This window comes from Lonchura striata, chromosome 15 (assembly GCF_050655825.1).
Source record: "Lonchura striata isolate lonStrDom1 chromosome 15, ASM5065582v1, whole genome shotgun sequence".
Lineage (NCBI taxonomy): Eukaryota > Metazoa > Chordata > Aves > Passeriformes > Estrildidae > Lonchura > Lonchura striata.
In genome coordinates, this window is record NC_140717.1 from 5,302,465 (window position 1) to 5,543,465 (window position 241,001).

General features: G+C 44.5%; 8 protein-coding genes across 20 annotated transcripts; 3 read left to right on the forward strand and 5 right to left on the reverse strand.

Moving 5' to 3' along the window:
• Window positions 1-8,967: 8,967 nt before the first annotated feature.
• On the forward strand, window positions 8,968-25,604 carry GGT5 (gamma-glutamyltransferase 5). Its single transcript, XM_021549883.4, has 12 exons — window positions 8,968-9,326; window positions 15,378-15,508; window positions 17,089-17,178; window positions 18,188-18,377; window positions 18,677-18,834; window positions 19,259-19,408; window positions 19,824-19,957; window positions 20,343-20,545; window positions 20,965-21,056; window positions 21,840-21,949; window positions 22,277-22,384; window positions 22,587-25,604. Exons 1-12 carry the CDS (start codon window positions 9,019-9,021, stop codon window positions 22,731-22,733), a joined length of 1,821 nt encoding a protein of 606 aa, XP_021405558.4. The 5' UTR covers window positions 8,968-9,018; the 3' UTR covers window positions 22,734-25,604.
• Window positions 25,605-27,900: 2,296 nt separating this feature from the next.
• GGT1 (gamma-glutamyltransferase 1) lies at window positions 27,901-84,928 on the reverse strand. Of its 8 annotated transcripts, XM_085592635.1 has the most exons (14): window positions 84,822-84,928; window positions 69,250-69,314; window positions 38,344-38,505; window positions 37,577-37,704; window positions 37,267-37,356; window positions 36,114-36,306; window positions 34,835-34,992; window positions 33,826-33,975; window positions 33,201-33,337; window positions 32,220-32,407; window positions 31,314-31,441; window positions 30,910-31,022; window positions 29,788-29,901; window positions 27,901-28,736 (listed from the first exon to the last, which is right to left on the reverse strand). In XM_085592635.1, exons 3-14 carry the CDS (start codon window positions 38,499-38,501, stop codon window positions 28,593-28,595), a joined length of 1,701 nt encoding a protein of 566 aa, XP_085448761.1. In that variant the 5' UTR covers window positions 38,502-38,505; window positions 69,250-69,314; window positions 84,822-84,928; the 3' UTR covers window positions 27,901-28,592. The 8 variants fall into 8 exon arrangements, with proteins under 8 accessions (XP_085448761.1, XP_021405552.1, XP_085448758.1 ...); XM_021549877.3 differs by lacking the exons at window positions 69,250-69,314; window positions 84,822-84,928 and adding an exon at window positions 57,523-57,681; XM_085592632.1 differs by lacking the exons at window positions 69,250-69,314; window positions 84,822-84,928 and adding an exon at window positions 57,458-57,596.
• Window positions 66,827-87,714, forward strand: LRRC75B (leucine rich repeat containing 75B). Its single transcript, XM_021549852.4, has 4 exons — window positions 66,827-67,319; window positions 71,832-71,960; window positions 74,885-74,997; window positions 86,044-87,714. Exons 1-4 carry the CDS (start codon window positions 67,062-67,064, stop codon window positions 86,564-86,566), a joined length of 1,023 nt encoding a protein of 340 aa, XP_021405527.1. The 5' UTR covers window positions 66,827-67,061; the 3' UTR covers window positions 86,567-87,714.
• An 8,964-nt stretch (window positions 87,715-96,678) lies between these two features.
• SNRPD3 (small nuclear ribonucleoprotein D3 polypeptide) lies at window positions 96,679-100,107 on the reverse strand. Of its 2 annotated transcripts, none has more exons than XM_021549874.3 (4): window positions 100,060-100,107; window positions 99,460-99,609; window positions 98,650-98,842; window positions 96,679-97,818 (listed from the first exon to the last, which is right to left on the reverse strand). In XM_021549874.3, exons 2-4 carry the CDS (start codon window positions 99,583-99,585, stop codon window positions 97,757-97,759), a joined length of 381 nt encoding a protein of 126 aa, XP_021405549.1. In that variant the 5' UTR covers window positions 99,586-99,609; window positions 100,060-100,107; the 3' UTR covers window positions 96,679-97,756. The 2 variants fall into 2 exon arrangements, with proteins under 2 accessions (XP_021405549.1, XP_085448764.1); XM_085592638.1 differs by having other exon boundaries at window positions 99,867-100,107.
• A 192-nt stretch (window positions 100,108-100,299) lies between these two features.
• Window positions 100,300-109,455, forward strand: GUCD1 (guanylyl cyclase domain containing 1). 2 transcript variants are annotated; one of them, XM_021549812.3, is made up of 6 exons: window positions 100,300-100,448; window positions 102,009-102,093; window positions 103,553-103,718; window positions 104,449-104,540; window positions 106,091-106,332; window positions 106,800-109,455. In XM_021549812.3, exons 1-6 carry the CDS (start codon window positions 100,412-100,414, stop codon window positions 106,889-106,891), a joined length of 714 nt encoding a protein of 237 aa, XP_021405487.1. In that variant the 5' UTR covers window positions 100,300-100,411; the 3' UTR covers window positions 106,892-109,455. The 2 variants fall into 2 exon arrangements, with proteins under 2 accessions (XP_021405487.1, XP_085448762.1); XM_085592636.1 differs by lacking the exon at window positions 100,300-100,448 and adding an exon at window positions 100,740-100,764.
• A 9-nt stretch (window positions 109,456-109,464) lies between these two features.
• UPB1 (beta-ureidopropionase 1) lies at window positions 109,465-122,582 on the reverse strand. Its single transcript, XM_021549811.2, has 10 exons — window positions 122,434-122,582; window positions 121,643-121,814; window positions 120,108-120,195; window positions 119,342-119,436; window positions 118,931-119,092; window positions 115,870-116,039; window positions 115,118-115,199; window positions 114,236-114,278; window positions 113,347-113,501; window positions 109,465-110,608 (listed from the first exon to the last, which is right to left on the reverse strand). Exons 1-10 carry the CDS (start codon window positions 122,532-122,534, stop codon window positions 110,525-110,527), a joined length of 1,152 nt encoding a protein of 383 aa, XP_021405486.1. The 5' UTR covers window positions 122,535-122,582; the 3' UTR covers window positions 109,465-110,524.
• A 21,824-nt stretch (window positions 122,583-144,406) lies between these two features.
• ADORA2A (adenosine A2a receptor) lies at window positions 144,407-171,217 on the reverse strand. 3 transcript variants are annotated; one of them, XM_021549870.4, is made up of 3 exons: window positions 170,669-171,217; window positions 155,641-156,506; window positions 144,407-148,416 (listed from the first exon to the last, which is right to left on the reverse strand). In XM_021549870.4, the coding sequence occupies exons 2-3, from the start codon at window positions 155,988-155,990 to the stop codon at window positions 147,456-147,458; spliced, it is 1,311 nt and encodes a 436-aa protein (XP_021405545.1). In that variant the 5' UTR covers window positions 155,991-156,506; window positions 170,669-171,217; the 3' UTR covers window positions 144,407-147,455. The 3 variants fall into 3 exon arrangements, with proteins under 3 accessions (XP_021405545.1, XP_021405544.1, XP_021405543.1); XM_021549869.4 differs by lacking the exon at window positions 170,669-171,217 and adding an exon at window positions 170,451-170,576; XM_021549868.4 differs by lacking the exon at window positions 170,669-171,217 and adding an exon at window positions 170,144-170,253.
• An 11,581-nt stretch (window positions 171,218-182,798) lies between these two features.
• On the reverse strand, window positions 182,799-240,738 carry SPECC1L (sperm antigen with calponin homology and coiled-coil domains 1 like). 2 transcript variants are annotated; one of them, XM_021549942.3, is made up of 16 exons: window positions 240,610-240,738; window positions 226,638-226,827; window positions 221,167-221,326; window positions 218,830-220,463; window positions 217,221-217,428; window positions 211,468-211,541; window positions 210,806-210,981; window positions 209,417-209,583; window positions 207,698-207,789; window positions 202,983-203,073; window positions 201,069-201,152; window positions 199,748-199,904; window positions 196,257-196,359; window positions 187,274-187,390; window positions 186,688-186,747; window positions 182,799-184,945 (listed from the first exon to the last, which is right to left on the reverse strand). In XM_021549942.3, exons 2-16 carry the CDS (start codon window positions 226,788-226,790, stop codon window positions 184,856-184,858), a joined length of 3,366 nt encoding a protein of 1,121 aa, XP_021405617.2. In that variant the 5' UTR covers window positions 226,791-226,827; window positions 240,610-240,738; the 3' UTR covers window positions 182,799-184,855. The 2 variants fall into 2 exon arrangements, with proteins under 2 accessions (XP_021405617.2, XP_085448750.1); XM_085592624.1 differs by lacking the exon at window positions 240,610-240,738 and adding an exon at window positions 230,484-230,621.
• Window positions 240,739-241,001: the final 263 nt, after the last annotated feature.

Genomic DNA, 241,001 nt, shown 5'->3' on the forward strand with positions numbered 1-241,001 from the left:
GCTCAGACTGACTGAATTTCATGGCAGGCAAGGCAACATAAAACCTTTACAGTCTGCTGAGAGTCCAGGCTTGGCAGCTTTCTGGAATCCTGCACAGATCTGCCCTCCATTCTCAGCAAGTGTCAGACTGTGGGGAGGAAGCAGAAGAGGGAAAGTCCAAGCTGGCTCCGAGACTGAGATGTGGCACCATTTTAGCACGTGATGAGAAATCGAGACTGACATTCAGGAGCTGGGTTTCACTTGTCCCGGGCAGTGGGAAATGGGAATAGGCAAAGGAAGGAAAAAGTGCTGGTTACCTTTTGGCAGGAGCAAAGGGCCTGCTGAGGGTTGAGTCTGGGAGAATTGTTTCTTTGGCCCTTGGTGATTGCTGTCTGATTTGAAGGACTATGTTTTCCCATTCCAGGAGGTGATAGATGCTGGGCAGAGCTGCTGAAAGCAAAGAATTGTCCCTGTGGCAGAGGCATGGCCATGTCAGGAGGGAGCCATCAGGGAGAGGCACCAACTGTCCCAGAAAAGGCAGAGATGAAGTCTTGGTAATAAGGCACTGTCTGTGTTCTTGGGCAACCCAGAGGATCTCTGTAATTTAGTAAGAATTCCACATATTTTGGGTGTAGAATGCTTTATGGCTGTGCTGCACTCAACCAGCTGGGAAAGCTGTGTGGCCAGGAAGCAGATCTCAGAAAAGAAAGCAGCAGGCAGGAGGACAGATGCTGATGGGAAAATGTGATGGAAATACCTGAGTCTCCTGGTAGGAGAGCTGTGGATTTTTGTAACTCATCCAGGGGCCCGAAGTCACTGCTCAGGTACAGCTTCCAAAAGCCTCTGCTGGAACTAGGCAGTGAAAGTGGAAGCACTGTGAAAACTGCTGGTGCAGACAGAAAGGAGAAGAGGACCAGAAGGGAAGCCAAGATTCCATCAGCCTTGTGGCTGTAGTACCTGGAGTTGGATTTTGATTTCCTGAATTTCAGAGAAGATGATGTGTGAGGCTAAAGGACCATGTCCATTTTCCATTCTGCCTACTAGCATGGAGCTCTGGAGATGCACATTGTGATCCTGTTTCTGTGTTCCAAAAGCCTTGAAATTAATTTAATTTTCATTAAACTAGGACACTCTGTCCAGTCATGGCTGGAAGTCCTTTAATCTGTTGCAGACAAATCCCAGATGTTTCTGTGTGCATTATTTATTTTGTCCTTTCTACATTGACCCTGGTGCATGCATCATGTAGAAACTTTTTCTTTTTGTTAAATGCTGCTGCTTCCATCTGCCCTTTGGTATGGAGACCAGCAGCTCTGCTTTTTTGGAAAAGTCACAAAAACAAAACAAAACAAAACAAAAAAACAAACCCAAACCAAAACAAAGAAAATCCCCCAAAAATACAAACAAACAACTCAAGTTAAAAACAGCAAACCAAACCCAACCCCAAAGAACCCCCCACAAACCCTTAGTGTTTTCTTAAGTCAACCTTTTTCCTCATGCAACTACCTTTCTTTTGATGGTTTCTGTGGAAATCTACACATTACTGTACTGGCTTAGGGTTTGAATCCAGAAGAGGTTTGTGAAATGTACTGTGCTGGTACAGCTACTGCCACATGATTTGGAAAGGGACCACATTATTTTTGAGAACTAGAATGCATTGCTGATAATAACTTACTTGCATTTTCCAATCTGATAAGCTGAAAATGTCTTACTTCAATATGATAAGAAACTTAACCAGCAGTTGTACAAAGAAAAGTCTTAAAATTAAATATGCAAGGTAAAAAAGAAGGCAAGGACATGCATGAAATTCTGAAAACAGCTTATTTTCTGTTGAAATAAAAATATGTACTATTCAGACATCTCAGCTCAGGTATTCTTACACTATATATTTAACACTGATGAAGAATATTCAAATTCTGAATATGGGAAAGCAGGGTTTTTCCCATTCCCATTGTTCATGCTCATGAATGATCAGAATTTGACTTCTTGCATTTTCTATCCCATGTTCCAGCTGAGTAAATTTCGGGACTATAATATCAACATGTCCCTAGAGGAAAGAGTGTAAAATTTTGAAGGGAGTAAGGAGACATTTACAATGATCAGAGTGTGGGAAAGTGGCTAATGATAAGTGATACAACAACTCCAAAGGGAATTGTGCAACAGCCTGGAAACACCATATTTGTTTTCAGGGAATTTCCAAAGGAAAACAGAATTGAAAGGTAAACAGGGAAAAAGAAAAGTACAGAAAACAAACTCTACAAGACTGGTTTTCTCTTTTCCTGCATGCTGCTCTTCCACTTTCTAGGGAAGAAAGCAAACAGTTTCTTGTACTCTTGCACAAGAAAAAGGTTACCTCCCATGAACTCCCAGGGTCATTCAGAAGAAAAGGAAGTTATTGTGAAGCAATTCTGTTATCCCTGGAACCAAGACAGAACTAAGGGCCTACATCTATATTTGCACAGTACCAATGAACTTTATTTTTGCACCAGGACATGGCAAGGGCTGTTTTATATTTCTGTCAGCCTCTCCATCGCTTTGCTGGTGAAGTGCATGAGGATCATAAGGGCAGTAAAGAACCTGCTCTTCCTCCATTCCCTTGTGGAGAAGCTCGGCCTGCTCTGGTTTTCCATAAATACTCGCTCTCTGAGATCTTCATTGACCTCTAGCACTCACACATCTGGCTTCTCTTCCCAGGAATTTATCCTTTCCAAAGAGCTGGAAGTGCAGCAGGGAGAGGGCAGTGGTGCAGAGTTCTCAGGCTGTGTTTAAGCTGGAACTCACGAGGGAAGATCCTGAGGCAAGTGTGAGGGTGTCTCTTCAGCAGAGGCTGGCTCTGGCGTCCCAGAGGCACATCCTGCTCCCTTCCTATCCTTCCTGCACCAGCTGCACATGGTCTCCCTAACTCTCCCTTTCAGCACTCTGATGCTGGTGGATGTCACTGGATTCCAGTGAGATGATGGTAAACTGCAGGACTCCAGTGGGGATGCTGTGTGGATGCTTTCATTTCTTAGGAAGAGCTGCAGGGATAGGCAGAGGTGGGACCTGCTGACTTCACAGGAAAGTACAATCTCTCTGGCTCCATTTCACCAGTCATGCTCATTTTGGAGAGGAGATGAATTCCAGATGCTAGTCCTGGTCATAATTCCTGACTCAGAAATTGCAGTGTGATGAAGCACTTTGGAAAAACCTCTCTGTGCACAGCAGTGCAGCTCTGTCATTTACCTGGGAATCCCACAGAAGCCTCAGTTCTCATTTAGGGGAATTTTTAGAAAAGATTTCCCATCCCTGCTCCTTTTACTGAAAGGATGAGGTTGTTTTCAGATGATCTCTTAAGATAAAAGTCCCTATTGTTTTTATATACCCTTAACACCAGGAACTTTAAAAAAAAAGTAAAAAGTGAAAATAAAATTGTTGTAACAGCTGCAGGAACAGCCTCATGCAGACATCACATCCCCATTGCCTGGGGCTCAGTATGTGCAACCCATGGAGAGTTTGCCCTCATGTCCTGCATGGTGTGAGCTTGTATTGACTGGTTGTGTGGTGCCAGAACATGGACCAGGGACCCAGAGTGTGAGGATGGCAGGGAGAGGGAGAAGTGGGATCGTTTGGTGAGGGATAGTCCCTGCTTTGTGGAGTTGGGAATCAGGATTTTAGAGGCTGGAGAAGCATGTAGAGAACACACAGTCAAGCCTGTGGGTTTTGCCAGCATTTAAATAATCATTTACTTGGATCCCTCTCCAACATGGAGAGCAGCCCACGAGAGAGCCTGTGCTGAGCACGTTATTCTGCCTGTGTGCAGACCTCTGCCCTGCTCTTTACCTTCATGAGGTTCCTGTTCAAGTCCATCAAGGTCGCTGTGGATGATGCTCTGCTGCTTGTCAGCCATTCCCCTTAACTTAGTCCAAGCCAGAGATTTGCTGCTGTTGTGTTTTTCATCCTCATTGATTCATTTTTTGACTTCCAAATTGTATTTCAACAGCATTCCTCTTTCTGAACACCTTTCTAAGGCTTTTGGTATTAAAGAATTCATGATTTGAACATATTACTTCTTTCTGTGTGAAGATCCCTGGCAAAATCACTCCTCAGCTCCTCAGCTGAAGTGCTTCCCTCATGTGTTCAGAGCAGCTCGTGTTGCCCTGTGCTGGGCTCTGGGGAGACCAAGGGAGCTCCAGCCTGCTCAGGACTCAGTGAGCAAACTGATCCAGGCAGCTCTTGAATGAGCATGGCAGAGAACCAGTACTCACTGGCTGGGCTCACTGAGGTCATATAAAGCATATGATGGCAGCTGTATAGGCAGTTACATATAGATACACACACACTATAGTTTAAATGTATGATGTTCACTTTCAGTGAATTTAGTGCTTCCATGAGGGTTAAAACCCTCCACAGATATCCTTTGAGGTCACTAATGTAATACTCCAGCCTATTTTAGACAACATAGAGTTCAGGCAGAGTTTGCTGTTGGTTTCTTTGGATGCACACAAAGCTCCCTTTTGTTTTCTCCTGCCAATATTTTCAGCTGTTATAGTAATTGTACTAATGAGGTTCACTCTTTAAGAAAACTGCTGGATTTTGTCCAGAAGGGCACTCAAGAGTTAAGGACTGAATCAGAAGGTTTCACTGTTAATCTAATATTGAGCATAGCTGCAGCGTTACAGAAAGAATGAAGTGCTGACATTCGCAGTAAACTGTGCCTGGATATCCTCATTGGATAAAGTAAATGGAGAAGAGTTTCCCTTGGGCAATGGTTTGTGCCATGTGTCCCACTGAGTCGAGCTGTGCAAAAGTTGACTTCCACTGGGCCAATGGCACTGTGAAATAGAAGTTGTTCTGGTTTGGGTTCCACAGAGCATTTGCAACAGGCATCAGTTTGTAACCAGAACGAAAGGAAGAAGGAGTCAGCAGCTCTGCTTTAACCTTGAAAAATTCAGCAAAGACAGAGGAGTCCCTGAGATTCTTTAGGGTCCCTTTAGGCTTTCAGTGGTGTGAAAAATGGTGTGTGTCCTGTCCCATTCAAGTGCTTTCCCTTTGCTCATACTTACAGCCCACAAAAAGACATTCTTTAAGTGGGAAACTGAAGGACAGTGTGGTTGAGAAAAATAGTCCCAGAGTAGTATTGGACTGTTGATACTTGCTGTCCTCAAGATGTAGGTTTGTCCTCTTCAGTAATCTGTCACTGCCCTGCTGCTGTGCTTCTAGAACATGGAATGCTTGTGATCACCCTCCAACCCTTCAAGGCTTTGCTGGACAGATCTGTTTAACCATTACATTGGAGCCAGAAGTGCATTTTCAAGACTTGAGATGAAGTACTGCCAAGTTTCTCAGCTAGAAGTGTGAGAGTTATTCCCTGGCATGCTTTCAAATTAAAAGGAAAATAAAAAGATCTTGATTCAGAAGCTACTTAAATGTTAATCTCAGCAAAGCATAAATCTATGAGTAAATTAGGAACATATTTCCCTTTTCTGATTTCAGCAACAAAAGAGGAATAATTTGGCTTTCCTGAATCAGGGCAGTTTATGGGTTTAACTGTCATCCTGAATTCTGAGGAATGACAGAGGAAAGAGAAATATGAATGAGAAATTCTTGAGTACCAGAATTTCCTGATTCCAGGTGTCTATTTTTCCAAATGCCTGAACACTTGATTTTTGTGGGAGCAGACCCATGACCCTCAATAAAATAAACTTGTTTGTGTGCAAAGGAAAACAATGTGCAAAGGCTAGTGTGTAGCAGTTTCTGAAGAAAAATGGACTGAATACTGAGAAAAATGGATCATAAGCATCAACTGTGGAACTCACAGCCATGTCCCTTAGAAAATCTGGACAATAAACTCCCTGAATATTGCCTGTTATTGGGTTATTTGATTATCATATGGAGTTAATTGATATTCCTGGGTTATAAATAATCATGGCTGAAGGAGGGGACAAACAGCGTATGAAATACATCCAATTTGGCTTTTGGTTGCATGATCTTGGAAGCTTTCCTAGACTCTTGTCCAATGGTTAAAACCTAATTTAGAGCTGGGAAATATAAAATGCACTTCTTATTTACTACAGTAAGAGCTTGGTGACTGTAGACAGTGCTCTGCAAACAAACATCAGCAGAAAGAGGAATCCTCTTGAGTATGTTGCAAAATAATTTGGACACTGTAGAGATCAAGGCAAATGAGGTGATTTAGGACACTAATGTGAGAATGGCTCATTAGTATGGTGCGCATTTAGGGTTCTTTAAATTTATATTTTTAAAATATGAGATGAAGAGTGATAAACTGAGTGTCAATATATTAGATTTTCTTTGCTGAGTACAAATGTCTGACTTTCTGTCTGTTCTTTACTTCTTTTCAGTGGAAAGCAGCACTAAAGGAAAGGAGGCAAAATACAATGCTTGAAATGTCATTCATGCCACAAACCTACTCTTTTGCTGAACACAAAGCTGCAACCTTGTTTTTCTTCATCTGTCCCTGGATTGTCATGAATCCTGCTTCAACACAGAGGTCTCCATCTTCCCCAAAGGTGGCTCCTTGATTTGCATCTCCAGGTTTGTTCTGCCAAATGAAAAGCATGCTTACACTCTGTGTAGATGCTGGGGCTCTTTGGGATTGTCTCCTCACCTCCAGGCTCCCAAGGCTGGTTATGAGGGGTGTCTTTCAACCAGCAACCAGATTTCTTCTCCTCAAACATGGCTGATGCAGCCATCATCCCAAACCAGCTTTACTGCCAGAGCAGCAGCAACTACAGATGGCAGCTCTGTGTGTCAAGACATGTTGGAGCTAGAGGTAAAATTACATGGGCTTAGTGCAATACACTCACCAAGGTGCCCAATGTTCCCAGCAGGGCTGAAGGAGAAGCTCCTGGTGCCTCCAAAGCCTGCCCTGGTCCCTTTGGTCAGTAGATGACTCCCTGTACTCTCCCCACCAACTCAGCACAATGGCTGAGGCTCTTCAACAGCTCTGTAGTAACCTGAGAGACATATTGAGAAAGAAATCTGAGGATTTACACCCTTTGATAATTTATTTTCTCTGAAAGGCAGCTGTGGTCTTCATGTCAACCTTAACAATGCCTGTACTTCAAATATTACATAATATTCAAATTTGATCTCTTGAATGCAAATTTGGACAAAGATGTAGCAGGATCTCAACAATGTAAAGGACAATTTAAAGATACTCTGCCCTTTTATAAGTTAATGAATAATGATTCTGTTAATAGTTAATATTCTAATTAAAATTTCCCTGAGTGTATCTTGGCCTGTAAGGATCTTTAAATACCTGAGTCCCCTTTCAATCAGCATACAAAGCCCTTCATGCTGGCAGTAGAAGACCAGAGAGTGCAGGCTATGTATGGAGATTTCTGCCAAGGCAAACTGTGCTCCAGACAATGATGGCAAATGTGAAAGTTTTGACAAACCAACAGAAAAATAGAGGTCAAAGTCCTGAATACCAGCATGTGAACTGCTAAGCATCTTCTGACATGGAAGGGTCAGTGCAGAGTTTGTAGTATCATGTGGTCAAAGTTGAATGTTGCACCAAGACTGTAAAGGTTACAGTGAAAGAGACAAAGAGGCTCAGTCTTCGTTTCCATACAAAAAGACAAATGGTTTTTCCTGTAAGAGGCAGCAGTTCGTTGGGATAGTCATAACTATGTCTTGGCCTTCCCAGGCCATCCTTGGTCTCTCCCTCGGTCTGGGAGATGACACTCTCCTTTACCTTTCTTGCCTCTTCCAGATCTCCTCCTTGAGTGCACAATGATAATTTTCCAGATGCAGAGGTTTGATGTGCTGAATTAAAAATCCAAATCTGGAAGCTGGGATAAATTGGAGAGGCTACAGTTGAATTCTCCACAGCATTTGTTGAAAGTGAGTAGGCAAAATCCACTTGTCTTGTTGGTACTGAGTGGTCAGTCCTGCTATGAGTTTAAAGGGAAGAGCTTTCCCAGAAACAGCAGGATGATGATTCTTTAAGTGTGATACTGTAATTTGTCAAAAATGAAACATCAAAGTCATGTAGGGATTGAGAAACTCTACAAAATCATCAATGTTTTGCAATGGAGTGAAGAGTCACATTAGAGCTGAGGAGGCTTGTTTACTCATGCCAAGTTTTTCTTTAACTATTTTCACTTCTCCAAGGTAATCTATGAGAAGATACAACCACAAAAAAGACATTTTACCCCATCAAATCCATTTATTGAGATATGACATGAAATAGTATTTCTTAGTTATAAGATAAAGTTTAGTGGGAGAAGTTCAAAATCTGCTGTGTGTAGATTTACATGTGTAAATCTGCACAGGTGAATTCCTCTTCTCCCAAATCTAGCAGGGAAAGGATCACAGGTAACATCTTTTAGAAAGACAGCAGGCAGATGTGGAGCTCTGCCTTTAACTTCTCAAGTGCAAGAACTGTGTAATTGAGGCTGTTCAAGACCCAGCTGGGGTCAGATGCACTGGCTGCAATTCCTGCTGCTCGTCACTGCTGTGTGAGGGATCAGGTCTGTCCTGGTGAGCAGCCGGGCACAGACTGGACCCCAGAGCTCTTGGTGCTCTGGGCACCAATGTTTCCAAAGCGCTGCTTTATTCCAGCTGTGCTCATTTACAGAAGATGTAAGCTGTGGACACTGGCAAGATGTACATATGAAAAAAGGTAACTAAGATTATAATAACCTATAATGTAAACTAATAGTATATATGAAGGTTCTAGCTTTGTACAATGTGTTCAGCTTTTACTTTTTTGAGTAGTTTTACAGGAACAAAACACCCCAAGTTTGCAGTGTAGGACTGAGGCAATTTTCCCCGCGATTCACAGAAGCCACCTTTGTTAGGTAACTTTGGTGTCAAGCACAGGAAGCCAGAGAGGCTGTGAGAAGCCGAGGAGCAGTGCGGAGATTTCTCTTTGAAGTGCTTCAGGAGTGAATGTGTTAAATGTTTTCATCAGAGACACACACAAAAAAGGGGTAGACTGTGGAGCTGCAAGAAAAGTTTATAAAGGAGAGTGAAAAGCCCCTCCCACCTAAGAGAGTAGGAAAGACAAAAGCACACGCATTTTAGCAGTTTTTAATGTTTGAATGTAATCGCTGGGGGCAGAACCCAGTGCAGTGGGACCTCCCTCGCAGCTCGGGATATATCCACTTCCCCTCGAGCGCGGCACGCGTCTCCTCGAAAGGACCGAGAGCCCTGCAGCAGCTGGGCGGCACGGGAATAGCCATGTCCACGGGCAAGATCTGCTGCCTGGTGCTGCTGACCCTGGCGGTGCTGGTAGCGGCGGTGACGCTTGTGGTCATCCTGAGCCAGCCCAGGTGCGCTCCCCAGCAGTACCTGCACGGGGCCGTGGCTGCCGACACCGAGAGCTGCTCGCTCATCGGCCGGTAGGTGCACGGAGCGCTCGGCTCACGGCGCTCCCCGGTGTCGTGATCGGGCTGGCCCCCGGGACAGGCACTGACCTCGGCCGGGAGCCGGGTCCTGCCCCGGCATCTCTCCGGGCTCCTGGCGCTCCCCGGTATCGTGATCGGGCTGGCCCCCGGGACAGGCACTGACCTCGGCCGGGAGCCGCCTCCTGCCCCGGCATCTCTCCGGGCTGCTCGGCCATGTATCCCCGGTATCGTGATCGAGCTGGCCCCCGGGACAGGCACTGACCTCGGCCGGGAGCCGGGTCCTGCCCCGGCCCCTCTCCGGGCTGTGCGAGGCTGCTCCCGGTCACTCCAGCCGGGAGAGCAGACGGAGCCTCTGCCTCCGTGCCTGATGCTTACTTGCATTGCAGCGTCCTAAAAATTTGCAACTGTGCAAACCCTCGGTCTTTTGGAAGGTATAAATATTTGTAGTATACAATGCTGGTTTTAAGTGGGGAGGGAAGAAGTTTACTTCTTATGGCGTGATAAGTCTGTCGGATAAGTGACTTAGAATAAATAAGATGCTGGAAGAGCTTGCAGAGAGCTGCAGTCAGGCTTCCACAGAGACAAGGAAGGGAAGGCAGGGAAAGGGGGACTGGAATCTCTGCCTTTTGGGGGTCTGTTCTTGGACTGAAGCCTGCAGCAAGTGTGTCTGCTATGAAGAAAAAAGCAGAGAGCAGATTTAATTGAAATTCAGTCAAGACAGTAGAAGTACAAAAGATATATTTGCACCACTTGGAAAGATGCTGGTTAAAAAAAGTTTCAAGATGCCCAGGCTGTACACCTTCAGTTTGTGTAAAACTTGTCTGTCAAACATTTTGACTCCCACGTTATTATTTTACTGTTCTTTCAATTATTAAATACTTGTATCCATGAAAGCAGAAGGACAGAAGTTTGCATGTGATGCTGGATGCTCCAGTGATGGATGCTGGAGCTGTGTGCTCTGCCTCATGGCTGGGGGAGTGAAGTGAGATGTGGTGCCATAATACCACATTTTTGCCATGTCTCACCTCTGATTCTGGCAATGACGTGCTAGCACAGCATTTGTGAGTAGCTGGAGAAAACATACTGTGGCTGCATATATGTCAAGCTGTGAGATGGGGTTTTTACGTGAAGCCACATGTTAGTTCTTCAGAAAGCAGAAGTATTTTAAAAATCACTATTAATGGAAAAAGAGGAAAATTCATAATTGGATTGCCCAAAGAATCTGCTGGGGAAAACCACTGCATTTGTTTTTGCAGCTATTGTAAACTTTAACTTGATGTTGTGTATAATCAGCTGGAAGATGTTGAAGTGAGAGCCACAGAAGTCTGTGGTCAGTGGACAACTGAGCAGCTTTGTCTAGTTGGCTACTGCTGCTGGGCTCTCACACGTTTCCTTCTCTCAGCAAGAAGCTCCACAGGCTTCCCCAGCCTCCACCACTGCTGCAGCTGCACCTCCAGCACACTTACTGACAGGTCTGTGCTGTCCCTCCAATCCGATGGACCAACTTAAATTTCCTACAAATAGTCTGCCAATGATCCCCACAAAATCCTGCTCTTGCTCCACCTTCCCATCTCATTTTTCCCCCTTTTGCCCATCCTGGGTCATCTGCACATCAGGTCTTGCTCTCTTCTTCAGCTCTGCCAAGCCTCTGGGACCTCTCCAGCCATGGTTATTCTCCTTTGCCTGGGGTCTACTGCTCACCCTCTGCCTTGTGGTCAGCTCTACTCCCCTGCTGCTGCATGATTGCTGCTGCTTCTTGGAAATCTTTGTGCTCATTTCACAGCGTCCTTAGACTGGGAACGAGACAAATTCCTGTGCTGTTCTCCCAGCTTCTACTGTGCATGTTCTTGTAAAAGATTATAACAAAAGTAAAATTGTTTATAAAAATGTTCCTCTGCAAGAGAGCTTGGGACCAGAGGCTTTGTATAATATTTGCCTTTTTCTTTGTTGTTGTATTTCTTTCTCTGTCCCACTGGCCCACAGTGGTGGCTTCATTTTTCTCTCTGGGAAGATTATTGCATGCTCTGTACTGCATGTGATCCTGTTAATTTTCTCACAGACATTTCTGTGCTGTATGTCACTTTTTAAGCTCTCAGCTCTTTGCACATGATGCTCTTTAGTGCTCTTAGCACTAAATTAGTTCTCAGAGCAAACTGCAAGGTGAGAAAATGACTTCTTTCACTGGTGAGGAAGTCTCACATTGCAGTGACACTGCAAGGATGCCACAGCACACAGCCTTTCAGAACCATCTGCTCTGCTCTGTGACCTTCCTGAGTGACTGCAGGGTGAGGGCTTCCTCAAGGCTGACTCAGGGTCCCTGATGGGAGCACGGTGAGATGATGAGCACCCAGCTGCTTCCTGCCTCATCTTTGCTGCATAAGACTTTAGCATCCATAGGAATTTTGTCACAGCAGTAGCAATAAAATCCGATTTCTGAAAACAGTCTTGTTCATTAGGTCCTGCTGTCCCTACCTATGAACTGGCAGTTCAGGTGACACTTCACTTCAGCAACAAGGTGAGAGCAGGGCAAAGCCAAGCAACCCTGGATGCCATTCCCTAGACACACTACAAGGCTGGTCTGTCCCTGCTCCTCCTCACTGACCTTGCAGAACCTCTCTCCTGCTGTGGCCCCAGGCTGTTCCCCACAGCCATCCCTTTCATCCTGCAAATCCCCCCCAGCTCACAGGAATCCATGTGGGGGATGCTCAGAGAACTGGTCTGGTGCCTAAAGCCTTGGAATCTAAAAGCAGCACCTAATCTCTGATTTACTTACAGATTTTACTCTTTAATTAAAAAATCTTGTTTATTTTAAAGATAAACTCAAAATATGCTCTGTGAGTTGTCAGGAATGAAATTACATGATATTCTGTTGGTTTAAGATTCTTCCATTTGGGAGTCTTTGTGTGTTCCTAATAGAATTGTCAGTTGAACTTACTGAGAATAACTGAACTAAACCTCTTGCTCGAGGAGGAATCTTGTATTTCAATGAATGAGATAGTGGGTTGGGGAAAATTCCTTGGGGCCCATGTGTTTCCCAGGCTCTGGAGATTGTGTTAATGTACTCTGGATTTCTGAAATCTTTATGCAACTCCTTGGGTCCCTGCAGAAAGTGCAAGAGCAATCTCCATGAGCTTCAGCCTGTCACATCCATGTTGGCAGGTCCTGAGCTAAACTTCCCCTTAGCCATCAGTGCCCAGCTCTCAGTGCTCAACAAGGTTGGGTGTATTGCTGTGTTTGTTCTGCTGGAAACTGGGGGCTGAAAGCAACCTTGTACAGCTGTCTGGTCCAGGCTAAGACCCTGCCCTGGGAGAAAACTTATCCCTGAAGGAAGTGAAACACTTTGATGAAGTGGGATGGGAGGCTAAAAGGAGAATCAGAGCAGTTTTTACCCAAGGATATGGATTTGGTACCACAGTCCACTTCATTAATTTCTCCTCATGTCAAGAGTGCTGAGGAGTCAGGAGATGATTGCCCTGTGACAATAAGAGGTAGTCAAACTTTACCTTCAACTCTGAACTTCTTGTTCCCTCCTGGAAGAGGCTTTTTTCATCAAGCATGCAAAAAAGTTCTATATTCCCTACAAGTGTGCTGTTTGAGCTCTGTCATCCACTGCTCTGCATTCCTTTGTTTCCCAAATGGCAGAAGCAAGAGCCAGCATAAGGTCAGGGACAGATTTAGGAAAAATGTTAATTTCCATGGTGGGATTCACTGTGGCAAGGTGAGCTGACCTGGCCTGGCCCAGCAGCCATCTCTGATCCCACTTCTCCAGTGTAGTTTATCATAAACCCTGGGAACAAGCCTTCTTTGAAATCAACACCCCCGGGGGGACAAGGTGGTGGGGAGGGTGGGAATGGTGAGACTTTAACAGCCAGAAAACGTCTGCAGCCCTGGGAAACTCAGTTCTAACCAGAGAATCTGATGCAAAAAATCCTTTTCAGTGATGGCCCAGCAGATTTCTGAAGTATGTTTACATCCCAGAGGATTTGGTTTCCCTTCTTGCACATTTTAAATTTGGTAACTGGCCCTTTTTCACAGAAGCAGTTGTTGCTTTTGCTATTCATAAATCCTAAGGAGGCAGCTGCTGTGTAATGGGTGGTCTCCCAGTCCCCAGCCTTCTTTAGCAGAAAATAAAAGTCAATAAAAATTCAATAAAAATATATGGTTTCAGTGTGTTTAAAGGGGCTTCAGGGCTCCCTCTAGCCAAGGGCAGAGCAGAGCTCTTGGTCTGCAGTCCAGCACAGCCCATCTTTGCTGTGAGCCAAGTGCCATCAATCACCCTTTCCAGGGAAGGTGAATCCCTGTTTGCTGCTGCTGGAATGGGACTTGGTTGCTAACACCCTTTTCTGCTCCTTATTATAAGGAAACTCCATTAATGACTAAACCCTAATGTTAAGTGGTAGGAAGGATATGGGACAAAACATTGTTATCAGATTTTGTCAGATGCAGCACTGGTATCTCTAGGGAGACCTGGTAAGGTGCCACAATTTGATTAAGGATTTTGCATTATAACTAAGTTTATTGCAACAGCGATCCACCTAAAGGAAGCCAAGTAATGGGACATAATGGCCCTAAATTCCCCAGGCATCACTTCCAGGGACGGGCAGGTCTGTGACTGGGAGTGAGCCACACACAGGGAGTCACATGTGACACGCCAAGAGCCAGCTCAGTGTATTTTCTGTTTAGTTTCAGTATCTGCAGAAGCTGGAGGGAATGTTGTCAAGGCTGGAGGCCAGTGTGAATGTGCTGTGAATTTGGGTGAGAATGGTGCTTTTCAGGCTTTGGGAAATGTACCTGATGTTCCATGTTAAGGTCTTAATGCATTGCATTGAAAAGTGCACTATACCATCTCCAAGCTTCTTTTCAAAACTGTATTTCACTGCCAAAACCTTGTGTCGTTTTTCACACCTGCCACCAGGCTTTGTACATGTGTTACCTCACAGCTCACACACAGTCCAGGGGCTCTGAGGAGCACTGTCCTGGGTTAGTGTAGCAGTCCTTCCCTCTTCTTCCAACTGTCCAACACACTGTCTGGGTCTTCTGCAGAGGTGACCCAGTTTTTTAGGAAGCCCTCGTGTCCTTTCTGTGGTCAGCAATTAACAGCTTCTGTTTCAGAAAAACACCTCCCAGGGACATTGGTGTGGTGAGTCCATCCCCTGCTGCAAGGGGCTGGATGGAGGAGCCTGAGCCTCGGTCTCCACGTTCAGAGCTACAGCCAGGGAGGCCAAAAGCCATGCAGATCCCAAACAGAAAGCCTGATGTTCCCTACTATAGCTTTTCTTCCCACTTGTCCACATGTCATTTCCTTACAGGCAGTGGTTCCGAGGCATTTGAGGAAACAAAGGAAAGCCACAATCAGCCTGCCTGCTGGCAGCATCCTGTTCCCAGACCCAGCAGGTCCCAGCCATGTCTGTGGATGGAAAATAAACACCAGTCTCTGCGTGCTCTGTGTTCCCATGCAAGCTCTGGGATCAGCTGCACTGCAATTAATGAACTACTCCAGTCTCCCCTCTGGCTTTGCCTTATCTGAGCAATAACCCAATAAAGCAGCTAGGAACCTTCCTAGCAAACACCAGTGCTGGCGACTGACAAGCTGTGCAGGAAATGCCATCCCATTACCACTGCAAGGAAATGACAGTTTTCAGATATTCTTGAGGGAAGCATTTGTTAAGACACGTTTCTCTAACAGAACCTCGTTTCTCTTACAGAACCTCGTTTCTGTCAGCAGCAAGAGGCTGCCTTAATGCTTTTGTGTTCTTTGTGTTGCTGTGCCTTGGTAGAAGTAGTTGAGGGTTAGCTTTCTGTTTGGTTTTTTGTTTCTTTGTTGGTTTTGTCTTTGGGAATACAGGGAGCAGGCTGGGGCATTTTTGTGTTAATAACCCAGGAAGTCACATTGTAGGAACAATGAAGCTAATTGACATGTGGACCCAGTGTTCCCAGCTGCTCTCTTCAAGTTGCAGGGGTCCCAAGGAGGCTTTTTCATGTGGTTCCTCCATTTTGACATCCCTGGATTTTAACAGTGTCTTTTTTCTTCCCTTCCCACCACAGGAACATCCTGAAAAGTGGAGGCACAGCTGTGGACGCTGCTATTGCTGGCTTGATCTGCACTTCAGTGATGAACCCTCAGAGTTCAGGCCTGGGTGGTGGGGTCATATTTACCATCTATAATGCCAGCACAGGTATGGGCCTGCCCTGGCCTTTCCATGGTGCCTTGTCCCTCTGCAGACACACAACTGCTGTGGAGAAATCAGAATCCTGCCTGTTCTCTCAGAACAATATTTTGAATATAAAAGCAACATCACAAAGCACACTTGTGCTCTTAATCCAAAGCATCCACCACAGGGAGCTGTGATTGTCATTTCACAGCAAGAACGTGTGTGTGGAGGAAAGAGCTTTGGTATAAAATGAGCTGAGTTTGCCTCTCCTTCCCTCTCCAAAGCAATCCCAAAGTACATTCCAAAGTCACACAGCTGACTGCAGCCAGGTGTGAGTGGCTGAGTGAAGCAGGAGCAGTGTGCTGGCAGTGTTGGGCTGTTGGTGCCTCAGCTGAGCTCTTGGGATGGCACTTCAGGGCTTGTGCTGCCCCAGAAGCTCTGGCAGTGCCTGCTGGCCCTGAGGTTTTCACTGCTGTCACCAGTGCTGTGTGACTCCCCAAAGCAGTGGTGACACTTCCTGTCCCAGGAGATGCATCTCCACTTCAGAAATCTAAACCTAGCAATGTTCAGTGTCTGCCAGGGAGCCTTTTTGTGTTTGGCTTTAACTCTGGTGTTGTTTTCTTGCTTTTATGTCTTTAACGTGGGAGTTTCTAAGTCTTGGCTTCCAAAAAACCCCAGGGCTTATATAGCTAATAGGAATATCAACAATGAACACTGTAACAATATAATAGTTTTAAAATCCATGCCAAGTAGTTTCACAGAGTCACAAATCTGGAACTGTTTGGGTGTATCTTATGCAAGAGCTTAATTTGGCAGAACACCTATATTTTTCCTCTTTTTTCCTTTTGGCAGACCCCCTATATTTTTCTTCTTTTTTCCTTTTGACAAAGCCATGGAACTTTGTTTCCTGACAACAATCCTCCTCTGCTACCTGAGTTATGCTGCTGCACAGATGTGCCTGTGGCTGTGCACAGCTCAGGTGCTTGGTACACCAGGGAGCACTGTGGGCTCCTGCAGCACAACTGGCTCTGTGGACTGGGACAGGGACAGATAAATACAAGGCAGAGAAGGAGTAAAGTGATAGGCTAGACCTGAAATGCAAGTGTATGCAAGTGGGGTTTGAGTTTTGGGCTTGTTTTTGTCCTTTCAAGCTCATAGAGGGCTACAAATATGATGGACTTGCCTCATCATCATTTGGTAAATGGCTCTCCCAGGAGCATGAGGCTCACATTTTGCTTCTGACATGTCCCATCTGTAGAAGAAGTGCTGGAACCTGCAGGTGTTGGCAGCATGTCCCAGTCCATGTCCCAGCCCATGAACCCTGGGGGGAACTTTTGCTGCTTGGAGAGCAGGAGTCCTGGCCTTCTCCCTGTACTTTCAGTACTTTTAGGTAGGCACTGCTTGGTTTGCTCTAAAAAAAAAGCACAGGAAGGACAAGTTGTGCTGACACCTGGCCCTGCAGGTGCACTTGGCACATCTGGCAAAAGGCTCCAGAGCAGCTCAGCTCTGGGCCAGCAGCACGTGCAGTTCTACAGCTGACTGAAGTGTGATGTTCACCTGCTTCAGGAAAACAACATTATGCATTTCCCTCTTCTTCTTTCTAGGAACAGTCGAGGTGATCAATGCCCGTGAGACAGTCCCACGAGTGTTTCCTCACAACTTATTGTCTGGCTGTGGTGCTGGTTTCCCCATTGGTAAGGACACAGCTGTGTGCCCTCCTGGTGTGCACAGAGCTCAGGTTGGGAACTGAGCACCTCACTGACTTGATCTGGAGTTATATTTAGTTAAACACCCTCTACCTGGATTGCCTTTTGCAAAAGTAACTAAAAATACTAGGTCCATAAAAATTCCTGTTTGGTAATAACACTGGCAGCCTGACCAGCAAGGCAATGGGGAGGCAGCATGAGGAGAAATCACAATGTCATAATATAACTTCTCTCCATAGGAAGTCTGCAGTTCAAGACTGATTTCCCAAAGCTCTCATTCCCCAGAAGTTCTTACAGAGAAAAATAAGATCAATAGATTTCAGGAAACAAAAGAAAACAATCTTGTGTGCTTACCCATGTCCATAGATTGGGGAAGCACGCTGGCACATTAGGCGTTGAGTTGCTGGGCTCAGGCACTCTTTGTTTTAGCAGCACATCTTGGATCTTTCCACATTTCTTGCTGTATTAATTGTCCTTCCCTATAATGTTATGTTTTGGGGTGTATTCTAGTTTCTGGAGATGTTCTTATCCTTGGAAGAGCCTGAAGAGAAATCAGGACCAACTCTTGTTGGAAGGGACAGCTGGAGTTCTGCTCAAAGCAGGGTGATGTCAGATGTTGCTGAGGCTGCCCAGAATATTGGCCTGTCACACTTTTTAATTTCTCCAGGGATAGAGAATTTCACTGCTTCCCTTGCTCTGGTGTTTGCCCAGGCCCCATGAGTGCCCTTTCTCCAGTGTCCAGCTGCCACCTCCCTTGCTGCAGCATGTGCCTGTTGCCTGTTACACTTTCAGCACACCTCAGGCCTGGCTCCAGTCTCTCTACACCCCTGCTGTTCAGTAACAGGGAAACACATGAACAGGAAAATAAACAAGCCAAGCCTGCTTTTAGAAGCCTTGGTTGCCTCTACCAACTCAGACTTCGATTGGAGAGCTTTCAGAGAGGTGGAACCCCCAATCCAGAGACATAGGGGGTGTGACACTGCTGTGTGCTCCTCAGGTCCCCGCTGGATTGGCGTGCCCGGAGAACTCCGTGGGTATGAGGAAGCCCATAAGCGACACGGCCGCTTACCATGGAAAGCCCTCTTTGAACCAACCATCAAGCTTCTTTCAGAGCCACTTGTTGTTTCTCCAGTTCTGGGGAAAATTCTCAATCACCCAGCCTTCTCTGAACCAGGGAAATACCTGTGGTAAGACCCATGAATGAAACTGCAGTGTGAGGGCCATTGTTCCCTCAGTTTCAGACCCTTTCTCTGACATGCTGACGTGGAGCACAGGCTGCTGCTGTGGTTTGTGCTCAGAGAATACTTGCTATGGAGTGGGAGAGAATCACAAAAGTGGGTTTTTAAAAGAGGCTGCAGTGTAGCACTGCAGTGGAAAGTACACAGCATATATAATCCAGACCAGATCCTGGTAGGAAAAAGAGATCATTGGCCCTGGGCAAGAACAAGCTCATGCTGTAAAACTGATGAATGTTCTTCTTTAACAGCCCACTGCTATGTGATGGGGAGAGATTTCTGAAGCCTGGCGACACTTTCCGGTGGCAAGCGCTGCAGCGAACGCTGCAAGCTGTGGCAGAACACGGAGCTGCAGCGTTTTATGAGGGAGAGATAGGAAGGGCCCTGGTGGAGGACGTCAGGAAGGCTGGTGAGTAGCAGCTACAGGTAGCCCTGATACATAGGCCTTTCTCCCAGCCATCAGCTCACAGTGAACCTGTACCAGGGGAAAGCCAACACATGCCATTTGCTTGTCACTTGGGGTGGTACCTGACATGGGAACAGACCACCTTTCCCCAGTTCCTACAACACAGACCCAGAAGCAGGGCTGAGACCACCCTCTGTTCTGGCCTTTGCCAACAGTGCTCATGCACTCACCCCTTTGACTCCTTTAGTCCTTGTGACATCCTGGGGCTTGGCAGCACACGAGGATGTGTGAGGGCAGTTCTGTGCTGGGTGGAAGGAATTTGGGCTGTATGGGACAGCTCTACACAAGCAGGCAGCTCTGATGCAGGCAGCCCCCAGCACCAGTACAAGTTGCTGTGCTAATGGCAGCTCCTGGGTCTCTGTTGAAGGGTCCAGTCTCTCTCTGGAGGACCTTCGGGCATACAAAGCAGAGGTGACCTCAGCTCTGAACATCACCCTGAACAACCACACCAAAGTATTTGCTCCAGGACCACCCATGGGAGGTGCAGTGCTCATGTTCATCCTCAAGGTATTGGAAGGTAAATTCCTAATGGAAAAGGGTCAGCAAGAGGTTTTCAGAAAGCGTTACTCCAGAATGATAAAATGCAGTGGGCAGAAATAGAGTTTTTGAGCCAGAACGGGGCCCAAAGCAGCAGTATGACCATGCTATGCAGTAGGAGGAAGAACTGGTTCACTTGTACAGTGGGTCAGCATCACGACAGCTGCTGCAAAGGCCAAAAGATGCATGGCTTTCCCAATGCTTCAAAAGAAATTGAAGTCACAGTGAAAATCAGTACTTGGTTGTTTCTGTATCCACATCCTCCTAAAACATAGGGGAAACCTGATAAGATCTGGGGTGGGAAGAGGAGGGTCCTTTCAACCTTTGCTTTCTTTTACACTTGAAAAAACATTGTATTGGGTCTATCAACAAAATTATTTCATCCTGCTCCACAGAGTATAAATTCCATAAAGCATCACTGTCAACACCTGAGGAGAAGGTAGAAACCTATCACTATATTGCAGAAGCCCTGAAGTTTGGCAACATGCTAAGACCCCACATGAGCGACCCAGCCTTCTCTGAAGCTCAGGTGAGCTCCATAGTGTGTTGGTACAGTGCTACAGCACTGAGCAATGCTCTGACATGCTCCTTCTTTGCAGCCTGGAAGGAAAGAAAATACTTAGAGCTGCTACTGAAGAGCAGTGCAGCTGAGTTGGCAAGGGCAGAGGCAGGATCAGGCTGTTTACTCTGCAGCTTCAGCTGCAGGCTGGCACTCATGTGCCTGACAAAGGGTGGGCACATGCTCCTGCCAATGATGAGGTGCTGAGCTTGGTCCATTTTCTGGGATGAGAGTGGCCTGGGGTTGAATGCTGCCACTCCAGTGCCCCAGACTCTGACTACTGGGGCTCAGTTCCTGAGCCCAAAGACGGGTTTGTGCTTTGGTGACCAGCTCAGTGTCCTTGCTGTGCTGGCAGGTACCTGTGGGGACCCTGTTGTCTGACCAGTTTGCTGAGTCTGTCAGGCAGAGGATAGATAAGCGTGGTGACCACCCACTGAGCCACTACAGCCTGCTGGAGTCCCTCTACAAGGACAAGCACAGGAGCATGGGCACGAGCCACATCTCTGTGCTCGCTGCAGACGGCAGCGCCGTGTCGGCCACCAGCACCATCAACTACCCGTGAGTAGCCCGGGGTTGGTAACAGAGTCACACAGGCCACGTGTCAGGTTCCCAGGGGAGCTGCAAGGGCTGGCTACCAGAAATGCAAAACCCCTGGGTTTCACTGGTTTAAGCAGCTTCTGAGCTGTTAGTGCCTTTTCCATGTGACGGCAAAGATCTGTGAGCATCAACTCCAAGGGCCGTCATAATTCAGGAGGATGCAAGGACTTGCTGAGGTTCTTGTTGAATTTCTGTGGCACCAGTAACAGGGAACTTGTCTCTGTCACTAGCAGCAGCACAAATTCCTTTTGGACACCCTCACTGCGACACTTGCAGGCTGGGAGGAGACAGAAGTTACTCACAGGGTGCTATGAGCAGTAAATGTCATCCATAACAGGAGAACCCTGAGCACTAAAAGGCTTCATCTTTCCTCCCTGCAGGTTTGGCTCCTTTGTGTATTCTAACCAAACTGGGATAATTTTAAATAATGAACTTGCTGACTTCTGCATAGCAAACAGAAGCATTAAACCAGGTGAGCATCCTCATCCTGAATAAAGCACAGGACCAGGGGATGAATACACAGGCTGTCCAAGTGGCCAGGGACAACCTGTAAACTTACAGGTGTTCTTTCCCTTCCCAGATCTGGGTGAGAGCAAGTTTATTCAGACTAAAGAGGGTAACGCCTTGTAGTGTGTCTGTGTCTACTCAGATATCTCCTTGTATGGGAATACAGGAGTTTTGATTTCTAACCAGAGAAATCAGAGATCAGAGATAAAAAAAAATGCTGAAGATGATCACTGGCTGATGGGAAGGGGAGGGAAGAAGTGGAGAAACTACTGCTAAGATAAGCCTGCTGATATTTTAGGCTCATCTGTGATTCTAAATATAGAGCTGCTACAGGCTTGCACCGAGCTCTGTGGCACAGCAGTGTTGGGGCAGACATGGCTCTGTGCCATAAGCTGTCCCTGCTGCATCCCCCTCAGCCTGCTGGGAGAGGACACTGGTGCTGCCGTGGCAGATTTCTGCTGAGGGTTCCTCATCTAGTTGGATGAGCTGCAGCAAGTCCTGAATACTTGTAGGATGCCCTGTCCTGCATCAAGAGAAGCTTGTTTAGCTTGTGCCAGAAAGGTCCCAGTTTTTTGGGAGGCAGGCTTTCAGTACAAGGAAAATTTTCTGGAAGTCTTGAGCATCTTGAGGAAGGAACAGCAGCTTGTTTTTCTGTGGGAGAGAAATAAAAGGCAAGGTAGATGAACCTGTGTCCCTCCTACCCTATTTAGAGCCACATGGAAAGAATAATATCTCTGCTTCTGCTTAGGAGAGAAGCCTCCCTCAGCAATGGTGCCTTCCATCCTCATCTCCAAGTCAGGAGACATGCTGGTGATTGGAGGAGCTGGGGGGGGCTGGATTATCAGTGCTACCACCATGGTAAGTGAAACCCACAGCAAGCTGCAAGTTTTTTCAGCCCTCCCAGATTTCTAGCCATGATCAGTCCCTACTCACCTCTCCTCAGATCTTGACTGTTTGGTGCTTTTGTTTATTTGCAATTTAGAAGTCACTAAAAGCTGAGACTGTGGGCCAGGGAAAGCATTCTGGGAAGTATTATGTGCTCATCCTATTCTTTTACTTGCCCCAGGCATCTAGTATTGGTCACCATGAAAGCAGGACACCAGGCTGGAAGGGCTCAGTGCAGCCTGGGTTGCACAGCCCAGGTTTTATGTCTGCTTGGGCAGTGTGGGATTTGTTTTATTGCAGGCGATTATAAACAAGCTGTGGTTTGGTTATGACTTGGAAGATGCCATTTCAGCTCCTGTCATGCACACCCAGGGTGACAGTGTCCTGTTTGAAGACTCTTTCAGCAAGGTGAGTGGCCCTGGTGGGGAGCAGCTTGCTCCTCTAACTCTCCTGGGTAACCTTTATTTCCTTTATTTTGCCTCTGGCTCAACTTAAACCTCAATTCCTCAACCAGGCTCCACACACACAATCCTACAGTTTCACACATGGCAATGTAATGATCTCAGGCCCCTGTCCCATTCACTCAATTTCTTCTTCTTTCTCACTACAGGATGTTAGGACCGGCCTGCTGGGAAGAGGACATAAAGAGAAGAAAGATAAATTTGCAATGAATGTAGTACAGGGAATTTCCAAGGAAGGAAAATGCATCTCTGCTTATTCTGATAAAAGGAAGCTGGGGAAGTCGGCTGGATACTAGTGTGAAATGCCATCACAATCCACAAAGCCACAGGAGATTCAGAACATGCTTTGCTTGGATATGCCCATAATTTCCTGTTCTATCAGGATGTCTCCTGGAGCATGGGCACAGCCTGTGATTACATCTAATTCCAGCAGACTGCAGGTCACCCTCAGGCAAAACAAGGAGAGGTCAGCCAACCTTGTTTAGAGCTGTACCTTTCATTACTTATGTGATACACAGAGAACATATTTCTTGAGCACATCCGTTACTCAGAGTGAGAGAATACAAGGTGTGAAAGGAAAATTGATCCAAACCCCACTGAGATCACTGTGAAATAGCTCAGCTGTATCTTCCATTCCTGATGGAATCTTAGTTTCTTTCAGGCTGCTCCACAATAAGCTTATTTCTGGGGCTCAGCAATGTGAAATACATAACTATTTTAGTCATGAAGAAGAAGAGTCTGTAAGATCAGGATTTTAAAATCTGAAGCATTCAGGCTTAGAGTATGGATTCGGAAAGGGAAGAGATCAAAATTCCACACTCTCCCTCTCTTTTCCCATCCAAAGAAGCCCAGCTTTTCCCCAAGGTGGCAGATGAAATCACACCATGGCACAAGTGCTGGCCTGCCTGCTGCTCTCTGCCTTGGGGGTGCAAAACTCACCCAACCACAAGCTCAGGTAACTGCACAACACTTCCTCCAGCCCTGCACACAGTGACTCTGAGAACAGCCTCCCATGGGGGTATGTGATTTCTCTGCTCCTGGGATCAACAGGCTTCAGCTGAGCTCCCTGGGGATGCCTCTCCCTGTGGTGAGATGGGTGCCAGTCTGTGCCAGTTCCTCAACACCGGTGCACCATTTAGGAAGGCAGTGGAAATGTTGCTTTTGGAAACTTTAGATCTTTCTTCAAATTGGAAAGTATACGTGACCAGGAGATGTCATTTGTAGCCTTGAGCTCAGCCTGCCCAGCATCCACCATGACTGCTGAGAAGTGATGCAGCATTATCAGAAATTTAGCAGAATTCTCCCATATCCTACATGCTCCAAAACCCTGTTTATCACAGCCTGTTGTCTCTAGTGTTCCTTTCAGACCACACAGCGGGCATTGTAGGACTCTAAGAACTATCACAGAAAGAGAAAACTTTCAGAGAAGAGACATGAATGCAAAAGGTCCTGGATTTTGCACCTGGATGCAAAAGGTCTTTTGCAGTTAATCCATAGCCTTGCCCTGCTCAAAATGGCCAAGAGAATCAAACATTTATGAAAATAAAACCTAAAACCCAGAAAACCCCCAAAGTTCTTCAAATATGCAGGGTCAAATTCCCAGAATCCTCCAAAATTCCATTTTCTGAGAGCATCTGAGCCTGACTGCCCTATGGACAAAATCTTGTGTGTGTGTCTGAAAGAAACCAGAGCCAGGCACTTGCAGAGCCCGCCCCCTCACACACAGAGCCCATGGGACTCCTAGTTCTCCAACAAAAAGAATTCCTGTGTAAACATAACAAGCACACACTATTAAAAAACACAAATTAAAACAAGGCCAGCTAGACTTTACGCCAATGTTTTTACCCACAAAGCCTGTCCAATAAAGCCATCCATTTACTGAAATGTCAGCCTTTACTTACATTTTAGTGATGGTCCAAGTGAAGCTGACCAGAGCCAGATGTGTTTTCCTTCAGAAGTTGTACCCCAAGGACTGCAGCACAGCCCTGGCTGTAGCAAAAGCACTCAATCACCCAGCTGGAAATCAAGTTATTCATGGATGGAGCCAGCTCCCACTGCCCTGCCCTCTCCTTGTCCAAGTGGAATTCATCTTAAATCCCCCAGTTCAGGAAGAACTGCTGGATTCTCCATCAGAGCTGCTCACTCACACTGTGGAAGTGGCCTGGCACCCTGTGAGGTAGCAGCACAGTGCTGGTGAATGGGAAAGGAAACAGCTCCACAAGCTCTTGAGGGGCACTTTTATGTTGACTTGGAAGGGGCTACATTGACTATGACCACCAAAGAAACCAAATCTGCCTAATTTGCTGAAGTCTTCTGCCTTGATTAACTCCCTTGCCCCAGCCAGCAGTTCCTGGGTGCATCAGTGGTGGGGTCAGGAGTAGCAGCTGACAGAGCTGTGCAGGGGAAGCACTGGCAGGCACCAGACACCATCTGCAGCTCCAGACACACAGCCCAGGCCGGATGCTGTCTCTGGCAAGATCCGGGGTTATTTCCAGCGAACCCCACTGAGCTGAAAATTTACAATCAGCAGCTGAGAGTGGCTCTGGCTGGAGACAGGGAGAGAACTCCCAGCTTTGCTATTAGGCTTCAGGGCCACCTTCAGCAGTTCTCTGGTCCCTCTCCATCATGACACCAAGTAACTAAGTCTTCCATTACCTTTGCTTCTGACACACCTTAGGGTGAAGCACCCTGCAGTACTCCAGTCTATCACCTTTCCAGTGCAGTAGTATCACAGCTACTTCCCACCACAAAAACATGGGAATACTATCTGTAGTCCAGTACTCACTGCAGTTTTACTGCTTTGCTATTTGCAAGTGAGCCAGTGAAGCAGTTAAAAAACCCATCACAGGTTTAATTTGCAAGACAGAAGGGAATGGGGGACTTCCAGTCCTGCAGTCCCTCCTAGCAGAATACCTGGTGAAGCTGAGATTGTACCTGCTTTGGCACCTCTGCACTTGCCCTGCCACCTCCTCCCTGCTGCTGAAATCTGTTTGGGTCAAGAGCTTCTTGGTTTGGTCTCTCCACATTCCTGTTCCTCCCAACAAGAGAGCATTATTTTTGTACTGAAATCAACTTTCATGGACTTCTAAAGCATAATCATACAGAGGCTGCTCTATTTTCTAATGAAGTATTTAAGTTATACTTTTAATAAAGCGTTTTTAAATCTGTCTGGGATTTTCTCCTCTACACCTGTTGCCTACTCCATCACACAAGCACAGAAGACTCCATGCAGGTGTTTCCAGCAGTGCCACTTGTTCATTCTGGAGCCTCATATGCTGCTAGAGAAGCTGAGGAACAGTGCAGCTTGTGCCACTTGTCTCTCACGGCTGAGTTTTGTTCCCTTGCAGAGGCTGGATAGTTGCCAAAAGAAATTTGTGCTAATGTCAGATTGAAGAATAGGGGCAAAAGGTGAACCTTCCAGCTCATCATCTGAATTGCCTTTTAATGGTACAGCTTCCTTTCACATCAGCTGGAATCAGTCATGGGATGTGTCCTGTTCTCTGTGCCCTGCACCGGGGCAGGCAGCCCACACCAACACACAGTGCACACCCAGGAGCAGGGCCAGGTGGTTGCATTCAAAAGGTGAGACCTCAGAGACCATCTTGTTCTGACCCTCCTCTCATGGGCAGGAATGTCACTCACTAAACCCAGTAACTCCAGGTGCCATCCAACCTGTCCTTGAACATTTCCAGGCATGGGACAGCCAGGGTTTCTCTGGGTAAACCTCTGCCAGGGCCTCGCTGTTGTCACAATCAGGAATATCATCTTAGTATGTAACCTAAATGTACCCTTTTTCAGTTCAAAGGCATTCCCTCTCATCCTATCCAGAGGATTTTCCCTGCAGCTGAAACATCCCATAAACTGAGCAGCCTGGGGTGTGCAGTTGGAGGTTTAACAGCAGGAACCACTGCCTGACATCTGGCTGTTGATACACAGACAGCCCCAGCACAGGGTGAGTGAGATGTGGTCCCCAAGCAGGTGGCAGAAGTGTCTGCTCTGTGTACATCTATGTCCAAATGAGATGCAGATAATTACAGCTTGCAGAAGTATCCACAGCTTTTTAAAAACATAGGGTATAAGTGCAAGCTGTAGCCCAGTTTAACAAATCCTCCTCTGCAGCTGTAGCCTAGTTAAACAAATCCTTCCTTTTCCTTCCTTTTTTCCCCCCTACTGCTAAAAAACAACCAACCAAATTTGACTTCTGCAGAGTCAAGAATTCAAATGCATTTGTATAAGAACAGTTGTAACTAGGAGTGTTTTAAGCTTTCCACAGGGGAAGCTTTTTAACACAGGTTATAAACAATAGAGGAATTTTCTGACTAGCAAGAAGAAATTCAGGAACATAAGAATAACTGCTGCACCACAAACTGTTAGATGCAGCCCAGCAGCAGCCATTCAGACCTGTATCAGAAATCAGGGTTGTCCAACAGGCACTTCCCAGAAATTTGGACTAACTGTAGTGACTGTAAGATTCCAATAAGCTTATTTTGCTGTGCAGTAATTTTCTTTATTTCCCAGGTCACATCTAGCCAAGAAAGAATTTAGCTAGTCCCAATTGCAAAGCCAGCCTGACATTGAGGAACACCAGAAGTGGAATTACAAGAAGTGGAAAAGTGAAAGTCTAAGTTTGGCCCCAGACTGATCTCTTCAGGGAACAAGAGGGAACACAGTGACTAGAGGTAATTTACAATCACTGCCTTTGCTGCGCCTAAAGCAGCACTACCAGCAAGAGCTCAGGAAAAGGTGCCAGAGCACACCCACAGTACATTTGGTAAAAGTCTTTCATTTGGATCAAATGATATAAGCAAATATGTATGTTGAAGCCATGACTCTGATTTACATCACCTAGCTATCACTGGGCTCTCCTCAACTCCAGACACTTCTAGGAAAGAGGTTGCATGATGCCTAAAACTTCAGACTTTCATTTTCTCTTCTGTATTTTAAGGTTCTTACAAACTGATGGGAAGTTTCAACAAGGCAAATAGAGGAGCTAACTTAGTGCCACTTGTGTATCAAGGATTCCAAAAACACCAGTAGAGCATGACAACCCCCTGCATCATTTGGTTTTGATCTTGGGCTAAGTTGATGTGATGTACTGGTCTGTGCTGGTAGGTGAACACCAAACCCCCTCATGCAGGTACAAACACTCTCAGCTGCTCCATATCAGACAAGGATTTCTGAGAGGTCCTTAAAAGTCTGGTTAATAGTAACTTACCTTTAAAAAGAGTAGCTGCAGCATGCCCTTTTTTAGAAATTTCATTTCCCCAAACTCTGATATTTCACGCCTGTAGTACGACATCAAAAAACAAAGTGGAGAAAAACAAGCTTGTTTTGGATATGTAACTATTATTGCTTACTCATGAGTTCATCAAAGCAGTGAAAAAAACCCAATAGTCTCAGAAGAGCTTCTTTCACACAGACTCACACCATCTGTTTTTGCATCAACTGTGCAGGCAAGGAAAATGTGTGACTCCGTATTTATTTATTTTAGTTGTGCTCAGAGTTTTACAGGTAGCATCTTCCCTTTAGACCTTCTCAACAGAAATATAAAAAAAGTTTGAAGCTATTTCCCCATTTCCCCACTCATCTCCAAAAATCAACTGGGTGAAATGCAGAAACATCTTTTGTTAACAGAGTGGTGAGTTTGGCTTATCCCAGTCTAGAGCTGGGCTTTCCTGCTATGGCACAGACCTATTAGTTTGTAACTCAGAAAACCCAGTCCCAGAGTCCTGTAACTCCCACCTACTCAACAGGAAACAAATATCTTCTCTAGCAGTGACAGGGACATTCCTGGTGGCTGACACCATGCAGGGGAAACACTTCCTGCAGCATGAGTGAGCTGGACCTTCTGCAGAAACTGGGCACCCAATCTGTCTTCATGGGCTGGAGAGGAGGCAGGGAACAAACTCTTCAAGGCAGAACAGACTCTTCAAGTAAGTACTGCACGTCCTGGTGGACGCGCCTGTCTTAGCAGACGGCTGTGGCATGAGGCACTTCGGTCATGGCTGTAGAGAACTGTCCCAGTTCCATCAACAGAATCACAGGTAAATGTGTTCTCTTTCCTGTGAGAAGTCCCTGAGTTGCAGATCTAAAGGATCTTCCCCCCAAACACACCTTGGTGTCACTAGAGCGCTGCGAGGAGGAGCGGAGCCGGGTCAGTATCCTGCAGGGAAGCCCCCTTTGCGCGAGTCGGAGGCGGCGGCCCACCCGCGCTCCGTCCTGAGGATGGCCTGCACCACCGCGCCGCCGCTCACCCGCGCCGTGTCGTGCCTCCTCCTCCTCAGCTGCTGCTCGATGCCCTGCAATGCACAGCTGAGTGAGCACACGGGGAAACTGCACCTGCTGCAGCCTGCCCCTGCATCCCCCACAGCCAGCCAGGCGCTCAGGGCCACTGTCACACAGGGCTACATGTTGTTCCTCCTCTTCCCTTTGCCCTCTGGGATGCCCCAGTTTTGAAGAAGTGGAATTCAGAATTTGGTATTTGGTGGTGCTCAGTGTGGGTTACCAATATTATTCTTGGTCACAGATATCCATACGCTAACAGCCAGGATGGATGGATCCTGTTTGGCAGTGGTGGAAAACACAGGACTTGTGGAGAGCAGGGCATCTTCCCCAGTGCGGGAAGATATCTCACTGTTACCTTCATAAGAAGTTCATTAACAGAGGAACTTCTGCAGAGTTTGGTAAGAAAACTGCATTACGTAGGACTGTTTTGCCAAAGGGAGGCACAGAGATATGAGATAGGTACAAAGAGGCAGATACAGAGGCATGAGATATGTACAAAGCCTGTGCCTGCGTCAGGCCTCTGGGGATGTGAAGTTTCTCAGGGTGAATGAAGCTGCCAGCTCAGGTGAGTGGTCTGGAGAGCAAGGCAGACCTTGGCATCAGCTCTCCAACTGACAGTACTGTTCTGACATCTCTACTGTGAATATTTTCAAGTCTGTTCCTGGGTCCCTCTGGGCATCCCTCCTTGCTAGCTCTGGGCCAGGCCTTCCAGATTAATCATGAAGTTACACAACAGGACAAGAGTTCCCTGAGAGTGACTGGATTTAGACTGTTGGATGGTCTGGGCCCTGGTGTGGTTTGCTGTTTTGCAAGTCCTTTGTGCCAAACATCACTCAAGCAGATGCTCAGTTTCAGACACAAGTCGCTCTTCAATGCACTGCTTCACACCTGTATCACTGAGACTGAAGGTACACTTTGAACAGCTTATTGTTCAACACTAAACTTGTACCAGCTTTGCTCACCTAGGAATATTTGGCCAAACCTGATGATTTTCCACACTGCTTGCCTTCCCAGCACTAGGAGCTCAGCTCATACAAGTTCATGTATGGCTGTAGCAAGACCAACCTCCTCTATTTGCTGCTCAAGCTCCGTGATATTGGGAAACAGCTGATCGTGAATTCTGGGCTCCTCCACTGCTTTCTTCACATCGTAACCAAACCAGATGGAATTCATGATTGTCTGTGAGAAGCAAAAAGCCTTAATGTTAATTACTTGTGTTCAGAGAAGTCTGACCCTTGGAGCCACACAGGCAGAGGTGCCTCACGGATGTTCACCAGAGCCCACAAAAGGCACCACTTCTGGTTTATGTGGCTTTTAGTGGTTCTTCTCTTGGCTAAGCAAAACACAGGTATGTTGCAGCTTGTATATGCTTAGGAGGTTTCCCACACAAAGAAACCATGAGTGACTAAAATTAACACAGCAAAAGGTTAAAAAATTAACACACCCTAAGCTGTGGTGGTTGGATTTATGCTGCTGTAAGTAAGCACACAACAGTCACCTCAGCAAACACACCTACAGCTTCCTGCTATTGTACAACCAGTTCCCTTAGGCCTGTCTCATCTCTACAGGATTGAACTGCAGGCTGGAGCTGCTCGGAAGTGAGAACACTCTCAGAGTCCAGGGCTTAGGAAATTGTTTGTAGTGGTTTTTACAGACTTCTCCTCTACCTGAGCCAAAAAGCCAGATCTAGCCTGGTGCTGCTGGTACAGGGGACAGTCACTGCTGCAGTCACTCCTGGGTGGTTTGAGTGGCTGCCACAGCAGCTCACAGAAGTCCTACCTGTCCCTGAGCTGAGTTTACCTGTGCCTGAGCTGAGTGCTTATTTAGCTTCTCTGTGTGATTTTGATCCAAAATTTGGGATGTTGGATGGGAACAGCTCTAAACTAGGTAAATAGGCTCATGGAGATGCAGAGAACAGAACTCAAAGCAAATCTTGTTCCAGAGAAAATGCCACTAAGGGAGGCATTGGACTCACTAAAGGAAGCAGACCTTTTGTAGCCCTGGTAGGAGTTGGCGTTGGAAGTCTGGCCCTCAGAATGCCAGACAGGAACCTCCTTTTCAAGCTGCTGGCCCCCAGCAGGGAGCCACAGCCATGATCCTGTCACAGGTGCAGACAGGAGTCCCCCCAAATGCTGCCACTCCCATTTTACCTCATGTTTTCCCCCATTTGCCCATACCATCACGTACCAGTGCTGTTGCTGTAGTTATTTTTGTTCCTCCAGAAGCGCCGACCACCATCCTCACCTGTTTCATTTTATCCACCAAAATGGAGGGGCACATAGAGGACATTGGCTGTTTACCTGTTGGGGACACAGAGGCAACACAGAGGCTCAGCTTTCTACCTGCAGCTCACAAACTTCCAGCTCTTGCTCAATGTCTAAGCACAGAGCCTCAGTATCCACCTTCCTGACTCAGCTCGTGTCCTGCTCAGTCCCTGGGGGTTCCACCATCCCCTGCACTCATCTCCATCTTGACTCTCTCCCACCCCTGTCCCCTGCAGGTCCCAGACCTGTGTCCTATGGCACAGATGCTGCAGTGTGAGTGTGCACAAGGCAGCCAAAAGACTGAGTCAGGAAGGACTTTACAGCTACCTGGAGCTATGAAATTTGCTGGAGAAGGAGGAATCCCAAATCCATTGATTATGTAAGGTGAGCTGAAGTCATCCATTTCATCATTGAATATGATTCCACTCACGTTGGATCGTACATCAGAGCCAAAGCTGGAGAAAACAAATTGTCAAAGTCAGGTCAAAACCACAGCAAATCTAGGCAGAGCTTCAGCTGAATTTTCTGCATTGTGAAACCTGGATTTGATTGGAGTAATGCTCCACTCCCTCCCATTGTAAAGGACTTTCTGTCACCCCTAGGGGGAAGGAAGTAGTTAATACCGTGAGTACACAGCTACACACAGAGGAAAGGCAGCCCAGAGCCCTTCTACAGCTCCCCTGAGAGGACCCCATGGGGAAAACCAGCACAACACCTCAGTACAACTACTGACTCTTCCAGGTGGGCAGTACTACACTGCATGCAGAGGCAGCACAGCTCAAAGGTGTGGAATGGCTGGGGGTTTGTTTAGATGTGTCAAGCTGAAGACATTTTCTATGGATAAAAATAAGCTTCACACCCTGGCTGCAGGCCATATGTGTGAACACAGCTCTTTCTGACAGCACTCACAGCCAAACACTGAGCTTCCAGGCCAGCTGTATTAGCTCAAATTCCTTCCAAGAGCCTGGGAAATCAGAACCAGCAGCAATAGCTCTGCTTATGAGAAGATCCAGATGTAGCAAATGTCGTGGTGGAATTCAACATGTCAGAGGACACATCTTGTCCTCTGACACAAGCACGAGGCCTCAGTGTTGAGCAGAAGTGCCCACCACCAGCACTACTGACCCCTACCCCGCCCCAGAGGTGACAGCTCAGTGGTGTTTGATACCAGCCCCAGAACCAGCCCTAGGAAGGTGGCAAAGGCCTACAGGGAAGGAATGGCTGAGCTCATACTATTGGTTGATGGTGCTGGTGGCGGACACAGCACTGCCATCATCAGCCACAATGGAGACGTGGGATGTACCGGCATTGTCTCCAGTGTAGTACACGGGCTCGTAGTAATCAACTGGATGGGAGGTGTTGTCTGTGATTTTCCTCCGGAGACTATCCGCAAAGAACTCGGATGTCATGTTTCTGATTGCCTGTCAGAGAAATCCAGTGCAGTTACTCAGCAGACTGAGACATGTAGTCATGAGACTGATATTCAATACTTCAGACCACAGAACAGTGGTAAATTCTAGCAGTGAGGCTACAGTTTTCCCCCAGGGGTCTTCCTTCTTGGAAGATGGACACTGTAGCTAAAGATAATTTTAAGCTGTCACAGGAGCAGCTGTTAAAGTCACCCCTTTGTGCAGAAGTTGATCAGCATCCATTATTGCAGTGCTATGGAAAGCTGCTTCCACACTGCTGTGAGGCAAGCAGGGCTTCAGGGACAAGAGGAATGGGGTCAGACAGAGGACAAGGACAAAGCAAGGTCTGACCAGAGCTCTGTAAGTTGAAAATTTGTGTTTATTAAGCTGGGCTGGGCTCAGAGTCTGCTGCTTTTGCAAGCACAGAGTGCAAAGTTGGGGCCAGTGTCACTCCCATCTGCTGCTCCATTTTACTACAGGCAGGGTTCTGGTTAGAGAGCCACAAGGATGCTGGGAATATAGTGAATAAGGCTTCAAACACTACAAAACCAGGCAGAGTTACACCTAAATGTGCTCCAGCTCTCTAGTGAATTGAGGAGTTTGCTTTTCCTTACAGCAGGAAGGTTGCCTCCATTTATAGCCCTCACAGCTCAGACATGAGCCACTTTTTGACTCAGAGCTGTTTCAGTGCCTGTCAACAGCAAGTGGCACAGAGCATGCCTGACAAAGTGGAGTCAGCCAAAAACTTTAGGCCATGTTCCAGTCAACTTTGTTGTTGCAGAAAGAAAAGGCTTTTGCCAGGTACCTCTGTAATGTTGACAAATTTTGGGTCGCCCAGCAAAGTCCTCTTGGCGTAGGCGAAGCGAAAGGCCTCCACAATGCGGTGGTAGGTCAAACCTTTCTCTTCCACAGTTTTGATGCTGGCAGCAGAGAAATTATATCCTGGCAACAGAGGACAAAACTGTGAACACAGGGTCAATGGATTGCTAATGCACCGTGTCAAATGTATAACCTCGAAGCCCAGTCTCTGCAGAGATGCAGTCACTGGAATGTCCTAATCTCCAGATGGGGAACTCAGGAGCTCTGGTGGTTTTGAGCACTGTGGGAGTCACCAGCAGAATTTGTATTTGTAGAGGTGTTTTCCAAAGAAGCCTCAAGTACATGTTAAGTTCCACCCATACAAGTATCAGGGAAACTCCCCCATCAGGAAAATATTTTTCCTCTTGCTCCTGTATTTCAGGTAGGAAGGCAACATCCCTGAGTTTACAGCAGAAGAGGAATATTTCTGCATCTCTGATCTCTTCTGGGCTCTCAGACTTCTCACCTGCTGGAGGGCTATCAGGGAGGCCTTGCTCCCCCAGAAAAGGGGATGTCTTTGGAGCTCTCCCAGCTCCTGCTGCCTGTGGGACACTGCTCTGTGGCACTCTCACCTTTCAATATGTTTAAAATGAGGGCCAGAACTGGACCACTTAGAGGGGCACTGGGTGTGTAGAGGGTGAACTCCCCAAGTTTGATCTGTATGGGGTCCTCGATCACTGTGGCATTGTAGTTCCGCAGGTCTTCCAATGTGACAATTCCCCCTGGAAAGAGAAGGAAACTAGAGATGTGGGTTTATGTGATCTCTGGTGGGAAGAGGAGGTCATATTCCATCACCATGAATCACAGCAAGGATTGGAGGGAACATGGACAAATCCAAAAAGTAGCAAGGTGAAGAAAGCAAAGACATGTGCCCAGAAGATTTACTCCTTGATAGATCCATCTCAGGCTCAGCTAGTCTAAGCATGAAGTTAGGCTGATTTACAGCAGCCACAACTCTGGTGATCCATATTTTTTTAAAAAGGATACCAGCAGTGTCAGACTACAAAATGTCCTTAAGAATTCTGTTTACAGGAGGAAGATGCAGTTTTGGGTGAAGACGCTTTGTGGCACCCAAAAGGTAGAATAATTTGAGTGTTCCATCAGCTTTCTTATCTGAAGGGGGAAGAGAGAAAGTAATTCTCCACCACAAATAAAGCCAGTAAATTACTCACAGGAAGTTCACCGAGCTAGCCAGTGCCGGCTGGTGAGGATAGGATACTGCCACCATCTAGTGGTACAGAGAGATCAAACAGCTCAGAGTTCACAGGACCACCACGTATGTAACGTTTTAGGTACAAACTCGCTGGATTCAGGCTCTGTGAACAGCCTGTGTCTACTCAGCTACAGCCTGAACTGCACAGACTTGGGAGGCTCTGTGGTACAGAAATGCACAGCACTCTCCATTTCTGACTTTCAGACACATCTGTTAAAGTGCTTCTTTTGGGGGTCCTGTTGCCACAGATCTAAGAGGCAGCATTTCAGGGCTGACCTCTCCCAAGGCTTCTGCAGGTCACTGGCTCCTCCCTGGGTCTGAGCAGTGTAGTCACTCCTGCTGCTTGGGACAGATGTCCTGGTTCTCACCTGCGTTGTGGATGTCAGCAATGATCTGCTTTGCCAGGCTTCCTGTGTAAAAGGCATCTGCTCCTTCACTGGCTATAGTGTTGTAGGTGTTGGCTAGTTTGGGCATCTTGATGGTTTCACCCTCTTGCAGAATTCTCCCTCCTTTGCAGAACACTTCGCTAGAAGAGAAAGGAGATGGAGAAGATCAGGTCTGAGAGACAAATTCAAAACTATGTGTGTCTGTGGCAGCTGAACCAGCATGAGCGTTCATGCTAGGTGCTTCTTGGAGAGAAGATAAACTGCCAGAGCCATGGCCCAGGGGTCCTCATATCTTGGCACTGGGACACAAAATTGAGCAGTGTTTTCTGACCTGCAATTCCACATGCTCAGTGTGCTCAATGGAGCAGTGACTTTCACCTCAGCATCACCCTCCCTGCCCACCTGTGGGGCCAAAAAGTGCCTCAAGATGCACAGGAGGGGCCACAGTCCTTGAACTCAGCAGTGCAATTCAGAGCACAGTCCATTAAGCTGTGAGGTTCAAAGCTTCCAGTAAATCCAGAAGTGTTTCAGTCCCTGTTCATTAGCTCACTTTAAGGTAGGTTGTTTCCTCTCTAGCTCCCTCATGATTGTGCTGCTGTGGACCAGATGGGAAGGACAGGAGATAGGCCAGAGTATACATTACCAATTGGATAGGAAACAAACCTGCAGCTGGCAGAAATTTTAAGGAAAAGAGAGAATTAAGCATGATCTCCAGAAGGGCTGGACATAAACACTAAGGATTTGACTGTAAGAAGTGGAGGAGTATTTAAAACCCTTCATTGCTCCAAGTCTTTGCCAGAAGTGGATGGTCAGAGGCACTGCTTGAGGAAGGCTGATTGTAGAGTAAGAGGTGATCCAAATTCCCACTGCCTGACAGCAGATGAGATGTTCAAGGAGACTCTGAAATTACTCCAAATGCAGGTAAGATCAGCTTGGTGCACTTACAGCACGAGGAAAAGCAGGGATTCAGAAAATACATTGCCATTGGGCAGACTGATCCTAGCACATACTCTAATACCACCTTGCTCAGACAAATGGTCTTCAGGAGTAGAATTTCTCCCCCTTTAAAGGTCAGGACTGAATCTTCCCCATGATTTAGCACCTTCAGGCATCTGCAGTGACACCAGCAGGCACAGTGAGTGAAGTTACTGCAGGGGATGCACACTCCTCATGGACACTGCATTGCACAAACACAGCAACTTTGCAGATTGGATGCAGCCACCCCAAATTTCTCTGCATAAACAGCAACTGCTCTACCTACCACAGCAATGGATTGCTTTCAATTGCCTCCTCTTTTGATTTGATGGCTGCAGCAAGGCCTTTCCCAACAGGGAATCCTTCTCTTGCCAGCTTGATACTGGGCAGAAACAGGTCTTTCCATGCCAGTTTGCCATGACGTTTGTGAGCCAGCTCATAGCCACGGATTTCTCCTGGAACAGCAATTGACAGTCCTCCTGGAGCAGAAAAGGAATGTGTTAAGTCTCCTACAGCAAGAAAAGAAAGTGGTTGATGGAGTAGGAGGTAGGGAAGGCATCTCTGCCAGCCTGATTTTAGGCAGGGCTCGTATGTAGTGACCAGCTCAGCTTGTGAGAATTAACAGAATAATTTGGTCTGACATTTGTGCCTATATGTTCTGAACTGCTGAAACCCCTCTGTCCTCTTGCTGGTAACTCCAGTTTTAGGCTCATTTCCCCTCTGTAGGCTCTGTACCAGAGCAAAGCTGCTCAGAACACAGAAGCTATCATCACAAGAGGACACAGACTGTGATATACTTGAGTCAAAAACTTTGTTGCAGCATTGTAACTACAACTGGAACAGATTGATTCCACACTGCACACTGATGCTGCAGTTTGCTTCAATCCTGTTTTCACTTGCATGTCACAGAAATTCAACACATTGATCAAACCCCCTCCAAGATGCTGTTGCTTAGAAGAGGGACCATGAAGATAACTACTTAGTATTTCTTTCTATTTCTTATTAGAAAATACTTTCCTGAAAGGAAACTTCCCTGGAGACCCCAAGCCATTAGTTGAAGCCAGCACAACAAATAATTTAGGGAGGACATCTGAACTGACACAACCCAAGGTGATCCACACAAAGATTTATTCAAAGAGATGGAAGGGAAAGCTGGCACAGCTGGAAGAGGTCATACTCAGTGCTTTGCATTCACCTGCTTTTTCATGAAGTGAAAAGCAGGAAGTGATGGAGTTCCTGACTAGTTTAAAGAACATTGTTCTTAGCTTCTTTGTCAGGTCAGAATTTGCAAATTGTGTAAGAGGATATTTCCAGGATATTTCTAGGTGAGAAATCCTGTAGGTAGGCAAGAACCTAACCATAAGAAATGTTCTTTATGTAGATGTGCTGGTAGCAGCAAATGCTAGAGCTATGTGGTCCCCCCAAAGCCTTTGCCATACCTTTCAGAGAGAGCTGTGTGTTGTTCCCAAACATGCCCTCCGATGCGCTTTTTGGAGCCACTTCTCTTGCATTAATGATTTCCACTTTTCCTTTAATGACAGAGCAAGGAAGATGATGTTTAGCTCTGGACTCAACCCACAGGCATGGGCTCTGCTGGAGGACTCTGAGCCAGTTTCTTGGCAATTATCTTGAGGACATTCCCCCAGAGGCTGAGAGCATCAGTCGTTTACCTTCTCTCAGGTAGGATAAATCACCTGCTTTAGATGAAGTTCTCCAGCTGTTGCAGCTGTGCGTGGCCCTGTCCCTTACCTGTGCTGTTGTAGATGGTAAAGAAGAGGCCCCCTCCAATTCCCATGCTGTGAGCATTCATGAGTCCCACGCAAAGCAGGGCTGCAATCGCAGCATCCACTGCTGATCCTCCTTGCTTGAGGATGTCCCTGTGCAGCAGAAGGGAAGGTGGCATGTGACAGTGTCTCAGCTCCCTGCCAGCAGTGCATGCACCACGTCAGAGCAGCTATGACGGATTCTCTGAGGCACATTTGTCCACACCTAGTCTATGTGTTCCTCGGGAAGTTTTGAGCTTCTGTCATCAGGGACAACAGACCCTTAATGGTCAGTGTGCAGACCAGATCAGCCCTCATTAGAGACACATCCAAAGCAGCTTAAAAACAGCGAGATGAGACAGAGTACACGTGGGGACAGACATTCCACACACATTCATTACACTGTCATAAGCAATTATAGTTTTAAATCTGCAGTACTTGAGAATAGACCTGGAGGATATATCAATAAATGTTTTTTTAAAAGGTGCTACAAAGAAAACTCTTGTTCTCATTGTTAATGCATCCAAGGAATCCTTGCTTGCTATGTTGTCTGTGAGCAACTGCAGTGAAGTTGGTCAAGAATGGTAAAAGCCTGGGGTTTATTAGGATCTCCTCTTTCTACAGGGAGATTAGGGATTGATTATCCATGCTGGGTAACTGCAGGGATTGCACCTGGACTTTGGGGAAGCAACAGTTCTGTCTCATGCAAGAGCTGTCAGAGCTGAGGAGGGGCAGGGCACAGGGGGTGGGTACCTGCCAATGATGGAGCACGGCCCCGCGTCGGTGGCCACGGCCGCCCTCCTGTAGGTGTGTGTGTCCCCTGAGCGCAGCCCAAAGAACAGCCCCAGGAACAGGACCAGCCCCAGCAGGGCTACAGCCACCACTGCCACCACCACACAGCGTGTCTTCATCTTCCTGTGGAAAGAGACAGGATTGTCAGCCCTGCTGCCACCTCCTTTCCTCAAACCAGCAACCATCACCTTACAGCAGGCAGGAAACATCACAGAAACAACCAGATGCATAGGTGAGAAGGGAAATCCAAGGAGCAGAACACAACTGCTGTTAGTCATGGCTGACATAATCTTCAGGAAAAAAGTTTAAAAAAAAATTAACTTCAGATAATCTGCTTTTAAATGGCACACGTGTGGAGGAGTTTCTGTCTGGAACGTTGCCAAGGACCAGTGCAAAACACATCTAGGTCATTAGGGAGCAATCTTGGATAAAGCTACCTGGTACAGCCCAGGGTGAGCACAGCACCCATTTCTGCCTGGAGCCCTTGGCACCTTCCCGACGAGCCAGGCACTTCCAGGAGGGCATGGCCAGTGCTCAGCTCTCCCTGTGTCCCAGTCCTGCACTCAGCTGCTCCTGGGCTGCACGGGGTTGCAGCTCATCTGAGAGTGAGCACAGAACACCAAGGAGCTCTCCAGATACACACTGGGATGAGCAGAGAGCTATCAAGGGGATGGAGAGTCACTGCCACCTTGGTGGGATGGGCAGTTCAGCAAATACAGCTTGAACAGCTACTCTTTGACCCATTTTCTTCTCCATTACAAGAGCATTCCAGCAAAATAGACCTAAATTCATCTTATTGCCTTCAGAAACCACCTCCCCCGCTTTGTACTGCAGCTCTGGGTTTTTACCACAACTTCAGCACAATAGCCAAGATGTCCTTTACCTTACCAGAGCATCTGCCATCCTCAGAGAAAAGCCAGTCCATGGAATAGTGGTGAAGAACAGATGCACCAACCCCACTGTGGATGCCCAGCAGCCCAAGGCAGAGTGAACTCCCCCAGGCAGAGCAGCACTCAGTGCCTGCAGCAGCTGCACACTCGGGATTAGGCAGCACTGAGTGTGCCAGCACTGAGCTAACTAGAGGAAACAGGTCAGGCCAGCCAAATGAAAACTTTTCTTAGAAGGGAGTGATTAGTAAGTAGGGCCCCCTCAGCCTCACCCCCTGCCTTAAACCAGGAGATATATATTTGCTGTCCAAGCCCTGCATCTGTGAGTCTCAGCCTGAGCACTAAAGATGCCCATCTCCATCCAGGTAAAGCAGCTGTAAATCTACTGTATGTGCTGCTCTGTAAACAAGTGTCAACTGAGGGTAGTAAAAGTAAATGGATGAAACCTCTTTCCAGGTTCTAGGACTTAATTTACACTCAACCACTTTAAAAGAGACCAGTGGTGTGTTTGCAGAGCAATGACTGTGCAGGGAAACAGAGAAGCCATTATGCCCCCAACAATAGCTCACACACAGCCTCAGAGTTTAAAGACAGTTTTGTTTGTTGGCAGAGATATTTCAGCTTCAGCACTGGCAGTCTCCTCCAAGCTACACAAGAAATGCCATGGGATCTTTTATCTGTGCCCCAGCTCAGCAGAAGGTACTTTGTTTGGTCTGAAGGCTGCTCTGTGCTGGGCTGTCCTTCAAGCCTGGGCTGACTGAAGCCCCGTAGTGCTGAGTTAACCCCTGGGCTCCTGGCTGGGGCTCTGCAGCTCTTCTCCACAGCTGCTTGTCCCACTGCTGGGCCCCTGCAGAGTACTCTGACAGCAGGAAAGAAGGGGAAATTTCAGGTACTGCCTCTGCTCTCACCTCCTCTCTGGAATGGGACCACACCTGTGAGCATCCATAGACCCAGAAGAGCTCCATGCTGTGTCCTGCTGCCTGCTGAGTGCACAGAACTTGGAGAGGGCCCTCCAACCAACTTCATATGATTCAGGCACAGCTCCTGGCCTGCCAGGCATGAGGATAAGACATGCACCACTGGGCAGCAACACACACAGCCTGCCAGGCAGAGATACTGACCCTGTGCTGCACCGTGGCACCACCCTGTGCCTCTGTACCTCAAGTGAATGCTCTTAAGGAAGGTGTATCTGTGCAATCTGTCAGACTGATCCTGCCCAGGAAGCAGCAGATGTATGAGCTCGAGACCTGCAGATTTCTCTTCTCCAGCAAGGAGCAGACAGCAAACCCAGCTGAGGATAATTCTCTCCACCTTTGCTGCCAGCTCAACTCCCATAAGCTCCTCAGCCCATCCCAGGCCTGACCCTAGAGGGAAGCACAGCCCTCAGTGCCTTCCCAGCAGTGGCACAGCAGAGCCAAATGTGCATCTGGTTTATGTATAGAAACCAGGAGAAGGATCAGGAGCCTGCAGATATCCACTGCTAACCCACCTCTCCATACTCCTTGTGCCCTGGGCAGGAACAGCTGGGTTTTTGGACCAATGGTCTGTTTGAACCTTGGCTCTGAGTTGTGTCCCCATTATGAGTTATTAATGGGAGTGGGGCAGCAGCTGCAGGCCACCACCTGAGCAGGCTCCCCAGCTACTGTCTGCTGAGGCTGGCTTTAACCTCCACACCTCTGCCATACCCAGCTGTTTGGAAGCCTGGCTTCAGTCACAGAGTGCTTTGGCAGTAGCAAATGGTCTCCAGGAGACAGGGGCTATAAAGCAATTAAAAACAATACAATAATTTCTCACTGTTATAAAGGTCCATCAGCCACTCTTAGCCATGGAATTTAATAAGTAGCCTGATTGCCTTAATTTACATTAGGAGAGGGAGAGGACCAGCAATCAGCAGAGTTATGCTTGTACAAGCAGCCCCATTGAGCTCTAGTCAGATGTGTCACAACATGCACAACCTTATTTAAACATGACACTGGGTTTGAATTAAAAGTACCCCAGTGCAACAGGGGGTTGCTAGTTAGTGTCAGGTCTGACATCTCTGCCAAGAGAGCTGGGGCATTCTGTAGAGATGAGGAATCTGCCATGGTCAGGGCAAGAGCCAGGAGAATTGGAAGAGGAGGAGATGTACTGGCCAGAGAGCAGTGGGGAGGGAACGGTGGGATACCAGAGGATGACAAAGGACTCCAGGCATGATCAGGCACTGGATTGTTCCCAAATTAAGCAGTAAATGAATAATCAACTGACAACAACTAAAACTTTACCATGAACTTAAACCAAACAGGTTCCTACTTTAAACTCATCTTGCAAGAGCTTCATACCTCCACACCCGCTCCTGAGAGTTCCCTGTGCTCCCACTCACAGCCCAGTAGCCAGCACTGGGCCATTAGCTTGGAGATATCCTCCCCTTCTTTCCCCAGGCAGCACAAGAAATGCAAGGATAGTTTGACCATCTGGACTCTTGTCACAGGACACAGGCCATGCTCTTGTGACACATCACAAACGATGATGTTCCATCACGAGATATTTTAATTGAAATCTTACACAGTCTGCAGCTCCACCAGTGATAAGGGGACTAAAACAGAGGCTCAGCCAAGCCATGAAGAAGCCTAAAGAGGCTTCCAAATTCAACACTGCTCCCACCTGAAGCAGGAGGACAAAGCAGTCCCTGCAGAAACACAGCAACTCCATTCAATCAGTTAAAAGCCTTCCTCACAGACGGTGTCTCTGTGCTGGCTCCTGTCCAGTGGCCAGCACCCCCCTCTTGGTTAATGCCAGCACTGCAGACCCTGTGGGCACACATCAGCTGGCAGGAGAAAGGCCTCAGTGGGGATCAGTGGTCCCTGCCTATTGCTGAGATAACCAACACTGAAAAGAACTGAGTGCTGAGTCAGGGAGTGAAGGAGCTGCTCAGCTGGGCCTCAGGTGCTGCTCAGGAGAGCTCCTGTGACTCAAAGAGAGCTCCTGTGATCACAGTTTGTGACTCCTCCACAGGCACAGGCTGTCCTGCAGCCTAATGGTATGTATTATTCTGCCCAATGTACATCAAACTCTGAGTTCACTGAGAAAGAGACAATTTCCTCCTGAAGCAACTTTTTCCTCAAAAATCCCTCATGTTTCCCTGCAGAAATTTTAGCATCAAATCCAACATTTTTTATTTTAAAACATTTCAGCATAAACTACAAAGTGAAAAAAAGGCAGAAAAGTAGAATAAATACAGAATTCCCCATTTCCCATGGTTTTCACAGTGATTCCTAGTTGAGGACCTCCCAGAAACCCAAAACTGGCAAACTCAATCTCAAAAATTCAAGTTATTTACGTTTTATAAACCCATTAAAAACATCATTGTTATGGTCACTTCCAATTTAAAGTCAAAACACTTCATCAAAATAGCTCAGTGCTCCCAACTGTTGCAAAAGATGTTTTCAGATGCTCTTTTGCCATTGAACTAGAAGTTGTTTATTAGACCTGAACTCATTCAGACTGGTTAGTCTGGTCCCATCATTCCTTCTGGCAAATTTTCATCTGCTTCTTAAAAAAGTCCCATTTTCACACATTCTGTTCATTAATAAATCTCACACAGCACTTTCATGTTGAGGGGAATGGCTCAATGAAGGAAATTCCTGTTTCTCCCTTACCTCTCAAGAGTATTTGCAAGTTGATCCTGTCCTTTAGCTCAGACCTGTGTGTACTGACCTCCTCTGTCCTTTCTCAGGAAGTGAACCCTTTCCTGGGGGCAAAACAACCTCACAGGAGTAGCAGTAACCACTTATCTTCCCTTAAAAGCTCTCCAAAACTTGTACGTGGTATTTGTGCTGCTCTGCTCACAGAGATGAGCCCATTGGAACTCATTACGTTTGAATTCACAGTACCAGAGGAATGCAGAAGTAATCATTGACTAGGTGAAGAGTCAAGAACCCATACCTCTTAAAATGCATATTTTAGGATCCACAAAGATTGTTTATCAATAGCAGAATCATTCTGTGTTCATGGATTTGGTTACTATGTGGTACAAATATTTTTCCTCACCTCATTGTTTTGAAGTTCTGATTAAGCAACTGAGCAAATACAATGGACTCAAGTTGCACCAGGGAAGGTCTAGATTGGATGTGAGGAAAAAACTCTTCACTGAAATGGTGATCTGGCTGCCCCATGAAATTGTGGAGTAACTACCTCTGGAGGGATTTAATAAACATGTAGATATGGCACATGGGGACATGGTTTGGTGGTGATTTTGGCAGCGCTGGGTTAATGGTTGGACTCAATGGTCTTAAAGGCCTTTTCCAACTTAAATGGTTCTGTGACTCCAAACACATGGTGTCTCCACATGGCCAGGTACCCTCACACCACCCTTGCCTACACCCTTGTGTTCACAGAGACTGGATTTTGTGTCTGTCCCTTCAGCTTAAACCCAGACATTGCCAGACTGAGCTGTGATTACACTTGGTGTAAGCTGTCTGCCAAGGGTGGGCAGCTGCTGGCAGTGCCAGGGCACCTGATCAGCTCCCACACCTTCCCCTCAGCAATCACAGCCACACCACCTTCAACTGGCATCAGATTAATGCTCAGCTGCACTGAGATGTAATGTTCTGCTTGGCCTGCTGGCACAGCAGCACCTCTGGCAGGCAGGATGGCAGAGCAGGAAGGCAGGGATGAAGAAACCTGCTCTCCATCACTAAATCTCACTGAGGATTTTCAGCAACAATCCTTCATGTCTGCTTGTGCCAAGTCTGGTTGGCACAAGTGGCAGCTCCAAGGTTGCAGCTCACCTGCTGTTGAAGTGTAGCACAAAACCCAGCAGAAGCCAGACTGAGGTAAGGAACTGTACAAACTGTCCTTGGACTTTATGGACTCAGCTACTAGAACTTAGGCCACTGTGTCTGTCCATGGCTTGCCAGAAATCCCAGACCCTCCCTTGAACATGAGCTCAGTGCCCATCTGGAAATGCTGAATGCCCATCAGAATGTAACACAAGCAAATCACAGCTCGCCTGAATCTTGGGCACAGTGAGCATCCAAGCCCACATGTCTTAAGCCTGACTTTTAGCCAGAAGGCTCTCTGCAAACACAGGATGAAGCAAAGTCTGCCTGGATGCCAGTCAGCACGGCTAGAAGCTGTCTCTGTGTTACAGGGGTCAGACAAGAGGTTAATGCCTCAACTCCAAACCAGCCCAGTCCCCCTGCCCCACTCCAACCTTTGATACACCACATCTCCTCTTGCTGCAGAAGGACAGTAGCTGTGCTACACTGACTCATTAACAAAGTTTGGCCAAGTTCCAAGATTAAAAGCTCTAGGGTGATATTTTCCCTGCCTAAAAATATATCTTCTTTTCTATAATAGCCACAAAATGGAGTTCTGTTTAACATTTACATGTGGAAAAATCAGTACTATAAAACATGAGCACTTCAGCCCTGACATATTTGGAAGGAATATAGCCTGTGCCAATTTTTCAAAAGATGACTTTCAAATACCCCTTTCAAGACATTGTATGAAGAGCACAGGCCCCTTCAGTTATATTGCTATTGCCCAAGAGGTCTTGAGCAAAAAATGGAAGCTTTCTGGAAAGTAGATGCTGGCACAGAAAGTACTCTGCAGGCTCAGGAGGATTTGATGTATCTGCTGTTCCTACCAGCCAGTCTGAACTGCACATTCAGAGTCCAGGCCACATTCAGCTGTTAACACACACCCCTCTCACTGTGCCTCATTTATTGATGTGAGACTCATGATGCTCCACAGAAAAGATTGTGACAGGAGCTCACAACTATCCTCTGAAAAAGCAGACAGTGTGGAAAGGTGTCTGGTTTCTGCCCCAAACAAATCAACTTGGTCTTTCAGCCTGTCACACCTTTAATATTAACAGGGGAATTTAAGATACAGTCTACTGAGCAGAACCCTTTTCTTAATTTACTGACCCTGTAGGTGTGATGGTACCAGACTTTATTCTTAATATTTTCATAGTTCTAAAGCTGCTATGTCCCTGAAATGGGTCTAGGTCAGACAAGATTCTCCCTGTTATGTTTGTCTCAGAGGGTGCAAGGTTACAAGGAAAGGCTGTAAGAAACCCCAGCTCTAAATCATATTTATCCCACTGTAATATTTCACCCCCACAGCTGAAAGGCAGGGTTTATATCAGTGACCCAACAAAATGAAGAAAATTCTGACCTTCTTCAAGGACAATGCAATGCCATGATGCTACCTGCACAGAGCTGGAACAGGGTGATGCTCCTGAGTAAGTTACTCTTTCACTTATGCACAAGTAGAGTTGAAGATGGGGTCAGGGAAAGTTATGAAACCCAAAGTCCATGCCTGCAGCTCCAAAGGGTGAACACTGCTGTGTACAGGTTGTGCTGTGCACAGCTACCTTATTTCAGCTGTACATGGTATTTGGTAACTATCAAGCATCTCTGTCTAGGCACTGATGTAATAGAGAGCCCTGTTATAACTCAGCCTTTCATGTTTCAAAGCTTGACAGTAGTGCCATGTTTAATGCAGGTGCATTGCTGACTTGTTCTTCTCAACCCATTACAAATAAAGAAAAAAAAATCCCTGAAGGACTTGCCACCTCCTTCCAACTGTAATGTTCATGGCATGGTCACCTTTAATTTCCCAAAAATTAGCATGTGCTGTTACACTGAAACTTGAGCAACACAGGAGTGCATCTTTCAGCCTAGGAAGCAATGCCTTCATACCTCATGAAACTTGCAGACACTGAAAAACATCAGGCAACCCGAGCCACTTCTGGGCAATTTTTCTTTTTGTTTCTTCCCTACACCCTTGTTGATTTTTTTCTGTAGGAATTTCATGAAGCAACCCCAGCAATGACTCACAGAGCACAGACCAGGTCTACAGTTTAGACTCCTACTTTATATAGCAGCACAAGCAACCCAAGGCCTCCATTTCCCAATGTTTTAACATCCCAATGCACTATTGGAATAGATGCTGTTACAAGATTTTGTAACTTAGATTTACCTCTTGTTGCAGTTTAGCTGTTTTTTCCACGAGGAAGTCTTTTCCCTCTAACAGAGCAGTGTTGCAATCCAATACTACCTGAACATGAGCATCAAAAATAGCACCTCAGGTGCCCACTAACACAGAGCTGTTAATAAGCACATGAGGCTTCCTCCTACTAAATAATAGTTCTCTTTTTGACCCCTTGCTCTACTCTTCCATGATGAGGGCAACCAGTGGAAGCTAACTGCCAGCTGTATGGGTAGCAGATAATTTTAATTTAGGCTAAACATGACCTAAGAAACACTGGTTAAAAAAAAGAGATCATGGCTGAAAAAGCCCTGGAAAAGTCACCAGGGGAGACTTAGAGAAAAGGTACTTTAAGAGTGGAAAACATGCCTAGTGTGCAAGAGGTTGAGTTGACTAAGAGCAGAGACACAAAAGTTGCCTTACAGAGCTGAAAATAAACAAGCAGATGTTTGTCCACAGCCCAAGCACCTCATTCCCCTCCACTGAGAGTTGCTTTCACTGGAACTCACCTGCTGAAATGGAGCCACCCACTAAACCCACATGCTTTCATTTTAGTGACCTCTTTTCCCATAATCACCCACAGGTGCACACTTTTCCCTGGGACAAAGGTAAGCAAGTGGAAGATAACTGGTAAACTGGGAGGTTTATTAACCCTTTCTTGGCAGCCACACTGGTTAACCAGTTCTGGTTATAACCTTCTAGCCCCAGAGGCAGCTGCAGCAGCACTGCTGGGACAGTGCTGTGTGAACTACTGGGGCTCCTCAGTGCTTGGAAGTCATTGGTTGCTGTTGCAGAAGAAGCCCTTCTGCTTCTCCCTTCCAGAAAAGGGTGGCTGTCCTCTGTCCAAAGTTCTGCCTTCTTTTCTCATTTTTCCTCAATCTTATCTCTCTGCTATCTCAACTCAATCTTACTCATTAATTTTATGTCAAGCTCTGCAGTTTCCAAAACCTACATCAATCTGTACCATTTATCTAGCAGCTTTATAAAGTCCTTTAATCTTTGCAAAGCCTTTCTGCCAGGCCACCAAAGGCACTGTGTTCTTGCAGCTGACAGAACTGCCTTTCCCCCAGCAGCCAGCAATGAGCTCAGCAACACAGTCCCACACAGCTTCCCCTCAGTCTCACCATCCCTAAATAGAAGGGGAGAGGGGAAAGAAGAAAACCTAAACTGGTGAAGGGAAAAAGAGAGAAAGTGGGAATGAAGTGGGACAAAATAAATGAATGAAGATAGGAGGACAAAAAAGGTGAAAGAACAGGAAAAGGGGAAAAAAAAAATTAATTATGCCCTCTCTCTCAAGGCTAGAGGTTTTTCCCAGTCTCACCTGACTGCTGCATTTGGACCAGTCCTGCACATGCACATTGAAAGATCACAGATGAAGTTTGGACTTTCTTGTTGCTCTGCAGAAGGGTTTATATAATTTTTATGTAAGGTTTACGTAATGTTATACCTGCCATAGCAGATAATGTGTATTTTATAGACTGTGGAGCATCTGGATGGGTGGGTGAGGCCACCAAAACCCCTGGATTCCAGTTATAATAAATGAACTCACGACTGAATTCACTGAAGAGGCTTCAGAGACTTCAGCTGAAGTTGGAAAAATGCTGTCTCCAACTGAAAAAACCTTGTAGCTACCTGCTTAAATTCACCTGTTTTTGCTAAACCAAGACTCTACAGGTAAGTGAATACCTTAATGACCATAGAGCTAGTTTGAATGGCTTTGCCTCTCCTGAGCTCACTCCTGTTTGTTGTGAACACCTGGATCAGGAAATGCAGCCCAGGGCTGGGACCTCGAGAGAAAAAGCCCTGGTCCTGGAGAGCCCCCCTGGGACATGTCAGAGGGGATCCAGCCAAGAGCAGGAGCAGCTCTTTGTTTTCTAAACACACATAAGAGAGGGCCATTCTTTTTGTTCTGCTAATGAGAGGAGAGTCTCCCAGGTGCTGTTCTGGTCCTTCATGTATCTAAATATTCATTTGCCTGGGCAGAATCTGCTTATTTTCATACAGATGCAGTTGCCCTTGATAGTTCTTTGCAACAGAATTTTTTTTTATTACAAAGAATTAAATGTGGACTGCTTGATTTATTTCAGAGTATTTCTTCCTCCTTCACAGACCAGTTACCACCTACACAAAGGATCCCCTGACCTGTGCTCTGCTGAGTGCTCTGCCTGCTCTGCACCAGGAGCTCTGTTCTCTCCCACAGCATTGCCCTTCTACCCTGCTTCTGGATCACACCCTCAGCATCATCCCACTGTTCCTGCTGCTTTTCTGGTTCTGCACCTGCCTCCTGGTCTTTCCCCTAGGTACCAGGTGAGAAACCTGCCAGTGCTTGACCTCCCACACCAACAGAGCTTACATTTTTCAGGAAGCACAGAATGACATGGAAAGAAGAGGGATCCAAGATCTATGGATTTCAGCTACTTCTTCGACCTTGATTCCTCTGATGAGCACCACCTGCTAGAGGGACATTGACTGAAGTAAGAACTCATCTTCAGGACCCCATGAAATCTGCCTTCCCATGTTTGTGTAGCTCTGACCTCTCTGGTCATTTAGGGAGCCTTTCCTGTGTCAGCCTGCCAAACCAGCACTTCTCTTATCAGCAATCCTTGTCACTTATGCTACCTGCAAAAACCAGGGTCAAACTGACACTCAGGCCAATGACCCTGCACCAACCTTTCCATAGACCTTTATAACCCAAAAAGGAGCAGATACCAACATCAGCTTGGGTGGCACATAGTACCTTCAAAGGGCTGGATGGACCATGCAGAGGTGAAATGTCTTCCCCAGTGATGGGATTGAGATCCCAGCTCACTAGACTGCCAGGTCTTTGCTCTTATCTCAGCCTGTAATTCTTCCTGAAGCCATCAGTCCATGTGCTGCTGACCCTGCCAAGCCACAGCAGCTCCCCTAAAGGATGCCTCAGCAGCAGTTCAGGCTGCCTGGACACAGACCCTGCTGCCTGTGCCAACTGAGCCAATCCTAAGGCAACACGGTAGAACAAGTCCTGTCCATCCTTGCAAAAGAGAAACACTTGCTCTTGAAACCTAAGCCTGAAGGTTTGTGAAACAAAGGTACCCTTTAATGAAATAGGATTAATGAGCTGGAAAGGTACACAATAAAGGGAAAGAAACAACTCCTCTATTTCACACCCCAATCCAACCAATATGGAGACAACAAGATAAAATCAGCTGTTTACTCACTACTTTAAAAACTCTTTTCTCCCTGGATGCAGTTCACCTTCAGCCAGTGACACCAAAAGAAGGCACTTCTGCCTGCTTCTCTTGCCCCTTACTCCTCAAGAGTTCCCAGAAGCAGGACTCCAAGAACAGGACTGGTCACACAGAGCTGAGTGGCAGCAAGGCTTCATATATGGGAGTGGTCAGGAGGGGAGGGTGATGTAATGAAGCCCTATCTTTGAGCAGTAAAGGCATGCCACCCTTCCCCCTCCCTGTCCCTGAAGAATTGCAGGCTCACAGGGCAAGATGAGAACAGAGTGGTCCAGTGCTTTCCGTGCTGCACTTTCTCACGGCAAAGGGAACAGTGTAGAGGGTGGGGAGCAAAGATCAGAGTTGAATGGAGACAATACTTTGATGTTAGGTAGTCCCAAGAGTGAATCTGTACTGGCAGAGTTGTTTCTTTTCTTCATGCATCAAACAATTCTCTGCCAAGTTGCTGGATTTCCCTGGCACAAGTTCTGACACGGAGGACACTCTCTGCATTAGAGCACTGGTGACCCCATACCCATCCTGACAGAGAAAATCCCATTCCTACACTCTTCCAAGCTGGCTGATGCTAGAGCACTGCCCAGCTCCATGGCCATAGGGGCTGAGAGCTCTGTAGAGGAGAAAAAATATGCATCCCATAAATGGTAGTCTTGGACACTGACCTGGGAAGCACTTGAGAGGCACATCCTGCCCTTCTCCATCAGAGGAAATCTTGAACCCTGTGAATGGAGAGGAAATCTCTCAAGGATGTACCACTGCTGTCCAAAGGGAAAAGAATTAATTTTTGACTTCCTTCATTTCAGTTTTGTTGATCACTCACTGAAGGGCTTGTTTGACCATGAAAAGCCACATCAGGCATTAGGAAGAGGTTTGTGCAATTCAAAGGTTATAAACAATCAGTTGGGGTAGGTCTGGGATCGCTGTATAAAGGGACAGTCCAGGTCTAACAAGAAGTTTCTGCGTGCTCTCACATGAGGCAATTGGAAAAGGCAGGAGCCAGTCCAGGCTTTCACAAAGTGGGATTCACAGAATTACTGTGAGTTCCTGTCCTCTACCAGGAACTCCACCAAGATCCACAGGATCACGCAACAGCAGCCAAACAAATACCACCAGCTCCAAGAACCAAAACCTCATACTGACAGGAACCTCCATGGGTAATTCCCAGATTTGGGTGGGGATGGGAGATCTGGGAATTACTCCTGCAAGAAGGGCTGCTTGTGCAATGCATAGTGAACTGAACTGGAGAACAACAGTGCCTTTACCCATTCACAGGTTCCTTTTCTAGCCAGAGATGTCCCCTGTCCACACAACACTGTGCCATCTCAGGTAAAAGAGCTATTTACAAAACTGCAAGGAGCATTCCTTGGCACATCACAATCTGGGTCTCTCTTACCCTGAGGAATGAGTCTGCTTTGATAGTGTCAAGGGATCTCAAAGCAGATACACAACTGAGAACCCCTTTTAACTGCTAGGAATGCTGCCTAATAGATTTTTTCAGATCAGCTTTCTCTTACAGATATAAGATTTGCTCTACTATATTTGCAATCTCCTGCAAATTACAGAATCTCTATAAACTACTCCCTCTTGTTCTGCTGTTTTGGGGAGGCCCTGGCTTTGAAGCTATTGGGAATGAAACAGAAACAATTAACATTGAGGTGTTCTGTTGTGTTCATCCAATCAAGAACCTGACCCAACAGGTACTTTTCAGTACAACCACAACTGCAGCAGACCCTGTCCATCCCAAGGGAAGTTCCCCACTTGCTCAAGTTGCAGCATGTTTTTTACAGCATTGTTTGGAGACAACCTAAACATGCTGGGTGGGTGACAAACTAAACTCTAACCAAAGTGTAAACACAAAGAGGAAGAACAGAATAATAATAGGTCCCTGCCCCTATTTTTCCACTGATACTCATGGTAAGAGACAGAGACACAGGGGAGACTGTGCAAAGCTGCCTACCAAATATGAACCTCCAGTACTTGCTGCACCTACAAGAAGATCTCCAAACTCCATAACCTGCCTAGACTTCTGAATTCTTATCATCATCACCACAAAAAAAAAAAAAAAAAAAAATCACTGCTTAACAGCATCTTAAAGCTACTATCATGGCCAGGGAGCCTTACAGGCCCACATGATAAAAGCATTCATATCCCCACTTCAGAGACAGGACAGCAGAGACAATCCTGCCCAGGGCTTCAGAGCAGGTCAGTGCCTGGGCTGGAATAAAGAATCTTTCCCCAGATTCCTTAACCATGTTCCTAGACATCACCTTTCTTCCCTGTCACATGCTTGATTTATACAGTAAATCCAGAGGCAGCTGGAAGGGACAGCAGAGGCTGACAGGGATCTCCTGCACTGTGCCTAGAGCTCCATGGGATGTTGTGCTGCGTGTTCCTCATGGCTTTGGTCTCTCCTCCACTGTAAACAGGAAATTCATAAAACGTGAAGGTAGCACCTCCATCTCCTTGGGAAAAATGACAGCAGATTAGATTGCAACAGAGGTGCTAGGGGGAAGTTCAAAGTGTCTGCCACTTAATGGAAAACTTGCAGATTATTACAGAAAGCTGTTGGGTAACTAATCACCGTTAAAGTCTAACCTAAGCGAGAGGGCTCTCAAACCAGAAGAACACAGACTTTCCCAGCAAGAGCCAAGGTCCACTTTCCATTCTGCTGAAGAATCAGTAGGACTTGGAGATGAGAGGCTCAGAAGCTATTCCTGGACATGAATGAACACTGACCCAAACTTTGCCTCCTGAGAGCTGTGCTTCTCAGGAAGCCCCACAACTTCTTGTTCCTTTCTCAGCAGTTTCTGCTGAAGGATCAGCTCTACTGCTCTTGGAGCAACAAATGAAACCTCTCAGCATCAAATTCAGCGTGTCCTGGTAAGCCAGAATCTGCCCTGGGTTACCTTAGTGTGGCAAGATTTCAATGGGGCCACAAGGGAGGGTCAGGGTAGAGCCTCTCAGAGAGGGATGGGCACAGCAGCTGTGCAGCCATCCCCAAATCTGTTCTCCCCCCCTTGTCAACCTGCTCCCAGCCCTGGGGGTGCCTTCTGCCAGCACTGCAGGGCCACTGGGCTCACAGAGTGGTGGGAATCAACCCAGCCAAGAGCCACTGATGGCTGTTAGGTGCTGAGGGAAGAAATCCCATTGAGTCCCTGAGAAAGCTGTGGATGAAGCTCTAATTTGCACTGAGTGGGCAGGGACTATGTCCATTCTGGCTACTGCCAGGCTTCAGAGGGCAAAACTATCTTGGGGATGAACACCCAGAAGCAAGAGTTTCATGAGCCTTTACATTTGGGATCCCTTTCCCTGCTGTGGGCAGGTGAGGAGGGTGCTCAGCAGACATACAAATAGCTCATATAGCAGTACACAGGAAAGGTGCTCACCATGCAAGATAGCTCACACCCCAAATGAGAATCTGGATGTACAGCTCTTTTATTCCAGTGCTTCTCAGCACTTCATACTCTCTGGGTTTGCTCCCCAGAACAACAGCCTTAGGAAAGAAATGATTTTTTCTTTCTAAAGAAGTCACTCACTGCAGATCCAATACTGTCCTAGTGCTTCAGGCTCACATTTAGCCCAGCTAAGGCTTGGGCAATACAGTTGATGTCTGTGTGGCCATCTGCAACCCACCAGTTTTGACCTCCTAAGGTCAAAAAAGAGAAACACACAGCACAGCTCAGTCTTGGTGCACACCACGAGCCATAGCCCACGTGTGGGGTGGGCACCACTGCACAGTGGGACAGGCTCCTCTCACAGCCCCCCACAGCAAAGCAGCTGAGTTCAGCTTCCACCAGCCCAAGGCCATACACTGAAACCACTGGGTGACTCTGTGCTGTCCAGTCACAAAGTTCCTACAAAAGAAGACTCCAGAGACAGGAGCCTGTCTTGACTGGCCTCTGCACCTGAATGAAGAAATCTGGCAGGTTTGGTGCTTGCAGCATCTCCTTCTCTGGGCAGAGCATGACACAGGACTGAGGGAAGGACAGGTGCTCAAACACCAACAGTTCTCCTGTCCTGAGAGATGCCTCATGCTCCCAGGAGAACAGGACTCACACCTCAAGTACAGATCAGAGAAGAGTCCCTGCCTGGTTCATCTCCTGCCTGTTCCAGTCTTCTTCAGGGCTTGTTTGTTTAGGTGCTGCAAAGGCCACCAGAAAATGGCCATTTACTCATGAGAGATCAAAATGCAAACCTCTGCCTCAAAGCACTTGGAACCTCTGTTGGAAAGTGTGAGGGGGCCAGCTGGGCAGGAGGCAGAGCCTGTACCAGCACAGCTCTGGGAACACACACCTGGCTCTGGGAGGAGCACACAAGCTGCAGGGGCTGGACACACAGCCCTGCACAGGGGCTCAGCCCCAGCAGCTCTCCCCCTCCCACACACAGGGGCTGCCCAGCCTCTCTGGGCTGCCGTGGTGCCTTCCCCTCTGCTGAGCCCACAGCTGCTCCCATTTCCTCTGCCAGTGGGACCCACAGATGCCTTTGCCACGTTTGCACCTGATCTCTGGGGAAGGCTTGGTTTGTTTGCCCAACGTGCCAGGGCTGCAATTAGCTGGCAGAGTGGGCCAGTCACGCCTGCATGGCAGAGCACAAAGCTCCTTAAAGCCCCTTCTATCCACCTGAGCCCCTCGAGCCCCTCACCTTCCCAGGGAGAAATGGCAATGCATGGGATACCCCAGGCAATGCACTCCCAAAGACCAGAGTGTCTCCCACAGGTCGAGAGCAGGGGTACTGCAAACACAGACACCTCCTAAACTTGCAGAGCCACAGCAAACAGTGCCATCAGGCACAAATGGACTTTTGCAGGGGGTAGAGAGGCCTTTCATGGGAAAGGCTCTCACCTTCCCCTGCAGAGAGAGGCAAAAGGGCTTCCCACAGGCTGGAGCAATGGTCCCACTCTCTGATGCTGTGGGTGTGACCATTCCCTGACAGCTGCTGTGTCTCTGTCTCCCACCTTGTCCCCTCACAGCTGCCCCACAGCACTAAGGAAGAGGAACACTGCAGTGAGGTCAGCCTGGTGTGTCACGGGGGTTGGTGGGAAACAGAGCTTGGGGTGTAACAGGGCTGCTTCCCTGTGAGAGCTCCCACAGCCAGAAATGAACCTTGAACTCCAGCAGGGCAGGACAGAATTGTGCAGAGACAGAAGACTAGATAAAAGTGATTATCCTTTTATAGATATGGATTTTTTTAAAGAGAGCAGGAAGGAGCAGGAAAGAGAGGCAGAGTCCAGGGCCTGGTCTGACCGTTCAGATCTGAGGCTACCAGAAAAGCTGGCTGCTCTTGAAAAGGCTTCCTGACTCCCCCCATGCCACTCTGGCCTTTGCCACAGAGATCCCACCAGCCAGGAGCTAATTTGGGCTCCTGGGTGAGGACACAGAAACACAATAGAGACAGGAATGAAAAGCAGTGGGGAGGATGACACCCAGGAGACTTGTTCTTATCAAAAAACAACAGTATATCAAAGGGCATCTGTGAAGACAGGGAAGAGCCTTTTGTAAAAGCCACAATTGAGGCAAATCCTGCAGTTTTTACACTCTCTCAGGAACCCCATGATGAAGACTGTCCCAAAGAGGGACCCCTGTGCCAGGCCAGGCCATGTGCCAGGTACGCTGCACACCAAGCACTCATACACCCACGGCACAGTTGCTGTTTGCCCTGTGCATGTGCTTTTTAATTACAGCTTTTATTTGCAAAGCATCTCTTACAGAAAAGACAAATTGCATTACTCTCAGCTTATTAAAATCACACTCAGATTTTCTCAACTGTTAATTACACTCAGGCAGTAGTGTCAGAGTAATTAAAGCTGGGATGGATGTTTGGGGATACAGCTGTCACACAACCCCTTCCTGTGCCAGGCTCCACTGTGCCCTGCCCAGGCACAGCCCTGCCATGCCATGAGAGAAGATGATGCAGGTGAGGCCAAGCACCTCCTCAGCACAGGGGAGGAAGCCCCCCTGCACCAAACCTCCCCAGTTACAGCTGGGCACCCACCCTGACCCTGCTGCAGGGGCTGGGGGAAGGGATAATGTGGCCTTGGGGTTACAGCACTGAGGTGTGGGGAGTGAAATGGGGTTTTCTCCTGCTTCTGGAGCTAAATGATTGCAATAAATCACACTGCCTTGCCTGTCCAAGCCTCCATTTGCTTTCATGCAAAACAGAGATTTTGGGCTTCCCTGTTAAAATTAAGCAGCTCTGGGACCAAACCACAGAATGGACTCTTGCTGGCACCCAAACACTCGAAAGCCTTTGGCACACAACAGACATGGGAGTGGATTACAGAAAGGAAGGTGTGAAACCCTAGAAACTGAGTTCCAAAGAACTGAGAGAGAGCCATAAAAGAGCTTACAGACCTCTGAGCAGCTGGGAGCCTGTTGGAGAACCAACTGTGCCTCTGCCACGCTTGGTCTTGGCAGAAGGGCACCACAGGTGTGCAAACAGCACAGCAAGCACCTGCCCCGGGCTCAGGCACCTGGAAACAGCTCTCAGGGCACAGGACCAGGTTAGCCTTGGGCAAGTGGGGACTTAACCCCAGCACTGGCTTCCTGCTGCCAAGGGGATGCCGTGGAGAGTATCACCTCCAGGAAGATAGAGTGCTAATTAGGGAAAGCAGATAAAGACTGTATCTCTTTCAAGATGAGTTTCCTTCCCACTGAAATCCTCACAGTTTTAGTGCTCAGCAGGATGCAAACACATCCTTAAATGATTTCCTGGAGCGTAGTTTCAAAGATCAGTCCCTTCAAAAGCAGGAACATGCCAAGATCAATAGCAGACCCAGGAGAGCTCTAAGCATGCCAGCTCCAAAACCACCAGGTTTTCACTATAGCCAGTTATCTATCAGGTGCTAAGGGGCACTGCTACCTTTTTGTATTTGAAAAGGCTCCCAAGACTTCCTAATCAGCCTTACTTAAGTACCAAGGAAAAAAAAAATCAGTAGGAAGTCTTACATTTGAGAAGCAGCATGATGTGCCTGTGCAATATATCCTGGAGAGGCAAACCCACAGACAGAGCTCACAGATACTGGATGTGATCCCAAGAACAAGGATATACACATCTGCTCTTGAGTAGTTTTACTACTAGCTCCCTAAAGTCACTAACAGGATGTCCTGGGAAGCAGCTATCAAGTGATCATTTTTAATCCAAGAGAAGTTACAAGAGAAGAATGAATGATCAAAACTACACATGGAAAAAGCTGAGTGGGGCGTCCTATGGATGCCAGAGGCAGCATGTTCAACATACTTACTTGTGACCCAGTAATGAAATAGTAAAGATAATATATGGAGCTAGCAACAGTTGTGGAAAACTTCAAAATTTGAAAACATCTGCGAAGCAGGGCAAATAATAGCTGATGAAATTCAATACAGAGAAATATGTAATGCCAGACTGTGATAAACCAATATGAAGGATAGATATATAGTGATGGGTTTGAGTTAGAAGATCCTTACGCCACCATTAAATCTCTTACAAAGATTTGGGGGAAAAATGCAGCAAGAAGGAAGCAAGAATTTGTAAGCTCCTGATTCATTGGCTCTTACTTAAAGCTTATAAATAAAACTGGGTCTGTAAAGAGGAAAAGTATTCCTTTGAAAAGGATAAAGAGGACAGAGGCAGAGTTAAGAATCAAAGCTGGCAAATCAAGCTATAGCCATGGAAACTTTTGAAAAAAAAAAAAAAACAACTTAGTATGAGGAACTTACCTAAGAAATGATATAACAAAGATTATGCCAAACACACTGAAAAATAAAGTGTTTTCAGACTCGGGTGTTCACTCAAGTACAGCTAACTGCAGCTCCCTTGGAATAGCATTGAAATCTATCCAAATAGGAGAATTCCAGTCAGAGGTCATTGTTTTCATCCCTTAAAACACGTGTGCAGCATTAGAGCACGCCACAGGAGCACAACGCCTGAAAAGCAGAGGCAGGATTCCCGAGAGCTTCAAGCCTTCCTGTCCCTACCTGGAGCCCGTGGCAGGAGGCAGCGCCCAGCTCCTCTCACCTGCAGCCTGCGAGCAGAGCCGCTCCCTCCGTCCGCCCCAGCCTCGCTGCGCGCCGCGGTCCTACCTGGAGCTAAGCGGCATTTTCCACGCTGCGGCATCTCAGGGCTCCCGGCAGCACATCCCTGCCCGGCCCGGGGAGAGGAGAGCTGTTCTCCGGGGCAGGCGGGCCGTTCCCCTGTGGGTGAGAGGCTGGGTCAGTCCCGGTGCTGGCGCTGGGCACTAGATGGCACAGCCGGGAGCAGCCGGGCTGGGCGGGCCGCGCCGGGGCCGCGCTCGCCCGCGGGGCTGCGCCGCGGGGAACGCGCCGCCAGCAGCACCGGCCCACGCGGGCATCCCTCCGCGGGTGTCCCCGCTGCCGCGGGCCTGCTGCACCCCCTCACGGCCCGTCCTGTCCGGCCAAAGCGCCGCCCGGGCTGCAGGGAAGCCGGAGAGCCCAGCAGGGGCTGTGGCACCCTTGCCCCTGCCTCTGCTACTCCTCACCAAGCTCATGGGCTGTGGCACCCGTGCCTCCTGCATCTGCTACTCCTCACCAAGCTCATGGGCTGTGGCACCCATGCCTCCTGCATCTGCTACTCCTCACCAAGCTCATGGGCTGTGGCACCCGTGCCCCTGCCTCCTGCATCTGCTACTCCTCACCAAGCTCAGGGGCTGTGGCACCCTTGCCCCTGCCTCTGCTACTCCTTACCAAGCTCATGGGCTGTGGCACCCGTGCCCCTGCCTCTGCTACTCCTCACCAAGCTCAGGGGCTGTGGCACCCGTGCCCCTGCCTCCTCCTGCCTCTGCTACTCCTCACCAAGCTCAGGGGCTGTGGCACCCGTGCCCCTGCCTCTGCTACTCCTCACCAAGCTCAGGGGCTGTGGCACCCGTGCCCCTGCATCTGCTACTCCTCACCAAGCTCAGGGGCTGTGGCACCCGTGCCCCTGCCTCTGCTACTCCTCACCAAGCTCAGGGGCTGTGGCACCCGTGCCCCTGCCTCTGCTACTCCTCACCAAGCTCAGGGGCTGTGGCACCCGTGCCCCTGCCTCTGCTACTCCTCACCAAGCTCAGGGGCTGTGGCACCCGTGCCCCTGCCTCTGCTACTCCTCACCAAGCTCAGGGGCTGTGGCATCCGTGCCCCTGCCTCCTCCTGCATCTGCTACTCCTCACCAAGCTCAGGGGCTGTGGCACCCATGCCCCTGCCTCCTCCTGCATCTGCTACTCCTCACCAAGCTCAGGGGCTGTGGCACCCGTGCCCCTGCCTCTGCATCTGCTACTCCTCACCAAGCTCAGGGGCTGTGGCACCCGTGCCCCTGCCTCTGCTACTCCTCACCAAGCTCAGGGGCTGTGGCACCCGTGCCCCTGCCTCTGCTACTCCTCACCAAGCTCAGGGGCTGTGGCACCCGTGCCCCTGCATCTGCTACTCCTCACCAAGCTCAGGGGCTGTGGCACCCATGCCCCTGCCTCCTGCATCTGCTACTCCTCACCAAGCTCAGGGGCTGTGGCATCCGTGCCCCTGCCTCCTGGATCTGCTACTCCTCACCAAGCTCAGGCTCACTGAATAGACCAGGTTCACAGAGCAGCCCTGTATTCGGCTCTAACCGCGTCAAAAGGAGGGCAGAAATCCTCCCTGGGAGGGCCTGACCTGTTTCACTGTGAGGCTGCACCTTGGTCATCAGCCTCCAGGACAGTAAGTAGCAGCTGATCCCCGGAGTGTGGAGAGAGACAGCCAGGGCCAGGGACCCCATCAGTGGTCCCTCTGGGTTCAGGCCAGTCCTGGGGAGTGGCACCCAGCACCTTTCCTTCGTCCTGTGGGATGATGGTGCAAAGGAGGGAAGCACTTAGTCACTGCTCTTAAAGCGTTTGTCACAAGGTAGCTCCTCTAAAGCAGCTCATGCTTCCTCCTGGTTTTCTTCCTTTTCAGCACTGCTGCCTGCAATCACTGAGGTAGGACCTGCACCCCAGAGCCTTCCCAACTTCATCTTCCTCAATTTCTTTAAGGTGTGGATGAAATTCCATCCCAATGAACTGTGTGGACTGATGCGATGAGACAAACATGGGCTAAGGCACACAAAACTGCTGTGGTAAGCACGGGAAAAGCCAAAGCGCTTTCTGTGGCAACAAAAAAAAAAGTATGGGAAGGTAGGAGTTTGTATGTTGGTCTCTGCTGTTCTGACATTAGAAATTCACTTTACTTCAAAGGTTAACACAGTTAATGGCTCTGCTGAAGATCACAGGCTCTGACAGCCTGCCTGGAACGGCTCCATCCGTGGCAGGGCACGAGGGACAGCATGTGCGGGGTGGCACTGAGGCGAGCAGCAAGCTCTGTGCTCAGGGCACAAGTGGCACACATGGGTGTTATCCAAACCAAACCTGAGCCTGGCAAAGCCCAAAAGAGCTTTTGTGCTGAGCAGCTCAGTGATGCCAGGTATTAATGACACAGACAAGTCTCCAAGGAAAAGCCTGTTTGCTTTTCCAGCAGCACTACCCTTTCCTGTCTGTCTGCTCATGGCACTGCCCTGCAGACTGCAGTGGGGCTAGGGATCACCTGGGTCAAACTCCACAGGGGAAATCCCTCAGGGTGTTGTAGGTGAGAGACAAAACCTAATTCAGATGCCTGCACTGTAAAATCCAAGTTCATCCATGGTGTAAACAGGGCAGTAGGTCAGTTTGGCTCAGTGGCTCTTATCTTCAAAATGCTGGAGTGGGTGACCCTGGTGACCTGGGCAAAACCTGAAGAGAGACTCATGTCAGGTCCTGGGGACAGCTCCAGTCCAGTGTCCAGAGGCTGAGAGGTACAGAACAGCCAGAGAAGCCCCTTCCACATTGGGCTCTCACTGACAGGCTTGGAGACCTGCTTCTGATCAGCCACCTAAATCTAAATGCTGGGTCACTGGTGTGTAACAATCTAGCTCTGAAAGGTTGGTGGGAAGAGAAGGAAATGCTCAAAAAAGGCTTTTGTGCCTCAATTCCCACTCTAAGTTCTGCTTCTTCAAACATTCGGGTTTTTTTAAGACAAGAGATGTCTTTTTATCTTTGGATATAAATAAAGAAAAAACAATCAAACTGAAAAGAAATAAAAAGAGTTGGTTGCTTTCCAGGCCTCCCATGAGCTGTAAACACATTTTAAGAAGTGCTGAGGTCTTTGGAGAACATAAAAGTCTTTGTCAGGGAGGCCATCTCCTCATCAGAAGGACATCTAATGTGTCATGTGCTGGCTGGACTCACTTCCCTCTGCCAGAGCCAGAGATGGGGAGCATTGAGCTACCCCTGCAGCACCCCTCCAACCAGCCAGCAGCACTTCCATGCACTGTGTCTGCTCAGGTCAGACTCCACAGCCTGGCCTCCAGTGCCTGGTCCTTATACTCCCCCGAGGGCCTGTGCTTCCTCTCAGTGGTTTAGAACTGCTTGCTAAGATGCTTAGAGCCAGTATAATCTGTGCATTTAGTGGTTTCGAATTCCAAAAGAAGCTTAGCAGCACCAGGTGCTACCTTCAGCCTCTCCTGCAGGGGTTTAAGATGGTTTAATTCTTTTATGAAACCATGACTCCAGCCCATAGCTTTCAGCTAGGGAGCTTCTAAGCCAGGTTTTCCAAAAGCTCTTCAGAAATATTTTTATGAGACACGCATACAAAAAACCCCAGAGGATTCCAGAGGGATGTATTATAAGATCAGACATTTCTGCCTCTTAAAAGCTGGAAGTGCCAGAGCCCCATGGCAAGGTACATTTTAAGTCCTTGCAAGGCTTTCCTCCAATGTTTCTCCTGTCTTAGATCAGCTTCTTAAATGTATGGTAATGCCTGGAGATGTCCCAGGACTGTCCCCTACATGTCCCAACAGCCTTGTGAAAGCATCTGCAGGCAAGAGCCACCTCTGTGCTCCAACAAAGGCAGGTGGCTGAACAGAAAAGCAGCCCCTTGGACCACAGGCTGCCCCTGGAAGTGACACTTGCCAGCATTTGCTTCACTGACTGCATTGCTCTGCTACTTTTTAAACTCTTGCTGCTCCCCTCTATAGGCTGATCAAAAGCACAAGGTGCTACAAAGGGGATCTTGTGCTGCTGCCTTGAAAGGCCTCCTGCTGCTCCCAGTGACTCTCCCCTTCCTTCCTCTGGAGGGCTTCCCGAGGGTCTCATGTGTCTGCCAGGGGAAAGCAGAGGGCTGGGAAGGACAGAAAAGGTGTCTGGAAAGCACACATAGGTCCAGGTGGCAGTGGAGAGGTGCAAAAGGTGGAAGGAAAGAGAGGGGAAGTGTGAGCCTGGGGCAGAATGTGAGAAGAGCCAGAGCCTCCCACCACCTCCCTCCGAAAGCCCCCACAGGGCTGGAAGAGATATCCTACAATGCAGGTGTGTGATCCCCTTCCTGATGGGGACAGGAGGGTCTGGCCAGCCCCACTGCTCCCAGAGCAGGGAGGAACATCTCTGGTGGTGCTTTCAGAGCTGCCTGCCCTGCCTTTCTGCCAGGCACCACAGCCACTGCAGCAGCTCAGAGCAAGGCTGTGAATCCAAACCTCACAGTATCTTCACAGCCCAACTTAACTGAATCAAGATAAAATTAAACTAAATGAAATGGGTGCAGAGCGCTCCCAGAATGGAGGTAACAGAAATCCTCCAGGCATCTCAGTTCCCAAACTAACTCACTGTGAAAGCAGCAGGAGCTCAGAATTCCCCTGTGCTAAGGAGTCAAGGTAATGCCATGCGTCACTGGAGCGGACTGGTGACCTTCCCTGTGCTCACAGCAGTGCTGTCCAATTTCACTGTAACAGCTTGTTAATATTCTTTATGCAGGCAATATACAGCCCAGCAAATCTGCTTTTATGGGCACCGCAAGAATTTGATGAATTTGTCTAATAATAAGAGCAGGCCTGTGTCCATAATTACGTAGCAGAACTCTGTCCTCTTGAAAACCCATCACTGCCTCAGACCCAAAACACCACCAAGGACCTTGTGGGCTGCAAAGAGAGTCACAGCTGCAAGAAGCAAAAGGTCGAAGACCTAATGAATGTTGCATGGGCTATTGCTGCCATTTCTCCATCAAATGCAGAGCCTCAGCAGTGACTGCCTGCATGCAGCTGCTTCCACCAGCACTGAAGCTGCAGGAAGTCCCCAAGACTAGAGCCCAGCCAATGCTGTGTTCATCTTGTATCTCCCCATCTCCATCTACTCTGCAGTTTCAGGGAAGAAATCCCCCTATTGCTTTTCATTTAGAGGATTTCTTCCCCAAAACTGCACTGTCATGGACAGATGGACCTTGTGCAGGTCTGCTGCTTCATTCAGTCAGGAGCTCGCAGGTATTTGGGATATGTAGCTCCCACATGAATAACTCGTGGCCAAACAGCAAGTGCATTTGCCCCTAGATACAATGGAATTAAATCTGGAGCCTGCACTAGCTCTTTGCATGTATGTCTCCAGAGCTTACAGCTCCCTTCCCAGCAGGAGGCTTGGCCTTGAGGGATCTGCCAACAAGCTCAGAGCCACGAGAAATAACAACTTGGGAGCTCAGACAAGCTGGTTTGCAGGCAAACAAAAGCTGAAGCTGTGAAAGTGTGAAGCAGTCAGTGCAGCGTCTGGCAGCACAGCCTCACCTCCGCCTTAATCCTCTTTCCTTTCTTAAACTCTAAATTAATCAATTACACTTCCAGCCCGGCAAAATCAGTCAGAAATGTAACCTTCATCATACACAAGGCAAACATAATTAGGATTGTCATTGGAAGCCAGCTGGACCAGCATACAAATGAGAGCAGCCCCGTGATGGGCAGGATTGGGATTGCGGCCACAGCCCGGCTGTGCCGGGCAGGGCAGCGGCTCCAGCAGGGAGTGCCCGGCACTGGCCTGGCATGGCACGGCACTGGCACTGGTACTGGCACTGGCCTGGCACTGCACAGAGGGCCAGGGGCACATCAGGCAGGGCACACTCCAGGCAGCCCCTCTGGCTGTCCCCAGGCACAGATGGGAGCCCGAACTCCCAGCCCAGCGCTGCGCAGGCTGCAGAACCTGCAGGGATGGATGGACAACATGGAAACCCCTGACCATGACTGCCAGTGTGAATTCATAAATGGGGTGAGCAATGGTTATCCCCCCACCCCAACCTACTAATGGGAAACTGAGTCACGGGGGCCAAGTGACAGCAAGAGCAAGGCAGGAATGTTCAGTGAAAGCATCGGCTCAAGGCTTGAGCACAGTCAAAAAAACCCGATCGAGTGCTGGCAGAAAGAGCAAAATCACAAACCCAGCGTGCTCCCAGGTAGCTCCAGGGTGCAGCTGCAGCCCCGTGGCTGCTGTCCCAGTGAAGTAGAGGCCACAGCAGGGCCAGAGGACTTAGTTAAGGGTGAAATTATTTCTGTACAAATCCAACAGTTCAGCTTGGGAAGCAGAAACCTGAGAGGGGGCACAACAGGGATTTATCTGAGAGTGGCTTAGAGAAAATGAAAGAGGAATGACTGCCTGCTGCCTCTTCCAATATTTAAGCTACAAAAGCATCAAATGAAAACAGTGAATGACAGATTCAGAACAAAGTAAATATTTCTTCACACAGCTGAACAGTGCCATAAGTTGCTGTGGATACCCAAAATTTTCTCAGGCTCAAAAAAGGGTTTAGGAAAAACTTGAAAAGACTATTAAATGCAGAGACCCACATCTCAGGAAATTGCCGAGCTACGGATGGCTGATGGTAAGGAGAGTAGCCAGCAACACACTGACCTACATCCCCCTGTTTTTATCCTCCTTGCTGGACATCCTCTATTAACCACTGCTAATTGAGGATCCCAGGGGGAAGAGACTTGTGGTTTGATCCTGAACAGTGGTTCTTCTGTCCTGATCTGAGCTCTCCTCACTTGCCTGAAAGACAGGGAACAGGGAACATTCCCACTCCTGGGCAATTGGGTGACAAGATGTGCTTATAGCACAGAATTTGAGCAAATAGCGAAAGGATCTCTGCTTTCCATTTTTCCTATTTCTCATGCTAGGAGCAATTTTTGGTAAAATTAACTCAGTCATGCTGCACCCAGCTAGATACAGTTGGCAGCACCATGTACCCTGCATTCAGTTTAGAAACAAGATAGCATCCTTCTGAGAGGTGCTAAAACATCCACAGGGATGGGATTTCCAAGTCTCAAACCCACAGCTTGTGGTCGTTGTGAGAACTCTAGTTCCCACTCTGTTGTACCAAGCAAGCTCATGAGCTGATCTATCTCTATTTAAGTTTATGGGTGCCCTTGACACTGCAGCAGAGATGAAAGAAAGATGGGGACACTTCTGTAGATTGGTATCTCCCAGGTCTTGCATGCTCACCTACTGGCTCACTCTCTCCTAGGGTTGCATTAGGACTGCAGGATGCAGACTCTGACAGAAGAGTCCACTCTTTCCAAGCAAACTCCTGCCTCCCCGCCTTGCTGACCACCTCAGCTATAAAGTACATCCACTCTCAGTCATGTGCCCTTTGGAAGCACACACAGAAAGGGCAGGATTATCTCTCAGTCTGCAGAGAGCTGCCAGCCAGGCATTCTCCTTCAGTGACACCAAGTGGAGCACTGGTGTGTTTCTCATTAGCTCCTATTATCCCTGCTATTGTAGTGCTCCCAGTGTTAAAGCACAGCCGGGAGACAGCTGAACTGCCCTGCAATTGTTTGTTTGTTAAGAGGATTTGCTCTGTGACAGGATATTTCCAAGCCACATGCAGAGGAGGGGTTTCCTGGTACCAGTGCCATCCTCCGAGCCACTTGTGTGCCCTGGTCCTCCCACCGCCTCAGGACAAACCACCTGGTTTCACCCCCACTACGAGTAAACTGCAGATTGTGTTCCCTTCTGACTCTCAGAGATAAGGTGTGAGACAACTGAGCCATACAGAGCCATTGTGCTGATGAGCTGATCCTTTGGTTCCACATCCACTATCGCTGCTGCTCCTTTCGGTGGCACTCAGAGCAGGGCAGGCAGGAGCAGGGATCTGTGCCCAGCAGGGAAAGGCCATCGTGCACCCCTCCTTTGACACCTTTACCCATTGCTCCATCACTTCCTGTCCTTCCCTTTGCTCTCAGTGACAATTCTGCAGCTGGAACACTGCACTCCATATGAGTGATTTTTTCTTGACCCAGCCTCTCTCAAAGCTCTCTGACCAGATCCAGAAGTCCTTACTCAGCATCTACTCCCTCCAAATGGGATTAGCTTGAGTCAGTCTCAGCCATATCTCAAGATCTGTTGATGCTCATTTCCCTTATGCAGGTGCACAGAACAGGGAGGGGACAAATGGGCAGATGGACAGTCAGGACTTTTGTCTGGTCAAGCATTGAGTGAAATTCTCAGAAGGACCTTCAGAATCTGGCCTACCGTGGTTAGAGAGCTGCACAAACATTGACAAAATTAATGTATTAGCCAGGTTGCTTTAGAGTCCAGCCCTTTTTGTCTCTGTCTCTTCAAGCCAGACAGAGGTCACCAGTAGGGTATCTGAAAGAGGCTGCAAAGCATCCACATCCCCATCCCCATTCATGGCTCAGAGGAAGGTTGAGAAGGAAAAGGATCCTTGCAGACTCCGTACCACAAAAAGCCATGGCCATTCCCATTCCCCCAAACTGAGAGCCCAATAGCCACAACAATCTTCCACAGATGCATTGGATGATGCTTGTCCATGGATGCACAAGGCATTGGGAACCCCAGGTTGTTCCTACAGCTGTGTGCCCTCACATTACAGCGACCAGACACCTGCTCTGCCTGCAGGACTCACAGTCTGCCATGGGCACCTGGGCTCACTGTGGTGATAGTCCTGAACAGAAGTCAGCTTATGGCTCCAATTCCAAAAAGTAGGTCAGGCTGAGCCACTGGTTATGCTGGGAGCATGACTGAGGTGCCTGCAAGATCTTGGTGGCTGGAGATGGGATCCAGGCTTTGCTTTTTCCCATCCTGTTGGATGGCAGTGATTTTGTCTGAGGAAAAGCATGTGCTAAACTTGCAGTGCACTGCTGGAGGAGGGAAGAAGGCATACAAAGAAAACAGTTCTACCCACAGCAGGTGAGGAACAGTGCCAGCATCGTACTATCAGTTACAGATGACGGGTGGTGGGCAAAATTCCTGCCACTTTCTAAATTAGTAAAACACCTCCTCTGGGTCCAACAGCAGACAAAACACAGCCCACAGAAGCAGTCCCCGCAGATGGTGTGTTTTGAACTACTATTAATCTAGACAACCTTTTGCGATGTTCAAAGAGTTTGTCCAGGAATAAAATAGCTCCCCAAAATGCCTGGGTGGAAGGAGCAGTCTCGGCAGCATCCGCGTCTCTCTTTGTCTTCCCCACCGAGCATCTCCCGGCAGAAGAAGCCCGGGAGGAGGAGGCGCCTGGGGCGCAGAGGCAGCGGGGCTGCCCGGCCGCCGGGGAGGCGGGTGCCGAGCACGGAGCCCCGGGGCGCTGCTCCCGCGGCAGCGTCGGGAGCGCGGGGAGCCGGGGCGGGGCCGGCCGGGCGGGGCGGACCCCCCGCCTTCCCCTGCCTTCCCCTGCCTTCCCTGCCTTCCCCTGCCTTCCCTGCCTTCCCCTGCCTTCCCCTGCTTTCCCCAGCCTTCCCCTGCCTTCCCCTGCCTTCCCTCCGCCTTCCCTCCGCCTTCCCCGGCCCGGAGCCCGGAGCCCGGCCGGTCCGGAGCGCGGCCATGGGCTCCCGGCTGAGCCGGCAGAGCAGCCTGGAGGAGGAGAGCGGCGAGGAGCCCTGCCCCGGCAGGCTGGAGAGCGGCCGGGGCGACTTCCACCTCTCCTCGCTGCTCCTGCACCCGCAGAAGCTGCCCGGGGTGCTGCGGAAAGCCTCGCCCGCTCCCTACGTGCGGCGGGTGGGCTGGCTGCGGGAGATCCAGGCCACCATCCGGGAGCACAAGCGGGAGCACGCCGTGCACATCCTCCGCCTGCTCAGGAAGGTACCTGCGGCCGGGGCGGGGCGGGGACAAAGGGGCCGTGCGGGGCCGGGGCCGCTCTGGCTCGGGAGCCGCGGGGCCGGGGCTCCCCGCCCGGCGCTGGGGTGCGCGGCGCTCCTTGCCGGGGCTCTTTGTGCTGCCTGGCGCCGCTCCTGCCCGGTCCTTTCCCACCGCGCCGGGCGGCACCAGCCACCTCCCCGACCCGCAGCCTGGGCGAGAGGCGCGACTGGAGGGGCTGGGAGGGAGCTGCGAGCGGGACTGTGCTGCACGCTGGGGAAGGGGGGTCCGAGCCTGGGCTGTGCTCATCCGCACCCCCCCATGCCAGCCCGCGGGTGTGCTCAGGATTGATGTCTCTCCAGAAAAAAGCCACTGCCGCCCCACTGCCACCACATCCCATTATGGCCACTCAGCCAGACTGGTCTGGGAAACCCAAAATGGTTTTGGAGGGCACCTCTGGGACGATCGAGTCTGAGAAGAGAGGTAAAGGGGTCAGTGTATCAGTGAGAGCATGTTTCAGTCTGCCGCCATTCAGGAACAGAAAAGCCAGTGTGCAGACACTGTGGTGCCAAACTGATGCTGAGGACAGAGCCCTGCTGCTGGAACAGAGCCATCTCCTCCTGTGCTCACTGCTACCATCACTTTCCAGCCAAACTCAGCTGCCCCAAACTGCAGGCAGCTCTGGTAGCACAGGGGGCAAAGCCCACCTCTGATGTTGACATCAAACACCATCAGTTTGTTATCAGCTTATCATGTTGCTTCATTAGATAACGATCATCTAACTTCATCTTGGGGACATACATTAATTCTTGCCTTGGTAGCAAGTGGCCTTTGGGTGTGAGTGCAATTCATGAAGCAGGGACTGGCTCACTGGATGCTCGTTCACCCACACCACCAGCTGCAGGGAGCTGCATGGACAGCCCTGTCTGCTCTGCAGTTCCAGGGTTTTACAACACATCAGACAGTGGTGCTCACTGCCCTGGGCTAGCAGGAAGTTACACACTCACAGGTAAGAATTCGCAGGACCAAAAATTACCTCTCTGCTTTTCCTGTCCACTACTTTAGTATTCACTTGGAGATTGTTACCTGCACCTCACTCTTCTTGCCACCCATGTAGACAGATAAACTCACAGCAGAGAACCTCTATGTGTGCACCACTATGGCAGACAAGGGTTGAGTAAGATTTCAAAGGCAGCTTTGGAGGGGCACTATTGCAAGAAGCTTGTGAAGAAGGAGAGGCAACCACTCACTTCATGGATGTGACAATGTAACATGAACAGACTTTACAAGGGTGTGCCAGAGGCCAGAACTACAGAATGTCATTTTCTGTAGTGCTCAGCACCTCTCCTGGAGCCTGAAGTACTGAAAGCCTCCACAGACCCTGGAGGTCTCCAGAAGGTCCATCTGTGAACAGACAGGGTTGGAGTGCTAAGTCACAGGGCTATATGGAATGGAGGGTCATTTCTAAGCTCCTTTCAGGATCAGTTAAACACTTGGCTTCTCCACATCTGCGCTTGAGAATTACCATGTCCTGAACGTTCACGTTTTGCATGCTGCCTTTCCAGTTCCCCATGGTATTCCTGGTCCCCATCTCTGCCTGGCCATGTTGAAACAGTGAGTGTCTGCCCATCTGCTCACGAGAGAGCACTGGGACATGCATCCTGTAATCACACCCTCTTCTGCCAAGCAAGATGGGACCCATCCAGCAACACCCCAAAGCCTCTGGTTCATTGAGCACTCAGAGGTTTCAGAGACAGAGGGTTTATACCACTAACATGTACCACACCTCCAGCTGAAACCCAGTCTGGGGTCATGTAATCACCACCAGCCCTTCTCACGTGTCCAGTGTCAGCTTCAGATCAGCCTTTTTTCCTAACTCACAGATTTTCCACAGATGTTCACCCCTCAGCTTGGTCCCCAGCGTGTCCCTCCTTACCTTGGCAGTGTCACGCTCTCGGGAGTCACGGGTTAATGTGTCCCAGGTGAGGGTCTGTTTGTTACCTGTAAAAAGAGAAATACCTTGTTCACTCTAGTGGACAGGGAGGATATTAACACCACAGCTCATCACTGTGCCTTGGGCCAGGGTGCAAACACCCCAGGGAAGGCAGAGAAATGGTGGGACTACAATTGCAGCCTGCTCAGGTGAGCAGACAGCTCAGCCAGACTGGAGGACATGGGATCCCATGTGTGCCTCCTGTGCTCCCAGCACACACCTCCCATGCCCAGCCCTGCAGGTGTACCCTGCTGATGTACCTGCCAGGGGTATTTCACCTGTGGTCTGCTATTTCAAAAGGCTGCAGACTGTTCCTAGGATGTTCAGAGGGTGTGACAATGTAAAGCAAGCAAGGCAGGCAGAAGAAGATCCACTAACAGAGATGTGAGATCCCAGCATTTCAGAAGACTGCATGGAGAACAGCTGCAAACTGCAGGTGCATGTGTGCTTTGTACATGAGCACTTGGACAGCTCCACTGCACAGCATCTACCCCAGAAATGCCCACCAGCAGAAGCCAGATCAGCTTTCCTGCTGATCTAGGTGGGCATCACTCAGCTGAAGCCCAGGGAGACATTAGACTTACACCAGCAAAAAGTCTGGTATAATCTGTTGTCCCTGTGCTGAGAAGATGGCAAAGTGTCATTTTTAAGACAACAGCACTAAGCCAACTGAACTGGCAAGAGTTATAATATTCTTCTGTCTGCAGCCACCTTTTAGGTGGTACAAAATTTTCCAAGAAATGACAGAGAGAGGGAGGGAAAGAGGGAAATAAGCAAGATGAGCTGAAAAATGCCTCTGGGCTAAGAATTTATGGAATATCAATGTGAAGTGAATATTTACAGCTATATTACTTACAAAACCCTCGCAGGCAGGATTTATAATGGGAATGCAGATTCATCTTAATGGTATAGTTCCAACTGGGGGAGTTTAATTACTGCTCTGACATCCACTGCTGCATGCCCAGCCATGTCATCCTCACGGCAGCTTTCTGCATCTGTGCACATTACACTTGGTGTGGGAGGCTCCATTTCCCTGAAGCCTTATGGCTAAGGGACACACTGGCATGATGCCTTGGTAGGCTCCTGGCCCATATCCAGCTGTGGCTGTCTGTCCTTCAGGACTGATCCACTGCTTGGGTTCCTTGCCTGCTTACGGGTGTCATTTGTGTGCACTGAGTGATGGGCTGTAAAGTATTTCATTTATTCTCCCTCCCTGTGTCTCTAGCCAGGGTCTCTTTGGGATTGTGCTTTCTGCTCAATCCAGCATATCCAGAGCAGGATGCAGCACTGGCTTTGATTGATGCTTGGAGTTAAGATCCCAAACCTCTACCAGCTATGGCTCTGTCCCTGTTGGTGATGTATGTGCATACATCCAACTTTTTTTCCCCTCTCACTCCATTTTTTTTTTTAGCTCTCAGTCACTGGGTGATGCCTGAAACACACACTCAGTAGAGCAGTGTGAACATATGGGGCACCCATTTGCTTATTCATTTCTCCTGTCAGCTACATAGAGAATGGGGAAAAGACTTGTTTCCTCCCTTAGCTGAGCCCTCCTTATCAACTGAATCAAACCCAGCACTATCCCTGCTAGGGAGTTTTTCTGTTCTACATTTCTACTCCTAGGGTATTTTTTTTTTTGCCCATGAGGCACTTTCATGTGAATATGTGATCTCTCTTTCTCACATTTTTTTAAAATTTTGTTTGTTTTTCACAGCTCTGTGGTACCTTCTGACTGTAATAACTGTGTCAATATATTAGCTCTTTGCTTTCCTCTCAGCAAGAAACAGCTTAGTTCTTTGCAGTATTATCCATCTGGCCATGGGAAGGCTTTTTGTTCCCAGAGATGCTGAGGTTTCCTCCAAAGCTGCCCCATCCCCTGGTCCACACAGATGCATGGACCACAGATGTTGCCCTAACTCACACTGTGGAAGATGGAAGAGGAGTTCCTCTGACTGTGGTGTAAAGCCACCTCTAAATTTCCCATTGCACCCATCCTGCCAGTGCTTAGTTCTTACTGAGAAATTCACAGCACAGCTAAACTCATACAGGTGGGCAGGACTTCTGCTCAGCCAGCCAGCACCAGGGTGTATGGCAGCATCTAAATACCTGAGAAAGGCCTGATCCTTCCAGAAAAGCTGAGATTGGAGAAGCAGCTTTAGAGCCAGCCTTCCTGCTTGGCTTCTTCAGCAGATTCACACATAGAGGCTGACAAAACTGTGTGTCTCTGAAGTTAATTCTCTCCAGGCTCCAGCCAGCCTGGAAATGATAAAATTCTCACCTTCCTGTGGTAGGTGGATATAAGGTGGACTAGCTCAAATTAGCACTGCATCTATTCAGCTCTCTGGCTGCCTGCACCCCCCAGCACACTAATGCTGGGTCAGACATGGCTGCTTCACCTCTGCTGGATAATTTTCTGTACTGGGCATCCAGGTGGCACCACATCAGATTTACTTTCTGGTTTCAGAATATCGCTTGAATATAGCTCTGAGGAAGCCTGTGTGCCTGACTGTCTGTTTTTGTTGTAGGACCTAGGACTGGAAGGAACATTTCTCAATGAAGTGCTCTACAAAAATGCAACTTTCCTCAACTTGGTGGATCCCATCTCCCATGACCTGCTGATGAGCCTTGCTAGAGACCTACAATGTCCCAAAAAGGTGAATTCTCCCTCAGCTCAGTGAATGCTTTGTGGCACAGCGCTGATGCAGAGAGCCCTATTAGGGCAGCTGATGCTGCAGTCAGTCCTTCAGAGCCAGGCAGAGTGGCCCTGGAAGTGGCAGCATATGGATTGTGGGGCATATTTCTGTAGAAATCAGTTTAAACTACCTCAGAACATGAATACAGCTGAAGGAGGAGATGGCTATGTGCACAGATATTAGGAAATTACTTTCTGTAATTAGTTTTTGTAACTACTTATTGCCCATAGCAAACTTAGTGACATGGCAGAGAGCCACAATCAGTGATATCACAGGGGTTCAAAGCAACTAGAGCTCATGGGGGGCTCATGGAGCTGCAGAGGAGAGCAGAGATCTCTGCAGAAAAACCATCTCTCTCTTCCTGAGCCCTTTGCCATATGTAACTGCCTCAACCCAGCATTATTTTCCCCCATAAACTCTCAGAGTTCCCTGTAGAGAATGGTGCTGCAGGAATATATTGCCACTGGGGATTCAGGAAGTAAATGTGTTATGTGCACAGTATCCCTGCATGCTCCAGCACTTTCCTCCAGAGGATGAGGAGAGCAGAGACAGAAAGGCAGGGCTGAGAACAGACAAACATCACAGATGTCCCAGTCCCACTGCAGCAACCAGCATCTACTTCTGTTACCTTTTGCCACCACAGACACCTGAATTTGCAATATACCCATTTGCTCTTTAGGCTTAGCAAGTGTCATGTTTGCTTTATAAGGAGAGGAGTAGAGTGAATTTCTTTATTCAAAGGGAGATATTAAGTACACACAGCTCAGAGCAAGCAGCAGTGCCCCAGGGAATACACCAAATGCCTGGTGCAGATTAGTGGCATTTCTAACCTTGTTCTGCCATCTCCTGAGGCTCACTGATAACAATTAACCAGTCATGTCTCAATAGACAAACCACATTTAGCCAAAGTTTAATCATCATTATTAGGCTGCAGCGCAGCCTGGAAAAAAAACCTTTCCAAGGGTAATGTCTGTGTAATTCATGCAAGCATTTGAAGGAAGGGCTGGGTTGTAGCAGTGGTATCTCTTTAACCACACTTGACTTGACCTCATCCCCAGCTGTTCTACCAGGCCATCTCCAAGCCCGTGCTGTGCAGTGCCCCTCAGGGCAGGCAGCAGGAGGGGATCTTGCTCTGATCAGTACCCATGTGTTTGGCAGATAACACATTACCATTTTTATACATCTGCTTATCCCCCCACTCTAGTTTCACGCCTTATGGATGCACTGACACACATACCATTCATAAGAAATTGTTTTCCCCATTCCTAAGGAAAATGTTGAGTACCTGAGTTGCCCTTCAAAGCCAACAGAGGTTTAATTAAGTGCCTGTAGAAATTCAGTACCTACAGCAGCAGCACCTTCCCAGAACAATGCCAGGCCACGTCCCCTCTCTGACCCTGGCTGAGCATCTGGTGGGTGTAACTGCATTACAGGCAAGCAGGCTGGGTGCAATTCCCAGTCTGTCAGTGGAAATTAAATCAGTGAGGACACAGGAAAGAACAGGAGGGTAACTCTCAGCTGTGAGCTAACAGTCACACACAGGGCTTTGTGCCAGCTGCTGTACTGGAGCCTGGTGTGCACGTGCACCCACTTGGAGAGGTTTGCTGTTGTAGGTGACAGCAGAGTGCCAGCTGCAGCCCTGCCAGCACAACAGGAGTCTGGAACAAGGCACCTAAGCCAAAGGCATGGGCCAGTCCCTTGATTCCTAGGAAAGCTGGGGTGGGGATCAGGGGATGCTCAGCTGAGCAGAAGGCTGGGATCCCTCTCCCCTTGGCACAGGAGAACTGCCACATGCTGGCAGTACATCCCTGGGGAGCTCAGCTGGTTCAGGGACTGCTGAGCAGAGTCACAGAGCAGCTGTTGGCCTCCAGTGCAGTGCTTTTACTGCTCACAGGAAGGAATAAATCAGTGCATTCCCTGACAGCTTTGCTGGGTGTTCACCTATCAAATCCCTCAATGCACATGTGGTACCATGGCTGGAGGGCTGAGGGGTGGGAATGCAGGTGAATGTCAGTAATTGGAAAATGCAGTAAAGAAGGCAGAAGTCCCAGCCTTCAGCAGCTGCCACTTGCCATTCTGCTTCCGCAGAGGAAGAGGTTCTGTTCCAAGTCATGGCACTAAAGAACATGTGCAAAAATAACCCAGGCAGGCAGCAACCATGTGGGTGCCTTCTTTTCCTGATGAGTTAGTGCAGGGGCAGGAGGGAACTGCTGGCATTGGAAGCTCCCAAATTCAAACCTCCAGTAGCAGAGTGGACTGCAAGGAAGTGAGATGGACTGTGGAGAAGTAGCCGAAGTTCCCTGTCCTGACATCTCCCAGCTAGAGCACAGGAGGTCGTGGAATCAGTGTGCTACTGCAGGAGGAGCAAGAGGCACCTTGGGGATGGGGCAAGGGTGCCAGGTACTGACCTTTCCACACCAGGGTACCAGATAGTCCAGAGACAGAGTCTGGGGAAGCACAGCAACAAGGTAATTAATAGAAATTTAGTACTGTCCTGTAACACAAGGAGTTGGCAGCAACAGAGCATTGTCAGTCACCCCTGCCACAGCCCTAGAAAATGATCCCCTCTTCTGAGTTTCACTTGTTCCTGGCTAGGATGTGAAATTTTAGCCCTGCTCTAGGCAGGAACGTGCTGGCTGGGCTGGGGTTCTTCCTGGCAGTGCAGAACTCCTCCTGCTCCTCCTCCACCCCAGGAGGAGCTGGCCTGTGGCAGAGGCATCTCAGGCCTTCTCACCATTCCTCTCTCATTGTTTCTTCATCTGCTCCCTTACATACATGACCCTGCTCCACTGCCATCTTTATTTCTTTCCCATCTTCCTCTGCCCTGCTCCTTTTTTCATGTTCTACTATGGCACAGGCAATCTAAGCTGTCCCTTTGCTTTCAGGAATATGACCCCTGGAAATCCTCAGACAGGATCTGCAGGCAGCTGATTTACCACCTGACCCCGCACTCGAAGTGGCACCGGCACGGGATGCCCCGCAGGAAGTCCCAAGTGTGGTAAGAACCTGGCAGGGACCCTGGGATGGGCACAGAGCAGGATCTGCCTGGGCAAAGGTGCTGCAGCCAAGCACCATCCCAGCCTGCCACTATAGTAAAAGTGATCCTTGACACTTGGGAAGAATGATGTGTAGGACTCTAATGATTTTAGAATATTAATTACTTTATTAAGCTATATTATACTATAACTATATTACACTATATTACACTAACAAGAACTATCACTAACTTAACTAACTCGTGACTCTCTCCTGAGTCTAAACATAGATCTAATTGGTCAATGAATCTAAAACACCACCAAAATCTAATAAAGTAATCACCTTGGGTAAACAATCTCCATACTATGTACATGGGTACAAACACAGAAGCAGCGAATGAGATAAGAATTGTTTTCATTCTCTTGTCTCTGTTTCTCTCACAGCTTCTCTCAGGAGAAATCCTGAGAAAGCTAAGTCTCTCTGTTCAGAGTGCATGTGAATACCACATGCCACCACTACCCTCCTCAGAGAGAGGCAGGACTGAAAACAGTGCACAGCAGCTGCAGTGCAGCCTCTTCTGAAACCCCAGCAGCCTTCTCTTTGATGTGTCTTGCCATTTGCTCCTTTCTGTGTGGTGTTACAGTTCCTCACCCCCTCTGAAGTGCACTGAAATCAATCCCCCCGAGTGCACAGCACACAGAGCCCTCCTGCAGGGCCTGCAGGGTGTTTGGCCCCAGGAGCATGGCCAGGGCTGCCAGCCTGCAAAAACACCCATGTGCCAAACAGAGCTGTTCCCAGCTCTGCATCACACCCTGTCCCAGTTCAAAGCTTCCCTGACAGTGGGAGAAGTGTCCCATTACAAGGCACTACTGGCAGCTGATCACTCCATTCAGCAGGAACCACTCTGGGGTGGCTGGCAGAGAGGTGACCATCCTTGTTACCTCCCACTTCTCTGCCAGCACCTGGAGAGGGCCCTGGGATGGTGCAGAAGCACAGAGAACCCAACTCAGAGCATGTTGGTCACTAACAGCTACTGGATGGCAGCTGCTTTTTACTACTGGAAGTGTATTCTGACACCTACATTGTTCCTTCCTTGCCACTTGCCCAGCTAAAGAGCAATCCCCATGTCTTTTAAATCCAACCCTCCTCTTCCCATTTTCTTGGAGCACACCCTGTTCCTGTGACACAGATCACCACTGCTGAAGAAAAGACAGAGAAGTGACTAAGAAAAGAGCTCATGTCATCCCCATTAGATTCACAGTAATAAATGTAGGATTGGATAAAAAGAAATGCAAAATCAGCAGCACTCTGAGAATGGCCTTGGGCTTTTCTGATGCTTTTGGTCTTTGATGTGCGTGCCAGCAACTTAAAATCCCCCGTGAGAATTGTCATTTCCATCATACCTTTTATTCTGACTCAGAGGCAGGTTCCCAGTGCATCTTAAGGAATAAAATCCCTAATGCCATGATTTCCAAGCCATCTGTCTGTTGCACCTGTAGCCCCACTTTGCCAGAAGCTGAGCACTCCCAGTGCTCTCACCCCACAGGGCAGGACTCTTTGTGCTGCTTCGCAGGTGGCAACCACAGCACAGAACAAGACTGAGCTTCCAGAGCTGAGTGAGTCCTTTTCCAGTCCCACTCAATGACATTTTCCCTGTAGGATCCTGCAGAATACTGGAGATGCAGGATATAGATGGCAGTTCTGACCTCATCCCTGTCCTCTCCCAAGATAAGTTTAAAGAGAAGTTCAGGACTCCAAGTTCCTGCTTGCAAGCAAACCTCCAGCTGGACTTCAGGATGAAGAGTCAAACTGGAAGTGCTCCCTGTGACCGCACAGCCTTGGGGACAGCAGGGGACTGCAACTGCTGAAAACCCATCACTTAGTAAGAACAGAGAGGAGGTTTGTGGCCAGAGGAAGAGCTCTGGGGCCAGTGAGCACCCCACACAGAGGGTCAGGCCCCAGGGATTGGCCAGGTACAGAACATCTGTGAGCACAAGTAGGGAGAGGACAACAAGGCAATGTGTAACGGGGGGAAATACAGGTCTAAAGTGAGCTGCACTGCCTGGCTACCACACCCAGTTACAATGTGTTACATAAGGCACAAATTAATTTTGATGAAATATTTAACAGTAGAGCTTTCTCTTTTAAGTGTGGAGATGAAATGGTTTGCAGACTGCAGCAAAAGACGCCTGCAGAGTTGGCATCTGAGGCCGCTGCAAGAAAATGGGTGTTGCCAGTAGCAGGAAGGCAAGAAATAGCTGCTTCATTTGGAGATACCAAGGCATAAGTTTGTTTAGGCAGGCTGCTTTTACATGATCCAAATTCTGCACTTCCCTCTGTCTGCTAGTGGGAGTATTTTACTATAGTGTCTGTCTCAAACCCTGTGCCCTTGGCTTGCACCCTTCCTGCTCTTTAGATCCTGCACAGAGCATGGGTGTAGCAGCAATACTTTGAAGCAATTTCTAAAATCTAGTGGGGGTTAAGGACAGCAGGGAGGAATCTGTGCATGGAGACCACATTCAGAAACCAAATTCTCCTCTGCTTTTGCAGCCTCCTGGGCTCTGGCATCTGGCTTTCAGAGAGCTGATGCTGGACTCCCTTGTTCTCTGAAATGCAATTTCTACTTTCTGCAGCATGTTAGATGGGTCCAGGAGATAATTAGCAAACCCAGCCACACAGAGAGCTTGGAGCATCTGCCAGGTTTTAATTACATTTGGGCTGTGATGGAGATGTGTTACTGCAATACTGGAGTTGGACAACGCACCAGGTGTTTGTCCCCACTGCCAAACCAGTGGGTCACAAACAAACTAACAGCATTTACATCCCCAGCTACTCTCAGTGGGACCCACATCCAGCAGGTAAACACCTGAGCCACCCATGAGCTGGTGAAGCAAAAAAGATAAGAGACATTTCTTCAAGCACTGCTGTTTCAATCCACAGGCAGTCCATACAGAAATGTGGAAGGAGAAAGCTCATTGTGGGTCCATGGACTCAATGCAACAGCAGCTGGAGGGAGCAGGAGACATCCAGCCCAGGCTCTGTCTGGTTTCTGTGGTGACTAAAGTGCTGAAGGTGAAGCTGGGAGGCAACTTGCCCTCTGCATCTGTGCTTGTGGGTTCTTTGGAGTGGCTGTATGCCTTGTACAAGGAAGGGTTGCAGTCCCCAGCTGTGCAGTCACCCAAAGAGGCTATTTCAGCTGCCCTGGTGATACTCAGGCAAGTTTGCCACACTGAAAAGAAGGAGCTCCTTTCCTGCAAAATCCTGTTTCAGGTTTGCAGCCAACAGCCTGCACCCCACTGGCTCTGCCCTACTTGGGTTGGCTGCCTAACCAAACTAGGAAGATAAGCTCTTGCAGATTTACTCTGGGGGTTTTAAAATTGAAAGCTCAAAAGCTGGAGGATAAGATTTCTGCAGCATTTTTTTGCAGCAGGGACTAGCATAACTACTACACAATTTTCAGTCCTTTATATCCTAGAGGAAATTTAGTTTTAGCACCATTTTACAGTTGTATAGATCACTCCCACTTAATGAGCAGAATACATCCTGGAGTGTTGTATAACTCCAGCTTCACTTTCTCATTAAATTGAAGTTTAGTGTGTAAAGAGTAACGGATTAAGAAATGCTCCTTTATACAGACATAGACCTTTCAGGCTATCAGTGTCACTTCTGTGGCATTTTGACAGATGCGGAACCTTTAGATGTTATTAATTCTTGTTTTCAGAATTCTTGGGACCCCTTGCCATGCTGAATTCAGGAAAACTGTCACCATCTGCTGCCAGAACAGGGAGGGATGCAGAGGGTGTATTATTTTTTGAGGCCAGACACACTGGGCTGCAGTTCAGAGCAGAGAGGAGAAGGGTATCAGGTGAAGACTGCCTTTTTCTGGAGAGCTGGATCACAGTCTGGTACTGTGATTAGGAAGCTCTGGATTACAACTGAAGTGTCTTGGCAAGGCCCTGTCAGGGAACCTTAATGTATCTTCCACTTGCTTCATCCCCAGAGCTGGCTACTTGAGTGTAACTACTTCCTTTCCTGAGTGCAAAGGATCAAACCTGAATCCACAAAGCAGGCAGGCAGTAGACACAGCTCTATAATTGTGACAAAAACCCCCCAGATTTTTCACACAGTGGCCTGTTCTGGAAGAGCAAAGGCAGTTGTGTGTATGGAGTTAACTCCCACACCACAAGTATATAGCCTTTCCTTTTCACAAATCTCACCACAGCTTTACTTTGCTCATCTGAGTGAATTTCATCATGGCTAATCCAAAGTGGGTGGAGAGCAGAATATCCCTTCTGGGTTTATTGCTCCCTTTCTGTTATTGTATTATAATGTTCATTGGCCAGACATTGCAGCATTAGGTGCACTTTTAAAATGCAGTGAAAGCACTTGTGTCTAGAGGACTTCAAGGAAAGAGCTCTAAAGGGCTTCACATCTTTTTTTTCTTTCCTTGAAAACATCACTCAGCACTGAGGCTGACGGTTCTAGCAGATGAGATCCCAGCCTTCACATGGCATGAGGAGAATATTAACTACAGCTTCGTGTCACCCTTATGCAACAGGGTAAACAGGCACCATCATTCCTGCTCTAGTGAGAGGAAGCCAAGTCAGTTAACTAAAGCCACATGGCAAACATCATATGGGAGTACAGGAACTGCCCCACACACTGTTTCCAAGAAGCTGCTGCTCACAGAGATGGCAGATGGACAGACATGAGGTGCTGGATGAGTTGTGGATGGAGGCAGGAATTGTGGCCTCATCTTACAGTGCAAAGCATCCCAAACATCCCCCTGAGGAGAGTTCCCAGCAGCATCAAGAGCCCATACATTTGGAATGGCTGTTGGAGGTGGCAGAAAGGGTCACCCAGCAGCTCGACACTGCCCTGCCACAGTCAGGAGTGAAAAGGCCAAGACTGGCAGGCAAGAGAAGCAGGACACTTTGGTGGAGAGACAGTGAGTGAAATAACAGAGGCTGGGTGGAAGGTGGTAGTTAAAAGCAATCAGCAGAGAACTTGTGCCTTTGTGATTCTTACCCAGTTGAAGGTCTGACAAGGACATGGGTCAATACATGATATTTACAGCAAGGAGGCATTCCCTGCTTTGCTAGGAGAGGCCTAAATAATGAAGGGAAACAACCTGAGGCTTTGGACAGATCAAGTAGCAGCAGGAGGGAGGCCAAGGGTTCACAGCTGTCTTGAACACACTTTCAAGGACAAAGTGACAGCAGAGGCAGGAAGAGAGAGGCTCTCAGCTGCATCAACAGCTACAGATTGATTTCCATGTCCCACCCCAGCTGCAGAGGGAGTGAGACAGGAGAAAGGATACCTCTGCCTCCTCTCCACATCTGGACAAAAGAGCTTGGGCACAAGGATGGAGATGTGACTAAGGCACTTCTCAAGGAAGTGGCCTATCTGTGCACTGCCTCCATCCTCACAGCAGGTACAGGCTCAGCCTCGCATCAGCTGGGGCTGGGCTAGTCTGGGTCAGTACTTTTGAGGCTTCTCTTTCCCTTTTCATGTTGCATTAGAGGCAGCTAAAGCCAACCCTGCACAGCAGCACCCTGTGCCACTGGGGAAGCAAAGCAAGCAGATTATGCTAAGTAGGCCATTAAAAAGCTCAGAATCCATCCCCTAAATCACTGCTCAAAGCAGGGAAGCCATCCAGACATGCCTGAGGTTCTGTGCAAGAAAGAGCAGCTGAGATACCTGACTCATGGCTAATTAGCCACTACTGGCAGTGCCTGTTAATGACAGAGGGGATACACACTAATGGGAATTTCTGGCAGCAGCAAAGTTTTATATTTGGAGACAAATTTAATGTAAAAATAAAAGGCAGAGTGGTAGAAAGCTGGTAATTCTCCAGAACAATAGGCATGAAGTAGTGAGCACCCCTCATTACCAAAATTCTATCTGACTCTTACTGCAAATCTCCTCACAGACTTTCTCCATAGCATGGAGACAAGGAAATGAGCTGAAACTCCAGGAACTTCAACATTCTTGGGCTGAACAAGCTCCCTCAAAGCTAAAAAGAGGCCAGACACCGCTGTGACTGCTACAAGTCCCAACAGGGCAACACTCAGGAGCCATTAACCCCTTCCAAGCAGCCACCAAAGAATTTAGCTGATGAGCAAGAAGTTGATGGGATTCAGTGCTAATAAAAGAATACAAACATGCTGAGCCTGCAGCTTTATGGACTCAGAGAAGGACCTGGAAGATGGCCTAAGGGTTAATTCTCTTGGGACAGGAGCTGGAGACAAACAACTAGCAATTAATTTCAGATCTCCTAATTGTCCCATTTCAAGACAGCTCTGTATTTGCTTATGCTAGCTTTTCCCAAGAGGCTGGAACACTGACTGGGTGTTAATGAAAAGAGGAAGATTTTTATGCCAAAATAAAGCCTGGGGAGGCACAATATGGTTTCACCTCTTTCCCAGCCCACATTTCTCACTGAGAAGATTTTTTTTTTTCCAGACACCCACATGTCTCTCAGGCCCCTGCCCTGTCTGGACTGATCCAGTGTGGATCTCCCATAGCCAGGCTCAAAGTGCAGCCTAGGGACTGCTGGTAATGCCTGCTAAAGAGCAGAGTTGGCACCCAGGGAAGGGATAAGTGGCAGTGAAGGTGGGAGGAAGACTGCCTCCTTGTCCATGGGAGAAAGGCCAGACCCCAAGAAGGAAGTCAGGAACAATGCAAAGTAAAACCTTTCACATGAGAAGCAAGGACAAGTACCTCAAAGAGCTCCCATCCCTCAGCAGGGGTGGATAAGGGTTGCAAGCAGGGTGCTGATCCTTTATAAACAGGACTCTGGCCAGCACCATTCCTCACTGGATGCTGCCTCCACAGGCAGGCAGTAGGGGCTGGGCTGTTGATTGCCCTTGTTCTTGCTCAAAGTTCCCAAGAATTTCCCACTTGCAAACCATTTCTCCAGCATTTGAGGGAGTGGGGGGTTGTTTCCTCTCCCGGCTTGCTGCAGATAATACAAACACAGTCTGCTGCCCTGCATCCAGGGTCCAGATCCTTGTTAGATGCAAATCCTCACAATTACAAATGTGCCCTGAGCACCAGTTGCAGAAGCAGGAGGTTAATCCAGCCCCCAGTGCTCTGCAGCCTCTGTCCACAAGTCCCACGGGCATCAAGAGCCACGTTGCTAAGTAGCTGTTGTATCTCACACAAAAGAAAAAAAGCCTTCTGCAGCTGAAGCAATCTTAAAGCCTGTTTCAAGTGCAGAAATTAGGGGATAATACATGACCCATTTCCCTGGAAATAAACCTAGTGTTTTCTCAGCTGCTGCACAAGTGACTGAAAGATTGGTGCCCTGTATATCATGCCCCTCTCCTCCCAAGAAATAGAGCTTAACAGACCTCCAAAAAATGCCAAGTGTCAGATAATTCAGAGTAAAGCATCTACCTACTTCTCCTTGACCCATTTCTGACTGCAGACCCATTTTCCTCTAAAGCAATAGAGAGAGTGGGTAGCTATTCTATGCCTTGCCCTAGAGATGGGGTTTAGTTGTGCCTCTTGGAGCAGCACAGAAGCACCAGGGAGGCGAGGAGGAGGCTGCCAGGGTTCACAGCATGCTTGGGGTGTTGTATCTCATGCTTCAGCACTTACCAGAGAGCTGAGGGCCTGGCTGCAACATAGGGCTGTGTCCACCAGGATGAGGCTCCTACAAACACATCCCTATAAATGGCATTTTTATAGGCAAGAGAACACCTTAAACACCGGAGGGAGCCCCCAGTCCTGAGACAGGAGGCCCAGAGTCACCCTGGCAGGTACAGCAATGAGGGCAAAAGGAAGCAGCAAAAAACACAGGAAAGGAAAGAAAAACAAGCCAGCAAAGAAGGGAGGGCGGGCTCTGGCACAGGACAGGAGGGTTTATGTACATTCACCCAGGAGCAGTCCAGTCTGGAGAATCAATTATGGGAAGATAATTTGTCTGCTTGATTAAAGCCTCCTTGGGGTATTGGCTCGGTGCTGGGAGAGCAGCAGAAGGTACCTGTTGTGGTGAGAGCACGATCTGTGACTTATTACTGCAGTCTCCACACAGCAGCCACAGGAGGGGAGGGGAGGCTCAACGGGCAGAGACAGACGAGCACATTGCATTTGTCTTTCAGACATTTCCCTTCAGTCATCACTGTCTGCACTCAGAGCCAAGTCGCTCCAAAGGGGACCCCAAGAGCCCTTCAAACTTGTCCCTTTTAAGAAAGCTGCTGCAGGCAGACAGGAAAAGAGCACCTGGATGCTGTGGGCCGGCAGCGGAGCGGCGCCGGCTCAGACGTGCCCTCCAGTGGTCCCCGCTCCAGCCTGGTTCCCATCCCCACTCCAAACTAGGCTCCTGCCCTGGAGCTTTGTAAAAAGGAACATCTGAGGAGGCTTTGCACAGACAGAGACAAGGCTTAGGGTTGGGGAGCGTGCCCCTGTGCTCATGTCTCCTTTCTGTGTCCCCCACCCAGCCAGGATCTGCCACGGCTTGACAGCACTGGGAGAATTTCCAGGAGCCACAGGCTGTGTTCATACACAAAGGGCACTGAAGTAGTTACAGGCTTGTTTCTATGCTTGTTTATCCTGTATTCCCCACATTCCCAAAAAATCTTATTCTAAACCCCTTTAGGCCAGAGAAGGCTGCTGTATCTCTTGTACCAGCCCCTTGTGGATGCAGGGGACAGTTACCCTGTGGACTCAGGTTCACACTCCATTTAATTTCTCCCTATTTCGCTTGACACATATAAATGCACACCTGCACTGTGCATTGGATGCTCTGCTCTCCTGGAACAAGTACTCCAGATCAAACACCCAGATAAAATATCTAGCATGACTAAAAGGATAACCCTTGTGATAGGGGAAACCTGAGATGTTTCCAGCTTCAAGACTGGTCCCTGATAAATTGAACCCCCTTTTATGGTAGATTGTGCTACACTACTGCCAGTGATTGGTGACAACCTATACCAAAACACACACATTGTTTTTCAAGAGAGTTGAAGAAATATAGCTCCCAGAAGCCTGGGCTGATCTCAAGCATGTCTTGGATTAGCAGAAGGGAGACTTGCTCAGTGCCACCCAGACCACAGCATGCACAGTTCACACCTGCTGCTGCAGCAGGTAAAGGAACTGCACTGCTGCTACAAGCCGTGTGGTGGATTAATTTTTCACAGTCCCATCTCTGGGGCCCAGATGGTGGAGGGATTTCAAGTACCATCTTCAAGGCCCTTTGGAGACCTCTCTTGTGTGCTCAGACCAATTATAATTCCCCAGTACATCAGTCCCTGCTGTTTGACAGGACAGACAAGCACTGCTCCCCTTACCCCTGTGATCCACTGAGGTGTAGTGTGGGTCATCTGATGTGTAAATATTTAGTAAGTAATACATTTTACTTGTAATACTTCAGGTCTGAACAGAAGTTAATTCTTGCTGTTACAAGCTCCCTGCCATGAGAGCTCATTAATACAAATGCATGCTTGCAGATATGGTTTCAGCCTTGCACAGTGAATTCCCATGGGAAATACAAGGACCCATGGAAGTAGCCTGAGCAAAGTACTGCTAAACCAAGGACAGGAATTTGTGGGCTTAAGAATTGACAGGGCAGGCCACGAGGTCTTTCTGCCTCACGCTTCTACAAGGAAGTGCAGCTGCAGGTTTGTGCCAGTGTTGAATATGTCCACAAAGGGCTGTTGGCTGCACTGGTGCACATTAACTCACTTGTGTCAACACATATTTACAGGGGATTATTAAGGGCTGAAATTTCTAGGATGCCATGAACTGCATATGTAAAGCAAAGCTAGAGAGGCAGTGCCACATCCTCTGCACAGCTCCAGCAGAGCCTGGCAATTCTGAGGCTTGTGGGGACATTCTCACCTGGCACGGGAGCTCCTGCGGTGCTGTAGCCTCCTCCGAGGAGATTGCATGTCCCCATGTACCCATTGCTTTCAGGGACTGGCTGTGCCACAGGTGTGCAGGACACTACAGAGAGCCAGATAGGAAGAGTGGGGACCTTCAAAGTGGTGGTTAATGCTTAACCCACCCTGATCCTCCCAAACTCAACAAGGCACTTACATGACCCCCTGAGCACATGACTGGGGGGGGGTCCTACTAGGGCTCCCATGTCCTTAAGGCAAAACGTGTCCGAAAGAGCAGCAAGATTAACACAATTTACACAAAGGGATTAGGTTCTCCTATGTTACACCAGCATGTTTCTACTCAATTTTGCAACGCACTCCCAGCAGGTCCTGTAGCCCCACAGTTCCCACTTACAACACTATTACAAACCCACAGTCCATCATTAAGCTCCACACCCCGTTCCCTTTGCAAACCCAGCAGCCTCACAACACAGCTTTCCTATCTCCTCCTCACTCCCTTGGCCAGACAGACAATAAAAGAAATGGCTGAAGCCATCTCTTAGCACCCTTATGCCCTCCCTACCTCCTCATAGCTGCAGCAGATCCCAGATGATCTGCTGACCACAGAGACCCAAATAGGCAGCCAGTGGTGCTGCTTACTGACTAAGTGCTGCTTGTGAAGGCTTTTAAAGGGACACACAGTAAATCCATTCCTGGAGTGCAGTTTGCCTATCTATTGTTTTCCTGATGAAACATCCAATTCTCAGACATTTGACACGGCTGTCCTCTGTAGCACAGACCTCGGCATTTACCTGGAGAGGCAGCTCACAAACAGCCCCCACACAAAGTAAACCAGTGCTTTTGGAAAGTGTGCTTGCCTTGGTTATTTTTGCTTTCTATGCATGAGCGCCTGTATGGACACATACAGACAAACCCTTTGACATCTGCTAGTGGGAGAGACTTTAGCAACCTGTGTTGAGCCAGTTCTGGCAAAGTTTTTGTGTAAGTGCTGAAAATACATGGCAAAGCCCCAGAACAGTCTGCCCTGAGGTATGGTGCAAATGCTTGTTTCCCCAGTGAGCTCTGTTAACCCTTTCCTTAACATTCCAGCCCATGTTGTTAATGAGTTCTCTCTGTCCCAAATGCTCTCTCACTTGGGTGAGATGGATGGGAGCACTTCCCTTAATGATGCTTAAACCTTAATGATCTCTCTTGTTATCTCCCCTATTCTCCACCATCAGCCTGAAGACCAGCCTGCAGAAGAAGGTGAGCCAGGACTCCATGGATTTGTCAGGGATCCCCCTGACCATGCGGGATGTCCACCGCATGGCCTACTACCTGCAGAACAACGGGGACCGCCTGACCTCGGTGGACCTGAGCTTCACGGAGCTGAACGATGACATGGTGCGCCTGCTGCTGCCCTTCCTCTGGGCGCTCCCCAAGCTCACTCACCTGTCCCTCAACGGCAACCGGCTGACGCGGGCGACCATGAAGGAGCTGACTGACACCATGAAGGACATGAACAAGTTCCCTTGCCTGGCCTGGGTCGACCTCGGCAACAACGTGGACGTCTCGTCCATGCCGCAGCCGCTGCTGGTGGGCCTGCGCAAGCGCCTCAGCCAGCAGACCACGCTGCCGACCATCTATGAGGCGCTTGACTGCGACTCTGAGATCGCCGGCGGGCACGAGGGCAGCCAGCCAGAGGATGAAGCAGCCGGAAGCACCCCGCCACGTGCTTTTTCTCAGCAGGGCTGCGAGAGGTGACTGAACAACGGGCCGGCGCTGGCACGCTGAAGCAACCCCAAGGAGAAGTTATGAGTACAAACACCAAGCAGAGGGCCAGCTTGACCGGCTTCCCTTGGCTCTTTTCTCTCGCCTTCCTTGACATCTTCCCCCCCCACCTGCTGTGAGACAAAAGCCTGTCGTCCCCCCACAACGTGTTCCGCTCCCTCCCCTCGCTGCCAAACCCATTGCCCACGTTCCAGAGAGGAACCAGTGACTTACAGTGAACCTGGTCCCCAGGCAGGGTCTCACTGGAAGACGGGAAAAAACCTGTCGGAGTCAAGAATATCCTCCAGCAGCCATTGGCTTGAGGGAAAGGGGTTGGGGGGAACCTAAAACAGAAACAGGCTTGTAGTTTACTTCCTTTCTTCCTTTTCCTATGCACCTTGGAAAACTTGGGACCTGCAGCCTTGAGTGTGAAAGGAGGTACCCCAAGAGCCTAGTGCTGTGGAGCTTAGTGGAAGGGCTCAGAGGCCAGAGCTGGAGCCCAGCAGTGTGTCTCCCTCTTGTGTCTGGCTCCTTTTGTTTTGTTTTTTTCCTATTGTGTGTTTTGTATGAACGTCTGAACAAAGGGACCTGGTCAGAGACCATTGGATCACATAGGCTGGGGCGGACACATGGCTTGGAACTGCAGCATCAGGACATTTGCTGTGTGACCGGGGTGAGAGGGAGGGGAAGGAGGCATGTGTTGGTGGGAGCATGGGGGATGGGATGAGTTGGGATGGGATTGGGAGGAAGGGGAGGAGAAGGAATGGGAACAGTCTTGTGGATTAGTAGGATTGGTTTCAAAAGCTGTACTTTTGTACTAAAATTTCAAGTTCCAAGGTACTACAACTGCAAGTTCCAAGTGAAATTGAGGAAAAGCTGAGAGCTCAGCACCTAACTGTGGCACAAGAGGAGCAAGCAGTGAACGTGCCAGAGGTGGGCGCTTCCCAGTCAGAAGCGCAAAGCTTTGGCTCCTCATGGCACACTGCACACCTCGATATACAGCCACAACGTGAGCAGCTGCATCGCCATTTCCACTGCTGTCCAAAAACCAAGCCACTGATGCAGAATTTCTGGTGTTTTCCACATTGCTCATGCTCTATGTAAACATAATAAAGAGTTCTCTTGGACATGAGCGTGAAGCACTTCAGAGTCTGAGTATCTGCATTGTTCAGAGATCTTGGCATGTGGACCAGAGCCCTAATGCAGTGCCTGAGGGACAGGATCAGGTACCATTCACATTGGGCAGTGTGGTTCATTCCTTTAAGGAAGGAGAAACATGGATGTTCATTTGTGGTAGGCTGCCATTCTTTGTGTTGCAAGGGGCTGATAGAAGTAAACTGATGAGATTTAGCTGATAAGTCAAGTCCTCTCAATTATCTGTCCCCACAGGAATTCAGACTGGATTTTTGAAAGAGTTAAGAGTTAAAGAAATGAGACACATTAAAAAAAAAACATAAAAATCCTCACCCTTCTGAATTAACAATGGTAACTGTGCCTTCCTCTGCTGATTGTGAGTCTCAGAGCGACACATATAAATAACGCTCCTATATGAAAACAACCCAAATTCAGATGGAATAGATACACCTTTCATGATCTTTACTAATTTTACAAGACATTGCAAGAAGTAAATTTGACATATTTTCCAAGTGATCTATTCCCTTTGGACCAAGAGTGTGAGGACACTGGAAGGTATTGGTGTCTCTGATCAACGACCAAAAGCCCCAAATAAAACCAGTTCCCTGAGGAAGAAAGGTGGGATTAGACACTGTGCTGAGCATTACAGTCTGACACTGCAAATGCTGGACGCAATCCTATCTGCACTCCAGTCACAGGTGCAGGACCTCATAACCTTCATGTGAACCTGCACAAAGGTCACCACCTGCTCTCTTCTCACAACTCATTCTTCCCTTCTCAGTGTAGTATCTAAATAATCATAAAATTGTTGCAGTTGGAAAAGCCCTTTGTGGTCCTTGAGTCCAAACATTAACCCAGCACTGCCAAGCCCACAACTAAACCACGTCCCTGAGTGCCACAGCTGCACCTCTCTTACATAATTCTGGGGTTGGTGACTCAAACACTGCCCTGGGTATCCTGTTCAATGCTTGACAACCCAGTCCTGCTGGCCACACTATGGCATATACAAGCCAGGATGCCTTTTCCACTCAGCAGCTTTCCATCAGCTCTTCCCCAAGCCTAGAGGAATGTTTGGGATTGTTGTGACCCAGGTGCAGAACTTGGCACTTGGCCTTGCTGGACCTCAAATGATTGTCCTTGGACCATCAAATCCAGCCTGCAAATCCCTTTTGCAGAACCTTCCTACCCTCCAGCAGATGAACATTCCCACACAATTCAGTGTCATCTGTGAATTCAGCTGAGGGTGTCCTTGATCACCCAGATAATCAATAGACATTAAACAGAACTGGTCCCACTACTGAGCCCTGGGGAAGCCCACCAGTGACCAGCCCCAGCTGGCTGCAACTCCATTCACCACCACTCTCCAGGCTCAGCCCTTCATTTCCTTCCCTGCTATGGAAGAGATGGTATTATTTTTTTCTTTTCCTTCCAAAATACCTTTCAGCAAAAATGAGAAGTATTTCAAATGTCAGTAAGATCTGCTTAAACTCTTACAGTCTAAGCAGAGCAGCACTCTGCTCTGTGCCAAGAAGAAAACTCGGGCACAAAGCATTTAAATGAAGGCTTGGAGCTGCCCGGTGAGCCAGTGCATATCTACAAAGAGGGAGCAATGCTGCTGAACATTTGGTCTTTGGCTCTGAGCACTGTCCCCCTAGGGCTCTGCATCGAGGCATCTTCACAGCTTTTCCATAACAGCAGCACCCCCCTAAAATGAGGTGAGACCCTCAGTGTGTAGTGCACCCTGACACAGCTCTTCCCTGCAGAGCCCCTGGCTCAGCCCCAGCCTGTTTCCAGCCCTGCTCAAAGCTGTGCTTTCAGCCTGAGCTCTGCTACGCAGCAGGACAGGGATGAGACATTCAGCCCCTTGCAGGGGAATTCTGTGCCAATCTCTGGCGATGCCACCTGCCAGTTGGCAACTCCAGGCTCTGGAGATAAAGCAGGAAACACACTGGTTCAGCTGAGCAGCCGTGGCATGCATGTTTATTCCTCTATATTCACTTGGTTGCTTTGCCACAGAAAGCTCCCCATGGAGAACTGGTTGTGAATAAATACGTGAAAATGCAAATTGTTAAGTCCTGCCACTGCGTCTTGGATGAACTTGGATGGGCTGTAACCTAGCAGAAATGATCCCAGCACATCCAGCTACTCCCTGCCAGCTCCTATTCACATGAATAGGTGAGAGGCTCTGGGCAGCACAGTGCTTCCAGCTCCAAAGCTGGGAAGTGCTCCTGGGCCCCCTACAGATGCTCAAAGAGCAGACCTAGAGGCCCCAAATCTGCAATTATCATAAAAGCTGAGTTCACCAACTAGAACACAACTGAAATGAGCCTTTCCTTGCACTGAATGAGAAGGCTCAGGGCTCCCAAAGGGTGTTAAAGGGATGAGCTGCTAATTCAGGTCTCTTCACACATAGCCAGAGGGACCAGCTTAGTTATGATGCTAAATCAGGGGACACCTGCCCTGCAGTGAGCCTGTCTCCTGTCAGGTAACACCACAGGACTGAATACTCTCCTCAGGAGGCACTTGCTGTAATCTCAGGTATTTAGAGCAGCACTCAGTATCAAGACTCAGACACCAGACTCTCTCTCCACCATTTTCAGGTTGCCAGCCTCCCTCTCCACGCAGGCTGCAGATGGCCAGCCTGGGATGGGACCTGTGGCATGTAGCAGGGAGGAAGCTGAAGCTGCAACTGCACAGATGGTACCACAGCCCCTTCCCCACCCCCAGCAGGTGCTCAGTCTCACTGAAGCTCTCAGTGAGACATTTAAGCACACCTTTCAGCAGCATTGTGCTGGAAGGAGAGGTCACCTGGTGTAAAGCATCCCCTTGAAGATGCTGGTGTCAGCAGGGGCTCCACAGGGCTCAGGAAGCAGCAGAGAGCTCCAGCAGCACCAGCCTGCAAAGCCCAGCCACACATGTGGAGATACTGAGCAACACCACAGCTAATGAGGCCAGTGGTGCCTGGGAGGGAAGAAGGAACAGTTATTCCATCAGAAAAGCACTTGTTCTCTCCCTGCCTAGGAAGACAACACCTTCTTTGCAACTCCATCCTGTATTTTACCTCAGCTTCTAACCACAAAACCCAGGTAGGCATCTTGGCATGCTCCAGGTAGCAATGTGCTGAGCACTGAGTTCAGCAAAAGCCTCCCTCACTTCAGTGACTCTGTCTAAATAAGTGGTAATTATTTTGTTGAGGTAAGGATGCAAAAGCAGCTGGAAGCACAGGCTTGTCTAATCTATTTTTTATTTCACACACTTCAAAACCTGTCAAGGCCCTTTTCTTTTGTGCTGCTAAGGCTCTTTTCTCAACTTATAATTCATTCCTCATCACAAGCACTAGGAAGATAAAGGAGTTTGCACTGTTTGGAGCAGGCTGACAAGCTCCTTAGTGGACAGCTGCTGACAAAGATGTCAAAAATATAAATTGTTTCATCTTAAGAAAACAAACAAGAGAAGATTAAACATTGCCTTTAGAGATTGCTCTGCTCCCTACCAGAAGACATGATTCAAAGCTTTGAAGAGGCAAAGTGCCTCAATACAAACTCCTACCAGGCAGTGCCTGCTTGAAAAAGCAGGATAATGTCCCCAGCCACCCCAGCTGGGGACATTATCCATAGGTAAGAGGACCTGTTTTGCAGTTTAGCAGCCTTAAGCAGGTGCTCTCAGAATAGATGCAGTAGCTGGTTCAAGGCTGCCAAGGGCAGGTCACAAAACAGAACAGGCTGGAACACTGGCAGCCGAGGCCAGTGCTCCAGAAGGCCATGACTGCACCTTGATCCACTTTGAGACACCAAGTACTTGACTATGACCCTCTGCTGCTCCTCTCAGATCAGACAGGATCCCAGTTCAGTGATGATGATTCAAAAGCAGAACAGCCACTAAACACTAACCACACAGAAACTCTTCTTCAGCAGAAGAGATCAGAGGAAAGTCAACTTTTATTCCATTTATTCCTTTCCCCAAAGCCCAGCACTCCCCCTGCTGCATCCAAACGGGTCTCAAAAGCAAGTGAGCCACAATGGCACTGACATTTCCTTCCTCAGTAGCATCAGGTTCATTCTGCTTGCATGCAGGGTGTGTGACAAAGGTGGTAGAGAGGTACTTTCCTGCTTTCTGACCAGCCAGTTCCTCAGCCTCTGGGAGGGTTACTCCTCCCAGTCAATTTTTGGGTCAATCTGCCCTACGTTGGACACAATGATGGGAAGCATTTGAAAAGCTATCAAAAATGACGGGGGCTTTACTCAGCTTGTGCAATTCCCCTGAAACACATGGTGTCTCAACAACAAAAACAGGGCACAAAGTATGGGAAAAAGGCCCTTTCCCAGACTAGCAGAGGCAGCTGCTTTTGGGTTTCAATGTCAGACTTCTGAGCAGAGCTTTGTTCTTGATCCCCTGAAATCTTTTGGTTTGCAGAGCCAACAGTTTGATGTGTGCACCTTTGTCTGAACTCTGCTGCAACTGAAAAACTGAGCAAGTCACAACCCATCCACTCATTTTACCAATGGTTCTTTGGGGTTTTAGTTTTTCAGAAACTGTAGCAGAAAGAGGGAAAAGTGGAGGCCAAAGGAAGAAGTTTGATGTGTAACCAGATACTCAGAGACAACAGCCCAGAGTGTTTCCAGGTTCCCTTGCCTGGGTGTCAGCCCTGGACTGGCCCATCCCTCAGCTCCAGTATGAATCCCAGTGTTTTACAGCGTCACTGGCAGCCCCCAAAGCTCCTGCTAGCATAGGACCAGGTGCTCTGGAGCTGTGAACACTTGGCTCTCAAAAGCAGGACAGCAGGATGCACCCCCAGAGCTCCTTCCCAAGGTATCCAGCTGAGCCAGGGGCTGCAGGGCCAGTAAAAGCCAGGCTCAAATGAGGCCATGGAGATGAAGTAAGACCTTCTACATGGACTTTCTCAATAGCCTCCAGCTAGAAGCTTCAGCATGTCCCATGGTATAAATCTCTGCCTAGGTTTAGGATTAGACTTCATGTATTTGGAGTCCAATTCTGACAAGAGAAGCCTCTAATGAGTTCCCTAGAGTTTAATTCACTTTCTCCATGTCAAATTTGGATCATTAACTGGAAAAGAAAAAAGAAAGGTTGCAGTGAAAAGACAAAACAAAGCCAATGCTAATAAGCACCAAGAGAAAAGGAAGATGCAACATTTGCTCTAAGTGCAGCCACTCCTCTCCCCAAACCACAGCACTTCTGCTGCTACATCCTAACTGCCTTCACAAGCAAGAGGTGAACAAGACTGCAGGCAAATGACACATTCCTGTCTGGTTCTGAGGATGCATCTGATGTACCCTTTGATATCGTGCTCTTCAAGGAGAACAACACTGACTTTTGGCTGAGCTTTGCAAAAACAGGCTTGTTGTGGAGCTGTTTCAGAGACATGAGAAAGAAAGGAGCTCATTTGATCATGAAGCAACAAACAACAACACTTCTTTGTTAGAGAAAAGTAAAAATCTCCACATGCCAGTTCTGGGTATGGTGTCAGGGGAAAAACCCTTATCACCCTACAGTTTACTTGAGCTCTTAAGGAGTGTAAAGATATCAATAAGAATTCCAAAATGTCATCACATGGGTCTGTGCATTGTCACAATAGACAATAGCTTCACTGCATGTCTGCTGAAGGCCATCAGATGCAGTGCTCCAAAACCTCTCTGAGCCTGTGGGCTCCACTCCCTATTAACATTTTAGGCACCAAGGGACAAAATGTAAGAAGTTTTGCCTCACAAGTAGTTTCCTCTGAATTAGATGTACCAGCATTTCTCCAGTGAGCTGGAATTAGGGCATACCCCCAATCACACAGATTTGAAGTCCCCAGGCAAGGGAAAATTAAGAACAAATTAAATGCTCACTGCAAGCAGTTCACCAAACAAAAGAACAATGATAGTGTTTTTCTGCAATTCTTTTAATTTCTCCCAGCATAACTACACATCTTCTGGATACAATCTGTTTCTTTGCCAGGGCTTCAGCATTCTCCCCTGAATTAACAACGCTGGAAAATCTCCACTTTTCATAGACTCTGATAGTCTCTGCTGAGCAGCAGAAGGCTGCACAATACTTGCTTATGCAATGACTGGTCCTGTGCCAGGAATAATAGCCTGTCTACTAGGAACAAGCAAGTCACACACAAACCCCAAATACTTTTCTCATTAAACGTCTGAATTAAGTGGCATAAACCTACCCCAAACCTACCATTCATACTGCACACTAATGTTTGCCTCCAAAATGATTTAAATAATCCCACACTCTGGTCTTTGAGGAACAGTTACCATGAGCAGGGAAGGGTGGCACACTCTTATTCACCACCTCTAAAACACTCTTGACTCTGTCAAGAGCTCTCCTTACAGGTTTAGGCAACAATAGGACACCTGGAGCAGTCAAAACACAGCTTGACCTGGAAAATACTTGCAGACAGGCAGTGCTTTGGCTACTTCAGGCACCAGCACACAGCAGTCATCTGGCAGCTCTCCTGTCTGCAGGAGAACAAGCAAGTCACACACAAACCCCAAATACTTTTCTCATTAAACGTCTGAATTAAGTGGCATAAACCTACCCCAAACCTACTATTCATACTGCACACTAATGTTTGCCTCCAAAATGATTTAAATAATCCCACACTCTGGTCTTTGAGGAACAGTTACCATGAGCAGGGAAGGGTGGCACACTCTTATTCACCACCTCTAAAACACTCTTGACTCTGTCAAGAGCTCTCCTTACAGGTTTAGGCAACAATAGGACACCTGGAGCAGTCAAAACACAGCTTGACCTGGAAAATACTTGCAGACAGGCAGTGCTTTGGCTACTTCAGGCACCAGCACACAGCAGTCATCTGGCAGCTCTCCTGTCTGCAGGCATGAGCAGGTGAAGTCTCCTCTCACTTGCAAAGTGATCTGCACACACTGACCCATCAGCACTTCCTCAAGGCTGTTCCATGACCATGCTGTTAATGTGGTATATCTGTATTTCCTTCCAAAGAATCACTGAAGGCAGGAAGGTCCTGTAAAGTTAAAGTCTTATCTAATGTTAGAGGAAGAAGACCAGGTCTGTCTGAAATCAGTTTGGCTGCAATAAGTGCAAGTCCAGATCTAAAGTTTTGTTTCTGTCAGGATGGGAACAACAAAGATTCCTGGGAGAACTCTTTCCCCACTTTTGACCCTTGCCTGAGAAAAACTACTGAATCACTGACACTTTCTGGTAGACCTCAGAATTCCATCCATTGCTACCTTACCAAACCATTGCTCCACTGGGACATGTCTCCCACCCTTACTTACATTTTACTGGCAAAAGAAATAGGACACATCTATTTTACAGGAAAGCTCACTGTAAAGCTCAAGTAGCAAAGAGATACAGGCTGGACAGTTATCCTGATTACCAGCACCAGAAATTCACATGTCCTGCTCCATTCTGTCCTTCTAGAAGAGGTTTTCTGAAGAGCACTGAAAAATGAACTAAAGTACAATTTTAGGATCAAATATAAGTTAGACACACCTAATAGAGTGGAGAACTGCACGTGCATGGGATGAAAGCACCTGGTCAGTGAAAGATCCTAAAGTTCTATGCAAAGCAATTTTTTTCAAGTAATACTCTAACTTTTCTCTGATGTTATGCCTTGTTTTCATACAAGAGCACAAGTGTGGTTTTGACCCTGGAAAACTAGGTGAATTTCCACTTGCACCTCTCCACACATCATTTTGGACACCTAGAGTACAGATTCTCTGTCCCATGAGTATTTCAAAGACACCTACACTGGTGTTATCAAAGGGGCAAGTTTGGAACAAGGCTTTAGGCCAGTGCTTGTCTCTCTCTGTCAAAAGCAGGAAACTATGTAGAGCCCTGAACCCACTGAAGAGCATGAGATTTTTAAGCCCAACACAGTATGATGGCAAAGAATTACAAGAAATGCTGCAATCTGTGATAAAAAACAAAGTGACAAGTAACTGCAGATGTTATAAACAGCTGCATCTCTCCTTAGTACCTGTCATTCCATGGAAATAGATTGCTTAAGTTACTGACCTGAGGAATCTGCATTATGTAAGTGCATTTGCCCAACTAGCCATGTACTGGGGAAACACAGCATCAATCAGCTGCTGGAATAACCCAGCCATGTGGGAAGCCAGCACTCTGGGAACACTGAAGGAGAAAGAAAATAAGGTGAGTATTTTCATGGTAGTTTATAATAGCCCTTGAGTTTATAGACTTTATAGCAAAGTTACATTTCTTGCATTTTTCTTTTCCAGAGGGTTCTGGTTTCTTGAGCTTCATTCTCTTCCCAGCAGAGCCATCTAGTGGAGAAACCTTGTCTGTGGGAAGGAAATTTTGATTTATCACACTGTAAGTATACAAGTATCACAGGAAGGCTCTGGAAAGCAGCCTATAATAAACTAGCATTCCAGTTACTCCAGTCAGAAATTGCCAAGTGATGTTTGTCTTGGCTGAAGACAAGCGTGAAACTTCAAGGTTTTAAACCCTAAACTCATAGAATCTTTCTGAAGAGTTCATCCTAGACTCAGCCTCAACCTGAAGCCAAAGTGCAAAGCTTTTTGTTTATGCAAAATCCAGTATGTTCTGCAAAGCTGATACGCATTAGAGCAGTTACTCCAAACTTCTTAAAGCAGATCCAGTTTGTTCCATCAAACCTCAGCAGGGTTACTGCTCCTCTCCAAAATTCATGGTTGCCCCCCACCCTCAGTGCTGCTGAATACCACATCCACAGCTCCTGAGAGAAACAGCAGCTTGGCATTGCTCAAGAACAGGGACTTTTTAAAAGAGGTGAGCCAGTCACCATCAGTGGAAATGGTCCCTGTTTGTGAGGACTGCCATCTTTTGGACACATTCCTCATGAGGAGTGTAAGATGACTCTAGAATGCTTTTATAGTTAAGTTCAAGTATCCCTTATACACATTCTAAGGAGGTTTCCATTACAAACATTTAGGATCACTAACACCCAGAAGAACATGCAGCAGGGCTTTCCCTAGTGATGTGAGACCAAATACAGCTTTATTTACACACAATTCAACAAGTTAATACATTAGTTCAACTTTCCTGTCTGCACACAGGAGTATTCACAGCATCTGAGCAGGAAAGCAAGAGCAGCTCTTTCATGTGTGTACAGACTGTAACTGACCGTATGCAAGTAAGTGATTAGGTACACAAGGGTTACATTGAAACAATTCAACCATTTAAGTCAGTAAAAACACCATGCTACACTTTCATGAAGTTTCAACTACATTTGGCTTCCTGCAGATCAGCCAATCTATACACAACTGTCTATAGATAAGATCAAAAGCTGAAGTTGACAGTGAGTTTTGTTCAAAACATCACCATTTGGACTGAATTTAATGGACAGCTATTTATAAAACTTTCCTCACACACCTGCACTGCCTTTCAAATTGACAAAGCATTTCATCCTGGGAAATGGCGGTTTTATGTTCTGTCATCTTTTCCCAGACACAGGGAAAAACTAAGAAAGTCAGAACAGATTTTTTCACTGCAAATATAGATTCAGGCTATCAAAGTTGTGTGTTCCTAATGAAAAATTCTCCCTATATCCAAAGAGAAAGATAAAAAATGCAAGAATACAAATACAATATAGAGATTTGAAGATAAACCTCTATCTACTGTAGGCCTATATAAAGCTAAAGGACACAGTGCTCTGCTTCTCAGGAAGCAGCCTCTGTTTTGCTGTATTTTCCATAAATGCAGCTGCTAGTAAGACTTTATAATGTATGACCCAAAATTCTTCATTAAGAATGCCTTCTAATTCTTCAGAGAATAAATGACAGCAGGACTAAACAAGAAAAAGGAAACATAATGATCTTCAGAAATCAATGCATCACATAAAGTGGTCAAAACTAGATATAATAAAGTCCACTATTTTCCAAAGCTGGCTTGAGTTTGAAACCAACCTACAGTGTATTTGTCCAAGAATTGTCCTGTCAGGTAAGAGCAGACAAGTTTTTGTCAGAAACATTTATTAAACAAAGCTGATACTAACGTGCACACATAGTCAAGTTAACACCCCAAATACAAAAAGCAATTCGGCCGAGACCAAAATTATCTTCGCTTCTGGAAGATGTTGCCACGGCCCATACCACGGCCTCTTCCTCTTGCAGCCACTGAAGAAAGAAAACATCAGGGATGACATGAATTTGACATACCTGCACATTTATCTCAACAACTGACAAGCAAAATATCAACAGAACTCAAGGTCTCCTACTCAGAAGCAAGGAAATGCTCAGAAAGTGATGTGAAGAGCACAAAGCATTCTGTGATAAGAACCATAACCTAATGGTCCCACAGTCTGGCTCCTCAGGACAACTGCAGGTGATATTCAGACATCTCATGTTCCTTCTGACACACAAATCTGTGTCACCCCAGAGATTTGAAACCCCACACTCTTGCAAGGTTTTGCAACATGCAGTAAGTTACTCCCCCACATAAACGTTACTGCATGCTAACCAGGGACTTTGTGACTGCTACTCAACTACCTAACAACTAGACTGATCCCCTGAGAAAGGCACAAATGAGAGTGAACTACAGAAAAGGTAATAATTACAGCTTCCCAGCAGCTCAAGTACCATCTTTGTAACTAAAGCTGTTTTCCTACAACAGCTCAACAAGAACACCTGAATCCTTCCCTAAGCATTTCAAACAGCTGGTGGCCAAAGCTGCAGGAAAACAGAACTCTTAAATTTAACAGAAAGGCTCTGTTTAATAAGGCCACTCACTACCTCTAAATTACTGTAGCATCAATATTCATCACATCACATTCAGGTAATTGGGACAATTTGAGTCTTGACTCTCACTGTAAGATAAAATATACAGAAAAACACTGTATGAACCAGCAAGCTTTTCACTTCTTACTGCTTAATCTCCTCAGAGACAGAGATGAGTCTTCCAGTTCTACAGAAAAACAGGGGGAGGGATCATGAACAAACTGTACGTACCTTGAGCTTTGAGAATGGCTGCTTTCCCTCGCCCAGCTCCAGAGCCCTGGTTTTTATTCTTCATGCTCTTTAGCATAGGAGCATTCTTCAACATATCTGGTAAGATGAGAAACCGTATCTTGCTGCCCCTGATGTACACCTGCTCGAGCTGTGCCACCCGTCCATCTCTGTATGTCACTGTTATGTTGGACATCTGCAAGGTAAAAAATCAGTCAATGCTCAGACAGGCCTCACCTGTGACACAAGGCATCACGACCATTTAAACACACCCCATGCCTGCTGCCCAGGACTTTTGCTTTCTCACCAGTTTACAAATTAGCTTTATCAGTATCTATCATTTTTGTTTTCTTATATGCAAATAGTTTTAATAAAGCTATTCTAGTACTAACAATTGGGAAAGCATTCTAATGTCAATGATCACTTGCCTGAAATCAAAGTTAGGCCCTCTTGGAACGACTATAGTAATGTGCATTAAATAAGCTTTAGTTTCTTAAATCAAGGGGTTTTTTTATTCTTACACTCAGTGGCTTTAAGCAAAGAATTCTGGAAAAACACTGTTCACAGGACAGACTCTTAAAATCTCTGATCCTACTGACTGGGATGCCCAATCCTACTTTGAAATTGGAAATAAGCTCTGGCCTCTTTGAAGCATTCTGTAATGATGAATCCACTTCAACACGGTAAAAAACAGCACCAGTACAGTTTTTTTTTAATCCCAGAACTAAAAGCAACAGTCTTTTGATCAAGTTTTGAGCCTTCTGAGGCCCAGATAAGCCAACCTTCCCTCCATCCTTGTGAAACAAAAGATACCTGACAATTCATGTTGTCCTCAGCTTCGATAAGTTTGCCTCGATAAACTTCTCCTGTATTGGTCTCACAGGTCACGATGTGGCCCTCGGCCTCGTGCAGGACCTTGATGGGCACTCCAATCGACATGGCTGCAGTGCTGTGGCTCTACACCTGAGGCACAAGGAAATCAAAAGCTTTATTACAAAGAAAGATGTCGAATAAGGTCCAATTACACAATCCATCATCCCTTCCATTAGTGTAAAGCACCGATTTTTCTCACATTTATAACACAACATGCGTTTTGACTATGCACCAGTAACACTCCTCTAGAGACGTGCCCATCAAGACTCTAAACATCACCAGCCAGTCTTTTCCAGGTCTCTTCTGGGAAATTCACTTTTAGGGACCACAACACAAACCACTCGTACCTCCAAGGGAAGAGCCCCAGGCGGACCCCACAGCGGTACGGCCGCGCTGGGGGCGCGGCGCCAAGCACGGGGCCCCCCAGCCCTCCCGCTCCGGCCGGCCCCTCCGGGGCTGCTCCGCTCGGGCGCCTCCCCACAGCCAGCCCAGGGAGCCACGGAGCCCCGCGGGGAGCCGAGGCCGCCGCGCCGCACTCACCGCCCGCGCCGCTCCGCTAATGGCCTCCGCCGCCTCCCGGCCTGCTCCGCGCGCCGGAACCGGAACGCGGCGCTGGGGGCGGCGCGGCCCGTCCGCTGCCGCCCGGGGCCGGCCCGGCAGCCCCGCCGCGCCCCCGCTCCGCGGCAGGGCTGCGCGCCCCTCGCCCGCCGTGTCATGCCCCCGCCCGCCCGCACGCCCCGCCGCCCTCCTCGCCGCCACGGCGCGGGGCGAGCGCCCCGGGGCCCGGCCCCCCTCAGCCCCCGCCTCCGGGAGGAGCCAGCGCCGGGCCCCGGGGCCGCGCCGCCGGCTCGGCGGGGCCGGCAGTGAACGGGCGGCGGGTGCCGCCACCGCCATGAAGAGCCCCCGGGAGGCCGGCGAGCCGCCGCCAGGTCAGTGCGGGCCGCCCAGCCCCGCTCGGGCCGGCGGGGCCTCCGCGGGCAGGGGGCGGCGGGAGGCGGAGTCCGCCCGCGGAACGGGCCGGGGACAGCGCCCGGCGGGCGGCGGGTGCGGGCCCCGCCGAGCCGCGCTGCCCGCAGCAGCCGTGCGCAGTTACCGGCTCCGTCGGTAAGGTGGTGGCGGCGGGGAGCCGGCCAAGCGCAGAGGGGTTCGCAGGGTGGTTCGCAGGCAGGGCATAGACGGGCCGGTCTCCCGTGTCGGGACGGCAGCGAGCCATCGCCAAAGAGCTCTAGGTGTGCTGGGAAACAGGTGACTGGAAACTGGACGGCCAGGAAAACTTGTTATCGCTCTCTGAAGCTTTCACGTAGAAAACACGTAGCCCTTGGTTAATGTGGGACTTGGTAGAGGCCCTGGCTGTTTACAAAAAGGGGACAGATTCATAACATACTAAGAAGAAATTATGATAAAATAGTTGAGAAGTCCTGGTTTGAAGACAAATGGGAATTGGTTTTCTTTTCTTTTTTTTTGTTTTTTTTTTTTTTTGTTACGATACTTGAGAACACCTTAAGCTAGATGAATTTAAAAGACTGAATATATCAATTGGTATGCTGTTCTTTAAAGTCATGATTAAACAGGGGCACAACTAGGAAAAATATAACAACGTTATCTAAAAAGTTCTATAAATAATATTACCCCAAAACTAAACAAATCCACGTGATATCAAATGCATTTTTATTCCCATCATAAAATCTAGAGGACCTTGTTAACCAAGCTTCTCGAAGGCCTTTTCTAGATCAAAGGTTATTGAGGAAAGCTCTTTGTGATTAACTTGTTTTGATCAATGCTGAAGTAGCAATGACAGATACAACTGTTCAAGTCCTGCTAGTGGTGAAACTGAAACCACCACATTGCCAGCTCCGTAAAAAGAAAAAACTTGAGGCAGAGGATGGAGCTTGTGTTTTGGGACTTTTTGGCAGAGTTTATTAATTTTCCCTCTCTACTGAGGTTTTGATGGAATTAACACAACTGGTACCACTTGTGAGTTTTGTTTAAATTCTGTAAATTACCATCCCTGAGAAAAAAGACATCTATAGAAAAGGTTTAAATCTGTGGGGCTTCTAAGAGATTCCTGCCCAGAGATCTTGGTGTGTTTTCTCCCAGTGTGGTTTAACTCCTCTTGTGGCACAGAAGTACAATCAGACAGAAAAGACCTGTGTCTTACCTGCTGTTATCCAGGAGAAGACACCGCTTCAGTTGAGGGGTGGTGGGTACATCACCTCACAAAAAAGAAAAAAGAAACTTCCAAGGGAAAAGGGGGTGGAAAGCCAGTGACCTAGGTATGGAACAATGAAGGAGTATGAGATTAAACCAAATGCTTACCTGTACAGAAATACTAACTGTATGTTCCCCTAAGGAAGAAAAAAATCCACCTGCCAGTCAGACAAAACCACATTCCTAAGTTTCCATGATTGTAGTGCTGAGAACAGGCTGACTTCATGGCATGGAAAAACATTCCTGTATGGATTGACATTGTTTGTGTTCTGCTCACACAGTTGACTGCATCCAGCTGAAAGTGCCAGTGATTCAGCAGCTGTACCACTGGGACTGTGGGCTGGCCTGCTCCAGGATGGTGCTTCAGTAAGTGGCTCTCTTACAGTGGGAAATCCCATTCCATGGGGAGGGGTAGCAGGAAACATCCCAGGGAGAAGAGGTGTGTTTGAAGCAGCCATGAGTTCAGTCTTAGGAGAGCAACAGTTTTTGAGGTACCCTTGGACAATGACAGCTGCTTGGGCCTGGCCCAGCTCTCCAGCAGGAGCAAGGGAAAACATAAACTGAAGTGAACTTTGGACTCCTTTGAATAATTGACTAATTACACAGATGCAGAATACCTAATCAGCTCTATGAACTTTGCAGGCTGGCATGCACAAGCACATAGAAAGTCTTGCCTCTTTTCTGTTGTTACAATTCAGAACCCATAGTTAGCTGTGACTCATCCGATTCCTTTTTGTATTTTCAAGTGATGGGTAGGTGTATCTCAGTTTATGAGTGTGTGCTGTACCTGTGCTACCTCTGTCCTGCTGAGCCCCAGCCTGTGGGATGAGTGTTTGTGTTCCAGGAGTAGTTTCAGCTTCAAAATTGTGTTGCCCTCTGGGGGTTTTTTGTTTATTTTTGTTTTTACCAGTTTTTGAACTAGTAGCTGTCCTGCTGAACTCCTCTTTCCTTCCACAGAGGAACATGAGCTTAGGTGCAGGAGAAATACCTATTTAGATGTCCACTTAGTAGATATGAAGCAGAAGATTTTCATTTCTCTCCATCCCTTCTGCCAAGACGTTAGTCCGTGTGCTGGTAATTTCCCATCTTGACTACTGTAACCTCTATTCCCTTTACCTCTTTGCCACTCCAGTCTGCCCAAAACTCAGCTTCCAAGATTAATCTTCTTACCCTGCTGATATGACCTTGTTTGCCCTGCATCCTCAGTTCCAGTTGCTTTTTATTTTTTATCATTTACTTCTATTTGTTTTCTTACTTTCAGAACTCCCTGTAACTACCTTGCCTGCCCCTTTGCAACCTGTGCCAAGCTTCCTCCTGACTTCCATCTCCCACTTTCTTCCTTTTGTGTCATCAGTGCCTAAGACAAGTTTACTTTGAATATTTACTGAGTTCCTTTATGGCTCCTCCTTTTAAAATCCATCTATTGTGTGAAGGAAGTTTTAGTCTTTAACTCTTCTTTCTCTGTTGGCTCTAATACACTTATACATTACACTGTAAACCCTTCAGGACAGAGTTCTATACCAGCTTGACTCTGGTACAGCACCTGTACACTTCTAGCACTCTAAAACAGTCAAGGCACCACACATTTCCAATTTTAAAAAGTCAGCAATAAATCTGGTTAAATATTCCCTATTCCCTTCCCTTAAATTTCTGTCTCCTTTGTGGGTTGGTTTGTTTTTGGGGCTTTTTTTTTTGTTTGTTACTTCTTAGCCAAGCCTGTTGTTTCAGTTTTTATGTGCTGTGATGTAGAGGCTTGGGCTACAGCACACATTTTGCTTCTTCTAAGATCTGTGCTTCTCTTCCCCTGCCTTTCTTGACGCTATAGGTACCTGAATCATTTGGACAATGATGAGTTTCAGAAAGCCATCCAGGAACTCCAGTTAACAAAGAGTATCTGGACTATTGACCTGGCCTACCTAATGCGGCACTTCGGAGTTAAGCATAAATTTTGCACCCAGACACTCGGAGTGGACAAGGGCTACAAAAATCAGGTCAGTATTCTCATCTACAGGGGGAGAGCAGGCAGCTTTAAAAACCTTGAGTGTCATGCTGTAAAAGCTCTGGTGTGTTACTGACAGTCAACCACAGTTAATTTGACCTACTGCCAAAACTGGCACAGATCTGTTCCAAAGGCAATACGATCCTGTATTGATTCCATCTTTTGAATTTTTAAAAAGTTTACATGTAGTGTTCATGAAAGGTTCCAGCCTATTTGACAGCCTTGGAGACTGAAGCCCTGTATTTATCTACAGCACAGGTACAGCCTGGGCAGCAGCAGTGTATAGCTTCCACATTTTCCCCATCACCGTGCCTCAGCCTTGACCTGGAAGATCCACCTCTAGAGGTGAGAGGGGAACTCAGCCTCCCATCACTGAGAGCTTGGCCTCTCCAGGACTGCCAACAAGGGGCCAAGGAGGGCCTGCAGCAGCAGTGACTTTAATGCAAGCTCCTGCCCAGTTTCCCCTGGGAAGCCAAACAGGCTTCTCTTATGTAGGCAGCTGAACAGCCACTGGATAGAAACTGCAACAGTAACTGACCAGGAGCAAATTTGATTTGTAATTCAGAGCAGAAATCCTTGTCCTGTTTCCAGTGAACTAAGGGAGAGATCTTTTATCCCATAGCCAGAGCTCCAACTTATGCAGGCCCTTGCTAGCAGACTCTAAGTGGTGGATTACCCAAGGTAAACACCATTCCAGTTCAGAACTTTTGTTATTTCCACAGTCATTTTACAGGAAGCACTTTGACACAGAAGAGAATCGAGTGAATCAGCTCTTTGCACAAGCCAAAGACTGCAAGGTGCTGGTGGAGAAATGGTAAGCTGTATACTCTTTCTCTTTGGAGATTCTGTGGGCCCATGCTTTTTTTGGAGGCACAAGCTAAACTGCTGAAAGAGATTGAAATCAAGCCCTAAGCCTTTTTTTACTGAGTGTCTTTCTCTTCTGTCTCATGCACATCAAGAGCTAATAATGAAGTTTGAAGAAAAATTAGTCATGATGCAAAATAAGTGATATGAAAATGCTGATAGGAGATGACTGTGTTTTGAATTTGGTTTTCCATTACACTTAGGCAGTAGGGAGTGCCTACAGCACTCTAATTGGCCATTGTTGGAATTAAGAAGAATGCTGTGTGGGTACAGAACTCATTGTTCCCAGAGCTATGCAAGCATTATAGATCTCTGTTCCCAGACAAACATGCAAAGTACAAGTTAGCATAGGAGCTTTTGCCAAGGAGACCATGAAATAAGGAACTCCATGAAAGAATGCAAACCCAGAAAAAATTGAAAAACTGCAGAATTTTCATAATCAGCAGTGAAATTCTATTGGGAAATGACGAAGCATCCAACTTGAGCTGCATCCCTTTTTGTAGGGAAGCTGGATTTGGATTCCTGTTGTTGAAGTGGGGTAAATTATTAGGGGTAAGCAAAGAAGAGAGGATATGGGGCAGCCACAATAGCATTTGGGTAACTTGTATTTAGAAGAAGTAAGTGTCCTTTCTAACTTGTGTGGAGTCACCTTCACTTTAATTACAGCCATGACAGGACAGAAGGGATACTCAGTCCATCTTGCTTTTGCAGTCTTTAGACTGTAGCCTTGATCAAGGCAGGGACAGAGGGTGTATCTGTGCAGTACTGAGGCTGGGGCATCGGAGTGTGGAAGTGACACTGGGAAGGGTTAAATAAAAAGCATGTGAGTTCAGTCAGCTGGTGCACACAGCACAGACATGTGGAACAGATCCAAGAGATGAGTTTCTCACCCATGTGGAGTTCCATGTGGAACACACCATCTGCCTCAGTGATGGACAGCTTTTAACAGATGAGGTTATAGGTGATGTTTGGTGAATACTTACTCTCTATAGAAATAAAGCCTCAAGAGTATCAGGAGAATCACAGTCCTATGTGATTTGGGCACATCTTAATGTGGTTAGTGGTTACACAATATTTAACCACTCAGTCGATAAAGATTTGGTGTTTCAGAGATAAGCTTTTCTAACAGCAAGAGAACACTTAACTTAAAATTTTCCTGCAACAGAAGTCCCTCAAGTTACTGCATGAGTTGACAGCTCCTTCAATTCTCTTCTCTGGGGCATCTGACATGTCATCTCAGAATGTGTTACTGCAGAATCCAGAGCTGTTGCTCTGCACTTCAGCAGCAGCAACGAAATGAAAAGGCCTCGAATGCTACAGGTTCTGTCAGGCTCTGTCCGTAGCAAAGCCTGCAGGCTTTACCAGCACAGAGTACCTGTGAAACAGAACTGCATCTGTAGTGTATGTATAGTATATCTATGAAGTGCCAGCTGCACTGTCCACCATCAGGCTCTTTGTTTACACCAGCCTCTTTCAATAAGTGTGTCTTTTTCCTTGCAGCACAGTAACGGTTCAAGACATCCAAAACCACCTGTCCCAGGGTCACGTAGCCATTGTCCTTGTGAATGCAGTCCTGCTACTGTGTGATCTTTGCTCAAGTCCTGTCAAATACTGCTGCTTCCTTCCCATCGGACAGAAGTGCTTCTGCAGGAGCCCTGACTACCAGGGCCATTTCATTGTGTTATGTGGCTACAACAAAGCCTCAGGGAGTATTTACTACAACAACCCTGCCTATGCTGACCGTGAGTAGCCTGTCCCTTTTGGATGGATTCTCAGCCAGTGCGTTACTAATGAGCCTGACACAGAGCCACAGCTGGACCTCCCCTCACAGTGCACAGGCATTTCAAGCATCACTACCCAATTTTGCTATGTTAATTAGATCAGTGCTACATTTTGTGGTGTGATTTACTGGAAGAATTCAGATAAGTCATTCTAGTAATTGGCTTGTTTGGCTTTCAGATGGGTTAGTAAGAGATGCTGAAATGTGTATGTGCAGAATATAGCAGAAGGGCCAATATGGTACCTATCTGCAGCATTACTTCAGTGAGCTCTTTAAGGTGAAAAATCTACTTGAGTAAAGCTGTAACATAAGCTGCTGGGTGTAATCTCTGTACTAGTTTGGTTTGTGGATGTTGTTACATCCCATGTAAGAACCTTTCACCAGCAAATCCTTCTGAATTTTTTGTAACATTTTGTTCCTCCTTCCCAGGAACATGCTGCACCAGCATCAGCAACTTTGAGGAAGCCAGGACAAGTTATGGCACAGATGAAGATATTCTGTTCATCTACACAGACAGCTGACACCCACCCAGGACACTCCTGCTCCTTCCTGCACAGCCTGCAGGGCAGCTGGCTGCTCATCTCAGGACTCCCCTGCACACACCTCACTCCTGGACTGCAGTGGGACCTTCAACAAGGGAGGCTTTAGAGACATTGACAGGACTATGTTGCAATGCTGTCTTTATCTTTTTTTTCTTGATGGTGTATCTGATTTTGCAATATCTGTCTGTTTTTTTTTCTCCTATTTTTCAAAATTGCACATTCTAAAATAGAGGCCCAGAGCCTGTTCACTTTCAGCTTATTTTCAAATTAAACACGAAAGAAAAAAACACCAAATTTATGAACTTTTAACACCTGGTGATATTTGCATAGGTTTAGGTAAACAAAGAAAAAAAATAGAAAATACCTGTTTCTCTCTCTGTCAAAGCATGAAGGGCTGCTCTTCATACAAAATCTATGGATTTGAAGTTCAGCAGAATATTATAAAAGGAAAAAAATATTAATTTAAGCCACTTTTAAATAACAAAAAAAATGCCTTGCTGGCTCATCAGTATTGTCTGCAATGTAGGAAACTTCCCATGTACCAAATTCACAGACATTTAGCATTTATGCAACTGCAATACTATAATTACTCCCTTGAACTACAAACTCAATCTCTTTTGGCTAAATCCTCTTGGATGACTGCTCAGAGCTCCATATTGCTCCAAAACTTTAGGTGGAAAGATTTTATTTGCACTTGGAAGTCTTTACTGCTCTTTGCAAAAAGCTCTGAATGTTATGCCACTCACATGTGCCAGTTTCTGCAGAATCCATTCTAAATACGAACATTCTGAATATTTAAACTTACTAAGCAAATGCAGAAAATTATCATCCACACTAATGGTATATATTTTGTGTAAATATCTGACAGCATCTACTGCATTGTATCTAAAACACTAAATCATAGTTTGAGCCAAATTTTGCTGTTAGCGTTCAGTGACCTTCTCAGAAGAGCTAAAATCAATTAAGAAAAGAGGAAATACAAATATACCTTCTACAAGTAAAAAGGCAGGAACTTAGATTTTTCTGGCTGTTATAGTACAGCTGTATTTGGATTAAGCTGTTGCTGTATTGAGACATTAAGTGAAATTGGTAGCAGCCCATTTATAGTCCTTTCCTCTGTTACCTGAGGAGCACTCTGAAGTGTAAGAAAAAGCCACTTACTTCAGCTTTAGCCATCCTTCTTTCTTGTAAGTCTCAATCTTCCATCCTGCCTATATGAAAGTGAGTAGGAAAATCAGCACTGATATAAAACTAGGAAAATTTCCACTTTAAGACAGAGATCCCACATCTCTGGCATGGTTTTAGGAAAAGAACTGTTCAAGTTCTGAAACTGTAGATATAATAAACAGGAATCTACTTTCAGCATAGAAAGATTTTTTACCAAGATAAACATTTTCTTTTATCAGTTGTAAACTAGCTGAAAAGCATCCAGTGTTGACTAAGTACTTAGTAGACTCCAGAGTGCTCCTTTGTACAAAGGCAGAAAATAGTAACAGACATCTAAAATGCAGTAACCCTTAAAAAATTCCAAACAAAAGTGCAAGACAGGAAATTTTGTGTGTCAAATTTTGCTTATAATTGGTGAAGTTTAAATACACTTTGGCAGTGATGAGCAATGGGTAGGATGTGATTGATGTAGATCCAGTCCATCAGTGCCACCTCCCTCAGAATCCCTCCAGAAGAAAGGTACAAAACCGGTTGTAGATAATGCCTCTCAACTCCTCCAGAGTAGGCAACCAGAAGACTCCAGATTTGGGAATTTTTATGTCCAGGGCCAAAATTGTGATGTTTGATTTTGAGAGAGTGTATTAGCTCTGTTAATTATTAACAGGTATGGAAGCTACAGGCTGTTAGAGTACCTCCTTAACCCATGCATTTTCAGGTAAGTAGTTCATTTAATACCATTCAACTGACACAGGATTTATCTTAGAGCAGGCTTGATTAGTTGAGTAAAAACAATTCTAACAAAGGCTTGTAATTGGCATTCAGCATCTTAGTGTTTCCATTACCAAAAGTGAATCCTGGGCATATAGAAAACATGAAGTTAAGGGCAAGCTTAGTTTTCTGAAGTGCACACACAGGTGTAACAATGCTGACTGCTCAGTGACAGTACCCAGGGTTTAAATGCTTCAACAAAAGTGAAAGATAAACAAAGCTGTCTAAGCTAGTGCAGACAAAAGGAGAGGTCCACTATTACAACAGGATCTCATACAGCTGCCTAATGGAAAATGACTGTGAGAGATGAAAACACAAGGAAGAAGCAAAAGCCAAGTGGAAAGACTGAGTATATGATACAAATTCAACTGAAAAAGCAGCTCACTGCACAAGCATCCAGAACACCTGCATTTTCTGAAACTTTGTTTCCTATTACAAAATTGTCTATCAAAACACTCTGAAAATGTTCTGTTGCTTTGTTTCTGTCAGGATGTCAATAGCAAAGGAAGGGGATTTTACATGCAGGGATTTTATACATAAATATATTTTTATTTGTAATTAAGCCATTCTCAATAAAGGTTAAGCTCACAAATAACCTGGTAACATAATGTAGCAAGTGCATTTATTAACAAGTTTATTAGAAAAAATGTTTTTGAAAATCTGAAATTGTAATCTAGAAAAACAAAAACAAGAGTACAAATATTAATTACTATTATTAGCTATAAATTCATAGTTGCTGGGCTGTAAATTGTATTCAGTCTGCATTGCCTAAACACCCATTGACATCACCCAAAGCATATGAAGCAAAATCTCAGAATACAGTACTACCTAAGAATAGCAAATGTATCATTACTACCTTTATTCCACAGCTGGTTTGTGTACTCTACAGCCACCACATTTCCTACTGGAGTGCAGCCCCAGGGAAGGAGTTTTCCTTACCCATCCTGAGCTTTCTGTTCACAGTGAAAAGCCTTGCCTGTGCATTGGGCAGGGTCTCTGCTTCCCTTCAGGGCATTGAGCTTCAGAAGATACCAAAACATCTCTCTGAGCACAACTTCTGGACCTTGAAGGGGCCCAGCAAAGACACTGCTCCAGCTGTGGTTGTGTAAAAGGCAACAGAACCAAAGCAGTGCTGCTTTACAGCACCCACAGATCTTCACACAACTGGGATGTCTGATACATTACTGGCTATAACTGAACCGCATCAAGTACTTCGTAAGCAGAAAAAGCAAACAAAACCCAGATGAAAACAATTTCTGCCTCATTTCTCCTTAAATTATGCATCTGGGCAAAGAGTAAAAACCAGAAAGCAGAAACAGATGTACAATGCAAAGCTTAAGTAAAACTTTTCATATCCTCTGAACTCATCCAATCAACTATATCACAGTACACTGTATGTGTATCTACCCTAGAAAAACACTGGATGTATTTCTAGCAAGGAACAACTTTAGACTCATTAGTGTAAATGACAAACACTTAAGAAGCCATTTTCAATAATTTTACGTAACAGTTCTGACTCCTATTTTTTAAAATTGGCTACATGAAATTAAACTGACAACATTAAAACAGCAGCTTGTGATTCACAGTAAAGCTTCAAAGTAAAGATTCAAAGTAAAATAATCCAACAGTAACTTTGAATTTGTCTTGTAACATTTGAGTGTCATGAGATGCTCTCTCTTACTCTTTGATGATATTGGGTATAAAGAAAGGCTGGACTGCTTCAGCAAGCTTTTCTGCATACATTTCATATCTACCAGTCATCTGGAAAAGAAAAATCAAAGCTTCAGTTCTTTAAACTACAAAAGTACTTCAGTAAAAAATATTTATATCCCCTGGTTGTTTTTTTTCTATGACAATATATGATTTAATTGTCCCAAACATCAAAACCATAATTCCCTCAAAATCAAGATCTCCAGTGCCTTGGCACAAACTATTTTTTATAAAAGAACTCGTATTATGTCACCTAGGACTGTATTTCTATCTAAAAAAGAAGTGTAGTTCCACCCTGAAAGTAAAACTTTTAAATGAACACCTCCCTGTTTTGCAGCTCTCCTTCACTGACAGTCATGTCCACTGACTTACTAGTTATTATAGCTATTCTGGATAGCTGAAAGTTGAATGTGAAAGGTGGACTTGCTTTCTTATGCATCAACAATTTTTTAAGTTATGTCAATAAAGGCAAGGGAGTGTCTCTGCAATTAGGGCTTCATGTCTTGTCCTTGACAACTAAATAACCCTGCTGCCAGCAGTAGGTTTGCACATAAGCCACTGACAGTATTGGGGTTACTCTTACTTCACCCGTTAATAATACAAAATCTCAATGGTTTGGGCAACAGAGCAAGTGCTGAAGTGCTGTAATACAGCACCTGATGTAGTGCCATCATCCTTTTCCAAGAGCACAGCCCACAACACTGGCTCTGAGAGCGACAAATTAATCTTTATTTAATTTGTTTAACCCCTTTGCTGCTCTAAGTTTAGCAAAGACATGTTTCAGGCATCACTGGGTGCAAACTACAGATAGCAGAGCAGGTTAAATAGGCTCCTACTTGCTGTTAAAGGTTTTCTGCAGTGGGTGAGAAAACCTGTGACCACTCTCCCTCAGCAAGAACTACCTCTCACAACTGAGAGAAAAAGGAAACAGCTCTCCCCTGTCACGTAAACAAAACCACAGCTGTGCTTTACGTGCTAAAACCCAACAATAGCACTCCACACCATCAACATGAAATGAAGGTGCTGAAAGCACAGGAGTTGAAGACAACAAAAAATACACAATTCTACACCAATCAGCCAAAGGCCAGTGTTTTGCTTTTACTGTTTGTTTTTCCTAATCAATACAATTGTTTTTGTTCAGATACCCCTTCTAAGCTGGTAGAAGCAATGCTCCATGTGCTTCCTGACACACCAAGCCTCTACTCTGCAGTAAGGGCCTTAAGACTCTTGTGGCAAAGCAAAACTAAATGCATGCCTGACTTAAAAAACTAAGAACCTCTCAGCACAACTTAATTCCATTATGGCAACAACTACATGCCTGCCACAGGCATCTGTAAAATAACAAATGCAACTCTGTTCCAGAAGACAATCTGAAATTACTTCTTGGTTTTAGTCCCTATGTATGGATTAGCAATATCAGCAAAGAAATTAAGCTCTAGATAAGAAATTACTTTTTTTAATTAGAAAGCTTATTCAGCATTTCAAATCCACAGGGACTTTTCATTTTAATGTCAAATTGACATCAAAACATCTTGAATATTGCACCATTCTGTAATGCACAACAGGCAAATAAACCAGCTCTATAAAATGTCTGCTTGCAGTAGCATGGTGTTCAAAAAATTACACTCCTTGCAAATGATTACTTATTTTAGATACTAGGTGATCACTGAAGAACCTACATATATTGTACAGCTGCTAGCCCAGCATTTTGGTCTATTTTGTTAGGATTAAAATCATGCTGATCTTAAGAGTGACTACGAAAAGGTTCTGGTCTTTAGCAGTACTGAGAACTGGAACAAAATATCTGTCTCCACAGAAGCAAGCAAGATGTCATCGTCATTAACAAAGCCTATTTCCAGAGTTGCCACTTCTTTCCTTTTTTTGTTCCAACAGAACCTTTGTGTGGCCTGTTGTAAACTTGATCAGAATAAAAAAGGAACTACAGTGTTGTTTGTTTAAAAAAATCTGGTCACTCCACTAAATGAGTATATAATATAGCACCCCACATAACTTGTACTGGCACAACTGAAGGGTTAGCAAGCTGCTGTGCTGAGGCAGCCATTTCTTCAACCAGCACTGCTGCTGGACAAATTAAATCCAATTATGCCCTCTGGAAAGATGAACCAAATTAGCTTTACCTCAGACTACAAAAAAATAGTAATAAATAAGGTTTGTAAAAGCCATATGGAGTGGCTTGCAGCTATTATAATCTGATTTAGATAAATTCAAAAGTCTGTTAAGATGCTTCAGAGATGAATATATACACTGCACAATTTCATCTCCGTAGTTTCAACATATCCACAAATTCAAGAAGTCAATGTTGCAAGAATTTTGCCTTCAGAAAGTTCTCAGAAGCTTGTAAGTTTGGGTTTTCACTAAATTTCACTGAAACTGACAATTAAAGCCTTTAAGAATATATAATAGTACCATGTTAGGTAGATCCAATGCCTGCCTCAGCTCAGCAACAAATGCCTATGTTCACTGCATAAGGAAAGCAAAACTCTTCCCCATCAATCCTCAGAGCTACTGGCAATCCACGTTAAGGTCCTGAGGCTAGGGTTTTCATTTGAAAGCTACTGGCCTAGTTTCCCTGAATTTAGCTACTCCTTTTCCAAATCTATTTATGCTTTTGGCGTCTATAACATCCTGTTAAATTACTTCAACAATTTAAGATCTGAACTGCTAAAAAAAAAATATACAAAAGACTGCCTTTTAACTATTGTAGCATCATAGAATCATTATCAAAGCTTGTTTGTTCTAATATTGATTTCCTTTATAGTCAGGCTTACCTTAAAATTCCATTTGTCACTGACTTGCCTGCAGAGGTTTAGGTCCATCTCTGCCACCAGCAGCCCATCCTGAGTGCGGGAGAGCCCCGGGGTCCTGCTGCCGTCTGGCGCAGCTACGTAACTCGAGCCATAGAAATGGCCCAGCTCATGGTGTGCTTGGAGAGATTTTTAAAAAGCATGTATTGCCATCTGCAAATAGGTATGTAACTTAGCATGCAGTGTCCCACAAAACCTGACTCCATTTCTTGGGGACTCACTGGCCTTTAGGCAAGATAATCATCTTGAAGAGTCACAGCATGATCCTAAAATAACTGCAGTTTTGACTAATTATAATTTTCATGCACAGTACATCATCAAATTATCAGGAAAACCTCCCTGCACTGCCTTTCAAATAATGTACCATTATGCTTTCCTGTTATTAAGTCTCTGGACTAAAGGCTTTGCTTTCATTGCTTTTTACTCAGCATTTAAATGAATTCTAATTGTCAAATCATACATTTTCAAAACAGCTGACAGAGATACACCCATTCTATTTTCAATAAAAGGCCAGAGGTGAAAACACTGGGATTTGAGGCACAGAAAAGATGTTATTTCATATTGCACAACTCTTGAGTTGTGCCAAAAATCAATCACATTTATTGTACTACTAAGCCATGGATCCCACTGACCTTTCTCATGCAGCTGCTAAAAACACTTAGCTCCAAAACTGGCTAAAAAAGGCTCAGGAACACTCTGGATGGAGCCACAAGCAGCCACAGTTCTCACAGCACAAATTACTGTGTTGCAACATATAAGTACATACAAGAAAATCTCATACTCCTCATTAATCATTCTCTTTGAACTTCCAGCAAATCTGGGAACTGGTACTGAATGTGATTTCTGAACATACCTTTTCCACCATCTCCAGAAGTAAAGGCGTTTTTGTAGTATTCCTGTGAAATAAGAGGAATCCATAGGTGGCAGTATAATTCCATTTCATTCAAGAAATCCTTGCTAGTCTATCATATTTTGGGAGTTTATATAAATCTACAAATATTTTTTTCTGGCACATGATCAGCACTGTCTGAAGGGAGTCATCAAGAGAGGCCTAGTGTCTGCGATGGATAGCATAGAACACAAGGTCTTTTTGTATCACTGCCTGTTTTTCATACACTTTGGGGAACATGCCTCGTATCCATTTCACAAGTTTAAAGAGGCAAAAGAGGAGATATTTAACCAAACGTATCTTTTTGGGTCACAAAAGAAGGCAAATGTTCACACAGCAGCAAGAAAAATTCTGGATTTTTGAAGGGAATCCAATTTTAAAAATTTACATGTAGCTTAATTGGACTAATCTGACGGCAAGAATGACCTATTGCATGTGCTATTAAATTTCATTCTAGAATTTTACAGTCCAGAAAGAGATAATGGCTGTACAACAGCCACAAGTTGTGAACCGCTGACTTGAGGATATATTAATTTTTCACTCATTTTGGCTAAAAGAATACTGACTTCACCAGAGAAACTGGGAGAGTTAGCAAAAGGGCGGGTGCCTCTTATAAAGATTCAATTCAAGAACAGGAAACAGCTGCAACCAAAAAGTAGGCTGCCAGCAATAGAGGCAGCTCTCAATCTCTTCATCACTGTCCATCTTCAAATCACATCACAACCCTTAGTACAGTGGTTACCCAGCAGCGGAACCCATGCATTCTAGTGCTAGAATCCCTGCCCCAAACAAACTCATGCTCCAAGCCCTGAGTGAGGGAATGAATGAAGCCAGGAGGATACGAACCGTTCCTACTCTGTTGATGGGACACGTGAAGCAGTGGTTGGCTATGGCAGCGTTTCTGGCTTCGATTGGCCACAGCGCCTCGCTGCAAACAGAGAGGAGCAGGTATTCATTAACTGGAGACACTCCAGTGCTAAATCTAGACTCTCACTGTGTCACACTGCACACTTTCTGTCAAAGAAGCCACAGTTAGCTTTTAGGAAGTCAAGTCACTCAGGTGAAATTGATGTTAATCTGCAGAAGATTAATCTCAAGTGACAATTTACACTGGTCTGGTCTGGTTCAAGAGGCCTGACAGTCATAACATTGCCAACAGTTTAAAAAATAATTTCTCAGAAAACGGTATCTCAGCTTGGTTCTGAAAACTGCAATTTCATACCACATTCCTAGCTGGACAATGCAAGCTGGTAAAAAAAGTCTGAACATGACCACTACCTATTATATAGCAAAAATATTACATAAAAGATCTAAACAAACTCTCAGTTTTCAGAATACCAGCTGGATTCTGGTTAATGCTTTCTCAAAGACAAAGACCTGCTGATGTACAGTAAATTTCTGAAAGAGAATAATTTACTAGGAGGAGACTGGGAGCCCAAAATTCCAGGTGGAGGAGAATGCAGGCTCCCTTTTGATGACAAAACAATAAAACTACACTTCCAAGACCTCAGCAAGGTACCTTTATGGCCCCATTGAGGGGCTCAGAGGTCCAGTTAACCCAGAAAGGAAACAATGGCACAGATCATTTTGTGTTTTACCTGAGTGTCCCTATAGTGGCTGAAGGGTTAAAGATGATCTCTGCTCCATTGATGCTATACATGAGCCAGTTCAGAGGGTGGTGGCGTCCATAGCAGATGTTCACAGCAATTGTCCCAAACTGTGTCTGAAACACTGGGTGTCCTGTATTTCCTTCCATATAGTAAGTAGACTATAAACAAAATTAAAAACAAAGGAAAAAATCCAACCAAACAACAAAACCCACAAAGGCAGACGTCTTAAAAAAGTGCAAAGTACCTCTAACTAAAAAAGCTTTTTCATCTGTAGATAGAAAGCTGAGGATAGTATGATGAGATTTACAAAATCACTTAGGCAGTAGAAAAGATGAACACAGAAACGCCAAGGCAGCAGCAGGAGTGTGTTTTCACTGAAATTACGCTCTTATACCTCCTTTCAAGCAAAGGAACTTTTTTTATGCAGCAGGCAGTGTACTTCCAAAACGTGCTGCTTTCTGAAAGTACCCTCACCAGGTTTAGACAGGGACAAAGACAGCCACCCAACATTCCTTATACAATCCTGAGGATCCCAAGGAAGAACGCAAGTTGCAGCAGCCGGGCTGATTCCTGACAGCATCCTTTGGAGCTGATCTGAGACAGAAAAGCAAGGGACACAATCCACCATGCTGAGCCACCAGGACACGTCTCTCATCACAGAAGAAAGGTGTTCTGTAAAGCAGACCCCTCTTTATTGAAATTATCTGTTCCTTGTAACCACCACTGCCATTGGACCTGAAGGAAGTAGAAACACCTGAGGCCTAGAGCAAGCAGGTACAAGCTGGGGAACAAACCTGGGCCTCCTGTAAGTGTGGGCCAATGGCAAAACAGATACAGAAGGGTCACCTTCTGAAACCAAGGGCTACAGGTTCAGTATGTCCAGTAAAATAATAATCTCATGTTTCTTATTTATTATAAGTTCTCATGAAATTGCACAGTCCCTTGGGCACTGATTTGATCTCCTTTCATGTCTGTAGACAGCAGACCACATGGTGGGTGCTCACCCAAGTCTTTTTCAAAACAATTCTGCTGAATGAATATATTTCCATTTTTTTCCTCCTATTCTCAGTTTCTTTTCTTACAAAAGCAGAAGAAAAACAAGACTGCTGTTGCTTCAGGGAATTCATCAGTTCCTATTTTTTATTTCACACCAGAGGTCACAATCCTCTCCACAGCAATAAAGTGTGATGTCTCAAGAAGGATTGATTTTTGTTTATAAGGCCTCCCACACATGGCTGAATAGGCCGCAGACCAACCTCTCTGCCCTTTCCATTTAGTTCTTACTCATTCAATGGGTACAATTTTAACAAGGCTCCTTTCCTATCTGCCCTACAGAGACAACCCACATGAAATAATTTCAAATTCGGTATTTCCTTGAGGTTTAACTTTGTTGATAAAGAAAACAACATTAAAGTAACACAGATGAATATAATCCTTTCCTGTAGCCTGGGTGGTTTCTGAAGTTGCTTTATCAGAATTGTTCAGCTCAGAAAAGTGGACTTAATGCTTTACTAACAAAGCCAGCTGAAGACACTGCTGTCTTGGTTAAGCACTACTCGATTCTGTAACAAGTAGATACAAGAAGAAATGCCAGATCATTATAGTATATCTGGAAGGTATAAACAGACAGTTTTGTAGTAATTCTGCCATTTAGGATTCTAAGAACTAACTTCTTTCAGCAACTATGCAAAACTCTTAGTGAAACTCTATTTATACTTCACATGAGAAAGTAAAAATACTTTCTTTTTTTAGGTGTCTCTCATTGCAGTTTCATAGCTGGAAACAACGAGTTTCTTGGAATCTGTTGATTCTCCACTAAACAGTGTCAGGAAAACTGAAAGACACCATATTTTAGCACAAGCAACAGGAGTTTATTTTTTGTTGGATTAGATAAAGAATAAATTAAAAAATGTGGAAAGTAACCAATCAATTTCTTAGTTACTACTTTTGTTAGCTAAAGGACAGACCTGATAAAATAATAGTAAGAATCAGAATAATTGTTAAAAATACAAGGTAAGACTGGTGACTGTGCCAGAAATTCATTGTGTAGAGCTCTATTAACAGCCTCCTCTGGAGAAACTCAAACCAGCCTGATCAGGTCTGCGAGCAAGGTCAAAACTTCCAGAGGTCTTTAAACACAAAGTTTTGAGACCCAAAATAACTTCTTACATTAACAAAAAAAGTATCTTAGGTTCTGAAGCTTCAGTTTGATGACTGGAGCAGTCATACAGGGAACAAAAGCAACTGCAGGTATACAGCAGCTTTCAATGCTTAGCAGAAATGCCTCTGTTAATTACTCACTTTAGCTGACAAGGAGAGATTCAGTCAGGTAAGACAATGTATTTTTAGACTTCAGTTAATTTTTAATCCTGATCTTTCTGCTTGTGATATTTCTTTGGATGGATAAACACATTTCAGATCTACCAGTCATTGCCTTTACTGCCAGTTCAGTTTCTGATTCTGGAGGATGGACCAAAACCTGCTGGGGGCTTCAGCTGCAATAATGCCATTAGTGAACAGAAGATGCCATAAACCAGCTATTCAATCAGAGGCACAATGAATTAAAGGATTCTGCTCGAATAAGCACAAGCAAAAGAACTGTCATTTCCAAGACAACCTCACAGGGAAACAGAGAAAGGCTGTAAGTAATGTTCATGAAACAATTACCCTGCAAATTAAAGTAAGTTCAATGTGCACACATGACAAAACTACCCAAGCCAACGATGCACAATAAACATAACACAGTTGTAACTTAAACAATCCTTTTAAAGGATACTTGATACTTTTGAAGTTTCACTGGTCCAAGGAAGAGTACCTAACAAGATTCAATGTCATTTTTCCTTTAAGACTCATCACTCTCACAAAAATTATTCCTTCTTGATAAATTAACTATCACTTCATCTCAGAAAAACTGATTCAACAGTAAGTGAACCATATTTTTTAGAAACACATTGCATTTCCTGCCACTGTGACTCTGACACAACACGTGCTGGCACAAACAAGAGCTGCAAGGTAAGACTAACTTGATTGCCACAATACTGCATCTTACCTCATTGAAATCTCCAACCCTTGGAATGTGGTTTTTCCTACTTTTGCCAAGGAGTGCTCCAGAATTAGAAATGACCACTGCAGTATTCCACAGAATTCCACCATGCAGCTCATCTCGCTCCAGGATTGGAGACACCACAACCATATTGTACTTCTTTGCAAGCTGCACAAATGAACACAATTCCCCTATTAGACACCAGCCTGCAGGACCCCAGAATGACAGACACCACAGATAGCTGGAAACAGTTAAAGAAAAGGTAAAACAGCATTACATGTTAACTAGAAATGTTAAATAACAGAGGTATGAGTGAGAAATATAGCAAATTTTGCCTGCCAGTTCACTGGCATATTGTATTTTCCCTCAAATTATGTCAGCTGGTCTTTATTTTGCTTGGTTTGTTGGTTTTTTTACCTCTTGACAGAATTTTGTTGTTGGCCCATCCTCTGCTGACTCCGCAAATTCAGTCCAAGGAAGTTTCTCTCTTGTACAAAAAGCAAAGGGCATGGCTGGAAAACACCAAAGCAAGGCAAAATGTACAAAAATGTTCATGTCACCCAAGAAATACATGATATTTGCATGAAAAAAATTAAACAATAAAGAATTATTCAACCATTTTCCTTAAACTGTTAAAGGCAAAAGCTATTTAAAAATATTTTTTGCCAGGGCAAGGAGTTTTGAGCTCACACAGGGCAAACCAGAAGAGAATGGATGCATTTAGTGAAGTCTCAGCAGGGGTAGAAAGATAATATACCCCAGTACACTGTGAACAACCTGTTTTCACAAACAGGGCCTTCACTTGCCCATGAAAGTGAAGGGTTTTGCTTCCATTAAGCCTCAAACAACCCGTGTTAACTAGAAACAGATTTTTAAATGTTAATACCTGTCTAGAAAAAAAACAAAACCCAAAGTTTTAGGAGAAAAAATAAAGAGAAAAGGATCATAAAGGATGCCAGGAAGGAGCTCCAAATATCATATGGCAGTCTTCAACACAACAGACCCCTCATATCTGTTCCATATAGCTCTGCTACCTCAGACAGTTTGGGTTTTCCTCTAGGAAGCAAATCACTACAGTCGATTGTTGTATCTTGGAAGATTTCTACTGTTCACTTACAGAACACCTGTTAAAATAGAGGGCACCTGACATCTGACAGCCTAAAGAACCACAGAAAATACTCACTCCAAGCCTCCTGGAAACACACAATGTTGACCCCACACATTGCAGCCACTCCCACGATCTCCTCGATGCGTCTGTGCAGAGCAGCCACCTGGTTGTGAGAAATGTCACACCATTAAAAAAAAGCCACATGTTCTAACTCACCTCTGTGTCAACTGACTGCTTCTACACCCTTTGTTCACACAGAATTTATCTTGTTCTATACTTAGTGCCATTGCTTTCAGGGGGAGTAACTCGAGGTATCATTCCTGAACACTGATAACAGAGTCAGATATAGATTTTTAAAAGCATTTAGATGCTGAAAATAGAGAAAGTATTCCAATGGGATTCTAATTCCATGTTTGCAACATTTATATAGCTGGAAATTCACTGCTGCCTGACTTGCAAAAAGCTGAAAAATCTAAACAGAATTATCAAAAAGTATAATTTTTCTGCTCATTGTAAACAACCTACAGGATCATGTTAAGCCCTCTGTCCTAAGAGCTAAGTAATTATTATCAAGAAAAATCCTCAAAGTACTTATTTACTAGTTTTCTACAGTATTCTACATTAAGATAAGCATAGGTATAGTACTTTGCATTGATACTTTCAGGTTTCAAAAAAAAATAATAAAGACAAGACTGCAGTGACCTATGAAATCAAAAATTGTATATTGATTTACAGAAATAGTTAACTAGTTATTCATAAAGTAAAATCATTAATATAGCTGGTACCTTATTCAACAGCTCTTACAAAGAATCCACAAACTTGACCCATTTACTGAATTAATGACTTGCATCTGTGATAGGTAATCTTTCCAAAACAAACTACTTCAGAAATGTTCTGTCCTGTCACTGTACAAAACTGTTACTCCAGGAGATTTTATAAATGCAGTATTTTCTTCCCCTTTTTAAAGCTATTCTCAGGAGACTATTTCTATATATATTGGCCACTTCAGTGCTGCTGTGTCCAAGATATTAAGAGATGATGGTTTCAGAATAATTAATGTTGGAATAGACCTCTAAGATCATCAACCAAGTCCAACCATTAACCCAGCACTGCCAAGTCACCACTAAACCATGTTATCTTGTAATAAGATTTCACTCACTGCTGTACAAAGAATAATGAACACAGCTTTATTAATCTGCTTCCTCTAATGGATTTTCCTGTAATGGAACATTTCTCAATTAAAACAAGAACTGCACCTGTGGTTTCCACTGGCTGCCATCCCTTTGGATTTTGTGTAAATGATTTTGTGTTTCATCTTAGAGGCAAAGGATTTTCATGTATAAAATGAGCTACTAAATATTTAGCTTTGGAAAAGCTGCAAGCAGGTTGGGTGTGCTAGGTAAACACAAGATGTTTCTGAGGAACAATGAAACCAAATGTGTCACTCAAATTTCTTACAGGATGCTCTACTGCAGTAGTGATGGGTCCTGTACTGCCAGACAATCATTAGCCATTTCATGATATAGCTCCTAAAATCAACAACTGAACTGTGTTACGTCTCAATCCAGCAGAAGAGGAGTTAGAAACAGCCCCAGTCCCAGTCTGTGTACCTGGACTGCCACTGCTGTGTCTGTGGGAAGAGGAATTTCATTCTGTATCAGTCCCACTCGAACAATACGTGGCCTTCTCAACTGTTCCAAAGCAGCTCCAAATCCATACCCCTGCAGCTCAAAACCTTTTTCCTGGGCTGCTGACAGTGCAGCAGTTGGCAAATCAAGTTTTCTGGATTGAAGGAAAGAAAGACATTTTGAGATGAGAGTTCTCTTTTTCTGCTCTGAATGCGGTGGACCAAGGGGATGACAACTCTACGTAACCGTGCAGACTCCCGAGCTCCCATGCCCAGCACTCATCCATCAGCCAAGGCACAGCAGTGAGCAGCTCTTGTGCTGACCTCACTGCTCACCACCAACCATCGCCCACCATCCCCAGACACTAACACCTTGCTGCAGAAATCAAGGAGCACGCAAACTTCCACCTGCCATAGCTGGATTACAAACTCTCCCTCCCATGTCATTTCCTCAGGTTTAATCCCTACTTTTCAGGCCCCATCACCTCTATATCACTATTCCCATCAGGTCTTCCATCCCTGTCCGTCATCTTCTCACACTGCCCTGCTCCCCACACCTGGATCACCTCCAAAATACCCCAGTCACCTCACTGCAGTACCACAAGCCCTACTTTTCCTTTTCCCCCCTCAGCCCAGCCCTGCGCCTTGCACACCCCCCTCACAACTGCCTCCTTCCCCTCACCCCCGGGCTGGGCATCCCGCGGAGCCCGGGGAGAGGAACGACGGAAACCCGCAGAGCTGGGCTGGGGGGGGGAGCCAGTCCTGGTGGCGCACCTGGCCTCGCCCCCATAGAGGATCCGCTTCACCTCAGCGAGTTCCGCGGGCGGGATGTGCCTTTCCAGGCACGACTCCAGCGACTCCAGCGCGGCCGCCATGGCGGGGCCCGAGCGCGCGCAGCCCCTCAGCCGCCCCCTGCACTTTGCCCCGGGCGGCCCCGGCGGCCACGCCCCGCTCCCCTCACGGGTTTTGGCGGGACGCTCCCGGCCGCTGCCCGCAGCGACGGCGCCGTGGCCGGGCCGCCCCCGCTCCGGCGGCGGGGGGACTCTGTAGGTGCCCCACAGAGGGGCACGGAGAGCTCCGGGCTCGTAAGAGCTCCTGGTGGAAAGGAACCACAAAAGTCGGAGAGTTCGCAAAAAGTCACTCGGCGTGAAAATCCGTCATGTTGTCCCTGACGTACTCAATGAACGCAGAGTAGAAAGAGAGAAAAAGGGGGAAAGGGCAAAAGAAGGAAGGAGAAGGAGAAGGAGAAGGAGAAGGGAATAAAGAGAAAAGAAGGAGAGGAGGAAGGAAAGAAAAAGGAGGAAGGAAAGGAGAGGTAAGGAAAGGAAAAATATCACCATCCCTGGTTCCGTCGGTCCAGCCGATGGGATAGCGAGGGGATGTGGCTAGTTGCCGCTCCTGGACCAACTCATCTAAAAGCAGAACATCTTTAGGGGCTTTTTCTAATGATACCTATCCAGCAAAAAGGCTTGGAAATAAGTATTAAAATGGCAGTGGTTCTCAGGGATATGTGCGTGTCCATTGAAGTTGCAGTAAAACTGAACAGGAGCCAGTAATAATTGAGTTTAACATGGATTTTGAGGCCCATTATAATTGGAAATCTGTTCCAAAACCAGACTTAATGTCAGATAAAGGATTGAACCAATTAAGACCTTGATGTGGGACAAAATAAAAGTGCATCAAATAAAGGACATTTCCTTTTGCAGGTCCAAGGCAGACACCCTGTTTAAAGCAGTTATCCCCACTGAACCACTGGCCATGCCTTCTGCTTCAAAACACACAGAAGTTCACCACATAGCAACCGGGTTTCTCACTCGAGTGGAACACGAAGTCCAGGGATGGCTACACTCCTCTAAATATATCCCACTGAGTTTAAGCACTGCTTTATGTATCTGCTGGAGGATGTAACAACTTTCAGCACTTAGCATTTGCAGTTGTTAAGCATTTTGAGTTAAATATTAAGCCTTTTAGAGTAAATTTTCAAAAATGTCAGGGTGACAGTGTCTAATATTTAACTTTAGGCAGAAAGTGTCCAGGAGTAGTCTGGTTTCATCAAGGTATTTGGAGACACATTATTCTTTCTGTCTAATTCACCCTTTTTAACCAAAAAAGTTGCAGTGAAATTACTTTTCATTCCCAAACTTGTTTCTGAAGGGTGATAATAAGCAGTGACTGATACATAAATTAGATTTTTCATCTGATGATCCTAATTTTCTTTAATGGGCAATTTTAAAGGTACCTATCTGTAACATTTTATTCTGTTCATGGCTGGCAGATCTTTAAACATTGCAGGGAGGGAGATCAATGAAAAAAGAGGGGGGAAATGAGGGGGCCAAGTAAGTTCATTTCCGTATCGGCATAGCCAGGATGTCAACAGATAAAGCATTTCTGGAGGATTCATAGAAACAAACAGAAGGGCTTGGGTTTCTCTGGGAACTGTTCAACTTCTTTTCTGCCTGGACTGCAAATTAAAGGGAAAAACAGCAGGTCTATTTTGTATCCAGCTCCTGAAGAAGGTCACATAACTGAACTTTTCTCTTCAAGTTCTATTCTTAGTGTGAACTTTCACTGACTTCTCTATTGGTGCCTTGTTTATTTGTAATTTAGTAAATTGTACTACATGTAGGAAATGGACCTCATGGCAATAAAACTGAAGCCCCTGAAAAGAATACTTAGGAACAGTAGAGACCTGAAAAAACAGAACATTTCCTGTGCACTGTATCAACCATCCTGCAACAACGTGGTGAGGTCCAGACTGCGTGAATAGGAAATGACAAGCCTAGAATTACTAATAATGATGAAAGGAGACCAGGCTATTCCATAGGGACTGTGTGTATATAAAGGTATAACTCCAGCCAACACAATAAACCTTCAAAGCACGAAATGTTAATGTTGAGCAGGAAAGTAACCTAATAAAGGAAGATGCCTTCCATACCCCAGACAAAGCATATTAGAGGGCTTGGATTTAAGTCTGAACGTTCTACCTCAGTCATTGCAATTATCTGTTAAGTAGGATGCTTGAATCCAGATCCCAGTTCTGTTTTTGACTTCTTCAAACCTCTGTATTTAAACTTCTTCCCAGTTCTGCATTACCTGGACCAAGTAATTGTTTTGGGAAACAGCTGAAGCTTTTGGTATGAACCCAAACTGTAATAACTGATTTAGAGGGAAATAAGTATTTTATGGAAAAAAAGCACTTCAAAACGAGGGAAAATTCCTGCAAAACAGTTCTGAAGTGCACATGCTTTTCATCTCTATTGCCCTCAGTCAGGGTGGTCCATAAAGTCAGGTGTAGAAGTCAAGACCACCCAGTGCAGCCTGTACAGAACCAGTTCTCGTGTGTTTCTGTGCTGAATCCCTGCGTTGCACAGACACAATTGAAAAGCTAAAACTGGGCTTTGGTAGTGCTGGTCCACAACTCTGTGCTGCAACTGTTCCCAAGAGTTCCTGTAAAACCCCACAATAGCACCCTGGCATTAGTCAGAAGCACCCTGGAGAATTAATTTAAGAGCCAAATATCTGGAGTTCAGGCTAAAATTGGGAAAGACCCAAGAAAAGATTTAAACAAACAAAGTCTTTTTGCTGTAGCCCAAGATAGCAGTAAAGACTGAACAGCATCACAAACCAGTGCTCATAGGGAGGACTAGAGGCAGCATTTCTGTCTGTCCTTCCTAAGGCAGTAGCAGTATAAGTACTCAGCTTCTTACAAATACTGCTACTATCATCATGTGAATCATGTTTCTGACACTTTCTTTGCATATCAGTCCTTGAAATTGGTCACACAGAGTTCCCCAGAGCAGCTAAATATCTTAATATCTCATGTCCCTAATCCAGTACCGGCCTCAGATATCCCCAGTGTCATGCTTCTGGTCGTTAACACCTATCAAGGGATTTGGGTGGACACAGATGTGTCCTGCAAGGGCACGTGATGTTGGTGCTGTGTCTAGCTTGCTTTTTTTAATGCTGCAATACCCTTTAAAATTATCTTTTACAATGCCCTATTCCAGTGGCCACAAAATAAAGTACTGAATTCTACTGCGATCAGGTCTTTACTTTGCTTCACCTCAAATACAAATTCCCTTGCTTCATGTGGAAAGATAACACAATTATCTCAAAACACACCTGATTCAAAACATTTCAAGTTTAAGAGACAGGCAGAGAAGGGAAATTAGCATAATAGAAGTGTAGGAGAGGAGAAGGTCTGAAATATAGAGGGAAGATGAAATACTAGCTTCATGCTCCTTAATACACTGCTAAAAGAAGGCAGTTGGTAGCCTTCCTGTCTCTCCTGCGTTGGTTTAAGGGTGCTGTGATGCAGGAAAACCAAAATTCTCTGTTTTAAAGTCACTCCTTTGTACCATGACCTCTTGCCAATAACACTTAACTCTGGTGGGGCTTTTGGGGTTTGGGTTTTTTACAGGCAAAGCTCTCTTCCTAATTCTACTTAAATACTTACAAGCACTATTACCAGTTTTAGAAATGGGCATGTATGTAAACTTAAGTCAAAGTGGAGTTGAGGATTTTGATATGGATGGAAAATTGCAGCCTGCATTTAGATTACCCGTCTTAACTGTGAACTCTGCAACACATAGGTACAATCACCTCAGAGCAGCAGAGCCAGATTACAAACCTCATCTAGTTGGCTTTGTGTCCTCTGCTTTTGGCTTCCTGCTGTTCTGAAGGCTGGGTGAGGGGAAGTGGCTGAAAACTGAGGAAGTTTATTGTTGACAATACACTTTGTCTGCTCTCAGGCATGCCTGGGACCAAAGCAGTCCCCAGGCAGCCCCAAATCTGGGCAGTGAAATCTAAGTTTTTAGCTACTCTCCCCTCCCTCCCACAGGAAAAGCCCAGCTCACAGTTTTCAGAGTTAATATATCTTTGGAAGATCCCTTCTGTTGTTAGTGCTGTTGTCTTTCTAGCTCCAAACACTTTCCTTGATTACTTGACTGAATCACACCTGAAAATGTATCTTTAAAGCAGAAGAGATTCACAAATTGGCTACTTTGCCAATTAAAAACTCCATCTTCCCCCGGAATATGGCTGTCTCCCTGGTGCACAGGAAGTGCATTAAAGAAGTAATAAAGACTCATAAAACACATTTAGTGATCTAACATTTAAGAGCACAGTTCTTGTTCATTACTGTAACTTTCTGCTAAATTACCACCAACATGATTGCTCATGGGCTCAAAAGGTCAGTGTTATTTTTGCTGTCGAAATCATGGAGTCTGGGAAACAACTGCGTGTAAATTGCTGATAAACTGGAACAAAGACAGAAGAGCAAAACACTGAACATATAAGAATGCAAGTAAACCAGCAGGAAAGGAGGGGAGGGGAAGAATCTCACGGACAGTTTATTAAAAGAACAAAAGAATAAAATCTGGCGCATTTGTTTTCCACGGGTTCAGGAAGCCCAGTTTTAGGCACCTACTATAAATAGAGTTCTAATCCTTCATCAAAGGGAGTAGTAGTCTATACCAAAATGAATTTTAGGTATAATGTGGGAAGAGGAGGATGTCCCTCCCCTCACAGGAGGAGAAAGATCCTTTGTTTCAATCCTTGCAGAAACTAGGTATTTCAAAGTGTAAGAGCTGGAGAGATGAGAAAGAGTCTGGAGCATGACATTTCTATACTACCCAATTCCTGTCAAGAACATTGCTAGAAAATGAAATCAGCAAACAACTGATTTGGAATTGATTGATCTGATTTTGAGAAAGATGGGCTTGAATTTATCACTGGGCTACCTTGAAAATCCTCAAGGTGTTCCCCTCTGAGTGGAAGCTCTATGTGAATTGTATGAACTTTGGAAGAGCTTTTGATAGAGATACTGTATTGAAAGGAGTGGGAGTTTATTTGAAATTCTGAAAAGGACAATTTTCAGTCATTTAACCCTGCATAAAGGATCTGATTGTAATGTAATACCAAAGAGCTACCTCAGAGCCATCCAAGTTAAAACCAAATGCAGAATACAGGAGCCTTATATTGCCCTTAAGGGCAAAAAAAGTAATTGAAAAATTATTTCATGCAAAAACCTGCAAATTGTTCCAGGTGAGCTTATTAGATGGCCCCAAGACCCATTATTTTCTAGGAGAGAGCTTTGTTTAAGCTATTAACCAAAGCTCTCACCTAGAACCAGGCCAGTGGCAAAGTGCTATTAAATGATTCAATACACTGCCCTGGCTTTCAGTTGAATGGCTTGGGGTTTGATGGTGTTCAAAGCTACTCAACAAGGGCCTTGAAGAGGTTTGTTCCTGGAACTTGCCCACTGAACTGGATGCCAAATGGATAACTTTTAGGAGAGGCACTGGATATTTTTCAGGCAGATCAAAACCTGCACACAACAGTCAATAGAGTGCTACATTAATCTTTAGTTTCACACTTGACAGCACAAAAGGAACAGCAACATCCACTACCAGTCAACACCTTGCTTTTCTGGGAAGGCATTCATGCTGAGATTGAGGAAATTACCATAAGGCTCTCTCTCACAGAGAATGAGACCCTTCCCACCACTGGAATTATTAGGGAAGACATGTTAGATCTCTCATACAGGCCCTGTATAAAAGGACCTCCAGTGTAGTTTGCACAGGGTGGCCCAAAGACAGGACATTCTCCATATTAAAATACTTCCTCCTTAGGCCATTCAACTCACAGCTCCCATTGACCAGAAGGAACTAGACCTGCAGAGTGATTTCAGTGGCAGGAAAGGGAAGAAAAACAGGAGCATCTGTGGGATCCATCCGCTGCACCTTGATGCAGGAGCACAAGTTTGTGCTAAGAAGTGGCAAAGGGGCTTCAACCCTTTAACTGATTTTGCCCAGTGAGTTGATCCATACCCCTGACACCCAGACACAGTCTCTCAGGATTTCAGAGGTTTTATACACAGGGACTGACACACCCAGCCTGGAAACTTCTGCTTGCGAATAACCTGATCTGCTGTAGAGTTTATTTCTGAGTGCATACTTTATTCCACAATAAGAATATCTGTGATATTACTGAGTATACAGGGCACTAACCAGAAGTAATATCTCACTTGGACAGCAGATTTCACCGCAATCAGTTGTTTGGTGTAAATCAACCCTTTTTTCAGAGAAGTGGGAAGACAACAACACTTGCCATCTTTTAAGGACAACTCATGGAAGGGATGCTGTGAGGCCTCAATGGCACATTTGTATAGTGAAGGCCAGTATCTCTGGCTCACAGCAACATGTGAAATTGGGCAGACGGCTGCAGCTGCACTTGGCAAACAAACAGTAGGAACATAAACTTGACACTCTAAATGATGGTTATTGAACTGGTGTCTTCATGAACAGCCTAGATGCTGGCAAAAGGGCATGAGGAAGACAAAACAGAGGTTTAATTAACTCAACAGGAAAGGAAAAATCTCCTAGATAAAAGGAAAACAGCCATTTCTGATCCAAGTGTTTAAAGGGTTCTCAGACCTTCCCAGGCCAAAGAGTGTCTGTGTGTAATGCTGACTTCCTTCCAGCTCTGTCTGTGCCAGAAATAACTCGTCAATGGAGTATATCTTAGTAGTGTACCTTTTATCAAAGCCATTCCTCTACAGGAAAGTTACACTTGCTGCTGACGTGCTGCTGGCACATGAGGAAGGAGGAAGGTGTATTTATGAAGAGTGTAACACATTCTACTGTCCTTCCTGAGCCCATACAAATGTCTGCGGACTTGTAATGGCACAAACTGAAAACTTCAAATGAGACAGCACCTGTGCACCAAGGCAAGAGGGGATCTGCAAGGATCAATTTGCCTCTGCAAGATTTTGGGTATTTTCAGCATCTTTTAAAGGCTTGTTAGTAGTTTATGTCACTGATACTGTCACTGGTGACATGTTCCCAGCCACAGCAGGGGGAATCCAGAGTGATGGGAGTGATGCCTCTGGGTCATGTTTTACGGTGGTCACACAGGAGCTGAAACGTGCCAGGCAGGTTGTGCACCCAGAACAGACCCACGTGCTCCGCAAGACACAACACGTAACTTGACTTGAGTGACACGCAGGTCCCTGGAATTTAAACCACTGGACAGAGGTAAGAAGAGAGGATGTGTTAGAAACACAAAGGCAGTAGGAAGAAGGAAGGGAAGAGATTGTGGATAACCTACTGGTTGAGATAATTTCCCTGCTGAGCAATAGTTACCATACCAACAATTTCTGAGCAAATTTCCAATGGTTACTGTCGAAATATTCTTTGTTTGGCTTTGGGGATTTTTCTGTTTACCAGCTAGACTCCATATGAGACCTTTGGTCCAACCTCACAGTGCAGAGTTCTGTGGGTCCAGAGGAGATGTCAGTACTAAATTTATAGCCCAAATATCATTAAGGATGGAATGTAGTCCTTTCCAGGAATGAGTGAGACACTCTTCCCACAGCCAAAGAGAGGGGCTTTTATCTCTTTCTTTCTACACACAGGCACCCTCCTGCTCCCCCACTGTGCTGCATGCATATAGCCATTTCCTGAAACATTTCAAATTTGTTTTCCTTAGGTTATTTGTGTCTACAGCCACCAGATGGTCTGTGTCAAAGCTGATATGTTCAACATATTATTCCATTATCCTATTAGGTTGAACATGTCCTTCCTCCCATGAGAGCTGTTAAGATATCACCCTTACAGAAAAGAGGCAGCTTTAGTCCCACTGTCACCTCCTTTCTCCTTCAGAATAACACACTATTCTCAGTGATCCTATAGCACATAGCTAACATTTTAGACTACTTGATTTTCTTGTTCATACTTTCAAGAAATAATAGATATTTAATATCCAGCTCCCTCAATGAACAAGCTGCACACTTGTATCCAATGTGATAAAGAAAAAGCTGTGAAGACTTGAAAAAGACATGAAATGGTGCTTTCTTATTTTCAAATAAAAATTTCCTATATTGTTTTATAGGACTCTATAATTTGAAATGATCCTCCATCAAGATACCCGTTATATTTCCAAAACTACTCTCATGATCTTAAAAAGTCTTGGAAAACATCTGCAATTCAGGTCAATGACATTTAAACTGAGGAAATGGCCACCTTTGGTTTTCCTCTGTGGGCTCCTCATGCCCCTGGGAATGGGAGAGCAGAAATTCCTGGCTGGTTTCCATGACCCCAAGGACTGAACTTTGCTTGAGGAGCCTTCCCAGCCCCTGCAGCATCTACAACTAAGACAGCTTCTGTCAACAAAGTTTATTCAAAAGATGCTGTTTCAAGTTGGTAGGGGCAGAAGGCAATGGGAGAAGAGAAGGAGGCAGAGAAAGGCTCACTGATGGGGATGGAGGCAGTCAGCACACAAAGGAATCAGCCTATGTCAAAGATACACTGGGTCTCCTGTGGGAATTCTTAATCACTAACACCATGAGCACTGGCTCTTGCTTTCCTCCAAGATGTGAGTCTGGGTGAGAGATACCCTGAACAAAGGATCCTTCTTTTACATACCAAAAATAAGTGTTTCTGGAAAAAGTGCATACCCTTCCCCTTTATTTGCATGCCTGGAGATTTTTGCTATCTGTTCACTCACCCTTTACATCGTCTGTTCCACAACGGGAAGCAGTCACAAGCGTGTCACTCACAAATAGATTGACACAGTTCAGTTCTTCCTGGGCCTGGCATAATGACAGTCACCAGCATCAGCTCAGTTCCAAGAACTGAATAAAATTAGATATTTTTTAAAAGCCCCCATCAAGCCAGGCTGTGCCCTGGGAAGCCCCTCTAGCACAGCCTCCTCCTGTATTACTCAGGAGCATTGAAGAACACATATCTGCCTATCTACACATCCACACTCTTCACCCTGACTCCACAGAGCATTAGCAGGCACTTCAGGCAGAGGTGAAGACATGTGAGTAGGGTCCATAAAGCTCCTTCAAGAGACACTAAAAATCCTAATTCTCCCAGGAAGAGACAGTGGTCACCTCAATTACTGTTGCATCCCCTTCAGCTATAGACTTTTTATGATCTTGTAACACACGGATTGTGTGTTCTCCCCAGAGAGGTGGGCAGATGAAAATTAAGCAACAAGGCACCTAAAACACAGAAAGGTAATTAATAAATTGATATTAGGGGAAAATGGTAGAGGCTGTTATCAGTAGTTCCTGCTGAAAGTGGCTGATGTGTCACCATTTAGATGACGGCAGAGCAGCTCTGAGAGATGTTTTGGCTGAGGAGCAGTCCCTCTGAGCAGCAGTGGAACTGTTACTGAGGGATGGGACAATTGGGGAATGTCAGAGAGTGTCTTACATGTGCTGTAACTCAGACCATATCTAGTATCTCTTCTAATCCACAGGGGTACCATTTCTCATGCCCTTTCTTGCTGGATTGCTTTTGTCACTATAAATCCAGATGTTCAGGCTTTGGGAGGGAAGAAGCAATTACACTGAAGGGCTGCTCAGCATTGCAAAACAACATCCAATTAGGCTGTGATCCTGAGGAATTGCAACACTTTAGAGATTCACTTGGACCTTGCATTCAGTGTACAAAAAAAAATGATACACTGACTATCACATCTGCTGATCTGTACTTCTCTGGTCACCTTACGTGCCTAATTTAATGTAAACTATTGCAGGTCTTCAAAGCTTCCTTCTAGCATTGTGTAATTTCCCACTGCAAGCAAGATCTCTTCAGAAACCAAACCACTGGGAAGCTCTGTATATACAAAGCTGTAGTTTTCAGTGGAAGCTCTCCCCAAGGATATAATCAAAATCTGAGTGGGAACATTCCTCACTTCCTACAGGTACAAAGAATCATGCTCTAGTCATGCTGAATCACAAGATCTTGAATTACCAGTCCTAGAGGAATGCTTACTTACAAAGCAATGATTTAACAGAATAATAGAATATAAAGGTGAGAGGAGCAGCAGCAGCATACAAATACTTTCTGTCTTACCACAGTTTCAAAATGTGCTCAGCTCTTGGAGCCACAGATTAGTGGACAGAGGCTGAGAGCACCAATAAGAGCTGCCTGCAAATGATATTCCTAAAGATTGTGTAATTTAACCCAGCTATTATGAAGATGGATGGATGCAGCATGCACACATATTGCTGCCTGCTCCACACAATGGCTGAAATTGGGCAGAGGGAGGGAAGGCATAGGGTAATTTACAAATAACTAATATGCCTGTGGCCTTTCTTCACCTTTCAATCTCCTTATGCATTAGACAAAATATTCATATCCCAGGCAATAACCCTTTCCAGTCCTGACCTCTGCATCCACCTCTTTCTTCCTGCCTCTGATTTGCCAGTGATTCAGCTTCTCTCATCCATGTACTTGGCCTATAAGTATGTTTTCACTTACTTTCATAAACTCAAACAAAACTTCTAAAATTACTGTCATTTTGTCTTTTAGCTGCCTGCTTACAATTCACAGCTTCCATATGGTCTGGATGAACTCAGATACATGATCAGATTGCTGCTTGTTTCTCTTATTCCTTTGTCTTATTTCTATATCTCAGTTTTTTAATGCTATATTTTATTTTAGCTTTTTTCATGTGTACAGCTGCTAACAAAGCAAGGGCCAAACTTAACAACAACAGAAAAGATATTTAAGGTAATTTCCTTTTTCAAATGTAGAAAGCCATCTAATGCCCAGCCTCTCAGGATGATGTACCTTGCTTAAAAATGAGCCCTTTGGGTTCATTGAACCTCCACTTCTTGTACACGCAGGGACATGTTTGCAGTTTAGGGACATGTTTGCAGTTTAACCAAGGTGAAAAAAATAGCACTTTCATTAGTTGCCAGGCCAGTGAACAATCACAGCCAGAAAACCTTGTTGCTTCTGACCACAGTTGCTCATCCTTCAGGGGTACCTGAACTAAGTGAAATACCATAACAAAGGATTGATTATGTTACAGTTGAGAAACACAGGAATGTCTTCCTGAGCACAATTCCAGCATGGGGCCTGCAAATAGAGAGTGATCAGGGGACCAAAAAACCCACAAAACAAGCAAACAAAGGGGAAGACCCTCCAAAAACCAAAACAGACCTCATAAATATGAAGTGAGAAGCCACACAAGTCCAAGGCAAAGCAAAGGGCTGCCCCCCAGCTTGATGCTGCTCTCTAGCAAAGCAGTGCCCAGTTCAAACAGCCAGAATATTTTCTATCTTCACCCATACAAATAATAACCAGGGTTAATAATCACAACATTCAGAGTAATTTAGAGGCACTTTTGCTCTTAAATTGCTTAATTGCTTTTAAAAATCCTTTGTGGTTGCCCCATTCCCCTTGACTTCTTGGCACCTCCCTAAGGGCCTTAGTCTTGATGCTGAGTCAAGTAATTTGTCCTGGTCTAAGTCTCCATCATTTTCTCCTTTAAGAGTAAAGAAACCTGCCTGAAATAAACCATCAGAGAAGTCCACAGAAGAAGCTGCTTTACAGACCTGAGGTATCTACCCCAAATTGAACAGGATTTTATTTCCTCTTGTCTCATGCAGAATGACACAACACTGTGTCACCTCCTCAGGAAAGACCACTTGCACGAGTGTCCCCCAGTCCAGTCCATCCTCAGCTGAATACAAAACTGACACGTCCATCCCTTCTCATTGGGATATTACTCTCAGTCCAAACCTGAATTCACGGTCACACACAGGCTGTGAGTCACACTGGGACATGCATATAAACAGCAATAAATATATTTGATGGGTCATTTACAGAGCCATCTGCAGACCAAACAGCTTCATGTCACCTCCAGCCCGGCAAATCATTTAATCTGAGCAGGGAGCAGATTAGCCAGCAATTTGAAAGACCACAGACAGCAGAGGGAGCACTCACTGCTCCGGTCCTCAACTCGAGCATCCTGTCCGAGTTCGACAATGCAAAACAAAAGAAAAATGACCCCCGGTGGCCACCTGGAAAAATGGAGGTACCAATATACACATGCACTTGTGGTTCAAATGCTGCTGAATTATTAGACCAAATTATTGCCCAAATCAGGTGCTTAAGCAGGGCTGTGTTTTGGAGGGTTTCCCCTGCTGCACTGCACCAAGCACACAGTGAGCACAGCACTCATTTAGTCCCGATTCTGGTTTGTATCTAGGGTTTTACTGGACATGTGGAGATGAAAGAGCGGTCTGGACTGGACTGCTGGAGCCCCCAGTTTTGATCCCACCTTTCCTGCAGTGCTGCTGGAATTTCCTGTGAAGGCTCCATACCACCAGATCCCAGCATCTGACTGTTGAAATAGAGGCAACAGTGAGCTCCCCCATGAAGTGTGGAGACCCTTCATGACAGTCACTAGAGATGAAACATCTTGTGAGCTGAATCCCATCAATTTAGTGGCTGAAACATTCCTCTAAGTACCAGACATTAAGCAGCTAAAAAAAGAAACAGTCAGGGGTTAAATGTCAAACTTACACCATTGAAATGCAGGGCAGATGCTTCCTAGTCTGTTTATGGCGTGTTACTGGTGGGTTCTTGTCAGCAGTTCTGTCAGTCCAGAGTTTCTAGATGTGTGAGGAAAACCCCCAGTCTCTGGGCTCCAGAAGTTGCCTTTCCCCCACCACGTGCTTCCCAAGCTATAGGAACAGCAATTGCCTCTACTTGGCAAATCAGACTTATTCAGATAAAACACAAGCCCTTCAGACCCTTTCTGCTCCTCAGCAAGCAAAAGGAAATGCTGTAAATATGTGGAAAGGCTCAATGCTGTCACTATTTCCTGACTCCCAGCACCAAATGAGAGCACAGGTGTCTGTGATCAAGGAGAATATTCCTGATGAGAAACTCTCTGCAGTCTTTTGGAAATTTCTTCTCAAAAGGGCCTTGTTTGTACACCTGCCTGAGCCTCTGACCTGGTTTCTCCCAGTGATGCTATTCTTTTCTCCCTCTTCCCTCTTGCTGGTATTTGGCACAAAGAAATATCAGAGAATCAGCTAGTATATCCTTGGATGCCAGTGTGGAGAGGTATGGCCAGCCTCAGAGCCTCTGCCTGACACACCACAGCATGCAGCTTTTCAGGAAGCAGGAGAGCATGAGGCAGAGGAGAAGAAACCAGCAAAGAAACAAAAAGCTGAAAATTAAGAAAGTGCAGAACAGATTCACAAGATGAAATGGAAAAAAAAAAAAAAGTGAGGAGGAGAGGAAGAGTGCAACAACCTTCAAAACAAACAACACAGGTAGAAGTTGAGGAGCATAAAGAGATACAACACATTTGAATTTATCGGAAGAATAAAATTTTTCCTATTCATCCCTGATCTCTGCCAGCCATGCAGAGTCAGCTTCAATTACCTTACCTCAGGAATATTCATTACAGGAAGGTGCCCTGTGTGTATCAAATTAGTGCCTTTAGAAAGCCCCTTCAGGAAACATCTACATGCCCCTTATTCAGTTAGCAGGGAGGGATGCAGTAGTGATGTCAGGTGGAAAGGGGATTTTATGCAAACACGGGACTGATGGACTGACAGGGACATGTCCTGCCTGTACTGAATATTGGTGCAGCCTCTCAATTGCTTTAATGCAGAAGAACCATCATATTTTAGAGAAATTTAAATATTTTGAAAAAATTCTAATCTAATCTAAAATGAAATATTTTGAAAAAATTCTAATCTTAGATGGAAAATACTGGGATGAACAACTGGGCCTGGAGGTACCCACAGAGGACATCTCCTTTTAATCTACATAAGAGACCAAGGCTGATGAGTGTCAGATGCCTTTGGAAGGTGTTTTAACCTCAGAGTTTTGTAATGAACTTATGGCATTGAAACAAGCAGCCAATTCACTTGGAGCAACAACAAAGACAGTATCAGTCCAAAATGTTCCCCCTGTAGCTGGGGTTGGGAAAAGGTGTGATTTCTATGTGCAATACACAAAGGCCTCAGATGCTGCAAAATCTACCAGTCAGCTATTGGAACAGCCCCTGACACACTGGTGCAAGTCTTCAGCACATTTCCTAAAGTGCTGAACAGAGATCTCAGAGGACATAGCCACAGACTAATACCTCTTTCAGGGACATGGTGTCTCACAGAAATGTCCCATTCTCCTGCTTTCGTTGCCCCAGGGAAATGGGATGTAACATGCTGCCAACAGCTGCTAGCAAACAAGATTGTCCACATGGCAGCTGTAAGGCAATGGGACTGAGAAGAGATAAATTTCTGTCTCTGACAATAGCTAATGGGCTCCAGGCAGACTGGCAGCTGCAAAACACCCAGTTCTCTGCTCTGGTTCTGCTGACCAGGCACCTCTGGGGCTGTACTTTGAGCTGGTGAAGAAAAGAGGCAGAACAAGTCTGCTTCCATCTATTTTTATACTGCAGATCCATCTGCTTCTCTCTACAGCTGGCAAGGCCTGGAGCTCAGTTTAGATCCTCCCAACAAAAGCCTCTTTATGAGGCATGGGAAACCCCCAGCACTATCAACACCACTTGGATTGGAGTGCCCAGGCACGGGCTATTTTGGGCACCACAGGTGGTTTCTCCATCTCACTGAGCACAGGGATGGAGCCAGCAGATGCCTCACCACAATACTGCTCTGCCATTCCACCAGGGGTAAACTGAGCAGGTGAAGGCTCTGAAAAGCCCATTGGATCTGAGGGGATGCGACACAAAGGGAAGAGTTCAGGGAATGGGTTTCATAGGTGAGGCAGAGCAGAATTTCCATCAACACTGAGACTGAGAACTGCTTTTGAGGCAGAAAAAGAGAGCAGAGCTGATCAGAGTCTCTGCCATGGAGCAAAGCACTAACTCACCCCATATCTAGACCCAAGATCTTCATCCCACAGACTCCATACCCTAGAGGGCAACCCCTGCTCTGTCTGGGCATAGCAGAAAACTCCTTTTCTCTCCTCTCATCTCCTCTCCTCTCCCTTCTGTCCAGGCAGTAACCCCTTCCTTTGTGCTGAGGTTCAACATTTGCTTGCTCCTGTTGGAGAGAGCTCCAAGCTCTGGGTTTCCCCTCGACACACAAGCATCACAAAGCTCTCCCAGCCTCTCCTTTCTATGTAATCTTATTGCATGGATGATATTTCCTGTGTTTATTTTTCTTGTCTGCTTAGCTGGCCTGGAGGGTCTCACCTGCTGGAAAACTGCCGTTACTTCTCTATCTGCAACACTGGCAAAGGGTTAGCAAAAAAAGGAGGGTTTTAGGTCACTTCTAGTTTTCTTGGGATGTCTGACTACCAGCAGAGGCCAAAGGCCACAGATACTGAGGGAGGGCAGGTTCCTATGTGTCCTTACCTGGAAGCTGACATCAGCAGATGCATCTCTTTAGGAAGAAGAACAAGGACACATTTCACAGCGCTGGGATTCATCTGGCACAGAGAGAACACAGCCACCTGGAGAATACTGAATTCATGGTTCTGTCCTCAAGGACCTCCCTTTGGAGACTGTGAACGTGTCTGTGCAGCATACAGAGCACAGCTCTTCCAAGACCTGACTGACACACAGGCTTCAGTGTTCAGTGTCAGCCACATGTCACTGACATCCCGACCCCAGGACACAGCCTCATGCTTTTGACAGGAAGAAGGCATTAAACTCTCCCAGGGAGGATTGTATGTCCCACACAGTGTTTCCAAATCAAATGCTAATAGAAAGATCCTCCTGCAAGGGAATCAGAGACTTCTGTTAGCGAAGAGAGCACATCTTCTCCAGCCGCACAGGGAAAATCTACAGGAACACGGGTGCTGCAGTCCTTGAAAGTGCAGGTAGTTCTGAACCATGGAAAGACACAGACAGCCCTTGCATCTTGGATATACTCTCGTGCATTAGGTCTGGTGTGTGGCAGGAAAGGAAGGATCACCTGCAAACATAGGATTTAGACTGGGAGAGAAATTGCTTGGGAAGCAAGTGCTCAAAGAAAGGAAGCTAGAAGTGTTTCTGATCGAAACACTTGATTCTTGGCTTAATCCATAAGGAATAGGGGATCTTGGGTTTAATTTTGTTGTAGATGAATGTTAGCTGAGTTAGTTTAGTGGACTGGAAGGCCTCAGTGCAAGTTAGGGATATTATTGTGTATTTCCTCTGGAAGGAAACCAAAATGCTGTTTCTCATGACTTCAGAAAGGACACAGCTGTAGAACAAGCAGCTGAGTCTCAGCTTTACTTGTGGCATTGAGTTACCGATGGTGGGAGAAAAGACTATTTCTGTTTTTCCAATGCAACCTTTAGCATTTTGATCCTTCTGGAATTAGACGAGGATCTTGAGGAGGGTCTGAATTTTTTTTGTCTCCACCCTATTCTGTTCATGCTTTTGGCATGGATATAAAGAAAGGCAGGAAACACTTGGAATACTGGACTGCTCCCAAATGGCATGCACCTCAGAAACAAGGCAGTCAGCTGTCCTTTAAGATGCTGAGTGCCACGTAGCCCAGCACCCCTGTACTGGTGCTGAGTGCTCTCCTCTTGAGGCTGTGCCTTTCAAGCAGTCACAATCTTTGAAAGCTAACTGCAGCTGTCCCCAAGTAGCCTCTCTGGGACTGGGAATGCAAACATTAGCCCTCTTCTCCCCAAAGTCTTTTGGATCTGCTGAATAACTTCACAATTGGATGTATTACCAGCACAGAACAGCTTCAAGTCATCAGCATGCTCCTCAGTTGCCTGCAGGGAGCCTTGTGTATCTCAGGGCTGGATCAGGAAACCTGTGATTGCTCACAATCACATTAACAGAGAAGACAGGATGTCAGGGAGTCACTTGGCAAGTCTCAGAGCTACCATTCCTGTCACCTGTGAAACCAGTCAAATTCTCTGGATGATGGAATGATTTCATATCATAGGATCCAGTGTGTGTGGCAGGGCTGCTCAAGACATTAACACAGGAAGCAATATTGTTCAATGTCGACTTAACTGCCTGGCAGGTTATACAGTGATGTGGAAGGATGGGAGTCCGCCTGGGCCCAGGACTCACAGCCCTGCAAACAGCATTTCTCCTTGGCAGGATTCCTTTTTTCTATAGCTCAGTGGTAAAAGCTTGTATGAGCATGGAGAGAAAACAGCCTTCACCCAGCCCAGGTCAGCAAGGGCAGAGGTGCTGGGCCCAGCACACCTGTCTGAGGAGGCTTCAGCATCTGCCACTGCTCAGCCCTTCAGCACCTCCAAAATAGGAACTTGGCAAACAAAGCCTACAGAGTGCATTGCTAAGCAGAACGTTCTGCCGAGTCCCAACACCAGGACTGTGTGTTATAGGGCACTTGCCAATTCCAGAGTCAACTTTATTTATTATACACAAGAAAGGCCATGACGAATCTCAAAAGATAAAATCTGTGTCTGTCAAGTCACCTTCCTTATTTTCATTGGCCCAGACCCTCATGTTCCACACCAACAATAACAGGACACGGGTTCAGGAGGCACTGTGAGTGCAGCTTACCCTGAGATGGCCCAGGCTTGTTTTGCATTCTTCATAGAAGTGATCCAGGCTGTTCAATTCTCTCTATTAGGAGGTGTTTGTTTTTTTTTTTCCTGGATGCAATCACCACACTGCACAAGAGCCCTGCATCCATGGAAATCCCGAAGAACAGGCACAAGATTTCACAGCCCACATGATGCCAAATACCCAAATGATGCAGCTGGAAGTTCTCCAGCAACATGAAGTACCCATGATATGCTTAACTCCCAATTAGCAGAAATACCCTGGACCAATACCAGCCCAAAAAACATCCCTATTATCTCATCTACAGCTGAGGCAGCAAGATACCCCATGTACATAGATCTCTTCATTGTCATCATGAGCTATTACCTAGGAAAAACAAAAGATGGGAGCTGCCTCAGGTTCTGGGTAAATCCTTGGCTAAACCCACTCAATTGCAGCTCCAATGCTGTCAGTGTCCAAGCTAGCAGGTTTAAAGACTTCCCTGGGGTCTGTAGAAGTTGCAGTCACCTCTCTGAATTGCAGCAGAACACTCCCAGAAACCACAGCCTTTGCTTAGGAGTTCAGGGTAACAGTCTTGGACCACACAGTATGGATCTGCACTCCACATAACCTCATCTTTGTACAGCTTACTCTGAACATGCAGATGGAAAGTTCTTTTCCCACTCCTTGCCTTTCACCTGCAGAAAAATCACCATGCTGCTCTCAGACCCAAACTTGGTTTACATTACTTTTGTTAATGTGTTGCAAGGACTCTAATTCTTGAAATGAAATTCTGATTTTCTGAGATCTAGACAGCACTTTCCTGACACTGCAGGATCTTAGCAGTGACTGCTGCAGTCCCAAAGCAAAGAAATGGCCAAAACTCCTCCAACAACTCTATTCACTGGGTCATTTCTGAGGAAACATCTCCAGTATCCAGAGATGCCCCTCTGTTATCTGAACAACACTGAAGAGAAGATTGGGAAGTCATTGAGGAACATAGGTCACTTACTGTTCAGCGAGACTCCAACCTGCAGTCACATCATTTAACCTGAGGTGCTTATCTGTGGGATCAGAGAAGTGGATTCCTTTCAGGATCACTCAAAGCAGGCAAAAGTCTGTCCCCTTCCCATGAATGAACACACAATCTCTTTTCTTGCATGGTCACAGTCAAGTGCAAGAGTGGAGGAATCTTTCCTGTGAAAGTAAATTGTGAGGTCCACAGGGTCTCAGAGGAGGTGCTCAGAGCTTTTTAACTACCTGAAACTTCTTGAAACACCTGCAGACACTTGTGTGTATTATGCTTAGCAGAAAAGTCTTCATGTTTGGGGGCAAAAGTGACAAGGAAGATTCTGCTGCTTTAAATACTGTGCAAAGCTCTTTAGAGTCAAAATCATTATTTCACATTCGTTGGGAAAACCTACTGTCCTCCACAGCCCTGTCCTACTTCATCACTCAGAAATGTCAGCAGTTCCCCAGTGCTGCAGCCAGTTCTTGTCTACAGCAAAAGCCCTGCAGAGTCTAATTGCTCAGAGGGGCTGAGCCAAGGTGTGGATCTCTGAACAGAGAATTCTGATCAGGCCAATTGTGCTCTTAAGCTGGGAGCTCTCTCTGTTCTTCCAAGTTCTCTTTCTTAGGTACAGCATTGTTCCTGCTGGGCTCCTGCAGATGCCCATTGTTCTGAAGCTCCCGGCCTTTGATGCTGCAGAACAAAACGCACAGTGTTTGTGAAAGGAGGGAAAATCAAAAAGCTTCTCAGTTACATACTTGGTTGAACAGCTCGGGCACTTGGCTGCAGAGCACCAGGATGCCAGCACCTCTCCATAAACTGGGGCTTCCTGTGAGGAGGCCTTGAGCACAGCTGCAAAGTGACCCAGAAGAGGGAATGACTGGTGGTTGATGGCTATTGGGTGAACTTTCATTTCAGAACCTCCCAATTCCAAGTGCTCTTGGATTGCACAGACTTCTATTAACCTCCTTAGACACACATTTAGTAGCTGCCAGGTGGAAAATGCTGGAAATTACTTCTGCTTCAGCATTGCTCAGATTTGACAGGAGAAACACCACAGCAGCATCTAGATTCCCTGCCTCCATTTCCAAACTAATTTGGCTGGCAAGAACTGGGCAGAAGAAAGGGTGATGGTCTGAGGTGCACCAGCAGGGCCACATGGAAGGAGAGCCAGTAGCATGGGATGGCCCAGTCACAGCTGGCAAAGCTTTTGCATGGTGCAGTTATGGACCCTCAGGTCCTGCTGTGGAACACCCCCTTCCTGCCAGGGCAGTGGTTTGGGTGAAAACAGCTCTACTTTGTGCTCCATACACAGCTGTAAAGGATTTCTACTGCCACGATGGAAGGAGTCTTCAAGTTAATTTGAGTCTCTCACTTTAGTCCATGCTAATCTCTGCTGTGAAAGCACAGGCAGCTCCAGGGAGAGAGCTCTCCAGAAGGATCAATCAATGGACAAAGCTAATAATATAATAAAAAAAATACTTGCACACAAGATCCAGCCAGCCGGATCTTCCTGGGACAAAGGCACTCACACTCTCTTTTACAAATATATTTTATTATTTTAATGCTTATTAAGAAATGTAACCAAGACAGATTCCGCAGCACCAGCGGCTCCTCACTGCCCAGCAGTCTGATGACTTCACAGATATGAAAACTTCACAGATTCAAAAAAACCTTTGGTCAATGCACTTTAAATACATTTGCATGCACAGATTCTCCCACTCCCTTCCCACCCCCCGCCAAATGGTAACTGACAAAGGGAAAACAACACCTATATAATAAAACATTTAAATTAAAAGAGTAATTGTTTCATACTGAAGCATGTGCAGCGGGGTGTTCATAGTGTCTTGGTTTGCAGACCACAGAGAACCTCTCCACAGGAAAGGGCAGGAACACCAGCTCCTGAGACAGTGGCGGGAGGGATAGATGTTCTCAGATCAACAGGTTCCAGTCTTGATTTTAACACATCCTTGCATGAACAGCCCCAGCAGCCAAGTAAGGTGGGGAGTTACACACAACATTGCCCCAGCCTGAGGATTCTCATCTGTCAGGGTTAGTCACCTCTCATACAAATGAGGAACTGGTGATTTTTGTTACTCTTTATGTGTTTTGCCATAAAGACAGCCAGAACTCAGGGCTGGAAAGAAAAAAACACTGAAATGACTCAGTGCAATTTAATGCCCAAAACAATTTGGAAAAGAACTGACTTTTAGGCAGCTGAACTTAGCAAACACCACCAGAGAGTATTGCATGCAGGTTTAATGCATTGTGGCACCACTGCAGCCTTTTTGTCCTTCCACAGAATTTGGTTGGAAGGATTTGGTTTTAGTAGGGCCCATGCTCGTTGAAGCAGAAGGGAATTTGTTATACCTGGAGGTGCTCATGAAATGGGACAAAGTGTCTGGAAAGAACATAATCCATAAGAACCATCCCTGTCTCAGTCAATATAGACCCTACAAAGTCAACCCTATGCACATGCCAGGATCCTTGCAGTGACACCAGGAGAGTTCTAAGGCTGTACTTCCCTTCCAGAGTCCTTCCTCAGCAAGTCCCACCTTGGTCTCAAGCCAGCATCATCTCTACACCCCACAGCACCTCCCAGCACATTCCTGCTCCCCTGAAATCCTCCCAAACACCTACTCTACAAATGCTCCTCCACTACCAAGAATTCCTGTCCATCCTGACCCTCCAGGTTCCCACATCTTAGAGACTTCTCTATATCCACCAGCATCCCCTGAGGCATCTTCAAAAAATGATCAAAGGCTCAGACTATTCTACGTCACTCCAAGTCTACCTGCACCCTAGCACCAACTGGGACCAGTGAGAAACCCCTCCTGTCTCCAGTATTTCCAGCTGTCCCACCATGCCAAATCACTTCTTGGTTCAAAAGCTGCAGTTCAAACTTGCACAGAGCTTTGAAATATCACTGATCCAAATGGGACTCTGCAGGATACAGCTGTAAGCACATTTAATTGCACACACAAAAAGCAGTGCCTTATTGAGGAGAGAGCCCCAAGAACGCTTGGTAAAATTACTCCTGGCAACTGATCAAACATTGCTTTCTTCAAAACTCTTATAAAGCAAATAAACTCTGGAGCCTAAAAGTCTTCAGGGAATGGTGAAATTCATGGAATGCCCTCACACTAAATGAGGCACCACATCTCTCTATGCATCTTCAGACTTTTTTAGCAAGAAGTTCTTGTTCAATTAAATTAGTCTCAGCTGACCCCAGCACCTACTCTCTGGACCCACTGCACCTGGGATTCCCAGGAAGGTCTTCTCCAGCCTCTCCTTATAGTCACCTCATTCTTTCCTTTGTCTTGGCACCATCTTTGTTTATCCAGAACAACTGGATCAGCTAAACATTCTCCAGCTGGAAGAAAAATGGGGATATGAGTGGTCCTAGGAAGTTTGGAAGGCAGGTACCTCTCTCAAGAGTGGAGAGCTGCCAGGAGAAGGAAAGAGCACACTTCATTGATGGGATCTCTCTTTTTTTTTTTTTTTTTTTTTTAATGGAGAACAAATCAAAAAGCAGGAAGCCATAAAATTATAATAAATTATAATCCCTAGGAAATAAGAAATACGAGGTAAAACATTCTGTTCAAAAGGCTCCTGCTCTCCCCAACAACGGCTTCAGAAACATCCTCTGAGGGTCCATCTCAGCCATATGTTTGCCAGAAGGCCTAGCATGTAGTGCAGCTGCCATCCCTTCCTTCCTGTGACTGCAGACAGCTCTACAAACCACACTGTCCATACCCTGATCTTCCTCCTGCACACAGCCCACCCCCTTCACATACCCTTTTCACTTCAAGTCTTGATCACTAATATTGAAAGGGACTGGATACACTTGGGGGCAGCTCAAGCAGCAGCACAAAAGCTAAATTCAAGACATGTGGAAAGTCACTAATCTCATGTGATCTGGTTGGGCAGGAAGGTTTTCCAGAGCAATCTGGAAAGCAAAGCAATCCTAAGTTTGTCCATCAATATAGATCAACTTGATTCTTGGGGGGGCAACCAAGCAAGAAACTGCCACAACTAAGTGTGGAGATGCTCAGGAAATATAGAAAGCAACCAATCCACACCAACTGTTGAAAGTCTGATCCAATGCAGTGCAAACCATCCCTCTACCAATGGCAGCTAAAGCTCAACAGGCAACACTTTTGCATTTGTGTGTGTTCCAGCACATGAGCAATGCTGGTATTTTCCCACACTTCCTTCCCTGCTCTGGGTCTTTGTGGACCTAATTGTTATTGACATGAGTGCCGGATGTAATCTTGTGTTATTCTTAGAAACACTTTAGCTCCCAGCTGAGACCTGAAGAGAACAGCCCCCCATTTTCTTGAGTTCCTCTGCTGCTGTTACAGGGGGTCAGAGAAGCCATCACACAAATAACCTACAGAAATATTGCATCAAGAAGGATCAAGAGTAATGAGATCCTGAGTCACCGTATGGAGGAGCTACCTATGACGTCAGTCACAGGGAAATGGCTCAGTAGTGCTCCTTCATGCTGCTGGAGTGATAATCCTCTCTTCTGATGTCAGACCAGGGGGAAGAGCCCTGCCAAGAAAGCAGCAGTTCAATCAAACCACAGCCTATTGTTTTACAAACTGGCCTGTCTTTCTGCTAAGGACTGTGGTGGCAGCCACATCTTTTTATCCATCTCACAGTAAGCTTTGTGCTAGCCCAGAGCAGCTATATACTCAAACACATTCAGCATCACAAACTTCTCACCACATGCGTGTAGGGAAACTGGCAAAAAGAAAATTCTCCCCAAAATAAAACTGATTTTTCATTTTAATAGTTCACAATATATAAAATAACCTAGAATAAGAACATACAGACCTAACCTGCTCTTCCTCAAGTATGAAAATCCCCCTTGGCTTCTGAAAGTTAGTGGACAGACATGAGGAGGAATCAGACTGGGGGAGGATATTTCTGATGCTTTCAGCTAGGGAATAAGCTTCAGATCCCTGGAATTACCAGACTTTTGTCTTGCCAGTAGGACCACTACTTTCTGTCTCTCCAGAAGCCTGGTAGTACTGGACATGGATTATTTGTCTGAAAAACACAGCCCAGACAATCTTCAGGTAGAATTCAAGCTGATGTGGTTTTCCGCTGTCCTTGAGCTCTGGATTTCCTTAATTTTCCTTCCAGAAAATTACCAAACTGCAGTGAAACACCACTGCAACAAACCACAGCAGTGTGTACACTTGATGCAGCACAAATTTGCCTGTTCTCTTCTACAGAAAGCAGAAACTGTAGTTTCTAAGCTGAGTTCCAATACTACTGACACCTTTCAGCTTCTCAGAGCAGGAGCATCTTCTAACAAGATAGAGCTCAGAGCTGCCTCTGTTGGCCTCTGCACCACAGGGACATATCAGGCTTCACAAGAAAAAACTGAAATCACAGGAGAAAAGGGTTTTTAAATAGCGCTCATTGGAATTCCAAAATTAGGTCAAGGTATGTGTGCGGGTTGCTCTCTATCCCAAGAAAGAAGTAAAAAAAAGTCCCTCAGCCTGTTGAGTGAGAATGAAGATGACAGAAATATGGAATATTACCTCCCCACACACATCTGGGGCCATGGAAAGAATTTGCATTCTAGGAGCTCAGGAGGAGAAGCACAGAGGCAGGCGAAAAGCAAAAGGCACCACCAGCCTACAAAGAGATCACACACTCACAGCTCTTCACAGCCCTGCCCTGAGGACATAGTCCACAGCCCTGGCCCACAGCACCACGTCCTGCTAACAGCCCTTTTGCAAAGGGAAATCCTTAGCAAGGCTCAGCTTTGGTGATTTGTTGGACAAAGTGGAGTCCTAAGAGGTTATATTGGCTATGTGCATCTGGAACACTGAGCACTCAGGGAATGGATATGAGTTCTTGCCCATCTTTTATAAGTTAACATAAAGTAACCTTATCATCATGTGGGAAAAAACCATTTGAGCAACCTGTTGCAGTATAAGCTTTAAGAACACAAAATGAAAGACAAAGTGCCATGTTTGAAAGTATCGAGTTCCCATCAGGTAAATTCCTTCCCTCTCCAAGCAGCTCCTGGCATCCTTCCTGATAACAGATTTTGCTATCTCCTCTTCTGCTTGTTGCAGGGCCACAGTACTCAGAGGCCATTCCAGTTGCTCTTTGTTATTCAGGGAGTACTTCCAGCCACGCTTCTATTTCCATTGGTAAAGACAGCGAAACCAACACTCAACCACAGGCACAGTACAGCAAAGTGTCCTGAAATCCCTGCATCAGCAGTCTCCCAGTGCTGAACTTGGAATGCCATCCTCGACCTTGGCACTGCTCTTGGTGACAGGTCATTGATGGGTAACTTGTCCCTCCTTCCTTAGTCCACTTCAGTGATCTCTTGGCTTTTCTCCAGTCTGGTATTTAGGATCATCCAATAGTCCTGGATATGGACCCCTTTCTCCACAGCGATCTGAATACACTGCTCTCCCCCCACCCCCCAACCTCTGTTCTGCCATGGCAGAGGTCACCAATGGAAAAAAAAAATAATTCTACCAGGAAAACTTCAAAAGTCTCATCAGGAAACATCAGCTGCAGCAAAGGCTGCTCTTTCCAGATCTGAATAAGACACCTGGGCATCAATTAGCTCTTCACTGTGAAGCTCCCTGTTCAGGCATGCATCTGAGAGAATCCCATTTTTGCAGGAATGTGGCAGATGCCCATTTGTCTCCAAGTCCAGAGCATTTCCATTCTGGTGCCATTCCAAGCCAGCTTTGCATTTGTTTAAGTCCTGCTTTTCGGGATCCCTGTGGATCTCTCCGTTGGTGTATACCTCTAGTGCATACTCACTGATCCGTATGCTGGCGTTCTCTGCGTCCCCGCCGTGGGTGGAAGTCCTGGAGCTGGCTGCTCCCGCTTTGAACGGCTCCTTGCGGCCCAGGATGTGCTGGCTGATGATTTTACGGAAGGTGTGTCGGAACTCCCTGATGCGGTAGGCATAAATTAGGGGGTTTACAACCGAGTTAGCGTGAGACAGGATAATAGCCAGATACATCAGCCAGAGGGGAGCGTGGGCGCAATTTGGGCAAAAAAGGGTAAAGCAGTTAATGATGTGTAGTGGAAGCCAGCAGACTGCAAACAGCCCGACAATGATGGCTAAAGACTTGGCTGCATGGACTTCCTTCTGCAACGTGGAGCGGGAACGTTCCCCGTGTACCATCTTGTTCTCCATCTGCTTGAGCTGGCGCCGGGCTGCCATGAAGATTTTCAAGTAGATACCAAACATGAGAAGGAGGGGCAGGAGCACGCAGGCAAAGAAGTTGTAGTAGACCATGTACTCCATGGTGACCACAGCCTCAAAGAGACACGCCACCATGCTGTTGCTGCAGTTGATGGGAGAGGACCAGTTGGAACCCAGCTCTTCGATCTGGGCACGCTTGTGCCACCCCAGCATTGGGGTCAGGCCAATGATGAAGGACAACACCCAGCAGATGGCAATGATGCCTTTGGCTCGAGAGCCGGTCACCAAGCCATTGTACCTGTAAAAGCAGAGGAGATGGGAGCTGTATCAGTATCATTCAACAAGCTGCTGGCACCCACACAACCTCAAAATGGCCCCATGTTCCAGAAGACAGTGAGAAAGGCACCTGCTTCATCAGAGGGTCCTTTGCACTGATGTGCAGAACCCATGCCATACACCAAGGATATGGTGACACTGTCTGCCACCTACTTCCCTCTCCTTTCCTTTAAGCAGTGAATAGTTGACAGAAAAGCAGGGAAATTAATTCAGTTTTCATCTGTGCTCCTTCACTCCACCAGCCCACTTGGGTGTGCACACAGATCTTCAGCCTGGATAACCAAGAGCACTGCTCTGACCCTTATGATGAAGACCACTGTGGGTCTCTTGCCAAAGGCTAAGGCAGCATCTCCTTCCTGGCAAAGGAGCAGCCTTTTAGCATGGAATTTTTAGGCCTGTCTTGCAGTAGATCTGTAAACCAAAAAGCACAAAAGAGTCTGGAGGCACAGTGCCACCAGCCCTGCATCCACATTCTGGTGTGCCCAGGGAAATCCTGCTGGCTCAGCTACAGCAGGCAGATTGGCATTGTCTGCATGGCACTCTGTTCCTCAGTGGCATGTTCAGGAAGACCAGCACCACCACCTTTCTTGAAATTGAAAAACTGAGGTAAATCAGCAGTTTTCCTCATCAGCCCAGCTAAGTCAACCCCATGAATTTCTCAGAAAAGAGGAATTAAGCTGGAAACAATTCTCTGACTACAGGTGTGCCATGGCCTGCACTGCACACACCAGAGGGACCTCAGTAGTCGAGGTATTGGTGCCTGGCTGAAGCCAGTGCTCCTAACAGTAAACTTTCCAAGATCTGTTGAAAGAAACAATAAGCAACATGGTAAGAATCTGACAGAGTGCAGCACAGACCTTGGTTAGTTTGAAATACCAGCCAGATTTCAGGGCCTCACAGGTTACTGCGAGTCCTGAGCTGACTCCACTAGTTCTCCACTCTGAAAATGTAAATTAGGGCAGCAGTTTAACATTTCAATGCAATTTCCTTCCCTGGGTAATGCTCAGCATGGAAAGTAGATGGCTGGATTCCCACATTGTGCAGCATGGGTCCCACACTGTATTTGACCAGACAGTAGCACTGGGCTCCCAGTGTTTACTCAGTGCTCCTTCTCCCTCTGTCCCCAGTTCTCTCCAAAAACAAACATTACAAGAAATAATACAACAAGCCACAGAAATCTTTCCATCTCCCAAGTGAAATAATTACTCCCACAGGTTCATGCTCCTCTCCCAACACAAGTTCAAGACAGAGGAGAAGAGTGGCTGCTTTTGCACAGTAAAGAATGGAGATCCTGCACATGCTTTAAATCCCTGACAATGGGCTTTGGAAAAAAACAAGACTCAGGCTTGAATTTCCCTTTCTTGATTGCATTTCAAAACCAGAAAAGAGTAAGTGGATAAAGGAGCCAACCACACAATTCCCAGCACGAAAAACACACCTAAATTGCCCTTCCAGAAATGAGGAAGGAATTCAGCTGATTCTGAGGGAGAAAAAGGTTTTTTCCATCAATTAGTGGATCCTGCCCAGTGCTTAAAGGTTGCATGAATGGTAGCAGAGAGCTGCTCCATTCAGATCTCATCAACACATCAAAACAGCATCTGTGCTTTGAAATGTACACTCAGGGAGGTAAGAGAGTGGCTGGAGGCCCTTGAAGCCCTGAAAAAACAACAAAACAAATCAACCAACCAAACCAAAACAAAAACAAAACCACAAAAAAACCACTCCACAAAAACAAACCCCAAAAACATCCCACAACCATCAAAACCCTGCAGCCCTGGAATTAGCTACATCTTGTCAGAGGAATTTTGAAATTGTGCAGCTGTTATCCCACGACTAGAGATGTCCCTTCCCTTCCACTAAAAATATATTCACTACTGCTCCAGACAAACACCCCGCCACACTTCCCCCTCCCTCTTGTCCTCTGGGGATTCCCATGCAAGAAGCTTTACAAGGTTTCAGAACAGCACTGAACCCAAGCAGCTTCCCAGCTGCAGAGCATTGTGCTGGAGTGCATGTCCATGACACCTTGCTCAATAACTCTGAGGGTCAGGACAGAAAGCTCACAGCATCTCCTGACAAAGCCAATGGCTTTGTGCTGGCCAGGTACCCACTGAGAAGTGCTAATTTGTTTAGGAGAGCTTAATTTCTAGAATCCACATGAGGCACCTCTGACTGACTTGGCTGAGGTAGCATTATAATCCAGATGGGCTTTCCTGGACTCTTTCCTCTCATCCACTTGGAGATGTTATTGAAGACATTGTGTACATCTTTGTGTACTTTGTCTCAGTATCTTTCCAGGCTCACAGCAGCCAGACCAAAGCCACTCTCCATATCCTCAGTGCTGCAGAGCTCTACAGGGTAACTTCAGGGCTTCCTAGACTCATCCCCTACCCTGGGAGTTGCTGGCACCACGTAGGAGACACGACCTGCTGGAAGGTCACACCTGCAGCCCATGATCTGCACAGCTGGCAGGTCACTTTGCAGCATGTCTGATGTGTCCCCATAGCACTGGATTGTCTGTGCACCAACAGCTCTGCTTCCTGGAAATAACACACTTGCTCTACAATCAATCACTTCTGCTTGTGAAATTCCAGACACAAAGGATGTGAGTGCAGGGCACAGGGATGCTCATGGTGGGGATAGAGTCACATGTCTCCTCTAAAGAGCAAACCCAACTTTTGCAAACACCTGAAAATGTGAAAGTTTTCCCCAAAATAGTTTCAACCAGCCATGCTGCTTTCCCAACCAGCCAGCTGGCAAAATGGAGCAGAAGAAGAGCTACACTTGGTGAATGTAAGCTCCTCTGGGCTGCCTAGAGTAACCTGGCTGTGGATGTGCCACTTCTGGTTCCTTGGACTAAGTTCTGTGCCATGAAGACAAAGATTCCTGCACAGTCCCTGCGACTGGGTGGAAGATAAAGCTGGTAGTCTGTCCAGAGTGTCTTCAGGGAGAAGTTAAGATCTTTCAATACACTGAATGATATGTAGCTGCCCTAATTCACCATCACAGTGTCCAGCCATCCTGCTGCTTGTCTCCCAAACCCTCCTTTGGTGGATATCTGCACATCCTCTGTCAGCTGTGGAGCATTTTTGAGAGACCTTTACTGCATCACGCAGAATGCCTGTGCTCAGCTGAGGCCTTTGATCTGAATTCCAGCACTGTTCAAAGGTGTTTAACAAATCACAACAAAACTCTTCTCACCAAGCACATCCACTCAACAGCCCACACCTCAGGCAGCTGCAGCCATCAGGGACAGGACCAAGCAGGATATTCAATCCCTATCACATGTATGTAGAAATGAGAGACCCTGGCAATCCCAGATCATCCAGGAAATCTGTGACGGGGCAAGAAATCACACTGAGACCTTCACATGTACCAACTAAACAACCTCTCCCAAACCACTCAGTCCAGAACCTTCCTCCTCTATTGCCAGGTACCAACTGATCCTGGTGTTTATCCACGCTATGGAGATGGGAGAAGTGGGGTCCCACAGGTGGGCACAGGTGCCCAGCATTATCTCCTCTAAACAGCAGAAGCAGGAATGATGGGCAGACACAGTTCTGCTTGTGACGTGATCAGCTTCCTGAATAAACCTTGGTAACAGCAAGTTCTGTGCAGGCCATGAAGGCACTGCTTTCAAAGCTGTGCCCATTTAAAAGAAGGAGGGGAATTACTCTGTTTTCACACTAGCTGAACTTGCCTTAAATGTATTTAACATATGAGCATATGTAGGAAATGCCTGCCATAAAGTCAACAGGTTTATGGTGAGCAGGGAAAGAAATAAGTCCACATATGGCTCAAAGTGGCAATAAAACATTAAAACCCTGATTCACTGGTTTACATGCTCACATATGAGCATTTCAGAAAGGAACTCTAGGGAATTAAAGCAACTACTGAAACAGGCTGTTCTCAGCACAAAGGTCCCTTGCACATCCTATATTTTGTTCAGGGTTGGGGTTCATCTCCCCTATTCTTCCTAGACTTTGGGAAGCCAGTTCTTCATGTCCTCTGGCAGAAAAACACCTCAATGCCACCTCAGAACTGCAGTTGAAATCACCAGCACATGGAATAAATCAGTCCCAAAACTCCAGACGTCAGGGAGCTGCACCTTAAATAATATTTCCCCAGAGAAACATTGCAGCAGCAAAAGCAGTTTTCACCAGAGGAAAAGGCCTGCAGTTGGTAATGTATGACCGACGTGTTTCATGCCTGAATCCAGCACAGAGCAAGCAGCAACCTCAGTAACCTCAGCAAACTTTTCTGTTTGGCTGCAGGAAGGAAAATTTCCCCTCTCTTTCCAGAGTGTTGGAGCTACCTGTCCTTGCCCTGGGAATATCTTTCTACAAATGCCTGCACCGGAGCACGTGGCTGGGCGCGCTGCCCACGGAGCCCTTGCTGGCACCACGGAGCAGCAATTGTTCTTGGCCCAGGGCTTCATCCTGGGGCTCAGACTCACAGCCAGTTTTGTTCAGAGCACCTGGGGGTTTGATATTAGCCAGTGCAGGTTTTCAGGTACCTGTCATGTGAGAGACCTCATTTTGTCCTAGAGTCAACAATGGCTCGGGCTCCCTTCCTTGGGAGTGCCTTGCTGCCACTTGCAGAGTGTTACATTTGTATAAAACCTGCCAGAATTCAGCAAAGTGTCTGAGAACTTGTGGAAAATTGACCAAAATCTACAAAATGTTTCAACTGTTTGAAAGGCAGAACACATAAGATATTCACAAATTAGTTTTTATCCATTTTAAAATTTCACCTATAAATGTCTTTTCTCATTGCAGTTTTTTGGAGGAGAGTCTTTTCTCCACAGAAAAATAATTTCAAAGTTAACTAATAACGTACTTAGGGGCCCAAAACCAAGCAGTATCAGAAAACCCACTCTTCTGCCTTTTTAACACTGAAAGTTTATTTCTGTGGGAATGCACATCCACATATGCAATTATCTTCCTTAGGACAAATCAGACATAAAATATTTAAAGAGAAACAGAAGAACAAAGCACAGGTTTGGCCCTTTTTGGTTTCTCTAGACTGAAAGAAGTCTGGTTTATTAATGATTCAGCTAATTAATATTAGAAATACCTGGTGGTACCTTTCATGTCCTGTGAGGAGAAGGAGGAGTCTTCCCAGGTTTTAAAGGATGAGTTGAAAACAACACACTATTAGTGGCAAAACTTTCTTTAAAGTTGTTTGACCCATTTTTGAGACAAACAGATATTAGAAAAAAAAACACGTGAGGATGTGGGCAATCTAAATTATACATTTCTTCAGAGAATCAGCTTTCTCAGCATGTCTGAGACTATAAATGCTTATTCATCCATAAATTCTAAAGGGGAAACACAATTGACAAGTACATCACTCCTGCTGTGGAAGGACAAACCAGCAGAGGACAGAGAGGAGGAGGGACCCATGGATTTACCTGTGGGTTTCTGCATCCAATCAGTCCCTCTGTTCCTGGGGCAGAAGAGGGTGTGCTCTGTTTTTTCCAAAACAAGATAGTGAAACCGGTGTCATGCCCAGCACTGATGTAGTCTGGTTTTTTTTTTGAAAAGACTCTTTACCTTGGCTGTTCCAGGAAATTACATTTTCAATACAATATAGTCACAGTGATAGCCCAAAATGTGGGCAGAAATCCAGATTTTTAAAATCCCTTTCCTGGCAAGTCATCCTCTAGCAATAAGAGTGCTTAAACTGTCAGCAGCCGTCCTCAGAGTTACTCATGAGAGATGAAATCAAGACATCAGTTCTTCTCAAAACCATTTCAGAGGCAGATCCCAGGGGCTACTCAACATATTTCCTTGTACCGTTTATCATTATTTTGGTTTATAAACTGAAATCATCTATAACAGAGCTGTAGAAAAGTAGAGACAGTTGTATTATCAACTGAGTTTTCTCTGCAATTGAATTTAATAGTTATTCCTTACATCTACATCAAAACTAGAGGCTGTAACAGGTATGACCAATAGGGTTTGGAAACTATCCATTAAATGCAATGTTATAGCAGCACAAACTTGCTGAGGCGAGGCTTCAGGAAAGACTTGGCTGCATTGGTCCACATGGAAAGGCAATTTCCACTCTCCAGGGCTCCCATTCTGGTTTTAAACAGGTTTGTGTTAATTGATATAAGTGCTGCATGACCAAAGTATTCAGAAGAGACAGGACTAAATTGCACAAATCAGCACAAGTGATTTAAGCTCAAGAAGAGTGAGGATGTCCAAAAACTCAAACCTAAGAGCACAAAAATCAGAGTTGTTTCATTTTTGCAGCCATCTTGGTTGTTCAGGAGATGAAGGCAGTCTCTCCTTTCCTGAGAGCATGTTGCATCCTCCTGAGGACAAGACAGGAAGGAAGGAGACTCCTACAATTCTCCTGCAGCAGCTTCTCCAGGGGCTTCCTCTCCATCTCTGGAGCTCAGCGAGTGCCTTGGAGCAATGAGGCGCTGCCTCGTGTGCACGGGCACACAGAGCCCATCACAACAACCTGCTCCTGCCACACTGAACTCAGCAGCAGCCCCTGTGTGCATGGCAAAACTTCCCCTTGTCCCACGTCAGCCCCTCTGGTCACACACTAAGTAGCAGCCAGTCTTAGTCATTAAAATGTCCTTTCCTTTCTTTAAACTGCAGAGACCACAAAATCCCCACCTGAAGGTATGGGTTGGGACAAGCCTTCACCTTCACCTATGCTATGCTTTCAGAGGCAGTGCCTGAACCAGTCCAAATCTTCCTAAGGCCCATTTCTTGGTAGCCTTCCTCTCCCTTCACATTTAACAGACCCCTGAGAGACAATCCCACCTCCCTCCCCCCAGCCCTGTGGCTACAGCTTCAGGCAGAACCCCCCTCCTCCCCACGGGGAGGGGGACAAGCTGACCTCTCCCCCTTTCTGCCCTCCACCATCCCTCTGGTGCCACTGGCTGCAGCTCAGGGCACAGTTTGCCTAGGCATGGAGTGGCAGCTCCCAGGCAGCACCTCTGTGATGCCATGGACACCCACCATAGGAGAACAGAGAAGAGCAGGAAAAGGAAGCAACCAGAAAATCCACCAGCCAAGACAGACTTTAGGACCTATAAAAATTGCTTTCGAAATACAGGAGAAAAAGAACCGATCCTCATTTAACTTTTCCTTCCTTGATTCATCTCCAGACGTGTTTTTCAGAGATGTTGAGCCCTCACCACCCCAGCCCAGCCCGTGCTTACCTGAGGGGTATTCGGATGGCAATGATTCTGTCAATGGCAATAGCAAGGAGACTGAAGATGGAGCTCTGAGTCAAGACCAGGACAAAGCAGGCTATAAAAAGGCAGCCATAGAAGAAGGCACAGAAGCCAGTGCTGATGGTGATGGCAAAGGGGATTGCCAGCACCCCCACAGCAATGTCAGCTGCAGCCAGGGACACCACAAAATAGTTGGTGACGTTCTGCAAGTTGCTGTTCAAATAGACGGCCCAGCAGACCAGGATGTTGCCCAGGATGGCCAGCACAGCGATGATCAGTTCCAGGATGATGTAGGCTATGTCTGAGAGGAAGTCGTCCTTCCCATGTACTAGCATGGTGAGAACAACCAGGCCCAAAGCTCAGCGTTCATATCTGCAGAGCACTGAACAGCCAAGACCCCTCAAAGCTGCCTGGGCTCTGTGGAGTGCTCGGCTGCCAGCCCAGGAAGGCTGCTCACACACACGGTTTTCTCCCCATAGCTGTTCAGGTAGGTGGTGTCAAGAAAAAAAGCCCAGGGTCTGCCAGCTCCAGCAAAGTGGATTAACCAGGTGCAGAATAATTCAGACTCCAGCAGACAAATGGACAGGAGAATCTCTCTTGGGGACAGGCAGTGCTCCCCAGGCCTCAGAGTCCAGCAGGCAGCGCAGTGCAGCAGCTGTACTGTACATCAGAGCCACATTGGCTGCGGTGCTTGGTTTCCTGTTGACAATCCCCCTTCTAGTCATGGCTTCCTGTCATCTCCATACCATAGCAACATCCTCTGGTCCTCTTTTTCACCTTTTCCCACCAGGACTTGGGAAATATTCTCTTCAGCTGAAGCAAACATTAAACTTCTTCACTTGCAGTTTCCTCTAAAAAGAAAAGAAAAACATCAACCACATACACTAAGTAATCAGCTCTATGGAGGAGATGGAGAAAGCAAAATCTCATTAAAGTGGCGCATTAAATTGATAACGGATATTACACAGACCTAGAAGAATACAGTATTGGCAAAATTCTCACATTTTGTCTCTCCTGAAAGCTGCAGGGCCAAACCCAAGTTCAGGAAGGCAGAGTTTCACAGTGGTGATGAGAAACAAGGGATGTTTTGTTTTCAAGGCTACCAACTGAGCTGGCACTTCAGCAGCTGCTCCACAGCCTGCCCTGAAACACGAGAGCCCCACTAATTATGTCCTGGCAAGTGCTGAGGCTGCACAGAGGAAAGGTGGAGGAGCCTTTCACACACACCTGTCTCCCTCTGATGGCAAACACTGGGTTTGGGCCATCACGTGCTGCCCACCCTCACGTGCTTTGCCACAAAACTGCACCAGTTCCCTGCTCTGCAAGGACATGAGCCCTCATTCATAGGGCAGCTATACTGCTGGCGTGTGTGGTCACCCTCTGTGGCCACACCTGCCTGGCCTCCATGGATCCATGGAACAAGATCCATGGCAGGGAGAAGTGTTCAAGGTGTTCACACAGGGACATCTTTCAGGACACTCCTGCTGACCATGCACACTCTTTGCAGGCTCCCTTCCTGCCACTTCATTATTTTTGTTCATGTAAATCTGTATCCTACAAGCAAACCATTTGCTTGTTATACCGGCACTGTCCATAGCGTTTGTTGCATCCAGGACAGCGTCATCCTTCACCTTCAACCAGCCAGATCCAGGCCCACCAAAACACATCTCTCCCAGAAATACACACACAGGCACAATGCCAATGCCATGGCTCAGGGCTGCATCCGAGTTCCTGCAGTGTCCTGCACACAGCTCTGGGACTGAAGCTGGTGCTGCTTGTGAGGAAACAAGCCTGCAGCTGCATTGCATATGAGCAGATACACTTCACCTGCACGCCCTTGCAGGTCACCTCGTACCTCTGCTTCAGATATGGGTGCATTTCACCACAGTTTCGGGTAAAAATACAGAAGGGAGAACACAGTTCCCTGAGCTTTGTGCCACAGTCAAGAGATAATTGCTTGCTGTCCTCGCCTGTCACTTCCAGAGTGGGTTGCAAACCTTATTTAGCAAGCTTTAGCAATAATATTTTCTCATTAATTTAAGAAACAGCTTGATACATCAGAAGGTTAGGAGAGAGAGAAACACAGCACCAACTGAAAGATCACCAAGCTCAGTTTTGGATGCATCATGAACCTCCAAAACATAAGATTTTTGAGCCCCATCCACAGGTGATCTGGTGTGGTCTCGCCCATCAGGGTTTGATGCCTTCACAGTTCACTAGGTTTTCAAGACAGAAACCTAATTTCTCAGGATAAAATAAAAGGGTAAAGACAGTGATAATAAAAGAAAATATGATTAACTTGTGATTCACATCTGATCTCAGGAATATAATCTAATTTTAGACCTTTCATTGATTTAGAGCTCTATTGCTAATGCTGCATTTGAAAGGAAAGTGAATGATTCTTGGTGGTTTGGACATGCTTCAAAACCTTCGCTTTTCTCTACCTTCAGCTATCTTGTTTCTGTGTTTTTTTGGTTTTAGCAGAAGAAATCAACAGAAGAGATCAGTGTGTGATCTAGCTATTTAGAGGAAGATAAAGATCATTCATTTAATCTTTTTTAAAGAAGAAAAACCCCAGGAAGTCTCTATATTGTCTGTGCTCCTCCACCAAAACCTTCAGTTTTTCAGTGGCTTCCTAAAGATGGCTTTTACTTTCTTGTATTTCAGAGATGTCAGTGATATGCCGCTGCAAGGATCTGCCTGTCCATTACAAATCCCAACAGGTTTGTTTCAAAGCAGCAATACTGAAACCTCACCCTCCAGCCCAGGATTAGAATGAATATAAGACAGAAATAAAGAAGATCTGGAGGCAGAGAGAACAGAAGGGGCAGGATGAGAAATAAACAATGTTTTGTGCATGTGTGTGAGCAAGAAGGGAGGAAAAAAATGACAGGAAAAAGCTGGTAGGAGGAAAAAAACAACCTAACAAAGGAAGCAGTGGGCAAAACAGGCTCCTAAGAGGAAGGGGGGGTGCAGGATGGCTGTGCCTGAGACTGAGGTGGGTGTGAGCCCCTGCGTCCCTCAGCAGGACAGAGTGGGAGCACACACCTCCCACAGGCTCCCACCTCGCCATGCAGGACAAAAGCACGTTCAAACTCCAGTGCTAGGTCAAGTTTAGAAAAAATTAACAAATTACTCTGACATACTTGGGCCCAAACTACTGCTAAAGCCACTATAATTCCCCCACAAGCTCCTCGGAGATGGAGTCAGAAGAACTGAAGGAAGCCCTGTTTGGGAGGAGCCAGCCTGAGAACTGGGCACCTTCATCTTGATGCTCAGAGGATTTACCTAAAGTCCTGCTATCTTGCTCTTGCCCATCATGTTCACAGCTCATACACCTCAGTGAAGAGATCAAAGCAAAATCACTGGATATTCTTCCCTGTTTGAGAGCTCCCTTCAGTAGATCACAAACCCATACTAATTCTAGATGCATTTTATTTAACCTGACTCTGGCTCACCTCAAACTCCAGCAGGACATGGAGGAAAGTTACAAACTTCACTGTGGAGGTTCTGCACATACCAATGGCTCAGCACAAAGCTGAAATTTCCTACACCTCTGCCTGAACCTGAAAAAGAACAGTGCTGGAATCTGAAGTTTAATGGCTACATCACACACTGTTCTCTGACACAACAGAGCTTTTAACCTTCTGCTTTGACTCTTTCATGGCCTCATATTAAATTTGAATTTTTTATCTCTGAATTTGTTTGTCCCTTGCTTCCTTCTCTCTACACAAACAGTGGCCTGATTCTTCATCCAAAGCCCCAGTCATTTATTCTGAAGCAATCAGAATGTTATGTCCAGAAAAGGACAGCATGTCCTTCCACCCTCTGCTCTCAGATGGGCCGGAAAACACTCAGAGTTCTGCAGAGCCAGCACATCTCAGGGGAGAAATGGCTGGAGCTGAGCAGGTGTCCCAGCCACCACAAAACAACATTTTGTCTCTGCTTCAGCGCCGCTGAGTAGCCACTGACATTAGAAACACCAATGAGTGGTCACACAAGCCCAGCCTCACCTGCTGCTGACAGAACGTGCCACAGCCTGGGAGGGTTCATGATCAACCTGAGCTCACCCACCTCTCACAGTGTCAGCTGCTGTAGTGCTCACCTGACAAAACAAATCTCCATTTCAGGAGTATTTGCAACTTGCTTTAAAACAAGAACAGGTTCAGTCTTTCTGCTTACACAGCTAGAAACTCACTACACAGGGACAAAATGAATAGAGACCTCCCAGAGAAGATGACGTAGATCCAGAGGCAAAATGAAATTTATTGTAGAATTGTCTACTTCATGCAAGACCCAAAGGCTCAGCAATCAGGTCTAATAAGAAAAAATTAATTAACAATCTGCTTCACTCACTGGGGAAGTGTATATTTAACATCTCAGGCCCTTGAGGGATCAGCATGGCAAGCTTCTTGAAACTTCAGAAAAATAACCTGTAGCACCCAACAGGCTGGACAGCTACAATTAGTATTTCTTCATAAGTCCTTGTTTTATTTTGTTAATTCCTTCTTGCTACCCCAGGCTATGTTCCGGCCTTTCTCCCATTATTAAATAAACCCTTTTTGTCATTCACAAACCTGTAAACCTGGTGCTCTGTTCGTTTGTAGTGACTTGGAACACTCTGTTCTCTCACATATATCAGTCCCAATGAGAAACTCCTCCTTGAAAATTCAATAAAGCATCTGCACAGCACGTTCCCATGAAGCAATTCACCAGCAGAGCCTAAGCAAGCTTTAGTTTGGCATCTCCAGTTGACTTTGGACCAAGGTGCTGCCCCTTCTCTCTCCTAAGTGCCAAAAGCATCAAGCTGAGCCCTTGGCCACTGCTTGGTTCAAATCACCCATCTCAGACAAGCTCATCTGCTCTCGGCCCCTCCAGGCTGAGTCCATCGTGCTCTGGGAGCTTTGGGCTGCCCAGGCTCTGTCAGCTGGCAGACAGCAGATGCACCTCTGTGCCTGCCAGGCTCACAGTGCCTGTGACACTTCAGCTTGACAGCTCCTCTCACTATTAGCAAAAACTCCCGATGATCAGCAGCCCTTAGGGCACCCAAGACAGTCTGTGGGCACGTAGGTGACAGACTGCAGCTTCCCCAGGCCCCACAAGGGTTGGTTTCTGTGTCTGCTCTAGGATGGGGCAGCAGAGGCAGCAGGCAGCTTAAGGGGGCCAGGGGGGTGTTCATCAGGGCTCATTCCACAGATCACAATCTTGCATCTCCTTCTGACAACATGACCCTTCCCAGGTACCAGCCACATGCAGATTTTACCTAACTCCCTTAGGGAAAGTCCTTGAATTCACACATGGCCCTAAGCAGAAAATTTGGTGCTGCTAAATCATTTGTTTCCTACTTTCCAAAGCCTGGAGGGGGAGATGCTTGTCAGTTTTTATCCTCTCTTTGAAATCCCTTCAGCTCAAAGAGAATCTCCCTATCTTTTAAATCAAAGACTCCAAGAAATCTTGTCTCTCCCCACCACTTCAGAGGATCAAGTCACAATAAACGAGCCAATGTGCTCACAGGCAGAACACAAATTTGCAAAACAACCGGGGCTGTAAAACATGATGAAAACAGGTGTTCTTTGGGGAGCACAATAGGGAAGGCAGCAGGAACACTTCTCTGTGCTGCTCAAGGGTTCCCTTTCTGTAGTTCAGCATTTTATGAATACTTCAGGTAGAGCAGCTTCCCTGGGTCCCTGACTGCTCACACAGCTGTGGGGAGCATCCCCAGCCCTGCCTCTCATGGAAGGATGAAGAGCTGTGACTGGGTGGGGCAGAAGAGGAGGAAGGAGGCATCACCCACCTAACCAAGACATACATTTTCTGATTCCTCTCTTTGCTTTATTATTGGCTGCTGCCTAAATGATCTTTTAGGTCATCTGCTTACAGTAATAGGAGGAAATTAAATATTAATAATAGACTATTTCCCTCTAGACTGCTCTTTGTTAACAAAGGATACAAGTGAAACAAAGCAGGCAAAATTATCAGCACACCATGGTCTTGGTTTTCAGGTACCTGGAGCACTTGCACTTTCCCTCAGCCCTCCCTGGAGGCCCTTGCACGCCTGCCTGCATGGACACCATTGCAAATGCAGAACATGGGAAAGTGTGGAAATTTTTGGTCTATCAAGGGACTCCATGTGCCAGTCTGACCCTTCCAGGCACCGTTTCAGATTTTATCCAAACTATCATCTGAGCCACTGATTCTCTGACTGCAAAAATGCAAGGCCGAGGATTTTTGAATGCACAGACTTTGTCTCCTCTTGGGAAGTGAAGTCTGCTGTAATATAAACCTACAGTGGGATAAAGAGCTTTCTGGATAGGTTTTGCAAGTTCTCCTGAAATAATAAGTAAAATGAGAGCTTCAGCTTTGCTAAATTTGGTGTAATCCCCTCTTACAGGAAAGCAACAGCCCTCCAAGACTTAAAACCTTCCCTTCACGTACTCGTGAAAGGCAGAAGAAATGGCTCTTCAGAGACCTGTACCGTGCCTGAACTTTGTCTATCCGTTTAAAAGTGGGAAAGGGGCAACAATTCTGTTTTACATTTCCATCCCTGCTGCAGCCAGGCCAAGAAAGGAGGCTGTACTCCAGCAACAAGCATGGTGAGCCTGGGTGTAAAGTCTTGACTGATTACCAGAGATACTCAGACTGCTGCATAAGTGACAACAGCCAAAACCATGACAAAACCACACCCTGCCAGCCTGTCCTGTGCCTCTATTCTCCTCCTGTTTATGCCCATTAGAAAAAAACCTAAAAAACAAAACTGCCCCAAAAGTGAAATCCCACTGGACAGCAAGCAAGATGGACTGGCTGACAGGAATGGCTGATCCCAAACCAATATTGCAGCTTTGCCTCCTGCCCTCCAAGTGCTAGAAGTGGATTAATTTTTATTGTGGTAGCGGAAGATTAGAGCAGAACACATTTGACCGTATTTTCTTCCTAAGTGGATGTTATAAATGTTTAAAAGCAAGGGAAAAACCTCACAGTAATTATTCCAATTCTAATGGTCACAAAAAGCCAAGGAGGGCAAAACTAAGTAAGGATGAATGACCAGCAGTTAAATAAGCCAGATCAAACAAACAGAAGGGAAAATGGCTCCCCTGTGCTCACCAAAGTCTTATTGGGCAGTAGGCAATATATTGTGATATATTGCCAAAAGACACCAAAATGTGTTGGATTTTTGAGCAAATTTTTTATACTCAGGATGGCTGATGTTCATTTATCTATGGTGGCATTTCTAAAATTTAAAAAAAAAAAAATAGAGCATTTGGATAGGCTTTCATAAGGCAGAGAAGTATAAAAGCATAATTAAAACCATGTACCATGGCCAGAAACAAGTTACTACTGCCAATATCATCCACAATGTCTCTGAGGAGCCAGTTTTCCTTTCCTGTGTGAGGGAAGAACTCAAAGGCAAACTCTGCCTCCTCACAGCCAGCTGTGTTCACACATAAGGATCATTTCCACATGAGGAGCATTTCCTTCAAGGACAAAATAAGAGAAATGAGGAAACAGAATATAAAGAAGAGGTGACCCACCGAGGAATAGAGGCAAGGGAAGAATATACTCTGAAGATATTTATCATATTGTTAGTGCATCCATTCTGGTCTATTTTAAAATAATGGAGCAGATTTCTCTCCAGATGTGACTATGCCTCTCATTTCTGGATGAAGTTTCCAGACAGGCAGCTGAGAATTGGGTACATCTGTTAGTTCTCTTGCATTTATATCCAGTTATTCCCAGACCCTATTTGCCTTCTCTGAGTGCAGGTTATCTCTGCACCATGCCCTGTGATCCCTGCTCCTGCTCCCTCGAGCACTGTCCTGCAGGCTGCCAGGAGCGTTCGCACAAACTCTGATGGTGAAACAAAAGCTCACCCCAGTGCAGGGAGAGCTGTTGTAGCAGGTCAACCAATATCTGTCTACAGCAGAAAGAATGTAACTCTTACTATCTCTCTCCATGTAACTTAAAATGATTCCCCAGCTGTCCTCCCTATCCTGATGAAAGCATTGTACGACACTGCTCACCCCAAAAGCAGGCAAAAGCCACAATAACTCATTTTCTGTCCCCTGAATTTGTTTGCAGCAACTTTCCCTCATCCATTTTGTAAGGTACTCTGACTGCTAATGCTTATTTGCTCAGTATCAGCCTCACCATCGTGTCAGTGCTTCTCTCGCAGCCTCAGAGTTATTTAAGACATTTTTAGGACTCTGCCACCCTCTGTGGATAAGGAGTTGATGCTCTGATGATGCCCCGAGGCCACATGCCCTCACTTTGCCATTCCGTCTCCTCTTTGCTGCGACTTGCGCCACACTGCTGTCCCCCTTGTGAGGTGACTTGCATTTCCACTATCACAGCCAGCCACACCGACACTGGAGGTACTCAGAGGGACGGCTTTTTTTCCCCAATTCCTTGATTATAATCCCATTTATTAAGAACTTGCCAACGTGACTGTTACGGATCGCAGTGTCAGTGCGGCGCTGTGAGGACTCTTCAGTCCTTCTGTCATTTCCTCAGCCCCGTGCTGTGGTCGGAGCACATCCGCCCCAGCGCAGCCCCGCACCGCTCACGCTTCCTGCCCCGCCGCTGGGCTGGGCCGAGAGCACGGGCTGCTGGGGAAATGGCACTTCTCACCAGCGACTTCTGTCCTTCTGCATCGAACCACCACTCTGGAGAACCGGCAGCCGCTCATAAATCACTTCAGAAAACATTTTTCTGCATTTGCTGCCTGTTCATGAGCTGCTGTTCTTGCCCAGAGCGAGAGGAGGGGAGAGGGAGAGGAGCTGTCAGGTCCCCACTACAGCAGAGATACCTCCACCAGCCTTGGCAAGTGGCTCTTCTGTCCTGTGAAAACTTTAGATATTTTACAGTCTCTGCACAACAAGACATCATAGAAAAAGTCCATCTGTAAAGAAACCTGCGATCATTTCTCAAATGTGTGACAACCATGATCCTCACACCTTGCCAAACAAGCATAAACCGAAAAAGACCCCCAAGGCAAATTCCTTAGGGACTGTGACATTAGAGTCCAAACACAAAAGATGTTAGTCAGGCAGAGATGGATCCGGGGGAGCTCTCAGAACAGATACCCCCAAACCTTTAGGAGGGTTTCTCCCACATGGACTGTGTCCATCTCTTGCCTGCTGTAATCATACAGCTGGGCTGTAGGGTGGCTACATGGAGGAAGTTTTCCCTTTAGGAATGGGGTAGGAAAGTTAACAAGAATCCTAAATGAATCATAATGGTCAAGCAAAGTTTGGATCAGCATTTCATAAGACACAGGTTGACATAAAACAATGTAGTAATGTTTTTTAGGTGTTCGACAAAGTTAGGTGCCACAATTTTAAAAGGTCTGCTAAAGAGGCCTGCATTTTGGGATTATCAGGAACAGTCCCAGATCCCTGACTAGGCAGCCATCAGCACGGATCCTTTTTTTTTTATTTATTTTTTTTTTCTTTGCCAAAATCCAGGCTTCAGAACATTTTAGAAACTTTTTAAATGTCAGTGTTCTTCCCCACACATGCTCCAGGAGCTGTAATGGTGCTGGTGCCAGCCCAGGTCAGTCTGATGTGATTTTTCCACCATCCCATTGAAGCTGGGCACTGATCTGTGGATTGGACGTATGTGGAAACTGTAATTATTCAAATCAATTTCAATCACGTGCCTCTCTTCTAAAGATTTTACTAAAAAGCCGCATACCTCTTAGCTGTCTTTTATCCAGGGGAATGTTTCCTATGGAAAATCCCAGTCTGTGCCCAAGTATATGGATCTCATACTGAAACCAAAGTTGTTATTATCATAGAATATGACATTTAACCACCTACTTCCCTTAAGTCCTTAAGCTCAACAGCTGATTCATACCAGGATCTGACAGTCCTATTCTATCGGGGAAAACTCAATAACCAAAATGATAGGGCTGTTTGTGGAGGACTTTCCCAGTACAAGAAGGGGAATTTGCATAAGAGGCCAATATTAGAGAACAGGCAGAGAGAGCAGAAACATTTATGCTGCCCTAGGCAGAAAAATAAGAGGGTGGGGGTGAAAGGGGAGACAAGAAGCAAGAGGAGAACACAACAGTGCAAACCCAAACCAAAACATCTCCAACAAAGCAAAGCCAGGAGAAAAACAGAGGAGACACTGAGGTCTGAATACTAAATGAGGAAACTTCTATCAGGGAATACTGCAAACCTCACCATTCCCGAAGGGATGCATTAAAAGCTTCACTTGGCTCCGCTCAGCAGCGCTCCTGCCCCGGCCGGGTGCGGGGCTGCCCTGCCCGGGGGATGCTCGGACGGGACCCCCGGCTCGGGCTGGGCTTCCCGAGGCTCCACCAGACAATCCCCCGGGGAGCTGCGGAGCACGGCCACGGCTGGAGCTGGGAGGCACAAAGAGAGGGCACCGGGACACAGGGAATGCCCTGCCGCAGATGGAACAGCCCCAGGCTGCCAGGACCAGAATGCCGGTGCCTTCCCCCCTGGAACTGGGAGCAATCACAACTGCTAATCAACACGCAGCCAGGAGCCCAGCATGTCACCCGTCACGTCTCCAAAGCTCCAGGAAAACCCCCCTTTCCTCTCCTCGTATCACAGAGGGACAGGAAGATTCTCTCATGCCCGGCATGTCTTTCCCTCCCCCTGTCCCTGGCTCAAATCATCCCTGCAAGAAATTTCCCTCCCTGCTAACTTCTCCATTGTCTCAGATGCATTGTTTGCAAATGTTCCCTAAAAATGCTTTGTAAAGTATTCTTTATTCCTGTTTCAAGTCTTTCCACATCCCTGTGTAACACCTGGACTTTATCTTGTTACCTGTCAGATAGTGATAAACCTACTGCATGCAACCCCTGACTTACCATCTAAGATAAATACCATTTGTCTTGTAGCTGTCATTTCTTTTCAAACCCTGCCTTCCACTGCTGCATTTGTAGTGGTAATAAAATGACTTTATGGGGCTTGAAATGTGTAACTTTTAAAGAAATAAAAATGTAAAAATCCCCATTGGCAAGAGCCCCAGGACCCAGGTTGAGGAATGAAAGAGATCACACCTTTACCCACTCACATTTACCAAATACCTGCATTTGGTGAAGTGCTTTGAAATACTCTTTGCTGATTGCCTGTGGTTGCCCACTGTGGTCAGGATGAAGAATGAGTTAGAGCAAAGGAGGTTTAGGCAGGACATCAGGGTATTTCCTGCACACCAGGAAAGTGAGGAGTCTCCACTGCAGGTCTTAAGGAGCCAGGATAGAGAAAGATGTCAGGAATGGCAAATCCACAGCTGATCCTGCCTTTGGGCAGAGGTCTGGATTAGATGACCTCCAAGTGCCTCCTAAGGATATTTTCCATAATTGAGAATTGTATGTGCCATCTGTCCACTCTGATCTACAGAGATCTACTGCAGAAAAAAACCCGTGCAATACAACTAATAATTATCCCTGATACATTTGCAACCTTTGTGAAGGGAGAGGCATTTTCTGACTACAGAAGGAATTGAAGCCTCCAGAGGCCGAATCACCTTCTGCACATCTGCCAGACCCTCCTGCCCTCCCAAGACAGAATGCTGCCAGTTCTTCACCCTAACAGTCCAAGCCTCAATATTCAACCACAAATGCATCTCATTAAGTGGCAGCTTCCTCAGAATTTTTCAAATGAGCAGAGAGGCAAGCAACTGGTGCTATTTTGTTCAAATAGCTCTACCAAATCTGTTTGGGTGCACTGTGCAAAACCTGAAGATGGTCCCTGAAGCAACCAAACCTTCTGGTCCTAAATACCAGATATCCTGATAAAAGGGAACAGCCCTCCAGTGACTTGTGAGGTTCTTCTTTGATTCTTTGACACACAGCTCAAGATCTTTTTCCTGGTTTTTACTTTAAAGTCCAACAAAAAAAAAAATTTAATAGCCCATGTCCATTTTCAGACATAAATCACACAATAAAGAACAACCTTGGGAGTTAATCACAATCCAGATCAAATGAGAAAATGAACAAGCAGAGATGGAATCTCTTCAAGCTGAAGACAAGGACAAACTTTGCAGGACACCAAGAGAGATACTGGCACCAGCCTTTGGATGGAGAACACCTCACTCCCAGCTGTGCTGAACTCAGAGACTTTCCCCACACTGTGCCTTGTCCCATCTCATGTGGGCAGAAATGTCAAACCCCAGTGAAGAGCTGAAGCATAGGGAAAATGGTGAGAAATCTGTGAAACTTTCAACATCCTGTATAGACAAGAAATCATACAGCCATCAGTCAGGCAGGCAGAAAGGAAGTGCTAAAGGGAGAGGCTTTCCCTCAACACAAGATGGAAAAGCAGCCAGGTTCAAAACCAAGTGGGGACCAGACCCTTCTGAGAGTCAGGACTGAAAGGAAGAGTAAAGATTCCCCCCAAACCTTCTGCAGGGCTGAGCTTTTCCCAGTGGTTCTTAGGAGAACTTAACCACACAGCTCTACGTGAAATCCGTCATTGAAGATTGAACAAAAAAGATTAAGAGCTTTCAAAAGTTGCTTATATTCAAATGAAATAGCAGCAGCAGCCCTTATGGAAACATCCTATTAAAATACCAGCAAAAACAGAAATGCAAACATGGCAGACCTGGCAGAAGCTTTCCAGCTCAGACCTTTAGTGCCTTCTGCACCCACTGATAGAAGGACAGAGGTTAAAAACACCATTATTGGGCCAACATCCCTTGACCTGGTACAGGGTGATGCCGATTCTAATTTTTATGTATAAAAATATGCATGGAAAGACACATTATATACACATGAAAATTACAAATGTACCACATGGCCACCATTAAAAAGGAGACCTGTTTGCCTTTTTTTTTTTTCACACCCTGCAATAGGTAATTTTTATTTTATGTACACACGTACACGTTTGCAGTTTGTACCCACATGTTTTTTCTACAAATTCAGAGGTTCACCACTTTCCTGGTTAATTCAGAATTCAGTCCATTTGCCACATTAGGCAGGATTTTGTTTCCGTATGTTTTTGTGGTACATGATTACATTTATATTGACTGTTTTATTGAGATTCAAAATAAGGTATTTTCTCCAGAGACCTAATTCAATTGAAATATTTCTCACATCCTTGCTGGTCACTTTATCTAATATTTTTCTACCTCGCTTGGGCAATATGTTCCAGGGATGTCTCTAACTGTAGGGGCTGACCGTGCTTTCTCTCTCTCTGCTAGTTTCCCTCATGCAGGAGGATGAATTTATCAATTACTCCAGTTCTTGAGTTACATGTGCCTGAGACTTACAAGCCTGATAAGAAACCTGAAAACAAATACATCCAAAGACAGAGTTATCTAATGGTTGGCCATCTGCTTAGGAAAATAATTTTAAGTAGTTACAGCAATTCTATTAACTATTTACCAAGTGAGTCATATTGTTCTCTTTAAGTTAACCCTTCCTGTCTCGCTGTGGGCTCAGCGCCCCAGGCAATTTTGAAGGTGCTCAACCACTTTTCCTCCTTTCAGGCTGTAGCAAAGCCTGCATCCCCCCTGCACTCGAGACCCCCCAGACTCACACTGCCCATGGCACAGAAGAGCAATAAAGCAACCGTGACTCTCAGACCACACAAACGACCGTGCGGAAATCTCCTCCCGGGAGCATCCCCGGCGACAGCACCGCGCAGCAGCGGCGGCACGGCGGGATGGGCACGCACCTGCTGCCCCAGGCCCTGCCCCAGGGCCGGGCAGAGCCCTGCGCCACATCGTGCAGCTCCGGAGCCAGCCCGCAGCCCGCAGCCCGTGTGCCCCAGCCGGGGCACGGGCCGCTCGGGCAGGGCGGCTCCATCGCGGGCTGCCGAGGCGGAGGCTCCCGGGCGCTCTGCGGAGCAACCCCAGCCGCTCGGCAGAGATAAGGCAGAGCTGGGGGCAAGCAGCGGGACATGACCGCACCGCCTTGAAGCCGTCTGCTCAGTCCCTGCCCTTTTCCCTTTAACCCGACTGCGAAGCGCATAGAAATCTCCTTTGAAAGCACAACAGAGAAGTTTGCAGGATGAAGGGTGCTCCCCCGGAATCACTATTTTATGATTAAGCGCAAATATCTGCTGGAAGGCCGAGGAGGGCTGGGTGCAGGGAGGCAAAGTCCAGCACCTGATGTTTGAGGGAAGATCCGCGGAGCAAACCTCTCGGAGCGCGGGGGTGTGTCGAGGGACTGACAGTCGGGAATCAGCACGGAGTGAAACGCGCCGGCTCCGCGGGGAAACACCGTCCGAGCGGGGCAGGAGAAAGCAAAATCGCCCCGTCTCGGGGCTGGGGGCTCGGCTGCACCGAGAGGGCAGCGGGCGGCCACTTTTCAAATTCGCGGGACAGGCAGGAGAGGGACCGCGGCCGCCGCGAGGGAAACCGAGCCGCGCAGGGCGGACCGCGGACCGCCGCGCTCGGGATGCTCCGGCGGGACGAGCCCGCGGCCCGCCCCGGCCGGGAGGTCCCGCTCCGCCCCGGGAGCTGCACCCCGGGCCCCCGCCGCCCCTCCCCGCGGGCCGCCGGCCTCACCCACCTTTCCTCGGGGCGCCGCTCCGCTCCGGCCGCGCCCGGAGCCGTGCGGCGGTGCCGGCGCTGCCCCGCTCCGCTCCCGCCTCCGCGCAGGACGCGGCCGCCGCGGCTCCCCCTGCAGGGCGGCGCGGCGCGGGCGCGACGCCGGCACCGGCACCGGGACACGCGGCCGCGAGAACGGCTCCCGGTCCCGGTCCCGGTCCCGGTCCCGGCCCCCCGCAGCTGTCCCGCGCGGGCGGAGCCGAGCGGCACCGACACGGACAGCCCGGAGAGCATCCCCGCAGCGGGGCTGCAGGAGAGACGGAACTTACTGGAGAGTCCTGGCTTGTCCTGAGGCACCTGCGGGTGACAGCAGCGGGCTTTGACTGGACTTGATCTGCATACAATGAAAGGAGGAAAGAAAGGAGAGGAGAGGAAAGGAGAGGGAAGGGAAAAGGAGAGGGGAGAGGGCAGAGGGGAGGAGAGGGGAGGAGGGCTTTCTCACTACATTATTTTAAGCATCTATTTCTTTCCAGGCTGGAAAACTCACCCAGCGAGTCGAAGCCTGCAGCTGTAGCACACAGGGCTGGTGGCCCCGTGCAGTGCTGAGGGGACGCCGGGTCAGGCTGCACACCCAGAGCAGCTTCACTCTCTTCTCTTCCCAGCTGCCACTACCACCTACGGAAAGGAGCATTACCTGTGCATTACCACTCTGGAAGTGTTTAATGAGAGTTCTCTGCAGAGATATTGACTCTTTGGCAGCAGTTTCTCATTCCCACCGAGCAGGCGGCTGTGGATCCCCCAGCACACTCCACATTTCCTGCCGGCACTGCTCCTGCTCCTCCGAGGACTTGGGGACAGCCATGACTCATCTCGCAGCAATTTTGAAACAGGGAGAGAACCTCTCAAAAATTTAATCCCACTGGTCTTTGTGGGTATCTTCTAAGATTTTTAAGTTCTATTTTTCAAGTTCAAGTGGACATTGCAAACAGGAAAAACCACCAGTGTGTCTCCACACTTCCCACCAGCTCCATGGCAGGTCCCAGCCTGTGACAGACTGATCCACCTCAGTGACAGCCAGCCCACCCCGTCTGTGCAGGGACTGCTTGTGTCATACAGTGAGGTTTTATTCCAGGATTCCCCACTCCAAAAGCATTCCCACATCACTGACACCCAGCACTGCTCACCCTGCCTTCCCCGGCAGCAGCGGCACGAGAGATGCTTTACATCTCCTTGGTGTAACAAGACAGTAGGAAAGAAAGAGCAGAACAGGCACCAGCCCCTCCAGTGCCAACCTCAAAATCTGTGAGCATCTAAGCATTAAAAATCCAGCACTGGCAGCAGCAGGCAGCACTTGAGCTGCCCTCCCCTGCACTCTTACCCCAGTCAGGAGGCAGGCTGGTTCATGGGCTGGCTCAGCCAGGCAGCTGGGAGCTACAGAGAAGAGTGAAGGCTGCTCCAAACACAATGGGAATCCTCTGGGGAGAAAAAAAAAAAGTAATTTTTCCCAGGAAGTTACAGAAAAAGCTGGAGTAATTTACCACACAGTAACTTGAAATGATTTTAAGGAACACATACACTGACTTAGCCAAGTCAAGAGGAGAAACAAAAGTGGGAGATGAAAAAAATAAGGAGCCTCATCAAAACATGCTGCACAGATGATAGATTTAGAAATGCCACCTGCCTACATGATGTTTACCAGAGCTTTTTTAAAAAATGCTGACACCGGGAATGGATACTATTCATGTGAGGGCCTCACATCTGCCCTGTACAAGAGGTGGTATATTCCCACTCCTAGTTGATACTCCATGAAATTTTATGCTGTGCAATTGTTTTTGAACTAGAGGAACAAGTCAGAATCAGCTGCCTGCCATGCTCTGCTGCATCTGCTCCGTGTTGCTCCCTTCCAGGACTGGGTTTGCTGTGGTGCAGAGGCTGCCTCACTCTTTGGCCCAGATTCTCAAAGCCATCCAAATTACTCTCTCTCACTGAAATCAATGAAAGCTGGATATCAAAATACTTTTAAGGAGTAGGGATGCACTTTCTAAATATTATTTTGTTCCTTAATACATTAAACATAGCTGTTGCAGTCAATCCTCTTCACTGAACTGCCAGAGTGGTTTATTCCAACCATCCCATCCGCAATATATCACCTTATGAGTTTCCCAAGTCACAAATGATGATCACCATACCCTTGAAGGACCCCAGAAATGCATAATTTGGTGTTTATTTTCCCAGTTGAAACTCTTTTATTTTTTTGCAGCTAACCAATTTTAAGAGTATTTGATGTAGACTACATAGATTTTCTTTAAAATCAGCAAGTCATAGAAGATCCAAAACAAATGTCCGAGTACTCACACAGAACTGGCTGATAATGGCTCCCTGACCAGCTTCTAAGGCTTCTTAGAAATTCCTTTCCTTCTATAAATGTGTTCTGATACCAGAAGCACTGGCTCCTTTCCTCACTGGCCATTCCAGTTTGGATGGCATATCAGAATCTCATTGTCACCTATTGCTTTTATCTGTGCAGCTGGGAACTCTGCAGTGGTCCAAGATGTTAAAATCAGTATTAACACCTCCCTGAGCAACGGGGCCAGACCCTCCAGGTCTTCTGCATGCTCATTTCTCACTTCTGCACAAGGAACTGTGTTTATAATGAGCAGCTGCTGGTTTATGTCCTATTCAGCAGTTGGATAGGATAATTTCCATTACTATAATAAGATCTGAATAGATCTGTTACCTTCCTTTTGAACTACAAAATGAATTGTTTTCCTAGTGGTTCTATGCCATTGTCCCTGTCAAGTATCAGACCATAATTCCTGTGCATAGTCCATGTGCACTGTCCTTACCTCTGGGTATTTCTACTTATGCCCTCCCTTACCAGTGGCAGTAAATAGACAGTAAGGAATACAAACAGCTTTTTAACATTTTCTTTGTTTTTTATAATAAATGCAGGGGTGGCGGCACCACAGAGTGCACCTTCCCTCGGTCACTTTGGAGAATAAACCAGCACTGCTGTGAGTGCTGTGCCTTGGCACAGTTTGAGAAGGGATGGCATGAAGAGACAGGCTGAAACCTCCTGGAAACAAAACAGCTTCCAGCAGCCCCCACAGCCACGGAGAGGGGCTGCCACACATTCAGAGCCAGCTCTGAGCTGAAAGGAGTCCAGGACTGCAAGGACAGGAATTAGATTTTCTGATTCTCCCATGTGCAGCCAAGATAGACTTTCTCATTCCTGGAAAGCAGAGCTGCAGTGACATCCTGTTCACTGTCTCACTGAACAAGCCAAACTCCCGAGTTTTGGGCAGCTGAAAAGTGGTGATAAGAATATTTGCACTCCTCAGATTTAGGAACTCAGCTCAAGCAGTAAACTCGAGAAAGCCTGTGTAGAACCCTTGAAATGCTTATTCCAAAAAGGTGAGAGCAAAGTAAATAAAAACCTCATTGAGAAACCTATTGAGAAACTATTGAGACCTATTGAGAAACTCACCCTTCTCTTTGCTGGCACTGCCTGAGTGACACCTTGGGCACATCAGGGATATCCCTGGAACACAAAACAGACTCATAACCAAACACAGCCTGCCACCCTGGGAAGCAGAAAATCGTACCCAGGTACTGAGGCTTCCATGTGGAGGACTGAAAATGATCAGTTTGCCTAGGACAGAAGCTGGAAGAATTAATCTTATTTCGAACAGAAAAGATTATTTGTCTTTACAAAGAGATTAATGCTTTATCAGTTTTGAGGATCTTCTCTGTATTGAAATTTTTCTTTCTAACCAGACGGAATTATTTAATATGTGCAAAATTACATTTAAGGGATGTATATTTTGCCAAGAACATCAAACTGAGCGTTGCATTAGCACACATGTTCAATGTTGTCAAACAAGATATTTAAAATGGTGTGTTCTGACTTGTATATATTCCATTCCCACAAATACTGCCTGAATCTCCTCAAAAGCCATGAAAGACACCTGTGTTAGTCTAAAAGAAGGGATGAGGCCAAAGTTACTGGAGGACCTTTGGATACACCAGAAAATCCTTCAACATTAAAGACAGATATACATATATATATATATATATATATATATATATATATATATATATATATATAAAATAGAAATCTGTATGTGTGTTTGTATATATGTGATTATTTCACAGACATTGTTCAACATTAAATATTTGACAGCATTTTTAAAGTCAACATTGGGAAAAACTCAGTTTTTCTGAAGAGTGTCTCCTTTAACAAAGTTACAAGTGCAGAATTGTGCTGGCAATGCCCATGGCTAAAATCATAATGAAATCTCTGACTCCCATGTCAGAAACTGAAGCCTTTTTGCACCAACTGTTCAATTCCAGCACAGAGGACTTCAGCTTTTACCAGAGGCTTAAGGAAAAGAAGCTGAAGTCAAGGTAAGATTTGCCCTCACAGGGAAATGCAAACCATGTCCCCAGCACAGTCTGAATCCAGTCTGGGTCAGGAATGAAGGAATTTCAGTAATTTCATGTCAGGAGTTGACTACTCTCTGTAAAAGATACTGCCCAAACAGACTGTGGCTTTATTTCTCTCAATGCTATCCAACATGACAGACTATGAGATGGAATTCAATCTAAATTTAAGCACTCTCTGTAAACTATTAATAGAAGAAAAACTGGTAGCATGAATCATCATGTGGGAGCTGCAGAGCAACAGCTAAAATATAACTTACCTTTACACAATAAATGAACTGTTGGAGTTGAAAGGCCCAGCAGAAGTCACTTGATTCTTCTTCACTTGAACTATTCTCATTTTATTCTGAGGAGCAATGAGAGGGTAACCCTTATTTACCTCTACAAAATAGACATTGTGTATAAGCCAGGTTTGTCACGACACAAACTGGAGACAGAGGTGGCTGCTGACCCTGCTAGGGAAGAGCATGTGCTGGAAATGTTGGTGCAAAATGACACAGCTGCAGAGGTTTATAGAGCTGAGCTCATGTTTTAGCACCCCATTTCAATGCCAGCTGTGCCTCTGGCCATGAGCAGGAGGGCACCAAACCCTCCTTTTACGTTTTGTTCTGCCCAGACGTAATAATTTCTGCAGGCTTTTCTGGAGGGGTGTTTTTTGCAGCTCCTGACCTGCAAAGCTGACAGTGCAAAGCTGTGATTCTGCAGAGACAGCCCTGGCTATGCCCAGTGCTGTGCCCTGGTGCAGCCCATGGGCTCTGAGTGTGGCCCTTAACTCAACACAGTGGCATTTTGGTGCTCTGTGGGATATTTATTTTTGAAAAATATGATATTGTCAACAGCTCAGTGAAGTTGTCTCCAGACTGTTATGTCTCCTTCTCAAGTTTCTTTCATTTTTAAGAGCTTAACTTTTAGGCTTCTGGCGTGAGGAGAGAGCCTAAAATGGTTTAAGAAAAGGACATAAACATGGGAGTGAGCTATGCACAGCACTGGGGAACAGCACAAATAGTGCCCCACACTATAGAACCAGTGCAGATGTCAAAGAGCAAAACTACTGTGATGAGACACTGTGTGCCACCCTATTTTCATAATGAGATAAGGAAGGTTCCAAAGAACTGAAAATCCTGAAGGACAAAGACCATTTAAGAAAAGTCAGCATCATATTTTTCAAATAGGACATTTAATATACAGAAATTCAGTCCTACAGAAAGGGTTAAACAATGGTGACACAGGAAATAGCAGACAAAGGCTAATAAAAGCCTTAACCTGGATTAGAACTGGTGGCACCACTCCCTCATCTGCTTCTTTAAAAATTCACAGCCAATGTTTTTTTCCTGAACAAAGACTTGCATGGGAGAAGTCTCAATCCAGCTCTTCTAATAGAAATGAAATGAATAAAAATATTTAATTAGACATAAATGCTCTTATAATCTTGAGCTGCCAGGAACAGAAACACAATTTAGCCAGCCTGCCCATTCAAGATGCTGGGCTGCAGCACCAAGCAGGAATTCACATTTTTTAATGTTCTACCAGTAGCTACGGGTTGCAAATACCTTCCTAGGTCATGAGAAAACTTAGAAAGGAGTTCACTTTCAATGATAAGGGTCTCCTCTAAAATAATTCTCTGTGCTAATACTGCACATCTTGTGAGCTCCTCTGATCTCTGCCCTTTGTAAAATTCTCTGCAACAGACATGATTTAATCCAAGTCCCTTCTGTCGAACAAAGCAATTGTGAAACCCTTTAGCACAATTTCAGCAGAAGGTCTGTTGCTAACCTAGTTGCTCCACAGAATTTAACTGCAGAAAAACCATGACTCCAATATCAGCTTTTTTGTGATTCAACACAATGGAATATTATACTGCTGTTGCTTCTGAGGTATTTATTTCACTATTCCATATAGCTGCAGCTTTTCATTACAGTAAGATCTTAAAAATTAATGAACCGATTTTATTATATTCAACTTAGGCTCACTTATGGAGCTGGTTTCACATTTTTAACAAAATTTTTTAGTGACAGCTTGGAAGACAATCCATGAAAATACTTTGGGGAGGGAATATTATTTCAGTGGATATGGGAAAGAAAAGTTGCAGCTCTACAGACTGTGCAGACCCTGCAGTTTTAGCATCCCTCAGGCCTGGCCATGCCCTGCCCTCCAGATGCCCAGTGCACGTGGAGCAGTCCCTTCCATGGAGCTGCCATGTGCTTGCTACAGAAAAGAACATCTGTCTTCTGACATGAGTCTACTACAAAACACTTCTGAAACATTTATTTGCAAAAGAAGTGTGAAAACTGAAGATCCATGCTTAAAAACAGGATAGAAATTCATTTTAAGAACGAAAACATTTTCTTAAATCAGGCATGTTCTTCAACTCCACACCTCCAGCAGCTCCAGACTCTGCAGGAAGGACTGCAAGGAGTTCTCATGGAGAATATTTCACCTCAAGAAAGGATAAACAAGACACTTTCTTGCAGAATAACATTACTGAGACAAAGACTTTCCTGGATTGCTGAACAGTCAGAAAACACCACACAAAATCTTGGAGGGAAAAAAAAAAAAGTAAAATTAAAATACCTATACTAGCTAGTGCCTTTCAGAACAGCATTTATAATAATTAGGAGCTCATTCTAAACTTCTGGATCCAATTTATTCCAGAGCATTTGAAATTAAAGCTCTAAACCAGCATTTGAAAACAGTTACCAACCAGGATGATTTGAGACCAAACCAGGTTTAAGGTGTTCTAAGCTTTAGTTTCACCTGGAAAAATTTGTGTGTAGGCTTCTGCTTTAAACAGTCTGAACTGTTGCAGAGATTAAGCCCCCAGCCTCTCTCCAGCCCAACTTCTTTAGAGACAGAGAGGGTGAGCACACAAGTGCCTTACTTGGGTTGGGTTAAGTAACATGTAAGTAATTCTAATCCTGCAATGCATTACAGAAGTTGCTTAAACTGAACATATTCTCTGCAATTTCCTTCTCTAGAACAATACAGGCTAAGCAGACGCCTTAAACATGTCTCTCTTATCTGAAGTATTCACTGTCTTATCACCTAAAACCCTTTGGGGGTAGAGGCTGCTGGTATCCCAAGACAGATATGATTTCCAAAGAAATCCTGAGGTTATGTGCACACAAGCCCTTGGCACATGCTCCTCACCTCCACCACTGCTTCCTGCAGCACTCCTGAGAAAGCAGTGCCAGCCCCAGCCTGAGAACAGCCCCTGTGCAGGCCTTCACCCAAGAAAAAACACACACAGTCTCCTATTTGCAACCTTTATTTCATGAATAATTAAGAAGAAAACATGGCAACATTGGCAAATTGAAGGCATACATACTAAATACTCATACAGAATACGTTATGGAGAAAGTAAATGCCCAGGTCTTTAGTGGTCCTTGCAAACTGAAAGCATATTGGGTCCTCCAAGAGGTTTAGCTTAACACAGGCTTGCTGATTTCTCAAGTTCCAATCATTACCAACTTGGGTCTTTCAAACCACAAACAGGCTGAAATACACTCGGAACACTCATTCAAATTTTCCTCAAAGCTGTATTTCTCAGCTGTAACCAGAATCAAACAAAATGTTTTTTCCTCCTTGCCATTTAAATATATACACTAATACACCAGCCTAAGTATTCAAGACATAAGCACTTGTTGAAACACGTTCCATGTTATTCAGAACCTGCAGGAGCACATTTCTGTACACACACACTTAGACATGTGCACGTGGGTATATCTGTACATTTATGCAAAGCCTCTCTCTATGTAAGATGTGTAAACTATTCAAAAGGGTTCTGGAAAAAGCAAAGTACTTGCACTTGTCTGGAGGAACTTCTAAAGCCATACACAGACTGACAAACAACAGCTGTGTTTCAAGGAAGAGTAAAACCAATACAAATCAGAAAAGTTGGAAGGATGAGAAGAGCTTTTAGAATCACTGGGGTTTATAGCATCTTTAAAAGGCCATGGAAAGAGAGCTTTAAATAAGCTATTTAGGAGATATCATTACTGGCTGCAGTGTCATCTCAAACAAGGTTAGTCCTTATCAGCATAGTGCTGTGAAGTCAGACTGAGGCATCAATAAAATTCTGCTCTTCCACCACGTCCCAGATTCAATCACACTTCTGTCAGTTCTGCCTCACACCTGAACTGGAAGTACCCTCGTCCAAGAGGTGCAGGGTACCAATTAATGCCCTTCTGGGTTTGATCAGGAGAGCTGTCCAGTAGTAAATGGGATCACTGATTTATTTCAGATACACTGAACAACTCTTGATCATTACTGACCTAAAGTGAACTTACAGTCTGGAGGCAAACTACTCTATGCCTTGTTTAGTAGTGTTATACTTTCTTTCCATTAGATAATATACAGAAAAAAAAAACACATTTCTGTTCAAAAAAACCCTTCAGATACATATAAAAGTGCTACTTATAGACAGAAAAATTAACCTTACAATACACATAAAACCAAAGGTTTCTATCAAAGTGAAATGTAAATTACAAGGATTAATTACTTGAGAATGTTACATATATTTGTGCCCTCCTAGATGAATGGATTTCCAAGTAACCATCCCAAATTAACATATGCAATAATTGGAAACCATTAAAAGCCTCCAGAGAAATTTCAACAATGGAGGAAAAAAAAAAAAAAAGAGAGAGAGAGAAAGGAAAAAAGAGCCCTGTTTTCCTCACTTGTTGAAAGAGCTCAAAGTCAAGGATGGACTATTCCATTATTGCAAGTGCAGTCCGCAGTCAGAAGAGGTCAGTTCATGAACTGTGGAACTGGGACTGCCAATGGCTCCTGTGCAGCAGGAAATGTCTGCTGGGCTCCCTCACTACCATATAAATACACCAGTTACATGCAATTAAAATAATACATGGATCACTAGTAAAAAAGCACATCATATGTTGCTATGCTGGGGCTGAGCAGGTTCCAAGCCTTGACTTCCCCAAGCAACTTCCTCATATTCTAGAACTATGCAAAATATAAAAGCCTTAGAAAAGTGCAACAAAACTAGCTTTATGACATTTTTCTTTCTGTTTCCATAAATACAATCTCATAAAAATATTATTAAACAGAAGCATACTTCCCAGTGGAGAACTAACAGGCCACATTTCAGCTTTCAGTAAATGATTTTGCCTAAACTGAAAACCCCTGAAAATAGGGGATTCAAATGAAACCAGCTTAATTGCATCAGGCTGCTGTAAGATTCTGCCAGTTTACCCCACTGCTCTGCATCCAAGTCCTGCTGGGACTGATGGGAAGTTACGTGCAACTCTGAGGCAGACAGGGGCCTTTGGGTGAGGAATATTCCAAGCAAAAGCTAATGTCAGTTGGAAAGAAGTCATCTGGTATTCACAGGTTTTACTAAAGTTTCACTGGGAGGAAATAATTCTAATATCCCAGAATGAATTAGCTCAAGGAGATCAGGACAGTGGCTTTGTCAAATGGAGTTCAAGGGTGTTGCATCCAAACAACTGGCAAGTGTAGCAAAAACAGAAGGAAAAAAAGACTTGTATCAATTAGCAGAAATCAGAATGATACAAATCTTGACCTTTTAAGTTATTTAGCATTAATTATCCACAGCATACTTGCTACATATTCCAGATGCTTAACATCTTGGGTTAGATAATTATAGAGTGTACTACAAGACTCATTCTGAAATCAGGGAACACAACAGAAGAACCTTAGATGAAGGAGGGACACAGCAAGCCACACAGTAATTTAAAACCCACCCAGCCACTCACCAGTGAAAGCAGAAACACTATTAAAAATACCTTTCTAAATAGGGACAATTGAATGCATTAAGAGCTGTCTGTGTTTTGCCAGGGAACACACACTAACTTGGGAAAGCACAATGGCACGTCCAGCGCTCCTGGCTGCCGAAGACACTTTAATAGCACTTCTCACCAAGCAATGTCTCCAACTGGTTCAGATCAGCCTAAAGAAAGGGATACACTAATGGGAGCTTCAAGAAAGGAGTTGCAGAAATAGAGCTCAGCAGAACATAAAAACCAAACAGAAATAAATATTTACCAAGTCAAGGAAGGACCACAAACAAACCAGTTAACTCAGTCCATCCATGAACATGACTATTTTAAGGTCCTCTTTCTAGACCACCTCAGCATAACTCACTTTTAGGCAAAAAGTAGCATGAAGATGTACAACTGGATTCCTTCCCAGGAGAATTTTGCCCCTTAGGAGCTCCTTTTCTGGGGACTGTGTTAGTTGCAAGAGGCAAACAAGAAGTGAAGTCACCACAGGAACACAGTTTAAAGGTGTACCTGCATCACTTCAGCCTTTGGAAGGAACTGGCACACACCACCTGGGCAGCAGGCAGTGCCCCCAGACCAGGCATAGGCAGGAAGAAAAACACCCACAAGTTCTCCAAATCTCCAGCTTCCCAAATAATCTTGGTTAAAACTAGGCTGGAATAAAAATTGTGCCCTGGGTCAAATCAGTACAGAAATCGAACTGAGTGGAAGTAATCTTCTGGTGATGCAAATGAACTCGAAGGTCTGGAGTGCTGAAACTGAGAAAATAGCTAAGAACTTAACACTGAGATCAGGAACAGAAGTGAGACTCCAATGTCACAGCTACACAAGGCAGATCCTCAGCAGCTCAAACCACTGCACTGCACCATTACAGCAGGGCTGCAATTTATTTCTCCTCATGCACCAAAAACCAGAGCATCACCTCTGCCAGGGACATGAATAAGAGTTTACACCAATAAACTGAATTGAAAATTCATTTAGCTCTGGCAAATTAAGGGCCTTCTAAGACACAATGATGGACATTACGAAAAACACAAACAGTGGAAATGTTTCATAAAGTTGGAGACAAAAAATTATCATAAACATTACATGTAACTTGAAGAATATATTTTATGCAAAAGAGACAAAAATCTACCTTTACATCGGAATATATCACAATTATATACTATATTCTGGACAAACTATCCACAAACACAAATTTAAAAGTAAAAATTTCACTGTTTTTCAGAGGCATGGGAATAAGACATTTTTGTGAGGGCCAGAGATTCACAGTGGAAATACTAAATTAGAGTTTCTATTTAAACAAGCAGCCAGATCAAACTGGATTAAACAAAACCAACTGAAAACCAAATCTAGTGTAACCCCTATGGAATTGTTTCCATCCACAGGATCCAGAGGATGACACAGCTGTACCTGCATCAGGATGTCCCACAGCTCCATCTTGTTGCCCACCCTGGCCACAGCTGGCCATGAGTAACCCTGATGCTCAACAGCACAGGCATTTGCAAGGCACATAGTAAAACACAAACGGATGACAAAATATTTTCAGTACATTCAGAAATATCTTCTGGATTAGAAGGGAAGTAAATCAGCATAAACCTGCACTTGTCATGAACAAAAAGCCAGGCTGTTTCAGGATGAACTATGAACAGAAACAAAACACAACAGTATATTTATTCCACACCCAGAAGGGCTACTGCTATTTTTCCTCTTGAGCAACTGAATGTGGTTTGAACCTTCAGAAAAAGCCACACTTTGGAGTGCAGCAGGGCATTGTGTTTGCTTTAGCTCTTCCATTGCTTCATTCCTTCCACTGGGCAGCTGGGCAGCACCTCTCCTGTAAAGGCTCAGACACATCAGGACACAACAGCCTCTTCCTGAAGCCCAGGGTTCTTGGGCTGGATTCACAGAGTTTTATCAGACAGATGACACTAAGAAGAAGTTCACTGAGCTCTGAAGTTCATAACAAGATCCCTATTATAACTACTGCTAGCTTTTCTCTCTCTTCCTTTCTGAAGACCAGCAGTTCATGTTTTTAACAGAAGGATTCTGGCAAACATGATTTCTCCTTTGACAAATGGTGACACTCTCAGGGTTATTGCAATTAAGGACTCTGACAACATTCCAGGTAAATGAAGATGACCATTGGACAGAAAAAAAAATCAGCTCAAAGCTCGAATTACCTCACCAAAATATGTGATCAGTTAATTTAGATCAAGAAATGCTATCCTTTTCATTAGAAAAATAGTATTTTTTAACTCTAAGGCAATGAATAAGACAATCATAGATAAGGATATCCATTCAGAGGATAAACAGAAGGGTTTTTAAACACTGATTGGCAAAATCTGGAATTTAATAATAGGAGATAGAAAGCAAGACTTTACAGAAGTAATGTGTATTTCCACTACAACTATTCTTATTGAAACCAATGAAGTAAAAGAAAAAAAAAATTAAGAAATATAGAGGAGAGGAAAATGCATTTCAGACTTTTATTAAAATCTATTAATGAAGCTCTTTCACTTGAAACCTCGCTTGTAACAATTGTCTTTAGATTATGCTGGCTCTTCAAATGCACCGGTCAATAATCTGAGGGTCTCTACTTCTAGTTCTAAAGAGCTGCAAGAATGTTTGAGACACCACTGCTCCAAAAACTTCTCCAAAGGCCCTCAGCACAGGTTAAGTAGTTGTTTTGCAAAGTTCCATAATTCTCACAGGCACATATCAGTGTAAATGTGTATTCTTATACAATGCTAGAGACATGCTGAATTGTTACTCTTCACGTGGGCTATGTTCTTCAGATGATGGGGTTTTGGATTTGGCAATACTTTTGAGTTAAATCTGTGCTTTTTTTACCATGAAGAAGATTCACAGATGCCAAGCACAGTTGCATTCACTGGGTTAACATCTATGACATTCAAACTGTCCTTAACAGTCGTAAGAGCACCATAGAACAGATTTATTTTCTTTACAATGGGGTTACTGCTGAAAGAGCCTGTGCTTATAAATAGCAGCTGTTACAGAACTCACTGCTCAAGTCAGCTTCTGCTTAATATTAATGAGATGTTCCACGGCTGAACTGCTGTGAAGTGTTCAGAAAAGCAAGAGGCAGAAGCAATGACAGAGTGAAGTCTCTCCTGGATTTGACAAACAAGATTACAACAAACAGCTCGTGACAAATGGAGCCATGAAACCATTGGGAGCCATTAACATTCCACAGCAGGCCCTGAAGTGCCAGGACGTATCAACTCAATGATAGCTAAGGCACTTAAACTCTTTTGCCCAAGAGCTGCTAAATGAATTCAGGTACATTTTCAGAAAGAAAAAGAAGTTGACCAGACTAAAGTTTCTCAATTCCTTCCTTGTGACAGTGAGTCATTTCCACGCAGTATTTGAGATGACTGGGTGGACACACATTACATCAGTTCCTCCATAGTCCTTCCCAGGGAACATCTCACCTTCTGTCACTCAGATGAGCATGTGCAAGACCAACGAAAAACACACAGAAAACATGGCAAAGCTGGATTTTGAGACAAACTGCTTCATTATTACATCTTATTGAGAGTATCTTCTCTGCAGAAGAAATGCTATCCCAGTTCCAAACTTCTACCACAGATACCCACGCCATGTTCTCGTATTGCTGTAGAGGAAAGCCCGGGGTGGCTGCGTGTGCTGCACAGGCAGAGCAGGAAGAGAGCAAAGAACAAGCCAGACAAGGGGTGATCACTGGTTCATTTCTGTCATAGTGGAAGCACAAGGACTTTGCACAGATTCCTTGAAGTGTAGTGTACCCTGAAAGCCAGGAGCTGCATGTGCTAGTCTTTACAATCCATAAGATAAAGATGAAAAGCCACATCACTGTGACAGAGGTAGGCTTATAATGAAGCTTTAGAATGAAGACTTCTTCTGTGCCAGATTATTCGAGGTATCAAGAGCACTTTTCTCTTCAATTTGTCATTATGGAATCAAAGCTTGTTTTCCTAGAATATTGTGCACATTTTAAAGGATGGAAAATAGCTGTATAGGCAGTTAACTAAGTTACCATTAAGAACTCTACTGTATGGGGCTGCCATATGCTGTGGGTAGAATATTCAGAGTCTGTGAAATCAGGATGCTACAGAAAGTTCAGTAATATGATGCCATGTTATCCTTTTCCTTCTCAAAGCTTTATCTGTACATTCAGTCTCCTATATGCCAGAGGAAGCATTCATCTCGCTCTCCCAGCAAAGAAAGTTTCAGGAAGTCTGACTGGAAAGGCAGCACAGAAGTAGTTCAGGCTCTTTAGGCTACATAATTAATCGGAATAGCTTAATAACTTGGGTTGTTCCAAGCACTGTGGCAACAAGTTCTTACTTTTAAACAGTTGTTTCCATGCTTAGTAGCTGAAGCAATCTGAGGCAATTCATGACAGTGTCACTGAAGTTTGAGGGGACTCAAATGTTGCCAGTTTTCAGTGAAATGGGGATTAGCATTTCAGTAAGATTTCCATCTGGTAGCTCATGTTGTATTCCATGGATCTGTTGAATGATTAGGGTTCAGGTTTCAAAGTATTTGTAAATTGCTGTAACATACAGCATGACATTCTGCCAGTCTGGACGCTCAGTTCGCACCATTTCATTGATGTCCTGTCACAGAAAACAGATTGGTCAAAATCAGGAACGAAAAGCCTGAGAGCAATGTGGCAGTGTTTTCACACATTCCTGGGAATGGTAAATCTGTCAAGTTTCCACAATTTAAAGCACTGATGAAGAAAGCTCTGTTTTCTTCCATATATCTTGGTATTACTTACAAAATGTAATGAATAGCATATCTGTAGATAGTTATTTTGTTGACTTAAGACTGAAATACCTGATGCTGTATGCTCAAGCTGTCCCCCACTGAGCACAGCTGGTACAACAGTCAGACAACAGTCAGTGTTCACATAGCCTTGCACCAGCCTTGCAAATCAACACAACCCACCCAGGAACTGTGAGCCATGGAATCAAGGCCCAGATATTAACGAAATTCAAAATTCCCATCAGATTAAGCATCAATAATAATTGACTCCCATTTACCCTCTTCAGCACATGTACAAAGCAAAAGAGAGTGATGCAGTTCCTAGTAATTTCTGTTTACTGTAAGGCTCTGTTTGAAAGCTTTGGATGCAGGAATCTCCAGAACTCAAGAAAGAAGTTGTGAGTTCTTTTAGCTGAACACCTTCTTCAGAAAAGGAGTAACTTCTACTTGCATTTCACTCCTGTTTACATACAGCAGGTTTCACACCCTTCTTAGCCCCTCACTCATGTAATATGGATGAGAAAAATATCCACAAGCCTACACATCACACACAGTGTGCATGCAGGTGTGTAAATAGATACAAACTTCTTAAGATGGATGCAATTTGCACTTAGACTGAATTCCATTCAATTTGCCTGTTTAGAGTATCTTTAATGAAGTACATCACAAAAAGGAAGGGCAGACACCAACATTTGGACTAAGGCTGAGTTATGCAAGAATTTCTGTAGTTATTTTCCACTATCTCATTCTTACATCAGCACTTGGTAAAAAACTTCCACATCTCAAACCAGTGCCAAAGGCAAAGTACGAAAGCCCAGGAGTTACACAGCCATTGTCAGCAAACACAATGCTGGGGGGTAAAAGCACTGATAAGGATCAAGGAAAGTGTTATTTTTAAAAACTCTGTTGTACTGTTAGTTGCTAACTATGGCAGCTTTGTTAGAACTTAGGTTGCAAAAGTATCACTTAAATCTCATTTCTGATAATGGCCATTTCAGCTGAGTTTTTGTGATCACACACAAGGGTTTGGGATACTCCCAACTCCACACCTTTAAAAATACTCCTGTTCTAGTAAACACTTGACTACTGAAAACTAATTCTTTTATTCTAAAATTTGTGTAAGACAACTTTTAAACCATCACTGAAAAAACCTTACAACTATTTGCAATGATGACAAATTTAAAGTCTAAACTTAAGAGTCAAATCTCAACTCTTACACTACACTGAGAAAAAGGAACAAATTACATTGCTTGTTTTGTAGCTCCAGAGTTCAAAAAAACCTGAAAAATTCAGAAGTAGGTCAGAGACAGAATGGATTTAATGGATTCTTGAAATCTTATTCTCAAATAATTCTCAAAAAAATCCACTGCCATTATGAATATTTATTTTCATAGTGGAAGATAAGTGTTGGTGAACCTTCCTTTTAAAGTTTAACCAGATTGCATTACAGTCATTATTTAGTGCAGTAACCTCTAGTTGAGCTCATCTGCTGCTATTTTTAAGTATAAACATCCAGATCTTTTGAGACTATAGAGTAATTTTGATTTTTATATATGGGTCATAATTCATTCAATATACATTTAAATCTTACCAGAGTGGATTTGATGCCAACACTTTCAGCTGCCTGAAAAGCCAAAGTGAAATTTCTTCTCTGCATGGGATATGAAAACATGTTAGAAAACAAAGAAATACTATTTCAAATATAGCAAAATGGTCTTAAGAATGTTCATAATAATGCTACTACTTAAGCTTCAAATGGAGTATCTAAATTGACTACAATAATTTAAAAGAGCCATAGGAATGAATGTGTTTTAATATCATCCAAAAACTAATAAAAAATTTTATTAATTGCCTGTTCAGAAGATAATGCTGAATATCATTGCCAGTGAAGAACAACTGAGATATAAAATACTAAAGAAGGGATTATTTAGTCTCTGAAAAGCATAAATAAAAAAAAAAAACTCTTCATGCATTAATGAAATAATTTTTTGCTTTTAGGATCTATTATCATAAATTGTACATCCTGGGCTAACCAGTGGCAGACCAGAATACAAAGAGATGATTTGGAAATTCTAGTAACACTGGGGTTTTTAGAACTCAAATTAGTTCAGTGGTCTTTATTAACTCATGTTAACTAAAGCATTGCAGTCCTGGGAATGGGATTTTTGATGTCTTACCTTGTCCTGGCTGTTCAGTTCTTGATAGGGAATATGGGCTGGGAGATAAGTGTGGAGAACTGCACAGAAAGCCAGGCCATCGTTCCAGCTGCTGCTGAAGTTTGTGATGTCAATATTCTTGAAGGGAAAAAATTAAAGCAATATTAAAATCATAATCTAACAATTATTACATGCTACCAATTCATCAATACTTCTTTTTAATACCTTTGAAAAAATTGGCAGAAAAAGTGGACAGCACAATACCCAAGTTATGTGGTAAGAACTGCACTACTAACAGAGGAAATCAAAATAATATAGAGATAAGAAAGTCAGTTATTTTATATATTAATTTCTGATAATTTAAAGTCCTCCCTCAAAAAAAGTGCAAAATGTGTGGTTGAGTGTGTGTTAAAAGCTGTAAAATGTTGTGCTAGAGAAGGTAATGGATTTGGTGCAACTGTACACCCCAAGACAGAAAAGCAAATGAGACAAAGATGTGTAACCCAAATCCTTGATCAGACAATGTGCTCCTATTTCTGCTCATGTTCATCCTATTTTCTGCTTTTACTGCACTCCTATCCACACAAAATTCCTATATGATGAGGAAAGGTATTTTCTCTTTTAAACAAAGCATTTCTCTATAGAAACTGCTGTGAACAAGATCACAAACAAATCTGGAAATAAGATGTTCCAGCAGATTTAGTGCTGACAGCAGCAGAGAATCTTTGGGACTGAAACTGAAATTGAAGACTGCTGTCTTGCACTCTTGATCTTTTAGTTCCCATAGGAAACTCAGTGGCACTGGCAAATGCATCTCCTGAGACTGTATAAATTATTGTAGAGTCAGCCCAGTCCGAAAGAGTTATGAACAAGATGCCTCAGTGACCTTTTAAATGACTGTATATTTGGCTGTTGGCAGTCAAACAACGTTAGAGAGGCTAAGTGGATAGCAGTCAGTTTAAACTTTAATTAGGAAACAAGCAGTAACAACAATATATCATATATCTTTTACACTTTCATGGAGAAATATAAATATGCTTTAATATCTAACCCACTTAACTGGGCTCAAGCAGAAGCTTACTCAGTTTTAACAGCAGGGACTAAAACCTCCAGTGAGAGAAGTGCAGGATCACGATCACCTGAGCCAACCTTTCACCTGACAGCAATTTAGTCACCATCATCAGCTGCCTTGGACAAGACACTACAACTGGTTACTCCAAAGGCAGAGAACACAACACAGAGCCAGTGTTCTGTGCCAGGCAGCCCAGGCCACTCGGACTTCAAATGAACAACAACCACAATCTCCTCCGGCAGAGGACAAAAACACAACTCTGGGCAATTTCTGGAAGAATGTGAGGGAAATCCTGGTTTCCTGCTCAGCTCCAGCACTTTGGCTGGGCAGTGGCCCCGTGCAGGCCGGGCTCTGGGCTCAGTGTACGTGCTGGGGCTCACAGGGAAATGGCACTGGAGACCCCCGGGCTGTGGGAACTGCTCTGCACACAGCTTCCTCCAGCCACGGCTGGGAAAACCCAAAAGCAACAGGGAAAAAAATGAAGGGTGAAAAAAAAAAAAAAAAAGCTCTCTCTTTTTTCCTCAAGAGAGACAGGAAATTGGATTTAAATTAGTGCCCGGTTAAAGCTTTCTCGATGTTATTTAAATTAAGGAAACATATGCAACACATAGGATGAGGTTGTAAAGGAAAAAAAAGGGAAAATATGTCATACTGTTAAAGTCAATAAATTTCTACATGTGTCCATTTACAGAAGTCACTTTTTGGAAAGGTCTTTCCTCCTACCCTGTATCCAATAAGGCCTCAGGCTCACATCTGTGTCAGTAAGATGGATAAAGGTAGGGACAGGGGGTTTTTCTGTCACAGGCTTGTGTGGCAAGCTGGCAGTTAAAATCAGGTGTGAATTATCATGTGTGCTTTGCTATACAATCCACTGAGGGACAAAAACTCCAACCTGGTTTTCACCTCTCGGCTGAAATGTTCTCCCTCTTTCCCTGAGATAACCAAGTGATGTGGGAAGGGGAGGAGAAAGATGTACACTGGCATTGCCACAGTGAAACTACAACAAGCAAAAGTCTTCTCTTCAACATTACAATAATACAAACCAAAACCTTTGCTTTCATTATTAGCAAGTATCCATAGAATGCTGAATTTTTAATATAAACACTGGAGGGGAAAAGGCCATTCAAAGTACGCCTACAAGCTTGGTTGTTTCTCAAACAAAGCCAAACTCAGAATATCCCATTTTTCTAAATCATCTTGTAGGGTCCAGCTTTTATTATTAAGACAACAAGCAGAAAACAAACCTATCATCCAAGAATTTTAATGTATCCAGAGAAGCTGAATTAAATACAACGGAAGGAAACAATTAAAAGGGACTGGTTTCTGTTTCCAATTGCTCTAAGCATTATGAATTATTATTACCTCTCAGACTAAAAGAAGTATAATATTGGTCAGACAGTAAAAACAAATCTAGAAATGGGACAGATTGTCATTTAAACTGAAAATTTAATTTTTCATGTAGGGCTTTGAGCACATAACTGGCACATTTAAATGCAGCAAATTTTATTTCCTAAATGCTTTTAACTACTTGTGGTTTTTTTGAAAAAGCTTGGTCACTATAATGAAATCAATCTTGCATTAAGCTCTTATTTCTCAAAGAATTGATGGTAAACAGAACATCAACCTAAAATCTCTGCCATATTTTCTTCTTTGTTATTGCTTTTATTAAGTAATTGGCTCTATTAAGAGAATTCTGCTGGAATCTAATCTAGAATTATTCTTCAAGACATTTCAGACCACAAAGTATTAAAGCAGCTGAAGGACATACTTTCAGATAAATTGTCAAATGAGGAAAAAGCTCTTCTGGAGATAAATGAACTAGAAGGGTATTTATCATCCCTTGTCTATTAATGATTAATAGGTAGGATGGGAGTGAAGCCACCTCTGTATTTGGGGTAGATGGTTTTTAAAAAGGTGATTTTTACAAAAGTTAAGCAACAGACCATTGCCATAAAAAAAAGATCTATGGAAGACATTTCCAACCAGGAGTAAACAACAGAGTTAAAAATTAGTAAGACTTTCTGGAGACAGAACACAAAAATATAGTGAAAAATAGATGGTATTAGAACAACTTGGTAGATCCACAACCAAGCAGCATTTCAAGTGTGACTCCAGCCCCTACTGAAGTGGAAACTGCAGAGGAGGAGCAGTCACCACAAAATGAGGATTCCCTTTAGCTAATATAGAAAACAAAGACTAAAATCAGTATTCCCCATGAAACTTTCTACACTGTTTAACAGACTGGGTCCTGCATAGCATCAATCTAAGATCTCTGCAAACCTATGGCTTTTCTAAAACTCACCATTTTAAAGTGGTTTTAACCAGCACACTGCTAACTTTTCTCCTATTGCTTTTTTGCAATAATTCTAAATTAATAGAGGGTCTTCTAAAGTCAGTGAAAATACTTTTTTAAAATAAAACAAGAAACAGATGCTAACTATTATAACCCAGTAACTCCTTCCTTTTTTATACACCCCCAGAAAACTTCCAGGGCTAAAAAACCCCACAAACATCAAGAAACCCAACTACAGAAAGCGTGGTTTTTAACCTGCAGTTACAAATTAAGAACAAAGTAACTTTTTAAATCACTTTTTTAGACACGTCCCCAGCTTCAATCTCCCTGAACTGTGAACACCAGAACTCCAGCAGAGGAGCATCCTGCACAGCAGCTATTTCTCCATCCCTTGTTCTGCAAAAGGAGGAGACATTCCCATATCCAAACTTGGTTTGGCTCTCAAAAGAATCAGGATATGTAGAAAATAAAAGCATGTGTCTATGTGTCTGTTGGATTAGTTAATTAAATAAGTGGGTTGAGAAAGCAAAACTATTAATATGATTCTGTGCTAGAATATATTAAAGCCTTAAAATACGATTGAAGTTTAAGTGTGCAGACCTTGGCAGGCTTCTTCCCATTGCAGAAAATTACTAGTAAAATGCTTTTAAAAGCTTTTAAAGATACATCCACAAAAGAAAGGAGTATCCATTACAGAAGATTACAAAGGTTAACTACAACAGAACTGCCATCCACTCTCCACTGAATCAGGATTCACTGACTCTCAAATAATGGAATAAACCTGTGGCTATCTGCTTATGGCCGTGGGGTGAGAACATCAAAGTTTTTCTGGGATAGACTTAGCAGCAGTCCCAGCTACTGCCTCTTCAACCCCAGCTTCTGGAAAGGCAGTAATAGCAAATATAGACCATCACACTGACTGGTAATGTTTCTTTCCATACCAAACACATGTTATTTTTCAGTTTGGGCACAAAGAAGAACCATAAAAGAAGCAGTCATTCTCAGAAAATCCAGTAATAGCTTCAGACATAAATGTCTGAAACACTTAGAGGTACAGACAGCTTCATAATTTATTCTAAATTTTCTCATAATTAAGTCTAACAAGTTGACATTTCTCTTGTGTCAGAATCCAATCCAAACACAAAAAGGAAGCATGTCTTTCCATAACTCAACGATTTTTGGCTAAAGCATCATCTTAAACCAAGGAGAGAAGTGTTTTGGCATCCTGACTACTCTGATGAATCAACCAGACAGCACAGAAAGCACACCCTGGAGTCAGTATTTGAACACAGGCTTACATAAGCACAGTCATGTCCTTTTCTTGTGCATTTTTAAAATCAATATAATACTTTGAATAGGATATAACCTAGCTCAGTGTTGGTAAGTTAAAAACAAAAAGGAATATGAACAATTTTTTACTTTTGGTTTTGTTATTCTACATTTGTTGCCCAAGCACAAATGAAAGCATTGCTTGATTTCAAGGTGCACCAAGCATAGCATTCAGTTTTTGTAAGACATGTAGCTCTGATCTGTACAGGAGGTAAAAATTAGGTCTTTGCAGCAAAAGTCTTTCCAGAAAGCAGCATTGTATAAAATAAAGGACAAGTACTACATAGCTACACTAAGTGTATCTGTACCTAGGAAGTGTGTAAAGCTTAAAGCTTTAAAAGCTTAAAAAAAATTAGTCTATTCTTCTTGCAATTTTATGGCAATTGCTTTTTTGGTGTCAGACTTCTGGAAGTGAATTATCTTTCAGAATGCTGACAAAAATGGAAAATAAATTAAAATACTGGTGGAGATAAGAATGGGTAAGGATGTGTGTATCCTGTTTGTTGGTCCTCTTTTAACATGAAACATGCATGCTCATATCCTTTTTGGGACTTTTATTAGCTGTGTACTCAAAATGAAAGTAGCTGTGCTCCAGCCAGAGTAAATGCTCCATAACAGCTGGATGGGATTACTTTATGCTTTGAAGATATCTGGAATTTATGACAGTTTTATGACACTGCACATATTTTAGAGGAGCCAGGAGGATTCTCTCTCTGAAAAATGCAGCACTTGGCTCTGTACACTGCAGCAGTGTCAGATCCTGAGCAAAGCTAACACACGATGAAATTTCAACTATTTTGTGCCTGTTGATCTGAAAACTAAAGGTGATTTGCTCCTCTTTTATCTAAATGCTTATCTTGAGAGCAGCTCTGTTCTCTCATGGCTCAGAGACCTGCTCAGCCCAGAAAACAATGCAGCTCAGTAACTGGTGTGTGCAATTGTGTCAGGACTGAACAGGCTCTGGGTGGAAGTTAATACAGAACCTGCCTCTGCTAGTCCTGCACTGACCTTCTGCAGATCACCATGCTGCAAACCTCAGCTCCAAGGAGAAATCCTGCCTGCCAGCAACATCCAGGCAGCATGTTAAAGGCTACAATATAGTAAGAGATGAAGTAATTCATGTCTTTACACCAGTAACTTCTCTTATTTTCATTCGCTGTACCAACCTGATTTTTTTTTACTGAGGTCTCAAAAAAACATTTGGAACACAGTTAAATATTAACAACTGCATTTAAAGGTGACTATTCATTTATTCCCCTCCAAATTTGCTTGAATAAATCAAGAAAAGTGTACAATGAAGTAATTTACAGGGTTTTTTAACAGGGTTTATCCCACTATAATGGAGTGAAATTAAGAGCTTCACCACACTATCATATTTGAATTATTTAACATTCATAAATTTTCAAGTTTCTAAAGCAGAAATAAGTACTTAAGACTTTTAATCAAAGCCTGAAATCAATTTTCTAGAAGGGATAGAAAAGCAGGAGGTATTTCTCTTCCATTTTACTTGAGCAGACAAAAAACCCATACCACTTATACCAGACAATTCTGTAGTGCTGCATTCTCCACAAGTATCTTGTGAGTAAAGAAAACATTCTCTCTTTGAAACAGGACAGATTTTGGTGTGTTTTTTTCTCTTTAAAGAAGAGAAATATATTTTATTAAAAAAATATTAGCAGTATTTTACCCTGTTGATAAGGATAAACCAACTCCACCACACCTAGTGCTCAACAGGTTGAACTAATGGCAGCCCACCTAGAACTCTGTAAACCTTCAAAAAATTCTAGAAATTAAGATTTGTATCTGGTTACTTGTGTGATTACTGTTTTTTAGTATTCACTAGCTACTTTCCACTATCCAGTGCAAAATATAACACCAGAGATGAAAGACAAAACAATGCCAGGAGCAAACATGTCTCTCAGAAATGGAGCTTTAACTCAAGGTGCATCTTCCCTGAAACACCAACAGCTGAAATAATTTTCTATAAATACCTTCCATGCATTTATGCATAAAGACCTACAGCTGTGAGACATCACCTCCAGGTGAGAGGGAGAAAACTAGACAAAAATGTGATTACTGTTGGCAGTGGATGAATCAGTTGTGATTTGAACACATCTTGAAAAATACTGGCTTACAGGGTTTTACCTAAGTATTGGTAGTTTAATATGAATAGGACAAAATTAAGAAAATAATTATTCTGAAAGAAAAGGTTTCTAATATTTTCTTTTCTTTCCCTTGTTTCCAAATGATGGTTACAATCCTTCAGGTCATTTTAGAACTTGTTACAGACTCCATCTCCAAGTATCTTTCCTTTAGCCTGCTATATTTACAGCAAATATTGGATGGAAATTGGTGACTGGATAGAAGGTGACCTACTGCTCTTCCTAGGGGAAAAGGTTGGGATATTTAGGATTTGTGTTCTGTGAGGCTCCTGCAGCAGCTCAGAGACACGGGGCTGGGCAGCCAGCATGTACCTGCAGTTCAGAAAGCTGGTGCTGGCTCTCACCCAGGTGCTAAAGCAAACAAAACAACAGTGGTAGAGAGGAAAAGTGGTTCTGATGATAGGAAATGCTGGGGAGAAAAGGGAGCTGTGGCAGAGTGTGAGACACAGGAAGAGCTGGAGGTAAAGAGGGTATCCTGTCCATGCTTGGATGACAGGGAAGGAAGAAGAGCTGAGTATCTTCACCAAGACTGAATGAGGAAGGGAGATGTTCATTACCCTGATGCTTCCTGTTAGTCAGTTTTGAACACACACGGTTTTAAAATAAAATTAAAATGAAGCAGAGATTCATTGAAAATAAAAAAAGATCCTTATCTGTTATTGATAACATTGAGATGCCAGAAATCTGGATAAGCACTGTTCACAATGAATACAGTGCTGGGTATGTTTAAAACATTTGAATACCACCAACAGTGTTCAACCAGAACTGAATTTCAGGGGATGCTGAAAATAATAAAATCCTGTACAATAAAGGAATGAAAAATGAGTGTGCCTAAAGCAAAAGCTATTCTTCTCCCAGAATTACTTAATATAACCTCCTGATAGTATCTTACAATTTCAATGAAGGCATTGCAGTGGCTCTGCAGATGCTCTGTGCTTTCTCAGGACCTTGCTGCAGGTTCTGAAGAAGTACAGTAAGTCTCAAAAGCTATCCTTTTACCAGTGTTTACAAAACTCAAAGAATTATAAGCAGCAATCTGTAGAATCAGAAGTGTATTCTTGAATGTGCACACAACTACAGAGTGAAAAGTTTGGAATAATTTCTATCGCTTTTCCTAACCAGATTAATGAAGCTGTCAAATTCATCTTTCATTTCAAGACAATATGGGAAAATATTTTTGCACTTTGTTCGAGGATTTATAAAGAAATGTAACATCCTGCCTTTTTTAAAACGTGGGGAAGGAGAAAGGCTCTTTCCACAAAGCTGCTTCTCCTCAGGAATAGCACAGTTGAGTATCAGACGTGCCACAGGAAGAGGGGGAGGGCTTATATCACAGCCTGTCCATTGTGCTGGAGGAGGATTTTTCCTATGGATGGGTGACCATCCTGTTATGTGGCTCTCAACTTCCTCCTGCATTGTGAGGCTCAAGTCATGGAAAGAGTAAAGTTCTTAAACTGAGGATTGTGTTGGGAACTCCAAACACTTTCAATACAAGTTAACCAAACAAATACATCATGGTCAGACTATTAACATCCTGGTTTAGTTTGCTGAAGCCACTATTCTTTTGAAAAAATAATGTAATCAGGAGAACTCTGGACAGTTATCTTGTTAGTTCTTTTGGCTTCTGATAACATTTGGACCAAGTGGAGAAAAAAAAAAGTCTGTAACTACAGTAAAAAGCCAAGTTCAAAATGCAAGACAATGCTACCTTGACAAAACAAACTGTCCCTAAGAGGCCAAATGGGAGTGCATTCAAAGATCCAAAGAAAACCCTATGATAATTACCTATAAAAAATAAACCTCTGAAATCTGAGAAATGGTACTCTAGTTGCATTTGGGAAACATTAATTTAAACATTCAGTTGATAAAGTTTCAGCTCCAGTTTCAAAAGTGCAACCTGTAAAAGGCTGATTTCAAGTGGCTCAGTGGGAGGGCAGCTGCCCCCTTAAGAAAAAGCTGTGGGGCAAAGTGACTGAGGAGCTGCTGGTGCTGGAGCAGCACTGGGAGCACGCGTTCCACGGGGAGGGAACAGGACATGCCAGGGCACTCAGTCCATGCAGTCAGGTGTGGAGCAGCCTGGCTCGTGCCACGGGCAGGCTCCACTGCCTGGCAGCCACTGAGCACAGGGTCAGCCAGCTCTGCAGGTACCTGGTAGCCCTCTGTTTTCTTCTGGCACCACTTCAGCAGGGCGTTCCTCTTGGAGCCTCCATATTCTCTTGCCAGGGCAGACAAGGGATCTTTCCTCTCTTCCCTAGGAACAAGGCCAAAACAGCTTATAACACAACAGAAATAGGTATTTATAAAGGCTTAAATAGAAGGACAAATTCTTGGCACACTGAAAGTAGCAAACTGAAAAAGAGAACACACAGGAATACCTGCAAAAGACTTTTGAGTTAGTTCGGAGTAATTCTTTCATTAGCAAATCATCCTTCTCTTTCCTTTAACTAGATTTTTTCCTTTTTTAACTAGATCTTTCCACCTCAATGATATTTTTAAGAGTTTGAAAAATTAAACTCACAACATATTAAGTTCCAGCCTGAACCATTAAACTAACTCAAGCGACTTTATTTCTGATTTAGAAAGAATATAAACTGATGCTCTTTTGCATCTCATGGCTGATTACAAATGTCACCTTGGAACAACAAGTTTGCATATGAGCAGCAGGGTGTTATTACCAGAACACTTGCCTGAGACCTGGAGTTCTCAAAAAAGAAGGGGAAGATCTATGTAGGCTGATCTGCCATTTGATGTATTAGCACAATAAAAGCAGTCAATTAATTTCAATTCCAGTTTGTCAAGTTATCTTAAGTAATTTTTTCCTTAAGAAAAGACTGGGGAAGAAAAGAACAACCTAAGTTGGCAATTTTCTTCATGAGCCTTACATTACATGCATCTCTTTACCACGCTTCAGAAATGAATTCTTAGATTAAAAAATATATATATTATAGAGGCTAACACTTCTTTAGTGGCCTGGTTACATGATTCAGTATTTCTATAGATATTATAACAAACAGTCTTTGACAAAAAGAGCAAGTACTACACCATTATGGCTATTAGTTATCACACACAAAGTGTGCAAGAAGTTGTTCTTGTTTTTAAAAATCTCCATGTGGAAAATTAAAATAAGATAGCTATCAGTGAACTGCAAAGATGTCCCCATTTGCCATTTTTAAGGAGTCCTATCTGATGTAAGCAAAGTTTTCAAAACATTCACAGAAATGATACCCTAAGTTACTCTTTCTGAATCTTTCCCAAAAGACAAAGGGATTTTATGCATTCACTCTCAAATCTTCAACTCTTTGTTCTTTACAGCACATACGGTGACTGGAAAGAGGGGTGGAAAGTGGAAGTAAATAATATCATCAGTGGATTCTCTGCTGCAGATTTACAGGTAGCAACTCTCCAGCTCCTGCTAAGGGAAAAGAAAGCATCCATGGAATGTGAATATCTTCACACATTCTGTGTGTGCGTGCTATAAACAGAACACCAGAGACTGTTCCACGGATCAGCATCTCTTGGCCCATGCACAAAAGAGAATGTGGCACATCAGACAAGGAAATGTTTTAATGCACTAATCTTAAGTACATGTACTGCAGTTTGCTTGGCCAGTTTTCATTGACATATGGATGGGCAGGATCTCCAAGTTACTTAGAGATAACAGCTGAAATATCCATAAAAATTTATGCCCAGCAGGACATTAAACACAAAACAGTAACTGCTATTTTTGATGCTGAGCCCTCAAACCTAATTGCTCATCTTGATTTAACATGACAAGGAAGTCAATAATTGTGTATTTAAAATAGGAAATAAATTATCTGAATAGGTCACTGTACCTAAACTTCATAGGCACCACACAGCCAGAATGATGCTTCAAGAAATTCTGTACTTCAGTTCTTAAATCAGTACAAATATCAACAACTTACACTGATGATTTTCTCCTTTGGTGATTGAAACAAGTAACAATGGGATTGCATATTCAATCTATAATGAGGGTTATGCAACACTGTGAGAATTGAAGAACAGAGATCTGGGGCAACAATAGAACTCAAATAAAAACATCCCTCTCTCTTTACACTAAACATACTGTTTAGCCATGAGGGAGCTGTACAGCCTGTTCTCAAATTCCATCAAAAGCACATGGTTTATATCAGCTTCTCACAGTTATGAAAACACTGCTGAAGAAAATAAATTAGCATTAAGTTGTATGGAGACAATGAGAAATGGTTTGACATAAAAATCTTGTATGTTCACATATTGGGTCAACAGCATTTCAAATCAAGAGCTAATGAATTTTCAACTAGAACAGGGAACAGTAAACTGCAAGTATTTGTTCTAGTGAACTACACCAATAACTGTCTATCTTCCAATAACTTTCAGAAAAAAAAATAGGGAAAACAGAGAAATCTGATCATGTAACAAATCAGAGTGGCTCCAAAGGCCACACTCATCACCACACACCCACTGCTGCACAGCCCATTAAGTCTCTTGTAGTACTGAACACTGCAGGCAATGGTTGGGCAGCACAGTAATGATTTCATAATTATAACTGAACAGTTTCACCATGGAATGCCACACTATTTGCTCCAGTCTGCAGACTGACACCAATACAACTCAATGTTACCAGTTCAAAGTTCAAACACAGGTGTTTCAGAGGTTTTTTTTAAAACTTATTTCTGGATGTAATCAGTTTAAATTTAGGTGCTAACATACACAATTGCTGTAGTAAAGTACCCACAATTAAACTTAGTTTAATTTCTGCACAATAAAAGGAGGGCGGCACTGAGGCCTGTGTCAGCTAATTTCAGGAAAATCACTTTCAAAAGCACCCACAACTGTGAATACCTTAGAATTTTATACATATTGCAAGTGTCTCTGAACCTTAAGGGTTTAACAGTTCTGCTGTACAAAAGCTTTGTCAGGAAGTTCTGTGAGAAATGGTCTTGACAGAGTTATTTAACCTTTGTCTGCAAATTTCCCAACCTATGAAGCAGAGCTGAGGACATACTTCACTTGGACAAAATGAGGATTAAATACTTTGAAGTCCTCTGACTGATAGCACAACAGAAAGGAAAAGTTTTATATTTACCACAGACTTATCTTTTGTCTTACTAATCACAGGAGGTTGTCTGGCCATTTGCTGCTCAGACTTGCACTATAACTCCATCTGTGGGACAAAAAAACCCAGGCCCATTCAATCATGTTTATTAAAAAGACCTGCCAGTGTCTGGGATAAAGATCTGGGCATGCTGCTTTTTGTCTTCAACTGGGATTACAGAAGTTAAGGTTTATCATGGACTCCCTGGGTCCAAGCCAGTCTGCATGATCTGCTCCATGTGCTGCAAGCTCACTTCCAGAATTTGGCTTTGTGGTAGTTTGAACTGCTACTATTATTTAGTGACATGACTTAGCTTGCTTTTCTAGTGGAGTATAAATTCTGTTATTAACTCGAAAGCTTTAAAAAGTTTAACTTTTAGTCTAACTTTCAAAACAAATACTGAGGTGCAGAAAAACCTTTCTGAAGCTCTTACAGATTACTGAAGGTGATTACTGTGTGGGGCCTGCAGTCTCAGTACCAATATTATACACTAGAGATATGCAGGCAGACAGATGTGGAATTAGCCCCAGTAAAGGATTGTTACCTTATTCTGCTCCTGGTTGTAGGGGTGACTGATGCTGTAGGAGAAGATGAGAGGGACAGCTGTGGTGAGGTGGTTCCCATTGCCATGAGAGATGCTGGGGATGCTCCATCCGGTGCACTGATGTCCCGCTTGATTTCTTCACTACTTCTTCGAGACACTAAGGGGAAAATTGCCCAGGCATTTATCATTTGCAAACATTAAAACTTTCAAACTTGTTCTCAGACAAGCATTAGTTCAGAAACCAAGCATAGAAACCTGTATCTAATAGTAGGTGTCAACATTCTTCTTGATGCCTTCCACTTTGGAAATATGAAAGCTTTAGACTGCACTAAAAACATTTATGATCAAGCCTGTATTTTGAGGCAAAGAAAGTTTGATGGATGTATCTTAATGGAACATGACCACTTCCATTTGAAGGATTTAATGAATGAGAAGGAATTTTAACATCAAAACATTTATTTTCCTCTAGTCCAGATCGTTACGCTGCGAAGCTTCAAGCAGTTAAGGAAAAAGAAAACCAAATCAGTTTAGAGATGACAGCTGTTTTATTTCCATTTAATTTTAATGAAGAATTGCCATGTATGTGATGCTCTGGACATTAATTAAATATCATCAACAAGAATATCAAACGTTGACCTGAGACCAGTCAGCCACATTCCACAGAGCTTGCTTCATTTTATCAAAGGAAATTCTTTTTCTTTCAAATGAAAGCACAAGCATTAAAACCTATTTTGGAATTGTTACATGTTCTCTGCATGGAAGAGTTTCAAGTTAAAAGTATGAGGTTTGCCTTTATACTTAAAAAATCATCATTGTTCATGTTTGTGCAAATCAAACATAAATCAGGGGTTTATTTTCTAATGAACTGGGAGAAAGTACATTAATTTACTAATACCACACACAAGAAGTTTGTGTTCTTCTACAAACAAAAACTATCTAAAACTTGTAAGCATTTACTCAAATATAGGGTTTTTGGGTTTTTTTTTAAATTGATCTAAAATCAATTCTGCCTAGATTATACAAAGCATCATTTTCACAGTACCCCACCATTTGTGCTATAATTAATAAAGACTTGGTTTTAGAAGCCCTTGCTGATACAGAGACATCAATATATACAGCTTGATAGTAAATTAACACTCTGCATAAACTTTTAGCAAGTCTGGCTTTTTTCAAATCCAAAGTTAACATCAAATGTCCAGCAACTACCATCAGCAATACTGAAGAATATTTGTGGGTTATGCCAGTCACAAAGCAGACCTGTAAGCACGTGACTGAAGTGAGAGCTCCTAATTTTGCTGACACCTAAAAGCCGTGCTGTTACCTGAAATGGATTTGGCACTTTCCATGGCGGGGACCCTGGGCAGAGAGGCCGGGCGGCTGGTGGAGGATGTTCTCAGCAAATGCTCTGGACAAAGAGAAAGGAGGGAGATCAATAAGACAGTCAGGGTCTGAGTCACCAATATTGCCCACCAGTGCCCGAGTTTGGCTGTTTTAGGGAGGGCTGTTGATTTTAGCTGGAAGATAGAAAAGCCCTAAAATTGCCCATTGCCAATGAAGTGCACCAGGAATACACCAGGAGCACCTTAATCCTTTTGCCCTAAAGCCTCCTGCTAATCCACTTGCCCTGGCCATGAAAAAATCCCAAAAGGCTGAGAAAGCAACCCCCATTCAGCTCATGGAAAAAAATATTCAATATGTCCTTCATAATGTTCAGTGGTAAAGCAGACTGCTTTATCCCACAGGTGATTTCTTTTTTCCTTCTCTCTGGTTTGTTGGACTGATATTTTTTGGTTTTCAGGGATTTTTTTTTTCATTTTATTTATTAAATAAACTATATATTGTTCCTTTCTTCCTCCATGCAGCAGGATCTAAAAAGTGCCTTTACATATTGCAAGATTAATTCTGCCTAAGTGCCTACCAGTGCCTACAAAATTAATTTTCTTAGCAACAAATCAAAGCCATTTCCTATTATGAAATATTCCTTCAAGTAAAAGCTGCAAATAAAAGGTTTACATACTCCTACATAGAAACGCTTAGAAGACAGTTATTTGAATATAAAACCTCAAGGAAACAAGGATTAAGAAAAGTGAAACCCCATTTATTAATTGAAAATGTGAAATTTTTACACATTGCTGGAGAGATACATTAAAAATATATCTGTATGGTTGTACACAGGAATTTTATCTGGCACCTTCACTCCTGGAACACAGTCCTGCTCCTGCATTCACTGGTTCAAAAAAACCCACAAAAGCCATGTAAAACATACAATTAATTTTGTGTTTAAGCTCATGACTATTCCTGAACTCTGTAACAATTAAAGAATCCTGTATTATCTTCTTGGAAAGGCATTTCAATATTCCTAAAAATATCAAAGTTTCTAAAATTAAAACTGCAGCTGCATTGTACAAATAGCCTCAATATGGATTCAACAAAAGCAAGAAGGAAATCTGGCACATACACACTATTATGAAGTGCTACAGAAAAAAAAAAAAACAACCCTTTAGAAAACATCAGACCTCAGGAATACCAAATTGAGAGGAAATATTCAGCCTGGAGTCATATGGGGATTATCTTGAGAAACATCTACACACAAAAAGCCCCTAAAGCAGGCATAAATCAGAGAACTACACCCAACACATGATAGCCATTCATTCTCACAGGAAGAGCACATTGTGAACAGGGTTTTGAGAGACAAAACAAAGTTCACAGAGCAGGGGAATATTGGGAAATAGATAAATCAACACTCAATTCCATTCAATTTTTCATTTGGCTCCTGAAGGTTCAATACTTAATGAGTTTATTTTATTATTCACATGCAATACAATGCCAACCATCATCTTTGTTTCATTTTGGGGGGTTAAAAAACCTGTAACCCCACAGGTTGGGTTTTTTAATATCTGGGACAGCTGCAATGTATGTCCCTGAAATTACCTTATCTTGATTTTACAAGTGATCTTAGTTTATGCACACACTAAAACTTGTCAGAATAGTACCAAGTTATCAGCATGCAATTGTGTTTCTGTTGGAAATCCAAAAAAGCATCTTTATGTTACACCACTACATGTGATGAAACACAAGTAGAAAGAGCTTAAACATAAGATGGTTCTATGACTCTATTAAGATATTTCGATAATAAAAATATGTAACATGATAATGCTTTGGATACTAAGTAATTTTTTAAAAAACTATCAATAGCAGTGCTAAAACCAAAGTTTAAATGAACTTGAATCAGTACCTTGAACAGGAATTTCTGCATAGCTTGGTCTTTTGTCTGTCAATGTAGCAAGGGGTTTTGAAGCTGAGATTGGCCCACTTATGGAATGCCTCTGAAATGGAAAAAAATACTTGTGTCAGACATAACTAGAAGGTAAAAAAAAAAACAAATGTAGAATTGCAGAATCAGCTTTAGAAATTCAGATATGACATTATTATTAATTTTAAAGAAATACAAAAATAAAGGAACCTTTGGAAATTTTTCCTTCTTTACTTTTAAAACCTTTACTTTTGCCAATCTGACTATGCCTTGATCCTGTAACATTTACTTCTTTGAGCTGAGTCCTGTTCCTCAGACCAGTGTTAAAAATTAAGGTTGTGAATACTCTTGCAGTTTTTGTATTCATTCTCACCTTCATTTATATTTTGTTTGCTCTGGTTAAACTTGATGTGTTTATTTAAACCGACAGAACTCCCTATATAAAGCCAGGGTTTTAGTGCATGATTTGTGTAATTAACATAAGCCTTTACAGCTTTGTGCCTCTTCCTGGAAAGTCGGGAAAAGGGTGTAATGGGTACAGTGACCCAAAGTACTCTTTGCTAAGAAAAACACTACTGAAAAAATGGGGTTTATTCAGAATGTCAAGAGCTTTTGTTCTCACATATTTAACTGAGATGCTCTGGGAACAAATGGAGAGACACATTTTATTCTTTGTCAAAGATGTTATAAAACAATTTTTTTTTTTTTGCTTTCTCAGGTCACTTCATTTTTTTTTCTCCTCTAAAGAGCTATGAATTGAGCATTTAGTTTTCAAGCTTTATATAAATATTTAGCAATATATGGCTTTTAGCAAGCACATGATCACAGCTGTGTTCAGACTTGTACACACAGTTCAGTAAGCACTGAAAAGGACTAAAATAAGCATTTTAGTCTCACACAGTGAATTGTACAAAGCAATAATTACCCTTATAGTTACTGAAACAGATTCAGTTGTTGAAGACTCATGGAGGATCGCCCACAATTACTTCAAATTAATCATTTCAAAGAGCCTCTTGCAAATTATAGTTCATTCTTTATTCACCCTGTCCTTTCTATTAGATTCCAATATTTAATCATAATCAATCCACTAATGTGTTTATCCTGAAAACTCTTTCAGGTTTCCATCTGGCCAAGGTTAAATGAGTCTTATCTTCATAAAATACTAAAGGTCAGATGTTTCTCATGCCAAATAATGCAGCCAAGACAGACAAATCCAGAATTGTGATTAAAACAAGTTAACAGGATATACTTTACAGCATCCCATAGCACAGGCAGGATTACAGGGCTACTTATTCATCAGTTAGAGTCAAACTGGAGTTATGCTTTTGTGCTAAAAATCAAATGGAGAGAACAACTGCCAAAGTACAGCACAAAGAATTTCATCACTTCATATATCCAATGTCCTGCACATACACAACAAAGATTATACCTTTAAATGTGCAGGTGAAAGTGCCTGTGAGCCATGCCCAGAAATGTCCACAACAGCTTCCCCTAAGAGCTGCTATTTCACACTTGTATCACCTACTTAAAAAAGCCCCAAACATTTCCTAACTCAAGGTTATGAACGTACCAAAGTGAGCCATTTCAATGCATCTCCCCATCCCAAGAAACAGCTAAAACATGAGGCTAAAATAAAAATATTTAATTTTGATTAGCTTTGGGACTGGCACTACAGAGGCAAGCAAGTACAGAGCTTCAGCCAAGAAACACAGGTATGTACAGAACTGGATAACCTTTATCCCTTAAAACCAAACATCCTTTATGGATATTGTAAGAAAGTGGCTGTATCACTTAGCTGATAACTTGCTGTATATTGGTCTTGTCTCTTTGCAATAAAACAACTGGTTGTCTCTTTGCTCCCTTGCCCTTTTTAACTCCTAATTCCATCTATCACAGCTACCAGCAGTAACACAGGGACCGATGCACTGCAAACCAGAGGAACATGGACCAACTGATGTTTATCTATTTTCACTTGCCTTCATCTATGTAGCAGTGCACAGGTGTCTGGGAGATGCTTTTAATTTAAAATAGAATTATGGCAGGATGAACTAGTCACTTCAACTCCAAATATTTGGCTTCTGACTCATCATCCTTGTGTCAGTTGTCAGCTATGGAAGGAAATATGACCATCACCACTATCCAGGTACCTCTTTCTGATCACTTTGCACTCCATGCCAGCACACCTACACATGGCAATTGCAGACCAGTTTTTCACATACTGACTAGTTAAGACACATGAAGTGTTTGACACTAAAATGCTTGGACCCTGGAAGTTTATATGCTCAAAGCAAAACAGGACGTTCAGTGGTAACCTGTAAATCTGAAACCACATCTGTTTCAGAGAGTCCTCCAGCTACAAAACAGAAAATGGAAGTACCTAGGGAAAGCAGCAGATAGACTCCCTTGTCCTTAGGTTTCTCCCTAGGCATCTGGTTTGGTCACTCCCAGTGGCATACCAGACCAGCTAAGCTTTGGGCTAACCCAGCAGGGCTGTTTTCACATTCTGAAAAGCATTCTCTTCATACCTCTCTTCCTAAATTGTTTTGCAGTACTGCTAAGAGCCATAGTAAAACAGAGCTATGTTCTACTGCAGGCTTGGACCTGAAGCCAGAAAGGGGTTTGTTTGTTTGTTTTGAGTTGCAAAATATAACCAAGAATCTATCTCATTATACATAGACACAGCTGTAAAGAAAAACAAACCAAGCAAACAAAATCTCTTCAAGACTGAGGACATTCAAAGACAAAGCACATGGTGATGCATTTGTACTTGGACAATGTTTTTTGCAATCAGTCCATCTTATGGAAGTATGAACACTGTGCAGTTTCTCAGTAGGTGCCCATGTAAATATTTCCCCTGTGACAGCATTTAAGAGGAACTGAAACTATTGATAATAAACACTGTAACATCCATACAGAGATCCACCTTTCCTCAAAGACCTTAAACCATAGATGACTTCTATAAGGTGGGAGCCAATAGTCCAGCTCACATTGTGATTACTTATTAAAATCTTACTTTTCAATTCCAAGAAAGCACAAGCAAAAAATGTTTTTAAAAAATTAAAAAACGTTTTTAAAAAACATGGAATGCAACAGTAGAAAATGAGGCTGAAATATGAAACTAAAGAAAACTCAACCCCCTTCTCTCTTGAGCAGAAAATATTCACATAACTGAGGTCATGAAACCCAATTGCCTTCTGGATAATTACAAGCACTTTGAAGAAAACCACCTATCTTCAGAAAGACAATAGAAGCTGTTTTCATTTACACACCCTTCCCTTTGTTTTTCAGGCAATGTTTCCCACTAATGAGTATCCAGCTGTTAATGACTTGAGTCTATACCAGAAGTTTAATTCAAAATTCAAGTAATTCTGGCAGATCAAGAACATCAAACAAGAGCTGTAAACCTGAGCAGCTTTGCAGTATTCTAAGAGATTACTTTGGTTTATGGTTAATTTACAGGTAAATGAAGTGAGATAAAGCCTTAGGCTTCACCAAAAAGTCTTCTGTCTGCCAAAGGTCTGGTTCAGCCCTTTGCAACATGAGATTAAGTCTGCCTCCTCCTACAAGAGTGCAGAAATAAACAGAAATATAAAGCCAGATCAATAGGAACAAAGCATCTGTCAGCGAACTCGTCACATTTAACTAATTTAGAAAATTGCTGTCAAGAGTGACTGAACCACAAGAAGAAGCAGAAGCTCTCCGAAAAAACTATTTAATTCATTCTCTTTGCTTTAAGGCTATTTGTTTCATGAAATTCACTCTTAAATGAATAAAAGCTGCACTAGTTTGAGAACAGGAGAACAGTCTGTTCCAGGTATTGTTCCTTGAGGACTAAAAGCTAATATGGCTATAGACTCCTCAGTTCAGGCAGAGAAAATGTATTGCAAAATCATTACACTGACCTACAGTGAAAATCAAGTTTTGGAACTTTTGGATAACAATATCTTGAAGGCAACAGGAGGATTATGGATATTAAAGGAGTGAAACAACGTACATTCTTTGACTTTTCTTTATGAATCTGGTCCCATCTGCTTTGTCTTTAAACTTGGCTTCTACCAAAATCTCACTTCACACAGCAAGTGAGATAATAAAGCCAGCAAAGATCTACAAAGCTGAACATCAGAGCCCTGACAATGCCACCTCAGTGCACCCAGGCTGATGCAGCAGCTGAGCAAAAGGACAAAGCTTCAGAGGGGCAGCACAAAATACACAGCATCATCACCCACTGGCCAAACTCTGTCAGTGCAAAATGAACAAAGAGCAGAAATTTGCAATTATTTCAATCCTCCCTGTAAGGCCTGCATTGAAAGATACATTTACACTGATGATTGCTGAGAGATTCTGCACAGTCCTTAGTCCACTGCCAAAGGGGATTACTACTGTTTCCCTGCCAGGCACAGGAGTAAGAACTGACAAATGGCAACTCTAAAACTAAGGAATGCAAATAAAGTCTTCCTCTCACGCTTTTTAATAGCACAGGAATAGCAATGGTTGCAAATATTTAACAAGAACTTCCAAGTTTCCAACATGGTTCTCAGTGACAGACTTGTTAGACTGAACAGTTCAGTGATTACTTACTTAAAGCAACATTTTATCATTATTTCCCCAGCAAGTCAGCCAATACTTGTATGTTACCACCTGTAGTTTCACACAATCTTCTTCACAGAGAAGGATTAAGTGCAGTCATGAACACCCACCTGCATAGGGGATACAGCAGCAGCTGGGGGAGTTTTCATGGGACTTGGGCTCAGGGGAGTGCGAGGAATTGTGGCAGCAGCAGGGCTTGGAACTAGGAGGAACATGGAAAGAAAGCCAGAGTGAGCATGACACTGTTCTGCAGTGCAACAGGAGACTGCTAAAGCCAACCCTCACCTTGTACTTTACATTACCAGTTTTACCAGATCACACTCTCAGAATTTCAATTAGCAATTGACTGAAAAGTCATTTCAAAGTATGCCTACACATTTACTCCCCTGCAATTACCTTCATCTGCTGTCTTTCTATCATCCATGGAGAAAGCCTGAGTTGGCTGGGGGTGGACAAGGCTAAGGTGCAGGATACTATTACCTTGGCAGATGTAAATCATGGCATTACTAGCTCTCTGATCTTCAGACAATTAAAGAGATAGCAGCAGGCTCCTGGCTCTGCTAGTAATACAAGAAAGATAAACTATATCACCTGCTTCTCCTTTCTAGTTTCTAATCAAAGTCCCTGAGAACTAGATTATTATATACCTTAAACTTTGGGATTAAACAAGCAACATTTTTACAAATGTGTGAAAATAGAAAAATTCCAAATTGGTGAATCAGTGATCTGATGATTTAACAACATAATTAGGCATGAATGCTGGCTGAGTAGAAGGCAGATATTAGATTGAAATAAAAGATTCCAAAGAAGGGAGAGAGGATTTACCATTTAACTAAACTAACTCTGGCAAGAAAGCACCTTCCTCCAAGTAACACACTAAAAAGACCTTCTAAATTAACACTAGAAAAGTAAAATACTGGAAATACCTGTGACCAAAACAAGTAAGCATGGAAATAGAAGCATTTACAGAATGGTTAAATAGCAGAGATGGTTCTGTATCTTAAACTCCCTAGTTCCAAGCAGGGGAAAGCAGCTTTGCTGTGCACAGTACTGTACTGGCTCTGCTAACTTAGTCTGTTTCAGAACAAGACTTTTTACATGAAACTTATGGTGACTTTGTTGGACATGAAAGTCAAAACCCAAAGACCTGGCAAGGGAAATATTTTAATCCACACAAGGTTTCATAGGCAGTTAAAGGTGAAACCCAAGTGTTTCTCATTTCAGAATAATTACTTGGACTCCTTATTCTGGTCACCTATGGAAAACACCATTTCTTCCCACAATCAGAATCATAATAAAGTCCATTGTCTCAAGAGTGAGACTCCTTTCTTTTTAGAAAATATGTCCTATATCTTTCAACAGGTGATACAGCTGGATCTTACTTTTAACTGTCATCAGAGCTCTGAGTACAAGATATAAGTTATTAAAAGAAATAAAACCCAGCTCTAGCTATTACATGGCTTTTAAAATGCTTAATTTGGAACATTAAGTTCACATTTTAATAATCAGGCTGAAATCAGCTGTGCTCCCAGCTATAATTATGTGTGTCATATGTGTTTATGTATTTCTAATATACAGGAGCACTGAATCAAAGCATCCAGCATATGAGTCACTGGCAATGCAACAGCAAAGAGAAAAATAAAGACAAGACCAAAAAGGATGCTTGCACTTAACTGCAGTGAACAATCTGTTCTGCAATCCAGTTTGGGTTGGTTTGCTTCAGCCATCACTTGGAGGTCAGTACAGGACAAAGCAGTTTGCCTCTGAGCCATGAGAGGAGCAGAGAGGGGCAGCCTGGTGCAGCTGCTGCCCTGGCTGGTGGCACTCACCTTGGGAGGAGGCACTGTCGAAGGACTTGATGAGCGTTTTCACAGTGGGAGTTGGCTCTGAGGAGGTGGAGGATCTGCGACTCAGACCCATTCCTTGTCTCAGAGCTGCCAAATCTCTCTCTACTGCATTCATGTAATTGTAAACTCGACCACGTTCTTCTTCCTGCCTGAAGTCAATGTGATGCTCATTTAGGGTATTTAAAAAAACATTTTAACATGCACAGGCTTAAAAAATCAACACAAATTGAAGTTGAATTAAAATCTATTGTCCAAATGGGTCATTACATTAACCTTGTTTTCTTTCCACTGTAATTCAGAAATGGGTTACCAACCCAAATTTTCACTGTAAATTCTTATTATTTGTCAGCAATAGAGCTCAGCATCTGGTAAAAAAAGTATGTCAGATCAATATTTGATATGAGGCTTAATTCTTATTCCTGTCTCACACACACTGATGGAAAAAACTGAGACTTAAGGATTTCCTCATTCCACATGAAAATAATCATCTCATAGGGGAGATTTTTTTTTCCACCTGAATGAATGGAAAACAATTTAATGCTAAGGAGGTAAGAATATATTTCTGGTATACATCTTTAGGCAGCATCAGCTTTACCCTAAGTTTCACAGCCTGTGAAAGGATCTCCTATCCTACTAGATGCTGGGCTAAATGTAAATCTCACCAAATTCTCATCCATGCAGAAAACAACTGTTTTATATATACACATCAGAAGCATCATTACTATAAGCGATATACACATCTGACCCCTAGACACAATGCAGTCAGGATTCAAATGGTACTGTCCAAGATGTTCCTATTTGATGATTTAATATTTCTGAAAGACATAGAACTCAGTTTCTAAATATTTGGAGCACCTAATTCAAGCCACAATATATCACAATTTGGATTACTTTTGTTTTTATATAGAAAGCACCTCTAATTATTGGTAGAAAGAAAACAGTATAAGTTATATGGAGAACTAGATGAAGGTTTCCTCTCAGGTAAAAACCCAGCTGTGTTTTTAACCACACCAAAAGCCTTGACTGCTAATAAAGAAATATTAATGATGGTACATAAAAGTCAGTGTTGATTGTTTTTCACACTGTGGGAAGCCAAATAATTTTTAGCTGTTAAAATGGAAAAATCCTCCACTTCAACTTGGTTTTGTAAAACCCTGGGTGGATTAAGTATACAGTATAAAGAAACAAATATTGCTGTCGTAAGTATACCTATTTTGACTGCTGAAAGCAGCATAAAGCAGCTTTGCTGAAATACAGATCCTCACAGTGAGAAGATTTACAAACTTCTGGAGCCTCAGTAATTAAACTGGATTTCCAAAACTGCCCCTTTCCTGCAAAAGAGACACTATATCCCTGTTGTCATTGGCATACTTGCGTGACTTTATCTCCTCCAGCTCCTTAGTGAGCTTCTCGTTTTTCTCCTGTGCCTCGTGCAATCTGCGCTTCAGGTCGCCGATCTCTTCCTGGGCCTCGGATTTGATATCGTTGGCTATGACCACTGCAGTCTGCAGGTCTGCCTGGAACTGACGCCATTCTGCTGACTCCTCCTGCAAGCACCAATTTGGAAGTTAAAAATAAAAGTTATCCTTATTATTCATAGTTTTCCTATGCTGCTAAAGGAAGCGATTTACAGGAACGACAGAGGCACTTGTCCAGTGCTAGGAACAACCTAACTCAGAAGTTAAATTGAAGAGGTTTTGCTGGAAATAACTAGAGTTTGAAAGTCATTAATTTCTTTTCTGAACAAATAAAATGTTCAAAGTGGAGGAGAAAAATATTTAATATTAAACTCCACATCAAAATACACAGGAACATTTTCTCCTAAGCCCAACATCATATCTTTGTGACACTGAGAAATTTTTAGTATTGCTTAGTGTCTGTAGGTTAGTAAATATATTCCCATGGTACCTGTCGTTCAGAAATAATTATTTTATTGGCATTGTGTCTAATGATATTATCTTTTCACAATTTCATAAGCTGGCTTTAAGACATTCTAAGCTGACAATTTATTGACTTTTTTGGTTTTTACTAACCCGGAGTCTCCTGTGCAGATTCTTGATCTCTCTTTCCATGTCATGCTTCTGATCCTGAAGTTTTTTAACTGTATCTGGAAAAAAAGTTAAATTCCCTGTAAGACCTTAGTCAGGGATTTATCTACTTAAAAATGAATAACTGAAAAGATCTGCAAATGTTTTTGAAGACTTACTCAGAGAAAACATTTTTATAACCAAAGAATCTGAGAAACATAGTATGAGAAGGAATAATTTGCCAGAGGGTGTTCATAGGTACACACTCCTCTGTGACTGGTAAGGGGAGCAGCATAAGCTAACTCAATTCTTATACAAATCCCAAATCACAATACTAAAATGACAAAGCAGTAACAAAGAGCAAGCAAACAAGTTAGGCAATTTAACATGAAAGGATCCTAAAAACATGGATGTTTGGGGAATTCCCCTCCTCAAACATAAACTGCAGCTACACTAAGCGTTTTGATTCACAGTTTAATTCCTGCCACTAAGCAGCTGACATAACACTCACAGCTCTGCCTTCCACGGGGACAAAACTGAACTCATGTCCCCAAGAATCTCATATTCTTGTCTATCAAGCTACTATTTGAGGTCAAAGCAAACTATATTTACAGCAAAAGGCCATACAATCTGTGAGCTCATGTTATGAGACAGGGGGTCCCCTAAATCTGTCAGCAGCAACACAGCAGGGTGCACAGCCCGAGCAGCAGCAGCTCGTGTGTGGCGTCTGACAGACTGGCTACTGCAATTATCATTCATTTGGGACTTTATTCAATACACAGGACCATGTGATTGATTACTCCATTCTTAAAACTAAGTAACTAATGAAGCAGCATAAATTTCTAATCAGTGTGCCACTTCACTGATCCTTGGATTCTAGGATGCTTTATTTCTATAGCATCGTGTGATTGTAAAAACTGTAAAAATTATGGAGAGACTAACTAAATGCATTTTTTTGTTCAGGTTCATTATCCCAACACCTGCTGGAAACAAATATTTTTCCTGTATATTAGCAATGCTCTTTCCTTAATTGAAGGTGCCTAATACATTTAGGCTGTTCAATACACAAAATCCTCCTCAATCAGCCCAAGGTACAGTGACTTTTTACATTACAGTTAATTTCTTTACAAGAATCATTTAAACCTCAGCTAGCCTGAAAACACAATAACCTTTGAAAGTTGGAACATAAAAAATAGACAGATACTTCTGTATTTATCTCCTCCTTGTAACACTGCCCATTTTAAGTTGCAGCCAGCTGATCTTTAAGCTTTGAAGATAAGCCTACAGGGTGGGCCACTCAAATCTCATGCTACCATGATACTTAAGCAAAGCCCTCCAATTTTTAGCTTGTCTTTTGATACACAACTTGTTTGAGCTAAATTCAGAACTAGGAGGCCAGCTTTAGGCCAAAGTTATAAAACTTGCTCCCCTCAACCTTTTCCTTTAAATACATTTTGGAATAAATCAAGTCAATGTTCATTTTCACTTTTAAAACAGTTCAAAGAAAAAATGTTTTTAAAAACAAAATTTGCAGTACTACTAAAAGCAAGCTATCTAAAAATAACCACAAACCAGAGACCATAAATGCACCCACAGTTAAAGCTTGTGTAGTGCCATTGTTTTGAGCTTCTGTGAGTTATGAAATGCACCATTAAATTTTAGTGTATTTATGCTTTGAAGTAAAACACAATGGCCTGAATATTCTGCAGGTACATAAATAATACAGAGCAATTCACAGCAGTTGTTGGAAACAGCTCTCTCTCCTCCCCAGTCAACCAAACTAAAAACCCTCCACCAAACTGCAACTGAATTTGAAATACACTGAGAAATTATGACTAATGTAAGTGATTTCACCTCTTCCACCAACTACAGCCTGAGAAATTAAAGTAGTCCAAATAGGTAGATGGTGCCATGTGGCACCTTTCCTTTCTGCATCCTTGCAAACTCCACATTCTTCTCTATCACACACAAATTCTTTCCACCTCCATGTGTCTGAATTTTCAGTATGGTAGGACAGGGACTTCTACCATTATCCAGTCTCATTCTTTTAAGGATCATAGACAACAAAGAAGACTGAGATAAAAAAAACCCAAAACTATATGTTAGGGTAAATGAAGAACAAGGAGACTCTTCTGATGAATGAATAGGATAATTTAAAATGGCAAATCAGCAAGCTTGTGTTTGACTGCAGGATCCAATTACATCTACATTTCAGAAAATTATATTGATTTAAGCCACAGTTTGACAAGGCCTTGCCTCTACCTAAGAGGCAGAAAAAAAAAGGATTATGGGACATGCAGACTACAAATGGTGAAGAAAACCTTTACAGCTAGGGCTGGGAGGAAGAGTTTTGTAAGGCTACCAGAGAAAAGGTACCACGATGCTCTGTATCTGCAATTTTTACTAATTATAATATAACCAGCAGTTAGAAAGTATCACTATGAAATAAAAATGAGTATCAACATTCAATTGTTTAATTTCAATAGTTTCTGGGAAAAAAAATAAGGGAAAAAATACTAACAATATTCAGACATGTGCAGTAGTTTCAGAAAAAAATGACCTGACAATTCCTGAGAAGGGACACTAAATCAACTAATTCTGACACAGGCAACTCCACAATGGACCCTGTCACAGTTTTTGTACTGGTTACACAGGCATGCCTTATACTGGGAGAGCACTTTGATTCTTTAACATAGAAATGACTATCCCAACACAATCACAAATACACAGAGTAATGTAAGAACTACAGCTTCTTTCTGTAAGGAAGGGGCACTGGGTACAAATACCAAAGCTCAGGCAGTTTGTAGACCAATCTTGCTTTTGAGCTCATCATGTCAGACAATATGTCTCTACAGCAAAAAAAGTGACTTTTTAAGGGTCTACCACTAGCCAAAAAAAAAAAAAAAACCAACAAAAAAAAGTAAAAAAAAGTACAAAAAATGAACATCCTATTGACTTTTCCAACACTTTGTTAGAAAAGGCCTATATATGGTAAAGTAAACATTTCATTTCATAACTGCTGTCAAGATCCTTTTCAAATGAGATATAGCAGAATTAAAACTAACACTGTCAGCTCCATAAAAGAACTATTCACTGAACATTAAATATATCCACCTTCTAGCTCACCTACACTTGTCCTAAAAATTTACTGACTTATAGTTACAGCCTAGGAGAACCTACATGCACCTGTGCTAAGAGAACATGCAATAATTTTTTTCGTGCTTCAGAAGAAACCTTTGAGAAGTGGCAAGCTAACCTACAAATATACATTTTCTGCACATCAGGAGTCAAACTTTTCTTGAAAAAAATTCCCCACAAACTCTTATTAACTGCTTGGGAGAATAATAGGTTCCTGTTTCCTACTTAGTTACTGCAGATGACTAATGTGACAGCTGGGCTACCTGACTACTGCAAGTTTTTGGAAGTCAGAAGTGAAAGCCAGAGGGAACACGCCATCTAGTGCAGTGTCAGCCCTCCTCACTGCCTGTTTCAGCTCAGCACAGAGGATATAATACATACAGATTATTTTAATATTTCTTAAGACTTTTTACATACAACAGAATCATAGAATATCCTCAGCTGGAAGGGATCTATCAGGATCAACAAGTGACAATCCTGGCCCTGCACAGGTCACCCCAACAATCCCACCCTGTGCCTGAGAGCATTGTCCAAACACTCCTTGAGCTCTGGCAGCCTTGGGGCCGTGACTACTGTCCTAGGGATCCTGTTCCAGTGCCCAGCCACCCTCTGGGTGAAGAATCCTTTCCTGGTATCCAGCCTAAACCTCTCCTGACTTAGCTCCAGCCATTTCCTCAAGTCGTGTCACCAGTCACAGAGAGCAGGGACTGAAGACCACAACGAGGTCTCCCCTCAGTCCCCTCCAGGCTGAACAAACCAGGTGCCCTCAGCTGCTCCCCACTAGATTTCCTCTGCAGGCCCTTTAAGCACTGTACTGAAAACTCCTCATCCCAGCAGTAAGGAACTCAGTTGCAGTGACTGCAGCTCTCACCACATGTGGATGGATGTCAGCAACATACTGTGTGTATTTCATCAATGCAATTTGCATCCTGCTGCACGCATCAGAGATCCCTGTTTCTGCAGGCAGACAAATTAACAGCTAAAATGTGACAGTTCAATACCCAGATTACTGTGAAAAATATTTCTTTGTAGGTTCCTTGTGCCTCTCTTCTTGGTGTTTGAAAAGCTGAAAGTGAAGCATGCCCTAAGTACCAATGCTTGGAGTGTTTCCCATTTGTACATGACTATTTGTGTTGATTAATCATTAAATTGAATGAACACTCACCACCTCATCTATGAGGCATCTTTCTCCTAAGTGTAAAGTCTGTCTTTAATAAAATGTTTAAAATATAATTTTCCATTTTGTGTTTGGAATTCTATCTTTTAAACATTATATGTACTACCTCTAAGTCTCAGATTTTTCATTAGTCCTATGCTGTCAGTACTTAGAGACTACAATGAAAAAACTCCTGTAAGAGGTTTAATTATAAACTCAAAATGAACAGAGTTTTCAAGCTGTCAGAAAAAATCCACTTTTTGAAGTGTATACAATTCTTCGGGTGCCATCCTCTCTTAATGCCACTAGATGCCACTCTCCTTCCAGCTTACAACTAAAACAACAGCTCGCTTTCCCTCAAAGGATCACGTCAGGACATTGGCTGGTCCAGGTGAATTTTCCAAGACCAATGAATAACAAATACTTTTGCAATTTTTGTTGAGGATTTCTCCTCTGGCAGAGGTTTGTTTGCCTGAATTTTCACCACTCGAAATTAAATATATGACAGCTGGCTTGTACCCACAAAGCAGAAGCATCTAAAAATCAGATCTGCCTTGTAATGAGGTATTGCTAGGCAGATATTTAAATATCTACTTGACTACAGTGCACAAGTGTTCCCTGCACAAGTGCATTGCAGTTAATGGACAAAACAAGTAGAAAACTGTTCAACCTTTCTGAGTCTTTGCTCCAAAATTACTGTCTTTTTGCACAGAAAGGGAAAAAAGTTCAGAACAAAAACTTTAAACTATTTTGTATAGAGAAGCAGTGATTGCCTTTCAATATAAAGAAGGGTTGCTTATGTAAACAACATTCACAGCCATCTCTGAAGATGGTGAGCTTGAATAAACAATTTAGCTTGCTTAAGACACTAACTTTTCTTGATAGCAGAGCAATTAAAAACCCTTTCTAGGAATATTTCCCTTGTTGTTAAAAGGAATTGTGCTTTGGCTTTTTTGCTATCTTGTTTCATCTTTGAATAACATGGAAGACTAACAGATATTTGAATTCTCTAAGCAGCACTGTGCAAATACAGCTTGCCAGGGTAGAGTTGCCCATGTTCTTAATTAGATGGAGACTAATTGCAGAATTGCAGCCCGTGGTAGGAATGTCTGAGCAGGTCTCCAAGATCAGAGAGGGAACTAAGGCACAGAGAGCTAGACAGGTACACAGTAAACATGTTTTCTACCACGTTTTTCTACTTTGAAGAACAATTTGAAAACAGTATTAGCAGATTTCATATTTGTTCTCTATTCACAGGCTTTTATTCCCACATCAACTACTAAGTAGGTCTGGAAAAGCTAAGCCAACTTGATTTTTTATTTTCCCCTTGTGTGTAAGCATTCTGCAAAACCTAGTCTGACTTGAATTCAGACATACAATAGACAAGTGAAAATGTTTTCAATATTACAGTGTTCTACTTGAGCTTTCTTAAATTATCCTCTCAAGAGAAATGCAAAATACTTACTCTCCAAATCAGATATGATAAGATTGTCATGAAGCTTCACAGCACGGTGCTGCTCTACTTCATCCTCCAACTCAAAGATGGTTTCTTTCATGTCACTCCTCTCAGTCTCCTTTTCATCTAGTTCCGTCCGAAGCTTTTCTAGAGTCACATTGAGATCCTCAATTTGTTTCTTGGCTTCTCCTTGGAACACTCGATATTCATCTTCAACCTAAAGAAGAGTATATCTCAGTTGCATATTAAACACACCTTTTGTCTTGTAAGTAGCACACTTAAAATCTATTTCTGCAATCAGAAAAATATAGCAGAAATGTAAACCTTTGATAGTACATTGTTCTAGTGCAACTCCTTTCCTAGGTCAAAGTTACACTTTTTTTATTCCCAGGCTGGATATATGAGCATTCCCAGCTACCCTCAGAGCAGAGCCCTGCATACAAGTGAAGCAACACCACCACTGTACCAGGGCTGAGCAGATGATCCAATTTAACATCCAGCTGCCATGGAAAAGGGACAGGGTGGAGGGGGAAACTCTTTACCCTTCATTTCTCTTGCCAAAAGATAAAAAGCCTGGTCTCTTGTGCATCAATTTTAGTGCTTGCTGGACCTGTGTGATGAGTGATTTCCTTAAGCAAGTGTGACATTTGTGTTAGTGAGTTGAAACAGTTCTCAGGAGTCTGTCAAACTATTACATTGGAAAAAAAACAAAACAGGGAAGGGAAGAAGTGGCTGACTTCTCCCTTTCAGGAGCAGAGGAAGAGGCTTTTTTATGCTGCTTCAACAAACTGTAACATAAGTAACAGGCTGGGATCAGAGGCACAGGAACATTAACCCAACAGCAAAAATAGGGTGTCAGAAAAACAACAGAAAACAGGTTGTGGCTTAGGGTGGGGAATGCTGGTAGGCACCAAATTTAATAGACAAAATATCCTGCTTTTAAGTCATCTGTTTCAGTGATTTTTATTTTAATAGCACTCTCCAACTTTAATTATTAAAATTATTTTAGTATATTTTTCACCCCAAATTAAGGTTGATTCCAACAGGCTTGTGACCATGACTAACATGTTGTTTTGCAGCTAATATATAGTTTACACATTAAATTTGGCATAAATTCTCTCTTCAGGAAGATACACTTTTAAATGCATATGTAAGTTATTTAATAAATTGTGTGATTCTTGCTTTTATATTAAATTATGGTAAATACTTTTACTAGACATAGCTACTGCATAAATTAGAAATATTTGGGTCAAAACAGAACTGGAAATAAACATTTTGATCCAAAACCTAATCAGCACATTGCAGAAGGTGTGCAATTTAAGCACTATATTAGTACACTATCTTAAATGCTGTTTAAGTTTGGACACTGAAATAAGTTGTGGAATTTAAATATTTTTAAAAAGTAACACAACAGTCACCCTGTAGCTCAATGTATCCATATATTTTTTCAAATGCTGACATCATTTTCCTAACAAAAGTCACGAGAAAGTAATCAGTCCTAACACTACTGCAATCCAATTAAGCTCATAATTAATCTTTTACTTCTGAAAGAAATACAGAGGCCAACAGGCCATTGTGTACATAGGGTGTTAGAATGCAATAGTATTTTAAGCACTACCTTAGCAAGGGCATCTTGCAATCGATTGGCATCGTTGCGGGTGTGTGCCAGCTCCTCCTGCAGACCACTGGCCAAGGTCTCTGCTTTCTCCTTATCCATCCTGACACTCTCCAGCAGGTCTTGTATATCTGATTTATCTCCAGAGTTGTGTATAGAATACAACTCGGCCACTCTCTGCTTTTCATGCTCTAGCTGAGCTTTCAGCCTGTTCATCTCTATCTGGTCACTGGCTACTGTGGCTTTGTACTCCTCTAAGGTAGATGCCAGAGCTGTTTTGCTTTTCTGCTCTGACTCAATGATCCGTTCCATGTGGTGATTCCTTTCTTTTAATGCCCCTATCATTTCTTGGGCCTCTTTGTTGTCCTGTTCTGCCATCTTCAAAGTGTTGCTCAAGTGCTGCTGAACCCCGAGCAGCTGCTCCCGCTCGAAGCGAGCGTTCTCCGCCAGCTCCATGTAGCGCTGCTCCAGCTCCATGTAGCGCCCACTCTTCATGTCTTCATCAATTACATAGGAAATATGGTGCTCATCCAAAAGGGATCGGAAATACTCGATCTGACGGCTGAAGTGTTCCAGCTTGTCACTTTGCTGGCACAAAGACTCCATCAGGATTACTTTCTCCTCTCCAAGTCTTTCATTCTCGCTGTTCAGCTCTTGTGTTATTTGTTGCAGATCTGCAAGCTCTTGAAGCGTGGCTTGGAGCTCTTCAGCTGTACTGTGTTGATTCTCTTCCATCTGATGTATCCGTTCTGTCAGACAAGCCACGGACACTTCACTTGCATTGCCACTGCTTCCCTTCCTAGACCTTTCTATACTTGGTACTCCTTCAGATTCTGAAGATGACGGAGCATCTAAGGCATCATCACTTGATGTCAGTGGCTGATAAACTTCACTGCACTCACTGTCTAAATTATCCATGGAATTACTGTGTTGGTTGTCCATGAGAGTGTTTTCATCCTGACTTAACAAGTCTTCCATGGATCCAGGAGCAGAACCTTCCACTGAAGATGTCAGAGTGCCTCCACCATCGCTGTGGTTGCCAGCTGTAATCTCTGGACTCAAAGACTGATAGCCAAAGAGCTTTTCAGAGTTGTCCAGCCTTTGTTCCAAAGAAAAGCCTAAAGCATTTAGTCTGTCTTTTAACATTCGATTCTCATTCTTCAGCTGGTTGAGCTCTTCTCTGATGGCAGTGTTTTGTTCCTGTAACTGGAGCAGTGTGGACTCTACATCAGTTGGCTGATGGACAACAATGGCTTCTTTCTCTTCAGATTTTTCATCCCCCTCAAGATTATCTTCGTTGAGTCCCAGCTGAGCACGCATGTCCCTTAATTCATTTCTCAGATGCAAGATCTCCACATCTTTAGTTTTTGCTAACGTCAGAAGATCATTCACCTTTGCTTCCAGTGCAGCTCTGTCACTGATCTGGTTGTCTGACTTGGACTTGCTCATGCGGATATCGGATTCGGGGTTGGTGCGGCTGCGGGAGCGCTTTGCCAGCACCGTGTCACTGGGCCCCTGCCCTGCCAGGGGCAGCTTCTTGCTCTGGCTCAAGCGAGAACGATCCCGGATCCTCTCTCTAGAAGAGCTTGACTCCTTATTTCCAGATGAAGTGCTACGCTTAGCTGTGGAACTTGTACCTGTATGTTTTTTGAAAGTTAGGAAGATGAATTAAAATACCGTATCTGTCACAGCAGGCTGTGTGCTTTGTATCAGCAACACAGTGGTTGATTTTCTGAATCACTGCTAAATACATTTCATAGAAAATATTGGAAGTAAGCATTAACCCAACATCCAGCATTTTCTGTTTTCTGTATTTTCATCTCATTGCATAGAAATAGATAGATAATTATTATTCCTTTACTTCCAGATACTTTACAGCTTTGCAAGCATTACTGAATCCAAAACACAGCAACGCAATGCAAGACCTAATTCAAGCCATATCAATAACACACTAAATGATTTCACTTTTCTGAACAGTTTCTGAAAGCCCTCTTTATTTTTATAAAGTGATACAAAACGTCCAAAATGTTGGTTGTAACAACTCATCTTAGAGATTTAGTGCTTTAGTCATGGGTTTTTTAAACAAACAATTTTAGAAAAATCTATGATTCTCTAAATTATATTATTTCATGTTATATAATAGTTGCAAAGTCAGTACTGAAAAAACTAAGAGGAACACCCTCCAAAAAAGCAATTACATTATTAAAACAGGAAAAGAGTCTAGAAGGTGCATGATTTGATCATGGTGTTACTTCAACAGACAACTTGGATCCTCAATACATTAAATGAAAATAAAAAGCCCCTCAACTTCCACCTTTAAGACTCAATATATCCATTTACCTGCAATGGTTTTGGGTTTGTTTTCCAGACTGTTCATGGTTGTCCCTGGAGCTGAAGATGCTGTTGATACACAAGAGTTCTTCTTGGCCTTGACACCATTGGTCATTGTCACGCTGCTGCCACCAGCCATCCCTGCTAAGAGGTCATCATTACTCTTAGTCTGAAAGAAAGGGAAGAAGCAGCTTTAAGGCAGCTGGCCCAGAAGCCTACATAGCCAACATTTCTACTGTTAAAGATTCCTTCAGTTTAAAAAGTCCATATTTGACAAGTCATGTGTCTGTGCAAGAATGCTGAGAAGTGCAAGTGCGCTGCACTGTGCAGAGTCAGTAAACTGAAATGGAACTTTAACTCCTTACATATGAGTGAGCCTTTAAACTGAGTCTTCTCTCTCCCCTCAAAAATTCTTAATCTGTCAGTACCAAGGAGAAAAATTAAAAAAAAACCCAAACAAGCAAAGCACAGTAAAACATTATAGTGTAAAATGCCTCAATTTTGACTGGAAGTTTGCTTATGAATAAAAATGAAGGCAATTCTTAGACTATTAAACCACCAAATACCAGGAAGTTAGTACAATATCCTTCAATTGAATATGATCAAATATTTTCTGGTAGACAAATTCACAACAAAAAGCTCAAATCAAAGAAGAACAAAATTCAATCCAACACTAGCAAAATACAATCTCTAGCTCAAAATACTAAGCTACAGATCACTAGAAACTAGGACAGAGGCAGAGGAAAAGCCACTCTCACCATATATCCTTGCCTTGCTTTCAAGCTCTTTTCTAGGGAATTTTAAGAGATGTGGTATTTGTTTGATGGACTTTCTGTCTAACCTCATATTATTGCTCCTGAAACTACTGTTAGCCACAAAAGCTGCCTGGAATGTGACAAGGCAGCAAGCACAGGATTCTCAACAACCAGTCTCCCAAACAGAGAATATATCTTTCAGAATAAAGCAAAATATAGAAATACTAAGCTCTTAAGCATCAATTGGCAGACTTTATACTCTTTAAAAAACAATTTTTCAAATGGTGAAAATCCAAATGTGCTCAACATTTTTCCCATTATATGAGAGAAATTAAAAGGAAACAGCTGTGCTAGCACCATTCCTTGAGCAACTGTATTATTCAGCTGGATAACACATTTGAACTCTCCTCCAACATCCCAGCTAAAAGGTAGTGCTTACGAGTTAACCAGTTGCTTTCCATCATGTCTGCAAGTTTGTAACTTCCAGCTCCCACACACATCCATGTTAAACACTATATTGCAAACATTACAATTTTATACATTTAGAATAAAAGTGCACCTGCTTAATTAAAACAATAGTTGCATGTCACTCTATTCTCTACAGTCTCTTTTTGCAAATGCAAATTCCAGAACAGCTAAGAACACTGATCACAGCACTGTGGAAAGAGCATGGATGGGATCTGTGCCATTTATAAAGAGCAGCTACAAAACAAAAGGGAGCTTTGGGAGGAGAACATATTTGCTCTGCATGCAGTTGAGAGAAATATAGAAAATTTACAGATAGGAACATTTATTTGTAAGGGTAAAATTCTCTAGGACAAGAACGCTTGTATTGAATCATGTCAGAAATGGTGTAGCTTTCTGAGAAGGTTTATAAAAGGCTGGAAGAAAACATCACTCCAAGGATCTAGTCTGATGTGCATCTAAAGCTTTTCTGCTGTGGAAATGCCATTGTTGTTTGCTGTGCAAACAAGGCTTTTCCAAGGGCTCCTTCCTCCCAGGAGTCAGACCAGCTCCTTGATCTGCCATGGCACACAGCCACGCAAACAGGGAGAGGCAATGGAAATATAAATAGGAAAGCAGAAATATCAGAGAGCCACAAAAGCCATAAAGCCCACCCAACTCATGTGGGGAGGACAGGCTGGGCAAAACTACTAGTGTACAACAATCCTGGTTTACCTGTGATCTGATTAGATTTTGTATCTAACAAACTCATTTTGTGGGCATGAGGGCACAGGGGGAGAGAAACAACCCTGTGCAACTACTGCCCAAATCAAGGTATTACAATAAGGCACAGAACAGTGATTTTCTGCTTTGCTGCTGGATCTGCCCACCCACCTGCAAACATGACAGTTCAAACAGACTATGAGCTGTCAGCATCTTTACCCTGCTGAAAGACTGGGGAAATTAGATTAAGCTTTTAGACACTTAAGAGTACAAATACATGTTATCAAGCCAAATAGGTCAAGATGTGACTCAGCTTGAAGGGAAAAAAAAAACGCTAAGTAAAATACACACGTTCAGACATTAGTCATCTGCAGTCCTTGCTGAACAAAGGAATTTAAGACAGCCATTCTTCTTCTGACTTACCCATAAACTATTTCTGGTCTAGGTTGGAAGGCACTGCCTCCTCTGCAGCCAATTAGTAAACAGTTTCTCAAAGCTGTAACATTATACTCTTGGCAAAGAAAACTATCTAGCAAAGCTTTGGAAAAATTACAAACCAGCAGCTCTCGTCTTAATATTCCATAATGGCAACCGTTCAGAACTTTTAAAATCAAAGTATTTTTGTAGTGTATCTTTTTAATTGAAGCAGAAGCAATGGTGTATATTTATCAAACGACTTTTCCCCATTTACTAAGAGCTGTGCCATCCTGCTTAGCATTGAAACTCCTATATTAAAATATGAAAAATCAGATAATTGCATAATTAGAAAGGCTTATCCAGACCTATTTTTATTTTTTTGTATTAATAACCACTTTATAATTATACAATTCATATTCTGTTTTCTTTTCACCACTTTCTTTCAGTGCAACGAAACTTGAATAATGACCTACACAATTCATTTCATCTTAGTTTCTCAACAGGTATATCCTATTTACTGCATCTCATTCAAATCCCTTTATATATATATAATTATTCCTACCTAAGATTTTCTTTGATGGTTTTTGTTGCTGTATTTGAGTTTTTCAAACATCAAACTTCACAACAATCTGTAATTAAGTTACTGCATTTTGCAAACAGAATAGAAGCCTAGACACATGAATACTGAAAACACACTCTAATTTTTAATATTCAAATATTGGTCTCCAAGTCCTGGCTTTTCAGGGACACTGGATTTTGCAATTCGTCTGAAGTACAGCTGCTGTCTAATTACAGCTGAGAGCGTTAGCAGGATCACAAGCTCATTAGCTGAAGAAGTCAAAAAATAATCATCTTAAAAATAAGAATACATTATTTGTAGAGTATGTTTTTGACAAATTAAAAGTGGCTGGCAGTTAAATTTCTGTAGTAATAATGTGTGTGGGGTGTGTGGGTGCTGAACATTTGCACAAGTGCTGGGCGAAGTGGGAGACAAAAACTACAGAGAAGGAACTGACAAAGGGCATTGGAAAACAGAGCCTGGGACAGGCTCAGCTCTGCTGAAGGGTGAGTCCCACGGTTTCTTTCTGTGCTCACTGTCCACACGTTTTGAAAACTTCACAAGAAAGGACAAACGTATGGAATACTGCAGTTAAAGAAACCCACTCAAAGCTGATTGCTGGCCTATAGTTATAGCATGAAGAGGATGCTATAAATACAAAATAATTGTTCATTTTGCAACATTATGACTGACTGAACCAAGATTGTTGTATTTCTACTCTTTAATAGGGGACTTTCACTCAATATCCAACTCAAAGGACTGAATAAATTAGTGAGCATTGCAATCAAGTTATTTAATGCCAGCTTTTTTCTTTTGTCAAAGACTATTAAGAGAAATTCAGAACACACATCAGTTCAATTCTAAGAGAATATCCTACAACCTCTGAGGAAAACAATGTGCCAAATGTTTCATCAACAACATCAAATATAAAATTATATTAAACAATCTTTTTTTAAATGCAACTTCTATTGATACTTCTTTCAGGCCAGAAATTGTGATTTGTCCATACCAGTAAACAAAAAGCCCCACAAACAACTAACTTTGTTATATAAGTGTGTGTATATATATATATATATATATATATATATATATAAAGTACAGAACACTCAAAGAAGATTCATCACTCTCATCACACAGTTGGCACAACAGCACCGTAGCAAGTAAAAGACATCCAACTGTATGAGTAAGCCTGGTTGAATATAAATCTGAGATAAGCCTTAGTAATCAAGAGAAAATTTTCATTGTGCCTCAAACTGATAAACTGTCATGAATTCTAATCCCACACCAAAACATAGCCAGAAGTGTTACTAATATAAGTAAACTTGTGAAAGCATACTGGGTCAAATCTGTTCAGTGTTACATCATCCTCCTTTATCTCCCTGAGAGGCATGACATAAGAAACTTGATAAGTAAACTACAAAGGATTTTAGTTGCTTTGAGACGTTTCTAGAAATACAAAGTATGTAGTGTCAACAAGCATCAAAAGACTATTTAAAGCTAAGAAAACTGCAAGATGAATTGGGTGATGGAAGAAAGGAGGGGCACTGGGAGAAAACCTCCCTGAAACCTGGCTTGCAAGTTCATCAGCTAAAATATTAACCATTCTTCCATAAAAGAAAAGGAAGAGAAAGGGAACACACCTTTTGACTTCAGAGACCCTGCAGAGCTATTACAGAGAAACCTCAACTCTTATACTTCTTTAATTTTGGATCTTTATTTGCCAGTCACTTAAATGGCCTTTGTGGCTTCCTGTGTGTCAGTGACAGTGGTTCAGCTCCCTGCTGGACATCCTGTTCTTGCTCTATTCATTTGTTCCAGGGCAGCAGCAGCACAGCACTGCACACGGGGCTGCAGAGAGCAAAAGGAGCTGGATCCAGCAATGTCTCCATGCCAGGAAAAGGAGGCAGACCAGGCAGGCTCATTCCATCCACCCAACCCAGATGGGGCTGCTCCCAGGTGAAAACTCCACAGCAGCACCCCTCAGTGTGTCTGGTGGTTTGTTGGAAGCCATATGCTACTCCATATACTGCCCTGTTTTCCTACTGTAAGAGAAAACCTCTACCTTTGAACTTGTTCTGGGAGCAAGAATCAACTTGTGAAAATTCAGCTCAAGCAGTACTTCAACACAAAGCAAAGGCCAAACCAGCCAGAAGAACTCAGCTGCACTGACCCAACACAGATCACTGATACAAAAAAGCTCTCATGTTAGCTACTTCATTAGTTCTTTTTTCAGAATAAGTAAATAACTCTCATCAAATCCTATTAGTCACTGGCACCATTCAAGCATAACACCAAACAAATAACATTCGTCAGAACACAACTTCCACTCTGCTCCTTTTGCACAACAGCCAAGTCCTGCCCAGCACACTGCTCTCCATCTCATGCTGCAGTATGAAAGTACAGCATGAGTGACACACAAGATCCTGTCACCCTGCCCAGTGCTCTGTAACTACCCAGATTCCCTCCAGCTACCCATGCAACCTCTAGTCGAAGCTGCACTAAAGACAAGCCTGGAAATTCTACCCTTTTTAAAGCTTTATTGCAAAAATTACAAACAATCAGAACGTTCTACTGGTTATTACCTTCAAAAGAGATGCTGATGTCCCGGTTTTGGAGAGTTTTGTTACTGCAGACACTGAGGAGCCGTTTTCTGGCTTGGCTTTTTCACTTGTTTGAGCTTTATTTACTCCAGGCACTTTGGGCACTGAGCCAACACTCCTGCTTGCTTTCTTCATTCTGGGCTGTCTGTTTATGATGCATTTACAAACAAATCTACAAGCAGAAAGAAAGAGACTTTAAATATGAAATACAGATGAAAAGCAATGTCTTTTTTTATAATGTTCTATTTAAGACCAGAAATCCAGAAGAGTAGCAAAGACTACAAATTAGAGCCAAACAAAATGCATGTGACTGACCAATGGTTTTTGCCTTTTTTTAAAAGAGGTTTTTGCTAAGGACTAAGCACTTCCTACAGCTCCACTCCAAATTATATTTTCTGGTTTTAAGTTCTCAAAATGCATGTGACTGACCAATGGTTTTTGCCTTTTTTTAAAAGAGGTTTTTGCTAAGGACTAAGCACTTCCTACAGCTCCACTCCAAATTATACTTTTTGTTTTTAAGTTCTCATTCCACAAATGGCATTGAACTGAGAATATTTTATATGTGACCCATGGTGCTGAGTTCACTTGTTAGCCAGCAAAAGAAAGGCTTATTAGGGAGCAATGTCCTTTATTTCTGACTGTGGGAAGGAAAACACTGTGGGAGTATTCAGGCATTGGTTTAACTACAAACAAGATTGGATCTGAGAAAACATTACCACTAGCTCAGTAAAACAGCAGTCATAGAGAAAAACTTACTGCACAAAATAATCCAAAGATGTTGAAAAATACAGATTCCCTCAACCCAATTATTAAAAATCACAATAACAAACACATGGAACTTCACAAAATTTAACACAAGTCGCGTGATTATGAGGATTATCTGCAGGAAGGAACCAGAAGCAGCTCACCGGGTTCCACGGCCCGCAGTGAGGACACTCCTGCAGCCTGGCCCAGCCTGCTGTCTCTGACAGCAGACAACTGCCAGCACTGCCATGCCACCCACAAGCACAGAAGAAAGCCCAGAAAACAAAGCTGGCTTTATCCAAACCAGGAGCAGCCACAGCAGAAAGCTGCAGGTATCACAACTACAGCAGCTGATTCCAAGGAACACAGACTAACAGGAGAACAGCCACAGAACAGCTATTACTTGAAGCATGGGCTACCAGAAAGACTAGACACAGCAGGATCTTCTCCTCCTGCAAGAGTGAGAGCTGGCAGCTGTTTTCTTCATCACCCCTGAGTCAGATGTCATGGGATGGAAGATTAAAAGGACATCTCCACTCCACTTTCAGTCTTAGGGATTTCAGGTGGAGGCAAGTGATCAGGTTTATCTGAGCCAAATATCTCACAGCTAATTGGAAACATGAAACACGTCCAGTAATTACCATCTCTTAAAAACTGAAGCATTTCAAAGGCATAAAAAGCAGACTTATGACTGTGTGCATGACACATTTGACATAACAACACAGTGGTCAGAAGTACTAAATAATTTTAGATAACAAAATCAACACCATACCCTTACACACACTCCTTCCTTCAGCTGCACACAAGTATACTTCAATTCTGACTTTGATCAAAGTCAGTAAAATTGCAGGAGTTTTGCTTCCTCAGATCCCCAAGTACTGTTAACAGAAGCAACAGGAAGCTTCATCTTAAGACACTGAAAATATTTGTTTATAGTTTCCAGATTCCCTTTAGCTCTGAAAGCTTCCATGAACAGACACAGAAAACTTTGTTTGCTGTTGCAGTTTCATCACCACTATGTCAAAAATGCACCAGTCCTGCCATATAGCTACAAGTAATAGGGCACTTTCACAGAAGACTAAATAACTGAGAGATAATTTGAAATAAGAGACTCCTTAGAAAACCAAAACCCAAACCAGAAAAGCCCCATGAAGATAATATGTTTGCTATAATATCAAATGGTACAACTGCCTACTAGATTCCAGAAGCAGATGATAACACTGGTTGCCATCTAAGTTACCACACTTCTATTTCTTGCCTTTTTCATGTTTATGAGTCAAACACTTACTTGTGCTTTTAATCTTATTCAACTGAAAACTAAAACTGAAAAATACTAAAGAGGATAGAGTTCTTTAGTAAAACTGGCATCTTTACTATTGAGAGGTATTTTTTTATGTTTTACAGACATAAATAAATTGCCCATAGCACACTTGAGGAATAACCAAATGAATTTTAAGAGTGCAGTTTGTAGTGAAGCTGACTGCATTTTAAAAATTATCCCAAAGAAAAACTACACACCTGTGATAAATCCAGTCAGTGAGATCATCCCTTTTTGACAGCTCACAGAGAAGGCAGTGCTCTGAGGAGGGTTATGCACTGGCACTGATCTGACCGTGATACATTTGGGCAAAGCCTGACAGCCTTGCCTGGCAATGTAGATAAAGCAGTGGCTCTGGCTGGCATGGAGACACCCAGCACTGGCTGCTTGCAAGGCACATTTTTCACGTCTGCAGAGCACATTCATCAGCCCTGACACACCTTGCAAAGCCAGGCACAGCACACACGAGCTTTGCATGCACAGTAAACACAGCTGGATCTGTTTATTACAGCAAGTAAGACAATAACATAACCCACTGGATGGAGGGCCTCAAAGAGATGTTACCTTTTACAGAACAAACCATTTATACTGGCATCAAGATATCTCAGGGGGTCAGCAGTGACAAGACTCTGTGAACACAAATGTTTCTCATCCATGAGAAGTGTTCCTGAAAACATGCCACAGTGTTTGCTTCAAGAATAGCAACTGCAAAGCAGTGATGGATGCAAGCAAAACTCAACAATGTCAGCTACGTATAATCCTCATGTTTCATCAGAGCATTACTTTAAAATATCCAATAATTTGACACTCATGACCAGTATTTTTGATTCACTGCAACTCAAAGGTAGAACCACATTTCCAGAAACTTTAAACATACATAGAGGACAAGAAGGCTTAGAGACCACTGTTCCTGTTTTAATTCCAGATAAAGTAAACCTAAGTAGTTACTTTCCTAATGAAAGAAGTTCACATCATTAGAGTTTAAAAACTGAGAAAGATATACAAATGAGTCACACCAAATACGAACAAAACATCAATTATCATTACAGGTTCTAAAAGAAGCTGCTTACTAAGACTCCCAAAGTGAATTTATGGGCTCTCTGTGCCAATTTCTCCCCTCCTGCCTTCTCCAGGAAGGAAAAGGAAGATGGAGTTTCAGCACTGAAAACAGAAGGCATCAATATTGTGTGACTGGAAGTAGAAAAAGCTCTGCTTCACCCGGTTTCTCAAAAGGCAGGTACAGCAAATAAAAACTACATTTGCGCTCCTAAAGAACACAACCACATTCCTAAGGAAGAAACAATACTAAGAATAAACAATACTCTTGTCTCTGCCCAACAAGAAAATTTAACAATAATTTTGAAATAAGAACTAAAACACTCTCTAACCAAAGGAAGCTTTCTGAAGAGTTACATACAGTCTTAACAATTCAAACGAGAACTAAAATATTATTTCACTATTGTTTTAAAAAGAAAGTACTGTATATAAAACTGTATTTTATATTTTGCCCTAGGGAGAAAGAAAGAATTACTGAAGACTTCCTTTCCCTTTATGCACACTTCCTCCTCCTCAAACAAAAAAAAAAAAAGAAGGAAAAAAGCCACTACTAAAGAAAATATCAACATGCACAAGACGTTACTGGAAACATTTGATTAATGATAGCACAAACAGTATCAATTAATCAAAATGGAGAAAAGCCAAAGCAACACCAAAATATCAGATGAAAGACTGCATTCCTAAACTGAACTGTAACTATTCCCTCTAACCTGTATCCTTTCCCAGCCGTCTCTCTTTCCACAGCACACATAGTCCAGGAAACAGGAGAACTTGTTCAGGAGTGCTCTCCCTGCTCTGGTGGAAGCATGTGAAACCAGTCCTGTGCTTTATACCAGCTGCAAACACAACTGCATAAATAATAATTTAAAACTGTTTTGCCCAATAGCATGGCTCTGCTCCTGACTGTAAACTGATATGATACATCCAGCCAACCAACATGCAATGCTTTCAGCATTACTCTTCAGAACCCTGAGCACTGAAGCAGGGCAGGGAGGGGATGATTCCTTACTGTGATTATTTTCATCTCATCCATTATTTAATATGCTTGTTTATGCTACTATTGCTGTCACAAAAGTAAAGAGTAGTAGTTACAAGAGTACAGAATATAGTTTCTTGTGCCTGGAAGACCATAGAGGGTTAAGCAACAAAAGTATTGAGAGGCATTACACAGTTCTACCTAGTAAAAATTGTGAATTATTAATAAAATTATAAATAATCTTAGAATTATCTTTTAAGACATTAAAAAAATAGAAGCAAGCAATCCTTGAAATCTGAGGATACTGATCACTTTTGGAAAATCAAATACCCAAGTTACAGAAGAAATCACTCACATCTAAGAGCAATAGTCAGGACACTTTCCCTCTCTATTTGCGCAAATTCTTTGGTTTTGATATATTTAGGCTGACAACTTTGCCCAAATAATTAGGGAATGACGTTTTCAGGTCACTTTTACAGTCCCAAAAGGCAGAAAAGCAAAGAGATTATAAAATACAGCCTCATCAAGCCCCTGTAAAACACAGATACAGAACTTTCCCAAGTCTCTGCACAGACACAGCACAGACACCAAAAAACTTCATATCTGGAATATGAAATATGCTATCTAGAAAGAAACACAGCTCTCTACACTTTTAACTTTCAGCCTGCAAGCTGCACAAGCACTCTACAACAATGTCTCTTACTCAATAATTCCAAAAACATGATATATAAACCACTGGATTCCAGCAGCCCACAGCAAATAGTGCATTTCTTTTATTGCTTAAGACCAAGACATCAGTTTTAGTGACTCGAAAGTTTGCCGAGGCTAGCAGGTAATTTAAGACACCAAGGATAACAGAGAGTCCATGGAAGCACAAAGACCCTTCTGAGATTAACTGGACAATAAAAACAGCAAACAAAATTAAACAGAGGTAAACACAAACACATCTATCTCTCCAGAGAAAGCAACCTCAGCTTCAAACATAAATGTGCTCTCAGTGTATCAATACTGCTCAGCAAGACTACAGCATTCTGATTCACAGCTTCATTTAACTATCAGTACAGTGTTTGGAACAAGGAAAAGAAAAAAAAAGCAAAGCAATTCCAGAAATTATTAAAAAAAAGAAAAAGATAATGAACCATAAAACACAAATATCCCACTCAACAAATCAATTTTTTGCCCATCTACCCACAGTTTAATTGTTATGTGCAGTTTTTTTCTCAACCTCAAAAAAAAAAAATATTTTTTTTACAGACCTTAAAATGATCAAGCAAGGGGTAAAACTAAGTACAAAGGTATATAATAACTCCCATAAGACATCTCACAGAGAACATGACAAAAGCCTATCAAATTTGGAGAGGCACAGAGAAGGCAGACTAGGAGTGGCTGTTAATCATCTCTTCCAGTACTAAAACTAAAGACCAGCAAATTAATTTTGAGCCAGGTTCTAAATTTAAAAAGTGAGCTGTATTTTTAATGTATATTGTGTGAGGACATGGGAGACTTTCCTAACTCCTCTGAGCCAAAACTAACTTCAAGGTGGGAGAGCAGTCAGGGTAGGAGGGAAGACTCTGGGTTTGGTTTTCTCCTAAGGCATCTGCCCACAGCTGCAGGTGGGAAGGAGCTCCAGGTGGGCTGAGCCCTGTGCCAGTGTGGGCAGTGTCTGCTTATGCTCCTGTGCTGCAAGGAAAATAAACAACTGTGCATTGCAGTTCAATACAGATGGAGTACCCAGGGCTGCACGGAGTCATTTCGAGAAAAGACCTTTCTATTACTTTCTGTCTTAAAAATTCTGAAGAGCCTTTACATTTTTCCATTACAAGCTGTGGAATTATAAAAAAGGAATTCTGCATTTAAGTTGTGCTATCCATCCGCTGTTTTCAAGCTGCATTTGCTATTGCTACTTCTCTTTCAAAGAGAAGGGAGGAAAGACCAGAGCTTTGGGCAAGAATTGGCTGTTGCACACCTCAATTTCTCTACTCCTTCTTTGGAGAAAACTTCAGAGCTGTAGCTGCTGCAAGCGATGTGTAACTGTTGCAATACTTAACATTCCAGACAAGTGACAGGAATATTTACAGAACTCCTGAACTCACAAACTGTGCTCTAAAGGCCTTTTCATAACAAAATTTAATTATGTAGCCTTGTTTTCAAGCTCCTATTTCAAACAACTGCTATTTCAAACCACTGCCAAGGAAAGAAAAAAATAACTGTTCATCAACTAGCATGGAGAAACTGTTCAACAGGGAAGGGCAACACTGTCCATAACTTGGTCTCAGCATGAGCTTCTACACTGACTGCAGCTTCAGACGACTTTTTAAAATTATATCTTAGAAAAACAGACCAGGGATATCCATACCTTATTGGTATCCATCGTTGAGCTGATTACAAAACATTCTATATCAGCTCAGTACCCTTAACGTACCCATTAACTACAGCTGCTCCCAGTCCAGATCAAAATATCATCCACATTACTATTAAGTAGGGTTTGTTTCCTTGGTGTTGAAGATACATAATTTGGTTACATTGTCATTTTTCACTCCTTTTGGTATATTTCACAGGTGCATCCAAATGTTAAACCATACACTAAGAGATGAGGCAGCATATACCTGTTTCCTGCGTAGCTATTACACTTCTATGTCAGATTTTACATGCTTGAACAAACAGCAGACAAGTCAACCTTCCCCGGAAAACCCTTGGGTTAGTATTCTGATAAAACAGAGCTAACTCCTACATTGACACTTGTTTTCCAGGAAAATAAAAAAATTAACACACATTTTCCCAGCCAAACAACTGGTCAGCTTTAAGCATAAACCCCAGTAATATAAAACGTGATACCTGATCAGTTAACTCTATTAATTGGAAGTGCTCTTACCTGTTACTCCAAGCATGCTCTAAAGCAAGCGTTACTCCAAAAATCAACAACCTGCCAGTTACAAAGGTGTATTTAGTGTCCCATAACCTTAAGCATATACTGTATTCTTCACACAACAAAGTCCACTGGTAGAATGCTTACAGTGTTGTGATTCCTACAGCCATGAGTCCTACTGACAAAGACACACATGGAAATTCCCCTGGCACTGCCTGGCAGTACTCTCAAAACCAGTCCTGTTAATTTTAAAACCAGGGGTGTTGGTAGAACAGCACAACAAAAGGTGTAGGACCAACACTACAGCTTCCTTCCCTTTCAAACTGACTGGCTCAGCATCCAACATTTCACTGCAATGCTCTCTCTCCAGCACAGCTGTTCCCAGAAGTGCTGCCTCAAGCAGATGATCATTGGTGACTGCCTCTCTTTGGTCCATTTTAAATGTTGTCAACTGAACTCAGGTATCAACAACTGCAGCAAAGGCTTCTGCTGCATCAAATTCCCAGGGAGGAATAAGGCAGGCAACAGCCAGGAAGGGACATCACAGGAAGGGGACAGAGAAAGGACATGCCAAGAGCCATTTCAGGAAGCAGACCAGTGGCTCCCAGCCCACATGTGCTACAGGTAAAACCTGTAAGAGAAGTGATTAACTTTGACTTGGTCTCATGCTCACCCAAAACACTCCACCAGATCTCCAGTTCATGCAAAACCCAAACACTCCAAGTCCCGATACCAGGATGGGTATGATGATAGATCTGTTCTTACCAGCAGCTGATTAAGGACTCTCAGCTTAATCTCAGCATGAGATTTCTCAGCTTGAGGACTTTCTATTGCCTGGACATCTGGAACTGGGAGGTGACTGGGTGCTCGCCATGTCCACTTCACCACCAACCTGGTCTGACAACATTCTTGAAGGCATTGCAACAAAAAAGTCCCAGAGAACAGAAGAAGCAATAAAGAGATGCATCACCTGAGGACCTTCCCAGGCCCCAGGTGCTTACAGCTCTGGGATTCCCAAGCCCAGAAGGACCATCCTGGTCTCAGATGCACCAAGCAAATGGCCTGAATGGGAATAGCTCATGCACCAGACAATTGTACTAAGGCTGGGGGAGGGAAGTGCCTGCTGGGGATTGCTTAATTAAGTCAGGAAAATAACTTAATTGTACCTTGCCACCTAAAGAGTCAGTCCCACCCCTTCCTCAGTTCTCTCCCTTCTCTCCATTCTAGAGATCACAGCTCATTTTTGATGAGTTGGTCTTTCAGACAGATCAGGACTGATCTGACTCACCTTGTAATTGCTAGATACTATGCAAAGGAAGCAGCGGGACTGGGAACAAGAAGGAAGTCTCATCCTTTCACAGATGGTGTAGCCCCAAATTTGTTTTAATTCAGTTTCAGGCTATTGGCTCCTCAGCAACAGCCCTGCTTTAAATGAACCTCTTACTGCCCCCCACCAAACCACCAGCACTCTCCAAGCCATGCTCATCCTGGGCACAGATGAGCCGTGGTATTTTTACACTATCACCACCTCACAAAACAGGGCACTGAGGAGTCTGAAGCCTGGCCATCTACAGATTTCAATCCTGTGCAGTGGACCACATCTTTCCTCACCTTCAAGACCTGTCAACAGCACACTCTTTACATAGTTTAAAGGCTTCAGGCTTGGCAGACAGAGCAGAGACAGAGCCAAATGCAAATCCTTCTTAACTACTCTGGTATCACTAAGGGAGGAGCAGTTGCTGGCCCCGGCATGGAAGCTCAAGGACATAAATTTGAGTCATATGGAAGAAACGTCCTTGCAACAGGATGGAGAGGTTCCCATCTACTGGTAATTTTTTACTTCCCCAGGGAAAAGACTGGGGAAGACTATTTCTCTTCCAAATTTTATTCCAAGCCTTACAGAAAAGGGTGAATCACCAGCCAGTTTATGGAGCTGCTGTTCCCTGGGACAGTTTGGTTGCTGGAGCAATGCAGGATTCTACATGGGACAAAGCCTGGGAAAGCACTAAAAGCCTGTCACAGCATCCCTAGCTGATGTAGCTGCTGATGTGCTGATATCCTCATGGAATGCCAAGTGCACTTTCCACTGTAAAACACTTTTAAGGTGTTTCTTTGAAAAGCTCCTGGATCTCCACATTTCCTGGCAAGCCTTTGATATGTGACTGAAGGCCTCAGAATAGTTTTTCCTCCAGAAAAATGCAGTCTTTCTGTTAAAAAAGGCTATACTGAAGTCTTTTTCTTTTCTTTCAAATATCCTTTATATTACAACACTAGTGTCCATAACTGATAGATTTAATTTTCTTCTGTAGATAGACACTATTTACTTTTTACAGGTGTGTATATCATAAAGATTTTCAGGAAACTGTCAAAAAGTTTTTGTAACAAGAATTTGTATGATTTCATGTTTTTAACACAGCAAATGTAGTTCTGAATATGAAACAAAGTAGACTGAAATTTTATCTGCACACTTGGATCTATACCCTTTAATATTTTTCCAGAGTTTTCACAAACAGAATTTACATTGTTTACTGTAATATCTATCCCAGTGAATTATCAAAACCTTTGGAGAACAGCATGATGGCACCTTTAAACTTTTCCAAATTCACAAGCACACCCATGCTGCAGGTTGAGGAAACCTTCTCCTGTAGTTTTGTATAAAACTAGAAAGAACAGCAACAGTAATGGGGGAAAAGTTTATGTCACAAAATTTTCATTTTAACACGTTAATTCTTGATGACCTCAGTATAGTTCAATCCAATGATATTGCCACATTCAAGGGTGCATGTCATATCTACAAATCCCATCAAATCAAGAATAATTTGATGACAACTACCAACAATGTATTTAAGAAGTTCATAATTTCCAAAAGAGACATTAATTGTCCATCTCATGTAAGCAAGTGCAGATACAAAGTAGCTTTGCATTATTCTGTCACTGAAAGAAGGTTCTCTTTTGTTGTCACAGAAAGAAATAAAAACAAAACTAAAACTTCAAGTGTACACAGTTACTAGGATTTGTGGAAGGAATCATGTCTACAAAAGTAGCTTTATTTTTCCTTTTCTCTTCCAAAAAAGCCTATATTCCTTCAGGGACTTGAAGGAAATATTTGCTATTAACCATTTAAAGTGCTGCTCACTTGCTAGGGAAGAGCAAATTGAAACAGGCAAGACCATTGTCTGAAAAGACACCACACAGCAAATGCTACTTTAAATGCACACCCATTATCAACCCTCCAATGTCATTTACTTGGCTAAATAAAACAAAATTTTAGTTCAGTATAATCTGGCAACTCAGTAAAAAGAAAAAAAAAAAAAATTAAAAACCCTAGCAAAAAAAAAATAAAATTAAAATTCTAAGGCTAAACAGAGAAAGTCAAGCTTTAGCAGATCATTTTTATAAACTTGCCCATGTCACTTAAGACCTCCATACAGGGACAGCCAACACTCTAGCAGTGAAATACACTGAAGTATTTCAACACTGGAATACTCTCCAGCACCAACCCTCACACAGTGAGGAAATTCTGCAGCCGAAGCTTCAAGAAGGCTCCATCTGCCAAAACCACTGTGTGCTTTTAATGAAGAACAGCCACAGAAATGCATTAAGAAGAACACAAAGTTTCAGGGAGTGGTAAGAACGGCAGCACCCTGGTCATGCTTCCCACCCACCTCTGCAGATCCCACAGAAAGTCACTACTCACTGCAAATACCTGTGCAGAGCATGGATCCCACACTGGCCAAATGACCAAAGTCAAGGAAATGCTCTTAGCATCCAAAATATACAAATACTTTCAGACTGATGTCATGAAATACATCACTCGAGTACTTCATCTCTACCTTAACTCTTTTTTACTATTATTTAAATACTACATGTTGGGTGCTCAGTTTATTTTCCCGAATAAATCTGCATATCTAACAATTAGTTGCAGCCAGTCATCACCTTGGCTCCATTCTGGCACACAGTGATGGAAAATAAAATTTATGCAAGATTTATCTTTCAAAAATATTAAACCAAGTTTTGAAGTAAAAACTTGTTCTTTGCTCTCCTGAAATTTTGCTTTAGTGGCTTTATAACCATTTAATATGCAACAAGTGACTTGTTCTATTTTTTTTTATTTTTTTTTTTGGTACTGAAACCTCATGGATTGAAACGCTTCATAGAAAAATAGAAAAGTCCCCTTTCACCTAACTTCAGAATTTATCGTTGTATTATTCTTCCCTGCAATTTGGGAAGCCACTAGTTCTGCCACTGATTTGCAACACAGTGTCAGTTCTTTGCAAAACTGAAGTACCCCAAGAAGATGAGGATCAAAAGTTGTATGTTTGATGAAGATCAAAAGTCGTAGTGGCTTGTAGGTGTAGGAGAGTAAAATCTTCTTTCCCAAAGAAAACCATGCACATATGTGTGAAAACTCTGCTAATGAATTATTTATGTTTAAAGATAGAATCCTGTGATTACTTCCAGGCTGCACTACTAAGTGCTCCAAATGGTGGCTTCTCTGATCATTTCAGTTGGAATAAGCTCAAAAGAAATAAGTAATAGGTTCCTTGTAACTAGTCATGTAAGGCTACCATTATGTACATAAATCAGCTTCCAACACTTGCTCTTTCTCCCTTTTTCAGTATAAAGATGAAAAGTAAGACTAAATAGGGTGATTTTTAAGCCAGGAAATACAAGCCTAACATTTCTTATGCTGTTTTCCCAATGAGCAAGAGTGATTCAGTCCCATTAATAGCATTAGACACTGCTAGGACTGGATCCTTGTTGGCAAGACAGGCTCCAACATCACAAGGTCAAAAAAGAGCTTCTGAATTACATTAGTGAAAACTCTCCTAAGGAGTTTCCATAGCCTCCACCTACTGAGAATCTATTTTCCTTTCATACCAATAGTAATGCAAAAATGGCACAAATTTGACTTCAAAATTATACTTCTAAGTATACATCTATCAGTACATAAAATGTTGACTGTACATCTGATTTATTTTGCACAATTAAATCTTTGCAGCATAAAAATATCTATCCCAACATGTGCTAAAGGCAGAAACTTCTAAAACTCAAGAAGTTTTAGACCTGGCATTTGCCACTTTTAAATGATGTCCAGGTATGGCTCAGGAAAATGCCAGCTGGCCCAAGCAAGCCATGCCAATGCCCATGCTGACAATGATATGGCCAAGCACATGCCAGACTTCAGCCCAACACCCAAATTTGATTTGCTGCTATGGACACACTCTCCATTGAGGGAAACCTTAGCTCCAGCCTGATGCAGAAGACACCTTTGGTAGATGCCTGGAAGGCCACAGAGATCACACCAGCCTAGAGCACAAAGTGAAATTAAAAACACCCCAGAGCTGCAAATCACAATAGAAGGTAACAGTCCATGACACCTGGAAATCCCTGCACAGAGGTTTTCCCACTGTGATGTTCCACCTTCATCAGACTTTCATATAATAAATTCTCCACCCTCTCAAAGAGAGAAGACAGATCTTTACTGATGATCACACTAAATACATGTCAACAATTAGCTTGAAAAGATAAAATAACTGGGAAAATGTGGGCTGCATTATCTAGACAGCCCTTTATTTGACAGAAATAGAAAAATATGTTAAAAATATCTGAGATGTTTTATTTCCAATTATCGTATTCAAAAAAAGAAAGAAAAAGACATGTATCTTCAGCCATACAAAAACATTTCAGAAATCATGGGTTTTTTTCCTTACTTCACCTAGCTTACCAGCCTGGAATCTGGTTTTTCCATTAGCTGAAAGTGAAGTGGCAGTGTTACAAGAAACATGAGACTACTCCCGTCTCAGTTTCTCAGTTTTAATCTCGGACTATTTACAATGACCTTCTCTTTTCATTTTTGTTAGCAACTACCTAACAACACTCAACTAAGCTGGAGACAGAGAAGAAACTGCTTCTCTTCTGAGCTACTACAGCACTACATTGTGACCCACAGGGTAAAAAGCAGCCAGTGGCTTTAATTTGCCCATCTTTCAGCAGCCAAAGTCCACACTATTAATGAAGCAGGAAGCAACTCCAGAAGGTTTATGTTTGCTTTTGGGGTGAGCAGAGCTTGCACAGACTATGCCCTTCAACAGAATCCACAGCCCCTTAGAGCTTTTTTCACACAGCAGAACCACTTACATGACACATTTTCTGCTACAAGAGAACTGTGTTTTCCAGATCCCAGCACAGACAGACACTTCATGCGATCACAGATGCTGCTGTGGCAGCATCAGCACAGCACTGCATTGTTTTTCTCTCTAAAGACACAGCGTACAGAACCTCTCAGAACAGGCTGGTGACCGGTTTTGGCCCAGCCATAGGAACCTGCCTTCCTACATCACTAGTAATACCAGGTCATGACAGACTTGGAAGCTAAAATAGTGAGGCACAGGATGGCAGACAGCAAGCAGAAATCTGCAACTCAGAGGCTCTTTAAGCTCTGAAAAGGCAGAAAAACCGCGCTCCAGAGAAGCATGAGAGCAGAATCCAGACAAAGGTGCTGCCGAACACACCAAAACCCAGCTAGAAAGCTGCTGAACGCGGGCACTCCGCGTTTCTCCTCAGGGAGCTCCCCACGCACCCACCACCCCTCTCGCAGGCAGCAGCCAGCAGCGCGCAGCGAACGGTTCCGCCGCGGATGCAGACGCGTGCAGCCCGCGCCTCCCCGGCAGCCGGGGCCGGGGGCTCCGCTCCCGCCGCCTGCCCCGCGGGGCCGCCGCGGCACGGCCGGCGGGGAGGCCGCGGCAGGCCGGGCGGAGGGTGCCGCGGGCGGCCCCTGAGGCGCGGGGGACCCGCGGCGGGCGCGGGGCGGTGTCACGGCCGGGGGTGACAGCGCGGCCCCGCGGGGGGAGGCGGTGAGGAGGGGCCGAGCCCGGGGCTTCCCGCGGCCGCAGGACACAGGCCCTGCCGGAGCCTGCGCGCCCGCGGGAGACCCCCCGGCGGGCGGGCGGGGGTCGGGGCCGGGCTGTGCCCGCCGGCGCTCGGCGCTTACCGGGGCAGCCGCCGCCTCCTTCCCGCTGCTTCGCAGCCCCGGCTCCGGGGGCGCCGCGCGGGCCGGGCCGGCGGGAGGGGGGGCGCGGAGGGGCGCGCGCACGGCGGGGACCCCTCCGCCCGCCTCCGCCCCGCCCCCTGGCGGCACCGCGCACGCGCCCGGGGGCCGTGAGGGGGGGAAAGGGCGGGGCGCGGGCGGCGCGTGCGCGGGGCGGCCCCGCCCTCAGGGCGGCCCCTCCCTCACGGCGGGGCCGCTCCGCGCCCGGGCGCCCGAATCGCGGCGTACCGGCTTCAGCCTGGGGGGAGGCGGCTCTGAGGTGGTGGAGCCCAAGCCGTCACCCAACATCACCGGGTCATCTAGAAGGTGGCCGTGAGCTGAGCGCCACGTTCAGT

Excerpts from the sequence above, each read along its gene's own strand:
- LRRC75B (XM_021549852.4), top strand. The coding sequence starts at position 67,062 with ATGGGCTCCCGGCTGAGCCGGCAGAGCAGCCTGGAGGAGGAGAGCGGC. Across the intron at positions 67,320-71,831 it reads TCCTCCGCCTGCTCAGGAAG|GACCTAGGACTGGAAGGAAC; the intron begins GTACCTGCGGCC and ends TTTTTGTTGTAG. Across the intron at positions 71,961-74,884 it reads ACCTACAATGTCCCAAAAAG|GAATATGACCCCTGGAAATC; the intron begins GTGAATTCTCCC and ends CTTTGCTTTCAG.
- GUCD1 (XM_021549812.3), top strand. The coding sequence starts at position 100,412 with ATGAAGAGCCCCCGGGAGGCCGGCGAGCCGCCGCCAG. Across the intron at positions 100,449-102,008 it reads GGCCGGCGAGCCGCCGCCAG|TTGACTGCATCCAGCTGAAA; the intron begins GTCAGTGCGGGC and ends CTGCTCACACAG. Across the intron at positions 102,094-103,552 it reads TGCTCCAGGATGGTGCTTCA|GTACCTGAATCATTTGGACA; the intron begins GTAAGTGGCTCT and ends TTGACGCTATAG.
- ADORA2A (XM_021549870.4), bottom strand. The coding sequence starts at position 155,990 with ATGCTAGTACATGGGAAGGACGACTTCCTCTCAGACATAGCCTACATC. Across the intron at positions 148,417-155,640 it reads GCCATCCGAATACCCCTCAG|GTACAATGGCTTGGTGACCG; the intron begins GTAAGCACGGGC and ends CTGCTTTTACAG.
- UPB1 (XM_021549811.2), bottom strand. The coding sequence starts at position 122,534 with ATGGCGGCCGCGCTGGAGTCGCTGGAGTCGTGCCTGGAAAGGCACATC. Across the intron at positions 121,815-122,433 it reads CTCTATGGGGGCGAGGCCAG|AAAACTTGATTTGCCAACTG; the intron begins GTGCGCCACCAG and ends CCTTCAATCCAG. Across the intron at positions 113,502-114,235 it reads TTCTGGAGATGGTGGAAAAG|CACACCATGAGCTGGGCCAT; the intron begins GTATGTTCAGAA and ends AATCTCTCCAAG.
- GGT5 (XM_021549883.4), top strand. The coding sequence starts at position 9,019 with ATGTTTGAATGTAATCGCTGGGGGCAGAACCCAGTGCAGTGGGACCTC. Across the intron at positions 20,546-20,964 it reads ACCAGCACCATCAACTACCC|GTTTGGCTCCTTTGTGTATT; the intron begins GTGAGTAGCCCG and ends TCCTCCCTGCAG. Across the intron at positions 21,057-21,839 it reads AAACAGAAGCATTAAACCAG|GAGAGAAGCCTCCCTCAGCA; the intron begins GTGAGCATCCTC and ends GCTTCTGCTTAG.
- GGT1 (XM_021549876.3), bottom strand. The coding sequence starts at position 39,285 with ATGGCAGATGCTCTGGTAAG. Across the intron at positions 33,338-33,825 it reads CATTTTAAACATATTGAAAG|GATATAATTTCTCTGCTGCC; the intron begins GTGAGAGTGCCA and ends CTCTGTTGCCAG. Across the intron at positions 31,442-32,219 it reads ACCAGCACCATCAACCAATA|CTTTGGCTCTGATGTACGAT; the intron begins GTATGAGCTCAG and ends TGTTTTCTCCAG.
- SPECC1L (XM_085592624.1), bottom strand. The coding sequence starts at position 230,524 with ATGTGTGCTGTGGAAAGAGAGACGGCTGGGAAAGGATACAG. Across the intron at positions 226,828-230,483 it reads ACGGCTGGGAAAGGATACAG|ATTTGTTTGTAAATGCATCA; the intron begins GTTAGAGGGAAT and ends TTCTGCTTGTAG. Across the intron at positions 199,905-201,068 it reads AAGTGCCAAATCCATTTCAG|TGTCTCGAAGAAGTAGTGAA; the intron begins GTAACAGCACGG and ends TTTTCCCCTTAG.
- SNRPD3 (XM_021549874.3), bottom strand. The coding sequence starts at position 99,585 with ATGTCGATTGGAGTGCCCATCAAGGTCCTGCACGAGGCCGAGGGCCAC. Across the intron at positions 98,843-99,459 it reads AGGACAACATGAATTGTCAG|ATGTCCAACATAACAGTGAC; the intron begins GTATCTTTTGTT and ends TTTACCTTGCAG. Across the intron at positions 97,819-98,649 it reads AGCCATTCTCAAAGCTCAAG|TGGCTGCAAGAGGAAGAGGC; the intron begins GTACGTACAGTT and ends TTCTTTCTTCAG.